The sequence below is a fragment of the Giraffa tippelskirchi genome, chromosome 6, assembly GCF_054371585.1.
Source record: "Giraffa tippelskirchi isolate mGirTip1 chromosome 6, T2T-mGirTip1v1.2.pri, whole genome shotgun sequence".
Classification (NCBI taxonomy): domain Eukaryota; kingdom Metazoa; phylum Chordata; class Mammalia; order Artiodactyla; family Giraffidae; genus Giraffa; species Giraffa tippelskirchi.
In genome coordinates this window covers 60883418-61167053 of record NC_137280.1, presented here as the reverse complement: position 1 = coordinate 61167053, position 283636 = coordinate 60883418, and the positions used below count along the sequence as shown (strand labels likewise).

The 283636-nt window shown below is 44.0% G+C and overlaps 3 protein-coding genes, 4 long non-coding RNA genes, 1 other non-coding gene and 2 pseudogenes across 21 annotated transcripts; 8 read left to right on the top strand and 2 right to left on the bottom strand.

Moving 5' to 3' along the window:
• The first annotated feature begins 18664 nt into the window (after positions 1 to 18664).
• Positions 18665 to 73969, top strand: ANXA13 (annexin A13). Of its 4 annotated transcripts, none has more exons than XM_081498945.1 (12): positions 18665 to 18734; positions 20038 to 20160; positions 42862 to 42979; positions 51179 to 51273; positions 55023 to 55193; positions 58580 to 58613; positions 58716 to 58795; positions 60410 to 60478; positions 60891 to 60992; positions 65535 to 65610; positions 69804 to 69916; positions 73554 to 73969. In XM_081498945.1, the coding sequence occupies exons 1-12, from the start codon at positions 18684 to 18686 to the stop codon at positions 73671 to 73673; spliced, it is 1152 nt and encodes a 383-aa protein (XP_081355071.1). In that variant the 5' UTR covers positions 18665 to 18683; the 3' UTR covers positions 73674 to 73969. The 4 variants fall into 4 exon arrangements, with proteins under 4 accessions (XP_081355071.1, XP_081355073.1, XP_081355070.1 ...); XM_081498947.1 differs by having other exon boundaries at positions 18720 to 18734; positions 20038 to 20161; positions 42905 to 42979; XM_081498944.1 differs by lacking the exons at positions 18665 to 18734; positions 20038 to 20160 and adding exons at positions 28666 to 28758; positions 29588 to 29648.
• Positions 73970 to 99782: 25813 nt separating this feature from the next.
• On the top strand, positions 99783 to 110443 carry KLHL38 (kelch like family member 38). 3 transcript variants are annotated; one of them, XR_014056316.1, is made up of 4 exons: positions 99783 to 99968; positions 100431 to 102013; positions 106461 to 107972; positions 109118 to 110443. XR_014056316.1 is itself a non-coding variant. In XM_081498943.1 (4 exons), exons 2-4 carry the CDS (start codon positions 100667 to 100669, stop codon positions 109405 to 109407), a joined length of 1743 nt encoding a protein of 580 aa, XP_081355069.1. In that variant the 5' UTR covers positions 99783 to 99968; positions 100431 to 100666; the 3' UTR covers positions 109408 to 110443. The 3 variants fall into 3 exon arrangements, 2 of the variants coding, with proteins under 2 accessions (XP_081355069.1, XP_081355068.1); XM_081498943.1 differs by having other exon boundaries at positions 107867 to 107972; XM_081498942.1 differs by lacking the exons at positions 106461 to 107972; positions 109118 to 110443 and adding an exon at positions 102075 to 103149.
• LOC145509693 (uncharacterized) lies at positions 105853 to 132002 on the bottom strand. The gene is made up of 5 exons (XR_014056317.1): positions 131895 to 132002; positions 130243 to 130511; positions 116767 to 116933; positions 114188 to 114373; positions 105853 to 108273 (listed from the first exon to the last, which is right to left on the bottom strand). It is a non-coding gene; the product is annotated as an uncharacterized LOC145509693 (long non-coding RNA).
• On the top strand, positions 119824 to 120341 carry LOC145509692 (ribonuclease H2 subunit C-like; annotated as a pseudogene).
• A 7518-nt stretch (positions 132003 to 139520) lies between the features above and the next one.
• On the top strand, positions 139521 to 145180 carry LOC145509690 (uncharacterized). Of its 2 annotated transcripts, XR_014056315.1 has the most exons (5): positions 139521 to 139756; positions 140257 to 140880; positions 141652 to 141820; positions 142275 to 142378; positions 142625 to 145180. It is a non-coding gene; the product is annotated as an uncharacterized LOC145509690 (long non-coding RNA). The 2 variants fall into 2 exon arrangements; XR_014056314.1 differs by lacking the exon at positions 139521 to 139756 and having other exon boundaries at positions 140655 to 140880; positions 142323 to 142378; positions 142625 to 143845.
• A 2234-nt stretch (positions 145181 to 147414) lies between these two features.
• On the bottom strand, positions 147415 to 206064 carry LOC145509688 (uncharacterized). The gene is made up of 3 exons (XR_014056312.1): positions 206025 to 206064; positions 170299 to 170478; positions 147415 to 147723 (listed from the first exon to the last, which is right to left on the bottom strand). It is a non-coding gene; the product is annotated as an uncharacterized LOC145509688 (long non-coding RNA).
• FBXO32 (F-box protein 32) lies at positions 197695 to 236188 on the top strand. 7 transcript variants are annotated; one of them, XR_014056311.1, is made up of 9 exons: positions 197695 to 198014; positions 204047 to 204159; positions 205002 to 205051; positions 206111 to 206203; positions 220994 to 221087; positions 221933 to 222117; positions 228901 to 229087; positions 230104 to 230247; positions 233999 to 236188. XR_014056311.1 is itself a non-coding variant. In XM_081498939.1 (9 exons), the coding sequence occupies exons 1-9, from the start codon at positions 197899 to 197901 to the stop codon at positions 234041 to 234043; spliced, it is 1023 nt and encodes a 340-aa protein (XP_081355065.1). In that variant the 5' UTR covers positions 197695 to 197898; the 3' UTR covers positions 234044 to 236188. The 7 variants fall into 7 exon arrangements, 4 of the variants coding, with proteins under 4 accessions (XP_081355065.1, XP_081355064.1, XP_081355063.1 ...); XR_014056310.1 differs by having other exon boundaries at positions 233996 to 236188; XR_014056309.1 differs by having other exon boundaries at positions 230870 to 236188.
• LOC145509689 (uncharacterized) lies at positions 206975 to 211318 on the top strand. The gene is made up of 2 exons (XR_014056313.1): positions 206975 to 209712; positions 211059 to 211318. It is a non-coding gene; the product is annotated as an uncharacterized LOC145509689 (long non-coding RNA).
• Positions 236189 to 259525: 23337 nt separating the features above from the next.
• LOC145509685 (large ribosomal subunit protein uL6 pseudogene) lies at positions 259526 to 260223 on the top strand (annotated as a pseudogene). Its single transcript, XR_014056308.1, has one exon. The product of XR_014056308.1 is annotated as a large ribosomal subunit protein uL6 pseudogene (transcript).
• An 11691-nt stretch (positions 260224 to 271914) lies between these two features.
• On the top strand, positions 271915 to 271987 carry TRNAG-CCC (transfer RNA glycine (anticodon CCC)). The gene has a single exon. It is a non-coding gene; the product is annotated as a tRNA-Gly (tRNA).
• Positions 271988 to 283636: the final 11649 nt, after the last annotated feature.

Sequence of the window (283636 nt, the reverse complement as noted above, 5' to 3'; positions counted from 1 at the left end):
ATTTGCAATAATATGTTACCACGTCCATAGGAAATTAATATCCTCCCACACCAATCAAGTACTCCAACACTCAAGCAGCTGATGCATCAAATTTCATAATTAAATCATTTTAGTTGAAGTATAAATACCCTTGGAACTACCCAGGTGGCACAGTGGTAAAGAATCTGCCTGCCAATGCAGGAGATGCAAGAGACTGCGGGTTCAATCCCTGGGTTGGGAAGAGCCCCTGGAGGAGGCAATGGCAACCCACTCCAGTATTCTTGTCTGGAGAATCCCATGGACGAAGGAGCCTGGTGGGCTACAGTTCATAGGTCACAAAGAATCGGACATGACTGAGTACACAGGCACACATAAATACTGCTAGTAGGAATAAAACCTCTTTAGCCTTATCATTTTTTATTATAGACAAGCTATCACATCTTTTAAAAAAATATATATATTTACTTATCTGTTTACTTATTTATTGTCAGCTTTGAGTCTTCGTTGCCAAGTGTCAGCTTCGCTCTAGTTGTGGCGTGCAGGCTCAGTAGCTGTGGCACATGGACTTAGTTGCCCCGTGGCCTGTGGGAGCTTTGTTCCCTGACCAGAGATCGAACCCACGTCCTCTGCACTGGAGAGTGGATTCTTAACCACTGAACCACCAAGGAAGTCCCTGTCACATCTTTTTCTGAGAGACAATCTGAAAGAGAAAGAGCCCAAGGATTAAATGAGGCCAGGGAACCACCAGTAGAGGAGGACAAGGTAGCTAAAGAAAGGAAAGAGGAAGTCACTGTGAACATTCTGTTTCACAGTTTTGTCTGAGCCTGGTCTTGGCCATGGTTTTGACTCCTGAATGTGCTTTGTTCTGTTCCATGAACCAAGGCATCACCCCTGGCCTAGCTTGTTCCCACCCCACAGCTTTTGCCCTTGCTGTTCCCTTGACCTTGAATGCCTTTCCCCAGACCTCTGTGCAGCAGGTTCCCTTCATTCCACCCACTGTCACTTAGAGTGACCTTTGCCAACTCCTCTGTCCAACCTAGCCACTTCTCCCCCTTCTCTCTCCACTGTATTATCTTGGTTTATTTCTCTGTTGCAAAGAATCGCTATTTTGACATTATCCTGCGTGATTTCTTGCTTATTGTCTGTCTCCCCAGCAAGAATATAATCTCCATGGAAGAAAGAAGCTTGTCTGTCTTGTTCATCAGTCTATCCCCAATATGTAGATTCATGCCTCACACATAGGAAGCACTCAGTAAATGCCACTGAATACACTGAATGAGTGAATCAGTTATGCGACATCTGAGCTCTCCCATGTCACCTTTTCGGTTAAGTCTTCCCCCAACCACGCTATTTAAGATTGTAACACTACTGATGAACCCATTTGCGGGGCAGTAATAGAGCTGCAGATGTAGAGAATGGACTTGTGGACACAGTGAGGAAAGGAGAGAGGGGGACAAATTGAGAGAGCAAGATCGATGATCATTGTAAAATAGACAGCTAGTAGGAAGCTGCTGTATAGCACAGGGAGCTCTGCTCGGTGCTCTGTGATAACCTCGGGGAGGAGGGATGGGGATGGAGGTGGGAGGGAGACTCAAGAGGAAGGGGATCTATGTATACTTATGGCTCGTTCACATTGTACAGCAGAAACCAACACAACATTGTAAAGCATTTAATTATCTTCCAATCAAAAATAAATTAAAAAAATTAAAAAGCAGAGGCTGAAAAGTCCTAGGCCCTGTGGGTGGTCACTCAATCAAAATAAATAAATAAATAATAACACATCTCCAGTCCTCCTTAGCCACCTTTTACATTATTTTTCTCCATAACATTTATTATCGTTTATTTCATAATTTTCTTAGTTTTTAAAATTGTCTGCTCAATTAGAACTTGAAGCACCCCAGAGGTGGGAGCTTCTATCTGCTTTGTTCTCAGCAGTGTCCTCAGGCTTAGAACAGCACTTAGTATTGAATAAATGAATAAATATGGCCGAGGGAGTAGAAATCCCATTAAAATTTAAAAAAAAAAAAAAGGGATTTGGGGATTCTCTTGAAAATGCGTTAAATCCCAGAGCATTAAACCCCCATTCCCACACCAGTCAGTGAAGCTGAGGACAGGCTTCCTGACAGAACGTGGGCTTTCTCCATCACCCCCCCCCCGCCACTGATAGGATGCTGTCAGTTGTGAAAACCATCTCACTTGTACGTTATCTCACGGTAGAGAACTATTTCTCTAAGCTTGTCTCTGTGGCAAGTGGTAAGTGAAGGAAATGAACACTAGACTTGAAAGACCAGCTGTCCATCCTCATTTGCACTATAGATTTCAGAAATATCAAGACACTTAGAATTCCCTAAACATGCCATGCCATTTACTCCCTTTGGGTCTTTGCATGCAGAACACCCCTGTGTAGAATGCTTTTCCTCCTTATCTGCCTGAAAACCTTCTCGTTCTGACACTGTGAATGGAACACTGAAGAATCAGGAGGTGAGGACGGAGAGGTAGGAAGAAGCACCATCATATGGGACCATTGTTCTCTGCATTGAAGAGTTTCTAGCATTCTCTTTTACAAGTGATGGAAAACAGGAGCTGTCTGTTTTAGAGAGAAGCACAGAGATCCTTTGCCATATACCCTGTAAAAGATTAATATTATATGTTTATATATAATAAAGAGAATGTTAAATTTCTGCCATTTGCAGTCTGTGTTTAGAATATTTGTGGTCTGACTAGGCCATGAATACTGTTCCAGCATCAAGCCACGTCATCTCAACTCCAAGGCTGAACAATTGTAATCATTAAGGTGCCCACTAGGGGCTGATCTCACACAACATTTCTACACCTACAACCTCCAATTTCTACACTTTCCCATTTCTGACTATTGACTTTTAGGCAAACCATTCTCTCAGGCCTTAAAGTTCCTGCAATTCTTTCTCTAATTTGTCTCCAGTATCTGATAGCACCAAATACTTCCTTGGAAGTTGATGGATTTCGGATTGCTGAGCAGCGGTCCAATTGAGGTTTGTGAGTCTCAGGGTCATCGCTGAGCCTCAGGTTCTGTGTTCCTTGGTACCTCAGGCAGACATGGTAAAGTCAGTCAGCTACAAGGCACGGTTTATCCTTCATTGAAAACACTTTCACAATATCCATGATGGGGAATAAAATCACATTTCAAGTGAATAGGATTTGTGAATTTCTCAGTAAGCATTCAACTTTTTTTTTTTTTTTGAGAGTTTGGACTGTGTGTGCTCAGTCGCTCAGTCGTGTCCCACTCTTTGTGACTCCATGGACTGTAGCCTGCCAGGCTCCTCTGTCCATGAGATTTCCCAGGCAAGAGTACTGGAGTGGGTTGCCATTTCCTACTCCAGGGGATCTTCCCGACCCAGGGATCGAACATGTGTCTCTCGAGTGTCCTGCATTGGCAGGTGGATTCTTTACCACTGCACCACCTGGGAAGCCCCAAAAAGGTTGGACTAGCTGGAAAAATAACTCTAGAGGTAAAAAGGACAAGATTATAAAAGCCGATAGAAATGAGGAAATATCTGGAGAGTTTCTCTCATTTTTTCCCCCTTTACTTCATCAAATTAAGTAAGTGGATAAGATACAGAATAAAAATTTTAATGTCATTTTTTAATGGAGGGAGAGGGTAGTTTTATGAGCATGAAAAATCACCTGAGAAGTCTTTTAAATTTACCAAGATCCAGACCTCACACCAGAGCAATTATATCAGAATTCCTTAGCTGGAGCCCAGGAAATACATGTTTTTTTTTTAAATATTCCCTGGTGACTCAAAGCACAATGTTGACAACCACTTCTCAGGCTTCTTTGGGCCTCAGGCACTCAATGAGCACATGTTAGAATAAATTTGTAGAATGAAGAGGCTAACAAAGATGACTTCTAATGTCCATTCTAACTCTACAGCTCAGTAATCCCATGCCCAATCATAATACAATTTTTTCATACACAAAATAATCCCCCAAATCTAGATTTTTCCATACAAGAAATAAGCAGGCATCTATTCAACATACCCACTCCAGTATTCTTGCCTGGAAGATCCCATGGACAGAGGAGCCTGGTGGGCTACAGTCCACGGGGTCACGAAAGAGTGGGACACGACTTAGCGACTGAATCAACAAGGTCAGGGAAATAATTTCTCTACCCCTTGATAGCCATTGGGAGAACCATGAGATAAATGAAGAATTTCTTGCTATTGGGGTAATATGGAAATTATCTGAGTTTGTGTTACATATATGGTATGTGTCCATCTCAGATCTTTTTAGCTTATTTGGGTATATTGTCACAATGGCTTAGAACTTGGCTGAAATGGAATATTTTTATTTCCTTCTACACCGTGTCACTCAAACTTTACACCTTGAGCAACACATAATCTAACTGTCCAACAAGAAATACAAGTTTGTCTACTAGTATGATCTGTGATGAAGGATCAAATTAAGTATAATATGACTGTTTCGTGACCTCTGTAAATGAGATCTCAGTGTGAGATAGGATACTTTCTTGGCTCTCATTATAGCTGATCCCAGGAAAACTGGAAATTGGTTCTTTCTTGGCCCACATCTATGTAAGCATTTGTTTTCTCACTTTACAGAAGTAAATTGTCTTTCTTTAAAAATTTGCAAAGATTTAATTCAATGTCATTAGTGACCATATCGTCTTAGAATTTGTATAGCTTCAACGCGTAGTAATTTCTTTCTTTTTCTTTTAGAAAATATTACTGAATCATGTATCTGGTGAAAGATAGGCCCAGGAAAGCAAAATTCAGGAAAAAAATTAATCAAAAAGTCAAGATCATCCATTTGCCTTTGAGCAAATAAGGATGATTACAAAGAAAGTCAAGATTCATTTTTTGAAATTTTAAAAAATGGAATTTTTGAGTCCAAATAAGATAACAGTCTTGAAAAACAAGTTTTGTTGAGAAAGAGTTTCCTGAATTATTTTTATTTTAGTTCCTATTGGCATATCTTGAGGAGAAATGGAATAGGAAGACGAAATATTCCAGGTGGAGGGTTGCCAAATAGAAACCGTAGCCCATGTGAGATGGCTGCGTTTGAACAGAAAGAGACCAAATCAGGAGTAATGTATACCTGAAATTAGCACTATCATAAATCAACTCTACTTTAATTTTTTTAAAGAAGACTATCTTAACTGGTAGATTTAAGGCCCTGCCCCCTGCACACATACTACCCAGTGGGGTGAGAGTGTCAGGATGAACTGATCCACCTTCAAAAATAAAGCAGCTACAGTGTTTGTCAATATGAATGGTCATGTATGAACCTTCTCAACCCCAAAATAACTGCCAGCTTTTAATCTGAGCTCACTTATTTTCTGCGCAGAAGAGATAAGGAACAAGACTGACTGGAGGGCTAGTCCCTCACTTAATTGGATGGAATATAAAGAATACAAAGATGGGCAATAGATACCATGTGGGGTCGGGGGAAGGAAGTGGCTCTCCTGATTACAACTTCTGGAGGCAATCATGGAGGAGGTGACTTTTGCTGGGCTTTGATGCTTGAATAGATCTGAAGGGATTGGAAGGAAGGTTTTGGCTGGCAGAGAATGCTATGGGAGATGCCATGGAGGCCAAGGCACAGTAAAATAAAAAGAACTAGGTGATGCTATTGCTAGACTCTGGTGTCTAGTAAGATTTAATGATTTAATGACCAGAAAGCCCCACCTGAGAGATGATCTGTCCTTTCAAAGCTCTTCAATGTTTTATGATGTATTATTACATCATGAACATAGTATTGATCATCGTACTGAAAATCCTACCAACCATATTCAAATACAGAGAATGGACATAATTTATAGTCTATCCTATTTTTACATAGAACACTCTCTCACACACACACACACAAATTCTTGACATGACCAAACAACAAGTCAAGGAAAGAAACAGGTACTGGCTTAAATATTTTAAAAGATTGAGTTCACTTGTCACTTCTTGCCAAATGTACAGCCACTGGACTCTAGAAAAATGAGAAGCTGGTTGTTCATTTTATAAGTAAATCACAAAGTTAAAGATTCACCACCTATTGCGTTAAAAACCAATAGCTGGTACAAGCTGGTACTGTGTATTTATTTCTGATATGAGAAATGAGACACACCTGCTATTAATGAATAATGACATGATACTGTGGAAGAATACCCAGGAAAATCATACCAGGGTAACTTAGTCACATCATTTTATCATGTTGGTAATTATTCCTAGGCTTCTCGCTGAAAGACTTCAGAATTCTCTAGGCCAGGAGTTCTCAACTGGGGGCAATGTTGTCTCCAGGGGATGCTGGACAATGTCTGGAGACATGTTCGGTTGTCACAGCTGAAGAAGATATACTGGCATCTAGTGGGTGAAAGCCTGAAATGCTGCCCTAAAATGCACAGGACAGCTTCTCACATACACACAATAATTACTTGCTCAAAATATCAATAGTGCCAAGGCTGAGCAGTCTCTTTGGCATGAAAATGAGTACTCTAAAAGCACTCATCCCCAAATTTCTGACTCCAAATCCTAGAGCAGTTCTGCAGCTTTTTGGTGCAATTGCTGTACAGGAATCCACATCCACCCTAAATCACACAGTCGTCAGGTAGAGAGTAGTGGCCTGAATTCAGATCCTCATTTGACTATTTACTGAGTAAACTCTCATTGTTTAACCCCTTTGGGCCTTAGGTCCCCTGTCTGTAAAATTGGGAAAATAATAGTAACTATCTCATAAAGTTGATATGATGTGTAAGTAAACAAATCAATGGAAAGTTTTTGGAACAGAGTCTTGCCCAAAATGCTAAATAAATGTAAAATTTTGTATTATTAGTATCAATTTTATCATTATGATCACCATAATCATTACTTGGAACAAGGCAAATATAAAGATTTGTATTTATCTACTTTCCAAAACTGCAGTCATTTGAGTAATAATTTTATCATTTCCAATATCATCTAAACTACTGTTTACATTTTTAACTACTTAAAATAGTTTAAAGTAATTAAACCTTAACTACTGTTAAGATTTTTCTTTAAATTGTAACCCTTCATACTCTTTATAAACTTTTCCTGTCCTTTGCTGTCTGATGTCTTAACTGTACTGTATTTTCCTAATGCACATAAAATAATGCCATGCTATCGCAGCAAACTGGAGTAGGAAATGGCAACCCACTCCAGCATTCCTGCTTGGAGAATCTCATGGACAGAGGAGCCTGGCGGGTTACAGTCCATGGGGTCGCAAAGAGTCGAACACGACTCTTCCTCCTGGAAGCTTCTCCTGATTTCCTCTCCTACTTTCTCCTCCTCCATACAGCCATCTTAGGTTAGGGACCCCATAAAACACGGAGATAATATTCCAAACTTTAAAAAAAAAAAATGTCTTCATCCCAAATCTCTAGAAAACAGGTGGACAAGGCTTCCACGCTAACACTTTATCAGGGGATCCAATCTCAGGGCAACAAGAGTGAGGCGGAAACAGCGTGAATCGAGAAGGGACAAAAAGCAAAAATAAGAGTCTATGTGCCTAAGCAGGCCACTCAGTTCAGTTCAGTTCAGTCGCTCAGTCGTGTCCTACTCTTTGCGACCCCATGAACCGCAGCAGGCCACTTCTTCCCCAGAAAACACAGTTGATTGCTGAGTCCTGTGAGATGCCTCTCAGATGCAGTATGAAACTCTTGTACCAGTTATTTGGGGAACAGAAGGGGTGAGCAAACTATGTTTTGGCTCTGTCCTGTCTTCAGCCTCCCATTGTCAAAATTTGGGCTGTGGGCTAGTGATGCCCTCACACCAGAATGAGGGTCTGTGTGCACACAGGCCTATCAGTGGGCCTGCCTCCCCCGTGGCACTTCCCCATCACATGAAATGATGCATATGGACTTTTTCAACAATGACATGATCAGTGACACCAATAGCATCCTCATCACTCTTATCTTTAGCATTTACACACTGCCCAGCACATAGAAGGGAGGTCGGTGAGTTTGGTTTAGCTTGGCAGATATCTATAAAGCATCTAGAGGTTGTCAAGTGGAATGAAACCCAGGGGTCAGTGACAACCATGTTGAAATACCAAAATCTACCTTTCTACTCAACACCACAGCTTTAACAAATCTTGCTATATTAGAGTTCTCCAGAGAAACAAAATGAAAATATATCTCATATATATATGGTATAAATTCGTGTATATACACACACACACACACACACACACACATATGGTATATATTCATTCTGTTTCTCTAGAGAACCCTGACAAATATAGTACATAGTACATAAACACACACACACACACACACACACACATTTCCCAGGTGAAGAATCTGCCTGCCAATGCAGGAGACATGAGTTCTATCCCTGGGTCAGGAAGATCCCCCGGGACACAGAAATGGCAACCCACTCCAGTATTCTTGCCTGGAGAATACCATGGACAGAGGAGCCTGGCAGGATACTGGCGATGGGGTCACAAAGAGTCAGACACGACCACATGAGGAGATTTATTATAGAAATTGGTTCACACAGTTACAGAGGTCAAGGTGTCCCACAATCTGCCATCTATAAGCAGGAGAACAGAGAAAGGCAGCTGCGTAATTCAGTCTTGAGTCCAAAGGCCTGAGCACCGGGAGCTCTGAAGTCCCAGGGTGGGAGGACATGAAGGAGAGCAGACCCTTTTTATTAGGGTCTCTAAGGATTGGGTGGTACCTGCCCTCATCGGTGGGAGTGGATTTTCTCTACTTGGTCTGCTGAACAGAATGATGATCTCTTCCTGAAACACCCGCACAGACACACCCAGATATAATGTTTCACCAGATCCCTGGGCATCCCCTTCCCCAGTCAAGCTGACACATAAAATTAACCAGTGTGTGTGCTGCATGCAAAGACTTCCCTGGTGGCTCAGACAGTCAAGCATCTGCCTACCATGCAGGAGACCCGGGTTTGATCCCTGGGTTAGGAAGATCCTCTGGAGAAGGAATGGCAGCCCACTCCAGTACTCTTGCCTGGAAAAGCACATGCTAAGTTGCTTCAGTCGTGTTCAACTCCTTGAGACCCCATGGACTATACCCCACAAGGCTACTCTGTCCAAGGGATTCTCCAGGCAAGAATACTGGAGTGGGTTGCCATTTCCTCCTCCAGGAGATCTTCCTGACCCAGGGTTTGAGCCCAAGTCTCTTGTGTCTCCTGCATTGGCAGGTAGGTTCTTTACCACTTGCCCCACCTGAGAACCGGCACACTTAGCAGTCCAAGGTGTATGGACTTCTGGCCGTGCTCTCCATCCTATTTCCTCTGGCCTCTCCCACCCACTCTGGCCTTTCAGGAACCTAGATTATCTTCAAGTCCCACAGGACCATCTTGCCTTGGGTGGTTGCTCTAGACAAAACTCCACAAATTAAAACCTCTGCAGTGTGTATAATATCTACTATAGGCATTTTATTCTTGTGGTTGTGAGTGATGTTCACAAGTCTAAACAATACTGTTGATTTTTCTACAAGAAGGTTTTTGTGTATTTTTTCAACCAAATAAAAAAAATGTTCCTTTTAATGGTCACTCTTGCGCTAAGTAGTTTTCAACACTTGCCCCAGCAGAGTTTCCCTCCACCCCCAAAAATTCCCTGATGATACTGAATCAACAACAAGTGAGCATTTTTATATAGAAAAGGAGTCTCCATCCATATGGGATTTTTTGCATTTGTTAGAGGGGAAAAATTGCCTTTTGTAATTCTTTTCATTTGTTATTTTCTGCATCCACTTAGCATGTAATGATTCGTTGTGTGTTTGCTTGTTTACTCAGCTATTTATTAGCGATCTGGGTACACAGCACCCAGCTAGATCACTTCCCTCACTGATACTTTAAAAGGCTTCCTATTTTCTAGCCACAGACCGTGTATCCCAAAAATCAACCGCCAAATCTTCAATTTTTCCTTCTCCAGGGGCTGAAAAATATAAGAATGGGGCTAAAAGGTGGACTTAAAAACATAAATTGCGGAAAATGAAATAAGTCACTGTCTCTAAATCATGAATTAAACTCCTAGTAATGCTCAGTTCCATTTGTTACTTAAAGAACCCTATCTCTGAAAGTAGTCTTGACTATCAGGAAAGATAAAGAAGCCTGGTAATCTGTTAAAATATGACACATAACCTTCATCACTTCACCCTTTGGCAACTATATTTTCAATGGCATATTGGTCAGCAGGTGATTATTAACTTTCTGTTGTAGTAACTATTTATCTGTTATCAGTAGGTATGGTTTACATTACAATTTGCTGCAGCCTTTCTTTAAAGACAGTTTGGGAATATTCATGAGATCTGAAATGCAGGCTGAAAAAAAAAAGATTGTTACAGAACTGCAAGAGTTAGTCTACCTTTTGCCATGTGTGGTTCATCAAATAACGCTTAATCAGACTCCTGAGAGGAGCCCACACATGCGGTGGTCCTTGGGAGAGCAAAGGCCTCAGAAAAAATAACTTTCAGTGTGTACCTTCTTTATAGAGAGTTCAGGCCTTGAAGTCTGCCAATAATATAGAGCCAAAATGTGGGGGTGTTCAAAAGGCTTGGAGCTCTTATCTCAGACATCTTAGTCATAGTGTACCCTTAAAAAGTAGAATTTAATTTATGAGTCAGGCTTTAAGACGCCATAAAAGCAATAGGAATTTAAAATTTGGGATTTTGCATCTTGCTACTGACTCTGCTTTGCCCAGAATCATGAAATGAAAAGTCAGAAATAAAAGTATTCTTTTGCACATTAACACAGGCAATGTTAGCCTTGGGCAAATTTTTGGAACAACAACATCGAAAAAGCCTTTTATTGATGTTAGTACATTTTAATAAGAGAGGTCTGGATAAATCTTCCTAGGTGGAGTTATAGAATCCAAGTCATCTTAAAACAGAAGGAACTTTACGAGGTACTTGGTCTAACCCCCTTCACTTTAGAATTATAAGTAATGGAAGCACATAAAGAGAAAGGGACTTGGGTATGGTCATCTGCTAATTACAGAAACATGAGATGGTGCGGAGCATCTTGTGGCTGAGGTGGCCAGGGAGACCCCTACGTCCTGCAGTGACCTTGTACACTGTGACCTGATCTAACTCATGGCAATCAAGCAGACTCTGACTCTAATCAGATCTCTTTACACTAATGAAATTAAATTTACTAATTTCAAAAAATAAATAAAATTTGCTTATTATTAATTTTGTAATGAAAAAAAATAAAGCCATCTGAGAAAAGATTGCTTCTGTTCATGTGATAGGTATATTCCTGAAAACCTGCAGGGTTAGTGTTTACCATCAAATACAGTTTAGATGGGCTTCCCTGGTAGCTCAGCTGATAAAGAATACACCTGCAATGTAGAAGGCCCCGGGTTGATTTCTAGGTCAGGAAGATCCCCTGGAGGAGGGCATGGCAACCCACTCCAGAATTCTTGCCTGGAGAATCCTCATGGACAGAGAAGCCTGGTGGGAGTCCATGAGGATAAAAAGAGTTGGACACGACTGAGTGACTAAGCATAGCACATAATTCAGATACTTTGCTTGATTCATATGACTCCCAGAGGTACTGAGCACAGTTAACTGCTTTTCCTCTCGAAGCACTCTCTTATCCTGTCTTTCTAGACACCACATTCTTCCAGTTTTCCTCTGCTCTGACTCACAGCTCCTTCACTGCCTTGTTCTTTCTCTCTGTCCAGCAGGTAAGTGATGGTACAGGGAAGGCTCAGTCCTGGGCCTTCGTTTCTCTTTCCTTCTCTCTCCTCTTCTTCATCCTCACACTCTCTATGAATAATCTCCAACCAGCTTATGACTTCACATGTGTCAACGATTCCTGAAGGTTTCTCTAACCCAGGCAACATTCATACCCAACTGCCAGTCTGCCATCACCTCTTGGGTGTCTAATAAGCATCTCACAACTCAACATGACCGAAGCCAAAAATTTTGATCTCCTGCTGGGAGATCTCTTGCTTCCACCCTAGCCTTCCTCATCGAGTTACTGGCACCACCTTCTACCCAGGGGCTTGAGCCTCAAATTTGAGTGAGACATTCTCAACTTTCCTTTGCCTTCTGTCCGCACATCCAGTCCACCAGCAAATCCTCTTGGCTCCACCTCCAGCTCAGCGCCCACCTCTAAACGCCGCCCCTGCATCCAGGCCACCTGCGTCACTCACCTGCTCAGCAGCAAAAGCCTCTTTGCCTGACTCGTCTGCTCCTCCTCTCTGAGTCCCATCACGTACACACGGCAAGGGCCATCCTTCAAACACTTAATCAGGCTCTCTTATCTTACTCTTATCTTAAATTCTTTAGTGATTTTGCAGTTCTGAGTAAATTCCAAATCCCTCACCACAGCCCTCGAGGCTCTGCTCCATCTGATCTACTTCTCCCTTCTCTCCTCTCAGCCCTTTCTCCTGACCTTTAGAGACATCTTTCTTTTTTTTATATAAATTAATTTATTTATTTTAATTGGAGGCTAATTACAATATTGTAGTGGTTTATGCCATACAGTGACATGAATCAGCCATGGGTGTACATGTGTTCCCCATCCTGAACCCCTCTCCCACCTCCCTCCCCATCCCATCCCTAAGGGTCATCCCAGTGCACCAGCCCTGAGCACCCTGTCTCATGCATCAGACCTTGACTGGTGAACTGTTTCACATATGATAATATACATGTTTCAATGCTATTCTCTCAAATCATCCCACCCTCGCCTTCTCCCACAGAGTCCAAAAGACTGTTCTTTACATCTGTGTCTCTTTTGCTGTCTCGCATATAGGGTCATCGTTACCATCTTTCTAAATTCCATATACATGTGTTAATATCCTGTATTGGTGTTTTTCTTTCTGGCTTACTTCACTCTGTATAATAGGCTCCAGTTTCATCCACCTCATTAGAACTGATTCGAATGTATTCTTTTTAATGGCTGAGTAATATTCCATTGTGTATATGTACCCACAGCTTCCTTATCCATCCGTCCGCTGATGGGCATCTAGGCTGCTTCCATGTCCTGGCTATTATAAACAGTGCTGCGATGAACATTGGGGTACACGTGTCTCTTTCAATTCTGGTTTCCTCAGTGTGTATGCCCAGCAGTGGGACTAATGAGTCATATGGCAGTTCTATTTCCAGTTTTTTGAGGAATCTCCACACTGTTCTCCATAGTGGCTGTACTAGTTTGCATTCTCACCAACAGTGTAAGAGGGTTCCCTTTTCTCCACATCCTCTCCAGCATTTATTGCTTCTAGTCTTTTGGATAGCAGCCATTCTGACGGGTGTGAAACGGTACCTCATTGTGGTTTTGAGTTGCATTTCTCTGATAATGAGTAATGTTGAGCATCTTTTCATGTGTTTGTTAGCCATCTGTATGTCTTCTTTGGAAAAGTGTCTGTTTAGTTCTTTGCCAACTTTTTGATTGGGTAGCATCATGTCTTACATGATGCAAATATACAATGCATTCTTGCTAACCAATCAGTGAGTTAAGAAGGTATTTTTCTCTGTGAGATTTTTAATTTTATGCTTGAAAGATGAAATGTGTTACTTGCAGGGTTTTTACTACTGAAAAAAAATATTGAAGTATAAAAATACAGTTGTTTTCAGAAACCATAGTCATTTCCTGCAGATTTTGGTCCTTTTGTCTTAATATAACAATGTTTATTAACATCTATATTTATTATCTAGAGAAAAAATATAAACAAACATGACAAAATATTAACATTTTGCTTTTGTTTATGTGGAAGAAATCATCAGTCCAAAAATCAACTATAGTTTTTGGGTCTTGATTAAATTATACTAAATAAAGAAAATACTATTAATTCTCTCTGCAGAAATAGATGTTAGGAAAGTGTTCAACTTGACTATTACATTTAGAAAATCGGCATCTGTGTGTTTCTCTTATTTTGAATACCATATGGCTACAAAATTATCTGAAATACTTGTGGTCTTATTATCACATGAGCTTTTCCCAAGGTATTTCTAAATGGACGTTTTATTAAATACAAATTTTCCAGCCAAATGTATTTGCTGCAAGGATTGTAGCAACTGATGAGGTTCTTTTGTTTGTTTTCTGAGATGTTGTGTTAATTTCCTGGGGCTGCCATGACAAAGTACCACAGACTGAGCAGCTTGGAACAACAGAAGTATATTCTCCCAGAGCTCTGGACTCTAGACGTTCAAAATCAACATGTTGGCAGGGCCTCTCTCCTTCTGAAATCTGTAGGTGAGAATCCCTCCCTGCCTCTTCCTGGTGTCCAGTGGTGGCCACCAGTCCCTCACGTTCCTTGGCTTGCAGCTCGATCACCCCAGTCTCTGTCTGTGTCATCACAGGGCCTTGTCCTGTGTGATGGAGTCTTCACATGGCATTTCCTGCTTCTTAAAAGGACACCATTTACAATGGGTTCCAGACCATCTCAATGACTTCCTCTTAGCTTGGTTACATCTGCAAAGAACCTATTGTCTTTCCTTTTTTAAACACAGATGTTTATTTACTATTTATTTATGGCTGCTCTGGGTCTTCTTCAGTTGGGTGGCGGGAGTGTGGGGTGTTGGGGGGGGCTACTCTGTTATTGAGGTGCGTGGGCTTCCCATTGCAGTGCTTCTCCTGTTGCTGAGCACAGGCTCTAGGTCACGGGCTTCACTAGCTGCGGGTCACCAGCTCTAGAGCTTGGACTCAGGAGCTGTGGTTCACCGGGCTTGGAGTCCTGCCGCACGTGGGATCTTCCCGGGCCAGGGATCGAATCTGTGTCCACTACATTGGCAAGCGGAGTCTACCACTGAGCCACCAGGGAAGCCCCCTATTTTCAAATAAAGTTACATTCAGAGGTACTGAGGGTTAGGACCTCAGTGTGTCTTTTTTTGGGGGGGAGGGTATACAATTTAACCCGTAACATAAGATATATAAGATAAGATATCTTATCTTAAACCCATAAGATATATAACTAACATTTTTAACAAGTGTCAGAAACTTAACCTTGGTGGGCAGTACAGAAGGAAAGCCTCTGATAAAGTTAGGAGATTAGAATTTAGGCTGGCATCACCACTTTGAGAACCACCAAATATGTGATGTAAATAAACAGGCCCAGTCTAGCTGAGAAAGATGCAGTGCCTGTAATAATTTAGAATCACTAAGTATTTATGATACCAAAAAAGAAAAATCCCCAAACCTCTCCGATCATCCCACTTGTGCCCTCTTTGCCCCTATCAAGTCTGCTCATTCTTCTTTCCCAGGCTGTTCTTTTTCTGCCCTCTGGACCTCCAGCCCTGACATTCTTCCGGAAATGGCATGGGGTTATAGGAATTCCCTTCCCTCTCCCCCTGCTGCTATTGCCTGAGATTATCCCAGCCACCTCTCCACATCCTCACCCAGCTGGGGAAGGAGAAAAGGATGAGATGATACTAGAAATAGTTCTGATGCAGCTCAGATCAAACTTGACTGTGGATGCAGTTCAATCATCCAGAGGTGGCTAGAGTGGTGGTGAGCTTGAAAAATGAGGTGTGTTGGTTTCTTCTTTGGCCTCTAAGCTTACTATCTTTCACCTCCCTGCAGCCATAAACCGTATCTCTTCTTGACGAATTTCCTGTGCTCTGTAACTGGGCACTCTTGAACAGAACTTATCTCCACACTGAGCACCGCATGTCGAACTGCCCTGTTCCTCCTGAACTTTGAGCCTCAACAGCCTGGGGTGGGAGAGGAAGGGAGGGAGGGAGACTGTCATTGATCAAGGGTTCTAGGAGGGGTTAGTAACACAGAGGTCGATTCCAAAGCCAGCACAGAGGTGGGGCAGGGAAGATTGGCCCCAAGAAGTAAGGGGATGGGAAAGGAGGCAGTGAATGATAGAACACAAATTAGACACTAAAGACAAAATAATCATCAACAGTCAAAATGTTAGTTGTTAACGTAAGTCTTCTTGCCTTCTGCCCCATTTCACTGTGGTACCCAGAGGAGAGTCAGTGTTTGGCTTACCACTGTATCTCCAGCACCCAGCATCCCATCTGAGACATAATAGACTCCAGTCTCCTTGGCCATCTTTCATTTCCTACCATTTGCAAAGCTCTTTCCTGTTTCTTGGAGAAGGAAATGGCAGTCCACTCCAGTATTCTTGCCTGGAAAATTCCTTGGACGGAGGAGCCTGGTAGGCTACAGTCCATGGGGTCACAAAGAGTCAGACACAAATGAAGGACTTCACTTTCCTGTTTCTAGAGCCATAGCATAAAACTAAAACATCTGATCTGGAAGACTTTCTCATTTCAAATGATGCCCTTCTTCTCATCCTTTGGTTCATAGCCTAAATGCTAGCTTTTTAAAGAGTTCTATTTCTATTTAGAGTAAATTATACACACCCTTGCACACATGTATGCATATAGGTGCACACACGCATTTGCTTCCATCATAGCATTCTGTTTGGTTCTACCACAGTCCATACTACAGTTTGTAATAATTCTTTGTACGTTTCCTCAGCTTGGCCGTACATTCCTGAAAGAGAAAATATTCATATCCATTTTGTTCACTGTTGTAGTCCCAGTGATCAGCCCATCCAGGAGACTCAATAGATAAAGGTTAAAGAACAAAAGAATGAGAATATAAGCAGAGGTAATAAACCTATACGAATTTTCATCCTAAGTTACATGGGCAGGTGGCATAAAATAAAGACAGCATCTTAGACCAGAGGAGGAAAGATGGATTCATTAATAACCATCTATGATCGATTAAATAACCAAAACTAAAGCAGAATCCATTCCTTCTTTATTCTACATCAAAATCAATTCCAAATGAGTCAAAGATATAAACCTTAAAAAAATTAAGCCATTTAAAAAAAACTTGAAGACGAAGATGTACAAGAAGTCTTAATAATCTTAATGCAGAGACTTTTTTTCTAAGCAAGCCAAAGAAGAAAGGATGGATATATTTATATATGGAAAAATTAACACTTCCTTCACAAACATGTACACATATATACACGTTCCAAACATAAACAGAATCAAAAGATAAATTGGGGAATTATAATTGTCATACTTGACAAAGGCATGGATTTTACTATATATGTTATTACAAGTAAATAATAAAAACTCTAATAACTCAAAATAAAAATAAAGGACATAAACAAGCAGAACACTGTAAAATTCATACAAATGGCTTTTAAGGACCAGGATATATTATTTTAAGAATATCAAAGGAAAGGAATGTAAATTAATCATGAGATAGCCATTTTTTATCTTTGAAATTGGCAGAAATGAAGAAGTTTGATAATCTTTAGTGCTGGTCAATATATGGAGAAAGAAGCACTGGCATATAACTGTAGAAGGGTATACACATTGTGTTGAAAGTCAGGTCTTTGAAAGTCATTCAGCATTTTTATGTCTGTGTGTAGGACAACTTGGCAGCATCTCTCAGAATTTTAAAGCACGTGGATGTGAGAGTTGGACTATAAAGAAAGCTGAGTGCCGAAGAATTGATGCTTTTGAACTGTGGTGTTGGAGAAAACTCATGAGAGTCCCTCGGACTGTGAGGAGATTAAACCAGTCCATCCTAAAGGAAATCAGTCCTGAATATTCATTGGAAGGACTGATGCTGAAGCTGAAGCTGAAGCTCCAATACTTTGGCCACCTGATGCGAAGAACTAACTCGTTGGAAAAGACCCTGATGCTGGGAAAGATTGAAGGCGGGAGGAGAAGGGGACAGCAGAGGATGAGATGGTTGGATGGCATCACTGACTCAATGGGCATGAGTTTGAGCAAGCTCAGAAAGTTAGTGATGGACAGGGAAGCCTGGCGGGCTGCGGTCCATGGGGTTGCAAAGAGTTGGACACGACTAAGCAACTGAACTGAACTGAACAGAACTCTTTAGCCAACAATTGCATTCTAAGATTTTATTCTACAGATAAACAAGCACACATATGCAAATATGCATAAATGAAAACAGTCATGCAAAAGACCAAAATAATCTAAACGACCTTGAATAGTGGACTGATTAAATAAGGTTTGGTTCATACCCAGAGTAGACTAACATGTGGCCACCAAAAAAGAAATGTGCCAATGTCTTGTATCTATTTACTAAATGAAGCCCACAAGGCATGGAACAAAGGCAATGCACAAACCCATTTTTTGAGAAAAAGAAGCCAGATGATAGACAGACAGATAAACATGGCTGTGTATGCATACCATTTCTGTAAGGACTCAAATCTTAGAAGGGAGGGACTGAGTGGTCAGTAGGCTTACTTTTCATGGTGCCTTTACATATTATTAGGGGGAAAATGTACCATCTGCACATATTATTTTTAAATTTAGAAGCTAGTTAGGTTATAAAAAATGATGGTGACATAACTCAATGCAGCCTTCAAAAAGATCCTCTGTAACAATAATGGTGATGTTAGTAAAATAAAAAGATTTTTCAGTCTTGTTTGGTTAATGCTTTATCACTCCAAAGTATCAAATTTTAAATGAACACCTAAAATAAAAGAGAATAATGCTTTCAATAATTCATGAGTGAGACAGGTTTAGCCCTTTAGTTGTGAATAAGATCAACTTTAAAAGCCTACACTCAATTTATTTTAAAAAAATATTTTACTTTTAAAAAGATGGCCAACCAAGGCAGCATGGGCAGGTTAAGATCAGTTGTTGCTGGAGTCACTCCCTACCCATCCCCAGCAATGTATTCAAATGCAATGCCAATGGTTACTTATTAAACTCAAGAGATATTATGCCCTGGGAAAACCATTATAAACTTGGCCTTTAGGAGAACTGATCTCTTCATGAAATACAGAACAACTGTCTCTGAAGAAACGAAAATGGGCAATCGTCATGTAAGTATTTATTGCTTTCGGGACTCAAACCAAGTTCTAATTTTGGTTAACATGTGGAGAAATTTAAATTATGAAATCATGATTGATACTTTAATACTTTATCATTGTGATCGCTCCTAATTGTTGGTTTTCACAACAGCAAACTATGCTTTGAAAATGCATTTGGAATGTTTTTTTCTTTTTTTCCATTAGTCAGAAATATTTTAGGAGGGGTGAAAGAGAAGTATTTGGAACAAGGTGGAAAACAATGCCTTGAAGAGAGCAAGTGGTTAAAATGGTATTTAAGGAATGTGTGATTAAAGCTGTTAGTTTGTAGCAAAGCTACACAAATCTTCATAGATGTCGCCATCAATGTTTTGGGAATACAGGTTCATGTTGCAAATATCAGTAGATAAAGCTATAAGGATTCTCACAAGCCTGTGTAACTTGGATTGAAAGGTGAAAATATCCCAGTACCAAACAACCAGGTATTTGTAAATATTCACAGAATAGATTTAATACGTTACTTTTCTTCTGAATGTCTAGGCTCATGTGAATAGCATGTCCACAAATTATAAATGGCTAAAAATTGATGAAAGTACTACCATTTGGAACCAACTAGGCACAAGGCAGTTCAGGTTTACATCTTGATTTTTTTTTTTACAGTGAAAAAGGTATACCCAAAGCTATGGCAATAAGAATTTTAGTAAGGTTTTGCTGCACCTACTGTAACTTCCCACAGGAAGAAGGATTTATTGTATGTACACTAGGAATGAAGAGAACAAAAATCCAAAATTTTCTGTAAAGTAAAACTTTATTTATAAGATATTTCTCTTTTGCTTTGCATCAGACTTACACTCAGATGGTTGCAAACCTACAAGCATTGTCTTCAGAGAGGCATTATTTTTAAAATCATCTGTAAATACCATTATCATACTAGCCAAGGTTATGAGGCTTCCATTTAGTTTGTCTTTCAGAGAAACTGAAACCTACTTTTAAAATACTCCTGATCTTGGGAACTCTCTGGTGGGCCAGTGGTTAGGACTCTAAGCTTCCAATGCAGGTGGCATGGGTTTGATCCCTGGTCGGGGAACTAAGATCCCCATAAACTGTGTGGTGTGGCCAAAAGAAAAAAATTTTTTTAAGATTTTTTTAATAAATAAAATAAGATACTTCTGATCTGTGCAGGGGACCTCAGGAAAAATCAATGGCCCCTGCCTTAGCTGCTTCAGAGGATATTTTCATCCCTTGAAAGTCAACCCCGTGGGGCCGTGGCTTGTGTGAATGGTCTAGCATTTTATGTATTTCTTTTTTGAATCCTCAGAGCCAATCTTACTCCCTGTCAGAAGGCAGTCAACAGTTGCCCAAAGGGCAGGCCCTACCCTCGGCAGACCTGCAGCCTCTCAGCCACCCATCAGGGAGTGGACAGCCAGAGTCCCATCAGCCTGTAAGCATTTATTTTCCCTCCAAATCATAGGTATGACCAGGCTTTCTCATGGTCCTCATACTACTCATCAGTGACTTGTCATGCTGAACCCTCCAATCTGAAAAGTTTCCCATGAGGCATTGCTTCCAAGCAGGAACATTTTTCCCTGGAAAATGTTTGTTACCATATTTGCAGCTAAGGTGAAAATTTAATCTAGGAACTGAGCTTCCCTTCCCAACAGTGTCCCTTAATGGTGCCCAGGAACAGGGAATGTGATCCTACACTATGCTCCTGTGACACCGTAGAAAATATTAGTGGAATTAAGCATGTGTAAAGAATAATATGTTCTAAGATTGTGTTTCTAGATAAGTAAATGCAAAATCTTTTCAAGGACAAATGACTGCATTAGAAAATGACAAACTTAAAACTAAGATGCTTATGGTTTTAAAGCAACTATACTTCCTGGTGGTGGCTTAGTGGTAAAGAATCCGCCTTCCAATGCAGGAGGCATAAGAGACTCAGGTTCAATCTCTGGGTCAAGAGGATCACCTGGAGAAGGAAGTGACAATCCACTCCAGTATTCTTACCTGGAAAATTTCATGGACAGGGGAGACTTGTGGGCTACAGTCCATGGGGTTGCAAAGAGTCGACACGACTGAGTGACCGAGCACATACACACAAACACTCAACCAAAACACATTTGCAAACTAAATGTTAGCAAAATACAAGTCCATGATGTGCAAAAGTATGTTGTTGATTTAGTGTAATAGATAATGTTATTGTGCTGAGGTTAAATGCTGGACTCAATGCAAAAATGGCACGGATAGCTATTATGTGGTTTTTCTGAGTTACAGCATCTCTGAAATATGATGTGGTGTGTGACTTCTTAGTTCTCCCATCACGTTTCTCTATCCTAACTACTGAGAAACTTTTGTTTATAAGACTCCCTGTAAGACAAATGGGCATTCTCTTGGCTAAAATGAAGGCTTTTTACATTAAACCTCCTTCTGTTCTTTGTTCTTTTATCATGAGCTTGTAACAATTAAAGAATGTTATTTGGCATGCTTTATAAATAGAAACACAAACACAGGCACTGAAATCATGTGCTAGCGCCTGCTCAACCTGATGAGCCAGCATGCTTCATACTAGTTTTTCCGTTCAGTTCAGCTCACTCAGTCGTGTCAGACCAACTCTTTGCAACCCCATGGACTGCAGCATGCCAGGCTTCCCTGTCCATCACCAACTCCCAGAGCCTACTCAAACTCATGTCCATAGCATGGTGATGCCATCCAACCATCTCTTTCTTTGTTGTCCCCTTCTCCTCCCGCCTTCAATCTTTCCCAGCATTAGGATCTTTTCCAATGAGTTGGTTCTTCGCATCAGGTGGCCAAAGTATTGGAGTTTCAGCTTCAGCATCAGTTTTTATATATTAGTTATTATCAGCACTGCCTGTGTGCTAAGTTGCTTCAAGCATGTCCAACTCTTAGAGACTCTATGGACTGTAGCCCTCCAGGCTTCTCTGTCCATGGGATTCTCCAGACAAGAATACCAGAGTGGGTTGCCATTTCCTACTCCAGGGGATCTTCCCATTTTAGGGATCAAGCCCATGTCTCTTACGTATCCTGCATTGGTAAGAGGGTTCTTTACCCACTAGCGCCACCTGGGAAGTCTCATTGTCAGCACTAAAGACACTATATAAAAAGCCTACTCAGTTCAGTTCAGTTCAGTCGCTCAGTTGTGTCCGACTCTTTGCAACCCTGTGGACTGCCACAAGCCAGGCTTCCCTGTCCATCACCAACTCCAGGAGCTTACTCAAACTTATGTCCATTGAGTTGGTGATGCCATCCAACCGTCTCATCCTCTGTCGTCCCCTTCTCCTCCTGCCTTCAATCTTTCCCAGCATCAGGGTCTTTTCCAATGAGTCAGTTCTTCGCTTCAGGTGGCCAAAGTATTGGAGCTTCAGCTTCAACATCAGTCCTTCCAATGAATATTCAGGACTGATTTCCTTTAGGATAGACTGGTTGGATCTCCTTGCAGTCCAAGGGACTTTCAAGAGTCTTCTCCAAAACCATAGTTCAAAAAGCCTACTAGGAAAGCTGAATCACTAAAAATATGTCCACAGATAACTGCTTGACAAATATTGGTCTAAAGCCATTTGAAAGTTGGAAATCATATTTTCCAAGGTACTCTGATATGGAATCCTAGTCAGTTCTGAAAACTGAAAATTACTTTTTCCTTTGTGTTTTTTTCCAGTCCTTTTGCCATCATCACTGATTTTTCTGAATTCTAGACATAGTGTTTCTACCTAACCTATTTGGAGCAGTAAGAACTGACACTGGTATATTATCATCAATTGCTGAAACACACAGTGTTCAGAGTCTGCTTAGCCTAGAGGCCATGTCTCTGCTCAATGAGCTTTGTGCAGACAGAAAAATAGATCCTCATGAACAAAGCCTAGGTTCAGCCAGATGACTCTTCCACTGTGTGAGTTATTTTCAAGAGAATAACCATTTGGAGGAAAACAGAATATTGTGAAAAAGAGTGAGATGACTTAGTCACAAGAGTATGGCTGCAGGAGGCAGAGTCATAGACAGGGAGCAAGATCTAGGGATGCCATGGATAAATGTGGAAATCATCACAAACTCAAGAGGACTATTGATTTCTGAAAATTTTTTCCAGAATAATGAACAGGTGCTAAAAAAGTACTACTGACTTTCTACTCATAGCATGGACCCTGGGCTAGTAGCAACGTCCACATGGCCTGAGTGCTTTTAGAAATACAGAATCTGGGACTTTCCTGGTAGTCCAGTGGTTAAGAATCCAAGTGGCAATGTGGAGGACACGAGCTCTATCCCTGATCGAGAAACTAAGATCTCACATGTTGAGGAACAACTAAGCCCTCACATCACAAATAGAGAGCCCGCCTGCAGCAACTCCTGAAGCCCTTGCACTCCAGGGCCCAAGTGCCACAACTAAGACCAGAAACAGACAAAGAAAAAAAAATCCAGAATCTCAGGCCCACCCAGACCTACCTAATCAGAATCTGCACTTCAACAAGATCCCCAAGTGTTTCCCATACACGTTGAAGTTGAGAAGTACCAGACCAGGGAACAAGTTCTTCAACTTGCCTGGATGTTGGAGTCACCTGGGGGTTCTAAAAACCAGTGAGGCCTGAGTCCCACCCCCAGATAGTCTGAATTAATTGGTCTGGTAGTTGGCCTGGGTGTTGGGATTTCTAAATGCTCCCCGGGCAATGCTGATGAGCACAGAGTTTGGGAAATGGTGAACCGCACACCACGCAATCCTGGCGAGATCAGCTCAGCACACTGCTGATGAACGAAGTGTCATTGTGAGTGCCTGGAAATGAAAACCAACTCGTAAATGTCAGAACATCTGCTCAGTGATCCCCAGGGTGTTTGTCAAGATGCCACGTTTATGACTCGCTTGTGCTAATATTTAGCCAACACAAATATTGTCTGAAATGGAGACTACGTGGTGGACTGTGAATACCCAAGAGATACATGACAGGTGGGGCCTAGGTCAAGATTCCTGAGAAAAGAAGCGTGGCTCTAAAGACAGCTGAAATGTGATAGGGAATTTGAGACAAAAGTAAGTATGGCTTCAACCAAGAGTGCTTTTCAATGTGATCCCCAAACTCAAAGAATCACAGTGACCCCCAAATAGAAACCAGCCTAGACTATGCAGGAATATCTCTCCTGTCAGGAAAACTTTTATCCTGGAAAGTTAGTCCTTTAGATCATCGCCATCCAGAAGAGGAAACAAAAATGACCTCTGCCATCAAAACATGACATGCACTAAAGCATGCTTTATTTAATGACAACTCTCCCACGTAAAGTCTAGCTACGTTTTAGGCAAAATTACACGATCTTGGCTTTGGAGGTTTCTTGGCTATAATAGATTAAAAGCAGTCATTTAAAAGAGGTGCAGGATAAAGACTGGGAAGGGCAAATACACTGATAGAAGGAGAACATGAAACTGAAAACTTGACCCAGGACCAACTTGACCCAGGAACTCTGAAGGTATAGGAGCCTGGGGCACTTGGAGTAGAGGATGGATTTGAGCACATCCCAACACAGCCAAGCATCTCTGCTCTACAGCACAGCAACTTGACCCCAACGCTCAGCAATAATGGGCATCACTGGAGGTTTAAAAGGGCCTTTTAAAATGATGATGATGATGATAATGACAACAGACATTTTTTAAGTTCTTGCTAGACAGTGAATAGCTTTGAGCACAGTGGTCCACGAAATTTGAGCCCTTTGCAAAACACTCCATATATACAAGTGTCAGTCCTCACAGCAACTCTAATAGTAAGGTACTATTATTATTAGTCCTCTTTTAAAATTGTGGAAAGTGAAGCAAAGAGAGGTTAGGTTATTTGTCCGAGGTTGTATAATATATCTGCTGCTGCTAAGTCGCTGCAGTCGTGTCTGACTCTGTGCGACCCCATAGACGGCAGCCCACCAGGCTCCCCCAACCCTGGGATTCTCCAGGCAAGAACACTGGAGTGGGTTGCCATTTCCTTCTCCAATGCATGAAAGTGAAAAGTGAAAGGGAATTCGCTCAGTCATGTCCAACTCTTAGTGACCGCATGGACTGCAGCCTACCAGCCTCCTCCGTCCATGGGATTTTCCAGACAAGAGTACTGGAGTGGGTTGCCATTGCCTTCTCCATTAATATATCTAATAAGAGGTAAACATGAATTAGGGTTTGGGTAGGAATTCTTCACACTATGTCTTGGGCTCCTATTACACTAACTAGAAGCTAACCAACTGGGATTTCTACAACTACAGAACAGGATTATCACTTCACTATGTCTTTACCCCATCCCTGAGCTTTCTCCTTCTCTCCTCATCCCCACATTGGAATAGATGCTTTTCTATAGTGCTTCCATAATATTCTGTGTATAATGCCATCACTTCTCTCCCAGGTGATTCTGGAACTATTTATACATCACTGGACAGAACTGGACTGATGGCTTCAACTGCCCTGGGGGTTGGACTGTGTCTTGTTCGTCTTAGCATCCCCAGTACCGACACAATACCTGGCACACAGCAAATGTGAATGAATTCAATTCACTACATTTTCTTTCTTTTTTCCACTATAGTTATTTATTTATTTATTTTTGTGCTGAGTCTTTGTTGCTGCTTGGGTTTTCTCTACTTGCAGAGAGTAGGGGCTACTCTCTAGTTGCAGGGCATGGGCTTCTCATTGCAGTGGCTTCTCTTGTTGTGGAGCACAGGCTCTAGCGCACAGGCTTCAGGAGCTGAGGCATGTGGGCTTCAGTCACTGTGGCTCCTGGGCTTTGGAGCACAGGCTCAGTAGCTGTGGTGCATGGGCTTAGCTGTTCTGTGGCATGTGGGATCTTCCTGGATCAGGGATCGAACCCAAGTCTCCTCTTCTTATGAGGATACCAATCACTGGATTTAGGACCCTCCCTCAGTCTGACCTCATCTAAAACTCCTTAACTAATTATATCTGCAAAGGTTCAATTTCCAAATATGGTCACATTTTGAGATTCTGAGTAGACATGAATTCAGGGGCACTAGTCAACCCACTACTCCAAGGAAATTGGGTTTCATTGCCTTAAGCTAGTAGTGATTTTCAAACTTTGCATAGCAGATTTCTTTGGAAGGCTTATTTAAACAGAGAGCTGGGCCCCATCCACAGAGAGTCTGATTCAGTAAACGCTCTTGAGTGGGGCCTGAGAATCTGCATTTCTGACAAGCTCCCTGGTGATGCTGACGCTTCTGTCTAGGCACCACACCTGAAGAACTACTATCTTAGGCAACAGAGAAGCCCCAGTCGATCTCAGACAAAGGGATGACAAGGTGGGCATTATGAATGGACCATGCTGGAAGCTGGTGGAGAAAGGTTTGGAGAGAAACATGACCAAAGGCAAGTAAAGTCCTTGAAAGGCAGTGGCCCTGGAGAAAGAGGATGAACTCCTGCCCTGAACTGAAACAGTGACAATGGGATTGGAGAGAAAAGGACAGATGGGAGGGTCAAATGGACATAACTTGCTGACTGACAAGATATGGGAGGTGGGGGATAAGAAAGACTCCACGGGGCCCCCCAGGTACCTGGCTGTGAATGCGAGTGGGTGATGGTGGCACACCCTGGGAGTGAGGACAAGTCTGCAAGGTGCAAGGATGAATTTGGTTTGTGGATCTGTTGGGTTTGAAATATCTGGATATTATACCTAACATAGCTGGATCTGAAACTCAAGAGAGAAGTCTGGAGTCGAGGTGGTTTGTAAGTATAAACTCTGGGGGGGTTTCGTTTTATTTTTAAGTGAATACGTATTTGTTCACAAACTACTGGACTAACAGTGGCTTAAATAACAAAGACCTTAAATTATTAACTCTAACAGGAAGTCTGAATGCAGGGAACCCCAGGGCTGGTTCAGCAGTGCAGTCCCATCATTAGGAACTCAGGGTACCTCTGCCTATCCATTCTGCCACCCTCGAGGTACTGGCAACATCTCCACTCATGGAGGCAAGAGAATGGCCACGTGTGTGTTCAGGTTCACAATCTCACAGGATAGGGTCACAAGTAAGAAGGAAAGGGATAGAGAAAAAGTGGGTTTCTCTTCCTGTAAACAGTCCCCTATCAGTGAGGATAATCTTCTGGGAAACCCCAGGCAGACATCCCTTTGTGTCACATTGGCCGGAATTGGTCAAAAGCCCACTCCAAGACCAATGACCGACAAAGACGAAGAGCACAGTGATGGATCATGATTTATCCCGAGCGCTGGGGAAATCGTCTTGTCAGTAAGCGTTCTTTCCCTCTCTTTCTCTCTCACACACTCTCTTCTTCTTTCTGTGTCTTGGCCTCATTCTCTCCTATTGAAAAGGAACCTTGCCTTTTGAATAGTGGGGAAGGCAAAAGGAGTTGATGAGAGGGAGACCTGGCCACAGACAATTCAGGCACCACAGAGAATTCCACAGCTTCACACAGCTCCAGATTAACTACCCTAAGGAAAAGAGCTTTCTCTAAGCGTCCATACATACAATGCCAAGGACAATTCTGATTGGCTTGGGTACGTACCTACTTCCCGGACTACCACTGTAGCCAAGATTGGCCTTACCTATCCTTAGGGATGGGTGGCATTGCTTTATCAGCGTTGCTTTCTTATAACCACTGGTTTTTTATTTTTAAATGTAGAGTCATAGTTATATTATTTTTTATTGGAGTATACTTGCTTTACAATGTTGTGTTGCTTTACAATGTTATTTCTGCTGTACAACAAAGGGAATCAGTTATATGTATACATATATCCCCTCCCTCTAGAGCCTCCCTCCCACTCCCAACTATAGTTTTTTATTAATATTACTACGACTACAAATATGAAATAAAAAGAGGATGAAGATTTGAAGGTCAGATGGGAAGGCAGTAGAATAAATCACCTTTCTGGTGATGTGGGTTTGGATTGTGGTGGGAATGAAAAGGAAGACAAAAATGATGAAAAGAATTTTAGAAAAATAATTAAGAAGTTTGGATCCAATGATATTTCAACTCTCTTACCAGGGGAAAGAATAGCATTCATTGTTTTGATTCTAGAGGAGTCAAAAATCTGCTTAAAGCAAATTTCCCTCTTTCACCTTGTTTCCTTTTCAGCAAATCTGAACTTGTTCACAAAATGTTGGTTATGCCCTAATACACAGCACTATTCAATGCTGCAATGGCTCAGCTCAGCCCCTAATATTTTCAATTTTCAATTCCATCTGCCCACTTATCATTGGCTCTGGAGGATCCCAGAGCACACTCGCTTCCTTTTTTCCTGTAAGCAATGAATCCCAAGTTTGTATGCTCATTGAATTGGAAGAAGAAAAAAAAAAAAAAACAGCCTTTGGCAATAGAAGAATTGCCTTTGGACAATTCTTTTCTAATGAGAAAAGTGCTTCATTTTTCATCATTCTTGAAGGCATGGCTCCTTTCATAGTTGAGAAATAGCCATCATCTCCCCATCACCACCTTATCCTCCAAGTGCACTTTTGTTAAGGCAATACAGCAGTCATCGGCTGTCTGAAGGTTTAACACTCTTTAGAGGCCTCTAAATCCCCAAACAATCTGTGGACAACCTCAAAGCAGACATTTCCCCCAGGACACAAAATCTAGTTTTGAGACACTAATTCTGTTCTGCCTCTAGTAGAAACTTGGAGTAGTCCAGCCCAACACAGTACTAAAGGTCCTCCCAAAGGAGCTGCCAACTGGGGCTGTCAGCTGAGGCTGTGATTCAGACAAAGAAGCAGGTGGGGATAATAGGCTTCTCTCTTGGGACCAACTTTAACTTGCACTCTTCCTCCTACTTACCTTATCCCAGTACTCATCTTTCAGATGTGTCATCTGGGTTCCTTTGAAAGAAAATCAAAGAGAGAAAGACACCATGATCCACTTCTAATCCCCTCTTTTAAGTAACCACAGCAATGCCCTCTTTGTGACTGGGGACCTTGTTACCTAGGTGTCATTTAGCACCAGAAGCTCGGCCTTCCCAACACCTTCAGGTAACATGTTGACAGACCTGTCACAGCCATGCGATCAGGGCCGTAGACCCTTCAGAGATCAGATCTTAGCACTACTGACACCTGGAACCAGGTAATTCTTTGCTGTAGGGGGTTGTTGTGTGCCCTGTAGGATGTTTAGTATAGTCCCTTGGCCTGTGTGACTAGATATCACCAACACTCCCCTATTTGTGACAACCAAAAATTCTCTAGACATTGCCCAATGTCCCTAGAGAGGCAAAATCGCTTCTTGTCGGTTGAGAACCACTTCATGAGACACAGACCTTAAATGGGAAAGCAAGGCTACTGGGCAGTAGAAGTCCTCATAATGTCCTTATCTGGCTGAGCTTCCACCAGCAATCATGCCTTCCTGCCCCTCTGGCCCAGGCTTTCTCTCCCACTGATTGCCCCTCTTATCACAGGGCAAAAGCCAACTCATCTTGAACCTTGACCCTTGTCCTCTTGTTGATGACATCGGCAGTAGAGAGGCAGTGGTTTCCCCCACTCTGAAGGTCATTAGCTCATTCATTAAGTTCTGATAGCCAGAATGCAAAGAACTTCCCTGCAGAAATACCCAGGAACAAGACTGCCATGTTACTGGTTTTCATGCCTACATGAACACTGCTCATCTGGAAAGGCACTGTCTGAAATAATCAGGAGTCAGTTTGCTCACCTCTCCTCTGGGTGGAGCCCCCTCAAAGGGCTGCCCCAATCAATCTCCTCCTGAACGGAGGAATCAGCTTTGCTACTGGTCAGTGTGACCCTGGCCAGTCCTAGTTAAAATGGAGGAGTAGCTGCATGGTGAAATTACCGAACATTCTTGTAAGATGGAAACTGTACTTAAATATACCCAATAGAGTACACTGCAATGTATTTTTTATATTTATTAATAATAGTTTAACTTTTTGCTCTGACAAGCATAGAAGTGGATTTGGATTTAAAACTCCTGAAAAGCAAGACTTTCAAGACCAGAGACAGGGCGTGGTAGGCTTCTCACGTTGTTTGCATTTCTGAGTGTATTGCTAGTACCTTTGGAAACAATGGCACCCACCACCTTGATGAGTCTTGAGTTCACATCTCCCTAAGGTCAAGTCTCAACCTCATAGTCACCTTTGATGGTAAATACTACATTGAGATGTATAACTCAAAGAGCATAGCCTAAGAAATTTTGTCTTTCTGGAAAATGACCTAACAATGCCAATCTTCATTAAATGGTGTTCTTAAAATGCCAATCTATAAAATTTACATTTATAGAAACCCCAAATTTAAGAGAAAGATCACTTTTTAAATCTAAAAAGTTTCACTTACTTTTCAGAACACACAGCCTGTGTAAATATATCATTTTGAGATCTGATCCCAGGGGATGCTTTTTCTATTTTCAGCCTTACTTGACCAGTCTGCAAATATTTGTACTCATTCAGAGTGATGGCTTCCCTAGTGGCTCAGATGGTAAAGATGATAAAGAATCTGCCTGCAATGCAGGAGACCTGGGTTCAATCCCTGGGTTGGGAATATCCCTCAGAGAGGGGAATGGCTATGCACTGCAGTATTCTTGCCCGGAGAATTCCATGGACAGAGAAGCCTGGTGGGCTACAGTCCATGGGGTCGCTGAGAGTCAGACATGACTGAGACTAACACTAACAGAGTGATGGCCAAACCTTTAATAGTCACACCTATCACTTTAAAACTCCATCTTTGAAAGGGAGAATCAATAGGAACAAAGAGCTCCCTGGTTCTCAGCACCCTTCAAAGTTTACCACGGCAAGTCCTAATTAAAATGGAGGAATAGCTGCATGGCAAAAATTACCAAATATTCATGTAAGATTGAAACTGTGCTTAAATATACTCAACATAGTACACTGCTATATATGTTTTTTTCTATTTAATAGTTTAACTTTTTGTTCTGACAAATATTCAAGTGGATTTTGATTTAAAAGCAAGACTTTTACTCAAACTTATTGTTTCAAGGAAACCATGGCCAAGAAGCAATCAACTTAATGAAACAATATGCCACTAATCACCCAAGATTCGTGTGTAAAGAGGTGAATGACCCCTCTGTCATGTTTCAAATTGCCTCTCAGTGTCTACTAAATGCATCTGTGGAAATGTCACCAAGACAGTATCCAGCTCTAAATTCATTGACTTTAAATAGTACAATACTTTGCATTCATGCTAACTGGTTTCAAAGTACAAATGAGTGGCCAGTTAGGGGTAAAAGAACATTGTCCTTAGACAGAGGAATCCAGTTTTTTTCCACAATCGAGTAAGTGACTCTGGGCAGATGACTTCACCACCAAGCTTCAGTGTATCTGTAAAATGAGGTGATTGGATACATTGAACAATGTTTCCCAGACTTCACACTTAAGTGTGACCTTTTGGAATATTTCCAAATACTTGTGCCACATGTTTTATTAATAGTTCTAACTATTTTCTTTAAATCCACTCATCTTTTTGACACAAATTTATCTTAAAAAGAAACTGTGTATTGATACCATAAATGGGAAAGTAGTATCAGTTGACATAAATACAAAAAGTGAGAAGAGTGTATTAAACTCAAACTAAATACTATTGTCATCCAAAGGCTCAGATTCTGTCCTTTGTTTTCTGATAAAAAACACTTGTTTTTATAAAATAGAGAAGGTGTTTGCAAAGTAACTATTTGAGGCTTTCTGGGCCACATAATCTTTGTTGTTGGTAATGGTTTAGTCGCTAAGTCGTGCCCTGCTCTTGCAACCCCATGGGCTATAGATCACCAGGCTCCTCTGCCCATGGGATTTTCCAGGCAAGAATACTGGAGTGGGTTGCTGTTTTCCTTCCCCAGGGGATCTTCCCCACCCAGGGATTGAACCTGTGTCTCCTGCATTACAGGCCGATTCTTTACCGCTGAACCACCAGGGAAGCCTTACAACCTTTGTTGCAGCTACTCAACTCTGCTATTGTAGTGCGGGAGCAATCATTGACCAAATGGATATGAGTGGGTTGGTTATGTCCCAGTAAAACTTTATTTATAAAAACAGATAATGGACTGGATTTGGCCCCAGTCTATAATTTGCCAGCTCCTGGACTGGAAAAGTATGAAAAACATACTATTACCAGACAAAGACTGACTACTCACAAGAATCTAGAGAGAATTTTAAAAGGAACTCCTCTCCTAGTTGGAAATCCAGTGGGTTTTAATATCTTCAGTGTTTCATGTTATCCACTTTGAAAAACCCTTGGTTGAATTTCTACCCTAAGAATCTCTGATAAAACTCTTCCCTTTATCTTTTGCACCCTGGATAAAGTCTAGGATTTCTTACTTGTACAAACACTCAGTGTATATATTTTTAAAGCTTTCTCATTCATTGAAACGTCAGTTGGAAATTTCTTAATTTTTATGAGACCAGTGGTTTTCATCCTTGGTTGCATATTAGAATTATCTGGAGAGTTTTTAAAATACCTATACCTAGTATATCTGCATGCATGTTCAGTCACTTAGTCCTGTCTGATTCTTTGCAACCCCATGGACTGCAACCTGCCAGGCTCATCTGTCCATGGGATTATCCAGGCAACGATACTGGAGTGGATTGCCATTTCCTTCTCTAGGGGATCTTCCCAACCCAGAGATCAAACCCACGTCTCCTATGCATTGGCAGGCAGATTCTTTACCACTGAGCCACCTGGGAAGCCCATACCTAGTATATACATATATCTTAATGATTCAGATTTAATAGGACTCAGTCATTTGTGTGTGCACATGCTGGCTATTGCAAACTTGCACAGTCAGTTTCAGCTAGGGTGACCACCTATCCTGGTTCACCTGGACTGTCCCAGTGTTAGCACTGAAAACCCAAATTTCCCAGGAAACCCTCCATCTTGGGCAGTCAAACGGTTGTTTGCCTCAGTGCCAGCCCACCACTGGCAGAAAATCCTCATTTCTTTCCAGGAGGGTCAGGACAGTTTCAGAGAGAAGATGAGGCTTTAGTAAATTTCCTTAAGTAGATCCATTCTCCTCTGTTGCCCATAGAATCAACGGTGGGCAACCAGGTGTTTAAAAAACAAAGGGACACGAGGCTCCCTGCTGTCCATCTCTAAGCTCCTCTGGCCTTCTGCAGGCTCAGGCAGGACAGGGAGGAACCCATCCATCACAGCATCCACCCTCTGCTTCCCCTGCCTCACATGGACAGGCCCCTGGCGAGTAAGACAAACCAGCAGTTGTTTTTGCAGATTCTGTCAGGCAGAGAGAAGTGACATTTTACCTGTGACAATGTCTGATAATTCATCAGGCTGGTAAGCAGTCACTCCAAGGGGGTAAACATCAGAAACTGGTCCTGCGGCTGGCCTCATGCCTTCTCAGTCTTCACAATGCCTCTGCTAAAATTCAGTTCCCTGGCACACTGTAGTCCTTCAACGATGATCCCTATGGCAAGATGTCTTATTAGCAGGAAAAGGGGTAACTGGAAGACTTGGGATGAGAAGGGGAGAGGAGGAAGAGTCCTGGGAGCCTGTTGGAGCAGGTCAGAAAAGTCAGTCCCTCCCTGGCCAACTCTCATCACTGCAATGAAAGCGCTCTCCCCAGTCCTCACATGTTCTCTTTTTTTCCCCAGTTTTATTTTTCTAAAAACATAATCTTTGCTATTTATTTATTTATGTCTATGCCATGGTGGCATGTGGGATCTTAGTTCCCCAATCGGGAACTGAACCTGTGCCCCCTGCAGTGGAAGCACAGTCTTAATCACGGGACCCCCAGGGAAGTCCCTTCAGCTTTATTGAAATAAACTGATGTATAGCATTATGTAAGTTTAAAGTGTACCATGTGTTGAGTTGATACACTTACATATTGCAAAATGATTACCAGCATAGCGTTAGCTAATACCTGCAGCATGGCATGTAGTTACCATTTCTTTTTCGTTGTGAGGACATTTAAGATACTTTCTTGGCAGCTTTCAAGTATATAATACAATATTATTTAACTATAACCACTATGCTATACATTAGATCCCCAGAACTTATTCATCTTACAACTGCGAGTTTGTACTCTTTAGCTAACCTCTTTCCTTTTCCCCTGGTCCCTGGTAACCACCATTCTAGTGTTTGTTTCTATCAGCTTTTTTAGATTCCACATATAAGTGATATCATACAGTATTTATCTTTCTCTGACTTATTTCACTTAGTATAATGCCCTCAAGATCCATCCATGTTGTTGCAAATAACAGGATTTCCTTCTTTCTCAAGGCTGAATAATATTCCATTATATATATGTATATATATATATACATATATTTGACATAATATCTCAAGTCTGTCTGTCTATTTAGGTAGCTAGCTAGCTAGCTATCTGCCACATCTTCTTTATCGATTCATCCACTGACAGACACATGAAAAGTGAAAGTGTTAATCGTTCAGTAATGTCTGACTCTTTGCAGTTCCATGGATTGTAGCCTGCCAGGTTTCTCTGTCCATGGAATTCTCCAGGCAAGAATACTAGAGTTGGTTGCCATTTCCTTTTTCATGGGATCTTCCCAATCCAGGGATTGAATCCAGGTCTCCTGCATTGCCGGCAGATTCTTTACCATCTGAGCCACCAGGGAAGCCCCATAGGTTGTTTCTAAATCCTGGCTATGGTGAATGATATTCACATTGTCACTGTGAACACCATTTGTCTTATTTTGTCTTCCTGAGATTCTGCTGGGTACGGTAGGTATTGGTTCCACTTTACAGAAAAGAAGCTGAAAATACAATTCCATTTGACTTAGAAGGAATATTGGGAGCAGACTTTGACAATAACGTCTGGCCTGCACACACACTTTGCCCTGGGAGAGGCTTTCCCTTTTGCCTTGCAAATAGTGATAACTGGCCTTTATTTTTCATTTCACTTCCTATTGACTCATCATCAGGAACATTTATTGACCCCATGGCCATGCACATGGTCCTCAGCTTCCCTGGTCAGCTGACCAGTCACAGGTTTCCACTGATGTTTCTACTTTTAAAAACTAGCGTTTTAAGAGTTGAAATGAGCTTTTCTACCATTAAACTTTTTTTAAAATAAACAATTTTGACAGGGACAAAAAATTGGTTGATGAGAAGTCAAAAGTAGAGTTTCTGGATTCAGACTCTGTAGGTTTGAATTCCATCACTTACTAGCTGTGTGACCTCAGGCAATTAATTAACCTCTCTGTACTCTGGTTTCCTCATCTGCAAAATAGGAGGTAACAATACTTACCTCACAGGGTTGTTGTGAAGACTGAGTGAGTATATGTAAATTGTTTGGACCTGTGCTGGACATATAGTAAGTATGTTATATTCAGCTGTCATTCTCAACTTGAAATGTTTCTCCCATAAATTTCTCTTAAACTCTCAGCTCCTGCTACTACTTAGCTACAAGTACAAAATGGTTTCTGGACAAAATTATGTAATGAGCTATTTTAAAGCTGGCATACAAAGCACCATGTCAGGGGCTTGTTCAACACAGCAGGAATCAGGTCAAGATAGAAGAAAGTGCTAAAAATAATACTGAGCCCTTACCACATGCTGAGTATCCTGCTAAGCACTTTTGACCCATATTCTTAACAACCCACAAGAGAGAGAACTATTATTACCATCTTGCAGATGGGAAAACAGAGACTTTGAAAGGATAAAGAGAGAACCCGCATCACATCAGATTCAAAGGCAGATATCTTGAAGCAGGTGGGCGGTGGAGCGGTTGCCTATGTGATCAGAAGGAAGTTTCTGACCCAAAGTGAACCTCAGTTGCCCCAACTCTGTACAAGGCAAGTTTAGCCCAAATGGCCAACATCCACTCAAGGTATCGTAAACCAGCATGGCAATGGTCTTGCTAACGCTGAGGAGAGTGCAGGCGCGTCTGAGGGTCTCCCCAACCCAGCCTTCATTTTGCTCCTGTTTAATAAGCACAGGCCATAATCCCGCCCCTTGTTACTAATCTTCCCCATCCCCTCCTGATTCCACCTCAGCTCACACAGCAGGCCTCTTCAGATCAGTGTACAGTGAGCCCTCTGCCCTCTGCTCCCCAGCTCTACCTCGGAGACTTCCTGTCTCAGAGTCTCGATACCAAGCAACCACTTTTAAATATTTACCCAGCAGACTGCAGACAGCAAAGGCTTCTGGAGAACAGCGCTGGAAAGAGCAAACAATCCAAATGCCACTCCCATTACATTTTGATAATATTTCAGAGTTTACAAATGACCCTTACATCCTTCTGTCACCCAGCACCCCACCTCCTACGTGCCACCGTCCGTGTGCTGACTGTAACCTGGTATGGTGCGACTGCACCCTGAATATGACCACAGCTAAAGCACGCGCGACGGTGAGCTGGTGCCGCCCCGCTGCGCGACGGTGAGCTGGTGCCGCCCCGCTGTGAAGATGAGACAAGAAAGGCTCGGACAGAGGTGTCAGCTTGCTTGCAGGCCTACAACTAGCAAGGGGCAAAGCGTAACTGAACACAGTGGGACTGATTCCCAAGTTCACATTTTGTCTTTATGTCACATTCAGATCATGCTTGTTCTGCAGCAGCGCTGTCACAGGTCACAGGAAGCACGCATGCTCACAGACCCAGGAAGCACCATGCTATAATTTCTCCCTGGACTGCCCCTTTTTTTCCATTTCCACCCTTCCCCTTCCCCCCTTTTTGCGCTTGCCTAACTCCTATTCATCTTTGAAGAGCCAGCACAAATGTCCACTTCTCCATAGAAATTCCTCTTTCTCCTCTCAGCTGTTTGCAGCCAAAGTGCTTACATATCATAAGGCAATGGTCATTGATCTATTTCTGTGTTTATTTCCCTGAGGGCAGGGACTACAGTTAATAGACCCATTGAGTCCCCCTCACCTGGGGTAGTGCTTGCCACATAATAGATCTTCAGCACTTGTTTGTTGAAGGAAGAGGAGGGAAGAAAAATCGGAGGAGGAAGGAGAAAAGGGAAGAAGGAAAAGGAAAAAGAGAAGGGAGGCAAGGAAGCAGGTGAAAGGGGAGGAACTACTAGAGGATAGTCTAATTTGCCTACAGTACATTGCTTTTTAATGAATTCACATGTCTCTCATGAGACAGTGTGTTCTTATTTTCCAGTCTTGATGTTAACCAAAGAGAAGATCAGGTCACCTAAGCAGGTTATACCTACTGATGAGTAGGAGTGTATTTAAATATGAGTGTACTCAGGCTGGGTGAACTATCTGGAAAATCTTAGTTATGATATAATGCATAGAGCAACCAATTTGCAAACCATATCCCTTGTTTTAACACGCTCTATCGCCTGAGTTTACTGGGAGCTAGAGGAAGATTTCATAAAATATTACCTCTTGATCATAAGAGTTAAGCCTTGCTTGAACTGCACGGGGTCAGAAGCTTTTGGGTGTCTGTTCCTCCCTTCCATCTTTCTGGCTGAGGCTATGGAAACTCAATAGAGATATCAAAACTTGATAAATAAGTCAAAACTCAATAGAGAGCTACCTTTCCTCCTGGGCAATCAATGTGCTAAACCTGAGTCATTTCAGAGTGATGTTTTCAACATTCTTTCTGCCCAGGTGGCATTGCTTCCTAGGCTCCTAGAATCGATTTTCTTTCTTTGCATCCTTCCTCCAGAAAAATGGATCCTTGGTGTCCCTGTTTTAGATGCAAGGACATGAAAACACAGAAAAGTGACATGTAGACAAGAAAGAAAAAAACAAAAATCTCCCATAGGAATCATGTACCAGGCAGTGCTGTCTGTAGTGTTAGAAGTATTTGCTTCATTTTGAGCCTGGCCTGAGCAGTGCAATGGTTGGCTCTGCACCAGCCTTGTATCTCAATGGGACCTTCACACTAGTGGGTGCAAACTGTCATGCTGGCCAGAATGTGCTTATGGTGTCAGCCCAGATCACCTGGACTCCACACAGCCTGAATTTTTAACCACTTTACTGCCCCCAGGGAAGTGCATGCTTAGAACTCTGGGGCCACATTGCAGGTGATAAGTGAAAAACTGACCCTTAGAGAGCCATTTACAAGGTGAAAACCCCTCAAGCAGGAAAGGTTTAGAATGTTCTAGAAAGGTCACGGCTGATCTGCCTTCCACAAATATTTTTTACATTTATTGAACACATGCCCTCTGCTAGGCTTCTTTTCAGATGCTTTGCATGAATGACTTACTTGAACTCTCACAGGAGACCTACAAGATAGGCGATATTATCTGCATTTTGCCATGAGGAAGTCACAGCACAGAGAGTTTCCCAAACTTGCCCAAGGTCACAGAGGAAATAAGCAGTCCCCATGGGATTCAAATCCAGTATGACTAGAAAGCTGTGTTCTTAAAGTTGGCTATTATATCCCTGTACATGTGTGCTAAGTCATTTCAGTTTTGTCCGACTCTTTGAGACCCCATGAACTGCAGCCCTCCAGGCTCCTCTGTCCATGGGGTTCTCCAGGCAAGAATACTGGAGTGGGTTGCCATGTCCTCCTCCAGGGGATCTTCCCAACCCAGGGGTCAACCCGTGTCTCCTGTGTCTCCTGTATTGCAGGAGGATTTTTTTTTTACCACTGAGCAACCAGGGAAGCCCATTAACATATCCCCAGTGGCTACCTATTATAAACATGATGTCTTCTGGGGCATTGCAAGATAGATAATAGATGGATGGACGAATAAATAGATAATAGAATCTCATAATTTCAAGTTTAGAAAATATGTGTATACCTTCCAAATTTGCCAAGTCAAAATACACTGAATTGAAAGTCTAACTATCACTACAAGCCAAAAAAAAAAGAGTTTGCCCAAAGTAGCAGAGACAGGACTAACATGTCTGTGGCTTGTCTAATTATCTGGCACTGGAAGTGTTATCTCAAGTAAGTCTCTGATCTCAGAAGGCAGACACTGCCTCCATTTTACAGATGAGGAAATAATGGCTTCGAGTTTAATTGGCTCAAGTTCACATGGCTGCAAAGGGACAGGATCACATTCAAACTTGAATCTATGCGGCCTCAAACCCAGACTCTGTAATCATTTTTACTAACATCTAGCATCATGTCTTTTTTATGTGTCTCCTGAGTGTCAGTGCAAATGCTATTTAAAAAACGAAACAAAAAAGGAATGTTGCCCCAGCTCTTTGATGCCTTGTAGTAGAAAGCAGGTAGAATAACCATGTGTTTGCCTCAGTCCTCACAAACTCAACCTTCCGTCCCCATCCTGGGGTCTCCTGCATTGCCATTTTGTGTCTGGTTCACATTCCTGCAGACCTGCTTTGTATGGAAGTTCTGCTCAGTGGCCTCAGGTTTCAAAACAAAATCTTCTGATGAGCAAATTGGCCCGAGGCCCCAGAGTCAGCTGCCCTGCCCGTTAACAATGAACCATGGAAGACCAATGTCTGCTCCGTGTACATTCCAGAGAAGCTGTTACCCAGCTCATCGGAACAAGCCAAGGACAGCCCTTGCATCAACACTGGCCATGGCTGATGAATACAGCCATTGTAGATGCAATCCCAGCCATGCTGAGGGGAAGATTCCTTCCAAACAGACTGTTTTCTTTTTCTTTTTAAAATCACATCACACAATTCCTTCCCATCCTGCTGTTAGAATCTGCCTGCCAATGCAGGAGACATGGGTTCCATCCCTGGGTTGGGAAGATCTCCTGGAGAAGGAAATGGCAACCCACTCCAGTACTCTTGCCTGGAGAATCCCATGGACAGAAGAGCCTGGCAGGCTACAGTTGGACATGACTGAGCGACTAAACAACTAGGAATAAGATGGAATTCTCTTCTGATAAGGAAAGATAACCAAGATGGCTAAGAGTCATTCCTAGAAGGGGGCAGTTACTTTATCTTGCCTTGCTGAGAGTCGTACGTCTGACAGAGACTTACACACTGCATTAGTTGTAAAGGAAAAAATGAAGTCTCAACATCATCTTTATTCCTGACATGTGGCTCAACCCTCTCCCAATGCACCCTCCACCAGCCTCCTTTCCCCCCAACCATGTTCCCTGACCTTGCTCAGACATTAATATTATTTTGGCCTAAAGGACACTTATTTTTACTTTTTTGGTCTTGGATAAACAAACTGCCCCTGTTCAGAGGTTCCTTTTCACATCCCTCTGCTCTTAGAACTCCATGATATTTGTATCATGGAACTGTCTTACTAAAACAAAGACCAAATGGCATTCTATAGCTGACTACCAGACAGTCCTGGTTAAAGCTCTGGCTCCAATTCCTCAGTTACCTGGCCAGGGGATCTTGAACAAGTCTCCTCATGGCTTCTGCAAGCCCTGGCAGCATCTTTGTGCCAATGAGGAAAAAAGCCTCCCCCTGGGGGAGAAGCAGCCTGCCAGCACAGAGCTGGGCAAGCGTGAACCCACCTGGACCCCGCCCCGCCTCCCCATCCCCACCCCTCGGCCAGGACCCTCAGGCATAACCAGAACCATTCACAGAGCCCCCGTCTCTGTTTCAACTTGTCAGTTGGGAAGTGGGATAGATAATAAGAGTTCCACTGAATTCTTGCACGGATGAAGCTAAAGTGACCTACAGAACTGTTTATGAATCAGCTTGTTACTAGGAGATTTCTTCTGCTCTGGTTCAACTCTACCTCGCTTCCTGAGCCACCCATAATACCCCTGATGAAAAGCAGAGACACAATTTACTTCTTTGAGATTGCTCCTTCCCACACTCCCACACCCAGAGAACCAGTCCTTTTAGAATGTGATCAAAGCGCGGGGTGAGCTTGGTCAGTGTGCAGCCCGTGCAGCTGCACAGGGTCCCACACTTACAAAGGCCCTGCTCTTGGTTTAATGCTTTGATGGCACTTGAAATTCTCAATCACTTTTGAACAAAGAGCCCTACGTTTTCATTTTGCACTGAGCTCCACAAATTATATTTCTGGTCGTGCCATCAAGCCTTCCTAAGTGCCAGATAGTTTTCTTACAGCTAACAAAAGATTGGGAAAGGAAAATGGGACACACCATCCCTCCACTGAATGTGACGGTACCAGTCATAATTAGATGTGAGGCAGGATGGTGCAGGGCTTCCTAGGTGGCTTAGCAGTAAAGAATCTGCCCGCGATGCAGAAGATGCAGGGGATGCCATGGGTTTGATCCCTGAGTTGGGAAGATCCCTGGAGGAGGGCATGGCAACCCACTCTGGTATTCTTGCCTGGAAAATTCCATGGACAGAGGAGCCTGAAAGGCTACAGTCTATAGGGTTGCACAGAGTTGAACACAACTGAAGTGACTGAGCACGCACACACAGAAGGTGGTGCAGGAGACACAAGAGCATGGGCTTTAGGAGACAAATTGAGCTGGTGCACACCTGCATCCTGCAAGACCACAGATAGATGCTCTGACCTGCCTGAACCCAGGCTTCCTTCTCTGTAAATCAGATGACTAACGCCTACTCTTCCCCATGAAAAAAGGTCTGGCAGTGAAGGAGTTATCTAGCATGTCGCAGTTGGTCAAGAAATATGAGTCCCTCTCCAGCTTGTTTCAGGAATAGATACTTTAAGATGGGCCAGGTGGGACTTCCCTAAAGGTCCAGGGGTTAAGACACAGTGCTTCTACTGCAGTGGGGCATGAGTTCGATCCCTGTTCAGGGAACTAAGATCCCTCATGTCACACGGGGTTGCCAAAAAATAGGTGGGGGGGGAGATGGGCTATACACTACATTCCAAAAGGCAATGGGGTGATAGGGGGCCCTGATATCCCTTTGGCTCTAAAATTATATGATTCTCCATTAACCAAAACCTAAAAGTCAGCCCTCCTCCAGTCCCTAGTTATAGTCTCAATCTCTCTCTCCGTATTTCCGCTATTATTGCCTCTGCTTTGCTTCATACCAAACCCATGCTTCCTTCCTGGAGTGGACAACATGGCCACCAACACGCCCTATACTCACGCTCAGTCAGCTTAGCAAATGCAGCAGGGAGAGACATCTCTCTCCCAATATCTATATATCAAACCAGGAAAATTTCTAACTGATCCTGCTTGGATTATATCCCCACTCCGGAACCAGTCACTACTGCCTGAGTGACAGGGTGTGTGTCCACCCAAGGGCAGGACGATGGGGCTCAAGCCTCATGACTGCCAGCCCCAGTGAGACTGCATGAAATAGGGGAGGGGAAATCCTCAAAGGACACAGGGCTGCCAGGCAGATGAATGCAACTCCTCCTCTGTGCTTTATGTGGTTCACTGCTCATTCCCAATAGGCACCCACAGAAATGAAAGGAGGGAGAGGAGAATTGGGGAGTGTAGACAGTAACACTTAAGTCAACTTCCCTGGAAAGATGGCAAATAAGTGACACTTGTCATTAAAGAAGGTCTCTGAGGAGAGACAAAGAGCTGAGAAAACCCAGGGTGTGTTCAAAGCTACTCATGGCATAACTGCAATGAACCTCATGTCTTTAAATTTTTAATAGCGATGCACTGATTTTTTATGTTTACCTTCTGTTTAAGCAAGCAACACTGGTTTTCCACTTCAGTGCTAACAGAAAGTTTCTTTCTGGAAAATAATTGTAAGCAAAACAAACTAGGTCAATTGAGAGAAAAATAATACACAAATAATAATAATGTAGACCTAAATAGCTGCGGACATTTAGTGGATATACTATGCCAATGACTAAAATATGGGAAACATTAGATTAGTATATATACAGAACTTTCTCTTCCCCAGGATCAGTAAAAACCTATACCTCTGTTTTGTTCCATGGGGTTATCTCTGACAAATTAAATAGTATGTCTCTCATTGTGTGAATGGTAAAGCTTTAGCCCAGCTTACAAAATGGATCTGTAATAAGATCCTCGAATCCTCAGTTTCTGGCAGGCAGCAACTCTTCCCTAGACAGGCTGTGTCTCAAGGCAAAGGGGAAAAACCAGCATTCCAAGACAATGGCCCACTGTATTACTCTCTGTTTCAGAGACAGACATACAGAGGAGGAGTTGATGAGAAAATTGCTCCTCCCAGAGCTGAGCAGGCTGATTGTCCCTGAGAACAAAGGGGCGCATTCTCTGTGGGCATCCGAGTCCAGCTGGCTCCAGGAGGTACCAGCCGTCTCTCTGTGGCCAGAGCTTCCCCAGCTGATTTCCGCATGTACCCATGTGTACAGCGGCAGCTGTTCCCTCATCTGGGTGTCTGCTTGGTCTTCCTTTTAGCTGCCACTTTCAGCCAGAGATCATTTTTAATGCCCAAAGAGTCAGACACAACTTAATGACTGAACAACAACAACAAATTGTCCACTCACCTTTGCAATTATTTTTTCTTCTAGGCCAAAGGGAAAAGTCATCAGGGCTTGGATGCCGGTCGAGATACCAAAGCAAAAAGTCATCAGCATTTTGATGCCGATCGAGATGCCAAAAAGCTGAACAAAGCCTGCAAAGGAATGGGTATGAAAGATATTTTGCTTTCTCATTCACTTCTGAAGCCGATTAAACTTGATCTCATGTCTGACTTTCCAACGATCTCAGGAAGATGACCTCCCACTTATCTCGTATTAATATCTTTCAAGCTAAGTTGATCGCTTTTAAGTTTCCCTTTATAAAAGCTCTCAAAGTTATCAGATCCTATTACATTTCAGGATTCAACGTAACAGCTAGAGATTGAAAATTATGACACTTAATTTGAACTTGAGTTGGGGGAAACTTCACGAGAAGTGTAGTTTCTACAATCCTAATGTCATCTAAACCCTCTGATGTCTTTCATGGGAGATGGTGGGGAGTCGGGGCTTCTGACAACTGAATTAGGGACCTGGAGCTTCATCTGGAAGCAGAACAAGTGGAGACAAAACGGTGGCCAAGGTCAAGAATCAAGGGGCCACACTGGAGCAGCTATTTACATCCAGGTCTAAGTGCAAGGCCAAGAATGGGAGACTAAGCAGGAGATTGGGCTTCCCTGTTGGCCCAGTGGTAAAGAATCAGCCTGCCAATGGAGGAGATGCAGATTCAATTCCTGGATCAGGAAGATTCCCCTGGAGAAGGGTGTAGGAACCCACTCTGGTGTTCTTGCCTGGGAAAGCCCATGGACAGAGAAGCCTGGAGGGCTACAGTCTATGGGGTGCCAAAAGAGTTGGGCATGACTTAGCTACTAAATAGCAACAACAAGCAAGAGATCAGGAGAAAGGCAAACCCAGGAACAAAGTGGGATGAGGGAAAGAGCGCCTAGTGCTGGGGACATGAAAGGAGGCTCTGGAACCCAAGGAAGTCATTGAGGTTGATCCTGTTGATTAAGGGTTCCAGGAGAACAAGGAAGTAACAGCAATAGCTTGGGAGAAAAAAGAGGAGCAAGACTGATGAATTTCCTCAATTTTCTTTCTTACACCTATTGGGAAGATTTTAATATTCTAGGCATTGAGCCAAGCACTTTATATATAAAATCTCATTAAGTTATTCTCACAAAAGTCCATTTTTCAGATGAGGGGAAAGGCCATGACAAGTTAAGTAACATACCCAAAGACACAACACCAGTAAGCAGTGAGCCCTGGGATTGAACCAATTTCTGTCATTGCCTCCAAGTGCCAACAATTTAGAGACACCACAGCTAAGCCACCTCGGCCACACAGCGGCCACGGGTGGGGTCAGGCCTGAGAAGACACAGCTGGTAGAAACCATCTGAATCCAAAAGCTGCTTTATCAAATGTTTCTTTTTCTTATTGTGATATAATTCCTATATCATAAAATCCACCCTTTTGCAGTGTACAATTTAATGGGGTTTCAAATATTCACAGGGTTTTGTAATCATCACCTCTAATTTCACAACATTTTCATCAACCAAAAGAAACCCCACATGTATTCATAACCACTCCCACTCCACCTTCAGGTCCAGGCAATCACTGGTCCACTTTCTCTCTCTATGGATTTGCTTATTCTGGACATTTCATGCACCTAACATTACAGTAAGTCCCCTACTTTTAATCGAGTTCCATTCCAAGAGTGCATTCATAAGTCCAATTTGTTCCTAAGTCCAACAAAGTTAGCCTAGGCACCCAAGTAACACAATCGTCTACACGGTACTGTAAGACATTTATAATACTTTTCACACACATAATACATAAAAACAAACACAAAAAATAAAGAAAAACATTTTAACCTTACAGTACTTTGCGAAGTACAATAGTACAGTACAAGAGCCGGCATCCAGGGACTGGGCATTGAGTGAACAGGATAGAAAAGATACTGACTGGAGGAGGGAGATGAGATGGGAGACAGTAGAGTTGGAGGATCATCAGCAATAGGAGACGGAGGGCAGGCTGCAATTTCACTCACACCTGACGTCGATAGAATGCATGTTCGCATCTTAGAAAGTTCGACACTTGAAGGTTCATCTGTAGGGGACTCACCGTATACAATATGTGGCTTTTTGTGTCTGGCTTCTTTCTCTTGGCATAATGTTTTATGAAGACAAGTGCTAGATTTTACTTAGAAGTAAATTAGTGGAGATTTACTTTCCTAGGAATGGGTATTGTGGTAGAAGACGGCCGTTTAAACTTTTCATGTGACTCCAGGGGAAAGACCTGGGATCCACAGTGGAAGTTCTAGGAAGACATCTTTTGCTTCTGTAGAAGGAACTATCCAACTATTGAATAGTCTACCTTGCCCAAGAAACGCTGAAGTCTCAAAGGAGCTGGGGTTGGAGACAGTGTGGCAGGAAGTAGTAGAAGGGATTTCTACACAGTAAGTATTGTTGAATAAATCAGGGGGGAGGGCTGGAAATGAAAGATGACAACCAGGTTGTTTGGTTTGGGGGCATCGGAGGCAAGCTCAGCAGAGAGGAGCTGGTCCTTGCTCACTTCCTGGCTGGCTGATCTTATATTCGGACAACAGCTGTCAGGAGGCATGCTTGCCTGCGAGTGTCAGGATGTTTATAGTTCTGAGGGTCTGAGCCAGCCTCACAGGTGTTTCCCTGCTGCCTCCTGAGTGAGGGCCTGACATCTGGATGTGGGCTGGAGACAGGGGCTGAAGTGGGTGTGGGATGAATCAGCTGTGGTTTATGATAAATCCCTGAGATCTTAGCTACCACACAAATTTAGTTCACCAAGCACAGATGCAGCACCTACTGAACGTCAAAGTCATGCTGTGTTCTCCTCCTCCCTCCACTTGGGTGTGGCCACGAGGTGGGACTACTCTTGTGCTGGTGACTGTTGGAGAGTCCCTTCTACATGCCAAGTGCTCAACTGGGTACCACACACACACATCATCTTTTGTAACCTCCCGACAACCCTGTAAAGTTGTACTGTAATGACTTAACAGATGAGAATGCCAAGTCTCGGAGGTTAAATACTTGCCCAAAGTCAAAAAGTTATGAAATGAGGATGGGGTGATTGGACCTACAGCCACCCTGAAAAACCATCATTTGGATAAAGGTCTAGAATTCCAACCTCTATTAGTAAGAGTAAGTCCAAGCAAAATTGTATCATTGGCAAACTCATCTGTAAGACCACGTACCTGTCTTATTGCTATACCAGCCCTGCCAGGGCTGGATTTAAATGTCTAGGGCCATGCTGTCCAATAGCCATCATGGTGAGACATACGGGTCATTTTTAATTTTTGAGAAGCCAAATTTTAAAATGCAGGTGAAATTAATTTTAACAATATATTTTAATTAACTCAATACTGTATTAAAAATATCATTTCAACAGATAGCCAATATCAAAGTTATTCATGAGATACCTAACATCCCATTTTTGACATTAAGTCATCAAAGGACTATATATATTCTACACTTAGAACATTTCAACTTGAACCAGCAACACTTTGCATCCTCAATAGCCACATGCATCCACTATATTGCATAGAGAGAGGTTAGAGGCCCTAGGCATCAAAAAGGTTATGTGTGTTCCCATTCATTCACCCACCTATGAAAGTCAAAATAATAAGAATTCGATATTACTCAACCATAAAAAAGCATGAAATTGGACCATTTGTAGAGACATGGATTGACTAGAGTGTGTCATACAGAATGAAGCAAGCCAGAAAGAGAAAAACAAATATTGTATATTAACACATATATGTGGATTCTAGAAAAATGCTATCAGTTCAGTTTAGTTCAGTCGCTCAGTCGTGTCCGACTCTTTGGACCCCATGAACCGCAGCACGCCAGGCCTCCCTGTCCATCACCAACTCCCGGAGTCCACCCAAACCCAGGTCCATTGAGTCGGTGATGCTATCCAGCCATTTCATCCTCTGTTGTCCCCTTCTTCTCCTGCCCTCAATCCTTCCCAGCATCAGGGTCTTCTCAAATGAGTCAGCTCTTCTCACCAGGTGGCCAAAGTATTGGAGTTTCAGCTTCAACATCAGTCCTTCCAATGAACACCCAGGACTGATCTCCTTTGGTGAACTTATTTGCAAAGCAGAAATAGAGATACAGACATACAGAACACACATATGGACCCCAAGCAGGGAAGGGGTGGTGGGACGGACTGGGAGATTGGGATTGACATATATACACAACAATATAATGCAGAGAGCTAATGAGAATCTACTGCGTAGCACAGAAACTCTGCTCAGGACTCTGTGGTGACCTAAATGGGAAGGAAATCCAAGGCAGAGGGGATATGTGTATATGTATGGCTGATTCACTTTTCTGCACAAGAAACTAATACAACATTGTAAAACAACTGTATTCCAATTAAAATAAAAAAAACAAGAATGCTATACCATAAAATAATAATTGATTTTTCCAAATAACGCTAAACTGGCAAATTTCCTTTTCACTTCTTTGGTGCTTATGCTTCCCTGGCTCCTAAGTACCTTGGACCCTTGGTCTGGGTCTTGGTTAACCCAAAACCCTTGACACTGACCCTCTGTTAGGCCTTCCTCTCAGGGCTCTGTGAACCTCCATCCCAGCAGGGCCTTCCTGAAGATAATGCCTTAATCTAATAGAGCACAGACCCCAACATTCATTATCCTCTCAGAAGTGCAAAAGGGTGTTTGCCATTTCTCCTTCCGAAAAATACAGAAACGGGTCTTGGAGGGAGAAGCTGCCATGGAGCTGTTGGAGGGTGGCTCGAGCTGACTTTGGGGCCTGTTGAGAAGTGGTCACTCATCAGGGAGGGTAACAGGGAGGTTGCTTCAAACCCAGCAGAAACTCAGCTCCCCACCATACTGCTGAAACTCAGCTCCATGTCTTCCCAGAAAATTGCTGGAAAAGCCAAAGTCAGGAGGCCCGAGGCCCTCCGAGGCTGATGGTCACCGGGTTCTGACCTTGACTGTGTAATTACTGTGTCTTTCCTCATTAAAAAAAAAAAAGTCTTTCCCAGAATCGCTGGGGACTGGCCCTGGTGCCTCAAACCATTGTAAATGTTTACAGGAAATTGTTCCCCTGCACAGACTGCTTATATGACACACATACTGTGAAATATAAGATGAGGTCACTGTTTAGTAAACCGCTTCTTGGTCCAGCAGAGGAAACAGTTCCCCAGATAAACCCGATGCCCGGACTCAAAGAGCTTGAGGGAAATCAAGTCACTTCCAGTCGCTCCCTGCCACCTCCAGGCTGCTGCTGGGCCAGCCCCAGACTGCTTCGCTCTCCTTTTAAAAAGTATTGCAGGAAGGAAAGTCCTAAAAACCTTACTTTTAAAATTTTAACTCAATTGTCCTGAATTATGCACATGTGGGTTGACTGTAGCATCAGAACGGAGGATTTCCTATTGGTCTCTACTACGTACGGGCTTCCCAGGTGGCTGAGGGGTAAAGATTCTGCCCACCAATGCAGGAGATACAAGAGACGCGGTTTCGATCCCCAAGTCGGGAAGATCCTCTGGAGAAGGAAATGGCAACCCACTCCAGTATTTTTGCCTGGAGAATTCCATGGACAGAGGAGCCTGGTGGGTTACAGACCATAGGGTCAAAAAGAGTCCAACACAAGCACACACACACATCACATCACTTGCTACGTACGGAGCGCCTGAGTAGAGTACACAGCTTTACACCCATGCAGAGACCAGCTCTGTCAAAATGCAGTGCAAACGTCCCCATGCATTTAAACATTCCTTCACTGAGCAAGTCAGGTCTGATGAATACTGAGAGCCTTCTGTGTGGAGATTGCAATGAATAGCACCCACTGCTCCCATGGAACTTGCAGTGAGGGGTGGCAGAGACAGGACAGAGGAGGAGGAAGGGCAATAGGAGGGACCCAGAAAGGAGTGTCCATCTCTTCCCAGGAGAGTCCAGCAAGTTGAGTTCTGAAGGAGGAACGGGAGTGAAGGTGAGGGGCACAAAGCTAACATAAGGGCTTGCAGGCAGAGGAACGAGTCCAGGCTGTTATTCTGGATTTAAAGGGGCCTAGATGGAATGATTTGAAGCAGAAGGGTGAGCAGGCTGATCTGCTCAGCAGAAAGGCCACTCAGGACAGCAAATTCTGACCAGAAAAGGTAAGAGTAAGGCAGGATCCCCATGGAACAGCCCACGTGGAAAAAAAAAGGAAAGGGTTAGATTCAGAGATTTTTTTATGAGAAAAAAAAATCCCTCCTGAGATGAGATTTCCGGCACTTAGAGGTTAAAAAGACCTCATGTCGCAGAGGAAGTAACTGCATACATATTCTGGACGCAAGGCTGCAGGAGGAAATGAGGAGGGACAGCAGAAATAGCTTTGGGAGTGAGTCGGAATGAGGCAGGCAGCGAACGCTATTTTTGCAAGTGAGCTCATCCTAAAATTTTCTGTTTCTCCAGCTGAAATCAAAGAGCTAGATCTTCCTGGAATTGTAAAGGTGGAACTAGTCCTTGAGACTACACGAACAGTCCACGGACACAGAGCTGTGGCTTTCCTAGAAGCAGCACACAGCCCTCCACCCCCTGGGTCAGTGCAGTCTAAGTCCCGGCACTGACTTTCCAAATAGAGCGAGGAGGGCTGGTGCCAGAGTCAAACACTTCAAGTCCTTGCCAGCACACGCTATCCGCGGGCAGTGGGCATGAGAGGAGGGCTAGGAACAGGCAGGAACGCTCCAGAATCTGATGATTTGTCGTGTGGTTTAAGGGTGGAGCCAGGATTTGAATACAGTCTGAAGAAATTGAATTCAGGGTTTGCTGATCAAATAGTCTTTTTCATTCCCATACCTGCAACCCCTGGGACATCTTTCCTACTCTGTGCGTGCACGCATGCTAAGTTGCTTCAGTCATGTCCAACTCTTTGCCATCCTGTGGACCGTAGCCCATCAGACTCCTCTGTCCATGGGACTCTCCAGGCAAGAATACTGGAGTGGGTTGCCGTGCCTCCACCAGGGGATCTTCCCCACTCAGGGATTGAACCTGCATCTCTTATGTCTCCTGCATTGGCAGGAGGGTTCTTTACTACTAGAGCCACTACTGGGAAGCCCCTTCCCATCCTGTGTCCAGGTTCTAAAAAGGATACACTGTCCTTCTTTCTTAGTCATTATTGTTTTGGTATTGATCACAAATTTGCCTGCAATGCGGGAGACCTGGGTTCAATCCCTGGGTTGGGAAGATCCCCTGGAGAAGGGAAAGGCTACCCACTCCAGTATTCTGGCCTGGAGAATTCCATGGACTGTATAGTCAGTCCATGGGGTGGCAAAGAGTTGGACACAACTGAGCAACTTTCACTTTCACCTATGATGAACAAGGATTACTTTGAGCACCAGGGGAAAAGTGTGGTTCAGATGAGTTTAAGGGGTAGCTACCCCCTCAAGCTACCGATTAGGACTTTTCTCTGAAATTAACAAGTTTATGAATAGGTTTGATATTGTAGCAATTTGGGCCTTTTATCTCAACCTCTTCCACTCCATTTTAAGTACCTGGAGGCCAAGGAACATACCATATTTGTTTTTACAGTTTTTTTTTTTTTTTTGAGGTATAAGTCACACACCATACATTTCAACCATTTAAAGTGTTCAGTTCAGTTGTTTTTAATGTATTCAGTTGTTTTTAATGTGGTGATGTATGAAACCATCACCATGGTCAATTTAGAACATTTTCATCACCTTAAAAAGAAACCTTCTACACTTGAGCTATAACCCATCTGCCCACCCCACCTCCAGCCACTGTTCTACTTTCTCTTAATATAGATTTCCCTATGTTGGACTTCCATACGAATGGAATCATAATACTTCATCTTCTGTGATTGGTTTCTTTCACTTACCGTAACGGGCTTAAGGTCCATTCATATCGTCAAATGTATCAGTACTCCATTCCTTTTTCTGGCCAAGTAATATTCCACCAAATGAATATGGCACGGTTCATTTATCCATTATCCACTGTTGGACATTCAAGTGGTTTGCACCTTTTGATCATTATGAATGATGCTGCTGTGAACATTTGAATACAAGTTTTGTGCGGACATAAGTTTTCATTTCTCTTACACTTATGTTGAGGAATGAAATTAAGGGATACACCGTATTTGTCCTCTTTCCACTACAATGCCTAGTACTGTGCTTTATGCAATGTGAGACCTCAGTGGATACTTGTTAAGTGAATAAAGAGAATACAGTTATCAGCACAAGATTATTAAAGTCAAAGGGTCCATCTAGGTTCTACCAAAGTCTGTGACCTCTACCCTGGCTTCTCTAGCTGGACTAAAATAAACTTCCATCTTGTTTCTTGCTCATTATGGTTTTGTTTCTTTCTCCTGCACTTTAGGAACTGATGAAGCCGCCATCATTGAAATCTTATCAAGCAGGACATCGAATGAGAGGCAACAAATAAAACAAAAGTACAAGACAACATATGGCAAGGTGATGCCAAGGGTCTTCAGCCACGTGCACATGGCCTTGGTCTTAACTGTCTCTTCTGCTTCCTTTATGTTCCCAAGACAGTGAGGGATACCTTTAAAGCTTTATCTAGTTAGCCCAGGAGAAACAAAATAAGACAACTATTTAGAGCTTTAATTGACTTCAGAAAAACTGAAATGGCCTTGTTAACAGCCTGTAAAATCAATATTAACTCATTGCTTTTTCAATTGACTTCTTTTTAAATTAATCCCTCAGTCATTTTCCCCCATTCTTTTGGACTAATTCCACACATTAACTTATAGATAGACCAGTAATTTGAAAATCCATTTTCGCGGGAGGGTCTTTATATAAGAATCCTTCATTTATTCAGGTGTCTTCAAGAATTCTTCATAAATGACTGTTACAAAAACTAAAAAACCAAAAAGCGAAAACACCCTCTGTTTCATTAAGCATCAGTACCTTTTCCTTTCTTTACATTTCTTTTATTCTTATTGTTGATAGTGTTATGTACAGAAATCTTTAAGAATACATTAGCCTTTCTACAGTATTTTCTTCATTAATATATCATGAACAAAATTGAACACTTTCTTAATGTCATTAGAATGATCAGTTTACAAAATAAATATTAATTATGGTGCATTCTAATTCCAAATTTAGAAAATCTTTACAGTGTCAATAATTCTATGTATAATTAGATATAGAGATAGAAATGGACTTTCTTCCTTATTTGTCACTGTGGGGGATGGGCAACCCTCTCTCCAGGCTTGGTCTCCTCACAAATACAATGATAAATTTGCCTCCCTTCTCAGGTTGCTGGGCAAACCAGGCAGGGGGAATGCTGGCACCTTCTAGCAAAGGGAAGCCCTGATAGGGATGGCTGTTTCCATCTTACAGAGAGGAAAGTGGAGCTCATCTACTTAAATGACTGATACACAACCACACACTTAGTAAGAGAAAGAACCAGCCCTCGAGTCTAAGTCTTCCATCTCCAGGGCCAGCCATCACTTCTGGAGAATCCATTGCCATAAGAAGAGGAGCAGTTTATTTCTACATTAAGTGGTCCAGACAGCTGTGCTTTTGTAGTTTTTCCTGCTTCTCTCCTCACAATGAGGCTTGTCAATGTCATTCACTGATGACACTGGTGAAGATGAGTGAAGCTTCAGTTTAGCTGCTTTAAATGGAATTGAATGACATTGAACTTTCATCCTTGTCAGTGTGCTGACTGTAGTAGCAGCCCCTCAAGCACTGTGTCTACTTCTATCCTGCTAATATGGAAAGTCAGACACATGCTTCTTCAGCTTTGGTGTAAAATAAGAGTGTGTGTGTGCACTATGTCGTGTCTGACTCTTTGCAACCCAACAGACTGTAGCCCATGAGGCTCCTCTCTCCATGGGATTTTTCATCAAGAATACTGGAGTGGGTTGCCATTTCCTCCTCCAGAGGATCTTCCTTACCCAAGGACTGAACCTGTGTCTATTGTGTCTCTTGCATTGGCAGGAGTATTCTTGATCATTGTGCCACTTAGGAAGCAGTAAAATAAAAGTAAACAGGTTCAAAATCAGAACCTAGGGCTCTGTTAAAGTGGGCATATTCTAGCACAAAATCTGCAATACCTACATCTGCCAATCATTTTTTTTTTACTTTCCAATTCTCAGCTGTGTATCAGATGGCTGAGACCACCAAAGAGGTGATTGAGAATCATATCACAAAGCTAGAAGACATCCCTTGTCATTGTTTTCCTGTTGCTCAGTCATCTCCAACTGTTTTGCAACCCCATGGACTGTAGTCTGCCAGGCTCCTTTGTCCATGGGGTTTCTCCAGGCAAGAATACTGGAGAGGGTTGCCATTTCCTCCTTCAGGGCATCTTCCTGACCCAGGGATTGAACCAGCATCTCCTGCATCAGTAGGCAGATTCTTTACCACTGAGCCACCAGGGAAGCCCTGGAAGACATTAGAGACAAACAAATCTAAATCCTCAAGTCAACTGAGCTCCAAAGAGAATAAGCATCCCAAGGGGACACAGCTAGTTAGCAGGAAACCAGGGTTAGAGCCGAGGTATCCTGAGCTGGCTCCTGTGTCCAAATAGAATGTAAACACACAGGGGTTTGTTTTCATGCCTGTGGCTTCTAAGAACAGGCAGCTGGAATCTCTCTTCTCTGCAGTCCCATATAATGTCCGTCTGACTTGAAAAAAGATTTCCAGTCTTTGGGTGAATCCACACCAGAGCACTGACCAGAGACCTGTCTTCACAAGGTCAGGGTTAGATGCAGCAACTGCCATGGGATGGAGCCAGTAATATCAACATCACAACCCACTACTGAGGCAGCAGATCCGAGGGCCTTGGACAAAAATCTTCTGGGTTTTTCTCCCAGATCTGGAACTCAAAGGTTCACTTGAGAAATAGTTGATTTGCCTTCTCTCTGAAAGTTTCATCAACATAGAATAATAATAACAGCAACAACGATAATCACCGACTGAACATCGAAAATGTGCCAGGCACTGTGTTCAGTGTCTACAAGGACTGTCTCATTTAATTCTCCCAACAACCCTAGGAAACGAGTCTCCCTATTCTTCAGAGAAGGAAACTGAGAGATGGTGAAATTAAGCACATTTCGAGGTCACAGAACTCCATGACTGTGTTGTTAGCCATCATGCATGGAGCTGAGTAGCCAGGCCCACTCTGCTGTAGCTTGGTCTATTGGCTTCCAGTCTGATCCACACGGAGCTGTCTCTCTGCATGAAAGTCCTGCTTTGAGGTCCTTCATTTCAGTTGGGATATCGACAACTCTAGCTGGACTGAATGTTCATTCTTGACCCTTTTCTCATTAAGCCATCTAGTCAGAGGGAGGCAGGTAGGTACAGGCAGTCTACTCGTGATTAGAGGGGGCTTGCCAAAAACAGGATGCCAGGGAGAATTTCATGAACTTCGCTTCCCCTACTTGAGATCTTTCCCACATGTGCCCCTTTCAGGATTTAACAAAACACTAGAGTGACTATACATGGAGCTTGCCCAGGACAGTCTCACTTTATTCCTGTTGTTCCCCTGTGACAACAGGGGACAACTATTAGTAGTGCCCCGCTTTCACTCTCAGGGCTTTCCTGGTGGCTCAGCTGGTGAAGAACCCATCTGTCAACGCAGGAGACACAAGAGATACAGGTTCGATCCCTGGGTTGGGAAGATTCCCTGGAGAAAGAAATGGCAACCTACTGTAGTATTCTTGCCTGGAAAATTCCATGGATAGAGGGGTCGGGTGGACACAGTCCATGGGGTCACAAAGAGTTGGACACAACTGAGCACGCGTGTGCTTTCACTCTCAAAAACACCCCCATCTGGCCAATGAGTGATCCAGTCTCCTGGAGAGGACAAACCTGTGTTAGTCCTCTCTAGCCAAATGTTTGGAGACAAGTCCTTTATCTTACTGAGGTTCAGTCCACGGGGATAAAGCAATAAATACCTCTCCTCTTAGGGCTATCTTGAGGATCAATGAGAATGCTCTCTGAACCCTAAAGTGTTCTGCAAATGCTTGTCATTGTGACTCATCTTCAGTGTCTCCAGCAGATGGATGGGCAGTTGGGTGACCACTGTCCTCCAGAGAAGGCCGCTCACCAGTGTAGAGCTCCTGTCTAGAGCGTGCCCTGGGTGTCCACGGCAGGTGTCCAGTCACCCCTGGGGCCATGCCATGCGGAAAGCAGATACCTGTCCCTCTGCCCTCAGGCCATTCTCAGTCCAGACTCCTGCCGTCTTCCCACAGGACCTGGAGGAGGTGCTCAAGAGTGAGCTGAGTGGCAACTTTGAGAAGACAGCCTTGGCCCTGCTGGATCGCCCTGATGAGTATGCTGCCCGGCAGCTGCAGAAGGCCATGAAGGGCCTGGGCACGAATGAGGCAGTGCTCATCGAGGTCCTGTGCACGAGAACCAATAAGGTGAGTCCCAGCTGAGCCCCTGAGGGAGTGTCCACATGCCCGTCAGAGAGGGTTACAGCAGCCAGAAAGGAAAGTCCTCCTAGCCCTTCACCCCTGTGGCAAGCAAGTATCTGGGCAAGCAATGTGCCTGCTTGATTCACACTGGAGAGATGCCTCTTCCAATCTTATGATGGTCAGTTTTGGTGTTACTGCCCCTGGCTTGACCGGATAGAGCCTTCCAGAAGAGCTGTGTCTATCCAGCTTTATTTTTCTAAAGAGATGCACAGTTTCATATGTGGAATATGAGTCCTACTTTACCTGCTCAGTCTGACTTTGCAGGTCTCCTAGCACCAATACTGCAATTATCAATCCAAGTGTGGATGCAGGGAGCAAAGGAACGAGGGAGTGGGGTGGGTAGTGCCAAGGGGATCCCAGGGAACACTCGGGGCTGCCATCACCTCCCCAGAGGTTTCCATGTCCTTCTATCAGCAGCCCTCTCCCCTCATCCCTTGGGTACATGCCATCATCTCAGGAGCTAAAAAGGACATTTGTGAAGGCCCATTCATCTTTGTTTCCAGAACCCATAGGGGCCATGTGTGTGTGTGTTAGTTACTCAGTCATGTCCAATTCTTTGCAACCCCATGGACTGTAGCCTGCCAGGCTCCTCTGTCCATGGAATCATCCAGGCAATACTGGAGTGGGTTGCCATTCCCTTCTCCAAGGGATCCTCCTGACCCAGGGATCAAACCTGGCTCTCCTGCATTGCAGGCAGATTCTTTACCATCTGAGCCACCAGGGAAGTCCAGGGACCATGGACTTCATCAAGAGTAAAGAGTGTCCCCAGGTCATTCTTTGGAGGTGTCCTCCCTCTTCTGCAACATCCGTCATGTAGAGTGGGGAGGTTCAGCAAGGAAAGTGCCAAGAAAACCCAATATTTTTGATTCCTCCAGGGAGGAAACAGAAGCAGCACCTGGAGCAGATGGTGAGGAAAACCACCCCAGCGCTCTGATGCTGCTGGGCTCTTAATACTGAGGCCCCAAATGTCAATGACCCAGGCTTGTTCCTTCTGCTCAGGCTGTGCTGTCCAGCCCATTACCCAAGGGAGCACCGAGGTCCAGGCTACAGGAGCAAACCCCTTTTCTGAACATCCCTGGACTCCTCTTCTTCCCATAGATAATAAAACCCCTCTATCTGGGGTTAAGATGGTGGCTTAGAGGAGCGTTAGCACAGGCGGATGGCCTTGGTTCTGTCCAATAACCCCACAACTCTCCTTACTCAGTATCTCCATCCTTTCCAGAAGCACCAAAGTGCCAGTGAGCAGACAGCTAGTATCTGGGCAGCCTCCCTTGGCCAGAAGGTTAATTTGGTCATTATTTTTCTAATCACATTTGTCCCCATGTGGTTCACCCTCAACCTAGTTTCTTTTGGATCCTGGTCTCAAACAATGAGCAAGGCTTTTTTTCCCCCAATCAAATAGATCTGACAGTAAAAAGGAGAAAAGCAGGGAGAGAGCAGGCGACAGGTTCAGGCATATCCTGGTAGTGTGTTGGAAGGAGGAGAAAGGGGAGGGGGCTGCAGAGTCACAGGTGCTCAGCCCCCACCTGCCTCCCACTCCCTTCCTGCCCACCACAGCAACACCAGCCTGGCTCCTCATCTTCCATCAGCCCCACTCCCTTCTCCCCATCGCTGCCTCTTGCCTTTCATTTTAAACAGTTTGTGGGAGACACTGTGGGGAGACACTGGCTCTTATATGCTGCTGGTTCAAGTGTAAACTGAGGCAGCTCCCAAGTGGCCCCCTCGGGACAAGCCATTGACATATACAGCTATACACAGCTTTATGCTCTTCACTTTATTGCATTTTTACAAACTGAGTGTGTGCAGCAACCTTTCTTTGAGCAAGTCTATCAGCGTAATTTTTCCAACAGCATTTGCTCACTTCTTGTCTCTGTGTCCTATTTTGGCAATTCTCACAATATTTCAAACCTTCCCCTGGCAGAAAGATGATGACTCACTGAAGGCTCAAATGATGGCTAGCATTTTGTAGCAATAAAGTATTTTTAAATTAAGGTATGTGCATTGTTTTTTTAGACACAATTGCACACTTAATAGACCACAGCAGAGTGTCAGCATAATTTTTTCTTTTTCTTTTTTAACCTTTTATTTTATATTGGATTATAGCTGATTAACAATGTTGTGATAGCTTCAGGTGGACAGCAAAAGGACTCAACTGTACATATACATCAATGTAACTTTTGTATGTACTGGGAAACCAAAAGATTCATGTAGTTCACTTTATTATGACACTCATTTTATCAGGGTGGCATGTGCCTATAAGGCAGTCCTTCCCAGCACACACCCTAGAGAGAGACTTGTTCTGCAGCACATAGCAAATTGTTGACTGGGTGCAGCCTTGTTTGAAGTAGAGAAAAATTGGAAACAGACTAAATGTCCATCAGTCAGAAGCTGGCTAAATAAACTGGGGCTTACTGTAGGATGGAACATTTTGTCTCCATTTAAAAAAAAATGCTAGGTGACTAATAGTGTGTAAGCATAGCTGGACCTTAAAGACCTATTACTGAATGAAAAAATCAAGCCGAACAAATACATACAGTATTCCAGTTTTTAAACACATACACAATACAATTCTATATATTTTCAGTAGCACAAGCATGTATGTACAAATGCAAAAGGAAAATATGCACAGAATTTCTAACACTGGCTCCCTGGGGGGAGGATGGGGAGTGAGATGGAGCAAGAAGGCGGTGAACGACTATGTTAGCTTAGGGACTTCCCTGGTGGTCCAGTGGTTAAGACTCTGGCTTCCAATGTATGGGGTGTGAGTTTGATCCCTGGGTGGGGAGCTAAGATCTTCCTGGCCAAGAAACCAAAGCATAAAACAGAAACAGTATTGTAACAAACTCAATAAAGACTTTAAAAATGATCCGCATCGAGGAAGCTTTAAAAAATAAATCAGCTTAGCTGTAATGCTTTCACTTTCAACTAAGGATGTGTATGTGTGTGTGTGTTAGTTGCTCAGTCGTGACCCCATGGACTGTGACCCAACAGGCTCCTCTGTCCGTGGGATTTCCCAGGCAAGAATACTGCAGTGGGTAGCCATTCCCGTTTCCAGGGGATCTTCCCCACCCAGAGATCAAAGTCTCCCACATTACAGGCAGATTCTTTACCATCTGAGGCACCAGAGAAACCCCTTAACTCCACACAGCCAGGGACTTGCTGACTTGCTCTAGGCTTGGACCTTGACCTGCAGGGACTGCCCCCTTTGGAGGAAGTCACGAAGGCATCCTGTGTCCAGAGACGGGCTTTGCCTTTTACCTCGGCTGGTCTCTGCCTATCTTATTGATGAACCCCACCTTGAAGTATTGATTTTTTTTTATTATCTTTCCTAGGAAATCATTGCCATTAAAGAGGCCTACCAAAGGTGTAAGTGACCTTTTGTTCTGACTTTAGATAAAGAATGCTTCTTGCAAACTACCTCTGGGAAACTAAATCTGCTTCCTCTCTTCTTTTCTTCTTCCCCTAAAGTGTTTGACAAGAGCCTTGAATCAGATGTCAAAGGTGATACAAGTGGAAGCCTAAAAAGAATTCTGGTCTCCCTGCTACAGGTAAGAGTAAAGAGGTCTCACCTGTTTTATGATCTTGAGAAATAGCCCTTGGCAACATGCGACTATGATGTAAAAGGCAATGTAGATAATAAACATTTCCTTCTCTTATTAAATTGCTACTGAGGGACCACCAACCTGTCTTATGTCCATCCAGCTCTTCTGAAATTATTCAGTGGAGATTTTCCCCCTCATAACAATCTGCCTTGTCATTTGCAGTCTACAATCCCTTTCTGTTAGTGAGTCATCTCACTAAGCATTGCCATCTCACTTTGCCAGTGAGGAACCTCTAGGTGTATACACAGTAAGACACAGCCCGGGAGCAAGAGCCAATTCATCTGACCCCAAGTAGGGTCCTTGTTATGATACAACTAACTTCCAGGATTCACCCTGAGTTTAGGCCTGTAGGAACTGCTTGGCCAGGCAAGCAGGGTTTTCAGAACTGTCCCTGCGAGGACGCAGCCCCTGGGCCTCCAGCCAGATGGCATCTGCCTTCTCATTGACACACCCATCTTTCCGAGCTTTGCGTATTTCCTCTGATTACTCTCCATGTGGAGAGATTGACAGCAGAGAGCACAGAGTAAGCTTGAGCTATAGCAGGAAGACCATATAAATGTTCTGCTGCAAAACAAACTACTGCAGACTTAGCAACAACACAGATCTATGATCTAGCAGTTTCCATGGGCCAGGGCTCCTGTTACGGGTTATTTGAGTCCTTGGCTCAGGGTCTCAATAGGCTGGAATCAAGGGCTGCCATCTCCTGTGAGGCCTGGGGTCCTCTCCTAAGCTCACTGGCTGTTGGCAGATTTCAGCTCTCTGTGGCTGTATGACTGATGTTCCTGTTTTCTTGCTAGCTGTCAACGAAGAAGACCCTCAGTTCCTAGAGGCTACCCACAGTTCCCTGTCATGTGGCCCCAGAGAGAGTTCAGAGAATGGCTATATGGTTTCTTCCAGACCAGTGTGAGCTCATCTCTCTGACTTCTTCCATCTCTGACCTCTCAGAGCTCACCTGATTGGGTCAGACCTACCCAGGATAACTGATTAGGGACCTTAATTACATCTGCAAACATCCCTGTTGCCACATAAACATAACTCGATCACAGGGGTGATATCTCACCATGTTTACAGGTCTTGCCCACACTCAAAGGGAGAAGATTAGACAAGAATGTGGGCCATTGGGGTCACCTTAGAATTCCACCTGCCACTAAGGGCTTAAGTGAGACCTCCAAAACCTTCCATGACCAACATCCAGGGCTTTTCAGGATGGGAACCCTGAGAAGTGCAACTTGATATTTTGGAAGGAAGTCTCATAGCTTCCCAACAGACTCATTCTAGGGGACATTATGAGGTTTCTTAGAGGTCAGCTGGGGGGGTAGGGGGTTGTGAGTGACCCTGGTTTCTACAAAAAAAAAAGGAAAAACGTGTTGTCATAGAAGCTACTCTGTTTATCAGTTGTGCCCAAAAGATGGCAGCAAAGAGCAGTGCTGCCACTTTGCCAGGCTGAGTCTAATTTTCAGGCCACCACTCTGAAATCACCCCTTTTCGAGGACTTTCCCTTTTTTGTTTTCTGTGGTCAAGCAGGAACTCAAGTTAATAACAATGTGTTGATTTTTCTAGGCTAATCGTGATGAAGGAGATAATGTGGACAAAGATCTAGCTGGGCAGGATGCCAAAGAGCTGTATGATGTAAGTATTCAGGCGTGCCAGTCTCTGCAAATGGTTTTCTTTTATTTAACACGATTTTCAACAAGTATGTCTTTCTTTTATGTGAATTGGAATTACTTGGGAAATAGGTATGATCTTGGAAAGTATTTTTCATCCATACAGTCTTCATTAACCTAAAAGAATTGTTTATTCTATTCTTGTACGCTGGGGTTAACCAACTCAGATCCATTTTGAAATAAGGGGATGTATAAATAATATAAATAGATAGATGAGGTATACTTGTGGGTTAGAAATTGAAAGCTCTAGGTCAGTCAATTTGGCTTCTGTTCTGCGAGTGTTTTATTGTTTCCTGTAAGTGAGGCCTGGTCACAGCTGTGTATATTTGGTCTTTTTGCAAAAGTCATTTTCAAAATGTTTGCACTTGGCCCTCTAGGCAGGGGAAGGCCGCTGGGGCACGGACGAGCTTGCCTTCAATGAACTCCTGGCCAAGAGGAGCCACAAGCAGTTACGAGCCACCTTTCAAGCCTACCAAACTGTAAGTGATCCAGCACTAAGGCAAGGAATTCACACTGTAACAGAATCTCAAGTTATTTCCAAAAGAAGCCAAGATCTGGGATATGGACCTGAGCGGTGGGAGCGGGGGCGGGGGATGTCTTTTACAATAGTAGTTCTCAATCACAGATGATCTTGCACACCCTAAGGGATATTTGGGGCTTCCCAGGTGGTGCCATGGTAAAGAATCCGCCTGCTAATACAGGAGATGCAAGAGACTCGGGTTTGATTCCTGGGTTGGGAAGATTCCCTGGAGGAGGGCATAGCAACACACTCCAATATTCTTGCCTGGAGAATCCCATGAACAAAGGAGCCTGGTGGACTACAGTCCATAGGGTCACAGAGAGTTGGACATGACTGAGCACACACACACAAGGGATTATTTGATCATGTCTGGAAATGTGTCACAACCAGGAGTGTCGGGGGGAGCAGTGCTATTGGCATCTAGAGGGTCAAGACCAGGGATGCTGTTAAACATCTCACTATGAACAGCAATTCCCCACAACAGGCAACCATTCAGCTCCAGAGCAGTGCTGAGGCTGGGAAACCCCACTTTGCAGCAGAGGCTAGGACAGCAGGTCAAGTTTAGGAGCAAAGCCCTAGAATCAGAGGGCCCAGGTTCAAATCCTGGTTTTACTGTAACAAGGGACCAGACATCTCCATCCTCATTTGTAAAAAGAGACCCTGAACATCATCTTCCCAACTTCATGGGATTATTTTTAAGAGGTAAACAAGATGACTATAAAAGGCTTAGGACAGTGTCTGGCTTGTAGTAAGCATACAAATGTTTGCCCTTATTTTTATTCCAATTGACAATTGGCTAAACAGTGCCTGAGACAGATACAATAATACCTCAAAGATATGTTCCTGAAAAGATGTGTATAAATTGCTTTTATACAATTATTTTTTAATCTGATGATGATTTTAAGCCAACAAGGTGAGTTAGCTATTTCAAGACACTTAGTAGTTAGTCCTTCCCTGAAAATCAGTCTTTAATTTCAGGAAGGCTTTTGTGGAATATCAGATATTCTTTTGTCTAGTATATTTTATTTGTGGAGTGCTTTTAACTATTCAAAGCACATCTGTGCCCTGTGTCTCATTTCAACTTCACAACAATACTGTAACTCGAATGTAGGCCGAACAGCCATTGTTACCCACAATTGCTGGACAAGGAAGTCTGTTATGAGTAAGGAGCCATCTGTAACTTATCAGGACCACACAGCAAGTCAGTAGCAGAAAGTGGATGAGAGCTCCAAGATTCCCCAGCCTGAGCTCCTACCTCGGCTAGAGCTGGCCGCTCCTCACTCAGAACAGCGTTTCTGACGTGTTGCCAGCAGATGAAAAGACAAGAAAGCTTTGGAATTTTATCATTACTGTATATAAGCCTTTAGGGCCCTCTGCTTTCAAATCGTGCCCAGAGTCCTGATCAAAGGCAGCTCACCCTGAACTCTCCTGGCCTTTGGGCCTGGAGCTGAGTAGACTGAGCTGGAAGCCTTCTCCATGACTAGAGCCTCTTCCCATTAGACAGGGGCCATGGATGGAGTTTCTGGGGTGGTTGTCATTGGGCATCCCTATAGAAACACACATATGTGAGCGTGTGTGCCTGTGTGTACACATGAGTTACTGACAATCTAAAGATACTCCCTAAGCCAATTGTTCTTAAAATTAATCCTGAATCAGAAGAATCAGTATCACTTGAGAACATGCTTAACACAAGAATTCTTAATCCCCGCCCTGGATCAACTGAATCAGATTCCCTGAGGTTGGGGTCCTACAATCTGTGTTTTAATAAATCTTCTGGATCCTGATGCATGTTAAAGTTTAAGAAGTCTGCTCTAGGCTACTAGCTGTATGACCCTGGGCAAAATACTAAGGGTTCTGTGCCTCAATTTCCCCAACTGTAAAACAGGGATAATAATATACCTGCTTCACAGAGTTAGTAAGGATTAAATGAGTAACAGATTTAAAGCATTTAGTGCTTGGCATGCAGTAGGTGCTCAGCTAACATTAGCAGTTGGTAGGAATCTCCCTGTGTGAACCAACAGCATCAAAAAACAGCTGAAACTCAAATGGACAATAAGATAATCTACTGATCTGAGGATGTTTTTACATGACCAGCTTTAAAATGCTATTAATACCTATTCATCTATTCCAAAAACCTTGCTGGAACATCATTTATCTTGATGTTTATCACTGATTTTGAGGGTTCACCATGACCATGATCTTGGGAATCTGGCTCCATAAATTTTCTCATGGTCTCTGGCTAAAAGCAGATGCTAGAGTAAGATCATTGAAGTCTATTATGTGACATAGGTTGTGCTGGCATAGAGTTGGATTTTAATTTTTGGCACAAAAACTTTGCCCTTGATTTGTCCTCTAAACTTGAGTCTTAACTGCTGACACTCTCAGAAATCCCAGCCCAAACAACAAAGCTTCCCAACTGTGTTGCATCGTGAAAAGTTATTACTCTTCACAAGTCTACCAAACATGAGAGGCTTATAGAGTTATGATGTTCCCAAACAGGGCTCAGTATAAATTGTAGGTACACAAACCCTCAGCCCCAGGTCACTTCCTCCCCACTAGGCCCCTCATCACATCTCCCCTCCCCTTACAAAGTTTTTCTAAGCCCATTCCAGAGCCTTTATCCCTTTAACTTTTATAACTAAAACCAGAGTGCCTATGGTTCTGCTGTGGGCATGTGGTCAATCAGAGGCACCGGTTTTTAAAGAAAGAAATGTCTCCCCTATTCTTCTAATAATCTCTCCACAGACAGTGCTACCTGGTAAACTAGAAGCCTTTGAGGCTTGTCTGGTATCCACCCTGGCAATGTGTTTTTGTACCGAGATCACAAAACCTGGTTTTGTCCAAAGAGCCCTCTAAGAATTAAGTGTTCCAGTGGGAAGCATGCCATTTACAAAGGAGAGTCCTAGTACCTTGGGCCAGTGGATTGTTTTCCATTTGTGTTCAGTGGAGCCTCTGGAGGTGCCTTGGGAGCTATCAGGAGGGGATAGGGTCAAGAGACAGGCAGAGAAGAAAGGGCAGTGTCATCTCCTTGTAGCTCATAAACAGCGCCCCCTGGAGATGGGCAGCGATGAGACTCTGAGAGAAGGGGAACCTGGCGTCGAGGGCTGGGGTCAGGAACCCCTCTCCCGCCTCCCTAGAACAGCTCTGCTTTCCTGCTTTTATCTGTAGTGTAGACTGAGATGCTATAGAAAATTTAAAAACACTGTTCTGGCCCAGTATTAACAATAAAAACAGAAATTGGTTTAGTGTGAGGATTTTTTTTTTTTTAAGTAAACACAGACCTGTGTGAATACAATCTCCTTTTGTAACACAACCTCTGTCTACAGAACAAGAACCTTGTTCATGGGAAAGGGAGACCAGTTTCTTCTGAAATACTAGCTCTCGCATCCAACCCCTAAACAACTGAGGACAGCTAAGAAAGGGACAGGACTGAAAGCCCCTCAACTCAACTCCCATCTTATCTAGGTCCGTTCCACACCAGACCTCTAGATGGGCCAACTATAGTGACGAGATCAAGCGACGGGTTTCATTAAATTCAGACCCTCCTCCCCCGTATCCATTGTGCTCCCACCACAAAGAATATGTTGTTTACCAGGATTTTCAGAATAAACTCCCCTGGTGTGTCCTCAAAGGCCCCAGTTATTTATAGAGTCACAGTTATGTCATATCCTCAAAAGATAATTTCTAAGAAAGAAGTTTCAGTATTTCTAATGCTTAACTGCCTTTCCCAAACCTGAAGCTTCTCTTTTCTCTTTATATGCCTTCCCTGAGCTTGGCCCAGGCGGTACTTGTGCTAAGTGTGGTCACAATTTACTCTAAACTTCAGCTTCTATAAATATTTGGAAGGAAACCTAACGTGTAATGCTAGCAGAATGATGGGCGAGCTGGGGGTGACTATATCATTCGGAGTCTCCCCAGAGGGAAGGAAATTGGCATTTGACATGGTCAGCCCCCCTACACGTCCCCCACCCTGCTCCCAGCCCACATAGCCCCATCGTATCAGAAACATTAGACCAAGTCCTTGCTGTGAACTTCACGGCCTCTACCTATGTTGCCCAGACTGTAGCCTCCTGAGCTCCCAGTCTCAGTTTACAACAGAGATGATTATAACCACAGCCTCCTGAAAAACTGGAAACGGAAACAATTTTTATAAACACATAGGAAACTCAGGTACTATAGAAACACAAAGAATTTGGTATGGTATTATTCACTGTTCTTCCACTCCCTGATTCTTACAGAGGAGGAAACAGGCCGAGGGGATGGTCTTGCCTGGGGTCAGGGGTCAAATCTCCCTCGGCCGTGAAAATCCCCACTCAAATGCGGGGGTGGGGGGGGGATACCACCCCCAGCCCTGCAAGGGATGAGGCCAGGTGGGAGTTTCAAAGTTCCCTTGGTCCTTGCATGACCAAACCTGGATGAGTCTTTTCGTGGAGGAACAAGCCCCCAGTGCACCACGGCCAAGAACAAAAGCTGGACCAACAGCTAGACTTTCTCTCTCCAGCTCATCGGCAAAGACATTGAAGAGGCCATCGAGGCAGAAACATCAGGAGACATGCAGAAGGCCTACTTAACACTCGGTAAGTAAAGCCAGGAGAGCCCCTGACTTTGGTCAGGCTCCCTGGAACCAGACTCAGAGACAGAGGTTTGTGTGCAGGAAGACTTCAGGGAATAGTCTGGGAACCACAACACATCTAAACAGCCTTGGGAGGGGAGAGAATGGGTGTGATGCAGCTGCAACAGCAGCTTTTCTGGTCCCCAGGAAGCCCTGAAGTCAGGATGTCTGAAGTGGAGGCAAGGGTCCCAGGCCTTTACACCCCACATCAAGCAGCTGGCTGGCTGCATCCACGGGGCACGTGCAACCTTGGGGAAGCCAGCTCCCTCCTTTGACTCCTAACGCGTATGACCCCGTCACTCCCTCCCTCTTGAGAAGTGACTCAGCTGTGAGCAGCCAGCAGGTAACACTTTGCCTGAGTGCCACAGTCCTGAAGACAGAAGCTTTGGGACATACCACAGCATCCACTGCAGTCCCACTAAGATTGTGGGTCCCCAGCAGCAACCATCAACGGCCTGGGACCATTGTCTAGTCTCAGGGCAGCATGGGTTCACATGACACACACTCGAAAGCACTCAGGTTCTGATCCATGACAAGTTCTCGCAGGTGCCTGATGGCTCGAGGGTGACCTTTTCCGTTTGTTTCCCTTCAACATTGGAATGAATGAGGTCTGTTTAGAAAGCAAGGGGGAGGAGACCAGATCATGGCCATGCCAAGCAAACGCCAGGCCCTTCTCTCCAGCTGTTGCCCGTAAGGCAGGAAATAGCAGAGAGATGGGTATTGCGCTGTGACTGGCAGGCTCCTTTCTCGTTTTTGCAAGTTCTGGAAGGAAGGCATTGTCCATTGTCCATTTTCCACACTCCGGTGGCGCAGAGGCCAGGGCAGCATCCCAAATGGCACAAGAAAAGGAGAGAATATCCCCAGAAGAAGAGGAAGAACCAAAAAAGCAGCCCCGGGAAGCTAAAAAATGTCCTCTTGCTGCCAAACTCTTTTGTTTTGCCTTTTATTATTTTTTTTATGAGACTTTTGGGAGCAATGTCAGCAATTGATTATTTTTTTAATCCATCAACATTTTGCATCAAACTAGCAGCTCTGCTGTTGTGATCCGATACAGAGGCCTGAGCATCCTTAATGTTGCTCCTGTCCCACGATGGAGACACACAGATGACTGTCCTTAGGGTTTTAAGGATGACTGTCTCAAGTAAACAGAGAGATCTACTCATGGCCCAGCTACAAGGCTCCAAACCCTTTTTGTACTTGCAGTTGTAAAGAATTAGGAAAATGCCAGAATTCAGTCAGAAGGTTAATATCAATCCTTATGGATATTAAGTATTAATGGTAATAAAACCATTCAAGTCTGTAACATTTACTTAGCACCTGCCTGGGCCAGGGGTTGGGCCAGGCATGGGAATCAGTGGGAAACAGGTCCAGTTCCTCTTCTTAAGAAGCATCAAGGTCAGGACAAATACACATAAATCAACGGACTGAGCTATAGTAAAGATAAAAACGGGCTTCTCTGATGGCTCAGCAGGTAAAGAATCCACCTGCAAAGCAGGAGACACAGGAGATGCGAGTTTGATCCCAGAGTCAGGAAGACTCCCCTGGAGAAGGAAATGGCAGCCCTTTCCAGTATTCTTGCCTGGAAAATCCCCATGGACAGAGGAGCCTGGCAGACTACAGTCCATGGGATTGCAAAGAGTCAGACACGATTGAGCACACACGCGCAAGCACAAATGCACACAGATAAAAGCAATTAGAGCAAAGCAAGTACAGAGGAAAGAAAGGGCCCAGCCCTACAGTTGGGGGACCATGAAAGGCAGGAGTTAGGTGGACTCCCCTGGTAGCAAATAAAAAAGAGATCAGAAAAGACCTTGAAAATGAACCGTGAAGAGAGTGGAACATGATTCCATAACTAAATTCTCCAGACACTTTCCCACCCTGCTCCTGCCTAACTTGTAAAGATGCCAGTGTGAAGCTAAAATTGAGGAGGAGGTGTTTATGAGACCAAATGGTTCCCGCTGCTCACAGTCTCTGGAACAGCTGTTCTCAAAGTAGGGTCTGATGACACCCTGCATCAGAACCATCTGGGGGAAGGGAATGTGAAAATGCAATTTTCAGAGTCCCAGTCCAGGTCACCCACTTAAAACTTGCAGGAATTCAGCCCAAAGCCACACCTTTACAAGCTCTCCAAGTGGTTGTCTTACTTTCCCTAGAGTTTGAGAATCCCTGCTCTGCATGCCCAGAGGAGCAGGGGACACAGCAGAGCATCTGGCTGCCCTGCACCCACAACCACAAACAGTTTTATTCCCATATCCTCCTGAGCTGTGTGAGCATTCATGCTAAGCTGTTTTAGTCGTGTCTGACTCTGTGTGACCCTATGGACTGTAGCCCACCAGGCTCCTCTGTCCATGGGATTCTCCAGGCAAGAATACTAGAGTGGGTTGCCACATACTCCTCCAAGAGAATCTTCCCAATGTAGGGATCGAACCCGCATCTCCTGTGACTCTTGTTTTGCAGGCAGCTTCTTTACCACTGAGCCATCTGGGAAATCCTCCCAAGCTAGCCTCATCCAAACTTTTGGGGGCATTCCTGCAGCTGTGAACAGCAGAGTTTGTTCACCAGGCATAACCTGTATACAGCAGCAAAGTTGAAAATTTTCTCCCCAAAATATCAGGAAGAAGGAATTCAATGAAGAAGTCACCACCAGTGTAGGCTCAGAACACACTGACATCAGGCAGATGATTATTTCAACATCAATTAATACAAATGCATGGTAGAGGGTCCTCAGGAAAATCTTGTGAGGTCACCAGCTCAGAATGCCTGGGAGGGGGGTGCAACAGTGAGTCTCAGATACACTGCTCCTCAAATTGCCAGGTTCACCCCCAAAACCACCATCAATTCAGCAGCTTGTGGATTCAGACAGCTGGGTCTGGGCTTCTCCACTGACACTCTGGTGACTACCACATAACCTAAAAAATAAGGAGACAGACCCCCAGTCTAGACTCTGCTTCCCCAGTTCTGTTCCTCCCTCTGGCTTGTAAGCATCAATCTAGAAAACAAGAGTTCTCATTACAGGACATGGTAAGGATGTGCATTCCACACTTATGCTGAATTTATTACTTATTACTAATCCCTAACATCAAAAATCTTCATTGTTCTAGGCAAAACATCAACAACATAAACAGAAAAGAGTTAATTCCCCCAAAGTGTTAGACCCCTTTGAGCCTGGGAGGAGGCGGGACAAACCAAGATTTATCCCCAGGAGCAGAGGTGCACCCCATCCCCTGATGGGTGAAGAGAGACCATACTTTGTTAATTTGTGGACTAGCTCATACTTCATTCATTTCTGACTGGGGCAGGGCTTGAAAAGAGCAACTAGCTGCATCACAGGAAGATGCTCTGTAGACAGGACCAAACACTTCATCAAGCCCACATACAAGACCACACACAATGAAGGTTGTGGGGACTTTGGAAAAGATTCAGAGATGAAGCTCACACCTAAAACCCAGTGATGAAAAATGAAGGAAGAAAGGTTGCTTAGCACGACAGGCAGGAGGGTCACAGTGCAACTGAGCCAGTCTTCAAGATGACCAAGTTTTATTATGGACAGGTTGCCGGTCAGTCTGTGTTCCCCCTCAGGGGCTTCCCTGGTGGCTCAGTCGGTAAAGAATCCACCTGCAATGCAGGAGACCTGAGTTTGATCCCTGGGTCAGGAAGATCCTATGGAGAAGGGAATGGCAACCTTCTCTAGTATTCTTGCTTGGAAAATTCCACAGACAGAGGAGCCTGGCAGGCTATAGTCCATGGAGTCACAAGAGTTGGACATGACTTAGAGACTAAACCACCACTGTGTTTCCCCTCCAGACCCGACTCTGGCATCAGAGATTTCTCCTAAAGATGAGAAGGCATTTCTGCTGGTGAGAATCGTGAACATTGCAGAGAGAGCCTGAGGATGCCCACAATGCTCCTCTTCCTCCCCAGGGTCTTCAGGGAATAGGAGAGGTTCTTATGTGTCTGAAGGGGACTTCGTTAAAGAGTCGGGTGCCCTGACTCCAGGGGAATCTTCAAGACCCTTTACCAACAGTGTGAAGTCTGCTCCTTTCAAACCTCATGATTCCATCCGCTCCAAGGGCAGCCAGCTCTGTTCCTTCCCAGCGTCTCTCTGTTACTGAACAAAACATGACCGCCTCATGCTCTCTTTCCCTTTGTCCTGCCCAGTGAGGAGCGCCCGGGACCTCCAAGGCTACTTTGCTGACCGTCTGTACAAGTCCATGAAGGGTGCGGGCACCGACGAGGAGACCCTCATTGACATCATTGTGACCCGGGCCGAGGTAAGACGCATTTGGCGCCACCTTCTTGTTTTGCCACCACGGATGTCATCAACAGGTCATTTTTATTAAAGGTCAACCTACAGAGACGGCCCTTGCTTTCCCAGACTTTGTGGAAGGACATTGTGCTGTGCTCCAGTCGGTTTCTTTTTATAAAAATACAATAACGATAGCGGCTTCTATGTCTTCTTTTTTTTTTTTGTCTTTGTTTTCCTGCACTGTGGGGCATGTGAGATCTTAGTTTCTGGACCAGGGATCAAACCCATGCCCCCTGCAGTGGAAGTGCAGAGTCTTGACCATTGGACCACCAGGGAAGTCGGCAGCTTCTATTTCTGCCACCAGTGCCTCCAGAGAGCTCGGGGTGGTGCCTGGAAGGGACCTGGAGGGGCTAGTCTGGGTAGGGCAGCTCCTTTTTAAGGGCTTCCCTGGTGGCTCAGATGGTAAAGAATCTGCCTGCCATGTGGGAGACCCTGGTTCAATCCCTGGGACAGGAAGATCCCCTGGAGAAGGCAATGCCTACCCACTCCAGTATTGTTGCCTGGAGAATTCCATGGACAGAGGAGTCTGGTGGGCTACAGTCCAGGGGTTGCAAAGGGTTGGACACGACTGAGCGACTAACATTTCCACTTGGCAACAGACAGGTCACCCAGCAGCAGAGACTCAGCAAGTCCTTTCCAGACGCCTTAGTTAGGCCTTTATTTCCTTAAACACACCCCCAAAGCACAATTCTGCACAAAAACCATGTCAGTACAAGGCAAGGTTTCTCAACCTTTTTAAAATTAGCGATCCCCGCAGAAGGGAGCCTTTTTAGACCTCATTTTTTCCTAATACTTATTCCCCTCCAAGAAATGTTAACACGGCATACACTGTATACCTGTTTATGTTCCTTACGTATATACATAGTTACATTTACATTAAAAGACATGGATTTTTTTCAGCCTCTAAGAACCAATTTTGCCCCTTTGGGGAGCATTATCGCCCCCCTCTGAGAATGCCTGAGCATAACAAAGGCCCAGGGAGAGGAATAACCAAAACAGTTTGGAAACAACTGTCAAGACTCATATTCGGAATACAGGGCCACAGAGAGGAGGAATTACAGAAGAGAGGGGAAGTGGCATTTCATCCACAGCAGAGAGACCTTGGAGGGTGAAGTGGAACTTGAAAACCACTGACATCTTCCCTCAAAAACATGTTAAATGATGGGGAAGAGACACCAACCCAAATTCTGGCCCCCATATTTCTGACAAATAATACTTAACATCTGACACTGTTTTGAAACATAACTTAGCAACACGACCGTTCTTTCGTTTTTATTTCTATTCCTGGAATTTCTCCTCCCTCTCTTTCTCCTCCTCCAAGATTGATTCATATTTCCTTTTCTCTCCCAAAGCCCCTGTCCTTTCCTCCTCCTCTCTCCCTCCCCAAGTCTCTCTGCCACTCTCTTCACTTTGTTTTGGTTCCTCTGAATCTATCTCTTTCCCTAATCTCTCCAGATCTCTGCCTTCTCTGTCTCTCTGTCTCTTAGTATCTCAGGCCCAGCCAGAGTCTCTGGAGATCCTAGGACACACCTAGAAGCAGGTTGGTGACAAAGGCCAGCAAGGATGCTAACGACCCCAGGGGTTGGAGCTCTCCAAGTGATACTTAGGGTGCCATGTTCACTCCAGCATGCATGGACTGCGGAGTTTTTATTCCAACATGCTCTGTCCTAGCTCAGCGCTGACCACAGGCCCTGGGTCATCTCCACATGGAGACCATTCCCTCTGAATGCTTCGGGCCCAGACAGTTATATTGGCCAGATCACTTAGTCCCCCAAAGCATACTGATACTAGAACAGAGCTCAGCCCCATCCCGTCCCTGCACTCACCCCCCTCGCCCAGCCAAGCAGCCTACCAGCCAAGGGAGCAGGGGAAAGGGGCCACCTGCCTGATCTCTTGCACAGCATCCACTTCCAACAATCCCTCACTCTCCTACCCTCTCCTGTTCTCACCTTTCTGTCTCCTGTTGGGTCCTCTAATTGGGGTAGGAGAAAAAAAGAACCAGAAACCTGAGCAATGGTTTGTGGGTCTCTCTAGAAAGCCCTTCCCAGGTGGCGCTCATGGTAAAGAATCTGCCTGCCAATGAAGGACATGCAAGAGACACAGTTTCGATCCTTGGGTCGGGAGAATCCCCTGGAGGAGGAAAATGGCAGCCCACTCCAGTATTCTTGCCTGCAGAATTCCATGGACAGAAGAGCCTGGCAGGCTACAGTCTATGGGGTCACAAAGAGTCAGACACGACTGAGCGACTGAACAAACACTAGAAAGCAAGATATAGTATAATTTAAAAACAATCATGATAACAAACAAAATTGCAAAGAAAAACCAAAAAAAATTCCTGGTTAAAGAGAGCTCTGTGCTTCTTTTATGAGACTCCCTGTGTTCTATCTGGAATTATATCTTCCATGGCACAACTATTATCTCCTTTACTAGGTTGTAAGACTCTTTAGAGCAAAACAATCTTTTTATTCATGTTCTTAAGTCCTTTCTCCACCTCCAGCACCTAGGAGGTACCTTTTCAAGTTTTTCAATTGATCCTTGAACAACACAGATTTGAACAGTGTGGGTGCTCTCATATGAAGGTTTTTTTCAATAAATTATAGTACCTGTGTTCTCATTTTACGGATCTTTAAATTAACTAAGTGTGAGGAAAAGTTTGTATTTCCCTGTTGTTTTGTCACTAAGTGTTGTCTAACTCTTTTGCGACCGCATGGACTGTAGCCCGCCAGACTCCTCTGACCAGGGCATTTCCCAGGCAAGAATACTGGAGTAGAATACTGGCAGTAGAATACTGCTATTTCCTTCTCCAGGGGGTCTTCCCAACTCAAGGATCGAACCCAGGTCTCCTGCATGGGCAGGCAGATTCTTTACCACTGAGCCACCAGGGAAGCCCTTATGTTCCATTACAGATCACAATATGTAGCATCAAAAGAACTAAGGTTTGAGGCCTGATTCTATTCAAACTGTTTCAGTTTCCTGCCCTTGCATGAGTCATAGATAGCAATACACAGATCCTAGACTGCCCGGGAGTCAGTGTTCCTAATTCCTGTGTTGTCAAGGGTCAATTGTAGATTCAAAATGAAGTCCTACAAATTGATGATGATTTGAATTTTGTTGTTTGGCACTAATATCCTTGCTGGTCAGGGTATAAGAGACCTAAAAAAAGCCTTCATTTCAAACTGTGTTGACAGTTTTCTTAACTTTATACTAAGAGTCAGCAAAGTGTGGCCTGCAAGTCAAATCAGGCTCACCACTCATTTTTATACAGCCCTGTTATCTGAAAGTGATTATTTTAAAGTAACTGTAAAAAAACCTCAAAGGAAAAATAATATTTTTGTAACACATAAAGTCATATGAAATTCAAGTTTTAGTGTCCATAAACCAAGCTGTACTGGAACATACACACAGACACCTCTGCCACCTTTGGGGAGCTGAACTCAGCTTTCTTATTCTCAGCTACAAAATAGGAAGACTAATAACTCCAACTCCAAGGGTTGCTCTGAGACATAAATGAGCAAGTGAGAATAATGTGCTCAGAACAGTGGCTGCCTGTGTTTATGGTGAAAACACTATAAACGTCCCATTGGCTATCATCTCTCTTGCAGGTGGACCTTCAGGGGATAAAAGCCAGATTCCAAGAGAAGTACCAGAAGTCTCTCTCTGACATGATTCGCTCAGACACCTCTGGGGACTTCCAGAAGCTTCTGGTCGCCCTCTTGCACTGAACCAAGCCAGCGCAGCAGGAGCAGAGGAAGGAACCTTTGTTGAAAACCTCTCCCAAACCAGATTTGCAAATACAACTCCAGCATGAAACACCCTCAAGGGTCCTGGTTTACTTCCTTGGCAGCTTGAGCCAAGTGGCCAGGCCAAGCTGCTTAAGTTAAGGGCAGCAACCTTGAGATGCTTGAATTGATCACCCTGAATGCTGGCTTAGTGAGTATCTGGGCAGCCTCTTAACTTTCCTTAAGGGTAATAACTGAACGTTTTCTAAGCACAAATAAAGTCTTCAGTTGATGAAAAACCTATGCATTCATAATACAACCTTTAGAAGAATATGTCACACAGGGGTATGGATGTTTTGGGTAAAGAGAGACTAGGTGAAGTACAAGAAAGACAAAATTAAGCAATTCATTCATTTTCCCTCTGTGTACTCAGTCTCAAATCCTCAATGTTAATTAAAGATGTGGATTATGCCTTCATCAGCTGCTTTTTCAAAGACTGGGTTGATTTCATTTTGGCTTTTGTCCTGGAAATATATGACTTGTGAATTCAAACATATTTGGAAAATGTGAACAGTTACGTTTATGGATAATCACCAAAGACAAACATCAAGGCCAACAGCAAGGAAACAGTGGACTTGTCGATACAAAATGTAATGAAGGGTATAATTCACTGATCTGCTACCTGGTTTAAATGGTTTTTCTTGCTCCTCTAGACAACTGACCCATTTGAGTCTTCTCTCTGATCTTCAAATACAATTAGGCTGGGCACAGTGCCATTAGGATCAAGGTTAATGGTCTGACTCTTAAATGGATTAATTCTGTACCAATAGCATCTCTGTTCCAAGACAGTTGTCTCATAGCCACGTGCAGCTCCACATAAAGGGGTCTGTCATGAGAACATGGGCACTTTGGTCTAATTATTATAGCCATCCTTCATTGGATGGTTATTTGTGCCTGGCACTGCAAAGTAGCTTACTTTCATATTTAATCTTTCCAACATCCCTTTAAGGTTAATATTGTTACCCATTTATTAGCTGAAGCAACTGAGACATTCAACAACCTGGCTGAATTCATTCACAAGTGACAGAACTGAGATTTGCATTCAGAGGTGGTTGAGTCCAGAACCCACACTAGTAGCTGCTTTTCTTGGGAAAATAACACATAGTACATGGAAATGGGTCTATATTCATTTACCTGCTTAAGTTCCTACTGCTTGCCAATCACTGTTGCTGGGTTCTGGGGATACAAAGATAAAGAGAATGCTAGCCACACCTTGGGCACCTCATTCCCAGGTCACTGGTGTTGACAGATGCCTCAATATTCACCAGACACTGTAAGTACATTAATGGTTGAAGCCATTAATGATGGTTTAGTCATTAAGTCGTGTCTGACTCTGTGACTCCATGGACTGTAGCCTGCCAGGCTCCTCTGTTCATGGGATTCCCTAGGCAAGAATATGGAATGGGTTGCCATTTCCTTCTCTAGGGACCTACCTAACCCAGGGATCAAGCCCACGTCTCCTGTATTGCATACGGATTCTTTATCACTGAGCCATCAGGGAAGCCCAAAGTACATTAATATGGGCATGTAAAGCTCTCTGCCCTTGAGTAAGAAGAGAACACGGAGCTCCACGTGGGGGAACTGGGGGGTGTGCTTCACACAGATGCAGTCGTGCTGCAGTTTGAATGCATAGAAATTCTCCAGAAAAACGAAGAATGATGTGTGTAGAGGCTTGGAAACATGATGGCACATGATGCGTTCAGGAGGCGGTGACTCCATTCCCCTGGGGCTTGCACGTGGGCAGAAGAAGGATAGGGTTGGGGAGGCAGGCAGTGAAGCTGCCGAGCTGTATGTTTGGGCCACATTTGCTGTGGCTTTGCTTCCCAAGTGTAGGCTTGGTCCTCTGGGCAATGATGGTCACTAGGAATGTTTGAGTGACTGAGAACATGATCAGATTTGGGCCTGGGAAGTCACTTTGCTGGTGTATTCAACACAGAGCATATAGCCCAAACATACTGAGCCGCCCCTTTCCAATGGTGGTAAAAGGGTGATCGACAAATGAAGAACTTACATCAACATCCCCATCCTCAACATACCCATTCATCTACCTGCCAGTCACTGTTGTCACTATGAGCTCTAACAGGTAAAATGGTTTGGTGACAAAACATACTCATATCTACTTGTTGTCAAAGCTGGCCTTTGCTTTTTAAAAAGACAGTAATAACAAAAAAATAACCAGTTCTTGGGATCTGAGCTAATAGTAAGGACAGAAAAACCAACGGGCTACAAAGAGATCTATGAAAAACTACTGAAAACGGCCATCCTCGGAGAGGGTTGAAGGACGCGACTGACGTGAAGAGAGGAAAGGGATTTCACAGGGAAGGAAGCAGGCTGAGGAAGATGGAGAACCAAAGTCATTTGTTCAAAGTCACACATAGCATCTTTCCAGGTGTTTATTGGTAATCTGTATATCTTCTTTGGAGAAATGTCTGTTTAGGTCTTCTGCCCATTTTTTGATTGGGTTGCTTGTTTTCCTAATACTGAGCTGTATGAGCTGCTTATAAAATTAAATACATATACAAATAGAAATATATATTATATAAATATTTTACATACATAAATGTCTATAAATAGAAATTTTATTTATTTATAAAATTTATATAATACACTTATTTATAAATTTATATGTGAATTTATAAATATATGTATAATTATATATACTATATGGCATTAAAAAAAATAAAAGACATTGCAATAAAAAAAAAGTCACACATAAGAAGAATGAATCAGGGCCAGAATTCAAACCCAAGTCCTTCTGATCCTGATGTCTGAGCTCTTTGCCACACGAGCTCACGTCCACACGGGGTTTCCCCCAAAGTTTGCTGCACAAGGCACAAGGCACCTCCCTGATGTTGCTCACCACTCATGCTCACAAGCAGAAGCCAGTTTTTTGTGCCTGACCTGGGGGCTGCCTCAGAGAGAACTCCCATCCGGCTTGTCCCCTGAGTGCCCCACCCTCCAGTCCTCTGGTCAGGAATTCCCTCCTTTTCCCTTCCTACACCCCTGCCCTGTCCAGGCTCCCCCTCCCTGCTCCCCAAGCCCCCACTCTCCGAGGGCGGGGCGGCCAGGGGGGATGGGGAAGAAGGAGAGGACAAAGGTAGAAGGAAGTGGGGGGCAGGCAACCCTGCCTTGTCAGCTCCCCCTGCCCCCACCCCACTCCCTTCCCCTGGGGCCGCTCACTGGGGACATCTTAGTTCTTGCCACCCAGGGAGTTTGAGGAGGTGGGGAGTGGGTGTGAATCCCTCCTGTGGGGCTGCAGGAAGAGCAGGCAGGTCCCATGGGTGCACGGGGTAACTCACCACCCATTTCCTCAGGAAATTCCCTTCCGGGCCCTGACAGCTTCAGCCCCAGAGACTCACCTGGCCATGGCTGGTTGGTGAGGCAGACTTTGGGACGCTTGCCTGTGGGAAGCGGGGAAGAAGCTGAGGTTCCCCCTGAGGAGCAAAGGGAGTCCCGCAACCCACCACGGGTGCTCCCCTGGCCACTCGCTCCTCCCAGGGGCTCTGGAGCCCCTCATGCAGGCCCACTCTCAATTTTTGTGGGTCTCAGCCCACTTCCTTGATGTTCCCTTTCTGTGGGAACAATGCAGCCCACACACCAAACTGCTGTCCACGGCCTTGCCGTGAACCTTGGGGAGAGGTTGGTGCCTGCCTGGAAGCCATCTCAGGGCCCCAACAAAGACAAGGTCTAGAGAAGGGGCTTCAAGCTGCAGGTCAGTGTGTCTCGTCGGCCCCATGCAACCCTCACCCCACAGGAGAACTACAGCTAGGGGAGGACAGGGTATCTTCCCTGAGAGAGGGGCCCAGAGCAGGGAATCCTTTCCATGAGCCATTCTGAGCGGCAATGGCCACTTGCCTTCTTACCTTCCTCTGGCCTCCTATCTCTTTTCCTTTCAGGAGACCAGAGCCAGCTCAGGCTGCTGGGATCCTGCATGAGCCTTAATCACATCAAATGAGCAAACTACCCGCCTCCATCAACACCCACAGACTGCCATCTGCTGCCCTGGCGACTCCACCTAACCAGACCTCTGGGTTCTGACTCAGCCTCACCCTTTGCCATTTTTCTCTTCTTTATTTTGGCTCTTCCCTCACCCAGACTCAGGATCATCAAAGGCAAGGGGCTGGAGGCAACTGACTCATTCCTATTCTAATCAGGCAACACGAGCAGGAACAGAAAACCTCCCACTAGCTGGGTGCAGTGTTGGGCCGTGAGGATGCAAATGTGAGTCAGTCACACCTGGTTCTGCCCTCAGAGAGCTTCCTGTCCAGGGGGAGACACACGTTTACCAAGTAAACAAAGTGAAAGTGTTAGTCCCTCAGTCGCATCCGACTCTTTGCGACTCCATGGACTAACCCACTAGGCTTCTCTGCCCATGGAATTCTCCAAGCAAGAATACTGGAGTGGGTTGCCATTCCCTTCTCCAGGGGATCTTCCCGACCCAGGGATCAAACCCAGGTCTCCCACATTTCAGACAGATTCTTTGCCATCTGAGCCATCAGAGAGCCCAGGTAAACAAACCAAGAGAGCAAATAATCATAGATTATGATACCAACAATTAAAGGAATGAAGTGCTGCTATGATGGATAGTGATAGTTGGGTTTGAGGGACAGAGAAGGGAACCACTTTAAACGTAGCAGCTGGGACCTACTTCTCAGAGGAGGGAGCATTGAACATTAAGACCTAAGGAATAACAGAGAATCACCCATATTGATGTTTTCAATATCATGTAGTGTTGGAGAAGACTCTTGAGGGTCCCTTGGACTGCAAGATCAAACAGTCAATCCTAAAGTAAATCAACCTTGAATATTCATTGGAAGGACTGATGCTGAAGCTGAAGCTCCAATACTTTGGCCACCTGATGCAAAGAGCTGACTCATTGGAAAAGAAGACCCTGATGCTGGGAAAGATTGAGGGCAGGAGGAGAAGGAGACGACAGAGGATGAGATGGCTGGATGGCATCACCGACTCGATGGACATGAGCTTGAGCAAACTCCGGGGGATGGTGAAGGACAGGGAAGCCTGGAGCGCTGCAGTTCATGAGGTTGTAAAGAGTTGGACATGACTGAGCAAGTGAACAACAACCCATATCTCAGGTGGAAGAGATTCAGCAACCAGGACAGATGAGGGCCACTTGGGACAACATGGGAAAGAGCAGGAGTGGTCTGGAAAGCCTTGGCTGGCCAGTGTGATTGATGCTCTGTGAGTGAGGGCAGAGTGAGTAGTGGTCAGCAAGGCGGGAACAGGATCCTCAGGACACGGTAAGGTGTCTGGGTCTGTTTCCAAGTGTCTTTCCTTTGAGGGAGCCCCACATTCAAGCTCGGAGGTTCCACCTCCTATCCACAGCTCTGTGGTTAAGAGGCAGATCTGGGTTCCCAATATGACTGGGATCATGGCAGGGTGGGGGGTGATATCACCCAAGCACAGTCCCAGGACAGCCCACTCTCCCTCTTCTCAGTGTGCAGTTTCTCTTAGAGGATTTGGTGTCCCTTCCCACAAAGTGACTTAGAACCATGTGACCATGTCGCAGAGTTTCTAGAAACGCTGGATCCCACTGGATCACATTGAAGGCCTGTGGTGTGTTGGTAAATGTTTAACAGTTAACTCTCTTGGGGGAAGGGTAGCTGATCTGTAGCCTTTGCTGATTTCCGTGGTGTAAATACTCCACCGTAGCCAATTTCAAATTACTAATGTTACTGAACATAGGATACAGAAAAGTGCATACCCATATAGTCTTCCCATTATACAGATACAATAGATGCAAATGACTTCAAGAGCACGAATGCAAGTAAAATGTAGTAAATAATTAGAAAGTAATAAATTCTGAGTATCTATTACACTTGTTATCAACATAATTTTTGTTGTTGCTCAGCCACTAAGTGGTGTCTGACTCTTTGCAAGTCTATAGACTGTAGCCCTGTCAGGCTCCTCTGTCCATGGGATTTCCCAGGCAACAATACTGGAGTAGGTTGCCATTTCCTTCTCCAGGAGATCTTCTTGGACCATGGATCGAACCCACGTCTCCTGCATTGGCAGGTGAATTCTTTACCACTGAGCATCAAGGAAGCCCCAATTTAATTGTAGGTTTCCATAATATAATTTTTAACAGTGACTGTGATTAACAACCAGCTCATCAAATTTGTGAAAAATTAACAATTGGCTTCCATGAACCAATAGGAGCCAACACTAGCACTCCATTTGTTGTGAGTTTCCATCCCATTTCTTCCAGAAGACTCCTGAGACAATTCATACCCTGTCCCCAGGTACCTGCATAAGAAGTGATTATCCTGAACAGTGATTATCCTCTTCCGTCATGGCATTGGGTTGCTACCTACCATACATTTTAGGGACACAATGGATGGTTGTGTATGTTGTCTACTGCACAAGGCTGCCTGACGGAGGGAATGTTTAGGACCTAAAATCCAGCCCTAGGACTGTAGCTGCCTAGAGAGGGCGCCTTCCACTAACATTCACCGAGGTGCCATATGGACTGGTCCTGGAACTGTAAGTAATCTATTTTACCTATGAGAGGCCATCAAGAGACTCCTCCCTGGACAAAATACTTCTACCAGCTTCTTAAAAAAAATTTATACTCTGCCACTCTTGGCACCCCACATAGTTATATAATCAATTCCTATAAATCTAAGGAGAGTGTTTAAAAGTAAAGATTAAGAAGAAAAAGATGAGAACAACAATCCAGAAGATGAGACAGAGGTTTTATCACATACACAGAGATAGATGCTAAAGCAGAAAGGGATACCCAGGCTGCCTTCAGGAGGGTATCAGCCCAATCAGAGCCAGACGAGTCAGCCCCTGGTACACCCCACCATCCTCACCCAGAGGACACTGTGATCCTGTGTCAGTGGTACAGAGCGGCTCCTTCAGCAGCAAAAGAGCGATGCCCAGGACTCCTCCAGGCAGCAAACTATTTCTCAGATCACACTACAGCCAATAAAAATACCTCAGATAAGCCCCCAGAAGCTAGATAAGCCAAGAAACAACAGTGCTGGGAAATGGTATTCGCCTCTCCATACCAACAGCAAGAACTGCCACACTGAGCTCAGACAGATGTCAAGGCTGCCTGTCTGTGTCACTACAATTTCTTACGTGACCAGGACTCAGAGTGACGACCAGTACGTTTAAAGACATCGGGTCAAGAGAAAGGAAAGTGGCTGGGGGAGAGGAGGGTTTCAGAGCAAACTTTTTATTTTATAAGTTTTAGGTTTACAGAAAAGTAAAATTATATTAGAGTTCCCGTATATCCTCCTCCCAGTTTCCCAAAAATATCATTTATATGGTACATTTGTCACAATTTATAACCAAAGATGGGCTTCCCTGGTGGCTTGGATGGTAAAGAATCTGCCTGCAGTGCGGGAGACCAGGGTTTGATCCCTGGGTCAGGAAGATCCCCTGGAGAAGGGAATGGCTACTCACTCCAGCATTCTTGCCTAGAGAATTCCATGGACAGAGGAGACTGATGGGTTACAGCCCATGGGCTCGCAGAGTAGGACACAACGTAGAGACTGAACAATAACAACTTTGGGTTATAATTCAAGACTATACTATTCATTGTTCAAATTGTTCCATCTTTGTCTATTGGGAGCTCTTGCAGTTTGCTCCTATGTCCCTTGACACACCCTCTTGCTTTGCTTCTTGAATATGTCTTTTATTTCTGTCACTATATGATGCTCCATGTTCATTTTGCATATTCCCTTCCCAGCCCTACAACCTGCCATTTCTCCAAGAAATCCTGTTCCTTTTATGGGAGAATGTTATTAGAAACCATAGTCTGGGTACAGAATGTGCTCATTGCTTCCAGGCCCACTCAGTAGGCAGAGTTTGGAAATATAAGTGCATGTACTAACCCAGGTATGCACCCATATATCTATTTTTACATACATGTAGATAGATAATATAGCTGCATAGGTATAGATGTAGATGTAGACATAGACATAAATCCACCTGCAACCACATTAAGCTAAACATGAGTTCATACCATGTCTTCAGCTTTCATTCAGTACCACATTGCTCATGCTAGGAGGACATTTGACATTTTTAAAAATAATAAACAGTATTGTGTTTTCTAAAATTTTGCTTTCCACAAGTATATTGTTAACATATAGAAATGGCATTGAGTTTTTTTTCTTTTTTTGGCCATACCACGCTGCATGCAGAACTTCCCCCACCAGTGGTCAAACCTGTTCCCCCTGCAGTGGAACGGCAGAGTCTTAACCACTGGACCACCAAGGAAGTCTGATTTTTGACATCTTGAAAACGTTGTGAGACAATGACACATAATTAGCATCTTTCAGAATCACTGGTTGCACACCCAGGAAGCCAGCATTGGACTCACCCTTCTTTTATCAAACTTTCCTTTCTTTGGGAGGGAAGTTCCTAGAAAAAGAAACCATGGGAAGAAGCAAAGAAAACCACACAGTGGCCTGCATGTGCCACTGTTTCAGTGGATCTCCATTCTGAATGGCAGACTTTGTGCCCAGATCTCAGGAGAAAGGGTAGCCCATGGCAGAGTGGTTCTTGGACCTCCCCTACCAGGTACCCAAGGAACTGTCCTTAGGTTCTGAAGACAATGCTCCAAGGCTCCTTTGTGACTAAACCGAAAACACTAAACCAGAAGTCTTCTGTTCCTAAGGTAACCAACTTTCAATGAGCTCAATCTGTTCAGCTGGGACTTCCCCAATGGTCCAGTGGTTAAGACTCCATGCTTCAAATGCAGGGGACATGGGTTTGATCCCTGGTTGAGGAACTAAGATCCCACATACCACACAGTGTGGCCAAAAAAAAAAAAAATGTGTTCAGCCAATACTGATACAACTCAAAGGAAAGGGAAACAAAGACCATCTTTAGTGTCAGAATCATAAGACAGTGGGTTTTCATGCCAGTCTCTTCCTGTAAATGACTTTTGTTCCCTGATAAATGTAACTTCAGAATTCCTTAGAAAAAGGATGTCTCAGGACAAAAGAGGCCTGAAGCATTTTTAGACTCTGGGCTAGAAGGAAAAAAGCACTGGTTTTGAATCATTCCTCACTGTGAGTAATGTGGACCAAGATAATATGACTCACAAACCAAAATGGACACACTAATTGGCTGAACTCTGAACCCAACCCACATATTAATTTTTTTTTTTAACTGCACTGAAAACAAAATCAAAGTTGTTGTTTTTAAAATCCTACTGAACCAGTTCAAATTAGAACCAGTCTTTGGAAATGGTAGAGCCAGAAGAAACAAAAATTAGAAAAGCAAAATCATTTCTATACAAATATCTCGTTCACTTCAAGTGTCTGGTGAATACAAATATGCACTGTATATGTATTTCTATCAGTAGGAGATGTTTTAATTGAATCTCACTTAACCAATTTGCCACATTAAGCAACATGCCCCATCCTCTCTATAGCGTCTATTGGTGGAGGTTCTGGATGCTCTGAAGACTGGTGGCTGGTAGGGCACTGGGCAGGAAGCCCTACCTTCCTGTGGATCATGCCTTTTGCAAGAGTGCCCTGTATTTGCTCCCTAACCTGTCTATACCTATTGTACTCACTACTATAACTACATAATGTAATTCATTATCAAAGAAGTCAATCAACTATGAGTTCAAAAAGAAAGACTTGTTTCTATGAAAAGTTAAATCAAATACTTTGGAAAGATCAAGGTGAGTTGCATTTAAAATAAAGAGAATGAACAACAGCACTGATGCCCATCAGTGGCTCATCTGTGAAGAAAAAGTTCTCAATAAATCAATGTATATTTGAATGCTTTTTATGAACAATAAAATTATGTATGTTTCATTGTAATGATTCTTTGCTTTCCGCTTAAATAAAATGGCCTATTGCCCTTATCCAGTGTGTCAGACAAGAGGGTTTCCACGCGGTACGTACTTTTTCTTCCTTCTGAAGCACTAATCTGTCCATGATGATCACACAGGCTTTTCTTCTGGTCAGAGACTTCCAAGGCATCAACACTGCCTTCTCTTTCTCCGGATACCTAACCCCCTGTGCAGTGATTAAGAGCAAGGAGGGGCTGAGGAGAGAGAAAGACCAGGGAGAGGCTCCAGGAGGCTCCATTCTTAGGCTGTGCTGCTTTGGGAAGCCACTCGCCCTCCTGAGACTCAGTTTCCTCTTCTGTGAAATGGGGGTGATAACAGTTCAGAAGCTTCCCTCTCTAAGGACCAGAGGTAGAAAAGCCTTCATAGACAAGAACAATACACCTCCAAGACAAACAAGGCAACAGAGATCCTTGCTAACAAGAGATGTCTTCAGAGGTCACTGATTCAGTGTCATTTTGAGTCTACCAAAAACATCACCAACAACTTCATTCATGCGTATGCAGAGGAGCTGAACCTACCCGGTAGGATCTCAGTGAGGGTTAAATGAGATAAAGTATCAGAAAGCCTTAGCAAAGAGATGGACCCATCACACGAGCTCCCTATACGCTTGCTGAATTTTTGTCTAGCCAAGTCACCCCATCCTCTGCACTAAATGGCCATGATTTCTGAAATGGAATCACAAAGGAGTCTGTTGCACGAGGAAGGGAATCTAAGTTGCAAATACCAGATGGATTCAGGACTCCCACCTTTCCCCACCTGGACTAACAAGACAGACTGCAGTGGTCTCCCCGCCTCCAGTCACATCCCTCCTCCAGGCTGTCTCATCCCACAGCCAGCACTGCAGCGCTCCTAACCACAGCTCTCCCCCACACTGATCCCAGGTTCCCAGAATGGTCTGCTACTCTTATACCTCAAGTCTTTATGCTTCCTCTCCAGGGGTGGATGTCTAACTAACATCTCATACTAAAGGCATCCAAAGAAAAATCTTGATTTCTCCCACAAAACCAGTTCCCTTCCTGGTCTTTCCTATCTTGGTAACCACGCCCAACTACCCAGTTGTTCAAGCCAATGTCATCTTTGATTCATTCCATCCCTCAGTCCTCAAGGGCCAAGAATCAGAAGTCCTATTGTGATAGTTCTATTACTCAAAATATAGTCGCTTTTCCATGTTTCCCCACCTCCAAAGCTCTCACTCCAGGTCAGGCCTCCACCTTCTCTAATCTGAATTGCTACAATGGCTTCATATCTGTGTTTTCTGCTTCCCTGGTTGCTTCATCTCTGACTCCTTCTAGAACTGACCCACTCTCCCCTTATTCAGCAGGCACCAGTCACACTGGCCTTTTTTCTGTTCCTTAAACTTGCCAGGCTTCCTCCTGCCTCGAGACTTCTGTACCTGTCGTTTCCTCCACCTAGAACTCCCCTTCTCCCAGACCATCCTGTGATCCAATCTCAGCATACGTCTCCTCCTCCAGAGGCTCACACCAGCTACCCTATCAAGTCCCCTTCCCATCACTACCCTCCAAACACACCCAAATTCTTCCTTCAACATTATCGCATCTTGTCTTCATAACAGTTGTCACCATCCACAGTTTTCTTATTTGTTTACATATTCATGTCTACCCTCCCCCATTAAAATATAAGCTCCAGTGGGGGATGGGATTTTTTCTCTGTTGTTCACTCCTGTAACCCCAGCACCTAGAACAATGCCTGGGACTTGGTTGTTGTTGTTCAGTCGCTAAGTCATGTCCAACTCTGCAGCCCCATGGACTGCAGCCCATCAGGCTTCTCTGTCCCTCACCACCTCCTGGAGTTTGCTCAAACTCATGTCTACTGAGTCAGTGATGCCATCCAACCATCTCATCCTGTGTTGGCCCCTTCTCCTCCCACCTTCAATCCTTCCCAGCATCAGGGTCTTTTCTAAGAAGTCAGTTCTTCATATCAGGTGGCCAAAGTACTAGAGCTTCAGCTTCAGCATCAGTCATTCCAATGAATATTCAGGGTTGATTTCCTTTAGGATTGACTAGTTTGATCTCCTTGCTGTCCAAGGGACTCTCAAGAGTCTTCTCCAGCACCACAATTTGAAAGCATCAGTCCTTCAGTGCTCAGCCTTCTTTATGGTTCAACTCTCACATCCAGTACATGACTACCAGAAAGAGGTGAATACCTAGCACAATTTCCTTCTTCCCCTTTTCCAGCCAACTTTATCCTTTGTGTGTGTGTGTGTGTGTTTTAAGAATACTTTTAATGTGGACCATTTTTAAAGTCTTTATTAAATCTGTTGCAATATTGCTTCTGTTGTGTTTTTTATGTCCTGTTTTTTTGGCTGTGAGGCATGTGGGATCTTCGCTCCCCAACCAGAGACTGAACTTGCATCCCCTGCATTGGAAGGTTAAGTCTTAATCACTGGATCACCAGGGAAGGCCCCCAACTTTATCCTTTGACTTCCACTTTTCCTTTCTGTTGTAGCATCACACTCTTGCCTTGCCTGCCCCACCTTCATGTAGCCAGTACCCTCTTCTAAACTCTCCCTTTTACACAATTCCACCAGAGCCCTTAATGTATTATTCTTCATCATTCTCTTTGTCCACGTCCCCAACTAGACCAGGAGATCCATGAGATGAAGGACCACATCTTCCTCAGCCTTCCAGGCCCAACCCACCCAGCAATTCTCTACATCTCTCACCGCCCTGCCAGCCCTGATCACACATGCTTGCATGCTAAGTCGCTTCAGTCGTGTCCAACTCTTTGGGACCCTGTGGTCTGTAGCCCACCAGGCTCCTCTGTCCATGGGATTCTTCAGGCAAGAACACCGGAGTGGGTTGCCATGCCCTCCTCCAGGGGATCTTTCCAACTCAGGGATCAAACCCACGTCTCCTGTGGCTCCTGCTTTGCAAGCAGATTCTTTACCACTGAGCCACTTGGGAAGCCCTGATCACGAGATTATTTCATATCTAATCTTTTCCTCCACCCTCTTCTCTATGCAGTGCCACCTCTGTAGCACTTATCATCATCCCAAATCATCTCATCTCTAGTTACTCAGTTATTTGTTCTGCTTATCTATTAACATTACCTGCCTCCCACACCGTATCTCTGGTGACTAGAACAGTGGCTGACACATACTAGGTGCTCAATAAAGATCTGTTCACAACGGGCTTATTCAATACATTTGTTAAATGAACGACTGTTAATTGATTAGCCACTGTGGCCACTATATATCTCAGGATACCCAAAGAGCAGGGGCATTCGTTGCTATGTTTACAGCAGTCACTCATGGTTTCCAAAACAAGACACATGGACGTGATTCATGAAAATCACATTCTGAAGCACATGTTGGTGCAGAGAGGGGGAAGGGGAGGGGAAAAGAGGCAAGTAGACAGTTGTTTACTGAGCAAACTTGGTCTTCAACTGTTCCAGGGCATCCACAGCCTGAAGGACTGACTGGCTGCTTCTTTTGCTTGGCATTGAGAGCCCAGACAGAAGCAGCAGGTCTCTCTACAGCTCTACCAATTCCATGCCAATTAGTCCAATTAGAAACAGGTCTGTCGATTAAATGCCCAGATGTTTGATTTCATCAGAGGTCACATGGCCTATGCAGCCCAGGAAGATTAACATAGATCTTGGCACACAGAGGATGAGAGAAGGGATGACACTCAGCCAAACAGATCTCAAAGGCAAGGCCAAAAAAGTTTAAAGGCGTTTCAACAGCCCCTTTCCAAGAGGGAGACCTCAGGTAACCTGGCCTTCTCCAGGCCCTTCAACCTGGGCCAGCTGGAGAGAGTAGGGACATGAGATTTGCTGTGATGTCGGCTTGGCATCTTCCATGTGACATGAAATGAATATTAACCCCGTTAAGTTACCCCAGGTCCCCAGCATTGCTGAAGACGTGACAAGTAGAAGTTGGACCATGTGGCCACCACAAGGGCAGAGAAAGTGGAGGCTGGAACTGAGCCAGCCAATGGGGCCAGCAGAACAGAAGCCAGGTCAGGGGTTGCCAGCCACCAGTCCCCAAAATAATGTTTCATCAGAGGACATATGAGTTCTGGCTAGGACTGGCCTGCCCCAGCAGACGGAAATGTATGGCTAATTCCAAACAGGTTATCAAATATACAAATGTACCCAAGAAGCTTGCTAGCCGCACTTCACCTCTGGGCAGGGTGTCTGTAAGGAAGATCAAAAGAAGAGTTATAGTTTCTACTGGACATCTTAATATGAGTAAGACAGGCTAGTTGATCCTGCCTGAGTTTGTAAGTGACGTGAGTGGGATCTAGCAGTGTTTTCCACCTTTGGCTGCACAGTACAATTGCCAGGGAAGCTTATAGAATGCAGAGCCTGGGCCCCAGTCTGAAAGATCTGGATTTTAGGGGTGCAGCCTGGGAACTGGGAATTTTTTAATTTCCCCAGGGCTTTAATGGGAAGCTTGGGGGAGAACCACTGTCCTAACACAGCTGCAGATTGATGACTCCGCAACCCACCCGGTCTTCACCCACAGATACTCCCAGAAACTTGCATCATTCTCCAGACTAATTTTAAGCAAAGAGGAAAGGGAAGGACCACTTACTGACTCTTGTTACAAAAGGGCCTTCTGGGGACATAGAACGTACCTCAATATAGGTTTTATTTGAAGTCCTCATAATTTCCTATAAAATCCCAATTCCTTAAGCTAGAATTCTGAGCCATCTTTCCACCTGCTTGTACATTCATCCAACAAATATTCATTGAGCATCACTATGTGTTCTATGTTCTTGCTCTCATGAGGCTTTCATTCTGCTAGGGGAGGCAGAATAAATAATCAAATGTAATAAATAGAATAATTCCATAAAACATAAAGTATGATAAAAAAATAAAACAGGGTGATATGACATCAACAGGTGAGGGGATGCAAGCCACTTCAGGTGGCCAGGGAAGATACATGTGATGGGATAATATGAGCCAAGTCCTGAACACTGAGAAGCCAGCCATGTGACTCCCTGAGAGAGAAATACGTGCAAAGGCCCAGCCTCAGTCTCCTGCAGGCCCACTTCAACGCCTCTGCTGTCCACTGGGGGCCACCAGCTTCCCCACCTTCACATTTTGGATTCGTCCTATCAGAAATGCCATCTTCCGATCCAAATCTATGACTGCTGAAAGAACTCCCTCCTCCAAGTAGCTTCCTGGGTCCAGACCCCTCCACATTCTGACCGCCCGTTACTTCACCTGATATGTCTATGAATGCTCCCGATGAACTGCAGGGCGAGTGGCTTCCCAAAGCATAAGACACGATTGTTGCTACTCACACCTCCTGAGCCTTCTGCCTGATTTGCATTGAATCATCACACCCTTGATTTTGTTGTCTTGTTGTTTCACCTAGGTACAACTGGTCTCCTCCCATGGGACTGTTGGTCTCTCCAGGCATAAATCAGGTTTTCTGTTCCCCTGTATCCCTAGTGGTTCCTCGCACAGAGCTAAGCATTCATTCATACCCCGTGACCAACGCTCTAAATGGAGGATTTGATTAGGTTGTTAGCAATTCAGTGCCTGTTCGAATGCAAGAGTTCACTAGTAAACCTTGTCTCCAGACCTCACAGTCTTCAGTCTATTTTGCACTCACATTATCTCCAGTTTACAGGTGAGAAAGTCAAGGCTCAGAGAGATTAAGTAACTTGCCCCAGGTCACATAGCTGGTAAGTGGCAGGGTTGGGATTCAAACCCACGTCCGTCCAGTACCAGCTGCTGAATTGCACTGGTCCTGCGAAGAATTCAGGTCAATAGTCTCATTCTCAACTTTTCAACAAAGAAAATAAAACTCATGAAAGAATTAACAGAGGTGGCCTGGTTCATAGATTCAGTGGGTGCCAAAGCCAGGGCAATTATTCACGGCTGTGGATGCCAAGGCCTCCGGGCTTCTGCTTTGCCACGTCCCTTTCAGAAAGGTCAAAACTCTGGTTCAGGATTCAGCCAAAGTATCAGATCATCACTGTGCCCTCCAGTCAGTTTCCGTGCTGCCAGGCTGCTGCTGATAATAGATGAAAGTGTTTAATGAAATGGTCCGTGGGCAGAGGGCTGGAGAATATTCATTCATTTTGCATAATATTTCTTTTCTTTTTTTCTCTCTTTGGACAGCTTGAATGGTGGACATGGGGAAGGACAGGAGTAAGAAGGTAACATGATCAAGCACCTGGAGCAAGTCACATTACCTCCTCTACAGTTTGGACTTTACTGTTGCCAGAGTTAGCAAATGAAAAGACAGGAAGCGCACTTAAATTTGAATTTCAAATCATGAGAATGTATTTTAGCATAACTATGTCTTGTGCAATATTTGGGACATACTTATGCTGAAAACCCTAGCTTAACGAGACGTGCCTGCCAGGTTTATCATGAGAAGTAAAGAACACACAAGATGTAAAGTTCTCAAAGATACCTGACTGTGGCGAAGGACAGCACTAGGTCTGTTCTAAGACGGCCTTTTGTCCTTTATATAACAGAGTTGGCAGACAAACTCTGCCCTGGACCCTCATGCAAAACAGAAAAATGGCCACCATGGATTACTGACTCACTGTTGAATAAGCAAATTCACCAGGAGAAAACACTGCTCCTTTCTGCAGGAGAGGTTCTCTTGCTCTCTCTTTGCCCCCAAGGAAAGCAGGGGCAAAGGGTAGAATCCAGTGGCCAAACCAGTCAAGTCCAGAAAAGTGCCTCATGAGAAATGATAATAGAAGAGATAACAGGAGAGAAGTTTTGCAGATAGAAATAACTTGGCTGAGCAAGAGGAGAAAATGAGACGGGGAGATAGTGGAGAGTGGAGGCAAAGGAGAGAAACAGGACCTGGGAAGACCCATGAAGAAAACGTATGGGAAAATGTCAGTGGGGAAGGCCCGTTGTGCCTAAATCAGAACATCCGGGCACCTTGCATGAAGGTTCACAGACAACTTCAGGCACAGCTGGGAAGGCAACACATCTGTCTTCACCACTCTTTCCTCTGCCTTTTCAGCAGTAATACCAAGTCTGGCCACCCCTCTACCCAGCAATCCCCTCGTAGTTCTAAGAAAAGCACCACCTTCACCTCCTACCCCTCCTCCCTGGTTTGGCACTGCTCTGTTTACTTGTCCAAAGGGCTGCTTCTCAGACCCTCAATCCTGTGTGACAAACTAACCACGAGGCTGGAACATTCTTTCTAGGGATCATTCACACAAACCAGTCAGTCCTAAAGGAAATCAACCCTGAATATTCATTGAAAGGACTGATGCTGAAGCTGAAGCTCCAATACTTTGACCAACTTATGTGAAGAGTTGGATCATTGGAAAAGACCCTGATGTTGGGAAAGATTGAGGGCAGGAGGAGAAGGAGGTGGCAGAGGATGAGATGGTTGGATGGCATCACCAACTTAATGTGGACATGAGTTTGAGCAAACTCCAGGAGATAGCAAAGGACAAGGGAGCCTGGTGGGCTGCAGTCCATAGGGTCACAAAGAGTCAGAGGCAACTAAACAACAGCAACAAACATCTTCTGGAACAATCTTTTCCCCTTCTCCCCTGCACTTTTCTCCCCATTGTTGTCTAATTCGTAACCTGCTCTAACTGGGGTAAGTAATGCTTTTCAGGGAGAAGAGTGGGTTACCGTGTGGCCTGGTAAAAATGAGATCTTTGCGTGTCTTCAGTGAAGATAGTAGGTGTGCAGTAGGCGTTCAATCATTTTGTGTTGGGATGATTTAATCAGGTAGCGTGCCCTGGTGCCTCTCCTAATTTCAGAAAAGATCACCCTCATTACTGTTCTTACACAATCTATTCTGGAGGAACACCCACTAACAACTGGGAATCTTGGTCGTGTCATTGGTTGCCCACATCCACTGTCTAATGTTCTTCTCTGGGAGCCACAGAGAAAGTTTCCTTTCTTGTACTTGTGCTGAAGAAAATTCTGGAGATGACAATAGGAAAATGTACATGTCTCCCAGGTAGAATGGCAGCTTTCTGACTGCTATGATTACTACCAATATTGTGTAATGCCTTTGGGCAACCGACAACACACTAGATGTTGTGAAAAGTTTAAATAGCAGACTCCCTGACCTCTAGCTCATGTCTGAAACTCCATAGCCTGTGCTGGCCTGCCCATTGGAGTGGAAAACACAAGAAGATACCTCCTTCTTCCTTACCCAAAGCCCTGGAAACTTGGACAAGCACAATCCTGTGTAACCCTGTGCTCAGTTGCTCAGTTGTGTCTGACACCATGTGACCCTATGGACTGTAGCCCACCAGGTTCCTCTGTCCATGGGATTCTCCAGGCAAGAATTCTGGAGTGGGTAGCCATTCCCTTCTCCAGGGGATCTTCCCAACCCAGGGATCAAACCCAGGTCTCCTGTACTGCAGGTGGATGCTTAATTGTATGAGCCACCAAATCAACTGCATCTGTCTTTGCTCACTCTTTTTTTTTCTACCTTCTGATTATTCAGGTGTAGGAGAAAGTAAAGAGCTGACAAGAGAAGACTTTACCCAGAGGGCTCCTGATGCCTCATAGGTTCTGAGAACCGAACCTCAAAAACATTGTGCAAAGCTAATATACAAGTGTCCCTCTGGTAGCATCTATTTCCCACCAAAAAATATTTACAAGGAATGGGGAACACCCACCACAACCTCAGAAAGGTAGGACTGATTATAACCCAATATCAGAATCAACTCAATATCAAAAGCAGATACAGTTGGCTTGTGAGAAACAGTGAGTGACCTATTCATGCTTTACCTCATGAAAGAGAGGAGATTCAATTCTTTGAAAGTCACTAAAGAGAATGTTCATTTCTTTGACGCTCCTGCTCCTTGACTCAGAGACCCAGAGACTAGACTAATCTTAAAACTGACCAGCTAGGGACTTCCCTAGTGGTCCATTGGTTAAGAATCCACCTGCCAATGCAGGTGACACAGGTTCAAACCCTGGTCTGGGAGGATTCCACATATCGTGGGGCCACTAAGCCGCAACTACTGAGTCCTAGCACCCTAGAGCCCTTGCTCCTCAATAAGAGAAACCACTGCAAAGAGAAGCCCAGGCACTGCAGCTAGAGAAAGCCCACGCGCAGCAACAAAGACTCTACACAGCCAAAAATAAAGTGAATAAATAAATTAAAAAAAAACTGACCAGTTATCCACTATTACACAAGTGATATCTTTTGAGGCAGCCAGAGTTCAATTTTATTCACAACACATGCCTCCCACAAAAGCTTTCGTTATCCTTTTACAGACTGCAACTCTCAAGCAACCAATAGGACAGGATGTGGAAGATGGTGGGGTAAGTCCCTGCCAGGGACCCTTTGCATCCCAAAAGTGGAGTGCAGTTGGCATAAAGTTTTGAAAGCCATGGAGGGAGAAAAGAAAAGTCTGTTGGAGGCATTTGTTAGAGAGTTGGGGTTATAGACTCACAAATACATTGCAGATAGAAGAAAATCACTCCTCAGTCCAGCAGGGCCAAACTTCATGGATGTCACTAAACTCTTGAGAATGGAGCTAGGAAGTGAGAAGAATGATCAGCTATCCTTCCAATTGTAGAAGTAAGAAGGATATTCAAGTAGCACCCGAGGCGATAGTTAACAGTTCCAAAGGCAAGCTGTATAGTCTGTTAGTTGCCCCATCACCGGGTCTGGATAAATCTTCTCATTCAAAGATGAATACATAAAGAAAAGAGACAGACTGAAAATATACTGCAGGACAAGAAAAAAGAGCACCACTCTGAAGACTCAAGAGTATGTCCAGAAGAAACTTTTTCAAAACCCTCAGCATCAAAAGAAAGAAAAATGCCATTCCTTCTATAAAATAGGCAGAAGTCCATAATGATCAGATTGAGACAGGAAGAGAGCTAGAAGAACTATGGGATTATTTTGGAGGAATAAAAATGCAGGAACATATTTCAGTTCTGCACTAGAAGCAGCAAAGAGGAAAACTAACCACATGGAATAATACACCAATGGTATAAAAGGTGAATTTGGGTTGGTATTCTAGAATGGAAGGACAAGCAAGTAAGTATTTTACAAGAGATAATAATTTAAATGAGGAGGCCAAGTTAAAAAAAGTACCGATGTTCATGAAGAAACAAAACTTCAGTAGAAGCAGTAATCAAACATATAATTAAAAGGAATTTCCCTGGTAGTCCAGGGATGGATGGAGGATGGATGAATGGATGGATGGTAGGATAGACAGATGGATGGACCCTTAGTTAATTAGACCCTTTGTTGTTGTTCAGTCGCTCAGTTGTGTCTGATTCTTTGCAACTCCATGGACTGCAGCATGCCAGTCTTCCCTGTCCACCATCTCCCGCAGCTTTCTCAAATTCTTGTCCATAAATTAAATCAGTGATGCCATCCAACCACGTTGTCCTCTGTTGTCGCCTTCTCCTACATTGTTCAATTCACATTTGCCCTGGGGATTCTAATTACTCCAACTTTTAAAGGATTAAAATTTACCCTCCCAACAGATCTTCTTCTGTAGGTCATCCACCTTCTGTACCACAGCTGCAAATTGCCAAACTTCAGGAGTCTTGGATTCCAATCCAGGCTCTGCCTGGGACAGGCTCTGCGTTTTAGAACAGTCACCTAACCTCTCTGTGCTTTGTCACTTGGCCAAGAAGGTATGGGAGGGTAAACTAAGCCTCAGTGGCCTAGAGGGAATGATGCTCCTGCCTAAATTGCTATCTCCCCATTAGGGAGCACCCGCCCTAGGAAACAGAAACACCAAGGCAGTGTATTATTTTTTGTGACTCACAGTGCTAAAATGGGAGAGTAAGAATGTATCCTTGATCATACTATTTCTTTATTCCCGATTTGACTTAGAGCCCAGAAAGCTGACCTGTGACATAAATGATATATGAGGTCAGACTTGAGTTTGTGGGGAGAAGTGGGACCAGACAGCCGAGTTATATACCAACAAACCCCTAGCAGTCCTGACGTCATCTCTGTCGGCCCTTTCTCCCCCTTGCTCTCTCCAGGGGAAAGAAAGTATAAAATATTTCCTGGCAGTGGGAGAGGATGGAGGAAGATTTGGGAATGTAGTCGTTTGCACTACTGGCCTAGTAAAAGGAGCTGGGCTTGTAGCTCTCAGAGGATGGTTGTCATGGCAACTCCAGAATCAAGAAGCAGGGTGCCTTTTGGCCACTGTCTGCAGCACAAAGTCCTTGTTCAGCTTTCCACAAGCTGGTCAAAAAAACATACCCAGTCAGATAGGTACAGATGCTGATAGCCAGGCACTCACAGACACAGAAAAGTTTAAAAGCCACTTTGCAAGGGGCAAGTTCCTTCTTACAGTTTTGGATGATCCAGATCACTGAAACCTCATTTGTCTGCTCCTCACTTTTCTCCAGTACCTGCAGAGTGAGGAAGCTGGAGATACGCTGATGTCAACAGAGAACAGTCTTCCAGGTATCAAGGAGCTGCTCCTAGGCCTTTAAGTGTACATATGTCCCTTCTTGAAACACAGGTCCTGGAAACTGCCCCAGCCACGGTTCCCTGGTTAGTGTCAGGTTAGTAACACCTTCCTTGTCTTGAACGGTGTTAGGAGGACTGGCCACGTGTGGCAGAGCATATTTTGTGACTTCCCTGCCTGTAGTTGTCAGACCTGAGTCAGCAGCACTGCCCTGCCACGAGAATCCAGGCCCAGCTCAAGACAGGAGAGAAACAGAGACCTTCTGAGTCTGAGTGATAGCGATGCAAAACTCCACGGGAAACGGAAAGCTTTCTGAATTTACTTAAATGGGCAAAATAATAAAGAGTACTAGCTGGCAGCTTGACCAGTATGGAGGCCAGAGCTGCGGCTTCAGGCCAGAGATGTGCAGAAGCTCTGACAAGGCCCCTTTGCTGAGGCTCAGGTCCTAGCAGTCCCTTCTCTGGTCTTTTCAGGGCACAAACCACAGGGTGAGCTGAGAGAGGCAGGATTCAGAAGTTACCCACCCATACCTTCCTGGCCAAGAGACAAAGCACAAAGAGGTTTCATGACTGGTCTAAAAACATACAGCCTGACCTTGGCAGAGCCTGGATTGGAATCCAGGACTCCTGAAAGATGACTAGATAATAGGGAACATGGCACTTGCTTAGGGCAAAGGAAATAGCCACAGCAAGCAGGAGACTAAATTAGATGCTGAAAACTGAGTACAGGAAATATTGAGATCTCATGAGATTATTTTCAGAGTAATAGAATAATACTAGCCACTATTTCCTGTGAACCTACACTGTGCCAGGCACTTTACTAGATGCTTCCCATACACTATTTCTCTGTATCAAGTTATCCCCATTTAATAGATGGAGAAATTGAGGCTGGAAGTGTAGTTACCAAAGAAGAAGGGGAGGGGCAAATTAGGGGTATGGGATAAAGAGATCCAAACTGCTCTGTATCAGATGATGAGCAACAAGGACATACTGTACTACACAAGGAATTATAGCAATTATCTTATAGTAACTTTAAATGGAGTACAATCTAAAAATACTGAATCACTATGCAGTAAATTAATATGATATCGTAAACTAATTATACTTCAGTTAAGAATAAGCTACCTGCCCAAGATCACGTAGATGCCGAGAGGAGATGTGAAGATTCTCCTGAGTCTTCATGCCTTTGAAGCCTGACTCTTGACTCCTTATGACACCGATTTTCATCACAAGGAGGGGCAAGGAGCTGAATGTGCTAATTTATCTTAAGTTCCCATATGTTCAGATCCTAAACTAAGACATCTCCCAGAAACGGTCAGGAAATAAAGTTAAGACAAAGAGCATAAGACTATTGGACACAAATAGATTCATGACTTGAAATTAGCCAATTGGGGTTACACAGGGGTGGGAGTAGTAGATACACATTTGGGGTTGGGTTTAGTGTTATACGTGTATGACTGCTAGGAGGTAAACACCAAGACTCTATTTGTGTCTTTTCCGAATGTTTAATGTAGAATTCTCCTAGTAGGCTTCCCCAGTGGCTCAGCAGTAAAAGAATCCACCTCCGATGCAGGAAACGTGGTTTTGATACCTGGGTGAGGAAGATCCCCTGGAGGAGGGCATGGCAACCTACTCCAGTATTCTTGCCTAGAGAATTCCATGGCCAGAGGAGCCTGGTGGGCTACAGTCCATGAGGTCCCAAAGAGTTTCACATAACTAAAGTGACTAAGCAAAGGCAATTTTCCTCATAGGCAGGCCAAGAGAAGGGGGCCTGTTTTTTCTAAAACTTTAAAATCCAAAAGATTTATTAAAGTTGGTCAGACATTGACGTTGCATACCAGGGCTCATCTGAACACTTGACAGGGCTGGATCCCAGAAGGTCTAATTAGTTAGAGAACGTAGGAGACACTCCAAGATTCTTACCAATGGGTGGCGCCATGTTAGTTCACACCCAGAAATCCCTACCTATTGCCCTCACACCAAATCTTAGCTTGCCCACTGTCTGGAAGAGAAATAATACAGGAACCGCAGAGCAATAAGGAGATTATTGTTTTCCTTGTGCTGACTGCAAGGCCAAAGACTAAAGCACTGGGTTTGGAGTTGGGAAGACTTCACAGTTCGGTTCCCAAACTTGAACTTAACTCTTGCTCTGTGTTATAAAGCAATCATTTTCCTTTTCACTTCACCATGTTATTGGATTTGATTAAAACGAGGGACATCCGGGACTGCTCCAGAGCATTGCTTACATTGTGTTCTAATGGACATGTACCAAGCTGTGCATGCATGGGTTCAGTCTCTCAGTTGATTCTGAGACCCTTTGGACTGAAGCCCACCAGGTTCCTCTGTCCATGGGATTTTTCAGGCAAGAATACTGGAGTGGGTTGCCATTTCCTCCTCCAGGGGCTCTTCCCAACTCAGGGATTGAACTTTCCTCTCCTGTGTCTCCTGCATTGCAGGCAGATTCTTTACTCATTGAGCCATCAGGGAAGCCTTGAACAGGGCAGCCCCACTAAACCTATATGGCAAACAGGGGGCATGAAGGGCACCCAGCAGAACTTGCTCTGTCTCCCCAGTCTCCCCTTTGTTATGCTCAATTCAGGAACTATATATAACTCAGCCGCAGTGTGCCAGGCACTGTGCTAGGCACTGCAGATAGAGAGACAATTAAGATAAGGTTCTTGCTATCCAGACACTTCCATTCTAACAAAAGGGACAGAGACAGGAAAACATAATTGCAATGAGGGTGTGAGGCAGGTACTGTTAGAAGTGTGTAGAGGGCATGGAAACAGTACAGAGGAGTACTGAGTACTCAGAGGGTCAAGGAAGACTTATGGAGATGCTTATATACAAACAAGGTTTTGAAGGATGAATAGGAGTTCAGAAGTGAAAATGGAAAGGTTGGCAAAAGGAAGAGCATGTGCAAAGGCCCAGAAGCACAAATAGAAGGACCTCAGGCCCTTGAAGGAATTTGGTTACTCGTTCATTTATCCCCAGCATAGCTCAGAAGAGCAAGTGTACTCAGTTTCTCAGTTATGTTCAACTCTTTGCAATCCCATGGACTGTAGGCTCCTCTGTCCATGGAATTTTTCAGGTAAGAGTACTGGAACTGGTTGCCATTTCCTCTTCCAGGGGATCTTCCTGACCCAGGGATCAAACTCATATCTCTTGCATCTTCTGCATTGGCAGGCAGTTTCTTCATTGGCAGAAGTGCAAGAACAGCCACCAGCTCTGACAGCTGCTCTCTCCAGCCCCCTGCTTCTACCTCCCAGGGTCTCTGACCGCCCTTGGCTCAGATCTTTGGCTCCTAATTCTGACCTCTAGGCACCTGGGCCCAGTGACCTGTGATGGATATGCTTTCCTGATCTTGATTTTCTAGACTCTTCTGGGCATTCTCCACTCTGTGATGTGCAACTATGTGAGACAAACCCCCCACCATGCTCCGTGGTGCCCTTAAAGGCAGCCCAGCCCAGCTTCCCCAACAGGGGCCAGACACCTACAAGGGTCTGCAAGCTGTCTGAGGGAACCAGACAGCTTTTCACTTACGTGAAAAACGTAAGTGGGACAGGGAAGTGGCAGGAGATGGTTCTGGAGGGCAGGGGGCCAATCTGATTCCTGCTAAAGAATCTGGACTTTATCCTGCAGACAGGGCGGTGGGAGCCATTGAAGGGCATGATGCTGAGGGACAGGCAGATTCTGATTGGCTTCTCTGGGGTGACCCTGGTGGTGACAGGGTGGATGTACTGGAGGGAGAGACAAGGAGAGAGGGTTAGGAGCGACTGTTGCAATAGTCCCAGCAAGACTTGAGAAGGAGAGAAAGCCAAGCTTCCCTGCCATCATTTACTGCGGGTACCCTCAATCATGACCTCCCTGGATGCAGAGGCACATAGATTCAGGGTCCCTTTAACTCACCCTGGTGGCTCTACAGCCCTCCAGCATGGCTCTAATTCTTATATTTGGAGGTTGTATCCTGTTCCATCACCATCAGCATTCTCCTCCTCGTCTTCCTCCCCCTCCTCTTTCTTCTCTTTCCTTTCATCCTCACTCTCTCTCTCTGTCTCCTGCCCACACCCTGCTCCTGGAGCAAAATAGTTTGCCTCCTTCCTCTAGCTCAAGCCTCTCTGATGGGAAAGAATGGAAAAATAAAACAGAAAAGCAAGCCTGAACTATTAAAAAAAAAAAAAAAGAACAAACTGAAGAACAGTCAGCAGGGCTCTTGTGAGAAGCAGGTGTGACCCACAAGAGTACTGCCCTGGCCACTTTAAAACAGAAGCCCCTGTGATAAGGAGGATCCATGATGCTTTGGTCTTCCCCAAGTCTGGAAACCCCGAGGGTGCTCCACAAATATTTAAAACAATTTTCATCACAGAGACCATCACCTTGGAGCCTAGAGGAGGAACTCACAGCCCTTCTCCAACAATCCTGCCCGCAGACAGTAGGAAATAGAGACTAACTGAGCAATGCCCTTGGGCTCCCATGTTCTGGCTTCCCTGTGACCATCTGCCACCTTAAACTCACCCAGAACTATCTTCAGCGACTTTTCCCAGGTCACAGCAACCTGTTTACAGACATCTAGAATTCCCAGGCACTTTTAGGACAAGGGACTCGGGATGTGTCCAAGTGGGCAGCAAAGTCTTGTCTAAGAGAAGCTGTTCCTCCAAATCTATTTCTGCCCATGTAAACATTTGCCAAGGAAACAAGGCATGTGGGCATGCGCCGGCCCCACAGGCCCTCGGGTTGCTGCAAAAGGCAAATGGAAAGTCACATGTCATAACAGTGGAAAGTACATACGCAACTATTCTTAGCCCTGGAATGTATACACGGTCTCTCTGCCCAGCAGTTCTTTCACAAAGCTCTAGAAAACTGTGAAAGTGCCTTCAGCATAAACAAATCCAGAATTCTCCCAGGACAAATTATTTGCCAACTTAAGGAAAGGCCTGGGTTTATGGTTTCACTTGGAGCCAGAGGTGGAAAGTCTCCGGAGGGACCAGCCGTGGCAGGTATCGGTGGTTTGTCACTGCAGGAAAACGAGGTAAATAGCTCTAATGTTTAATTCTTCTGTAGGTGGACGGGTGGCCAGATGTCATCCAATAAACCCTGCCCCGGGTATTGTCTGGTCTCTGCTTTCTATTTATCTCATTTTAAAAGCAAAACCCACAAGACTCCGTGAGGTCATGTTAAAAATAAAAACAAAACATCGCAAAGGTCCATTTCCATCCCTCATTTCTGTCTCGATACCAGAGGCCACGCCCCCAGTATGACATCTGTGGGGAATGACTAACACCCGGAAAGATGTTTGGATAAGTTTACTAAGTAAGAGATATGCTGAGAATCCAGAGAAAGGTTCACAGACTTCTGCTTCAAATGCACAGAATGTCATCTTGCTTTGAGCTAACATTTCGACTCCTGTGACCACTTGCCACCTTCAACTCTCCCCAATTACCCAACCACCTTCTCTTTTAAAATTTTTTTCTTTCCTTTTTCTTTTTTTCAGATTGTCTGCAGATGCTATTTCTCTGTTACCTTTGAGAATAATCATGACCGAATAGAGAGATTTTCGCTGTGAGGCCCATGCATTAGGTGGTCCCATTTTCCAGTCTTCACTAAGCAGTATTCTTGGTGGTACCCACAAACATCTTAGTGAATGGACAGACGTGCTCTAAGTCTCAGAGCTGCCACAGCTTAACCCTCCAGGACAACCTCCCTCTTGGGACTTCTCGTCTTTGCAGGATGGACAAGGAGTCATCAGAGGGGCTCCTCTTCAAAGACCATGACTTCTCCTCTGACTTGCTGAGGCAGCTCAATGACTTGAGGCAAAATCGGATCCTGACCGATGTGAGCATCTGCGCTGGGGCCTGGGAGGTCCCCTGCCACCGCAATGTGCTGGCCTCCAGCAGCCCCTACTTCAGGGCCATGTTCTGCAGCAACTTCCGGGAGAGCCAAGAGGCCAAGGTCCAGCTGAAAGGCGTCGATGCCTCGACTCTGGAGCGAATCGTCCTGTATGTGTACACGGGTGAGGCGCATATCACTGCGGAAAGCGTCCTGCCCCTGATGGAGGCCGCATCCATGCTGCAGTACCCAAAGCTTCTCGAGGCCTGCTCCTCCTTCCTCCAGAGCCAGCTGACCCCCAGCAACTGCCTGGGCATGACCAGACTCTCTGAAATCTTCAGCTGTGAGACCCTCCGGAAGAAAGCCAGGGAGGTGGCCCTGACATATTTCCCAGAAGTGGCAGCGTCGGCTGACCTGAAGGAGCTCTGTGCCTTGGAACTGAGAGACTACCTGGGGGACGATGGGCTGTGTGGGGAGGAGGAGAAGGTGTTCGAGGCCCTCATGGTTTGGATCAAGCATGACCTCCAGACCCGGAAGCGATACGTGCAGGAACTGTTCAAGCAGGTCAGGCTGCAGTACGTCCACCCGGCCTTCTTCCACCATTTCATCGCCAACGACGCCCTCCTCCAGTCCTCGCCCCCCTGCCAGACCATCCTGGAGACCGCCAAGAGGCAGCTGTTTTCTCTGCACAGCGCCACTAGTTCCGCGGGCCTCCAACCTCTGTGGCATGTCCCGCCAAGAAACTCTTACCAAGACTTCCTCATTCTCTTGGGTGGAAGGAAGGACAACCAGCAGACCACCAGGGATGTCCTGCTGTACGACGGACAGGCTGGCCGGTGGCAGAGCCTTGCCAAACTCCCGGCCCGCCTGTATAAGGCCTCGGCCGTCTCGTTGCACCGCAGCATCTACATGCTGGGGGGCATGGCTGTGGGGAAGAGCGTGCCCAGTGCCAAGGTCTACGTCTTCTCCCTGAAACTCAATCAGTGGAGTCCAGGGCAGCCCATGCTGGCAGCCCGCTACTCCCACAGAAGCACTGCCCACAAGAACTTCATCTTCTCCATCGGGGGGATTGGAGAGGGGAACGAGGTCATGGGCTCCATGGAGAGATATGACAGTGTCGGCAATGTCTGGGAGAGGATGGCCAGCATGCCAGTGGGGGTCCTCCACCCTGCAGTCGCTGTGAAAGACCAGAGACTCTACCTTTTTGGGGGAGAAGACATCATGCAGAACCCTGTGCGCCTTATCCAGGTAAACAGTACTTCCCACCATACACGCACACAAACACACACGTATGCATGAATGTATCCAGGTAAACAGTCCTTCCCACCACACCTCATACACCTACACACACATGTATACGTGTATCCATGCATATATCCAGGTAAATGGTCCTTCCCACCATACCTGTGTGCATGCACACACACACACACACAAGTATACATGTATATATGCATGCATGTATCCAGGTAAATGGTTCTTCCCACTATGTCTACACACACCTACACATACATGCATGCACACACATATATGTACAAATGCATATAAGACACGCACATATACTCACACGTGTGTGCACGCCACGCACACACATGTACATGTGTGTGCATGGTACACATGCATATACGTGCGCACACAAACACACGTGTACATACACAAATACATGTGTACACATATATACATACATACATATAATACATACTTGTTAGTTGCAGGGGAAGGAAAAAGGAGGAAGGGAGAGAGGGAGGGAGGAAGAAAGTTTAATTTCAGCAAGATTTTATCCATTTATGAATTCTTTTGTGTAAGATTAATACATACAAAGGTACATCAGATACATCTAAAGGATCTAGCTAGAACACATCAAATGCCAGATAGTGAAATCCTATAGGGCTTCCCAGGTGGCTTAGTGATAAAGAATCTGCCTGCCAAGAAGGAGACATGAGTTCAATCCCTGGGTCAGAAAGATCCCTTGGAGTAGAAAACGGCAACCCACTCCAGTATTTTTGCCTGGAGAATTCCATGGACAGTGAAGCCTGGTGGGCTACAGTCCACAGGGTCAAAGAGTTGGACATGACTGAGCAACCAAACAACAACAGAATAGAAATATTGCAGATACTTCTAACCCAAATCAGTAAGGCTTTAAAAGAAGATTCCCAAAACCCTGGTCCATAGTCTGTTACCAGAAGCCCAGGAGCCAGACCTCAGATCTGCTGAATCAAAATCTGAATTTCCACGTGTGGGATCCTGACATTCACTGTTATTAAAGTTTACAGGAGATTCTAAGGCACAGCCAGGTTGTGGAACCCCTGCCTTAAATGATAGGTAGATGCCAATTTCACTTACAAGCTCCCTGAGAAGTGTTATTAATAAAGATCAAAATGTCAGAATATTGGGTGTTTTCCAACTTTATGCACATTCTAATCTCTGTAGTTCACCTTTAATAAAAGGCCTCTATTTTATTTTATTTTTTTACTTTTTGGTCACACATGTGGCATGTGGGATCTTGGTTCCCAGACAGGGAATTGAACCCAAGCCCCCTGCATTGGAAGCACAGAGTCCCAACCACTGGACCACCAGGGAAGTCCCTTTCCTAAAGATAATCAAGGAGGCCCCTGAGATCTGCTCTGTTCATTTAGAGGAGTTACACTGGGCACCCTGGGGACATGGGCGTGAGCTGTAAATCCCACTTACTCTCCAGGAGCTTAGGAGAAAACTGTGATTCAGATGTTGAATAGAGGGGTGCTCTAAGGGGCCCCCTAAACCAGTCTGGAGGGAATCTAGGAGGGTGTGAGGATTCATAGGGCTTTGGCGGGAACTCTGTGAGGTTGGTTTAAGTGGACTTTAGCAGAGAGGCAAGAGAAGGGAGAAGGAGGTGAGGATGGAGGGTAAAGAGGCAGAGGACACATGGTGGACACAGGACTCTGACGTGGAGCGAGACAGGCAGGCAGCTTCTCTGGGCAGACAAGTGCCGTCTGGAGCAGGAGTCCGACTCGTTTACTGAGGGAGGGGTGGTGTTCCTGGGTAAGGGGATAGCTGGCAGAAGACCCTAAAGCAGAAAGGGGGAGCAGCCCATCCCCTGAAGGAACCAAAAGCTTGACAAGATGGCTGTAACACAGAAGAAGGGGCAGAAAGTTTGTGCACCAAGGCGGAGCTGGGGGTGGTCAGTCCCCCTGCAATCTCCATCAGCCCCCTTCCCAGGTCATAATGAGCAACTCCCTCTACCCAGATTGCTGCCCCTGAGCCCTTCCTACAGAAATTCTAGAACATTCCTGGGGGATGAGTGTTTGTGTTGATGAGGCTGATCCTGCTTTCCAGGCCTCGTCAAGGAATTGAGGTTCAATCCTGAGAGTAGCAGGGCAGGTGAAGTAGTCGAATTCACATTTTTAGAATTTCCTTTATATGTTTCGTGAAAAAGCAACTGGAGGAGGTCCGAATAGACAAAGGAAGGAGAACTAGCAGATCTTTCTAGAGGTCCAGGCAAGGGACGATGGCAGCTTGGGCTAAGTTGGTGACAGTGACGACAGAGAAAAGTGATCATTTCTGTTCAATCCTTTCCTTGTTTTTCTCTTCCCATCACTTCCCCAGCCCATATTTCCCACTCCTCCCTGACCATCTAGGCAGATTCTAAGCCTGTTCCAGATTTCACTCGTGTACTTAAGTCAAGAGAGACACGTTCTGCACCCCTCCAAACTCTGGCCACACCACTCAGATTTATAATAAAGTGCTTCTATGAAAAGCTAGAGCCGCTCCTGTTTAAAAAAAAACCAAACTATTTTTCAAAATAAAGTCAACAAATATGTTGATGATTTTCACATTACAAAATTGTTATCAATTATTAAAAATAAATACAAAGCTCAAAAGAGTTGATAAGTTACTTCATCCAGAAATGCACAAGACAATCAAACAAGAATCTTAAAAAACTGAAAACCAAAACCCAAAACACTAACATGTGAGTGATCCTTTTACCCTGCAGTCCGGAGAAGAGGAAAATGGGAAAAGTATCAGTTTGGAAGCTCTTCTTATCTACTTAGCATTTAGCTTTGTCATGGAAATTGTACTCATTCAGATATATAGTTCAGGTTGAATGCTTGGGTTACTTGATGGGGTAGGTTGGGTTTTCAGGTATAGGGACAAAGATTTCTTCATCAGATGGTTTACCTGCACAAAAGCATTCTTTTAAAGGACTAAACTGCCGGCGGGGGAGGGGGGGGGTTGCTGTGCAAATTGTGTATGTAGATATACCTTTCCACCTGGCCTTTTTTCCACTCCTATCGCTGGAGGGCATTAAGCAAACCCTCTACTGTAACACAGCATCACTTCCTCCAGGGTCACAAAACATCCTTTGTTGTCCTTGCTTCAGCCTCTCTGAGGGTGTGATGAGAACTGTGAGCAAATGTTTAATCTATTTTTGAAACCATCCTCAAAACTGAAAAAGAAGAGCAAGCCAGGAGGCAGTTACTCAAGCAAAAGCAATCAGTGTTTGCTTTCCTCCAAGGATCTCATTTTTCAGAGTGTCACCTGCATATTTGCAGACGGTTTAAAACACAAGGCTTGCCAGCCATTGTGGTTGCCCCTGTCTCTAGCTGTGGCCTCTTTCATGCTTCACCAACTTTGAGAACTGACAGAGACTTCAAGAGAGCTTCAGTTTCAAAAGCCTCTATCAAGAAAACCCACACAGGAGAAAAAGGAACCCTTCTGCACTGTTGGTGGGAATGTAAATTGGTGCAGCCACTATGGAGAACAGTATGGCGGTGCTGTTGGTGGTGGTGGTCTTGTTGCCAAGTCATGTCCAACTCTTGCAACCCCTTGGACTGTAGCCTGCCAGGCTTTTCTGTCCATCAGATTCCTTAGGCAAGAATGGGTTGCCATTTCCTTCTCCATGGGATCTTCCTGACCCAGAGATCAAATGCATATCTCCTACACTGCAGGCGGATTCTTTACCGATGCACAACCAAGGATTCCCATGGAGAACAGTATGGAAGTTCCTTAAAAAACTGAAATAGTGTTATCATACGATCCTGCAGTCCCACCTGTGGACATATAATATATCTGGAGAAAACCATAATTTAAAAAGATACATGACTCCAATATTCATTGCAGCACTATTTACAGTAGTCAAGACATGGAAGCAACCTAAATGTTCATCAACAAATGAATAAACATGTGGTACATATATATAATGAATATTACTCAGCCATAAAAAAGAATGAAATAATGCCATTTGTGTAACATGGATGGACCTAGAGACTATCATACTAAGTGAAGTAAGTCAGACAGAGAAAGACAAACATCATATAATATCACTTTTATGGGGAATCTTTAAAAAAAAGAGAGAGAGAGATACAAATGAACATATTTACAATACAAAAACATAGAAAACAAACTTACGGTTACCAAAGGAGAAAGCTGGGGTGGTAGGCGAATAAATTAGGAGATTGAGATTAATATATACACACTACTACATATAAAAAAGATAACCAACAACACCTGAAACTAATACAATATTGTAAATCAACTATACTTTGATTTTTAAAAACCTACAAAAGGGACTTCCCTGGTAGTCCAGTGACTCTGAGCTTCCATTGCAGGGGGCATGGGTTCGAACCATGGTTGAGGAACTAAGATCCAGTATGCTTTGCATGGTGTGGCCAAAAATACAGTTACTAAATATCTTTAAACACTATGGATTCTTTACCAGCTGAGCACCAAAGAATTGATGCTTTTGAACTGTGATATTGGAGAAGACTCTTGAGAGTCGCTTGGACTGCAAGGAGATCCAACCAGTCCATCCTAAAGGAGATCAGTCCTGGGTGTTCATTGGAAGGACTGATGTTGAAGCTGAAACTCCAATACTTTGGCCACCTGATGCAAAGAACTGACTCCTTGGAAAAGATCCTGATGCTGGGAAAGATTGAAGGCAGGAGGAGAAGGGGACGACAGAGGATCAGATGGTTAGATGGCATCACTGACTCAATGGACATGAGTCTGAGTAAACTCTGGGAGTTGGTGATGGACAGGGAGGCCTGGCGTGCTGCAGTCCATGGGGTTGCAAACAGTTGGACATGGCTGAGCGACTGAACTGAATTGAATATGGTGGTGATTATATTTCACACAGAAAGAATTTTCAGTGAAGAATATTGAAATGTTTTTGTTCCTGCTTTTCTTACGTGAGGTCCATCTCATATCTCTCATGAACTAATTTACATTTGATATTTAAACTTTAAACTGAGGTATTTAACAGGAGCACATGTCTGGGAAGGCTTCCCCAGTGGCTCAACAGTAAAGAGTCCAGCTGTGATGCAGACACGGGTTTGATCCCTGGGTCAGGAAGATCCCTTGGAGGAAGAAATGACAACCCATTCCAGTATTCTTGCCTAGAGAATCCCATGGACAGAGGAGCCTGGTAGGCTACAGTCCACGGGGTCGCAAAGAATCGGACACAACTAAAGCAGCTGAGCACGTACACACATACACACACACACACACACACACACACACGAGAATCATGATTTGCTGCTCTATTTCATACCAATGCCAAGAAATCCTGCCCCCAACTCTTTGCTCTTTCTTCCTTTTCTCATGCTTCCTTTTTTTTCCCCCTACAATTCTAATGACTTTCAGGCATGACCTGTTCAAAAGCCTTCCTCGTTTAGACCCAAATTTATTCTTGGCCCTAAGACCCTCTCAGATACACTGGAACATGTTGAAATCTAAACATGAGCCAGAAATAAAAATGATTCAAAGATCATTGGTTTTATGCAAGTCCAAGTTGCCCCATTTCTCACTGAAAAGAAAGAAATGTTCCGAGCAAGGTAAGCAAACACATACTATCAGCTCAAACGCATAACTCTCAGTCCATTCCACAGAAGGACAGCCACTGATCTCATGGGCCACATAAAGACCAATTTCTGGTAACAGTTTCTTCATTCTGTTATATAATTATATTTTGTTTATTGATGGTAAGATACCTATATTTTCAGAACCGGAGAAAAAAATGCAAAGAAAGAGAAATCGCTGTTCTTCTACCCTCTTAACTACTACTTCTACTTCTTAAAAACATATACCACTTTAAAATGCAGTGCCATGATTATATTTCTCCCTCAGGTTTATCACATTTCCAGAAACACATGGTTCAAAATGGAGACGAGAATGATCAAGAATGTGTGTGCCCCTGCCGTGGTGCTTGGGGAGCGGATTGTCATTGTGGGAGGTAAGTTTGAATAGAGCATCACGAGGCCGGACATGAACCTGGCATCTTTCATGGAAAAAGGGTCACTGATAGACAGGTGTTATCCTATAAGACAGCCTTTTTAAAAGCACATAACTGAACCACTTTGCTGTACACCTGAAAGTAACACAACATTGTAAGTCAAGTATACCCCACCCAATATAAAATAAAAATTAAATTTAAAAAGTAAGGAAATAAAGTAAAAGCACATCTATCCAGCTAGGGGAGTGTGGACGACTTGACAAAGCTATTTTCTCATCCAGAAGTCTCTCTCTGTCTTTACCTATAAAAAAGGAATGAAATAATGTTATACCTATTTTATAGAGTTGTGATCATAAAATGTGCTAACCTATCTAAACTACTTAGCACTATCCCAGGCTCAAGGCCAAAACTCAAAAAAAAAAAAAAAATTGCTATTGTAAATAAGACTAGCTGCTAAGGGACAATTTCTCTGCAATTGCAGGATGTTACAGTTAAGAGGGCTGGTTTGGAGGGGCTGGGGCAGATAGACCTGGGTTCAAACCCTGACTCTGCTACTAACTGTCTATATGCTCTTAGACAAGTTTTTAATCTCTTTGTGCTTGTGTTTGCTGATCTGTAAAATGGGGGTCCTAAAAGTACCCACCAGATAAGGCTGTTGTGGGGACCCATTTCTGAGTTCCCAAAGCTCCTTCTTGGAATTGTTAAGGCTCTTGAAGGAGCATATGTGAAAGATGAAAAAGCTAAAGAAGCTTAGAGACCACTGGAATCTCTTCTCAATTTAAGAATGACATGAGTGCTGCCTTCACTTTGAGTTAAGATGCAGAGACTTGGGACTTCCCTGGCAGTCCAGTGGTTAAGACCCCACGCTTCCACTGCAGAGGGCACAAGCTCAATCCCTGGTTGGGCAACTAAGATCTCACATACCACGCAGCATGACCAAAAATAAAATTAAAAAAAAAAAGATGCAGAGACTCAAGTCAGATAGATCCAGGTCCAGATACCAGCTTAATGAAACATTCCATGCTTTAGTTCAAAGTACAGCTTCAGGGTTAGGCGATGGCAGAGATCAGACAGGTCCCCGGACTGTCCACCTCCAGTCCCAAATAATCATCGCTGACCTTCTCGATACGCCATTTGGTTTTCAGGTTACACGAGGAGGATCCTTGCTTATGACCCTCAGTCCAACAAATTTGTCAAATGCGCGGACATGAAAGACCGGAGGATGCACCATGGGGCCACAGTGATGGGAAACAAGCTGTATGTGACGGGGGGGCGGCGGCTGACCACGGACTGTAGCATCGAGGACTCGGCCTCCTTCGACTGCTACGACCCTGAGACAGACACCTGGACTTCCCAGGGGCAGCTGCCTCACAAGCTCTTTGACCACGCCTGCCTCACCCTCCAGGGCATCCCCCACCACTCCACCATCCCCTGAGTCCCATGAGAAACTGAGAAGTCATCTGTCCTGGTCAAGATGCTCTGGTTGCAAGAGGCAGAGCCCAGCTCCAAAAAGCTTAACCCTAGAAGGGTGCAGGGGAAGCCAACAAGATAGAAAGTTCCAGAGCCTGGAGGCCTGGGACCAAGTATACTGCTGACAGAACTCTGTCTCTCTGTCTCTCTGTGTCTTTTCTCTCTTTCTCTTTCTGCCTCCCTCCTTCTCTACCTCATCTGTAGGCTTCTTTATCCACACAGTGGGGGAACAATGGCAACTGATAAATCCAGACCCATACTCTCTAGCTTCAGAAAAGAACTTTACCATTATCCATATAACTGCTCCCCCAAAATGATGCTGATTGGCCCTTTTTGAATTCCAAGACTCCCTCTTGAGCCAATGACCATTTCCAGTGACTGTGCTACCATAGTTGGCTTGTCCTGGATCGTGTCTCTACAGGCCAAGGTGGGGTTAACAGTTGCTGCTGACAACCTATCTAAACTGCACATAATGGATAGAAGTAGTTTCCCAGTGCAAGAAATAAATGGTGAGCTGACAAAACCACATCTTTGTCACATCTTTCCAGGACATCCTGGAAATTCAGAATGAGAGAGCAAAAACACCCAGCAGGGTCCCTGGAAGCCCTTCTTCCAGGGGGCATCAGGAACAATGGTCCTTGACTATGTTTCTCTGTGGGCTTCCCACGTGGTTCAGAGGTAAAGGATCCACCTGCCAACGCAGGACACGTGGGTTCGATTCCTGAGTAGGAAAGATCCCCTGGAGGAGAAAATGGCAACCCACTGCAGTATTCTTGCCTGGAGAATCCCGTGGACAGAGGAGCCTGGTATGGTATATATAGTGCATGGGGTCACAAAGAGTCAGATACAACTGAAGCGACTAAACACATCCACACACTATTTCTCTGCATTCTAGGATCTAGTGCATTGGAATGCCAGAAGAGAATGTGAAACTCGGTATCTAGTATTTGCAAAATTATCTGCACTACCACAAAAAAAATAAAGTGTGTTTCTGCTGCCAAGTGATGTTTTTCTCCAGCCTCTGGGGAGCTATAAACCTGCAGAATTTATCAAGATTTTCATTTTGGTAAATGTTATAAGAATTGCTGTCCTAAGGAAAGCCAACAAATTCCTTCAGAGTTTACCACAGTCGTGGCCCTTCCAGCCCCTGCTTGTCTCTCTGACTTCATCTTTTGCTTCCCCTGCTCCCTACAGACATCTCTGCTTCAGTCATCCTTTCCTAGTCCCCCTCCTCTCTCTTGCCACAGGGCCTTTACACTTGTTCTTGCTCCAGCCTAATACACACCACCTCCCTCATCTCTTCACCTAACATAATTTAAACTTATACTTGACACTCCAGATTTAAAAGTCATTGCATCGAGGAGGTCTTCCATGCCCCCCACCACCCCAGCCTGGGTCAACTCTCCTATTAAATGACCCCCCTTGTCTCTGATATGACCCCCTTTGAAACCCTCACCCCATGATAATTTGACACTGTGATAATATCACCATATGATAATTATCATCACCCTATGATGATAACTGGATCATCATCTTCCCCTCTATAGTCTTATATCTGTCCCATTTTCCTCTGCATTCTCAGAGCCAGGGCTGGCTGGGCTCAGCGTCTGCCCCAAGGATTGTAGATCCTCAATAAACATGTGATGAGTGGGTGAAAGAATTAGTAAATGGACACAGAGGCTGCATCAACACCATCTCTGGGATCTCCATCTCAAGCTCAGAGGTAAGTATGCATAGGCACTACTTTAAGCTCCCCCAGGCCCTCTGCTAAGGGAACACTCTGTCTTCCCACTTTCCCTCTCCTTTCCCCTCCTAAATCAAGTTTGGTGACTCTGGGTGGCACAGCCTACTTCAGTCAAGCCTGCAGGCTTTGTCCAGAGGGCCCTATTTGCTTGGAATTAGAAGGGGGCGTCTTGCCATCTATAAACTCCTTCTGTGGCCTCCAACAATCCTTCTGTCAGAGACTTGCTAATGCTTTGACTTTCTTTTCCCTTCGTCTCCATCCAACATTTAATAAGCTGCCAGAGTCTGTGGCTACTCAGAGCTCGTCGAAGTCTCCCTGGGGCACAAAACTATGTAAATTGCCTGCTGGGATTTATAAAGAAAGATGTCCCAGAGCCAAACCCATTAGGACACACATCACAGGGCAGCTCCATGCGTCAAATCAGATGCCTCTGTGACAGGTGCATGCCACACACCTGGGCCTCCTGTGGTCAAGCTCCACATCTGAACTGGGCTGCAAAATGACCCTCAGGACCCGAGGAATCCTTTCCAATCTGCTGAGGATAAACTCAGACCAAAACGAAAGAGAGAGGTTTTGGCACAAAGTGTCCTCAGTCTTGCTGGTTGAGGAGAGAGTCACGGTCCAGAGCTGAGGTCAAAATATATTTAGCCAGGAGCAGTGAAACATTTTAAGTAGAAAAATGTCAACGAGGCTGACTAATCATCTCAACAGGCAGCAAGAGAAGAGGGGGAAATGAAGCAGAGTGAGGGCTAAGCAAGAAAACATCAACAAAAACATCAAACACCCTGTCCCAGCACACACCAGGGAGCAGGAGAGGGACTAGCAGAGAAAATGGCATTGGAGGAAAGAAGGGGAGCAGTAAGTGGGGCGCGGGAGGGGCTGCCAGCTTCCGCACGGAGACATGCCCCCCCGGCAGCCCTGACTCCCAGAGGGTATCTTGTAAGAAGGTCTGCTGTGCTGAAACCACCATCAGGCTCCCCACTGACCAGGAAATGACCAGCAGACACTACATCGGCGGTCCCCTGGCAGAGCTACATGGCCCCAGTGAGAGACAGCTGTTGGCATCCTAGCCCCAACCCATGCAGACCCTTCCTGACTCTCGTCCCCATGAGCAGTGGTGACTCAGAAGGTGAGCCCCTTCCTGGAGGGTCCAGTCTCCCCTCCAGATGGTCTCCTCCTTATAATCCTGCTTCATCCTCCTTTATATCCACTCTGTCTGATGAGGGTTTCCCAGATGGCTCAGTAGTAAAGAATCTGCTTACCAATGCAGGAGACGCAGGAGACGTGGGTTCGATCCCTGGGTGGGAGGGATCCTTGGAGGAGGAAATGGTAATCCACCCCAGTATTCTTGTCTGGAAAATTCCATGGACAGAGGAGCCTGGTGGGCTATAGTCCATGGGGTCACAAAGAGTCGGACACGACTGTGTGACTGAGCATGAGCACATTCTCTGTCTGATGAACAAAAGCAAGCCCCAAATATCCACATTTTAAAACCAAGTACCCCCGGAGGCTGTTTACCTTTGCTGCCTATAATAAAATTCTCTAACACCCTGACTAGGACGATAACTGGCTTTACTCAAACGTGTTCTCAATACGTCTGACACCACCCTCTCCACACAGCTCCGACACACCCCCGTGCCTTTCCACAGGCTACTGCTTCTGCTCCAATGCCTTCCCCAGCCCTACCTACTGAACTCTTACTTGGCCTTTGCCTCCTCCATGGAACCCTTTCCAACTTTTCTACCCACCTCCCCCTCTCCCTTTATTCCAGCTCTTTCGTGTTATAGTACCATAGAGATCTGGAATGAAACCAGAAGGGGTGCTCTTCATGGAGGCGAAGACAGAGTCTCAGTGCCCTATAAACCCCTGGGCCAAGTTCAATCACTACTTGGCACAAAGACGACGCTGAAGTGCTTATGGAATGAGTGAGTGCCTGCACAAACGAACAGGCCCTAAACCCCACTGGGGTGTTCAAGCTGCTGTGGGTGAGAACTAGGGCTTAATTATCAGATACATTAAGTCTCAGAGACATTACTTTGCCAACAAAAGTCCATCTAGTCAAGGCTATGGTTTTTCCAGTGGTCATGTATGGATGTGAGAGTTGGACGGTGAAGAAAGCTGAGCACCGAAGAATTGATGCTTTTGAGCTATGGTGTTGGAGAAGACTCTTGAGAGTCCCTTGGACTGCAAGGAGATCTAATCAATCCATCCTAAAGGAGATCAGTCCTGAGTGTTCATTGGAAGGACTGATGTTGAAGCAGAAACTCCAATACTTTGGCCACCTCATGTGAAGAGTTGACTCATTGGAAAAGATCCTAATGCTGGGTAAGATTGGGGGCAGGAGTAGAAGGGGACGACAGAGGATGAGATGGTTGGATGGCATCACTGACTCGATGGACATGGATTTGGGTAAACTCCGGGAGTTGGTGATGGACAGGGAGGCCTGGCGTGCTGCAATTCATGGGGTAGCAAAGAGTCAGACATGACTGAGCGACTGAACTGAACTGAACTGGGCTTTAAGTCAGGAATGAACCCCAATGATGCCTAAGTTTTAAAAATTATTATTGCAGACCAACCTGAGAACAATGAAAAACACAGACTAGAGCAGTATGAAATATGATGGGGAAGAAAATGACATTGATTTTTAACCCCAGGAACACTATTCAAAATGGCACAGCTGATGGCCTTCAGGTGATCCAGGTCCCCAGAACTCCACATGCCCTCCTGGATCATTTTTCAGAGAATTTACCCTTTCCCCTCACCCAATCCAGTCATCTGGACTTGGACAGCATTGAGTCCTTCCCCAGCCCCAGGGACCCCAATGACCTTCCCTTACCAACAATTATTTATTTGTGGAAGCAGGCTCAGAAATGTGGGAGCAGGAGAGACCTGGGCCTGGATTCAGGGTCTGTCACTCCCTGGCAGTGCAACTTCTTACAAGTTACTTTACTTCTCTGAGCCTCAGTTTCCACATCTGGAAAATGGGTGGACTTTTACCTACCTGAGGGATTGTTTGGAGAACGACAAGGCAGATGATGGCCATTAAGAGACACAGTACAGTGTCTGACACCGAGTGGACAATGGACACAGTCAAGTTCCCTTCTCTTCCTCTGCATTAGGTATTTCTCTCTGTCTTCTTCACTAGCCAGTCTGCACGTCCCCCATGAAAAACTTCACTCAGTACCCACTTGGACCAAGGAGAAGCAATTGACACAAATAATCCTCAACAGCCCCTCCCCTCTGGCTGCCACAGTTTCTCACACCTGAGAACCCATTTCCTGCCTCTTGCTCACTGATCCTCCTTCGAGAGCACTGCTCTCTTCTCCATTCATTTACTTATAAGCTGTTATGCATTCAACTAGTACTGAGCAGAAACCCCTACATGCCAGGCACAGTGGTAAGGAGGTGAATGAGGTTCCTGCTGTCACAGACCAATGGAGTTTTCCCAACTGCATGTGCTCCAACCTGGGAAAAGAGTGTGGGAATGAGGGCAAGGCTCTGATACCTCCTTTAGGACTCAGCTCAGACACTGTGTTGGCTCCCATGGGTTCCCAAGGCTGCCATAACAAACTCTACCAACTTAGCAGCTTCTAACAACAGAAATTTGTTCTCCCATGTTCTGAAGGCTGGAAATCCAAAATGAAGATATCGGCAGGGCTGGGCTCCCTCTGAAGGCTCTAAGGAAGAATTTTGCCTCATCTCTTCCAGCTTCTAGGGGCTTCTGGAAAACACTGGCATTGCTTGGCTGGCAGCCGCATTGCTCCAATCTCTGCCTCCATCATCACACAACCTTCTCTGCATGTCGTCCTCCATCTCTTATTGGACTTGGGGCTTTACTCTAACTAGTATGATCCCAACTTGAAACTTACCTTATTACGTCTGCAAAGACCCTATTTCCAACCAAGGTCCCATTCTGAGGTTCCAAGTTGACATGAATTTGGGGAGGAGGCATTATCTATCCCACTGTAGACAACATCTCCCCCAAGAAGGCATCCTGATGACCCGCACCATCCTCGGTCTCAGGCTGGGCCATCACGACAGACTCCTCCTCATCTTCCCTTTTCATCAGGGGCATCTCATGGGTGGAGACCATGTCTGAGAAGGTACTCAGTGAATGTGTATTGAACTGAACTAAACCATTTCACTGGAGAAGGAAATGGCAATGCACTCCAGTATTCTTGCCTGGAGAATCCCATGGACAGAGGAGCCTGGTGGGCCACAGTCCATGGGGTCAAAGAGTTGGACACGACTGAGTGACTAAACCACCACCAAACCATTTCACAGGGACTAGCAACTCTTTAATGGACTCTACAGTCAATGTATACAAGATATAGCTTTCAAGCAGCTTCCCAAAATCCCAAGGTGAGCAACGTTTGCCAAATGCCTATCAAGAAGAAGTTAGGGTCCATGAGGAGAAGCCCAGGATCAGGCGTGAGAAACGATCTAAGAGAACCCATCTGTTAGCACAATGTCACCACCATGTCCAACTCTCGGTCTAGCCAACATAAGCCTTTGGGGTGACTTCGTGAGAGGCTGCATGTTAACGCAGAAGCCAATGCTGAGGGGGCTGGAAGGAGGGGTCTGGTTGCTGAAATGTCAGCTGTCACGCAATCTTATAGGAATTCTAATCTCCTGTTCAAACACCACGTCATTCTCTTTGTGCAGGGAGTTTGGGTTTTGTTTTCCCTAAAGATGTCCACGAGTCTCTTTTCCTCTTCATTTTACTTGTTTGATTTAATTAGGATCCCAGGGTCTGCAGTCCAGAAATCCCCAGTGATGCTCCCAGAATAAGTTGGTGGTCCAGAAAATGGTGATTTGAGGACAGAGATTCAAGAATCCCAAGTGTTTGTAAGTTAGGGAGATGCAAGCACAAGAGCCTGGTCCTATTCAAAATTGGAGGCTGTTTCTGCAAGTTCCTCAAAAGACCCTCTGGCTCTCCTCGTGTTCAGAGACCAGAGGCCACCCCAGGTCAACTGCAAAATCAAAACCCTCTGAGATGGCCTGGAAGTGAGGCAACGTGGAGACATCTATACTCAAGATAAGACTGAGGAGAAAATAGTAGAATTCATTAGTGGAGCTTCTGAGACACTTATCTTTTGTGAAGTGTTGGAGAAGAAAACAGAATTAATCCCCACTTTGGCTATAGATGTGTTTGACTTAATTTATCTGCAGGGCAAAACTAAGAATGCTACTGGGTTTGAGAGGGCCCAGATCATTCTCCACTTGAGACTGAGACCACCAGGGTCTGTGCACACAGGTGTAACAATTGCTTTTTAGTTGAAAAGTTGTGTCCAGCTCTTTTGAGATCCCATGGACTGTAGCCTGCCAGGCTCCTCTGTCCATGAGATTATTCAGGGAAGAATACTAGAGTGGGTTACCACTTCCTTCTCCCGGGGATCTTCCCAGACCAGGGATCAAACCCACATCTCCTGCATTAGCAGGCAGATTCTTTACCTGTTGAGCCATCAGGGAAGCCAGTATAACAATTGGCCTTCAGAAAATGTTTGCTGAGTGAAGTAATCCATGAACGACAATGACTAACATTTACTGCCCCCTTACTAAGCACTGTACCCACATTACCTGGCTCAGGTATCACAAGACTCTTCCAGATTCTCCTCAGCACCTTCCTGTAACCCTATATAAAATATTTTCTGGAATTTCACTGGCAGTCCAGTGGTTAAGACTCTTTACTTCCAAGGCAAGGGATAAGGGTTCCATCCCTGGTCAGGGAACTAAGATCCTGCATGCTGTAAAGCCAAAAAAAAGAAAAAAATCAATTGTCTAAAATAAAATACAGCCTCTACCCCATCCACTGCATTATTCTTTCTCACCCCTTTGTCTTTCTTTCATACCCTTAATCATAACTGTTTATTATTTAATTTGCTTTCCTGACTTTATTTAGCTGATGCCCTCACCCAAATGGAAGTCCCATGAGGACAGTTACTGGGTTGCCTTGGCCACATCTGTCTCCTTGGTTCCTGACACAGAGAAGGTAACCAACACAGGTTTACTTTCTCAACCCCTCCAGGGGAGGGCTGCAGGAAGACTGCTCTGCAGGCAGCCAGGGGAAGGATGGAGGAATCCAGAGAGTTTAGACGTGCTGCTATTCCCATCCCACAATGAGCTACAGCTGTTAATAGAGCAGCAAGGACTTAGGAAATAAGGTAACAGAATCCACAGGGAGCTGGACACTAACTGATGCACAAAGGGGAGGAGGTGGGGAGCAAGGAAGAGAGAGAGCACGGAGTTGCTAGCTTGACTGACTCTCAGGATGACTGTGCCATCAGCAGAGAAGTGCAGGACAAAGGCACAGGGAGGTTCGCCTTGGGACCGCTAGCCAGGAGGTGAGAGGCCAGAGACAGGAACTGAGGCTTCCCATGTCCAGAGCAGTGTCCTCTGTACCCCAGGATTGCCACAGCCCCATGGATCTGTAATCATGCCTACAGTCTGTCTGTCTGGGGCTTCCCAGGTGGTGCAGTGGTAAAGAGTCTGCCTGCCAATACAGGAGATGAAAGAGACGCGGGCTCAATCCTGGGTTGGGAAGATCCCCTGTAGAAGGAATTGGCAACCCACTCCAGTATTCTTGCCTGGAGAAGCCCATGGACAGAGGAGCCTGGTGGGCTACAGTGCAGGGGGTCACAAAGAGTCAGACACGACTGAAGTGACTGACCACATAGTCTGTCTCCCCCACTAGATCTTAGGCACCCATCTTTCAGAACCCCCTTTTGAGACTCTCCAGTCACCACTGAAAACATCTCTAACAGTGGTTTGTGTGGTTGACCTTTTGCATCTGCAGAGGAGGCTATATGGCAGTTTCTGAGTGGATGAGAGCATAGATGGAGTTAAAGCGCCTGGCTTTGTGGCTCTGTGAAAATTAATCAACCTCTCTGTTTCTCAGTTTCCTCCTCTCATAGAGTTTTTGTGAGGATTAACTGAATTAATATACATAAGTGCTATCTGTGGGTTGACTGTTAATATCATTTCTGCTATTAAATATGATGCATTACAAAGAGTCATCCGTAGCTATGTGGCCTTGAGGACATCTCTTAACCTCTCTGAGCATCAGGGTCCCCTGTGGTAAAATGGAGATGATGATGCTATCTCACTGTAGTGTGTTGAATCATGGCCCCAAAACATAAAACCTTATTTGGAAAAAAAAAGATCTTTGCAAATGCAGTTATATAAAGGATCTCAGGATGAGATAATCCCGGATTAACTATGCAGATCATAAATCAAATGGCAAGTGTCCTTTAAGAGAAAGGGTGAGGGAGATTTGAGGCACAGAGGCAAAGATGAAGGCAGAGACTGGAGTTACACAGCCCACAAGCCATGGAATGCCTGAAGCCATCAGAAACCGGAAGAGGCAAGGAAGAGTCCTTCCTCATCTAAAGCCTCTAGAAGGGGAGCAACCCTGCCAATATCTTGATTTTGGACTTCTGGACTCCAGAACTTGAGATAATACATTTCTATTGTTTCAGACCATGGGACTGTTATAGCACCCACAGAAAAGCAGTATCTCCTTCATAGGATTCCTGCAAGAATTAGAAGAGATAACATCCATAAGGGCTTCCCTGGTGGCGCTAGTGGTAAAGAATCTGCCTGCCAATGCAGGATATGCTGGTTCGATCACTGGGTAGGGAAGATCCCCTGGAGAAGGAAATGGTAACCCACTCCAGTATTCTTGCCTGGAGAATCAGACAGAGGAAGCCTGGTGGGCTACAGTCCATGGGGTTGCAAAAGAGTTGAACAGGACTTAGCGACTAAACAGCAACAACATTTTTATAATTTACCTCCCTTCTCTGGACCTTTGTCCCCCCACCTGTAAGATCAGAATTTAAATGCAATAAAGGTGTCCAAGTTTTTGCTGCCTTCTGCCAGCTCCTTCACCCTTCAGCTCCCTCACATGGCAAGATGGGACCATATTATAATAATTCCTTTTCTCTTTCTTTCTACCTCTGCCCATCATCTCAAAGATCCATGATGGGCGATGTCTCCAGTGAATGGTCTTCATATCTCTATATCCATCATGGAGGATGGTGAGCACTTGCCCTTATCCCCATCTTCAAACTGGAGGTGATGATGAGATCACAGAATCCTGAGCAGTCACCCTCCAGATCTTCCAGTCTGAAAGAAGACCCTGGGCAAGCTACTCAACCCCACTAAGACATGACTGCCCAAATTATATTTTAGGAATGATAATATCCTCCTCCTTCTCAGGGCTTGATGAGAAGGAAGCACTTAAGGTGACCATATAAATGTTGAAAGCAAAAATAGTAACCACGAATGGTGGAGGTAGTAACACATAGAGAAGTAAAAATATGCAGTGACATTAAGAATGTCAATGCCATTTGAAATTTAAATGTACAGTGACACTGTAAATGACGATGATAGCAGAAAGAACGGGAGGAAGGAGATGATGATGCTTCATGGGTGTACTGGATGGGAATCTTTCACCAGACTATGCAAAGGGGCTCCCTAACGACTCTTCCTGGCTCCATTCTCTCCTCTTGTCACTCTTGCCCTGCCACCAGGAGTCAGGATTGGAGCGACACTCCTAGCAGAAGTGGGGGAACAATAGATCCATTTATCTTTCAAAAAAATAAATCTGGCCTGCGAGCTACGGAGTCGCGAGGGACTATGGAGAGCAGCGACGAGGAAGCCATGGACAAGCGCCGCGTCCACCTACGACCTGATACCCTTGCCGATCCCGCCCTCATCTCGCTGCACATTCTGCCCTGCGAGGTCCGGGTTAACCCGCCCACCTCCGCGGGGCGCTTCTTCGGCCCAGCCCTCCACCAGGGTCCCGACGCACTGGAAGCGTTGTTTCGGGGCCGCAGTCTATGTGGTGAGGAGGTGGTGCTGCTGCCCGGCTTCGTGGGATACGTGATGACAGAAAAGAAGGCAGAGGTGTTGGGGAAGCAGGATGACCACGAGCGAGAGAAGCAGGAACTGGTGGAAACCCCGGAGGCACTGGAGCGGGACGGGACTTCGACCCCTTGATCCGGACTTCAACCGCTTGATCGGAGCCACAGCCAGTTTCAGCAGCTTCACCCTGTGGGGCCTGGCATCTATCCTTGGTCCGATGCCAAAGTGCGGGGGCCCTAACCTGGCCCAGCCTCGCTGCAGCGATTCATGCACAGGTACCCGAAGACTGAGAACCAGAGCTTGAAACTGAAAGCCACCGATCCCTTCACCCCAATAAACCCCTTCTTCAGTGTGGAGCCAGAGTTCCTCAGGCAATAAAGGAGCTCTTCACAGAAAAATCAGTCAATCAATCTGACCGGATCACTCCCTTTCTTCAATCTCTTGCATAGTTAGGAAGAAAGTCAAACTCCATTTCCATACCCGTAAGGTCCTTTGTATGTGTAAGAATAAAGAGCCTCTACTTGTTTAGGTAACAAATAACATGATAGCAGAGGGCCCACCCAAGAGGTACTCAGCCAATGCTAATTTCCTTGATGCCCCGACACTCCTATTCTCTTCAACAGGGCAGAAAGAGAACTCTTTTATTTGCCTATTAACAAACAATGTTTAGCTATTAGCTGCAGTTGACTAAATAGGTATCAGATTGTTGGCCACTGCTTCCCCATCCTATGGCCTATGGAGACACAGTGACCTGCTCTTTCACTCTTAAGGGCTCAGTCCCAGCGAATGTGGTCAAAGTCTTAGATTCTCAAGAAATTTTCAAGGAAATATTTTTGCCCTCAAAATTGCTTCCATCTTTTCACCTAGAATGTTGATTTATTTTATTATTCAGTGACTGAAAATTCATGAAATTTTGTGGTTAGAGTAAAAATATCACACACAGTTCCATATGTCCATGCAGTGGGGCTGAGAAAATCTGACAATGAAAACCACCATTTCTTCCACTAGAGTTTAAGGGCCTCCAGTCTCTCTCTCTCTCTCTCTTTTTTTTTTTTTTGCTTATAATACTTATCCCCTTAATCAGCAACATTGCTTTAAAAAATTATAATTAGTTACAAGACTCTATAAATAAGGATAATGGTCAAAGCATTGTATTTTCTTAAATTAGTTTCAAAATTCAAATTCTCAAATGCAAATGTAATATTTTGGAGTCATGGAGCTAAAAAGGGGCCTGTGAAACCAGTTGTTCCAAATCAGACAGGCAACATGGAGAAATGGAAACAATGGTGGGTCCCATGAGGGCACAGGACTTCAGGTAGATCACTTAACAAAAAAGTTCTGCCCTGTAAAATGGATGAATCTCATCTGCTCAACACTCCTGAGAAGACTGTGATATTAAGTAGAAAAGCTGACCATGCTCTAGTGGCCAGGGATCAAGACTCTCCCACACTCTTCATCTCTCTAGTCTCAAGGCCCGTTTGGCCTGGGGAAGCAAGAGTAAAGAGTTAATTAAAGAAAGTCACTGAACAGATGTGTGTAAGCAGTATCCAGATCAAGAAACAGGATATGATAGTACCCTAGAAGGCCCCTACTCACCTCCTTCCAATCATTAGATCTCTGGGGGCAACCACTATCCTGACTTCCAACACCTCATATTAGTTGGACCTGTTTATGATGTTCGTGTACGTGGAACTAGACAGTTGAACTCTTTGGCATGGCTTCTGCTCAACACTAAGTATGTGAAATTCACTCACATAGTTATGTGTTGTTATAATTTGTTTATACTTGTTCCCTATAGTGTTCAACTACATGACAATATCACATTCATGTATCTGTTTTACTCTTGATGAGCATTTGGGGCTATTATGGACATTTGTGTGCATACCTTTTGGCAAACATATGTGTGCCTATCTGTTGAGTGTATATCTAGGAATGAAATCACTGGGTCACGGGGTGTATATAAGTTCAGCTTTAGCAATACAGCCAATTAGTTTCCCAATTATTGTATTCACACCAATCTCTCCCCCATCAGCAGTGTGTGAGAGTTCCAGTTGCTCCACATCTCAACAGTTGATATTGTCTGTCTTTAATTTTAGCCGTTTTGGTGGGTTGGAAGTGGCATCATATTGCAGAATGATATTTTTAAGGTATAAACTGGATTATCTTACTCCACCAATAGTTTCGCTTTGCATGCAGAATAAAACCTAACTCTTCAGCTTGACCCATAAGGCCTTGGCTACCTCTGACTTTCTCATTGACCTCTCCCTCTACTCACTATTCCTCCACTCCACCAGGTTCTTTCTAGTCTTCAGATATGCCATGGCCATTCCCATCTCAGGTTCTTTGTATATTCTGTTTCTTCTGTCTAGAATGTTTTCTTTCAAATCAAACCATGAATGACTCTGCCTGGCTCATTCATACATTCAACAAATATTATGGAGTGATTATCAGATTCCTTGTCAAATGTCACATCCCTCCAAGGATCCTACCCTGATCACCATCAAGTGAGTCAAGATTACTCCACACCACGACCATCACCCCACGTTCACTCTCTAGACCATTATAGCTAAGTCACTTCAGTCGTGTCCGACTCTTTGTAACCCTATAGACCATAGCCTGCCAGGATCCTCTGTCCATGTGATTTTCCAGGCAAGAATACTGGTATGGGTTGCCATGCCCTCCTCCAGGGCATCTTCCCTACCCAGGGATTGAACCTGTGATTCTTATGTCTCCTGCATTGGGAGGCAAGTTCTTTACTACTAGCACCACCTGGGACCTTATCTTGCTTCATTTTCCTCAAAGCACTTATCACTACCTCCCATTTCCTGTTTTAAGATTTTGGCCTTATCACACGAGAATATAAACTAAGAGCAGATACAGTCAGTGTATCTTCAACTAGAACAATGTACACAGTAGGTATACAATAAATATTTATTGGATGAATAGAGAATAAAAGGGAAGGAATTCAGATAGCCTTCTCAAGGATAACAGAATACTAAAGCTAATGGAGTCTCTCCTATGTTTTTCTGTCTTGCTTCCCACCATCATCCCACTTGACTGACAAAAAGGAAGCTCAGAAAGATAAAGTGAATTGGCCAAGTCAGCAGCAAAAATGGGGCTTGAATCCAAATTCATGATTTCAAGTTCTAATACACTATTCTGCCTATAAAAACAGGGGACAAAGTTTGATCCTATTTGAATGAGTCTCTAATTGTTGAATGCTGGACATTAGGAACTGGTTCAACCTGGAGATGTCCTCTCTCGTACCATAAAGTTAGACAACACATCAAGAGAATATAACACGGGAATCACCTCTGGTTTTTCCCCAAATCATCTATGTCCTTGGTTCAGAGGAAGAGGATAATATTGGGAGGATAAATGTAGATGAGGGTAGCTCAGAGTCTCCCATTCTCTCAAGAAAGGAACATACACCATCTTGGCAGGAGCAATTTTACTGGGCTCCAAGGGCCTGAGATCTACCAGGAGATCATGCCCTACCAGGTGAGGGCCCTGTCTCACACGCTTAGTTTGGGTGAGAATCAGTGTGTACTACAATGTGATCTTCCATGGCCAGTTGCATAATTGGATATGTAATCAGTACCTTCAAGAACTTAAGCCAAAAACACTCCTGACACCACTTCAATCTTGCTGAATCACCTCCAAACCCCATGACTGGATGATTCACTGGTCTCCTCTGGGATCATGACTATCAGGTGCTGACCCAGAAATGAGAACTAAAGTCATAAGGAGAAAGATCTACTAGCTGGAACTCTGGTTTTTCCAGTGCTTCAACCTACTACTCCCTGAATCTCCAAGCAGTGATGGAGACTATGTTGGTCTCATCCTTATAATCTCAATAAGTAGAAAAAGATAACCAGAGACCAAGTAGATAGGATAGGGAGCTAACATTTGGGAAAAAGTCAACTTGGGATGATAAAAAATATACAAATCAACAACCTTCTATCACAATTCCAAAATCCAAAAATCTCTGAAAACCTAAGTGTTTTGTTTTGTTGCTTCTTTATTTTGTATATTTGCAGCAAATTCATTTGGCAGCAAATCATGACATCAAAAACTGACCTGAGACTATTTTTAGGGGCTGAATCTGTACTGTGTTCCAATGCCTGTGTTCATGATTGATTGATCCAGGGGTTGACAATTGACCCAAGTAGGGTACAGCAGAAAGTCTTCAAAGATGGAAACCATCTATTCCTTTCCTCCTGTGAATTTGCGACTCCTCACATCCAGAGAAGTCTATTTTCACCTATGCTTGAATCTGGGTTGATCTTAGTGAATTTTTTGACCAAAGGTTATGGCAGAAGTGATGCTATCTGACATCAAAGGCTAGGTCAGAAGAAGCTTTGCAGCTTCGATCTTAGTCCTTTGGAACATTTGCTCTTGGAACTCCACTGCTACACTGTAGGGATATCAAGCAGCCCCATAAAGAGGCTCACATGGGGAGAAAGTGAGGTCTCCCCATCGATGGGCTGACTGAGCTCCCAGCTGACAACCAGGAACCACCTACTAGCCATGTGAATGCACCATCTTGGAAGTGGATCTTTCAGCAGCACCAGCTGTTGCTGCATGAGCTACACATCTGAGCCCTGCCCAAATTCCTGACCTGTAAATCATAAGATGAAACAAAATTATTGTCTGAAGTCACTATGTTTTGGGATAATTTGTTGTTCAGCAACAGATCACTCAAACATGAAGCTAACCATAGTCTCTCTCTCTCTCCCAAGAATTTGAAATTTCAGTTGAGGTTAAACAGATATTGGAAGTTTTAGGAGCTGAGTCTCATTAAAAGCAACCCTTGGTGTGCATTAGAATCACATGGAAAAACTGTATGAAATGTATAAAGTTCTAGGCTACCACCCTTCCCCCAAATTTCTAGTCAGATTAGGTAGAACTTAGGAATATTTTCAGCAAACATTTTAAGCAAGCATCCCAGCTGATTCTGATATCATGGACTAAAAGTATGATTTGGATGAACAACTTAGAGAACCAGCACACACACACATCCACTTAGACTTTCCCTCCCCCTATGTCCCCAGATTGGCCTTGACTTGAGCCCCTAACAATCCAGTGTTAGTTATTTGTAGCCTAAAAATGGGTTGGATCTCAAGGTCATGGGTATTGACAAAAGCCTGTGTCAATTAAAAAAAAAAAAAAACCTCAGTAGAGGAGATGATGGTGCTTGAATCCTCATTAACCCACAGTTCTCTCTAAATTGAATTTGAAGACTTAATCATCTTCCTAATTTTAGAATCCTAAAATATCTATGATTGTGAGATTAAAGGCCTCTTTAAACTGTAATGTGAAATGCTTTATATTTTTCTTTTCTCCAAAAGGCAGATCTCATCAGCCACCTTGGGGATTCTTCTGGGTTATATCACAGACAACAGGGTTCTCTCAGTAAGACAGGCCGGCTGTGACGGGCATTATCTGCAGACAGAATTTTCAAAGGGCTGGTCAGTGTGCGTGAACTCTGGCTGAGGCAATTGCTTTGGGGAAAGATTTTCTTTGAGGAGTTCAGATAGGAGAGACGATTTACAGGCAGTGGACTCCCACAGTCCTGCTCTAGTCAGACACGAATCGGGTCAAGGTCTGTGTGTTCTTTCCTGCTTGAAGGTTTATTTGGAAACAAGAAAAAGAGAGAAAAAAAAATCTCTGTAAGTTAAATTTGTGGACTGTTCACCTTTTCCCACAGCCAGTCCAAAGAGGCAAATACTATGTAAAGGACATTTGATAAGTCTCAAAGTGACAAGCCTGGAGTTTTCAAATGTGGGGTCAATGTTAGCAAACTTGGAAAGCAGGTGACATTTACTTCAGCAACCTTCTCCCAACTCTGTGTTTGGTATTACCTCTCCCTGCTTTATCCTCTGTCTTCATATTGCCCTCTGTTCCTCAGCTGTTCCCCACACTTAGGTTCCCCACCTAGAAGTAACTTCTTTAGGAAGTAACTGAAGCTCCAGCAGTGTCTTCCTCTCTGTTCTTCCATCAGCCCACCTCCTCTATCAAAACATAACTTCCCCATATCCATGCCCTCTAGACCCTCCCCATGCCTCACCAATCTGACAATTCATCCTTTTGGCAGCTCTAATAGAAGAGAATTTTTATTATTATCCTTCACATTTTGGTTTTGCAATTTATAGGGACCTCAAAGAAGCAATCCCTTGGGAGTAAACTAGTAGTTAAAGCTTCAGGCTCACTGCAGTGAGGTGATAGGGTGGCATGTATACACTGTTGATACTATACATAAAGTGGTTAACCCGTGAGAGCCTGCTATATAGCAGAGGGAACTCCACTCAATGCTCTGTGGTGACCTAAATGGGAAGGAAATCCAAAAAAAGAGGGAATGTATGTAAACATAGAGCTGATTCACTTTGCTGTCAGCAGAAACTAACACAACATTGTAAAGCAACCATACTCCAATAAAAATGAATCAAAAAGAAGATATGGTACAATATAGAAGATATAAACACACAAACACAGTGGAATACCACTCAGCAATTAAAAAGAAGGGAATTTTGCCATGTGCAGCACCATGGAAGGACTTGGAGGGTATTATGCTGAGGGAAACAAGTCAGACAGAGAAGGACAAATACTTCTCTTTGTATGACTTCACTTATCTGTGAAATCTAGGAAATACAACAAACTAGTGAGTCTAACAAAAAAGAAGCAGACTCACAGATATAGAGAACCAACTAGCGGTTACCAATAGGGAGAGGAGAGGGAGAAGGGGAAAGATAGGAGTAGGGGAATAAGAGGTACAAATAATTAGGTATAAAATAAGCTACAAGGATACATTGTATAACACAGGGACTGTAGCCAGTATTTTATAATAACTATAAATGGAGTGTAACCTTTAAAATTTGGAATCATTACATTATATGCCTATAACATATAACATTTACAACAACTATATATGTGTCAATTAAAAAAAAAAAAGGCTTTGAAGGGAAAAAAAGGCAATGTATGATCCTTTCTCTGTACTAAGCCAGCTCAGAGGCTCAGGGAGTTGCAGGGTCCTGGGTACTGAAGCAAGGAGAGTTCATTTTTAATGAGGATGTTACTGAATATGTCCAGATTTTTGGAGTAAAAATGACCTTTCCTGTAACTTAGAATCTATTTATTCTTCCCTATGCAAATTAACAAAACTTCTTTTTTTAATCTGGGAAATAAAACCCACTCAAAAATTAAATTTAAAGAAATGGAAACCTGAGACTCATCCTCCCAAGGTTCTACTGGCTGATTCCATGGCCTGTTTTTGTGGGTGGTTTACATTCAAGACACGTCACCACCCTCAGCCCTGCTTAGCATGGAGGAAAGGGGACACTGATCAGTTCCTCTGACCAAAGCTAATTTTCTAACTTGTCTACCTTAGACCCCAAGATTTCCTCCATGACTCTCTTTTCACATTAAAATTAAAAAAAAAAATCTAGACAAGAAATCAGACCTGACTTCTAACCCAGGTTCTGCCGCTCACTATGGGGTTTTGAACTTAACAGAAAAATGAAGAATCCAAAACTTGGAAATTCTCTTCACCTTAAAATATCTAGGATTCCAAGACTGAAGGTCTCTGTTTAAAATACGAATTAATTCCCTGAAAAGACAGACACATTCATTGTCTATTACTTACTGCCTCTTATGGGTTTCCCTGGTGGCTCATACGGTAAAGAATCCGCCTACAGTGCAGGAGACCCAGTTCAATCCCTGGGTCAGGAAGATCCCCTGAAGAAGGGATTAGCTACCCACTCCAGTATTCTGGCCTGGAGAATTCCACAGGCCAAGGAGCCTATAGAACAGCTAATATTTGCCCATTTTACTGCTATGGAACCCAAAGTTAAGCAATGAGCCCAAGGACATATGGTTATATAGCAAAGACTGGAGCCAGACAATCGGACACCAAAGACCATGATCTAACCAGTATATAAAGCAAACTTATCTTAGTCCAGTCTCCCATAAATAAAAGCGTGTTACTGCTCAGTGTATCAAGACGGATAAAGCTAAAGGGGATTTGAGCTATGATCCAGGCTGTTGACAGATCCAGAGATCACTCTCTGACAGCAGCTCGGAGTGACAGAGGGGTGAATGTTTTTGGAGTGACAGTCCTGTCCCCAAAGCTTTTCAGGCCCCCAAACAAAACCTTCTCTGTGTCCCTGATGTTCTTAAAAAGCACAGCAGACCAATTTCAACCATCCCGGACAAATGGCGGCCACCATTCCCCAGCCTGTGGAACAGCACCCTGACCCTCCCTTGGAAAATGCTTCTGGCACTTTCCTGAGATGGGAAACTGGAATGAAAAGGAGGCAGGGAGGAGAGGTGAGGAGTGGAAAAAACAAAACAAAAACTAGTGTCCACGTCTGTAAAACGCAGAGAGAAGCTGGACGAACGAGAGAACGTATTTCCACAAATGGAACCAAAACACGTTTCACAAACTCTCTCGGCCTGAAGAAGGATTAGCTGCTAAAGGCCACGACTGCGGGTACCACTCTGTTTACAAAGCTACTCCTCGGCCCTGCATGGAGACGTGACTTTCTGTGTCCTCACTGAAGGGCTGGTTATCTGGTTACCTGAGCTGCATCAACCCAAACAATTCTCAGAGCCTCCAGGACAGGAGTCAAGGAAAAAGGCCTGGAGCCAGGCTGTTGACACAGGTTCACTGTCAGCTGAGCTACGTGTGTCTTCAAGAGTTTTCTGTATGCTTCAGAAAAGTCAATGTCATGAAAGATTAAAAAAAAAAAAAGCTGAGGAACTGCTCCTGATTAGAGGAGATAAAAGAGGCATGACAGCTACATGCAATGAATGATCCTCCAATGCATTTTGGACCAGAGCAGGGGGAGGGATGGATATTACCATAAAGGATATAATTGGGCCAACTGACATTTGAATATGGAGTGTGTGTTAGCTAACAGTGTTTTACCCTAAAGTTAAATCTGATAAGGCCAAATACTGTTAAAAAAAAATTTTTTTTGACCCACAACTTGTAGCCACTTGCCCAGGAAACCAATCCCTTATCTACAATAAACAGCCCAGGTAGCAGCCTGTTATAAGTCAGACTTGCAGAAAGCCAGATTGCTTTCTCTAGTGACAATGCAGGAAGCTAAGCAATCATTCAGTAACAATTGGTCCCAAATGGCCAGGACTTGATTAATAAGGGACAACTTTCCTAATGCTTGTTCCTGCTCCCAGCTTAGGATCAACTAGAGAAATTCAATCATGCACCCATAACCAATCACATGGATCCCCCACTTCTAATTAGCCCACCTCCAGCATCCCCTTGCCAACAGCCTCCAATCAGGGTAAACTTGAAGCCTTCCTTTGCTGCCGCTGCTAAGTCGCTTCAGTCGTGTCCGACTCTGTGCGACCCCATAGACGGCAGCCCACCAGGCTCCGCCATCCCTGGGATTCTCCAGGCAAGAATACTGGAGTGGGTTGCCATTTCCTTCTCCAGTGCATGAAAGGGAAAAGTGAAAGTGAAGTCGCTCAGTCGTCCGACTCTTAGCAACCCCATGGACTGTAGCCTACCAGGCTCCTCCGTCCATGGGATTTTCCAGGCAAGAGTACTGGAGTGGGGTGCCATTGCCTTCTCCGGAAGCCTTCCTTTATCCCCACTATAAAGCTTTCCCACTCCTCTGCCTGCCTTTGCACCTCTGCCAAAATTCAAGTGATGTTAACCAACTCGCTTGCTATAGTAAACTCAGCATAAATAGCCTTTGATTTTTTCTTTTTTTTTCTTTTATTTTATTTTTTATTTTTTTTAATTTATTTATTTTTTTAATAAATTTATTTATTTTAGTTGGGGGCTAATTACTTTACAATATTGTAATAGTTTTTGCCATACATTGACATGAATCAGCCATGAGTTTACATGTGTTCCCCTTCCTGGACCCCCTACCCACCTCCCTCCCCATCCCATCCCTCTGGGTCATCCCATTGCCCCGGCCCTGAGCCTTTGTCTCATGCATCGAACATGGAATGGTGTTCTGTTTCACATATGATAATATACATGTTTCAATGCTATTCTCCCAGAACGTCCCACCCTCACCTTCTCCCTCAGAGTCCATAAAATTGTTCTATGCATCTGTGTCTCTTATTCTGTCTCGCATATAGGGTTATCGTTACCATCTTTCAAATTCCATATATATGCATTAGTATACTGTATTGGTGTTTTTCTTTCTGGCTTACTTCACTCTGTATAATGGGCTCCAGTTTCATCCATCTCAGTAGAACCGATTCAAATGTATTTTTTTTAATGGCTGAGTAATATTCCATTGTGTATATGTACCACAGCTTCCTTATCCATTCGTCTGATGATGGACATCTAGGTTGCTTCCATGTCCTGGCTATTGTAAACAGTGCTGCGATGAACATTGGGGTACACGCGTCTCTTTCAGTTCTGGTTTCTTCGGCCTTTGATTTTTTCATTTGGTGGGTCTTGGTTTATTCCCACAGTTCTGCAATTACATGAGAGAATGTCCTTATTCATGGGAAATATCAATGAAGAGTTTAGGACTAAAAGGTTTTCTGAATGAATCAGAAAAATTCATATACATCTAAAGAGAGAGGGAGTGATAAAGCAAATGTGGTTGCAAATTAACAATTAGTGAATCTGGATGAATGGTGAGAAAGTTCTTTGTAATCTCCTTGCAACTCTTTTCTAAGTTTGTAATTATCTCCAAATAAAAGAATTCTTTTGAAGTATCCCCAGCTAATTGCTTATACTGAGCAGACAGACCACACCTGTTCAATAGATGATGGACTTGCAAAACCACAAAGGCAGAAGCCAGAGGCTCTCTTGACCCCGCCCCTGAAGAGCAATCCCATCATCCCCACACCCATACTTTCCTAACCCTCTCTAGCAGTTATCTGTTTGGATCGCTGGCTGCGTGGAAAACCAGAGTGATCTTGGAGTCTCTTCTTCCCTGGGCCATGGGGCACAGAAGCAGCAAGATATTCTTTTCATTGTTAGCCTGGGCCTCGTGATGCCAATGGCTTGTGAAGTAAGGATTGCAAGGATGTTCAGAGATTGGCCATCAGTTTCTTAAAGTTAAACTGAGTTCTTGGAACTGGCTGAACTTAACTATTACATTCCAAAGCTGCTGTAGATGACTGTTTCCTCATCTTGCCTTCTTCCTCTTCTTTCTTGCAACATATTAGGGCCCCCTCTTCTTTGTTAGGGCCTCCCTGGTGGCTCAGATGGTAAAAAGGATCTGCCTGCAATGCAGGAGACCTGGGTTCCATCCCTGGATCCGGAAGATCCCCCGGAGGAGGGCATAGCAACCCATTCCAGTATTCTTGCTTAGAGACTCCTATGGACAGAGGAGCCTGGTGGGCTACAGTCCAGAGGGTCGCATTCTTATCCCTTCACCCAGTGGTTCCTAAACTTGACTACCAGTGGAACCATCTGAGGAGTTTTAAAACATACTGATGCTAGGTCCTGTGTCCCAGACATTCTTATTCAATTGTTCCAAGATGCAATCTGGGGTTTAGGGGTTTTGTTGTGTTTCTTTTGATTTTTTAAGTTCCCTTGAAGATTCTAATATCTCATCCAAGATTGAGAACCACTACCTTCGTGTGCTGTCAAATACATCTACAAAGCTCTTCTCTCCCAGACTTCCCATCCTTCTGATTACTCTGGGGTGATTTCTGGTCATTTCCTCAGGCCTCACTGAAGCCCCGACATAGGTGGAACTTCCCTGAAGTGGTTAGAATTCATTTGGTCTTTCTTTGAAAATCTTTCCGCAACAGTGAATTAAAGAAAGTTGAGACACACGAAAACCTGCTCTGGTCAATAACAATCAAAAGGAACCATCGTCATTTCCTATAAATAAACTCACCCCAGCATATATTTACAGGACAAAAGCCCCAGCAGCGGAATAGCACACAGCACACGTCCCCTTGTGACTGCACAAACTGCTACAAAGCAGAAACAACAGACTGTCCGTACAGATGTAGATACAAGATACTGAAGATACGTGGGGCAGAGCGATGATGCAACTGCGTCAGATTTACAGCAGCAGGTGGTGGCCTTGCCTAGCAGGCGTCTACATGGTCATCCGACCTCTCAGTCACAGGAAAGAGAGAACAAGAAGGTCCAGCACCAGGGAGTCTACTGAAAGATCTGCAGCTTGGATTCAAAACAGAGAGGTCTGGAAGATGCTGGGAAAGTATGTACTTGTACAGTTTTCAGTCCAGATATTTGCAGAATTATGAAGAGGGCTTCTAAAAATGACTTGTCTCTCTCCTAACCCTGGCTTGGTCCAATTAAATGAGTCTCTGTAGGTAGAGTATCCCAGGTGGTGCTAGTGGTAAAGAATCCCCCTGCCAACGCAGGAGACACAAGAGACATGGGTTCGATCCTGGGTCAGGAAGATCCCTTGGAGAAGGAAATGGCAACCCACTCCAGTATTCTTGCCTGGACAATCCCATTGGCAGAGGAGCCTGGCAGGCTATAGTTCATAGGGTTTGCAAAGAGTTGGACACAATGGAAGCGACTTAGCACGTGGGTAGGGCCCAGGCACTGGTATTTTGGGGATTTCAGGGTTTATTGTGTTTGTTTGTTTTTTTTGGTTGTACTATGCAACTTGAAGGCAGTTTGTGGGATTTTAGCTCCCCAATTAGGGATCGAACCCAAGCCCTCAGCAGTGAGAGCAAGGAGTCCCAACTGCTGGACCACTAGGAAATTACTAGGCACTGATATTTTTAAAAGCTCCCCAGATAGTCCAGGGTACTGTCACTTAGCTTCGAGTGTCACCTCCACAAGGAATCTGCTTGTCTCACCATCCAGGCAGGACCTTGGGTTCCCAGCCCCCTGAAGGGGGTTCTGCAGCCTCATCACTTCTCCTACGCCCACCTCCTTACCACCGCCTTCTCTTCTCACACCCCTGCTCCTGTTACACACATGTACGCATATACACATACTCATAAACACTCACACTAACACAGACTCTCACATACAGGGACACACAGGACAAAACTCTCAGCAAGTCCACGTGAGTCATAAGAGGTTCTTGCCTGCAAGTTGTTCTCTTAACTACACTGTGAGTTTCTGGCAGTAACTGTTCTTCTCACCCTGTGAGGGTCCCCACAGCACCTAGCAGAGTCCCATGCTCCAGGAACTTTAAATGCTAAATGTCCCAAAGGTCCACTGATCCCTTTAGCCAAAACTATCAGTGGACAGTTCACCTCCCTGAGCCCAAGACTTGGTATCCTGAAGTAGAGTCACACAGCTACTGAATAGTCCATACCATAGCCTGGGTTTACGTTTTGGCTCCAATACTTATGAACTCTGTGACCTTGAGCTCAACCTCTTCTCTAGGCCTCAGCTTCTGTAGCAGCCAAATGACAATAAGAATGGCAATCCACTCGTGGCTGGGAAATCCCATGGACAGAGGAGCCTGTTAGGCTACAGCCCATGGGGTCACAAAGAGTCGGACGTGACTTACCGACTAAATGACAATAATTTTTTAGAGTAGTTTTGGACTCACAGCAAAACTGATCAGAAACTATAGACAGTTTCCTCCCGCCTCCCCACAAACTCCCCCGTTATGAACGTTTCCCAACAAAGTAGTACATTCATAATAATTAATTAATTTTTGACATATGATTATCACGCAAAGTTCATAAATTGTGTTACAGTCTGATTTATGCTGTTACATATTACTACCCCAATCATAGCATTGTTAGATAATACTACAATTAAAGTACTTTGCAACTACATGCATGCTAAGTCGCTTCAGTCATGTCCGACTCTTTGCAACCCCATGGACTATAATCTACCAGGCTCCTCTGTCCGTGGGGTTCTCCAGGCAAGAATACTGGAGTGGGTTGCCATTTCTTTCTCCAGGGGACCTTCCTGATCCAGGGATCAAACCCACATCACTTGCATCAGCAGGAGGGTTCTTTACCACTAGCACCACCAAAGTGTCTGGCAGATAGAAAACACTCGATGAAAGTTTCGATGAATGATTTCAATAGTCACACCTACAGACCAAAGTTTGCTCTGAAATGATCCTTAAAACCCAATTTGAGTGTGTGTAGCATTTTCTCTAAACAGGGACAACAGCAAAAATGGTCTCCAGATGGTACAGTGCCCAGTGCCCATGTCCTGTCTGGGTGACTCTGCGGCTTGGGCTCTGACTATTTTCAATTTAAAACAGCCACCCAGAAAGTGTCGATCCATAGCTCCTCTGTTTCATTCTTCTCCTGTAAGAGAGTACAGAGCAAGTGGCAGAAATGTTTGAGATTAATCCTAGAAATTGGACCAGTCTCACAGATACTGGGTTTCCCTGATGGCTCAGCAGGTAAAGAATCCTCCTGCAATGCAGGAGACACAAGAGATGCAGGTTCAGTTCCTGGTTTGGGAAGATTCCCAGGAGAAGAAAATGGCAACCCACTCCAGTTTTCTTGCCTGGAAAATTCCATGGACAGAGGAGCCTGGTGGGCTATAGTCCATGGGGTTGCAAAGAGTCAGACTGAGCAATTAAGCATGCAAGCATGCTTAATCAGCCAGAAGGTACGGGTGGGGGGGTGGGGGGGTTAGGCATGAATGACATGAGAATCACCAGCAGAACTTGTTACATAGACAAGGGGTGGGCTCCACTGCCAGAGACTCTGATTCCAGAGGTCTGACTCAGTGATTCTTCCAAACATCAGTCCAGGTGATTCTGGGGCAGATAATTTGGATAACTGTTGAAGAGACATTGATCTTGCAGGGTGATCAAAACAGAGAAAACGAAGGGGGTTGTGAAGGAATGTGGTTCTGATGTCAGACACTTCAAGTCTGAATCAGTTACCTAATCTGTGAGTCTTAGTTTTGTCATTTGTAAGAGTAATAAAATCCATTTCGCAGGATTATTATGAGTGTATGAGTGTCAAATGCCTGGCATTCCCACATGGGAATCTATAAGATGGGAAGAGGAGACCAGGTGGGCAAACACATAAAAGCATCAGTCTTCAGAATCCAGGTGCAGGATGTGTCTTGAAGACACGTGGGCTCTTTCCAGGCTTCTTTCTAGTTGTGGCAAGGGTTTAGTTGTCCCACAGCATGTGAGATCTTAGTTTGCCCAAACAGCAATTGTACCTGTGCCCTCCTGCACTGGATTCTTAACCACTGGACCACCAAGTAAGTCCCTCCCCTTCTGTTTTTTTAAGATGGTACATATATAGGAAGGGGGCTTCCCAGGTGACTCAGTGGTAAAGAACCCGCCTCCCAATGCAGGAGACACAGGTTCGATCCCTGGGTCTGGAAGATCCCTTGGAGAAGGGCATGGCCACCCACTCCAGTATTCTTGCCTGGAGAATCCCATGGACAGAGTAGCCTGGTGGGCCACAGTCCATGGGGTTGCAAAGAGTCGGACACAACTGAGCATGCACATAGGTATATATGACAATGAATGTGTGCTATAAAGGGAATCATCCAGAAGAAGAAAACATGACGGTGCAGAAGGAAGAGGAAATAATTAGGAAGGCTAAGTACTAGAGGCGGTGGTGGGAGCTGGACTCGGTGTGTGTGATTGCAAGGCTGGGTCTTGCCAGGGAGAAGGACCACAGAGGGTTGGAGCAGAGGGGAACAATTGTTGGGAGCTTTGTAGACTTGGCAGGGAAAGGAAGAGGATGTTCTCCTCTAACTGTTTCTGTTTTCTCCATGAAAGTGAGGATGAGGGAGGAGATGGGAGAGATTGGAAAAGACAGGTGGTAAAATCACCCTTTGGGAGAATGGGACAAAAGTCATCCAGAGAAATAAAGTGGAAAGGCTGTGTGTGTCTGAGAGCCCTCTTAAAAATGATGGTCCCCAATTTGAAGTGAGGTTACTCAACATTACTGAGTGCTTTTCTCCCAGCCTTATTCAGCTCACTTGGTGTACAAGACAAGAAGAGGAGGTGAGGTGGACTTTTGCCATCTAACAGAAGGAGAGAGGGCAAGGGCTGATTGACACAGCGATCACGGATCCTAAGCTGAGCAAGAAAGTATGTGCAAACAGTAGCACAAGTCACGCTCACCATCACCACCATCTTCAACTGCCAGAGCAGTTGTTACTTTCACTTGTGTTTTAAAGCTACGTAATAGAATTTACTACAAGACATAGCATTTTATTTGCTTTTAAAACTTATTTTTTAATATCTATAAAGATATGAAAGACCTTGGGAAAACAATTTTTTTTTAAATCTGTCATGATAGGCTCCCGGTTTGGGGTTTGTTTGTTTGTTTGCTTCTTTGACAGAGTACAGATAAGACATAGGAAAGCCTGGGAATGACTTTCTCATGCAATCTTCACCCACATAAGGGTCCGTTTCTGAGGAACCACGTGCTCTGCTGATGAACAACTCAGGTAGCGGCGGGAGGCAGATCTGGCCTCCAAGCCACTTTCCATCACTGGCTGACTCTAGCCAGGTTCCTTCACCTTTTCACCCCAGTCTTCTCAGTCATGTAATCAGGAAACAGTAGCATGTACCTCCTAGAACTGCAATAAGGATTAACTAAGAAAATCCATGTAAAGTGCCTAGCAAAGTGCCTGGTATATACCAAACATTCAGTGAAAGATAATCCTATTCCTCTATTAGATACTGACTTTCCCAATCTCCCTTGTGCCTAAGAATGTCTATTTGACCTTGTTATGGCTCATGAGAGATTAAGAGAAGTCATCTGAGAGGCTTCTGAATTTTTTTTTTTGGTTTCCTATAAAGGAGGCAGGCATGATATAATACATATAAGAGTCCCCAACCTGCATATGCACGCACATGCGCACACACACACACACACACACACACACACACACACACACACACAGACACTTTCTTTCATCTTTCTTCCTTGAATTGAGATGAAATGCTTGGAGTTGTGGTAGCTATTTTGTGACCATGAAGTGAAAAATATGAAGGCAACAGTCAAAAGCTAAAGACAGAAAAGCTGAAATGAAGAATTGACCCTAGATCCTTGGTAAGACCCTAGAGCTGATGAACCAACCTCGGAATGCTCTCCTCCAGAGTCCTTAAGTGAGATAATAAATGCTTGTGTATTTAAGCCACTATTAATTAATTGCCCCTGGACTTCCCTAATGGTCCATGGCTCAGACTCTGAACTCCCAATGCAGGGGGAAAGGTTCCATCCCTGGTCAGAGACCTAGATCCTACACGCTGCAACTAAGAGTTTGCATGCTCCATCTAGGAGTTCACATGCCACAACTAAAGATACCAAATGCATCAACAAAGATCAAAGATCTCATGTGCTGTAACTAAGACCCAGCACAGCCAAATAGATAAATATTTTTTAAAGTTTAAAAAAATCAGTTGTCACACAACCTAAAGCATCCTTAATTGATTCAATAATATTGTCTATTAGCATTTATTCCAAGCTCCCATCATTATTCCTTTCCTGACTTGGAGCAGGGAGCCACATCTCTGAGCACCAACTGAGCATTATGAGAGGCAGTACTCTAGACCAGGTCATCCAGAGTAATGTTGAGCTCCCCTATTATTTTCCATAAAGTCCTCCTCTACAAAGGACCCAGTGATAGCTTACAATGAATGATGTCAGATTCGTGATCTCTGAAGAAGAATATTTAGCTTTGGGACCAGGGACCAGGCTTGATAACTCAAGAGCTTTTGTGGCAGAGTTTTATTAAAGTATAAAAGGGACAGAGAAAGCTTCTGACATAGACATCAGAAGGGGGACGGAGGGTGCCCCACTCACTAGTCTTGAAAGGTTGTTGCTGAACCACGAAAAGATGTCGGGATTCTTGGCCTCCGGAGGAGAAGAATTCAATCTGGGGCCAGAGACGAGGCTTGATCACTCAGAGCTTTTGTGTAATAACATTTTATTAAAGTATAAAGGAGATAGAGAAAGCTTCTGACATAGGCATCAGAAGGGGGTAGAAAGAGTACCCCCTTGCTAGTGTTAGCAATGGAGTTATATACTCTCCAATTAGTTATTACAGTGAATCAAAAGAATGGTTGTAAAGAACTCACTAGACCTACTCCCATAATTTACATTTTAAGATAACAGGATTAGCCAGAAGGTTTTTTCCAGAGACTGTCCTCAAGCAGGATACATTATTGTTATATAATCCTAAGGAATGTAGAGGGGAAAAAAAGTTTGTCCTTTCTTCCTCCTTGAGAATTCCAGACCCGTCTCTCCTTGGAGACCCCTAGACTTCTTACCAACCTGCCTAGGAAATGGCTCTGTCAGTCTTAGCAAGGCCTTATATTTTTTTACCAGACCCACTCCCACAACATAGGTCTTAAGATAACAAGATTAGTCAGAAGGTTTTTGTTAAGGAGAAACATGTCCTTGAGCAAGATACATTGTTATATTGACAAAGACAAAAAATGTTTGTCCTTTTCTTCTCTTTGAGAACCCCAGGCCCCTGTCTCTTTCTCGAGGGCCCTGGACTCCTTATCAACCTACCTAAGGATGAGCTCTCTCACCAACACAATCAGCAAATGAGGGGCTCTTAGTCCCACATAGCTCAAAAATGCTTCTCAGAGATTCCTCCTTATGATACCATATTTATAGTCCCCCTGGACCAATCCCAAGTTTCATATGTCTCATATGTCATATTAACACTATTCTCACTATTCTGGGTCATTTCCTGGGTATTCCACTCTGCTTCAATGGAAAAACTTCTAATTCTGAGAACCAGGTTCCACAATTGCCCACGAGGACAGAGAAATGTGAACATGTGAGAAACTTAACATAGTGGTTACTTAGCACAAGGGCTGGTCACAGTGGTCTCTCAATGAAAGGCCACTGTTATTACCAGGATCATGACCATTATCAGTATACAACACAGTGGTTGTCACTTCTAAATTCAGCTCTTCCACAAAGGGATAGACAAGCCCTGTCCTTCCAAGTCCACCCACCCTCTGTGACTTAGAGATCAGGATTCCTCCTGACATGATGTGTTCCCAGGGTGGGAGGGGAACCCCAGGTGCTGGTAAGTGAGCAGGTACCTGATAGGTTACATGAAGAAAGAGGCGGGACTTAGACTGACCATTCAGAAGATGAGTCAGAGCCATGGTGAAGAATCACACCCTATCTTCCCAACCTGGGCTGAAAGTCAAGATGAATTTTGCATTATTCATCACCCAACAAGTATTTATTGAGGTACATGGCAAGTGCTCAAAATTGTACTGTAAAATTCCCCTGCTAAACAAGGGAGACAGTGAGATATATCCTGCAGAGGGGATTTATGGCTTGATTAAAGGCATTCATTCCAGGAAAACATCCTCAGGTCTCAGCCATTCACTTTCCCGGAATTCTAACTGAGGTACTAAGCTGGAAGATCCCCAAAGCTATATACCAATCTTCCAATGTGCTCTCCTCTAACACATACACTGCAGCTCTGTAAACAAGCCAATCCAAGGCAACTAAATGATGATGTGGTGGGACTCCCCTTTATTTGGTGCCAAAGCAATAAGCAACCTCCTTGTGCACTGGTCTCTACCCTGCCCCGGTGGGGAAACAACCCAGTGAGTGAAGTAGTGCAAGAGGGCAGGACCACAGCCAGGACACCTGCCTCTCCATTGGCAAACCACACCACCACCTCCACCACTGAACTGCTGAACAACTACAGGCAGATCACCGAGCCTCCCTGGGCCGCCATCTCCCATCTCACTATGTGCCAAGTGAAGGGGCTGAAATCAATGACTTCTGTGATGATTATTTTCATGTGTCAATGTGGCTAGGCCATGGTGCCCAGGTATGTGGTCAAACATTATTCTGGATATTTATGTGAGGGTATTCTGGGTGAGATTAACATTTAATCTGTGGACTTTGATAGAAAACAAACATATGGATACCAAGGCAGGGAGGGGAGTATGGAATGGATTGGGAAGAGATTGGGATTGACCTATACATACTGTTATATATAAAATAGGGCTTCCCAGGTGGCACAATGGACTTCGAGTAAAGCAGTTTCACTTCCCCCAAGCAAGAAGGAATTCTGCCAGCAAATGGCCTTTGGACTCAAACTCATCTCTTCCTGGGTCTCCAGCCTACCAGCTTACTTTGCAGATTTATTTCAGACTCTTTCTGAGCCTCCATAATTATAAGAGCCAGTTCTTTTTTTTAAGTATATATGTATATATGTGTGTGTCTATATTATATATAATATGTATATGTATGAGTATGTGTATACACCCCACTGGTTGTTTCTCTAGAGAACCCTAACTAATACATCCCCCTCAAACTCTTTTCTAGTTCTAAGATGCTGGAGTCCGACTGGTGGCAGAGGGGAAGTTGGGGGCCCATTTCTCAGGCTGTGGCTCCCCAGGGCAGGGATGTCAAAATGATCAGGACAATGTCCTCTTTCAGGAGGACTTATGCAATGGGCCTCCTCGGCACAGCAATAAATACCAGTAGTTCCAGAACTGGGACACTACGTACTGTGGGATATGGACAGAGATAAATTGATATGAACGCAGCCAAGAGGAATCCAAGATGGGATGTTAGGCAGCCCACTGGGTTTGCCATCCACTGTCAGGACCTCCCCAGATACTCGCTGCATTATGACACTGTTACCCCAGAGGCAGGAAGCAAGGTTTTTTGGTGTTTGTTTGTTTTTTACTGTGATGGATGAGGTGTTGCTGTACAGCAGAGTGTCTGCTGCAGAGTAGACAAAGAGCCTGCCTCTGCGAGATAGAACTAGGGAAAGGAAGAGGGAGGGAGAGCAGACTGATACTAAAACTCATCTAAAGACCACAGCATCAGAAGCACCTGCCCCACACCAGCTGTCATCTGGATGCTCTGGGACTGTTTCACGGCTCTTCCTCAACAACTCCAGACAGATCCCAGCCACGGCTTTCAGAACTGGAGAGGCCACAGGTGGGAGACGGCAGCTTACTCTCAAGCTCCACTGCAGTCTCTTCTTCCTCCTTAAGTCCTGTGTGTCCTGTGTTCCATCCAAGGCCCTCTTCTCTTCCATTCTACACCCTTCCATGTTGTCCCAAAACTTCACCCCTGTTTGGGTGAACCCCAAGCCCAGACATCCCGCCCTCCTGTTCTCCTGAGCAGAGCTCCCAGAGAATGCAAGCGTCATGAGAGCAAAGGCAGTCACCTCCTGTTTTCTGCTATGTCCCCAGCGCCTGGAACAGCTTCTGGACCATAATCAGTGATTAATAAATGCCTGTTTATTAATCTATGAATCAATGAATGAACTGCACGCAGCCATGTGTAGACATCTCCACTTGGGCTCTCCTGGACTCAGCGTGTATAAAACCAAACACTTGATTTTCCCTCAAAACCTGAGATCGTTATTTTGGTGGCTCTCTCCACCACCCATTTTCTTGCTAAGACCTGAAATCTGGGCATCACTTGAATCTCCTTTGCTCTCTTATCACCTCCCAATTTCAATGAGTCCCCAAGTTCTAATCTTCCTAATATTTCTTATGTGTTCAGCTTTCTCTTCCTTCACCTAGAATGAGGAAGGAGGCACCATCATTCCTTTTGCAGTATAGTCATCTGTTGACCTTTCTGCTTCAGGAATCAGCCGTGTGACAGCAAAGCCCTCAAGTTCCGACATTTATCTGTATGCCTGACGGGGTGGTGGTAGAGTAGGTAGTTCCCAGAATCCGAATACTCCCTTCTTATTTGCAGAAAATCCTCCACTAAGTGAAAGACGGTGAAAGGCCGGGCCTCTGACTCCCCCAACAGAAGTCAAGGGAGCCATCGTACCCTCCCTGCAGTCATGATCACATGACTTGGCTCCAACCAATCAGAGGCCTCCTCCCTGGGAATAACAATCTGGTGGGAGGAAAGCAAAGAGGTAGGTTCACTCAGAACTTTTCCGTGCTCCAGCCTTTGTGGGGGCTGTCCCAGCAGGGTGGCGCTGGCAGTGAGTCCTAACCAGCAGACTGTCCCTGGGGTAGGCCCTGGGCTGTGATCTCTGCAACCTGGCTCTCTTGACCCTGACTGCTGCCCAATTCCTGCTCTCCATCACTCAGAGAAGTGAGCAGTAGCCTTCTGACACATCCCTCTTATTAATAAGTTTACTAGAATCAGTTTCTGGGCTATACCTAAGAACTCTGACTGCCAAAACTGGTGTGTTACCTGTCCTTAACTCCAGCATCTAATAGAGTGCTTGGTTGCTGTTGCTGTTGTTTAGTGGCTCAGTCGTGTCCAACTCTTTGTGACCGCATGGACTGTATCCCACCAGGCTCCTCTGTCCATGCTATTTCCCAGGCAAGAATACTGGAATGGGTTGCTATTTCCTTCTCCAGGGGATCTTCCCCACTCAGGGATGGAACCCATGTCTCCTTCATTGGCAGATGGATTGTTTACCACCGAGCCACCAGGGAAGCCCAGAGTGCCTGACAGCTAACAGGTAATGTGATAGGGATGAATTAAAGGAGGAAGAAAGGAAGCAAGGGAAGGAGGGGAGAGAGAGGAAGGAAAGACAGCCATTCTTATTCATTTTTGACTTTTGGCAACTTCTCAGGCGAGCTTGGAAGTAGGGAGAGAAAGGTTGGGAAATTATGGACTGCTCTATATATATGAGCTTCAGTGGGATTTGTGCTGTTTGTTTGTTTTGTTGTTTTATTTTGTTGGGTTATGTTTTGTTTGTTTTTAGCACTAGAATTCTCCTCCCTCTTCACTGGCTGCATCTGGGAGTCCTTAAGAAGTGTGAGAAAATGTACCATCCCAAATTCTGAGAATACTAGCTTTCAACAACCTCCAGGCAATAAGTTGACAGCCAAGTAAAACAGTGACTCCAATATGACTCCCTGAGCAGGGAAAGCAAGGAAAGGAAGGAGTAGAACCTGTGTGACTATGGAGGGAGAAAAAAGAGCTGAGATTCTGGGAAGGCACATAAATAGAGCTTTTAATATTCCCATGCTTTATAAAAACCAGCTGAGACTATAAATAAGTTTTCCAAAAATCATTCTGGCATTCCCTTGGACCCAGTAATTACACCTCTAAGCATCTATCTTAATGAAGCAATCAGAAATATGGACACATGTATCACAACTACTGAAGCCCGAGCACCATAAGTCTGTGCTCTGCAACGAGAAGCCACCGCAATGAGAAGCCTGTGCACCACAACTAGAGAGCAGCCCCCTCTTGCAGCAACTGGAGAAAGCCCAAGAGCAGCACCATGGCCCAGAGCAGCCATAAATAAAATAAAATAAAAACAAAATATGGACAACAGGGAATTCTCTGGTGGTCCAGTGGTTAAGACTCCATGCTTTCAATGCAGGGGGCATGGGTTCAATCCCTGTCTGGGAACTAAGATCCCACATGCCACATGGCCAGAAAGTAAAAAGAAATATGGGCACTTTTTTATGTATAAGAATCATCACATTAATATTATTTATAGAAAAATAACATTATAGAAACACATTTATAGAAAAATAACATTTTTCCCAAACCAGAAAAATAACATTTATAGAAAAACAACATTAAGGAAATAGTTGAGTAATACATATCTCTTCAATGCAATGGAACATTAGGCAGGCGTTAAAAATAATGTTCACAAAGGGGTCGTGAAAGTTTCAAGAAAATGTGGTGACATACTGTTATGTAGAAAAGACATGGGAAAGGAGCATCTCTTCAGTAAACGGAGTTAGGAAAACTAGAAATCCACATGCAAAAGAATGAAATTAGACCACCATCTCATACCATACACAAAAATCAACTTAAAATAGATTAAAGACTTGAATGTAATATCTGAAACCATAAAACTCAAATGACTCAAACCATAAAACATAAATGACAATCTCCTGGATATCAATCTTGGTGATGATTTTTTGGATTTGGTACTGAAAGCCCGGGCAACAAAAGCAAAAATAAACAAGTAGGACTACCTTAAAGTAACAAGCTTCTGCACACCAAAGAAGCCATTAAAAAAGTGAAAAGGCAAGCTATCAAATGGGAGAAAATATTTGCAAGTCATATATCCGATAAGGGGTTAATAAAAGACACTTGCTCCTTGGCAGAGAAGCTACGACCAACCTAGACAGCACATTAAAAAGCAGAGACATTACTTTGTCAACAAAGGTCCATCTAGTCAAGGCTATGATTTTTCCAGTAGTCATGTGTGGCTGTGAGAATTGGACCATAAAGAAAGCTGAACATCGAAGAATTGATGCTTTTGAACTGTTGTGCTGGAGAAGACTCTTAAGAGTCCCTTGGACTGAAAGGAGATCAGATCAGTCAATTCTAAAGGAAGTCCTGAATATTCACTGGAAGGACTGATGCTGAAGCTGAAGCTCCAATACTTTGGCCATCTGATGTGAAGAACTGACTCATTGGAAAAGACCCTGATGCTGGGAAAGATTGAAGGCAGGAAAAGGGGACGACAGAGGATGAGATGGTTGGACAGCATCACTGACTCAATGGACAAGAGTTTGAGCAAGCTCCAGGAGATGGTGATGGACAGGAAAGTCTGGCGAGCTGCAGTCCACGCAGTTGCAAAGAGTTGGACATGAGTGAGCGACTGGACTGAACTGAACTGATCAAAATATATAAAGAACTCATATAACTCAATAGCAAAAACAAACAATCCCACTTTAAAATGGGCAGAGGATAGACATTTTCCAAAGACATACAGATAACCAATAGACACATGAAAAGGTTCTCAATGTCACTAATCATTGGAGAAATGCAAGGCAAAACAACATTGAGATCACCTCACATCTACTGGAAAGGCCATTATCAAAAAGACAAGAAATAACGAGTGCTGGCAAGAATTTGGAGAAAAAAAATCAATTGTGCACTGTTGGTGGGAATGTAAATTGGTACAGCCACTGTGGAAAACAGTATGGAGATTCCTCAAAAAAACTAAAAATAGAACTACTATATGATCCAGTAATTCCACTTCTGGGTGTTTATCCAAAGCGAACAAAAACAGTAACTCAAAAAGATATATGCACCCCCCTGTTCACCACAGCATTATTTACAAAACCAAGACATGGAAGCCACCAAAGTGTTTATCTTTGGGTGAATAGATAAAGGAAATGTGCTATATGTTTATAATGGAATATTATTCAGCCATAAAAAGAAGGAAATCTTCCATTTGCAACAACATGGATGAAACTTGAGGACATTGTGCTAAGTGAAATAAGTGAGACAGAGAAAGACAAATACCATATGGTCTTACTTATACGTGAAATTAGAAAAAAAAAAACTAAACTCATCAATAGAGAAGAGATTGGTAGTTACCAGAGGTGAGGGTGGGGAGCAAAATGAATGAAGGTTGTCAAAAAGTACAAACTTTTAGTTATAAAATAAATGTCAGGGGGCTTTAATGTGCAGCATGCTGACTATAATATTATTGTGTTGCATATTTGAAAGCTGCTAAGAGTATAGATCTTAAAAGTTCTCATTGTATAGAAAAAAACTGTAACCATGTATGGTGATGGGTGTCAACTAGACTGATTGTGTTCCTCATTTCACAATATATGCACATGTCTAATCATCACCTTGTACACCTGAAACTAATATAATATTGTATGTCAATTATATCTCAACTTTAAAAGTAATAAAATTTAATAAAGAAAAGATGCATGCAAAATAATGACTAGAGCATGGTCACAAATAAAGAAAAATACCTATATGAGAACAAAGACTGAGAAGAAATGATCAAAATGTTATCAGGGTTTGTCTCTACATAATGGAATTATGTAACTTTCTATAGTTTTCTACAATGGGTCAATATTAATTTGTTGATCAAGAAAAGGAAATACAGTAAAATGCTGGAGTTAAAAATGAAATTAGATCACCTAAGCCATATTTTGTTTTCTGGTTTTTTATTATTTTATCTATTTATTTATTTTAATTTGGTTTGTGGCTGCACTGGGTCTCTGCTGCTGTGCACAGGCTTTCTCTGGTTGCAGCGAGCAGGAGCTCCTCTCTAGTTGTGGAGCGCCGGCTTCTCACTATAGCTTCTCTTGCTGCTGAGCACAAGCTCTAGAACACAGGCTCAGCAGTTGTGGTACATGGGCTTAGCTGCCCTGTGGCATGTGGGATCTTCCTGGACCAGGGATCAAACCCATGTCCCCTGCGTTGGCAGGTGGATTCCCAACCACTGGACCCCCCAGGGAAGTCCCCATATTTTGCATATAAGTCAGAGCTTTTAGGTTGATTCTGAGGCTAAAGAAGCCCTACCTTCTGCCCAATCACTTTACCTGCCACCTGCCACCTTCCTCTCAGGTGAAGTTTGAAAGGAAGTTTCTGCCATCTCCTGGCACATAATCCCCTTCTTTCCCCCTCATGATTCTAGTCTGTTTCTCTCACCCCAACTTCACCTCCACCTTCTCAGATCTTTAGTATGGATTCATCAACCTGGTCCATGGTGACGCTTCTTCTAAGGAGCTACTCTCTCAGGTAGGTGTGTCTCTAAAAGGATGCGACAAAATAACCCATTTTCAGTGACTAGGACATGTAGCATGTGTCACAACTATCCACCACTTGAAAACTTTGGGATGACAACCCATGACTTAGCAAGACGCATCAGTTCCACCTAGACCCTCTCTCTGAACTCTGAGGAGTTACTACAGGTTTATTCACTCACAGGTCCAGCACCTTAGCACATCTAACGTGGAGAAACAGCTATGCACATCCTGTCACAGAATTAATATATTTCCTCATCAAATACGTAGTTGCTCTTTACTCAGTATAACATCACAACCTTTGCATTAATCTCAGTTTCTTCTTGCAACAACATATTCTTCTTGCAATAAATGTTAGAACAAAGCTCATATAATTAAATACCCTTGTCACTAAACTATTATACAGCCAAGTTCAACTACTCATCAGGTCTGCTCACGCTTGTTCTGAAATTGTACATAAAATAGACTGTTAGTGTTAATTGCCTCAGTAAAAATAACATTTATAATATAATAGCAATGGCTTATTATGTGCCAAGCACCGCACCAAACTCATAATATCCTTTAATGTTCACAAGAACCCACACAGAAACTGAGGCACAGAGAGGCTAAACAACTTACCCCAAATCACACAACTAATAATAGTGGAGCTGGGCAGTCTTTCTCAGAGCACCCTGTGTACTCCCTTCCCCTGTCACGGGTTCTATCCCATCACCCCAACTGTGTCTCCAAAAGAGAAGTAGTTCTTAACATCCCCAACAAACAGCACTCTTGAACTTCTGCTTTTGGTATTCTAAGATTCTCTCTGTTTTGCAACTCAAAATTAACTGTTCTAAAACCTCACACCTTCATGTCTCCAGTGTTTTCATTTTTTCAACTTCAGTATCCATCTCATTTTCTAATGTTATTCTTATGCATTATTTTTAGCTTTTTTAGAAAGTTTTTTAAGTGCTGAATCCCCTCTCTTAAAATTTTTTTAAATTTTAAAAAGCCTACCTAGAGGAAGCAGACTAGAATCGTTCTAGGAGCTGGGTACATGGTCAAGTAAATATTATTTTAATAAATGGGAAAAAAATTAATGAAGCCAAGAATATGCATGGTGGAATTTGGTTTGTTGGCAGCAGTCTACTAAAGAAGATATTTTTGAGTTATCTTCCAGGGAAAGCAAAACAAATCAAAACAGAAACTAGTGCTCTTGCCACTTTTTCAGGCTCAGGAAACGGGAACCCATGGAAATTTCTACCTAATGATTTAACCGGCCAGGAATTTTCTCTGTCTGCTTTCAAAGGGTTGTCCTCCTAGGTCTGGCTGTGATGAAAGTGGCAACCATCAAGAAGTGACTCTGAAAAGAGAAGAATGAGACAGGAAAAGAGATGTAGTAGGTCATGTGATTGCTAAATTTCAACTACAATTGTAAGATGCCAAGAACTATTGTCCAATTGATAAGATATCGATAAGTCAAAAAATAAACATGTGACAACATTTAGGTTTATGATTATAACCATAATGTTAATTTATAAAAATTAACATTTAAATATGGGTGAATGTGCACCTCTAGGAAGTGGATGGTGAGGTCAGGAGAGAGCAAAAAGCTTTTTTATCTCACATATACCTTCTATACTATTTGAAATCTTAAACAAGGAATAGGTATTGCTGTTGTTCTTCAGTCACTCAGTTGTGTCTGACTCTTTGCCACCCCATGGACTGCAGCACGCCAGACTTCCCTGTCCTTCCCTATCTCCCAGAGTTTGCTCAGATTCATATCTGTTGAGTGATAATGCTATCCAACCATCTCATCTTCTGTTGCTCCCTTCTCCTCCTGCCATCAATTTTTCCCAGCATCAGGGTCTTTTATTATTGCTATAATAGAAAAATAAAATGACCAAAAATTACAATAATGTATATATACATATAGTATATGTCTATCTATATATGTGTATACATGTGCATGTATACATGGAAACATGCCTACCATGAATATATGCACATGTATGTATCCATCTTTTCAAATATTCTTTTTTCCTTAAGGTGGTTTGTAAAGCTCATATGGGTACCTATTTTCACTTCGTCAACTTCTGCATGCTTTCCAAAAAAAAGAATGACTCAAAACTTCTAGTCAAAGATCCTTCTATTTAGATAAAGAAATAAAAACACCCTTTCCACTGACATTTACAGAGAAGCTACAACTACCAGAAGGCAAGGCTAGGCCTCGAGATGCAGGGCCGAATAACTCCAAGGGTTTCTGATTAAGATGAAGGTCAAAAGTGCAACTGGTTAACCGTGACGACAACACAAATGCAGTAAGTGGTAAAACTGAAGAAAAGAGCTCAAGGAATCAAGATGATGCCAAAGGGAGCATCAATCACAGGTGTGAGCTCTTCCTTGGTGGAGAGGGGAAGTGTCTGGAAGGCAGAGAGTTTGAAGTTACTTCCACTTGTCCAGAAGTTTGGGAGCCGAAAGACACCCACCTCAGCTCTCCCCATTTGTCATCCTGCCAGATCAAGGCCAAAGCAGAGGCCAGGGATCCAGACACAAAAAAATCCTTTCCCTCACTCTGCCTCTCTACAGCCGGGTAATCTTAGGAGCCAGGAAACTAGAAGACTTTCTGAGTCTCCCTAGAGCCTAGATCCCCGGAAATCTGAGCTGACAAGTGAGTCTTACTCTTTTTTAGGAGCTGGGGGCTTCTGAAAACAAGAGGCATATAGACCACCCCGTGCTTATGAAAGTTATGGAACCCTCCCTAGTAACCAGTGACACAGTAATCTGGTGCTTCCATTGTCTGCTCATCAGATTGGCACAATTTTTAAAGACTGAGCAAATTTATGTTGTTGAGGGTGCAAGATAAAGGGCACACCCATTCATTGCTGGTTAGAGTAGAAACTGGCTTAACCTCTTGGGAGGACAGGTGGAAGCAGCTCCATAAAGTTCACATGCAAACCCACAACTGACAAACTCACAAGGACATCTTTGCAGAAAGATATATGGACAAAATGCTAATGTGGATGCTTGTAATAGCAGAACATGTTAAACAACTGAAATGACAATCAATGAAGATACAGTTAAATTGATGGCAACATATCTATCTTAGGGAATACCAGGTGCAACAATTAAAAATAATAGGGCAGATCTCTTTGTCTTGTCACGGGTAGGATGACAAGCGAAGAATGCAAGTATCATAAAAGTACAGGGGGTGATCTGATCTGTGTTTTTAAATATATATATATATGTTTGCATGAATGCAAGTGTCAGAGAAAGTGTCCCTTGTTATCTAAAATTTTATTACATGTATAAATATTTCACTTATTGAATTTTTATAGTGAAAGAAAAATAAAAGTATTTTAAAATTCCTATTTCACTTATTGAATTTTTTAAAGTAAAAGAAAGAGTATTTTAAAATATGACATGAGAAAGTAGAAAGAATTTTTTTTCTCTTTTTTGCTGTGCCATGTGGCACATGGGATCTACCCTGACCAGAGATCGTTCCCCCTGCATTGGGAGCGTGGTCTTAACCACTGAACTGCCAGGGAAGTCCCAAGAATTTGTAAGTCAAGGGAGACCAGTGGGCTGCCCAGAACTCTAAGTGGTGAATTCAGCACAGTCCAGGTGTTGGTCTTCAGCCCAACAAGCTAAGTAGACTTTGTTATACCAGACCTGAGAGTGGTTTAACCTCCCAGCAGCAAATTCAAACTAGCTAAGCTCACTGGTGACTGATGGAGAAATATGGACTTGTCATCTACAGTGAGGTGTCTCAGCCTCTGCACTATTGACTTTGGGGGCTGGATGACTGTCGTGTGTGGCGGTGACATCATGACACGTGTAGCAGCGTTCCTGGCCTCTATTCTCCAGGTGCCAGTATCACATCTCTCCCTCAATTATGATGACTAAAAATGTCTCTAGATGGTGCCAAATGTCCCCTGTGGGGGTGTTGCCAGAATCATCCCCAGTTGAGAGCCACTGATTTATAGCGAGAAATGTAACTGCCAGGAAAGCAGATGCTGCGCTGCAGGAAAATGACAAGGGCAACCAAACTACAGCGGAAGGTTGCTAGGAGAGCAGGAAGCCAGAACAAAGGCTGTTTAAAAAAAAAAGAAAGAAAATATGATTTAAATATCTGATGACTTTGACCTGGGATAGCCTCACACTCTCCAGAGGAATCTCTGTTCCTGGACAGTTACCTTGGTTGGGCACTGCGAGCTCTTTCCCCTCTGACCCACACTAACTAATTGTTCCCCTTTGATCAGCACTTTTTCCCCCCAGAGAAACCAATGTGGTCCATTGTGTGAACACTCCTTAAACAGACCCATGACCTTGAATGACAGGGAAGTGTAAACCCACAGAAGCAGGTGAACTCTGAGGGCAACAGAGCTCCAAATGCCCCACCACAATCGCATCCTTGCTTTGAAGTTGTTTCATCTTAAAACTCCATGTGAGTTTGCAACTATACTTCAATTAAAAAAACAAATCTAGATAAGAATCTGAAAAAAAAAAAACACTCTATGTGATTTTGCCTCCTGCTCTGCCTTATATGTATGTTTTTATTTTAACAAAAAGCAAATACATTTCCCAAATCCTAAATAGTAAACTTTGGGACATCACTTTGCTGACAAAGGTCAGTATAATCAAAACTATGGTTTTTCAGTAATAGTGTATGGATATGAGAGTTGGACCATAAAAACGCCTGAACACCAAAGAATTGATGCTTTCAAACTGTGGTGCTGAAGAAGACTATTGAGAGTCCCTTGGACTGCAAGGAGATCAAACCAGTCAATCCCACAGGAAATCAACCCTGAATGTTTACTGGAAGGACTGATGCTGAAGCTCCAATACTTTGGCCACTTGATGCAAAGAGCTGACATTAGGAAAGACTCTGAAGCTGGGAAAGATTGAGAGCAGGAGGAGAAGGGGGCATCAGAGGATGAGACGGTTGGATGGCATCACTGACACAATGGACATGAGCTTGAACAAGCTCCAGGAGAAGCCTAGCATGCTGCAGTTCACAGGCCGCAGAGTCAGACTCGACTTAGCAACTGAACAACAACAACAAACTTTGGGAAGCTACACAAGTTTCTCCTGTGGCTTCATCCTCTCCCAGGCACCTGCCAAGGTATAAAGGATAGACAACTTCCTGCTCTTCCCTCGTCTCATCCAAGGAGAATATTTCCATGGGCTTGAAAAAGGTTCAAAGTTGCTTGGGGAATCTTCTTTCTTGAGGGCATCTTGTGCATCTATCTGACCTCCACAAGTGTACTGTTTACACTCCCAGGTCCAAGGAAAGCCTTTTCATGGTCACCTGTACAGAGTAGCTCACAGCCTCTGCAGCAGCTGAGCTCCAACAGCAACACAGACTAGAAAATGACATGCTAAGCTTTCTCTGTCTCCGGTAGAATTCTAGTTAAGACAAATGCTGTATGATTTCATTCATGTGTGAATATTAAAAATTTTTAAATAAAATGTTTAAAAGCTAAGTGAACAAAACAAACTGCACAAAAATGAACACAGAGATATGAAGAACAGAGCAATGGTTATCAGAGGGGAACAGGCATGGGGGGGAAGAGAAAAATGGTTAAAGAGGGTCAATTGTATGGTGACAGAAACTAAACCTTTCATGAGCACACTATAGTGTATATAGAAGTTAAAATATAATATTGTACACATCAAACATATAAAATGTTATAAACCAATTTTTTTTAAAAATAGATAATCGAGTAACTCACTTCAAGCAATAATTGCTTCTTGAGATTTTTTTTTTTGATAGAAATTTCTCTTAGCAAGAAAGAAATTGGGGTGGGGAGGATGGGATATGGGAGGCTCTATTTCTAAATCAGACTTCCTTGGAATTGTATTTTCTCTTATCTAAGGGATTTCATGTTTTAATGTGGGGTCAGAGGGCAGATTAAATATAGTATATTTCAATCATGGCTCATTTAAAGCATGTGTCAAGACTGACTTTTGCAGGGGATGGAGGACTCATGGCTGAAGAAGAACCACAGCAGGGGAGCTGCTCAGGAAATGCTCAGCTCCTTCTGTCTGTTCTCAAGTCACAGTGTTGGCCCCTGCAGTCTGGGACAGGTCTAAGATGTTCTGAGACAAACACTTTTGAGGTTGCAGTCATGACTTCACCAACCTCCCTTTAGTATCATTTGGAAGCCTACATTCTTTTTTCTTGTTCCCATCTCTCCTCATCCAATCCCTTCTGTATTTATATGCCATAAATACAGAATCTGAAAAAGGACCAAACTAGTCACATCCGTTTCCTCTGATTCTTCCCAGAACTGGGATGAAGTATCATGTTTTGCTGTTGCCTCCCTTGCCAGTTCTATATGTGATTTTGATGTACTTTCATCGTTAATACTGCCGTCTCTGGGGTTGCACAGGGCCGGACACGACTGAAGCAACTTAGCAGCAGCAGCATCGTTAATAGTTTCTTGGTAGAACAAGATTTTCTGTTTTTACAATTTCCCTGAAAAATGACTAAGAGAAACGGGCCATGGATCTTCACCTTTTCTTCCCTTCAGAATATTTTTCAAAGACTCAAGTCTCCATCCTTATTCTAGTTAGTAATTGGAAATCCTCTTGAAAGTTAGCTTTGTGGAGAGATAAGCAAGGCATTGGTTCCTGCAATTTCTAGGCCCAAAGGGAAAAAAAGCTCATACACCAGGGACTATTTACACAGACAGGAGGCAGGGAGAGATGAGAAGCACAGTTCTGCAAAAAGGAGTTCCATGTAAAGAAAAGTAAGGACCAGCATGAATTAGGTGGTATGTCAGAGTAGAAAAGTAACCCAGTCCACTTCAGCCTAGAAGGAGAAATCAGACCAAAAAAAGGCCATGCTGGAATTTCCCAGGGGTGCAGGTTTGATCCTTGGCTGGAGAGCTAAGATCTCACGTGCCTCCTGGCCAAAAAGCTAAAACATAAAACAGAAGCAATATTGTAATAATTTCAACAAAGACTTTTTTTTAAATGGTCCACATCAAAAACAAGTCTTTAAAAAAAAAAGAGTCATACCGGGATGGGGCCAGAAACACCTGAGGATTAAGGATGTCTGTTTTGGACATAGGCAACTTGGGTTTGAACCAGCTCTGCCACTGTATTAACTACAAGTTACTTAGGCTCTCTCTGCTTTAATTTCTCATACGTGAAATGGTGACAATAGCCCTGCTTCATTCAACAAATGTTTATGAATACCTGGTATACATCAGGCACTCTTCTAGATGCTGGGACGTGGGGAGGGGTCAATGGAGGGCAAAATGTTCTTGGTCACTGCTCTTGGGGAGTTTACATCCCAGGGAGGAGTCATGAGAATATAGAAAAACAGATGATGCTTTCTGTAACAAACGCTATAAAGAAAACCAAACAGGATGACGTGACAGAAATTGGTGGGAGAAAGAGGGAGAGTGAAACATTCGAACAAAGAGCTGACTGATGGGTGAAGGATGGAAACAAACCAGCCACGTGAAGAGGAGGAGAAGCACATTCAGGCAGAACCTACTTCAGAGGGTATTTCATAAGGACTCAATGAGATAAAGTGTGGAAAATCTTAGTGCAGCACCAGACACAACAAATGGAAGTTACTCAACAAATGGAGGCAACCATTATGATTCAGAGGACTTGGGGAAATTCCCAGAGCCAGGGCATGAGGAAACTGGGTGAGGGAATGACAAGGACATCAGGCAGGAAACTGAAGCCAAAGGGTTGACGGTATATCCTCAACCATGCAGGCCAGATGGAACACAGGAGTCATGGGAGGGCTGTGAAGGACACCATGGCAAACGGCAGAGCCCAGGCCCCATCTAGGAGCAGCTGGGACACACTCCACTTCCCTCAGTTACCCTGATCCCTGTGACTTGTCCTTCTGGTCTGCACACAGCAGGACTCTCAGCTCACCCTACCCATGCACCTCCCCTCCTATACCTGGGAGGCCTCTGCCCATCTGGTCTGGACTCATGGGCAGGAGGTGGGCAAACAAGTCAGACAGCATCATCTAATATCCTGTTTTACAGATAAGGAAGCTGGGGCCCGGGGAGGTGATAAGATACTAATGCAAAACACAACTCCTCTCTCAAATTTGACTACAGCTTGTGCCTACCTCAGTCAAGGAGGTTGTCTTTTTTCACCTAGGCTCTCCCTAAGTCTGTCCTATAGCTCAAGAGATGGCACGGACAGAGCAGCAGGGGAGAGTGGGGTCACCTGCCCAGCCAATCAACCCTGATCCATGGGGTCACTGATGCCCCAGTGAACTATCCCCCACACCAGAGAATGAAGCTCCAGTGTACCTAGTTTTCAGAATTGTGAGAATAATCTCCTGGCAGGTCATGGGGATGGTGAGGAGACCATGATACCATGATCAACCATTATCATAATGGTTGATAATACCATCAAGGGTACTCATTGAGCAGGCCATGTACATAACAGGGCAGGACGGTGGGGACCAGCCCTAGAAAACAGATCTGGTCAAAGGAACAATTCAATCATCCAAAGAGTATCAATGGTACAGCCTCAAACACAGAGCTGCAGGGACTTCCCTGGTGGTCCCGTGGTTAAGAATCCACCTTCCAATACAGAGAAGGCAGGTTCGAACCCTGGTTGGGGAAATAAGATCCCACATGCAGCAGGGTAACTAAGCCCAGGCATCAAAACTAGAGGAGCCCTCGTGCTGCAGTGATGAGCCTGCATACCACAGTGAAGACCCAGTGCAGCCAAAATTTAAAAATTAGGAAACAAAAACACAGAACTGCAGAAGGTAAGAGAAATAGTGACATCTCCTTCCATTTGAAAACTGCTTTCTTGTCCCACCCAGATGGCTTACAGAGGAGACAACCACAGCCCAAGGAGGTTAACTCAGACGTTGTGATCCCCCATGCCCTGCTCTCATGAAGGCAAAGCCCGTGATACTGGCGTACGCCTTCCATGGATGAAGAACACAAGGTTCCCATCCTTGAAACCATGAGACAACAGCACCACACACACAGGCCCACCCCAAGAGGAGCTGCTGGTCAGGGCTCCAGACTTCTGAACCACTTATACTTCCTGGGTGACACCACACACTTTTCATCTGCAGACTTTGTAAATACTCTTTCCTTTGCCTGAAATCCTATTCCTCGTGTCTCTCCCCAACATGAACCTCATTCGCCTGGCTAAATCCTATTTATTTTGTCATAATGTAAATATCACCTCCTCCAGGAAGTCTTCAGGCTTCCCTGATAGCTCAGATGGTAAAGAATCCATCTACAATGCAGGAGACCTGGGTTCAATTCCCAGGTCGGGAAAACCCCCTGGAGAAAGGAATGGCAACCCACTCCAGTATTCTTGCCTGGAGAATCCCCATGGGCAGAGGAGCCTGGCGGGCTACAACTCATGGGGTTGCAAAGAGTCGGACACGACTGAGCAACTAACACAACCACAAGCAACCAGGAGGTCTTCTCTGACACCCATGGGTTGGTCTCCCATCCATGTGCCTCCCTGGTACTTGATGCCTCTGAGAGCACTCACCAACCACACTGTCCTGTAATAGCTTGATTGTGTTTTCTGTTGCATTATGTTACACTACATTCCATGATGGCACAGGCTACGTCATATTTGCCGGTATATCCCCTGGCCTCGACAAGCACTTGACCGGTGGTCATTTACAGAATCATAAACAAGAGCAGAGCCCTGCCCTCTCAGGGCTCACTGTGTGGAAGCTCACAGCCCAGGATGTTTATTCCACAGCACATTCACCCTGAGAGCCCCAGGCCTCTTATGGCTGTCTCGCTCCCTCTTTTAGGAATGTCTACCCTCCCTCATCGTCAACAACTCCATGTTAGTCAGATGGGATCTGGATAATGCCAACCCGCTCCGGAGCCAGCCAGCTCCTCGCTGCAGACTGGGCACCAGTCCAAGTGATTTTCTCCCCTTCACTGGCATGAGAGGCCCAAAGGCAGCCAGAAAATCAGCCTTGGGAATATTTGGCCTTTCCAGGCCCTTGGGATTAAAGTATAAAACTCTGGTCCAGGGAGACAAGCTAACCACCGTTTCCCCTATTGATTGGTGGGAACTCCTTGAGCTCATTTAGCTACCTGGACCCACTAGTCTCTCTCTCTCTCTCATTCTCCCAGTCTTATCACCATTTGTAAATTAACTTTTATTTTTGGTGGCAAGTCTATGTATAGGCTATGGTGCACCTTTTGGGGTGTCTGCTGGGTCAGGAAAATCCCCTGGAGAAGGAAATAGAAACCCACTCCAGTATTCTTGCCTGGAGAATCCCTTGGACAGAGGACCCTGGTAGGCTATAGTCCATAGGGTTGCAAAGAGTTGGAAATGACTGAAGCGCCTTAGCACGCACGCACGCTGAGTTCAAATGACTCCTTTAGCTCAGAAGGTAAAGAATCTGTCTGCAGTGCAGGAGAACCAGGTTCAATCCCTGGTCGGAAAGATCCCCTGGAGTAGGAAATGGCAACCTACTCCAGTATGCTTGCCTGGGAAATCCCACAGACAGAGGAGCCTGGTGGGCTACAGTCCATGAGGTCGCAAAGAATCGGACACAACTGAGCAACTGAGCACACACACAGTGTTATGGTGTGTGCTGAAAACTCACACTTCTCCCCACCACAAAAAAGTGGAGAGTGATCTGAAGCATGACCTAGGTTCATTAACACAGAGAGAAGAAGAGCTCAAATACCAGGGAAAATAAACAGAGGTAAGAAAGAGAAGGAGCGAAGATGGCTGGACAGGGGTATAACTAAGATCAATTCCCTTTGGCCACCTAGACACAATACCAGGAACATAGGAGGCAGAAAGCCAAACAAGGGTACCCCCAAAGTCTTGCATGAAAGCCAGAGAAAGATGTGTGCCAGTGGAGGCAGCAGTGGTGTGCTGGCCAATGCTAAACAACTACTCTCAGGGGAAAGCCCTGGTCACTAGCGTGTGCCCATTTCTGGGGTGTAAATACTCCCATCATGGCTGATTTCAAGTTATCAGAAGCAGAGCTGGGAAGAAATGCTCACAATTGGCACTCTTGAACCAGCCCTAACATGCCCCTGGGCAGCCAGGTAACCTGAGTGGGTTTTGCAGCCTGGGGCATCCAGGAACTCTAGGTGCTTAACATTCACACTTAATCTTTGCCATATATATTAATAATAATTAATAGCACTATCTGTGAATTAACATTCTACATGTGGGGGGGTAAGGGGAAGGTTATTTGTACTCTACTCTCCCTGCCTCCCCAGGAACATGAATCCCAAAAAAGATGTGTCTGGACGGCTGGAGAAGCTACCAAAAGTCGTGGAGAATATTTGGGCAGGGAGGAGAGATGAAGTTGCTTGTGTTGACAGTGGAACTTTGGAAAGAGAACAAAGATGCTTAAAAGGGGAATTCTTTTTAAGTTTTGCTTTGTAGTATGCATTATCATCTTCCAGATTTCCCCCAAGTAATCTTGAGTAAAGTCTGCATTTTTTTTTCACTAAAACGTTTGGAATTCAATTTGATTTGAGGAGGGATCCAGTAATGTGCTGAGTTTGGTCTTAAGGTGGGTACAGAGTGAGAGAAGGGGCTGCCCAAGGGGGCCCAGTCACATTAGGAGCAGATGGAAAATAACAATAATAACACATAATAATAACATAATAATACCAGCACCACTTGCTGAGCACCAACCACAGGTCTGGCTCTGCTCCATTTGCTTTATGAATATTAACATATTTCATCTCACAACATCCCTGTGTGGTAGGAACTCTACAGATTAGCAACTGGTTTGAACCCAAACAGGCTGGTAGCAAAGCCCAAGCTCAATTGATTATTATACTACCTCTCTAGGTAGTATGTGGAACACAGTGTGTATTTTAATTTTTTAATTCATTCTACTCTTTTTTAGAACAGGAGAAATATTAATAACCTCAGATATGCAGATGACACCACCCTTACAGCAGAAAGTGGAAGAGGAACTAAAGAGCCTCTTGATGAAAGGGAAAGAGGAGGGTGAAAAAGCTGGCTTAAAAGTCAACATTCAAAAACTTAAGATTGTGGCATCCGGTCCTATCATTTCATGGCAAATAGATGGGGAAACAATGGAAACAGGGACAGACTTCATTTTCTTGAGCTCCAAAATCACTGCAGATGGTGACTGCAGTCATGAAATTAAAAGACACTTGCTGCTTGGGAGAAAAACTATGACAAAACTAGTCAGCATATTAAAAAGCAGAGACATTACTTTGCCGACAAAGGTCCATCTAGTCAAAGCTATGGTTTTTCCAGTAGTCATGTATGGATATGAGAGTTGGATCACAAAGAAAACTGAGCACCAAAGAATTGATGCTTTTGAACTGTGGTGTTAGAGAAGATTCTTGAGAGTCCCTTGGACTGCAAGGAGATCAAACCAGTCAATCCTAAAAGAAATCTACCTTGAATATTCGTTGGAAGGACTGATACTGAAACTGAAGCTCCAATACTTTGGCCACCTGATGCAAAGAACTGACTCATTGGAAAAGACCCTGATGCTTGGAAAGATTGAAGGCAAGAGGAGAAGGGGACGACAGAGGATGAGATGGTTGGATGGCATCACCAACTCGATGGACATGAGTTTGAGCAAACTCCAGGAGTTGGTGATGGACAGAGAAGCCTGGCGTGCTGCAGTCCATGGGGTTGCAAAGAGTTGGACATGACTGTGTGACTGAAGTGAACTCGTTTTCATTGAAGAATAGTTTATTTACAATATTATATTAGTTTCAGGTGTACAACATAGTGGTTCAATATTTTTGTAGATTATACTCCATTTAAAGTTATCATAAAATATTGACTATATGCCATACAGTGTATCTTTTTAGAGAAATTGTCTATATTTCAATACAGAACACCTTAGAGTTCTGTGGTTAGGACGTTTGATCAGATATTCCCAGGAGAGGGACTTCCCTGGTGGTCCAGTGGCTGAGACTCTGTGCTTCTAATGCTGGGGGTCCAGATTCAATCCCTAGTCAGGGACCTGGATCCCACAAGCCACAATCAAGAGTTCACATGCTGCTATTAAATATCCCACATTCTGCGGTGAAGATTGAAGGTTCCATGTGCCACAACTAACAGCCAGCACAGCCAAATTAAAAAAAAAAATCTATACCTATATCTATCTATATATATATCCCCAGGAAAGCTGGAAACCTAATGTACCTTTTGGTAAGCATTCCTTTGAAGAGAAAATGAGAGGAGAGCCTTCCATGGACTGTAAGGGAGAGAGGGTGTTTCGGTCCTCAATCACAGAGCTGGGTATCATCTCTCTGAGGCTCCTAAAATCACTGCAGAAACGCATTGTGTACCAGCTGCACACAGTTCAATTCAACAGACAGTATTACGCACCTTTTGAGGGCTACTCTGTGTATCGCACCCAGCCAGAGGGGCAGGGCCGGGAGCAGAGGGGAGAAACAGGCACACCCTCACCTCTGTGACGGGAGAGGGACGTGGGTGCATGAGAGGCAACTAAGTGAGTGCGGCTCAGCCCTTGACACAGACATCGTGAGAAACTTCGTGGGATGATAAAGTCGGGGCTCGTCTTTGAGGGACTGCAGTAGGCACAGGGGAAGGGAGAGTGAGGGAGTTCCAGGGAAGGGGGGGAAGCCCGAAAAGTACAGGGGTGACACAGACAAAGGAAAGAGTGGGACATGAGCCTGAGGAGGAAGCTTCAGGCACGAAATCAGATGCCATTCTCCGGAGTTCACAGTCTTCTCCACGTTATTATTATCTTCTAATTGAAATGTTCTCAATTTTTTTTTTTACTTATTGGCTGTGCCACTCGGCATGTAACATCTTAGCTCCCCAACCAGGGATCAAACTCTTGCCCCCTGCCTTGGAAACTCCGAGTCCTAACCACTAGACCACCAAGGAAGTCCCTCTCCACATGATTTTATAATTTAACTATGAGATGAAGAGATTAAAATTATCAAGAAACCCTAAAAGATCAACAGGACTATGTTCATCCTGACCTTTAAGAGCACCTTAAAATGGGATGAAACATAATAATACTTCCACTAACCTTAATTCGTGATAATGAATAATGAACCAGTTGGTCAAGGCTTAAAATTTCCAAGGCAGAGCAGAATTACCGTGTGCAGGTCAGTTTCTGAGTACCTCTAGCCCTTTCCCCTGCTCCTCCCTCTCAATTTTTCCATCCTTCCCCCAGTTCAGATCTTAAAGCTCCACAACTCTGAATTCCTTCCCTCTGGTCCTTTCCAGGTTGCACTTTCCTGACCGTGTCTTTTCTATCAAAAAATCATGTCTTTCCTATCTTCTGTGTTCCAGGTCCTTGCAGTCTGAGATAGCTCTAACTGGAGGCCAAATGATAATAAGAGATCATAAAAATTATGATCTTCAACTGGGAATATATTGGCTTCAGAATCAAAAGTGCAGGAAATGGGAGAATGTCAGACCAATAAGAGAGATCAGGGCAGGGTCTTCTAATTCCTTTCAAATCATACCCAACAGGAGACTCTCTACCTACAGGGCTGGCACTGTTTGGGGAAATTGTTTTAGGAAACCAATGGCCAGATTTCATAAAAGAAAAGGTAGACCATGGCTACAGAGTGTCCTCTCTACCCTCTTGTGCCCTGGTCCCTGTTTTCCTTCCACCCCCTCCCCCCGCCGAGGAAACACAGAGATGTTTTTGGAATGTAATTCTAGATAACTCAGGCTATCTATCAAGTTACATTTCACCTGGCAATCCAGACCAGCTGGATGAGCCAGCATAAAAAGAGACCAGAAGTGGGGGAGGGAGGAAAAAGCCATGGGGGAGAGCAGGGTAAAAAAGAAGGTGATGACAAGAGGAGCTTATAGAAGCAAAGACCTGGAAATCTGGACCCAGCAGGTTCAGCTTCTGAGCCCAGTGTCCATCTGAAGGCCAAGGGCACTGCCAACAGTCCTATGGGCATCTCCAGCATTTCCTAATTGCCTTGGCCAGAGTCTACTGCAACTCATATCTCTGGACATTTCAGTGTTTACAGGGCCCTTCCCAGATAGACAGCCTTCCCATGGCCCTGTGACAAAGACTACTGCTATTAAGATACCCATTGTACAGATAAATAAACTGAGGCTGAGCAATCCAGTGATTCACCCAAGTTTGCTCAGTGAGTGAGAAGGGAAACTGGGACTTCACTCCAGCTCCTTTCATTCAAGAGCTCCCACCTTCTCCTCCTTCTCCATTACTGTAATGACTAAATAGAATTTCTATAGATTGTATTTAGCTGATGTCTTCAGATCTACTATGAACCAGTACCTGGTAGTAGCCAGTGTCATAGGAAATATAGAAATGAGGGGGTAGAGAATTGTCCTCTTCCCTCAAATTACAAGACTGAGAGATTTTGAAATAATGGTAAAGAGCCTTCTGGCCAATGTGCTTTCAAACACAACCTCTCCTTCAGAACTTCACCCTACAGTCACTCATTCAATAAATGTTTATCGAGTACCTGCTCTGTGCCAGGCCCTTTCTAGGTGCTGAGGTTACAGTGGGGACCATTAAGGCCCTTGCTCTATATGGATGTGAGAGGTGGACCATAAAGAAGGTTTAGTGCCAAAGAATTGATGCTTTCAAACTGTGGTGCTTCAGAAGACTCTTGAGAGTCACTTGGACAGCAAAGAAATCAAGCCAGTCAATCATAAAATAAACCAACCCTGAATATTCATTGAAAGGACTGATGCTGAAGCCGAAGCTCCAATTCCTTGGCCACCTGATGCGAAGAGCTGACTCGTCAGAAAAGACCCTGATGCTGGGAAAGATTGAAGGCAGGAGGAGAAGGAGGCAACAGACAATGAGACAGTTGAATGGCATCACTGACTCAATGGACATGAGTTTGAGCAAAGTCCGGGAGATAGTGAAGGACAGGGAAGCCTGGCATGCTGCAGTCCATGGGGTTGCAAAGAGTCTGACACGACTTAGTGACTGAACAACAACTCATGAAGGTTAGATTTTAATGGCAAGGGACAAGCAAGAAACCAAGAAAATAAACAAGTGCATGCCAAAAGAAAAAACAGATGCAAATAGAGCTTCTTTTGGACAAAAACAAGCTCAGATTGTATGAATGTCAGGCTGACTTTCACAAATCAGCTTCCAATCTTCTAAATTAATACCAAGTTGGTTCTCTATTTACCAGATCCTATAAAAATAAGCCCCCTTATTACAAAACCACAGAAAACACCATGTGAGAGCCCCGGTCAAAAGTCAAACTGGGAAAGACAGCTGCAATACCCAAGGAAAGATGTTGCTGCTGATAAACCACAGCCTCATCTTCAAGGCAGGAATAGATGTGAAGCCTGAGAAAAGGGCAGATTCATTCACGCTGGAATGATCTGGGAAGATGACATTATCATTATGTCTTCGGGGTTGAATTGGCGACTCTTGTATATCAAAATTAAATTACACTTACAGTATCACACACAAAGATTTCAGCTTCCAGGATGTCCATATGTGTTTGTTCACATGTGAATTTTATATTTCAAAAGATAATACCTTCAGAAAGTAGCCAAGCCCACCCCATAGAGTGGGGCATTTGACACCCACTGTGCTTGTTTGGCAATTAACCACACACTGTCCATGAACTTGAACCACTGTCTTGCATTGTTCATAATCTCTTCCAGGATTGGACTTCTCATGCAATGATGATTCATCTACCAGCTGGGATTTATAGGGATCACCTCTCACCCTTGGGGCTTTCCAGGTGGCTCAGTGCAATGCAGGAGACGCAGGCAGACCTGAGTTCAAATCCTGGGTCAGGAAGATCCCCTGGAGAAGGGCACCCCAATATTCCTGCCTGGAGAATCCCATGGACAGAGGAGCCTGGCAGGCTACAGTCCATGGGGTGGCAGAGTCAGACACGACTGAAGTGACTGAGCACACACCTCTCACCCTTGTACTGTTTTAACCTTGTGCTATAATATAGCCTTCATTTAGTCCACAATGTGTCAAATTCCTACTATGTCCTGGGCACTGCATTAGACATTGTGGCGGGTAGACTTCCGGGAGACGTCAGTCAATAGAGACAAACATTAGCCTTCACCCAAATGAGTCTATAGTTAGATATTACAGACTGAGACAAGCAAAAGGAAGGCAAAGAATTCAATCCAATGAGAATGGATCACATTTAGGAAATACGATTTGGACTGGAGAGAAGGAAAAGACTGCCTATGAAAATGGCACTGGGGCTGAGAAGGAGAACAGAGGAAGAAGTCAGGAAGGCCCTGGGTGGGAGGAACAGCAGGTCAACATGTGCACCGTGCAAAAGTTTGCACTGTCGATGAACTGGGACCACAGCAGAGACAGGACTGGGAGCTAGAAGGGAGCACGGCAAGAGACTTGTATGGATCTTTGCAAAACTTCCCTTAAAAGCAAGGAGAAGGCCTTGAGGCGTATGCAGTGTCATAGGGTTTGCACATCAAAAAGGTCTCCTACCTGCTAGGTGGAGCAGCCTTCTCTAAACACTGGATTATACATCCTTAAGAGTAAAAATGTTTTATGTAATTTTACATGTTGTATATTTGTATATTCATATATATTGTATAGTTTGTGTACATCAAACATACAAATATAGAAGTTTTTAAAGGCAACTAAGAAATAGTTTTCAAAGTCTTGTCTTGGCAAAATGCTAATTGTTGAAGCAGAGTAGTAGGTACATGGAGTTTCATTACTATATTTTCTATCAGTGTATGCTTAAAAATGAGCACAAAGAAAAGATTTTCTTTAAATCTTCAAAATTATGGTGATGACTATGTATTATCATTAATTAATATCTCAAAGCACAATGTACACTTAGGGTGAGGTTTGTTACCAACAAAAATAGATGTTTGCCCGTATTTCACATGATATTTTGTTTTGGCCATGCTGTGGGGCAGGTGAGATCTTAGTTCCCCCAATAGGGAGCAAAATCTTGCCCCTTGCATTGGAAGCACAGAGTCTTAACCGCTGGGCTGCCAGGGAAGTCCCTTCATGTGATATTTTTGACCACTCTGAATTCGGGTGCCAACTTGGTGTCTGACTTGATTAGATCCAAAGACTTGATCATTGTCGTTACTCATTCAAGATGTAATGGCTCAGCCACTAGCCTTTCACTCCCTCTTGCTTGCTTTAGGTATTCAATCTACAGCTATAAGGCAGGAATCCTTTTAAGTTGCTTGTCCATTTTTTGAAAGCTCATTTAATTAAAGTTACTTAATAAAATTCATAAACGGCTTCTCCTGGAAAAGATACAAAATGCAGCACATTCTAGGACACTGAGAACAAATGGGCAAGGGAACCTGAATAGACTTTGCCAAAGATGGCATACAGATGCCAATAGGTACATGAAAAGATGCTCAGCTTCACTAATCATCAGGAAATGCAAGTCAAAACCACAGTGAGAGATCACCTCACACCTGTTAGGATGGCTATGATCAGAAAGATGAAAGGTAGCTAGGGTTGATGAGGATGTGGAGAAAAGGAAACCCTCATACACCACTTGTGGGAATGCAAATAGGTACAGTCACTATGAAAAACTGTATGGAGGTTCCTCAATAAATTAAAAACTACCATGTGATCCAGCAATTCTACTTCTGGAATATATCCAGAAGTATATCCAAATGAAATGAATTCAGGATCTCAGAGAGGTATCTGCACCCCTATGTTCACTGCAGCATTATTCCCTATAACCAAGATATGGAAACAACTTAAATGTCCACTGATGGATGAACGGATGAAGAAAGTGTGGCACCCGTATTACAATGGAATATTTTTCAGTCTTTTTTTAAAAAAGGAGGAAATCCTGCCATTTGCAACAACATTAATGGACCTGGAAGAATTATGTTAAGTGAAATAAACCAGATGCAGAAAGACAAATATTGCATGATCTCACTTACATGTGGAATCTAAATAGTCAGACATAGAAACAGTTGAATGGTGGTTACCAGGAGCTAGAGAATGGGGAGAGGTTGGTCAAGGGTACAGTTTCAGTGATGCAAGATGAATCAGTTCTAGAGATCCCATCTTACAAAAATGTGACTATAGAATATTGTATTGTATACTTGAAATTGCTAAGACGGTACATTTTAAGGGTTCTCACCACAAAAAAAGCATATCCCAATGAGACGATGGATATGTTAATTAGCTGATTGTTGTGAATATTCACAATGTATATGTACATAAAATCATCAAACTGTACATATTAAATATGTACAACTTGTAATCATCAATAAAGCTGGAAAAAAAAAACCAACAAGCAGAAAGCCATGAGGGCATCCTTGAGCCTTGCCATGTTCTGGAGCCTCCAGTATGCCTGTCAAACCAAAATCACAAGGCTGTCTGGTACAAGGGTTGGGGCAAGGAGCCTGGGTAAAGCCATTTGTTGAATATATATAAAATTTTATTCCTAACGTTAATAAAAAGAAAAATTCTAGTATTTTCTGCCTGCACCCCAACGGATCACATGGTATGCAAAGTTTTGGAGACATTGCAATAAAGTCTAGACAAGAAGGATCCAGTAAGGACATACAGGAAGCCACTTCAGTATGGAATGGAGTGAGGATGGAGTGACAATGGCAATAATGGAGGGATAAAGATGGATTCAAGAGAATTTATAAGTATATCAATGCCAGATTAAAACGGGGATAGAGCAGAAGAAGGACATAGAAGCACTTCTGGGTTTCTGTCTAGCACAGAGTTGTACCTTGTACAAAAATGTATATTGATTCAAATGTTGAATTAAATTAGCATAATGTCATAAAACTGAAATACATTTACATTACTTAAATGAGTTATTCATTATTTACAAAATAAATACAGACTTCGAGAATGAACTTATGGTTGCCGGGGAAAGGATTAGCGTAGGCGATAGTTAGGGAGCTGGGAATCGACTTGTACACTGTTGCTATATTTAAAATGGACAACCAACAAGGTCCTACTGTATAGCACAGAGAACTCTGCTCAAAGTTATATGGAAGCCTGGATGGGAGGGGAGTTTGGGGGAGAATGGGTACGTGTATATGTTTGATTGAGTTCCTCTGCTGTCCACCTGAAACTATCACAACATTGTTAATCAGCTGTACCAAGGTATGAAACAAAAAGCTTTCAAAATAAATAAATAAATGGGTTGTTCCTACTAATAGTGCTAACGTAATACTTTCTCTGTTTGGGTTTTTTAATAGTTCTAGAAAGTGCACCAAGTTTTCACTTAGCTAATCTCACTTGTGGGAAGCTTTTGATTTTTTTTTTTTTTTATGATATTTTGTAGTTAATTTATTTGATTGAAAGAAAACATGTGTTCGCAAATAGGACCTATGTTATGTGAAATTTTATGACCTATGTAGATTCCAACAGAAGATCAGTTCAGTAGAGTCACTCAGTCGTGTCCAACTCTTTGTGACCCCATGAATCACAGCACGCCAGGCCTTCCTGTCCATCAGCAACTCCCGGAGGTTACCCAAACTCATGTCCGTCAAGTCGGTGATGCCATCCAAACATCTCATCCTCTGTTGTTCCCTTCTCCTCCTGCCCTCAATCACTCCCAGCATTAGGGTCTTTTCCAATGAGTCAGCTCTTTGCATGAGGTGGCCAAAGTATTGAAGTTTCAACTTCAACATCAGTCCTTCCAATGAACACCCAGGACTGATCTCCTTTAGGATGGACTGGTTGGATCTCCTTGCAGTCCAAGGGACTCTCAAGAGTCTTCTCCAATAGCACAGTTCAAAATCATCAATTCTTTGCTATTCAGCTTTCTTTATAGTCCACCTCTCACATCCATACATGACTACTGGAAAAACCATAGCCTTGACTAGATGGACCTTTGTCGGCAGGGTAATGTCTCTGCTTTTTATTTTATTTTATTTATTTTTTTTTCACTTTCTTTTTTTTTTTTTTAATAATTTTATTTATTTTAGTTGGGGGCTAATTACTTTACAATATTGTAATAGTTTTTGCCATACATTGACATGAATCAGTCATGGGTTTACATGTGTTCCCCTTCCTGGACCCCCCACCCACCTCCCTCCCCATCCCATCCCTCTGGGTCATCCCATTGCCCCGGCCCTGAGCCCTTGTCTCATGCATCGAACATGGAATGGTGTTCTGTTTCACATACCATAATATACACGTTTCAATGCTATTCTCCCAGAACGTCCCACCCTCACCTTCTCTCTCAGAGTCCATAAAATTGTTCCATGCATCTGTGTCTCTTATTCTGACTCGCATATAGGGTTATCGTTACCATCTTTCAAATTCCATATATATGCATTAGTATACTGTATTGTTGTTTTTCTTTCTGGCTTACTTCACTCTGTATAATGGGCTCCAGTTTCATCCATCTCAGTAGAACCGATTCAAATGTATTTTTTTTTAATGGCTGAGTAATATTCCATTGTGTATATGTACCACAGCTTCCTTATCCATTCGTCTGCTGATGGACATCTAGGTTGCTTCCATGTCCTGGCTATTGTAAACAGTGCTGCGATGAACATTGGGGTACACGTGTCTCTTTCAATTCTGGTTTCCTCGGTGTATATGCCCAGCAGTGGGATTGCTGGGTCATATGGCAGTTCTATGCCCAGTTTTTTAAGGAATCTCCACACTGTTCTCCATAGTGGCTGTACTAGTTTGCATTCCCACCAACAGTGTAAGAGGGTTCCCTTTTCTCCACACCCTCTCCAGCATTTATTGCTTGTAGACTTTTGGATAGCAGCCATTCTGACTGGTGTGAAATGATACCTCATTGAGGTTTTGATTTGCATTTCTCTAATAATGAGTGATGTTGAGCATCTTTTCATGTGTTTGTTAGCCATCTGTATTTCTTCTTTGGAGAAATGTCTGTTTAGTTCTTTGGCCCATTTTTTGATCGGGTCGTTTATTTTTCTGGAATTCAGCTGCAGAAGTTGCTTGTATATTTTTGAGATTAATTGTTTGTCTGTTGCTTCATTTGCTATTATTTTCTCCCATTCTGAAGGCTGTCTTTTCACCTTGCTTATAGTTTCCTTTGTTGTGCAAAAGCTTTTAATTTTAATTAGGTCCCATTTGTTTATTTTTGCTTTTATTTCCAATATTCTGGGAGGTGGGTCATGGAGGATCCTGCTGTGATTTATGTCAGAGAGTGTTTTGCCTATGTTTTCCTCTAGGAGTTTTATAGTTTCTGGTCTTACGTTTAGATCTTTAATCCATTTTGAGTTTATTTTTGTGTACGGTGTTAGGAAGTGTTCTAGTTTCATTCTTTTACAAGTGGTTGACCAGGAAGCTTTTGATTTTGAACCCAGAGCTCAAGAAGAGTTTAGGAGATGACAGTGGACAAGCTGCACATTCAAGCCTATGCAGTGCAGCTCGCATCCTGGGCACCTTGACTTGGGTGAGAGGTCAGCCCTTGCCTTCCCACCACCCAGAACCAGCTTCCCCGACAGGAAGCTCCATGTGAGGGCATATCATAGGATGACGGGGACAGGCCTGTAGGCTGAGGCCCAGGTATGGGCCGAGCAAACAACTACCTCCTCTACTTTAACCGGAGGGGCTTCGGGAAGCTCAAGCCCCAAAGGCCACTCGCTTCTCTTTCCTATTCACCTGGCACCACTACCTGAGATTCCCTCCTCAGAAATGAATTCCTCTGCATTGAGTATCAGCCTCGAGCCATTCTGAGAGGAGCAAAACGTTATCAATGACCCTTCATATGAGTGGATTTATCAGATCGCTTTTCTCAGTGGCAAGAAAAGCCCCAAGTTTCACAATGACACCTTATGTATGAGTTTGAGCAAGCTCCAGAAGTTGGTGATAGACAGGGAAGCTGGGCGTGCTGCAGTCCATGGGGTCGCAGAGTTAGACACAACTGAGCGACTGAACTGAACTGAACTGCATGTATGGCAAAGCATGGAAATTAGCATGCAAGATGCACCACAAATACAATATCTTTCAGTGTCCTTGCCGCACTCCCAGGCTGCAGAGGGTAGGCAGACAGAGGTACCCCTTCCTCCTCACAAGACAGTTCCCCCACTTCGGGAGATGATGCTGTTCTAGAATATAGAACAATAATGATCCTATAGTTAAATTTTTAAAATTCTAATTTACTAAGCAATTATGTGTACCAGGCCCATGGGAAAAGTACTTTACAGCTAAAATCTCTTTTATGTTTTACCATAAATCCACGAGGTAGCTAACTATGATTGCCTGTACTTAACAGATGGGTAAAGATCAGAGAGGCTACATAGTTGTGTAACAATGAAGCCAAGATCGTATTCACGATAGCAGTATGCTGCAGATTAAAGAAAACTGCACCAAAAATCAAGAGACTTGAGTTTGAAATCCAGCTTTCCCGGTCAAGAGCTACATGACCTCGGGTGACCTCAGAGTCTCTGTTTCCTCTTCTGTAAGATGAGGAACCCAATGACCTCCAGCGTGCGCCCAGTTCGGACATCCCATGAATCTACTGAGACATAACCCTCCATCCGCCAAGGCCTCCCATCCAAATACACACTTTGTCTTGAAGGCAGTTTAATTAGCCACTCTGTGACCCAGCTCAGAGGAACAGACAATTTTCAGAGAGCAGGCAGGAGTTAATAACAGTTGTCTTTCTTCAATTTTTAAATTGAACTGAAAAAAAATAAAAAGCTACTACTCTAGTGCTAATAAGATCAATGCCCGGGCATTCAACGGGTTGGATGGAAAATATCAACCTGCTGAGTGGACAGGCCAATGGGAGGCAGGCTGGCATGTTACAGTTTGTGTTCCTGTAACCAGGGCTGGGAGGCTTAGGGCTTCAGCTGTTCCATCAGCTGTGAACTATTCATGTTTCTCATCTCTCAGAGCTACCCTGCCTCAGGCAGAATTACTTTCCACAAAGACACATGACAGGTGGCCTCGGGTCCCCACATAGCCCCCAGGAAAGCCACGGTGACCAGGCCTTGCCGCAAACAACTTTTCAGAAGAGGAAGTGCCTTCCTTTATAATCCGGAGGAGCCTTCATCCGGGACCTACCTCTTGCTGATTCATCTCACATCAATCTTGATCATCCCACGTGAAGTCCATGAATAAGCTACACCTGGCGCTGGTCATGAAGCTCAGCTTTGCTGTTTATTAAGAACACCTGGGTTGAAATTCCAGCTTTGCCACTTATTAAAAACATCACTTGACACCTCCAAGCCTCAGCCTCCTCACCTGAAAAATTGAGATTAGAGTACTTTACAGGGTCGTTGACAATATTAAGATCTTACTTATATGGGAACACGTCTAGCCCAGGACTCACATACATTAAACACTCAATAAGTATTCGTTAAATCTCAATCATAAGTTGTAAGTCTCCATGTCTGAAAGAGGAAAGTTAAAGATTGTATGTCACTCAGAGAAAAATGATTACAGAATTCTGCAGCCCTCAAAAGCCAATGGAGGGACTTCCCTGGAGGCCCAGTGGTTTAGACTTCGTCTTCCAATGAGGGGGGTGCAGAGAGCTAAGATCCCTGGTCTGGAAGCTAAGATCGCACATGCCTCAGGGCCAACAAGCCAAAACATAAAACAGAAGCAATATTGTTACAAATGCAATAAAGGCTTTTTTTAAAATGGTCTACATCAAAAAGACCTTTCTTTAAAAAAGGACATTGGAAATTTAATTCCATTTATTCTGCAAGTCTTTACTTGCTGAATATGCTGACTATGTATTGGGCACAGGCATCAAGGTCACAGAAAAGAACAAGACACACAAGAACTTGCTCCCATGGAACTTATTTACTGTGAGCTACTTGAAATTTTCTAAAGTTTAAATCCATTTGGGGACCACAGCGTCCTATTGAGCTATTAGGCCATTAAGGAAAATCCAGTGTCCAGCTTCCATGCTTGGCCTCAGCAGACGGCTCTTGCGACACTCTTCGTGGTGGCCCTATCACAGAGCACATTCCTGGGCTGGAAGGACTGTGACTCTGACCCAGTGTGACATTTCTTATATCCTCAGGTATCCTTTCTGCTGGCCTAAGTGGACAGGCCACATAGTGAGTATGAAACAGCCTCTCCTCCCCCAAGTATGTACCTCAAGACATGACTAGATGATCCATGAGAAAAGAGCTCTTTGTCTTCACAAGTTCAGGAAACAATCCCTTGAACCAAGTTCAACAGGTTCCTTAGCTGCAGGCCTTATCAGAGCCTTTAGTACGCTGAGGATTACAGTATGCAGCCTTTGACCGAAGCACTGCTTCAACCATGGAACACTTCTTTATTACAGAGTATATGGTAAGTCTGGCCTTTCCCCACACACATTTTCAGACACTCTGGATTCTTGAAAAGAAGTCCGGAGCCCTGAATTCTGCCACCGACTCACTCTACAGTCTCAAGCAGGGCAGGGCACCTCCCTAGATCTTAGATTCCTCATCCAGAAAATGTGTCTGTGTGTTCAAGATGGAGCAGGAAGGTGATGAGGAGGAGAGGGGAAGCTGGACCACATCACCTCAAAGGTCCCTTTCAGCAAGACCAGTCCATGATCTGCAGGGTCACCAAGTGCCCTGGTGTACTAGCTGGCTCATGACTCTGAGTGTTGGCCCACGGGTTCCCGTGGCCCGTCAACACTCAGCACCCCTGGGTTTGACTGTGACATATTCTTCCTCACTCCAATGACTGTTCCTACTTCCCTTCAGTTCTAGTAGTATAGTGAAAATCACTCAGCTGTGTCTGACTCTTTGCAATCCCATGGACTATTGCCCATCAGGCTCCTCTGTCCATGGGATTCTCCAGGCAAGAATACTGGAGTGGGTTGCCATTTCCTTCTCCAGATGATCTTCCCAACCCAGGGATTGAACCCTGGTCTTCTGCATTGCAGGCAGATTCTCTACCGTCTGAGACACCAGCTTAAGGATCGGTTCTATTAACGGCCTCTCTATTCTATGGCCCACTACTTCTTGAAATAATTGCTCAAAAGCTTGTGTTAGCAGTCAGGTGGGGCCTTGGAGATGCTCCAGGATCAGCAAGAGTCAGTCCTATCCCATCTGAACCATTTCCAGAGGACCTGGGGAAAACTATGCAAACAGTATGAGCTAACACTCTAGACTGAAGTGAGTAGTCTTTCCCTTCTCCAGGAGATCTTCCCAACCTAGGGATCGAACCCAGGTCTCCCACATTGCAAGCAGATTCTTTACCAGCTGAGCCACAAGGGAAGCCCTTAACATGATCAACCATGTACAAATCAACGTCTATATTATTTCTGTATCTATATCTATCTACCTATATATAGATACAGATATATATATATATATATATATATATACACACACAGATATCTAGATAAATACAGATATATATGTTTATATACAGAGTTTCCCTGGTGGCTCAGATGGTAAAGAATCTGCCTGCAATGCAGAAGACCCAGGTTCAATCCCTGGGTCAGGAAGATCCGCTGGAGAAGTGAATGGCAACTCACTCCAGTATTCTTGCCTGAAGACTTCCATGAACAGAGGAACCTGGTGGGCTATAGTCCATGGGGTCACAAAGAGTCGGACACGACTGAGCGGCTAACACTTTCACTTTCAGACATCTATATCTATTTATTTATCTGTCTATATCACCCATCAAGAAACAGAGAGAGGAGAGCCTAGAAATAATCCAATAAAATATTAGCAGTTGTTTTCTCTGGGTCATGGATAATGTGGGACTACTATTTTCATACTTAAACTTTTCTATATTTTCCATATGTTCATCAATTAGCATATATTATTTCTATGATGCAATGAAACTAGTCCCTCCCCCCTTTTTAAAAAGTCACTTAGTGCAGGTCTGGGTATGAAAGAAACCATCCAGCAGATTCTGTCAGATTGCCCCAGCTAGAGTCCTCCGCGTTCCTTCTCCCATTACCTTGGCTTGTTTCCCTGATTCCTACTCTCAACACCAACTCCCAAGCACAGTTTTTAATAGCTCCCCAACTGAGCTCCTGGCATTTCCATGTGACCTCTGTCTCTCGGTTTATGCAGGCCCCAAGGCCTCAGAGTAGCCACATATATTTGTGCAGGCGATCCACTGCACAACTCCAGTGTTTACAATTACATAGATGACAATATGTATGGCCCCTCCTGAGTTGTGCAGTGCATAGTCCTTACAACCTTACATGGCAGCCCTGCCTGATGCCCTGAGCCGTTACTCACGATCATCTAAACATTTGCAGTGAAATGCTATGCAGAATACAGCATAGCTGGACTTAGGAGGCAGCCACCTAATGTATCACAGCATGGGCTCTGAAATCCAACAGGCTTCTTTATATACTGAGTGGCCTCAGACAAATTTTTAAACTCTGGCAAATCAGCTTCAGCTCCTTTACCTGTAAAGTGAGATAGCACCAGTACCTATCCCCCAGTGTTTTTCTGAGGATTCAATGTAGTTAAAATATAAAGCACATAATCAATTTTCTGTCCCATGGTAAGTGCTCAATACATGTTAATTACTGTAAGTATGATTTGCTCTGAAGTCACACACAGACACCTAGAGACAAGCTCTTCAAAGCTAATTACAACTTGCATTCTTATTACCTCCATCTGGATAGGATGTGGGGGGAAGTGAGCCAGGGTAAATATGAGTTTCTTGGGGCCAGAACTGGATCATGGGTGCTCACTAAGGTGCTGATGGCAGGGGAGGTGCCCATTGTGGAGGAGGTAAGCCTTCTTGTCTGCCCAGCATCTCTGAAGGATACTCCTCCCCTATGTGCAGCCAAGTGGGCTGGCTCCCAGCCTCTGAGCTTCAGACAATGCTAATCAGAATGCTCCTAGGTGGAGCGTTGCTTCAGGAAATGGGCAGGTGACCTAAGCCAGGTCAATCGTGTCATTCCTGGTACTTAGACTGGAATTTGAGGAATTATGCTCTTCTTTTTTTTTCAGATAATCCACTCGGAGGACAACGGAAGCTGGGAGGAGCCAATGGCTATCTTCGTCACTGATGAGAAAAGCCTGCCTGGTGTTGAAGCCATTGCAGAGATGAGCAAGAATGTATAATGGGGCGAGGTGGGTGGTGTGGGGAAGAGACAGAGAGGCACGGGGGACCTCAAGTCATGCCCACAGCCCAAGAGCCACCCATGGACTTTCAATGCTCCTGAACCAAAACATTCCCTCTGTGCTTTTCTTTTTCCTTCAACTGATCTGAGTTTGCAGCCAAGTGCCTTGGCTAATATGCTCAAGAAATATACTTGTTGGGGCAAGTCACAACTTCCCAGAGCCCTGGAGAGTCTCCTGCATCCCAGCTCTTCTGACGCTAACCCAATGAGCAGGACCCAGGAGGCCCTTCAGTTTCTTTGTACCCTAACAGACCCTCAAACACCTGGCCTCTCTCGGCGTGGCTCAGCCCAAAGGCATGTAGATTTTGCCAAGTCATTTACTCTGCCTGGGAAACACCCGTGCAACCAGGGGCCCTTCCTGGTCCCTTGACTTCTCTTTTCTTTCTGCATCTTCTGGGAATGCTAACTAATAGTCCGGCAGGAACCAGAGACAGGCATAGCTCCTGCAGGGCATCCATATGGAAACATGTGGCTGCAGAAGAAAGAGGGAAAGGACCACTTTCTTTCTCTGAGTGATAGCTGCGAGAACCTATAGTTCATTCCTTTCTCCCACAGCCCCATCCCACGCACAGCTTTCCTGGCCTGAGTCCCTCCCCCGCTCCCCACCGTCCAGCTCTTGGCTCAGCTCCAAGCAAAAGATACTTCTTTAAATGTAACCTGGGGACTTCCCTGGTGGTCCGGTGATTGAGAATCTGTCTTACAATGCAGGGCACTTTGATTCGATCCCTGGTCCAGCAACTAAGATTCCACATGTATACACACTGCAACTACTGAGCCCTCAGAGAGAAGCCCGTGTGCTGCAACTAACACCCCATGCAGTCAAATAAATAATGCATACAATAAATACTCAAATGTAACCAGAAGCAGGGAATCCAGCCATGGAGGAGGAGTTTAGAAAAAACAGCCATCCCCAGCCAGCTGAGGCCAGAATTAGAGCCCTTCTGAGTTGCCACAAGGAGTTCTGGTGTCATTAAAGAAATCGGCACCCTCCTAGGTCATCCATTAAATGAGAAATTAATCCTCATAATCTTGGCTTGTATTTTGACTAAAATTGCGTGTGAACTCATCATAATCACTGCCACAATCATTGCCTCCCCTGTACCAGACACTCCACTAAACCTAACGACAACCTGCCAGGAGGTTTATTATCCCCGGTTTACAAGTTAGTTGCCCAGGAACTCGCTTTCAAGAAGGTATGTGCCTCAGAAGAGCTCAATTCCAATGAATTAATTAATAAATAAAATTTACTAAGCAATTAACTCAAACAGCTGTCAACCTCCGACAGGCGTGTTCATCCCTGCTCTCCATGGAGCACCACCACCTTTATTTATATTCTTCCATGTGACTTGGTTCCGAAAAACATCACACGATGACACATCAGTTGAAAACCACTGGAGTTTCAGAAAGACCCAGTTCATCAAAAGAAAGAAGGTTGGGGATTAAATTCTGGCTGTGCCACTTAACTAGCTATGCACCTTTGAATAAGTTAACTCACCAAGCTGAGCTTCAGTTTGCCCATATGAAAAATGGAGCTCAGAATACCTATCTCTCTGGAGTTGTGTAGGGATTTGAGATATTTGTAAAGTGCCTCACAGTGAGTATAAAGAAAGTGCCTGGTTTTATTAGTAGTTAGGTCCTATAATTGGTTGATCTGGAGCAGAGTGACGGGCTTAATGAATGGGAGGATGGTGAGAGCAGAGAACCCACCGAAAGAAGGCCCAGGAGAGGGGGCTGATAGGGACTGGGTGACCAGTGGGACGGAAGTCACCAGACAGCAAGGTGCAAGGGACAGAGAGGTTGCAGAGTGGACCAGAAACTGTGGAAGAAATGAGTGTTACGGAAGACAAATGGCTCCACTGCCACCGTTCCAAGGACGCCATGGCCTGGAGCCCAAGGGCTGGCTGGAGGCAGAACCCCCACAGGACCTCCCTTCCAGAAGGACCACTTGTCTAGATGCTGAGTAAAACCAAGACCCTTGAATCGACTTCCTGTGCAAAGAGGTGGAGCCTCGAGAAATTTCACTTGCTCACTTGCTCTTCCATCAACAGATAAACAGCCCCTCTGTCTCCCCTTACCTCTTCCCCCCATCGCTCTCCTGGAGGCCGAGTGGAAATGCTCCCCAGAGCCTCCTCTCTCTGCAAAGCCATGGGAAGGAGACTTTTAAAAAGCAAACATTCAGCTTCATAAACATGTCATAAATCCATAACCAGTTCCCCACGTTCTTCGTGTTTTTATGCAGTGCATGTAATATCTATTTACCCCTTGACTTTGAGCCCACATTTTTGGGTCCAGGTTTCTAAGAAGTGGCTGTTCACAGGAGATTTTATTGCCGTTTATTACTTTCGTGTGGACAGGGCAGTTGCTTCTTTTTTTATTTATCTCCAAGACAAATGCATTCCTTGTGGCACTCAGACAAAACATGATATTAGATATATTTTTTCTTTTTCAGAAGAAGTTGCTTCTACTTCTGGTAAGAGATTGTCTAACCTGGATCTCCCAGAGGCCGCTTGCCTTCATGGTTTCAGGGTGGTTCTCCCTGCGTGGGAACCTATACCTATTTCCTTCTCTCAGAATAAATGTGCTTGAGACAAGCACCTCCTGATGCCCACCAAGCTCCTTACAAATTCTATCCATAAATAGGCATAAACCACCAAACGAGAGGGGAGCCAACTCGATTAACCAGTATTCAATCAACTGGAACTCTTGGTTAACCAAAACTTTGAACTTGACTTCAAAGGAAAAGACTAAGTACATGGAGGAAAGAAGCTAATACTAGAGAGTTAGCTTTAGAAACAACCCCCTTCCATGGGACTTCCCTGCCAGTCCAGTGGTTAAGACTTCGCCTTGCAATGCAGGAGGTGAAGGTTTGATCCCTGGTCGGGGATCCCTGCCTCATGGCCAAAAAAACAAAACATATAACAAATAATATTGTATCAAATTCAATAAGGACTTTTTAAATGGTCCGCATCAGAAAAGAAACCCCATTCCAGTAGCTGTGATTATTAATATTATATTATTACTACTTATACTATCTGGAGATGGAAATGGCAACCCACTGCAGTGCTCTTGCCTGGGAAATCCCATGGACAGAGGAGCCCGGTGGGCCCCAGTCCACAGGTTTGCAAAGAGTCAGATATGACTAAGTGACTAACATTAATATTATAGCCAGTACTTACCAGGAGCTCACAGGGTGCCAGATACCAGGCTAAGTAGTGCACACATACTGTCTAATTCCATCCTCACAACAACCCTTGAAGAAGTACCCTCTTCATCCACATTTTACAGATAGAAAGCTGAGCCTCAGCATGGTTAAATTACTTGCCCAGTCACGCAAGACTGCCCTCGAACCCAGGACTCAGATTCTAGAATCCACAAGCTTAACTACTCTAGGAAATGAGTAAATTCAGTTTCAATATCTACACCTCCTACTAAAACTAAAAAGAGCCCATTGCCCTCCTCTTTTTACAATCAAGGAAATGGATGTCCCCCAAAAAAGGAAGCCTGTAGGCACTGACAGAGCCAGGTTGTGAAACAAGTTCAGCCCCCAGGACAGTACCCTGAGGCTGCATGTTCACAAAGATGGCACAGGGACTTCCCTGGTGGTCCAGTGGTTAGCATTTGGTGTCCCACTGCAGGGGGTGACTCAGGACTGATGATGTTACTCCCATTTCACAAGTGATGAGACTGAGGTACAAAGAGATTAAGCACTTGTTCAGGGTGTGCTAAATTTATGTACTATTTGTGTAAAACTGCTTCCACGTATATTTTCTTATTTGATGCCATAGCAAACTTCTGATTCACAAATATTTCATTTATTTTAATTTTTAATTAATTTATTTTTTGCCACACCACATGGCTTGTGGAATTTTAGTTCCTCACCTAGGGATCAGACCCGGGCTCCCTGCCATGGAAACACAGAGTCCTAACCACTGGATGGCCAAAGGAGTCCCAAATATTTTCTTATTTTTATCACTTCCATTTTAGAGATGGAGAACTGAAGTTTATGTTGGCCCTACTACTTTTGAGCTATGTAAGCTCAAGCAAGCACTATACCTCTTCCAGCCTAATTTCTGTAAAATGGTCAGGGTGAACCAGACTCTCTCTGAATTCTCCCTGCTCCAACCCCCAGCTGGAATATCCAAGGTGATAAAGAGAAATGGCCTTGTTCTCTGGAATGTTCTTCCCCTACATCTGGCAAAGCTGAAGTCTCTTGGCTTTAATACAGGGAGGTTGGCACCTCCACAGTGGTTGTAAACAACTATGCGGCTTAATTATCTGTGTGCCCAAGGGCAGAGGAGACGGGGTGCATTTTTACACTGATCTAATCAAAGCCCAAGAAGGCTGAGCACCAAAGAATTGATGCTTTTGAACTGTGGTGTTAGAGAAGACTCTTGACAGTCCCTTAGACAGCAAGGAGATCAAATCAGTCAATCCTAAAGGAAATCAGTCCTGAATATTCATCAGAAGGACTGATGGTGAAGCTGAAGCTCCAGTACTTTGGCCAACTCATCAGAAAAGACCTTGATGCTGGGAAAGATTGAGGGCAGGAGGAGAAAGGGGTGACAGAGAAAGAGATGGTTGAATGGTATCACTGACTAAATGGACATGACTTTGAACAAACTCCAGGAGATAGTGAAGGACAGGGAAGCCTGGCAGACTGCAGTCCATGGGGTCACAAAGAGTTGGACACGACTGAGCAACTGAACAACAAATCAAACCCTGCTTCACTCAGACTGAAGCCTCTAGGACCTTGTCACAATTCTGTTTAATGAACACCTGATGGATGGTCTGGGGCTGGCTTCCCCTGATGTGATGTTGAGGAAATGACATGGGGAGTTCATCCATGAAAAGTCCTGGGGACATCACCCCAGGGAAAAGCCATATGGGAGACAGACACGGCCACCAGGTCACACCTCTCAAGGTCAAAGCAGCAGGGGAACTCCCCAATCACATGGCAAGATCAGAAGCTGAAGCCCTAGTGTTTTTCTGGGTATTTTTGTTTTGTTTTTTTCTTTTCTTAAGGCACTCACTTCAGTTTACATTTAAAAGGGCACTGTGTTCTGGCAGCATTTGCTTTTAAAATAAAAGGTAGGGAATAGATAAGAAATTAACAGACCTCTTGAGTACATGATGACCTGTCAAAGTTTTGACACCTGACATTTGGAGAGTGGGGAGTAGATGAGAAATAACACAGTAAGCTTTTCACTGACTCAAAATGTTCAGAGAACTGGGCATTTTGTCAGAAGCTACCAAACAACTACAATGCGTTCAATTTGGAGAGACCTAGATTTCCACCTACTATTAGAATTTTTAAAAAAAATATGTTTTTTCTATCCAATTCTAAATCTTCCTACCCTAGAAAATTCCCCACTGAGAGTTCCAGGGTTAGACAGAGCCCATCTTCACTACAGAGGCCTAAAAGATACTCACTTTCCCAGCTTCCCTTGCAGCTAAGTCACATTCAATCAGCTGGGTCCATGAGCTTTCAATCAGAAACTGGTGGTGCAAAGAAGTAAGGTTAATAGAAAGGCATTCTGGTGAGGCCAGCAGCAGAGCAGTGATGTCTGATATCCAGGGACAGTGATGGTGACTGCAGTGCACTGGGAATATGCTCTGCTCAGGGGAGATCTCAGCAGTGTTCTTACTAGGCTGCTTCTCAGGCATGGTTTTGGCCTTAGTCCTGGCTGCCTCCCTTAGTTCCATCTTATTTTCTAAGCCTGGGTCTTCCTATAATTCTATGAGCTCCCCAATAGTCTGCCAGTAAAATATTTTTCTCCTTAAATCAGCCAGAGTTGATTTCTGTTGTTTATAATTAGGAACTCTGATGGATGTAATAGTTATGTGACTTGGACAAGTTACTTAATCTCTCAGACCCTCAGCCGTCCTATCTGTAAAATAGGGCTCATACTCCTATGTCTTTCATTTATTCACTCAGCAAATATGTAATTACCGAAAACCTGCTAGGATCTAGGCACTGTCTAGCTCTCCTACACTCATAGACTTAGAGTCTGATGGGAAAGACAGAGATTAACAAGTTTTCTTGTTAATCTAATAAACTAACAGAAATAATTTATTACTGTTGTAGAAGATTTTATGAAAAAATCATAGAAGCATAATTTATAAAAGCCCCCAAACAAGCGAAATGTCTGTCAACTCGTGAATGGAGAAACAAAATGTGGTATATCCATACAATGGAATACTATTCAGCCATGAAAGAACTGAAGTATTGATATACACTAAGACATGGGTAAACCTTGAAAACATTATCCTAAATGAAAGAAGGCAAGCTACAAAAGTCTACGTATTGTATGATTTCATTTATATGAAACATCCTGGATAGGCAGAAAGTAGATTGTTGGTCTCCAGGGGCAGGGGATCCAGGAGGGGAGATCAAGGGTGATTGTGAAAGGTGACAGTTTTCATTTGGGGTGATAAAAGTGTTCCACAATTAGATAGTTTATCAGTGGAGATGGTTGCACAAATCTGTGACTCTACTAAGAACTACTGAATTGTATAGTTTAAAAGGGTGAATTTTAGAGTAGGTGAACTAATCTCTAAAGAGGGCTCTCACTCTTACTCCACTCCTCATCTCTGTCTTCCCTTTGTGCCCTATCCTCTTTCTCTCCAAATGCAGGTAGTTTTTCTCAACACTGCTGAGAAAGATAAGCCTCTGGTATTCCTAGATGCACAGGCTTCTAGCTAAGCAGCCCCATAAGAAACAAATGCCCTCACTCTCTCCAGGTCTCTTGAAATCAGTTCTTGAAAGACCCTGATGGGCTCTGCTTAGGTCACATGACCATGGATAGGCTAATCACTGGGGGTGGGGGAGGTATCAGTAAGGACTATGACTGGTTCAGCCTGGTTACCTGGCAACTCCTGTGGTGGGAAGTGGGCTCTGTGATTATCAGCTCCACCAGAACCCACATAAGGGGGAAGTCTTCCTCCAAAGGAAAGGAGTAGCTGTTACCAAAAGAGGTGGGGATGGGATAGTGTGCTTGACCATCTGACCTGCTTCACCATGATCACTACAGAAACCAAGTCTGTTCTTTGGGTGCCAGAAAAACCTTCCTAAACACAGTTAAGACCTAAAGAATGAGTAGCAACTAGTGAGATAAAATCCATACCTGAGGAAGAATGTTACAGGTGGAGGTAACAAATCACAGGTCATAATACAGTTGACTCATGAACAACACAAGTTTGAACTGGGCGGGTAGAACTGCAGGTAAAAAGGCCAACAATGAAATCTTGCATCATCCTGCTCCATTCTGCCTGGGATGTGAATTATTCCTTCACCCAGCGTATCCCATCCCTTAGCTCCCTAGTAGCTGTCTGGGTATCATCAGATCGATTGTCATGGTATTGCATGCTTGTGTTTAACTGACATTTTACTTAATAATGGCCCCACACCCTGGCACATTACTGATGGGGTGCACATTGATTAAGCTTCTCTGGATGGCAGTTGGACAATCCCTGTCAAATTTAAAATTTTTACACCCTTTGACTTGGAAATTATCCTCCCAGGAACCTAACCAACAAATATTTTGGTAAGTGGGGGAAAGGTGTGTATTCAGGTTAATTACAATGACATGGTCAGAGCAAAGGATTGGAAACCAGCTGCCAATGGGGGATCAGTGAACTAGATTATAATGCTTCCATAATACAATAAGACTTACTCAAGGAAAGGGGCTTCACCATCCTGGTAGCTCAGTGGTAAAGAATCTGCCTGCCACACAGGAGCCGCAGGTTCAATCCCTGAGTTGGGAAGATCCCCTGGAGGAGAAAATGGCAACCCACTCCAGTATTCTTGCCAAGGAAATCCCACAGCAGAGGAACTTGGTGGGCTATAGTCCACGGAGTCACAAAAGAATTGGATGCTACTTATCAACTAAACAATAACAAGGAATAAGGCAGCTCTGTATTTACTGATGTGTATCTCTAATATACATCAGTAAGTGCAGAAATGCAGGGTGCAGGATGGCCAACATGGCCTGCCAGCATTTGCACGTTTTGCAAGGATATCTCTGGAGGATGCCCATGGAACTTGTCACTGTGCCTATCTCCAGAGAAGAGACTGGGTATCTGGGGGGATGGGAATCAGAGGGAAATGCATTGTATACTTTAAATTTGTGCTCTGTGTGTGTGTGTGTGTGTGTGTGTATACATTACTTATTAAAAATACGTGTAACACAAAATTTTTTAAATAAAAAATAACAGCCTCAAAGTGCAAGAGTAGTGATGCTGACAACTGGGATATTCTCTTACTGTGTGTGTGCTCAGTCGCTCAGTCATGTCCAACTCTTTGCGACCCCATGGACTGTAGCCCTCCAGGCTCCTTTGTGCATGGAGATTCTCCAGGCAAGAATACTGGAGTGGGTTGCCATGCCCTCCTCCAGAGGATCTTCCCAACCCAGGGATCGAACCCAGGTCTCCCACGTTGCAGGTGGATTCTTTACCATCTGAGCCACCAGGGAAGCCCACTCTCTTACTAGGCCTCATTTATAAATCTACAAATTTATAAATGAGAGTGATCCTCTCTGTTGGTTCAGACGGTAAACAATCTGCCTGCAATGCAGAAGACCTGGGATCAATCCCTGGGTCGGGAAGGTCCCTTGGAGTAGGAAATGGCAACCCACTCCAGTATTCTTGCCTGGAGAATTCCATGGACAGAGGAGCCTGGTGGGTCATGGTCCATGGGGTTGTAAAGAATCAGGACACGACTGAGTGACTTTCACTTCACTTCGTCCAGTGAAGTGAGGTTTGTCTTTTGAATGTCACCTCTTTTATGGAACCATTCATGATTTCCCCATAAAAGAATACGTTCCTTCCTCCAACTGTGCCCCTTGACTATTTTGCACACATGTACCATACATGACATTTTATTACAATGGGTCCGTCTCCCCAAATGATGATCATAATCTCAAACATTTATTAAGCACCGACTATGTGCCTGGTGCACCACAAACGTCTCATTTAACTCTCACAAGAACTCTGCATGGGTCCCTAGACTATAAGTGTTATTACTGCAGAGACTATCTGAGTACATGCTTGGGGGTTTTTTGTTTGGCTTTGGGGTTTTTTAATTTCACCTTGTTTTGGCTTTTGTTTTGTATGCTTTGGAGCATTTGTTTCTTTTCTGTGCATTTTTTCAGTCTTATTCTTCCAGTGCCTAGCATTGGCACATAGCAACAAATAATTTTTAAATGAATAAATGTTAGTATCATTTTCACCAATAAGGACACTCAAAAGTAAAGACTTGATTGGACTTGCCCATGGCTCTCTCACTGTGCCCAACTGTGCTGGTGATTGAGAACAATCCCTCATTCATCTTTGTTTCACCAGTGGCAGGACTTTAAGGGGCATTCAGTAAGTACAACATAAAATCTTGGAGAAGGAATAAATGAATGTTTGGTTACTGCATATCCCATAGGATTGTAACTTGATAACAATGAATCAAAAAAAGTAGAGTAACAGCTAAATTCTACCACAAGTCTATAGAAATCAATCTTCTCATTTATGGCATAGAAATGATGTAGCTCACCATGAGAAATACTAGGAAGAAAATACGTACATCTCTGTAGTGAACAGACTCGTAGTTGCCAAGGGGAAGGGAGGCGGGGAGGGAAGGATGGCAGTTTGGGATTAGCTGATGTAAACTATTATATTTATAATAGAATGAATAAGCAACAAGGTCCTACAGCCTAGCACGAGGAACTATACTCAGTCTTCTCCAATAAACCATAATGGAAAAGAATATTTTAAAAATGAACGTCTATGTGTGTATAACTGAGTCACTGCTGAATAGCTGAGATTGGCACAACATTGTAAATCAACTATACTTCAATTTAAAAAATAAAATTTAAAAGAAAGAAAATATGTCTGCCTAACTTTCTTAGGTAAAAGAGACTTTTAAAACAGCACTTCTCCTCCTCTTATTTTGTATGATTCCTGGCATGGCTGCATGTAAATCAAACATTTGTAGATCAAATTTATTTAAATATTGTAGAAACTCTTTTTCAAGAAACACTACTGGGAAAATGAAGATTGCTTCAATAAAATGAAAACATTCTGCTTCAATGAAATGAAATCAGCTCCCAATTTGTATCACACATGGGCCCAGCAGGTTACAAAACTCTGCTCCAATGCCTTAATGTAAGAGGTTTTAATGAAGGTATAAGTTACTGAGGTGTGGATAGAGTTAAGGGAGCTTTCAAAGACTAGGGCCGTAGGAAGCTGTTGTTACCTCTGGGTCTTCAAGGGCAAGGGGAGAAAAGCAATTCTGCAGAATCCAATGAGGATTGAAATCGAGACAGAGGCGCTGCCTGGCAGGAACCAAAGTCATGGAAGACTTGGGCCAAAGGTGCTGAAGCAAAGAGGAAGAAATATTCTGACTTCTCTTCTCCCACCCTCTAATTTTTTTGCCCGTAACTCCCATTGACCAAACCCAAATGGAAACCAGAGGGCAAGGGAGCCCAGGTGAGGTGGCTCAGCCCTAGGTCTAGAGTGTGTGCGTGTGTGCTAAGTCACCCAAGTCGTGTCCACCTCTTTGCAACTCTATGGACTGTAGCCCGCCAGGCTCCTCTGTCTATGGCATTCTCCAGGCAAAAATCCTGGAGTGGGTTGCCATGTCCTCCTCCAGGGGATCTTCCTGATCCAAGGATCGAACCTGGATCTCTTATGTCTCCTGTATTTGCATGCATGTTCTTTATCACTAGCACCAGCTGGGAAGCCCCTAGGTCTAGAGAAGGACAGAAAATGATTATGGGGAAGTGGAAGGGAGAGATGCTGAGAGTCATCTGCCTGGTCCACCATGTTGCATCCACTCAGCATCCATCTTGTCCTTCACTCAGATGAAGAAACTCTCATTCCCAACATTATTGAGACACCAAGTCTCACAAACTGCCTTGTCATGGAAAGGAGATAGAACAGTCACATTCTCACCTGGAACCTAACTTGTAACCCACCCTTTGCTAGAGGTAGCAGAAAGGCAAGCAGAAACAGGAAACTGTAATTGATTAGATAAGACACCTACAGCAACTACCATCCACTCCTCAGCTGCTGATCAAGGAACTGAAATCAACAACCAAACTTCCTTTTTCCATCATCCAATCCACTTTCTCTCCACTCTCAGCACTGCAGAGGACTGGAGTTTTGTTTACTTGATAGATGAGTCAACCTCTTATTTCCATCAGATTGGAGCCCTTAGTGACCCAATATTTACTGGGTTGTCATGGTTTTTCACTAATCATCATTACTGTATGTGAGAGCACTAAGAAGTGACCCGGTGAGTCTTCTGGGCTCTGGATGTGGTTTTTTTCTTGGCTTTGTGGGGTGGCAGTAACTTAATTTTCCTTGATAATGAGGATCAATCAATCTCTCCAGCCAACACAGTAACCTTCCGACTGCTTATTGGTCCAGTGGCATGGTGGTGATGATTTAGTCGTTAAGTCATGTCTGACTCTTGGGACCATGGTTTAGTCGTTAGGTCATGTCTGACTCTTGGGACCGCATGTGCTATAGCCAGCCGGGGTCCTCTGTCCATGGAACTCTCTAGGCAAGAATACTGGAGAGGGTTGGAATGCCCTCCTCCAGGCGATCTTCCCGACCTAGGAATCAAACCCACCTCTCCTGCTTTGGCAGGCAAATTCTTTACCACTAGCACCACCTGGGAAGCCAGTGAGGAGCCTCAAATGGCCAGGGACACTTTCAGTTTCAGCTGTAATGGAACTATGTCTATGGTCCCCGGTAGAAACCGGCACTTCCCTTTCACTTTTCAGTTTCATGCATTGGAGAAGGAAATGGCAACCCACTCCAGTGTTCTTGCCTGGAGAATCCCAGGGACCGGGGAGCCCGGTGGGCTGCCGTCTATGGGGTCACACAGAGTCGGACACGACTGAAGCGACTTAGCAGCAGCAGCAGAAACCAGGACCTCCAAATCCACCAACCCAAGATCTCAGGGATGGAAAGCCCCAAAACACTCTAAGTGCATTGTTAGGTGTGATAATCTAAAAACAAAATGGAGGTACTCCCACCTCCCCCTGGGTTCCAAGATCTTGTATTCTGAATCTGGCAGAACACTATATTTACTCTATTTCTTAAGACAGGAGCCTCAAACCATTAGGACATTATTTCCCAGCAGCCTTTAGGTCATTCTATGATTCTATCAAGCCCCTGAGCGATGGGCCACATAGTCATATCAGCTAATTTTGTCAACAACAGGCCAGTGCTATATTTCTTCTTCTGTAAAGTGAGTTTCTTGGTTATTTAGGGGCAAGATGGTATGGGACACCAAGACAATTGAGGCCCCCTCCCCGAGTCCACATGGCAGCTGTGTTACAAACCAGTCAGCTATGCTCTCAACTCTCCTTTACATGAAGAAGAATTTTCTTCCTAAGGTCTAGTATCCTACTCTCTGTTTTATTCTTCCTGTTGGTTTCATGTAAACTTCAGAAGGCAGAATGGTGTCATAGGAAGAGCATAAGTTTTGGAGTCAAAAGACCCAGATTCAGATCCCAACTCGGCCTCTTATAAGCTGTGCAAGTCTAACTATGCAGTTTCTTTGTGAATAAAATCATGATATTACACTTACTTTGCAATTTTCAGGGCGAATTAAATAAACTAATGTAGATTAAAAGTCAGGCACACAATACACATTTAATAAATGTTCATCCCTCCCTCCTGTCTTCAAGCTAAATCCCACACCTGAAACATCAATTTTAGAAGTTGTTTATAACCAAATGTATACCTTAAGGAAACTTATAAAATATCACCCGCTGAATTTTCTCTGCCTCGGTCTTGCTGCCCTGATGATGCACATGGCATGGATTTACAAGAAAAACCTACAGCTTTCGGCTTTTCAATTCTGCAGCTTTTTCTTTCACACATGGCCAGCTCAGCATTCTTCTCTGTCTCAATGTTTCTAAATCTGCCAGTTTTGTGCAAACCAAAATCCCCTGTCTGGGCTTGAGTCCAGTTTTCTAAGCAGATGATTTCTTTTGGTAAGCCCTAATACTTACAAATCATCCTCTGGTCTAACTCAACCCTTGGCCCCAGTTTACACGTAAGCACATGAGACTACAGGGCTTAAAGGAGTGCAGAGTGTAGGGGAGAGGGTGTGTTTGTGTGAGACCCACTGTTTGAATCCTACATGGGAGTTCCGTACTGTCAAGATTGTTATTTGCAAGCAACAGAAATCGACCCTGTTGATTTCTCTTGAGCACAAAGATTTTTTTATTGGAAGACTATCAGGGTCCATAGCATCAGCAAGAGACTTAAGAAACAGGTGTGGAAAATAGGTGGGAACCGAGACAGCCCAAGGACTATGGCAAAGCTGCTGCAGCACCCCTTCCAGTGATGCTGGCCAGGAATGTCTTCCAACAAGAAACCACCAACTTCCTTCCATCATTCTCCTGGGAGTGTTTGTAATCAGTCAAGTCTAAGTCACATGTCTGTCCCTGGCCCGACCACAGCAGGGAGTGAGAAAATCTGGTCCCCTCAGGTCCTATATTTGGAAATAAGCACTACCTCCCACCAAGACACAGTGGGGTATCCCCCCTAAATCAGGAAGCTAGCAGGAGAGTGCTACTAACCAGATGGTAAACACATACACACAACAAATTTTCAACACACATGCATTCACTCGGTTTTAGGCATTTTATAATTCTTGGCTTATTTTTTAAAAGAAAGTTTGTTAGAACTTATTTGTAATGAGAAATAGCACTACATATATATTTGCAACATTTTTCACAGCCTGTGAAAAGGGAGCTTTTCATTTCATGGTTCAAGGCTGTGTGCTGCAACCACTGGCAGAGAAGAGCCATCTCAGATGGACCAGGTTGGGGAGGGCAAAAGAGAAGAGCCCCTCTGGATGTTGTTCCAAAGACAGTTCCTGCCTCCTTCTGGGCAGGTCTGGGCAAGTAGGAAAAGGTCCTTCCAGCAACACAGGCAACCTCCCCTACCCAGCCCCAGACAGAGAAAACACAGAGTTCGTTCTGTTCTCGACTTTAAACCAGTGAAAGTGAGGCCTCATTCAAACAATGAGACTCTAGTCTTCAGCCTCCCATCCAAGCATTCACTTTTCCTTTCACCTAGGCTAGAATCTTGAAAGCCTTCCTCAGCACTTCCATCTTCATCCTTTGCATCTAATCTGTTGCCAAATCCTGCAGTGCTTGCCTCCTACACGCATCTCAAGTCCATCCCCTCCTCATCGCCACAGCTGCCTCTCTCCTGGCTCTGATGCTCATCAGCTGCTGCCTGGAGACATCCTCCTAATTTGTCCCCCGTCTCCTGTCCACGTGCTTCTCCTTTAATCCCTCCGACACCCAAGAGATGCGTACCTACAGCTCTTCCCTGGTTCCCACAGCTTAGAGCAAGCCCAGGCTTTCCAACAATCCTCACTGAGCTTTCTGCCATGTGCCCCGCCCCCAACCTCTCCATCCCCAGCTCTTCTCACTCCCTGCTTCACAGTTGGAACTTCACTGCACCCAGTGCCATTCCCCCTCCTCTTGTCATTGGTCTGTCTCCCCCACCTGCGTAGCCACCCCACTCCCATCTTTATCTCCTTTTGCTTCATCAGTTCTTTGTTGTTGTTTAGTTGCTAAGTCATGTCCAACTCTTTGGCGACCCCATGGACTGTAGCCCAGCAGGCTCCTGTCCATGGGATTTCCCAGGCAAGAATATTGGAGTGGGTTGCCATTTCCTTATCCAGGGAATCTTCCCAACTCAGGGATCAAACTTGCATCTCCTGCACTGGCAGGTGGATTCTTTACCACTGAGCCACTAGGGAATTCCCACATCAGTTCTTACTCATCTTTTAAGACTCAGCCCAAGAGCCACTCCCGGAAGCCTTGCCTGACTGTCCCAGGTTGGCTTCAGTGCTTTATCCCTCCCTGTGGCTGTCCCAATGACTTCCACGCAAACCTCAATCACTGCACATATCACACAGTTTTAGGAGTGTATTTTTATCTGTCTCTCTTTTCCTATGGCCTATACACCCTCTGAGAGTAAATGGTCATCTCTGTATTCTCTAAGCTGCTTTAGATAGAAAAGGACCAGGAACATAGCAAAGATGTGATGCGTCCTTGCTGCAACAATGAATGAGTGACATTCTTTAATAAATTCTACAGCCTGTAAGATGATCAAAAAGCAGAAGAAAGATAACCACTCCTTTTACTTAGTTGATAGAAGAAACAATCTAATTTACGTACCATCTCTTTAATGAACACACCATTTGAAGATGTTTAGCAAAAGCTTTTATGGAATACCATTTTTAGCAAAGCAGATGTTTAAAAGACTAAATTATTTCTTAAATTACTATCAACAGTAAATCCTAGTTGAAAATATTATGTCTCTTAAGGGACTGAATTTCTCAGGCAGTAGTCAAAACGGGAAAGATGAACATTCTGTACTTCTTTTAAAATTACCTTCTTCTTCCTGAAATGAATGTACTGTTGTTTAAAAGAAATCATGGGTTCATTTTATTTTTATTGAATCACCTGAGGCAAACGGTAAAATGGTTTTCAGTTCAGAGACCACAGTTCTAGGCTACAACTTAGAAATTCAGTTGTACATACACAGAGACCTCCTAAGCGCCAGGCATCGGGCACACATCAGAGAAGAAAATTCACTTACAGACTTTGGTTTTCTGGGGAAAACCATGGCTACGACAGGCAGAGGAAGACAACTGACCCAAGAAAAAGCACAGCAGAGAATTGTTTTCCTATTTCCCAATGAAAATGTGTAATGATTGTTATTGATCACATTTCAACCAATGATGTCATAGAATTGTATAACCATGTCTATTTGAGGTATGTGTACATAAATGTGAAAACTGAACACCAAACAGGTTAAGTGACTTCTCCAGGACTTGACAAAGCAGTAGCTGACTCATATGAGGAAACACACTCACCATAATTCATAAACCCCTTCTCCAATCACTAGGGTTCACAAGTCCAAACATGCAGTGATTACAATTTGTCAAAATACTACAAGCTATACATCTGCATTCAATCTGATGGTCAAGTAAGGACTTCCAAGGCACTTGATTTTTCAAATCTGCTGTTTCTCCAGGAGCCTAACTTTGAAGAGGAATCTCTTCAAGGGTTCAAATACCTGTGACCGTTTTTCTTCTATTCTTTGGACCAAACTCATTAATGAAACTCTTAATAAAATCCAATCATTGGAATGTGCAAAGGTTTGAATTTTACTTCAAATTTTACTTTTCTCAGGGACAGTGATCAGTATGGAAAGGTTAATGGAATATTCTAACCCTATTGGCTTGGTATCGTGTTTCTCAGTTCCCAGGACGGCTACTAACTAGTTCTGTGTTCCTGAGTGAGTTTCTTTTCTTTGGAAGTGGACTAGGTAACCTCTAAAAGTTGGCTCTGATTTTTATAAGCAGACTTTCAAGTAAGTGGTTAACATACCCAAGCATAAGTGTCTTCATCTGGGTCATTAATTTCTTCATCTTCATCTGGATTCACGGAATAAATCACATACCTCACAAAGTTATGTGAACATGAGTGCTGATAAGTAAGTAAACCACAAGACACAAAGCCTAGGCAAGCTTTAGTTTGAGCTACTTTTGCATAGGAGAAATCTCAGAACTCAGATTTGCTACTGAACCATTCAAGATACTATTTGAAGAATTATAGACAGTTTTAACCAATCCAAGCACTCATACTGTATTTAAACCTTTATATCCATTACAAATGTAACATAAAACTTTAACAAAATTTAACATTCACATATTTTAAATCTGTGGATTTTTTTTTAAAAGACACTAGAAGTCTGAGGTATGTTGCAGTTTTATTTATTTCCCTATATTATACAAAAGTTAGTAGTTTGTCTCCAAATCCGTTCTGCTACTTATCAAGAGAAAAAAAAAGAATTTTCCATTAAAGCTGACCTATAAAAGATGGATTATAGCAAAATGTCCTTGACCCTCTCTCAGAAACAGAACCAAGCCCCCATTTGAGGAACAGCAAATGATTCTCATTAAAGTAATGAGAATGTTTGCAGTGACATGTGTCTGACCAACTTTAATTTTGTTGGCAGGACTCCTGGCAGCCAGAGACCCAGAAATAACACACAGCTGGCAGTTCCTGCTCAAACACACCTAACAGACATATTTCACACTGTTTCAAGGATGCCCTACCCTAGACAGCCAAGGCACAAGGTCATATGCAAATTTCTGTGGCATTAAACATACATTCCTCGTGACAACACTAGCAGGTTGAAAATACACTAACTCCTCCTTTATAAAAGTTACTCTAACTTGAACAGGCTGAGCCAACAGACTTGTTGATTCCAGCCCCTGCCCAACCCAACAAGCTATTTTTAACTCACAATTACTGCTGATAAGTATTTTCACACACAAAAAACCACCCTTTTAGAAAGAGAAACTATGAAAAAACAAAATATCATTACATTTCAGTGAGAAGAAGTCAGTCCCTCGGCCAAAGCTATAAAAAGATGTCATTTTGAATTAGAAACATATTTATCATATTTATTATACTTATCAAGTTTTTCACAGTTCTTTCTACAAACAATTTCTCTAAACAGCCTTACATGGTAGTAATCAGGCTACAACTGTGCCAGGTTTAACTTTGAAAATGCAATCTTTGGAACAGAATAAGGCCCAATTCCAGAGTTCAAGTGCAATAAATAATAACTAACAACATATAAACTATCATTTCATTGTACAATTTGCTCCAATAGACACATTGTCTCATATCTGGAAATCAGCTAAGTGAGCTGTGCTCCACACCCTCAACACTTAAAATTTGGTGGGGAAAACATAAATGGACTTAAGCAAATTTTTCATGATGATAATAATAACTACTACTGATGTTAGCACTATTATATGTACTTTATACATATTCAATAAATCCTCACAATACCCTCTGAGGTAGGTACTGTCATCATTCTCATTTCACAGATGAAGAAAGAGTAGCACAGAGAGGTTAAGTAACTTGCCCAAGGTCACACAGCTATTTCAGTAGGGAACTATGATTTGAATCCAGTCAATCTGGCTTCAGTTGGGATTGAAGTTAGATCTGGGTACCAGCCTGGGTTCCACCACATACTAGGTGTGTTATCCTAGGCAGACTATTTAACTCTTCTGAGCCTCAGTTTCCTCATCTATAAAATGGAAATAATGGTACCTAGCTCACAGGCTTTTGTGAGGATTGTTGAACAGGATTACATTTGCAAAGGTCTTGGCACACTATTTACAGTATGGCTAATATCTGCCATCAAGGTAACAAGCACATGAAAACATCATTTTGAGGGAAGCCACCACCTTCTCTATTTGCCTCACCAACTGGTAAGGCATCACTGTTGGAGAATTCAGATATGCAGGGCAGGACTAGGGAATGTTACTCTCCCACCTCCCTATTCTGTCATGTCCTTAGAAATAATAAGGTGTCAGTAGGTAAAGACATGGCACTACCAGCCTCCCATGGTTAGCTCACCATTCACTGTGTTATTTATGGTTTATCTGTCATGTACCAAGCACTATGCTAGGCACTATGATGATACAGCCCTGCCAACAAGGAGCTCCCAGCCCCACAGGGGAGAAGCACAGATAAATAACCGAACACCCAGCATGTGATCTGGTCAGTCTGTTGCACAAAGCTGATCAGCAGAGACAGAGGCTCAATATCTGTGCAGTGGACACAGCCATGGTACCTGCATTGTGTGAACCGCTCAAGCCCCTAGGCCATGCTGGTCCTACCCAGACTGGGCCTTGGGAAATTCTCAGAGCATCCTTCTGCTTCTATATCTTGAGTCCACAGGCATCACACTGACATTTTGTCTTTGTGGTTCTCAACTGCTCAGTCATGATAAGGATTCCAACTCCACAGCCTTTGCAGAGTCAAGGTAATTGGTCTAGACATGGCCGAGTACATTCTTTATCTTGAAGGGCTCAGCATTACAAGGCTTCCCGGTTAGAAACCATGTGTTGGAAAAAGTGTCAAGTTGGATTTTTAATGGTGTGGGAAATCTAAAGCAGTCACTCATACATTAGTAATGGCAGAGCTAAGATATGATAGTCACAGGAGGAGAAAGCCAAAGGACTAGAGACAAACACTGAAGCTTCCTGAGATTAGTTCTTAGCCAAAAAGTCAAGGACCCCAAAATTGTGATTTCCTACTTGTGCTTAAATTTTTGAAATTAAAACTTCCACAGTTTTATCTACTCAACTAGTCAGCAACTTAGACAAGAATTCTGTGTAATAAAAGACCACAATAACCACAGTGGCATTCAAAAATAAATATTTATTTCTTGCTACCATATCTGTGGGACAGGTGGGGTGTCTGCTCCATGTGTTGCATCCTAGGACCAAGGCTTGAGAACCAGTGGCTACCCTGAGTATTCTCTTGCCATGGTTTTGGTAGAAGTACAAGAAGACAAGCCCAATCAGACAAGCACACACATGATATCCTCTGCTCACATCACATCCACATCACATCCCATTGGCCAAAGCGAGCTACATGGCCAAGGTCGGTGTTAAGAATAAGGGAAGTACTGAGTTTATATTACAAAGCTACAATAATCAAAACGGCATGATACTAGCGCAGCAACAGACACATAGATCAATGGAACAGTATAGAGAGCCCAGAAATAAACCTATGCACCTATGGTCAATTAATCTACAAACGAAGGCAGCAATAATATACATTGGAGAAAAGAGTCTCTTCAATAATAAGTGGTGCTGGGAAAACTGGATAGCCACATGTAAAAGAAGAGATTAGAACATTTTCTCACACCATACACAAAAACGAGTTCAAAATTAGAGACATGAATGCAAACTCTGAAACCATAAAACTCCTAGAAGGGAATATGGACAGAACACTCTTTGACATAAACGGTAGCAAGATTGTTTGTATCTATCTCCTAAGGCAAAAGAAATAAAAGCAAAAATAAACAAATGAGACCTAATTAAACTTAAAAACTTTTTCCCAGCAAAGAAAATCATCAACAAAATGAAAAGACAACCTACTGAATGAGAGAAAATATTTGCAAATGATAAGATCGACAAGGAATTAATACCCAACTTATGTAAACAGTTTATACAACTCAAATATCAGAAAAACAAACAACGTGATTAAAAAAAAAAAAACAGGCAGAAGATCTGAGTAGACATTTTTCCAAAGAAGACATACAGATAGCTAACAGGCACATGAAAAGATACTCAACAACACTAATTATTAGAGAAATACAAACAAAAACAAAAATAAGATATCACTCACACCTATCAGAACAGCTAGTATCAAAAAGTCTACAAATAACAAATGTTGATGAGGATATGGATGTACGCTGTTAGTGGGAATATAAACTGGTACAGCCACTGTGGAAAATAGTATGGAAGTTCCTCAAAAAACTAAAAATAGAGTTACCATATGATCCAGCAATCCCACTCCTGGCAATACATCCAAAATAAATGAAAACACTAGTTCGAAAACATACATGTACCCCAATGTTCATAGCAGCCCTATTTACAATAGTCAAGATATGGAAGCAACAGAAGTATCCATCAGCAGACAAATGGATAAAGAAGGTGTGGTGTATATACACAATGGAATACTACTCAGTCATAAAAAAGGAACAAAAATCTGCCCTTTGCAGCTATGTGGATGGATCTAGAAAATAGTATGCTTAGTGAAATTAGTCAAAGAAATATTTTATGTTATCATTAAATGTGGAATCTAAAAAATAAAAATGAATATCTATAGCAAAACAGAAACAGACAAAACAGAGGGAACAAAGTAATGGATAATAGTGGGGGGGCAAGATAGGAGTCGAGGATTAAGAGATAGAAACTACTATGTACAAAATAGATATGCAACAAGGATATATTGTACAGCACAGGGAACTATAGCCATTATTTTGTAATAACTTTAAATGGAGTATAATCTATAAAAATACTGAATCATTATACTCTACACCTGAAACTAATATAATATTGTAAGTCAACTATATTTGGAGAAGGAAATGGCAACCCACTCCAGTGTTCTTGCCTGGAGAATCTCAGGGACGGCAGAGCCTGGTGGGCTGCTGTCTATGGGGTCGCACAGAGTCGGACACAACTGAAGCAACTTAGCAACTATATTTCAACTTTTAAAAAAGAATCAGAGAATTACATGTTACTAAGAGGCTGTGTGCCACGTGAGTGCATTACACAACCAAAGGGAAAAGAACTGGTAACAATAATCCCATTTAAAATACTTTCTAAACAATCCTGAAAGGTAGACATTTATAGGCTCTATTCTTTCCTGACAGCTGAGAAGACTGAGCCTCCAGAATTTGTCATTCATCCAGGTCAGACAGACAATATGTTGCTCTAGCAGAACTAGAATTCAAATCTTCTGCCTTCTATAGTTTCTACAGAGCTATAGCTCACTGACATGTAACTAGCACGCATCTTTAATAATCACATCCCTTAATTATGCTCCCTTGCAGGTATCAGTTCTCTCCAACAAAGGCCAGACCCAACACTATCTCATCTATGAGCCGGATCATAGTGACTATCATTTGTTTGGGACCGTCTGCAGTGTTTTTACAAGCTATTTTCACTATTACTACACTAATAAATTATTTATGGTGGAAAACCTGAATCAGAAAACTCTGGCTACTTGAAAACAGACTTTATTAAAAACATCTCCTTTCCCCTCCAACACGTACCCCTCCCAAGACACACACAATCTGTCTACTCTGAGCTTTAAAGATGGTAGAGTTAGTGGCTGCAGAGGAGGGATTGTGGAGGTATCAAGGAATCAAGTGGAAGCTACCCCTTGAGCATAGAGATTTTACTCTGCTGTGACCACTCTTTGCAATCCAATCACCAAACGGAACAGATTGTAAAGCACCGGAACAGATTGTAAAGCACCATAACTAGAAGTCATGAAGAGCAAGATGATAGCCTGAAGTCAGCAGTCTCCCATATGCATTCACCTACTCATAGGACAAATAGTTATGGAAGGCCTTCTCCAAGCCTGGCAAAGTGCTGGAGCTGGGATGCTCCCCATACAAGACGCTGGAGCTCCCGCGGAGTTTACATTCTGCAGATAGTAGCTTATTAGCAAAAAGCAAACCGAGTGATTTCAGACTGTACAGTGGGTTGTGAAGAAACAAGCCTTGTGACCCTGGCTAAGTCACAGGCTTAACCTTTCTCAGGGGCTGGATCGCTGCCAGACCGGGCCCCCTGCTCGCGGATAGGAGGATCAGGTGAATAAACTGAGGTCTGTGAGGGTCTAGGACTCCAGGGCCATTGCCTCCTCACTGTGGGCTTTGACCGGACTTCCTTCAGCCCCCATCAGTAGGACGGAGGGGCTTTCCGGAAACTCTTACCAAAACTAAAACAAAACTCCTGGCCTGATTTTCCCGGAGGAGGGCCTAATAGCCCAGAGGATACCAAACAGCAAGGAAGGGGAAGGGGCTTAGCGGTTCTTCAGAACAAAAGCCCACGCTCCGGCGCCCTAGAGGGAGGCTCGGGCAGTGAATGGAGCTGGGACCTGTCTAACCTGCTCCCTAGCTGCGCTGTGCTGGGCCGGGCGCCGCAGCGGCCAGCGCCGCTTGCTTAGGGCGCGCAGAGTGGGGTGGGGGACGGTCCCTGCTCTCCACTCCCACCGCGCGGGGACCAGCCTCCGCCCGGCCTCCTTCTCCTTCCTTTACCACCCGGGGGACAGGTCTGACAGCAGACTCTTCAACAGTTCGAGGGCAGAGGGAGGTGGAGGACAGTCCCTCCTCCCCATCCCCGCCTCGCGGCGGGTCCCCTCCTCCGCCGAGGAGATCGGTCTAGGCAGTGAGAGAGGCCAGGAAGCTGCGCCCCGCTACCCGGCTCCGGGCCGCGCAGTGCCGGGTCGGCTCCCGCAAGCCCGCTCGGAACCGCAGGGTTCGTCTGTGACAGCTCGGGGCTGGGAGGCGGGGAGCCTCCTTTCTCCCCACCCCCGCTCCGCAGCGATACAGACGCCGCCCGGGCCTAGTCCTCCCCGCACCTCGCCAGGCCGGGAGCTGCAGGAGGACGGGGCGCAGTTTCCCCGAGCGCCCGGCCTCGCGCTCGGGCCGCAGCAGCTGCGCCCTTTGCGAGCGGGAAGGGAGCGCAGAGGGGCCCGAGGCGGAGGGGGCAGTGGGAGCCCCGGCCCCGCAGCGCGGCTTCAAGTTTCCATCGGCGAGCGGTTGTGCAACAGCCAGAGGAGCAGGAGCCGCGGGCGCCTCGGAAAACAAGTCGCGCCTATAAACAAAGCCACGTGGCCTCCGGGCTCGGGGGGGCCGGGCTAAGAGCAGGCGGCTCTTCCGGCAACAAAGAGCCGCGGCCGGCGGCCCGGGATAAATACCGCGGCCCGGACCGCAGCGCTGCACTGCAGTGAGCTTCGCGCGCCCCGCGACCCTCCACCGCGCGCTCCGCGACCTCGCTGCAGACCCCTGATCCCGCAGCCGTTCCCTCACCGGCCCCCAAGCACCCCGAGCAGCCGCCCAGGGCGGGCGCGCCCCCGAGGCCGCCGGGCAGGTCCCCGTCCATCAGTCGGTCCCGTCCATCCGTCGCGTCCCTCAGCGGTGCCATGCCATTCCTCGGGCAGGACTGGCGGTCCCCCGGGCAGAGCTGGGTGAAGACGGCGGATGGCTGGAAACGCTTCCTGGACGAGAAGAGCGGCAGCTTCGTGAGCGACCTCGGCAGGTGAGGGGGTCGCCACCAACTTCATCTGCGGTGGACAGACTCAGGCTGGCCTCTCGGAGTGGGGGGCGGGTGAATGGGACGCAGGCAGGCCGGAACAGGGTGAGGAGGCAGCCCCGGACCAGAAGGATGGAAGTGAATTGCCCGGGGTTTCTGCAGAGATGTCGCCAGAACACGGGTGTTTGGTTTCTCTTATTGTTCAAGGTCAGCGTCTCCAAGTGGGCACTTCTTACAGAATCCTAGTCCCTCTGAGAAACTGATCTTATCCCCAAACGCTAAAACTTAGACCAAACTTCAGGGGTCCACTGCCTTAAAGGACACCAGCGTCGTGCGATTTGCGTGGGGGGTGGGAGCCGGCGCTCACCCCGGCGAGTGGGCCGCATGACCTTCACCCTGGGGTGGACGGGCTCTGAGCAGAGGTCTGAGACGGGATTGGACAGGGTCCCGCCCGCCGCGCCTCCAGGCTCTTCCCACGCACAGGCGACCACAGAGTAGGCAGGGAGGATGAGTAACCAGGAAGGGGCGACCAGATGGTCCCTGGGGCATCCGTGCTGGTGGAGCGACGGTAAAGACCAGACGAGGCAGAGCTGCGGAGGAGGGGAGGGAGGTGGGCTGAGACTCCCACAAACCCTCGGCCTCTGGGAGGACCGGGTCTTTGCACCTGTTTCCTCAGTGGCCCCTTTCCGTCGTTTTCTTTGTATAGTGAGTGCGCCCCCATTTTAAATGATTCCCATCCCCTGCAGAAAGTCCACCTGGCTTGGGTGAGCCTCTGGAGTCAAGTTCCACCTGAACTATCAGTGTGGTGGAAAATCTGAGTTTCCGAGGAGCCTGATGGCTGCCTTCCCACCCCTACTCCCACCCCCCGGTTAATAACACAGAAGCAGTGACTAAGAAGTTAGATGTCCTGGAGTCTGTCAGTCCTCATCACCACAGTTGGCATCCACATCGCTGCCATTTGGCCCAGAGGGGATCAGTGCAGCCAGCTCACCCTTGGGTGACTTTACCCGTGGCCTTTGGTGAAAACCACTGCGTAAGGACCCCCAGCCCTTACGCTGACTTCAGTGGAGAGTCCTGTACCTGGGCCAGCCTCCCACTCAGATTTACCAGTGGTTGTTTGGCTGAGCCCCTGGCACTCAATTTTACAAAATCTATCAAGGAAATATGGTTATTTCAGTGTCCTGACCTCCAGGGCCCCTCACCTGTTTGTGATTTGTGAAGCATCACTTTTTGTTTTCCAGTGGAAAAAAAAAAAGTAATTAATCTTGGCGGTCTGCCAGGGAAGACAAGAGCATATTGACCTTTACTTTAAAGACACTTTGAGGTCGCCCCTGGAGAGTTTGGGGAGCATTCTAAAGAAATCTTACTTATGGAAACTCAGAAAATTTACAGAAAAATAAAAAGACCATCTGCTATCGCTAGACTCTTTTAGGGACTCTAGTTGCCCATTGGGCCTCAATTTTTCTCCCTGGACTAACAGCTTCTTTTTTCATATAGTAGAATAGAAGCTTCTTTCCTTGCTTCTTTCCTTCCTCCTTATTCCTAAGAAGTGAGGATCTAATATTTTGGACTTTATTTTGAGGTGACAGTTTGGATTCTTCCTAGGGAGGTGCAGCCATGGTCTGCTCAGCTGTGTCCCAGCGGCTCACCCAGATACAAGCGTAGGATGTTCCTCAGTGGGAGATAGACCAGTGGGTTCAGCAGGAGAGTTTCCAAATCAGAGGCTCTGCTTGGCATAAACATTCACACTGAATCTGCTCTGGGAGATAAGCTGGTGTCACTCCTATTTAGAATAGTGGTGCCTCTCTCTCCATAGTAGGGGGAGACCTGGAGACAGGTTTACCTTACCATGAAAGTTTACCCTTAGCTTCCCACCCCTCTGTCCCCCTCTTGAACCTCCTTTCTTTCCTCCCTTTTCAGGCCATCTGAGCTAGAACTGCCACCCTACCACCATCATCACAAATCGTGATCCATTTAGTGACCACTTGGGGCTCTTGGATGAGTCAGATCTGAGGACTCATTTGGTAGCTCCTAGCAAAGCAGCTGCCTGTTTGTTTGCAGAGTGCTTTTTTCCCCCAGCAATTGTAAACAATCCCTTCCCTACTTCACATGAGAAGTCTGCCAATTTCTTCAAAGCCGTTGGCCTTCTGAGACCCGGGTTTGCAGGCTCAAATATCCCTCCTGTTTTCAGTCCTGGTGATGTTGCCCTGTGATGTCAGGTTTGGGCTGCCAGCCTGCCTACTCAGGTGAAGCTGAATGCCTCTCCTGTTAGGAGAAAACAAAAGGCAGGCCCTTTCGAAAGAGAGGGAGGGGGGTGGATGTGCAACAGAGGCCTGCGGAAGAGGCCTCAGGCACTTAGTCTGATTCCACCTCCCTTTCTGTGAGCTGCCTGGACAAGAGTGGGGGGGCGGGGGAGGTGAGGGTATGCTTGGTGTGTGTGGCAGCCTGGGGACCATGGTGGTTTTTGTGTGTGGACCACAGCTTCTCTGCCCAGAGCACCTTCTCTGGACCCTGCTGGCCATTCTCTCTGTGTCCTGGGCCCTGTCTTCTTCCAGCAGCAGAATGTTCCAAAACCCCATCACAGCTAAGTGCCCTGAACTGAGATCAAGGAAGGATTTCAGATAAGCTTCAAGGAGGGCGCCTTGTGAAAAAGTTGAAACTACCTAAGAGGAATGGCAAGTGGGCAGATGAAAAAAATTCAAAGAAAGAGTTCAGCAGGAATTAGGGTGATCCAAGAAGGCTTCAAGGAACTGGTGGTTGAGCCACCTCGCAAGCAGTGCCCCTCACCAATAACCCCCAGCCCCGCCCCGCCCCACCCCCTAGATGAGTAATCTCAGCTCCCTGAGCCTGGGCCACTCTTCTGCAAGCCTGCAGTGGTGCCTCTGAACTCCAAAAGTACAGCTAAGGCTGAACCGGAAGCAGGAAGTTTACCCTGGTGCCCTGGATGCACAAATAAAAACAAGCAAATAAAATAGTGAATAAGCAAATAAAATAATAGTTAAGATTTTTATGAGCACTTACTGTGTGCAAGGCACTGTTCTCAGGGCTTCATACACTAGGCTGTTTGTTTTGCCACAACAATGGGATTCTCGCCCTGTGAGTCTGACAATTTGGGTATGTATTGGAGCAAATTAGCCTAGAACTCTCATTGGCCTTCATCTACAACTAAGCCCTTAGGAGTAGGCCACAGTTTTCTCCAAATGGTCTATTACAAATGAAATGAGAAATAGGACTTCTTTTTTTTTTTCTTCCCTCCCTTTGTCTCTGCTGCCAAATGCACTTATTTTGAAATCTTTCGTTTTTTCTAAAGTTGTCTTTATGTATCTTGGTATGTGTGTGATGACAGTACAGGGCTGGAAGAGGTCTTTTTTTTCTTATTCTAGGCCTGTGCCTATAATCAAGATTAGTTAGAACTGACTATAAAATAGCAAGTTACAGGTTACTACTGCATTTAATGAAGAAGACAGCCTCATTAAATAGTTTTGCTTATTAAAAAAAAAAGTCGTGGTTCCTAAATGATGATGGCTTTTCTTGTTCAAAATTTCAGATGTGGCTTTGCATTTTCTTGAAATGGACATAATTGAACTCTCAAAATAGCCTCTAACTGAATATATTATTGCTTAAAAGAAAACATATAAGCAGGCAACACAAATAAACCCTATAGTCCTTCCTTCCAGGCCCTACGTCTGAAGTCCAAAACCTAAGTGAAAAGTGCAGGGTTTCTCTTTGGTTAAAGCTTTTCTACATTCTCCAGTGGGAGAGCGTCATCAATTATGTCAAATTCTTCTTAAACTAGCTTTGGAAATGAGTCACTCAGGCTTAAAGCAGGTTATTGTTATTTCTGTGAGGAAAGCAAGTGCTCAAATTCCTTTGAGGAATGTTTTCAATTAGAAAAGAATAAGATGAGAGATAAATATTTAACATTGCTAAGGAATGGTCACAATCTATGGCCCAGGCTCCGAAAATGCTCTGCTAAACCTTAAATGTGTCATTGAGAATAAGACAGCTTCATTTTGTGGTGCTCTGTATGTGGAATTCAGGCTGTAGGTGTCTGCTTATGGTGCCAGTGTGTGTTTCCTTTAAAAATAAGTCTTCGTGTGATATTTTTACACAAAATGGCCTCAACTTTGTTTTCTAAAGCCGTTCTCAGCTTTGGTACATCATGGACCAGTCAAGTGACTTTCCATTTTCCTCCCTTCTCCTCAGCGTTGACAGAAATTTCTTAAATTAGCTCTAAGGACTCTGAATTCTGCTCTCCGTTTCTTCTGCCCCTCTTATCCTGCTGAACTTGGCACAGGGTAGCTGGCTGCTCAGTGGTTTTGTGCCCCTAGAGCTGTGCAAGCAAATACACACTCATGTGTGATACAAAGCCAGGCCCAAAACATTCACCCTGGGCTCAGTAAGACTCAGTGTTCCTTAAGACAGGGCATTTCTACAGTAAACCCGCTGAAACCTCAAAGTATCCTGTATCCCGGAATGAGAAGGAGAGGGCTAATGATATTAGGAAGCTCAATAAATGGTATTAAGCTTGGCCTTCTCAGGGAGGATTAACAAATGACTGATTATCCATCAAGCCTATCCCTCTGGGTCCAGAAACACTGAGTATATTGTTGGTGCTGTCACGTGTAAGCATGTTAGCAAGATACTTATTGTACTTATTGAAGTACTGGAGAGATCATTGTATTGATAGCAATAGGATACTGGAAATTGTTTTTCAGCCCTTCTTTTCTCTTTTACTTAATACTCATAACATGGAGAAGTGCAGGTGTACCTCCTCTTATCCAACAGATGTTGGTCCAAACAAGATATAAATCAAATCATATTTTAAATTCAGCAAAAGAATTCAGAAAGTTAAAGGGCTCTAATATGTGGTTGATGTAAGAAAAAAAAAAAACCTAGTTGATGTTTTACTAGTTGACATTATAAACCTTGCCTGAAAAGATTAAAAATCCTGCCTGGCATATGCATACTCCATGGGGGTTGGGAGGTGGGGGTAGGGGGATCTTTTCATTGTATCTTCTCAATATTTCTCCTGCATTCCTTCTGCGGAAACTCTTTGGAGATTTATTCTCAAGTCCCATTACATAATAGAACTCCATCAGCCCCCCAAAGACAGCTAAGCTTACTGAAAGAAATACGCCCCAACCCAAGTTGAAACTGTGCCTTGTTTAGTGACCTGTGAATTGCCCAGTTCTGTCTTTTCAGCCCTAATAGATGTGTGAACTGTAAATTCAGCTTGTTTCATTTAGGTCTCAAGGTCTTCATCTCACAACATGATGCCTAGTGTTAGTCAAGGAATGATATAAAACCTAAACAACTAATACTATACGCTGAACACCTCCTAGAAATACAGTCTATAAGTCAGACTTCTGTAAATGTTTTAAAGACATGAGGGGAGCATGCTAGTTAAAAGCAGCTTGGGATGGGGAGGGAGATGGGAGGGAGGTTCAAGAGGGAGGGGATACATATATACCTATCACTGATTCATGTTGATGTTTGACAGAAAACAACAAAATTCTGTAAAGCAATTATCCTTCAATTAAAAAATAAATTAATTAAAAATAAATAGGTCAAAGCATGGTATGTGAATCGTATCTCCATAAAGCTATTTTTTTAAAAGCAGCTTGAGGTGGATGATTTTTGCAAAATGAAAATATTGTATATTATAGTGATACCAGTAGCCCTCCCTCTCCCTCCCTCCCCACTCATTCAAAATTTTTGCTTAAAATAATGTTGCTGTATCCTGGGTGGCTCTTAAAGAGTGCAGAGCTATGTATCTAATACAATGGCAAACACTGTTGGGCATTCAAAACAAGTAGCAGCCCCCATCCCTGTCTTCCATAGAGATGTGACACTATTTTCTTCCTAAAAGAGGCAAGTCTGGGCCTGTGCAGACTTCTTTTTGAGTGATTATTTTATTGCTTTGTTTGAGGAGCACATATGATTGAGTTTTATAACTACAGTGAGTTATTTATAGAAACAGCTCATGTTAAAGTATAACCGTTACAGCTGATCCCCTCTGGTCTTGTTATTCCTAGTTACTGCAGCAAGGAAGTATACAATAAGGAGAATCTTTTCAACAGCCTGAACTATGACGTTGCAGCCAAGAAGAGAAAGAAGGACATGCTGAATAGCAAAACCAAAACTCAGTGTAAGCCGTTTGTTTTGAACTTAAGAAAGAAAGCTGTCTGTAGATCGTTTTGATTGGTTCTTGGGGCGGGGGCGGGCGCGGGGGCAGGGGCAGTAGGGGGCGGGGGAATCACACCTCACTTGTTTGGCATTGGCTTTCACATTGACTGTCATTGACAGAGGTTACAGGGATCTTTGCAGTCAGAAACCTGGTTGTGCATTTTATGAGTGAGATTAATGTATTCTTTATAGTTGTGTTTATAAGTCAGTTGCTAGTTGGGGTGTTTTTTCCCGGCGTGTCACTTATATTTGACATAGTTTAGTTATTATTCAGTGATATGGTCAGCTGAACCACCAGTGTGTGCTTTCATTTGGAACTGGGTTTTGAGGCTTTGAATGTAAATTTTTTTCCCCTCTTTCCTTGTATAAATACTAGTAATAGTTCTAGATGCTGGATGTATGAACAGAGAGTCTAAATTTCTGTTAATAAGCAGGAATTACAGATCTTTAGTTGATTCCATCTGTACTGCAGGGCTTCTTCATGTTATGTTTTATTTCTACTCTTTATGGCATTTAACACAAACTTGTACTTGGGTAGTAGAATTTTTTCTTTAATTTGGAGCATTGGTATACTCGATCTGAGTATCAAAGACTTGAAATGCCTTCAACAAAGTAAATTATACCTCTGGTATTTATATACTGCAGAAATTAGGCATTTGCATCCCCTTAGACTGTCAGTAGAGTCTTTGTATTTTCTGTCAAAACTTTTTAACACTTTGGAATAAATGAAAAATAAATGCAAGATCTTGCGGATGTTGTAAATTTTAAAGCTATGGAGTTTTTTTTGTTTGTTTATCTTTTTAGATTTCCACCAAGAAAAATGGATCTATGTTCACAAAGGAAGTACTAAAGAGGTGAGCACTCATCTGTTTGTTAAGGAGAATGCTTAGTTTTATACCTGCCCTAGGAGAGTACAGCACTGTCTCCTTGGGTGTGGGTGGTGGTAGCTTGCAGCCCACTACCTAGCCGACCATCAGAGTTTGGGGCTACACAGAGAGAGGCAAAAGTTACTAGGTAGACTCCCCAGTCGTTCAGTGAGATGATGACTGTAAAAGTGCTTTACGGAGATGAATATTCCCATCTCAAATGTACTGTTATAAAGTTTCAGCCTTTCCCTCAGGACAGTGCCTCCTTTTTGTTCTAACATCACTTTTAGACTTCAACTCAGTCCACTTTAGCCCAGGTGGTTTACTTACTAAATACAGCAGAAGTTTTTGTGCCTGCCTGGTGCGACATTTTACAAACAAGATGCAGAAGAGAACACGACATTGTAATAATCTACATTTGCGTGGCAGATTGATAGAATTTCTATCACTGTCAGGGACCTCGGAGAACTAGTTGCCTCTGTGATCTGAGGCCCTGAGAGGGAGACAGTGATATACCTGAGACCACCCAGGTGCTAGGAGTAGAGCTGGGACTGTGAGTCAGGGCTTTCCACCCTCAGTGCCTTGTGCATTCACAGGGGAAAGACCAAAACTCCTCTGGCTCCTTCATGAAGCCTTGAAAACGCTTCTTATGATCACAGTGAGAAAAGCCCTAGAAACGTGAGGCAGGGTGGCAGACAGAGCTAGCACACATGGGGTTAATCCTCCCCCCAGAAGTATGTTCCCGTGATCAACATACATCACATATCCATCTCCGAATGCTTCCTCAACAAGCAAGTGCATGCAGAGGACAAGGGCCCACAGGGTACACGTCACGACTTCAGTTACTGACTAAAGCAACTGCCTGCTGAACCACCCATCTTTGTGGCCCATGGGGGTGAGGGGTGGGGGGGTGGAGTTTCCCAGAAAGAGCTGATCATGGTGCAGGAAAGGAGCAGGTTACCTGAAACAGCCATCCAGCTGGTCGGCAGAGTCCGGCAGCAGATCATTCTAGAACGTGACCTGTGCACCCCCTGTTTTCACATTCAGCGCCATGGATACTGCACTCTGGGGGAAGCTTTCAACAGGCTGGACTTCTCAACTGCCATTCTGGATTCCAGAAGGTTTAACTACGTTGTACGGGTAAGTCTCTGTAGATTACCCAGACTCTCAAGTTGAAGTGTCTCTTTAGGCTGTCTTGAAGTAGCCCCCACCCCTACACGATAAAAGTAACTTTTTAGGACCCTGGGCATCTTGAGGAAAGCAGAAAATGGACTCCTCAACTTCCCCTTTCCTGAATGGACTTCCGGTTCCCATATGGATCCTGTTAGGATGTCCCTGCGATTGGCGCCCCCAGACAGGGACTGCCATAATCCCTCACGTGAGCCACAGGGCGGGCAGCATGGGCTCTGGCAGCAACATTAGCTAGAGAGAATTTAGCAGAAAACAAGTTGTAAAGCACCTTGGCTTGTTTTAAAAATTTTATGCCCCTCTGGTCGTTCTCACTGGCCTTCCTTCTTGCCCAACTTTAGCTGACTCTGGGTGAACCTAAGATATTTTCGGTTTAAGCCTCAAAGCTGGTTGTTCAGGCACGTTGGAACCTTGTTCCCCTGACTCCCTTCTCCCACCCCTCCACCACCACGTGATGACAATATTCAGTCCCAGGTTCACTGCAAGCCTGAAACTACCTGCTTGGGTCAGTTGCTTCCTATTTTAAACCCTGTGTTGGGGAAAAAAAAATTAATGAGCTTTAGCGAAATATTAATGATGAAGGTAGTAAAACAAGTTAAGCCTAACCATGACCTTCAAGTCACTGATTCTTTTTAATTGCTTGGTAGCTGTTTTTCCCCCTAAGCTCCCTTGTGTGTTGTCATCAGCGGTTCCATCCGGGAGGTAGCAGCTGTTTGGGTTTTAGGATCAGAAGTAGGAGGCAGTTTACCCCCTATGGGTGTTGGTCGGGTTTTTATTTTCTTTTTCCTGGGTTGTTGTGCTTCTCAGTGCCGTGTCAATGAGTCAGATGATTGCAAAGGCTCAGCCAGAGCGATGACATTCAAGCCCCCTTGAGGCCTGGATCGTTCACCTGTCATCTGGGCAGATACAGGCCTGGCTGTCCCAACTGACCTGATTTTAAAACACACATACCATACTCACACACACCCAGGCCTCTTGTAGGTTAGAAGCTCTGAGCTGAGCCCATGATCAGATCTGTCTGCTCTTCAGATGAGCCCTTATTCCAGACCAGAAGGGATAACAATCAGAGACCTTCCTGATGAAATGTTCATGTCATTCAATGTGACTCTGCTGACTCTGGGAGATCATTTCAGCCCACAACCCAGTGCATACTGGTTGGAGTCAGGCCCGGGAAGACCTGGAACTTGTCACTAAGAAGATGAATAGTTTCCAGTCTCCCAGATCTGATGTCTTGATCCCAAACTGATCAGCATATTCTTAGTTTTTAGATGGTCCTCCTTTCTACCTGTTCTCCTTTCCACAAGAAATAAGATAAAGCAAAGGAACAAGGAGTTGAATTGTAGAAATCCATTTCAAGCAATTATGTACACTAACACCTCTTAGCCTTCCATTAACCGTGTAAAGCATAGGTACTTTGGTACAGGGAGGTAAAATGACCTGTCCAAGGTCACAAAGCTACATAAGGGAAGATACCCAGATCTGAAACCAGCAGTTAAAGTCCACACTCTAGCTGCTACAAGGAGGAGCTCCATATAAGCAAACGACTGAAAGTAAAATGGCCTGCGGTCAGATCTCAGCTCCACTTCTTTCATGTTGTTTCACCTTTACGTTCCCAAGTGTAAGAAGGACTTAGAATAACCTAACTTCACAGAGTAGCTGTGAAACTCAGTAACATACATGGAAATTTTCTGCAGACCGGAATATGTTAGTCAAAGTCAGATACTAATATTTGTTATTATCTACCTATCAAGCTTACTGTTTACAAAAGTCAACTCTAATTGATCACACAGGAAATTTTATTTCTGGGAATTCAATTAATATTTTTGATTATAATGACAAGATTTTATAATTGGTAAGCTTTTCCAGACTTAATTTTTAGACTTGTTGACTATTAAATCTTCTTGTGTGTTTGAAAAATTATTGTTTATTCTTCCTGAAAGTCCTTTTTAATTTGGTTGATTAAAAAAAATGTTTTTCTGCTTAAAAAAAAAAAATACCTAAACAATCATGCCCTTTGCTCTTGATTAAAACTCAGCATGAAGAACTTGTGTCTAACAGTATGAGCACAATCTCCTAACCTTGAAGTTAAAGAAACTATTGAATGCTTTCTGTTATTAGGTTCAGAAAGAGGGGGGAAATATCTATTTTGGAAAGAATAATCTTTTTTTCCTCTTCACTGTTAGAGTCCTCTGTAATTTGAGAAATGTTATTTTTATAAAGAGCTTAAAACATTTTAATGATAGGCACCACATTTTGAGGGTTTTCTTCTAAGGAACTTAAGACACTTAAGTTGTTCTCAAATAGTCTTCTTATCCTTAAAGCAACTTTGCAAAGTAGCTTGCCAGTGTTTTATCCTCATCTTACTGCTTTGGCCTAATGGTTTCTTAATACTACAATGATTCCTCAGTACCAGAAGAATCAACTTTGAAGCCTTCAAATTTGTTTAACCTCTTTAAAGACAAAGTACATTTTTTAAAACGTATCGTGTTCACACTGGCTTATCAATCTCCATAAAAGAGACAGGCAGAGGGAATGAAAAAGATGGCCAACACTCCTATCTCAATGCTATGATTTTTATCAGATAGCATGAAAATTTTTTGGAACTTTTAGAATCAGAAATTTGACGATAAGTTGGAGAGGTTTTTATATAACGTTTGTACCTTTGTTTAACTGGCTTTAGGCTACATTCATTGCCTCTACCCACTTCTCTCCATACCACCAATGGCCTAAACACAGTTTTAACTGTGGTTTTTAAAGATGATTTAAAATCTCTAAAAGCAGCAACTTACCCACTTATGAAAGGTCACTTTTTAAAAAATGGGTTTACACATGCCTCAAGACCAACACATTTTGGAAATTCCCCTGGGGAGCCGGTGAAGATTCCAAGAGATGGGCCAGTGGTGGGGTTAGAACTGTAACCAGGAAAACACAAGTGCTGACTAACCCATCCAGGGCACAGAGAGGCCAGCAGAGAAAGTAGGTCTCCAGAAGATGCACAGTTGCACATTAGAATCACCTGTGAAGCTTTTTTCTCTAGGAAGCCCACCTCTAGTGCATTCGAGTTCATCAGCTGAAGGTGGTACCCTGGCATTGCTACTTAAGTTTATCCACCAGTTGACGGTAGCGTGTTTTCAAGTTTGCCAACCAGCCCAGAAACCACTTGGGAGCCCAACTTATATTTTGCATAATAAGTTTTTAAATAAGACACACTGAGGCATGAGTGCAAGAGAGGACTTTAACACTTTAATGCCAGAATGATCTTTGGTCCTCCCAGCTCTCTCTATGGCATGAGAATGTGGCCAAGTACCTGGTAACTCTAGATGCTGTCTTTAAACCAGGAAGAACCTTGAATAGCAATTTTCTGACCTTAAAGAAGGGGATTCCCAGGTGGCAGTGGTGCTAGTGGTAAAGAACCCACCTGACAATGCAGGAGACATAAGAAATGCAGGTTCATTCCCTGGGTCGGGAAGATCCCCTGGAGGAGGGCATGGCAACCCACTCCAGTATTCTTGCCTGGAGAATCCCATGGACAGAGGAGCCTGGCAGGCTATAGTCCATAGGGACACACAGAGTCGGACACAACTGAAGCAACTTAGCATGCACGCACACATGACCTCAATGAATTGCCCCTTGTGTGCAACAGTTGGGGAAGGACAAACAAAAAGTTTGCAACCGCATTCTCTCTGTTCCTCTGCCACAGAGAACATCCACAACCTAAACTGATGCACATTTTTATTTTTTTCTGCATTACAGCCCTAAGTCCATTTGAATGTTTCCAGCAAGTTACTGCGTTCTTACCACCCCCTAAAAATCTTTTTCCAAAAACATGTTTTAGTTTAAGTTGACTGGCGGTTTGGCAAACGAAAGGCTGAAATATGGCACGATGATGACTCAAATTTAAACCCAATGCCTTCAATTAAAGGGCGTGCTGTTGCCAAGCCCCTGGTGGGTCATGATGTGTGCGGGCAGTTGGGCCCTACACTAGGTCCCTCTGCCCAAGTGACCTTGGATTAATCTGGTGGTGCACACCCTTCCTTTGCTTAAAGTTCGAGCCCTGCCCCCTGGGTCTTAAAACTGGTGGTATCTCCTTTAAGACTGAGAAACTGGGATGGAGGGAAGGAGACCAGCCCTCCCAATGGCAACAAAATCAAAGGAGCAGAGCCCTAAGCCCATTTGAAAATGATGGCAGAAGTGGTTGGGAACTGGGAGAATCCACTGTAGAGTATTACCAGTGAGGGTCCCGAGCTAATCTTAAAATGAATGCTGATTAGGGTGCTGGCAATTTTACCAAGCAGTGCTGCATCTCAGAATTCCTAGCTTTCTCAGTTGTCCTAAGCATTTAGGCAAACAGATTATGCAATTTCAGATCATGCCCTCAGAAGTGGGGGACACTCACAGACCTTGAGGGTATGACCATGGAATTGGAGGAGTACATGCAGAAGTAGGGAGCTACCTGAAGAAGTGGGGGTGCCCACACAATGACAGAAGTAAGAGAATACTTGCAGAAGTAATAGAATACCACCAAAGTGGGGGCACCCCCCAAAATGGAGGAAGGCTGAAAGACCAGAATAATGGTGTTTTTGACCATGGACGCCTGACAGTACATTAATAATTTAAGCACATATTCTCAACTTAAATATATTCGTAAATTCATTTGTAAATCATATACAGATGCATGCATGCGTGCTCAGTTGCTTCAGTCATGTCCGATTCTTTGCTCCCCTATGGACTATAGCCCTCCAGGCTCCTCTGTTCATGGGATTCTCCTGACAAGAATACTGGAGTGGATCGCCATGCCTTCCTCCAGGAGATTTTCCTAACCCAGGGAGTGAACCCATGTCTCCTGTATCTCCTGCATTGCAGGTGGATTCTTTATCCACTGAGCCACCTGGGAAGCCCCATATACCTCTAAAAGGTGCTAATAATGTTACCTACTGTCCCGTTGCTACAAAATTAAACTGAATTTAATCACTTGAAATGCCTTTGAACAGTGTCCAGTATATCCATTGTTGCTGTAACTATTGTCATCTTTAGAGTTGTAATTAGGCATTAGAAAGTATATGAAAATAGAAATTAAAGATAAAATAAAATTTAGAGATTGACTTTTTAATGATTTTTCTGCCTGATTTTCTTTCCCATCCCACTTTGGAGATGGAGAAACACTGGAGGCAGATTCTTGGAAGAGGTTGAACCTGAGAGTCTCCTTCCTTGAAGGAAGGCCAGGATTTGGCCAGGTGGAGAGAGAGTAGAAGGCTTTGCCTTCGGGGCATGAGCCCCAAACTGGAGATGGAAAAAAGAAATGGAGAGTGATGGTGGGCCGGGGGCCAAGGGCAGTGTGACAATGAACCTGGTACAATCCTAGGGTGGAGGTAAAGAGGCTGAGTAGACAGAGAGCCTGATTTCACCAGGATCATTGTGGCAAACAGAGGTGCTCAGATCAATGCAACAGGGAACACGGCATCGCTCTAAATTCAGAATTTTCTCAGATGGATAGAAGACAGAGAGGCAAGTTGCTCTCGGCTGAGAATACAATTGATTTGTATAAACTTGGCCCTCAGTTAGAGAGATGTTTCACTTGCAAATAATATTTACCCAATCTTGACATGCCTGGAGATTATTAATGTAGCCAAAATGCTCTCTCTTCCAACCTGTCAGTGTTCAGGCTCAAAATCAGGACAAAACTTTCCAGGTTCTAATCTAGGTTGTCCATTGAATAAATAAGGATCTTGGAAGTACACAGGCACTGCCTGGTATAACCAAAGGTTTATTGCAGAAGACATAATTTTCCTATGGGCACCCAGCTTGGGGTACTGAGCATGGGAGAAATGGCAGGGGCTTCTCCAAGCTTCTTAAAGCTTTTTCCTACCTTTGAGAATCCTTTGGCATGTTTTCTAACCAGACATGCATGTCCTTTAAACTGCAGAGCCTACTGTCATAGGAAAAGGAGGAATTTAGGGATGAATTACATTTTTAACAATATTCTATGCAAGACAGAGCATGTTTGGGTATGCATGCTGCATGGCTAACCTCTAACCAACAAGGCGAGTAGCTGCTCTTTCTGTTTGTGCATCTGAAGCCCCAGTTGCCTCATGTTCCTTTAAATCTCAGCTGCTTGCCTTCCTGCAAAGTGTTAGTGACGTGTTTGCATTATAAGTAATTTACTCCTGGGGCATCAGTCTGGGAACGGACCCCATGTGAATACCAGCCTGACAGTCCAGACCATCTACTGTTGACCTCGATCATGTCATTTGACCCCCCTAAGCCTCCTCTTCTATAGTAGGAGGTAATATGCATAAACTGTTATCCAGGGCCCCTCCAGCTATACCACTCCTTGAGTCTAAAAGACAGATGTGTTAAGTATATATATATATAGTTGAGGTCCTGCCATGTGCTAGGTTGGGGTAGTTGTTGTTCAGTCACTAGTTCAGTTCAGTCGCTCAGTCGTGTCCGACTCTTTGCGACCCCATGAATCGCAGCACGCCAGGCCTCCCTGTCCATCACCAACTCCCGGAGTCTACCCAAACCCATGTTCATCGAGTCGGTGATGCCACCCAGCCATCTCATCCTCTGTCGTCCCCTTCTCCTCCTGCCCCCAGTACTTCCCAGCATCAGGGTCTTTTCCAATGAGTCAACTCTTCGCATGAGGTGGCCAAAGTATTGGAGTTTCAGCTTCAACATCAGTCCTTCCAATGAACCCCTAGGACTGATCTCCCCTAGTATGGACTGGTTAGATCTTCTTGCAGTCCAAGGTACTCTCAAGAGTCTTCTCCAACACCACAGTTCAAAAGCATCAATTCTTCAGCACTCAGCTTTCTTCACTGTCCAACTCTCACATCCATACATGACTACTGGAAAAACCATAGCCGTGACTAGATGGACCTTTGTTGGCAAAGTAATGTCTCTGCTTTTCAATATGCTATCTAGGTTGGTCATAACTTTCCTTCCAAGGAGTAAGCATGTTTTAATTTCATGGCTGCAATCACCATCTGCAGTGATTTTGGAGCCCAAAAAAATAAAGTCTGACACCGTTTCCACTGTTTCCCCATCTATTTCCCATGAAGTGATGGGACCAGATGCCATGATCTTAGTTTTCTGAATGTTGAGCTTTAAGCCAACTTTTTCACTCTCCTCTTTCACTTTCATCAAGAGGCTCTTTAGTTCTTCTTCACTTTCTGCCGTAAGGGTGGTGTCATCCGCATATCTGAGGTTATTGATATTTCTCCCGGGAATCTTGATTCCAGCTTGCATTTCTTCCAGCCCAGCGTTTCTCATGATGTACTCTGCATATAAGTTAAATAAGCAATGTGACAATATACAGCCTTGACGTACTCCTTTTCCTATTTGGAACCAGTCTGTTGTTCCATGTCCAATTCTAACTGTTGCTTCCTGACCTGCATACAGGTTTCTCAAGAGACAGGTCAGATGGTCTGGTATTCCCATCTCTTTCAGAATTTTGCACAGTTTATTGTGATCCACACAGTCAAAGCCTTTGGCATAGTCAATAAAGCAGAAATAGATGTCTTTCTGGAACTTTCTTGCTTTTTCGATGATCCAGTGAATGTTGGCAATTTGATCTCTGGTTCCTCTGCTTTTTCTAAAACCAGCTTGAACATCTGGAAGTTCATGGTTCATGTATTGCTGTCACTAATTCATGTCCAATTCACTGTGACCCAGTGAACTACAGCACGCCAGGCTTCCCTGTCCTTCAGTATCTCCCTGCATTTGCTTAAACTCATGTCCATTAAGTCAGTGATGCCATCCAACCATCTCATCCTCTGTTGCCCCCTTCTCCTTTTGCCCTCAATCCTTCCTAGCATCAGGGTCTTTTCCAGTGAGTCAGTTCTTTGTATCAGGTAGCAAAGTATTGGAACTTCAGCATCAGTCCTTCCAATGAATATTCAGGGTTGATTTTCTTTAGGATTGACTGGTTTGATCTCCTTGCCGTCCAAGGGACTCTCAAGAGTCTTCTCCAGCAGGTTGGGGTAGAGTGGTAAACAAAACAACCCTTTCTGTCTTGAGGTTTCTATTCCAATTAGATAGTCAGCAAGCAAGTCAACAGGATCATTTCAGACATGTACAAATGGAATGATAAAGAACAATGAAACCATAGTAAGATCTAGGATAGTCCAGAAAGGGCTCTCTGAGCTCTCAGTAGGCAACATTGGAACCGAGACCCGAGGGATGGGATGGAGCTGCCTGTGGAGATGTGGCCGGGACAAAGCCTGGGAGGTGGGAATTAGCTGAGGCTGATCAGGGAACCAGAGGCCGGCTGTGGAGCCAGAGCGCGGCGAGCTGGGGAAGGACTGGGCACAATGAGGCTGGACAAGGAGTGAAGACCAGGTCAGGGAGGACCTAGCCAGTCATGGTAAGGAGGCTGAATTTTTTTCTAAGGGCCAAGGAAAGGCATTTGAGGGTTTTGAGCAGAGAGGTGACTGGAGCAAATTATTTTTAAGTCTGAATGCTAAAAAAAAAAATATGTCTGAATGCTATGATGAACTGAATGGAAGAGACAATAGAAACCTGCTTTTTTCTGCAGGCAAAGTGAGATATGAGGGCAGTCTCTTTTCTGCCCATTCATTTTCCACACACCCCTTCAAGCTGTGGTTGGCATCTTTTCCGAGATTGGCTGTAGGATGTTGCTTGCAACTAGATTTTTCTTCTCAGTGTGTCTAAGACTAGCATGAGTCAAAGCCGAAGAGCAGGATGTGGTTTCGGCACGGGGTGACCACCAGCCCTTCCTCCGGGAGCCCAGAACCGGTCCTGTTACTGCAGAGCTAGTCACTGAGGATCCTACTGGATCCCCAGGCGGCCCCGTGGTAATGATAGCCTGGAATTAGAACCCTCTTCTCACCCCCACCCCGCCCCCGCCTCTCTTTAAACACAGCCACAAATTACTGGCACCTGGACTAAAATTTGCCCAGCAGAAAACAAACAGCCATTTGCAAATAGTCGCAAATAGTCCGTTTTCCTCTGCTTTTTCTCTTGTGGCCAGAGGCAAAGAATCCAACTGGCTAAATCATCTTGGTAAATAAATTGCTAGATACAGCTCTATACCCCTAGGCACACAGCTCTCTTGACACAAGTAAGATTAATCAGTTCTGTCCTGCTTGCCACTAGTTTCATACAATACTGGTTCTGGATCTGTAGAGTTATACTGATGTAGAAAGTAGACTACGTGATTTACTTAAAGCTATTGGCTTCCCTGATAGCTCAGTTGGTAAAAAATCCACCTGCAATGCAGAAGACCCTGGTCAATTCCTGGGTTGGGAAAATCTGCTGGGGAAGGGATAGGCTACCCACTCCAGTATTCTTGGGCTTCCCTTGTGGCTCAGCTGGTAAAGAACCCACCAGCAATGTGGGAGACCTGGGTTCGATCCCTAGGTTGGGAAGATCCCCTGGAGAAGGGAAGGGCTACCCACTCCAGTATTCTTGTCTGGAGAATTCCATGGACTGTATAGTCCATGGAGTCACAAAGAATCAGACACAGCTGAGCAACTTTCACACACAGACATTGCCTCATCATGACTGAGCAACTAACATACACACAAATGTGTTGTTTGGAGAAGGGCGTGGCAACCCACTCCAGTATTCTTGCCTGGAGAATCCCATGGATAAAGGAGCCTGGCGGGCTACTGTCCATGGGGTCACAAAGAGTCGGACATGACAGAGCAACTAACACACACACACACACACACACACACACACAAACATGTTATTAACCCTTTCTGGATATTATTTCTTCCTTAATGTTACAAGCTGATAACCTGTCACAGGGTAATATTGATATGTTTTCAGACTCTGTTTCCTAGAACATAGCAATACATGGTATTACTACTATTTTTAAAGTTTGGCCCTAGATGCAAACTTGATTAGCCTTGAGAAACTGAAGTCCTTAAACTATCAGAAAAACCTGTTCTCAGGACTTCCCTGGTGGTCCAGTGGTTAAGACTCAGTGCTTCCATTGCAAGAGGCATAGGTTCAGTCCCTGGTCAGGGAACTAAGATCCCACATGCTGCCTGGCATAGCCAAAAAGTTAAAAAAAATAAATAACATGTTCTCTGTTAGACATATCTGGGCCCAAGTCCAGGCTCCACCACTTGATACAGCTGTATGTCTTTAGATGAGTTGCATAATTTCTCAGGGCCACAGAATCCTCTTTTGACTAGTAGAGAACCCAGTTCATTGGGTTGCCATTGAAGGTGAAATAAGACCACACATGTAAAGTACTGAGCACAGTCACTGGCATTTGGCAACCACCCATTAGTGTTAACAAAATGAGACTTCATGGTAGATGCAACTATGTGAGTCATAGAATGTATCAACATTAACTTTTATCATCAGATGAGAAGCTATTAAATGTATCAGAACCATAATAAAAATGACAGAAAGGAGTATGAGAATTTGAAAGAATTTAAGCATTTGGTTAACAATATATAAAATTGAAATACAACGATTCTAAAGGTCTTTAAACCAGCTGTACTTTACCCTACTAATTCACTATGCCTTCCCTGGCAATAATTTTACCTAGTAATATTCTCTGTGCTATGATAAAAACAAATGATAATAATTTATTGAGTATGTATTTGGCATCAGGCACTGTTCTAAGTGCTTTATGGATGCATTTAATCGTCACAACAATTCTAAAGTAGGTACTGTTACCATGTACATTTTAAAGCTAGGGAAACTGAGGCAGGCAGTTTGGCTCTAGAGCCCTCACTCTTGAACTCTGTGATAAATATATATATCAAACTCCATACTGTATCAGAAATTGACAGACTGTAGCCCAAGAGCCGAGTCTGCCCCCCCACGCCTGTTTTTATATATAAAGTTTTATTGGAACACAGCCACACCTGTTCATTTACATACTGTCCAGGGCTGCTTTTGTACTACCATTGCTGAGTTAAGTAATTGCAATAGAGACTTTATGGCTCCCAAAGGCAAAAATATTTACTATCTAGCCCTTTACAGAAAAAGCTTTATGGAAATGATAACCCTTGATATCAACTTTAAACATCACTAAAAGATTGGGATTTGCAAGGGAAAGAAATAATGCCTTATTGTAATGATGCCCTGTATTTGGTTTCTATATACTGATCTCATTTAATTCTCATTACAACCCTGTGAAGTAGGTTTTTTTTTAAGTTATTTATTTATTTTTGGTTGCACTGGGTCTTTGTTGCTACATACAAGCTTTCTCTAGTTGCAGAAAGCGGGGCTACTCTCCAGGTGCAGTGTGCAGGCTTTTCATTGCAGTGGCTTCTCTTGTTGCAGAGCACAGGCTCTAGGCTCCCCGGCTTCAGTAGTTGTGGCACACGGGCTTAGTTGCTCTGAGGCATGTGGGATCTTCCCGAACCAGGTATCGAACCCATGTCCCCTACATCGGCAGGCAGATTCTTAACTGCTGGTCCACCAGGGAAGTCCCAGGTAGTCTTTTTTTTTTCATGTCCACTTCAGAAATGAAGAAACTGAGGTTCTGGGAGGTTAAATGACTTACATCACAGACTAGACGGTAACCCCCTGAGTCTAGGGATTGTGTGTCTTAATCCACGTCACCTACCACAACACTAGAACAGAATTGACATGCAGAAAATACTTGCTAAGTGATTGACAGCTGCAAAGGTCACCCAGCTAGAGCATCTGGTCTCCTCCTATTCCAGGGTTCTCTCGTGACCCCCAGGCTGCCTGGCAGTGAAAAGAAGGACTTTCTTTTGACACAGGAATAAACAGAGGGTGGTTGACTTGTTATTCTTCTGCCAACTGACTGATTTTTGCTTCTGTATCTTGCTGCTCTTCCTTAGTCAGAGATCATCTCAGTCAGGCCAAAGGGTTTTTCTTGTTTCCCCTCAAATGCACAGTCATAGCCTTGAGAATTTTTGCATTCTTGGGATTGGTGCAATTTTAGACAAGATTGAAGCTGACGCCCTCGTGAGATGGCAGTCACATGGAATGGGGCTTTTGGATGGATTTCAGGCAGAGTTCTGCCTACCCTCCTTCCACCCCACCTCCCACCCCGTGATGAGTCATGGCGCACAGCCGACTGCCCTTCCCAGAGCCGCCTCAAGACTGTTGTTTTCTTTCATCTTGCTTTGTGCTGGTCATGTGAGGCTCAGGGTATTAATAGACTGTGGTCTTGGCCTTCTGAATCTTGTTGTTGGTCAGGGAGATAAATGAAAAGTTTGGCCAGTCCCTTTGTGCCATTTTTCACTCCTCTCTTGACTGTCACATGTTGGTTGGTGACAGAGCTGAACTAGACATGCAGAGGACATCCAGTCTGGTCACCCCCCAGGGACATGCCCTCTGCTGACGTGTTGACTTCTTTCCTCTCCTCATGGGCATTGGTTTGGTTCCTGATATCCAGCCTTGGATCCCCGGTACTGATCTTAGCAAACCAGCCTCAGCCTTTCTTCACCATCCTCCCCCAGCCCCAGCATGTGTGAGAGATACCTAAGCCAGGCAGGGAAAGATTGGGGGTCTTGTTGTTGTTGTTCAGTCTCTAAGTCGTGTCTGACTCTTTATGACCCCATGGACTACAGCACACCAGGCCTCCCTGTTCCTCACCACCTCCTGGTGTTCACCCAAGTTCATGTCCGTTGAGTCAGTGATGCCATCCTCTGCCATCTCATCCTCTGCCACCCTCCTCTCCTTTTGCCTTCAGTCTTTCCCAGGATCAGGGTCTTTTCCAATGAGTTGGCTCTTAGCATCAGGTGGCACAAGTATATTTTTAACTTCAAGCAAAATTATTTTCAGGAAATTAAAAGCCTGTGCATGGTTCAATGGGCTCCTAAGGAGCTTCATGGGGACAAAATTTTTAAACAAATGCCTGGGAAGCAGAGGTTCTTTGAATTGCCTGGGGCTTTGATCCAAAAGTTTCAATTCTTCTCTACAGCCCAATTTTTTAAATGTCACTTTGCTAGTTCCCTCAGCCTGGATTCCAGCACCTAGCACAGTGTCATACTTGGTGTTTACTGACCTGAGGTAAAGTTGGGCAGGGGCCTGGCCCAGGAGATGAAACTTCTTTGGAAAGTTTCCTAGGAGCAGAGATTCAAGCTTTAACATAAAGGGGAGTCTTGGTTCTCTAAATCTAATTGACTGGCTGTGAGGCTAGTCAGTTTTCCTTTGCCTGGTGGGGTTCTGGGTGCAGTTAATTACTTTCCCTTTTTATCAACCTCTTGTTCAATAACTGTGAAAGCATGAGGTGTGTTAAGAAGATCCTGCTGATCCATTTCACTCTTTGTGATGTAGTTGGTGAAGTTTAGTCTCTTGAGCCTCATTTTGCTCATCTGTTAAGTGGGTTGAACTGTATGATCGCCAAGACCCCATTTCAGTCTAAATTTTCATTTTTTCAACGACAGAATTTTTGATTTAAAAAAAGACTTGCCATATCTGTAAGAATTTTGCTTTTGAAGGAAAGAGTGATTATGCTAAGGGTGCACCAAATTAAATTATTACCTTTATTTTGTTTTGTTTGGTGATAACATGGGTGGTGGGAATAGACCATACTCCCACAATAAACCGACCAACCTCTATTTTCTACCTAATTTATGCCATGTGCTCTGCTAAGGGCTTTATATGTGTTTCCTCATTTAACACTCTTACCAATCTTGAAGACTGTAAGTCTTACAAATACAGATGAAGAAACCTGGGGCACCAAGAAATTCAGGAAGTTGCCCAGAGTCACAGAGCTAATAAGTGGTCAGAGCAAGACTTGCACATAATTCTAAGAGCTACAAGGATCCTAACCTCTAGGTAGAAAGATGTGTATACACTATACATCCTTGAAGGTCTCTCTTCCTGTTATTAGCTTCTTTCTTTTTTTCACTCTACAAGTTTTCATTAGAATGTTACTATGTCATATATTGTTTTTTTCTTTTATATTGGAGTATAGCCAATTAGGGGGCTTCCCCATTGACTCAGTGGTAAAGAATCCTCCTGCAATGCAAGAGCTGCAGGAGATGCACGTTCAATCCCTGGGGCAGGAAGATCCCCTGGAAAAGGGCATGACAACCCACTCCAATATTCCTGCCCAGATAATCCCATGGACAGAGGAGCCTGGTGGGCTACAGTCCATAGAGTCACCAAAGGGTCAGACATGACTGAAGCAACTTAGCACACACGCACGCACATAGCCAATTAACAATGTTGTGATGGTTTCAGGTGGACAGCAAAGGGATTCAGTCACACATTGGCATCTTTCTACCAAAAGTTAAGTGAGATGAAAGATTCTAATTAATAGACATGTTTATTGAGCACTGCATAAGCAGGAGATATCTGGATAAGAATTGCCACTTTCTTGAAAAGTGCACATCACTACTGAACTTGAGCTTTTAGGTGCCTTGAGAGCAGTCCCAGCCAGTGGGGAGAAGTTCAAGGCGGGGTAGAAGAACTCCCTCTGGGAGTGATTATATGGAACTCCATGGTCACGGGAGGTTTTGTTCCCTTTGAAGAACCTCAGCTTCACTTGTTGAAGTAGGATAAGTAGAATGAATTAGCCCTGACTGAATCCAAACTCTTTATGTTTAAAAAAAAAAAAAGCCATTAAATATTCAGCCTGATGCCGAGGTTTTGAATTACCCCCATTTGTCTTTCACTCGGAGCATCTGCTTTTTATTGCACTGTGGCCCTCTCTGCCATTTATCTCTCCCCGTCAATCCGTATCTACGTGTCACGTGACTCAAAAGTGAAGATTAGAGGAGAAAAATATCTCTGTAGTATAAGCTTGGCAACTTCTATTTTTATCCACAGCTGTTGGAACTGATAGCGAAGTCACAGCTCACATCCCTGAGTGGCATTGCCCAGAAGAACTTCATGAACATTTTGGAAAAAGTGGTACTGAAAGGTGAGCTCTTTCCCACTCTCTCACCCCTTTTTATAGGCCTGGGGCTGGGCAGATGGATTTTCCAATGCAGTGGGCATGTCACTGGATTTAAGGGAATGTGAGTGGATAGAAATGAATGACTCCAGATGCATTTCATGGGTGCCAGATTCCAGTTGAGAAAGGAGGGCCATTTGTGCACATGACAAAGGGTAAGACGATCACTGTCCTGTCCTTGTACTGGAATCATCCATTTGTCCTGCTCTCTGCCTCTCAGGCTTCTCCGTGTAGTCACGTGTTCCAACCTTGGCTACCAAACCTCTAGATTCCACATTCCTAGAAAAGTGAGCAGGGGGCAAGGCAGAACAGATTCACAGACTCTCTGAGCTAGAAAGAACTTGACGTCTCTGGCTCAACTGACTCATTGTATACATGAAAGAAAGAGTGGTTTATCCACAATCACACAAAGAGGCAGCCAGACTGGGTGCGAATCCAAGTTCCTGACCCCCAGACCCGTGCTTCTACCACTGATCATCTGAAAGACACATCACTGCTGGGCAAGAGATAGCGCTTTCAGATCCGGTGAGCCCGTGCTGCTGGCGGGACCAGTGAAAAGAGAAACAGTCTTTGTAGAAAACGGAGAGAAGAGAACAAAGAGGGACCTAGATAATGGAAATTCTACCCCATACCCTCGAGTGCAGAAGCTTAGCCAAGTGTAGAATAAACACCAGTGAGAAAGAAGACCATATTCCCCATGGGTGTACCCGGGTAACACGAGCACCATAGAGCAGAAGAAAGGACCGCTTGTAAAATTATGGAGTGTTCTAGTCTCATAAACTCTTCCCACTTTTTTTGTTCCCCCACTCAAGTCCTTGAAGACCAGCAAAACATTAGACTAATAAGGGAACTCCTGCAGACCCTCTACACGTCCTTATGTACACTGGTCCAAAGAGTCGGCAAGTCTGTGCTGGTGGGGAACATCAACATGTGGGTGTATCGGATGGAGACGATCCTGCACTGGCAGCAGCAGCTGAATAACATCCAAATCACCAGGGTAAGCGGGAACCCCCCAGCTTCCTCCCAGCAGGAACGACCCCTCTGCAGTCAGTTCCTTTGCTAAGATGCTGGGCAGCCTCACCAGGACTTTAAACCTGCTCCGGTGATGGAAGAGTCTAGTCAGCTGTGCTCAGATATTGTCTCTGGGGTGCTGAGGGTGGGCTGGGGACTTTCTGATAAAGGGAGGGTGGGAAGAACTTGGCAGAGCAGGATCAAAGCACATGGAGGATGACGACCAATGGAAAGGTGGGAAAAACTGGAAGCTTGACCTTTGGATCAGATGTTGGCTATACCACTGAAATCTTCAGTGGGATCTGGAGATTTCTGCCCATTTCCTCTTAAAGTACAAGTTCGTTTATAGCTTTAAGATGCTGCCTAGAATACAAAGGAGCTATGATGGTGGTGGCTTGGAGAACTGGTGGTACCAGCCTTTTAAAACTCTAGTTCCAGTTATTAACTGGAAGGAAAGGAAGCCTTTGAGTAAAGACTGTAAACATACAGGTGGGGAAAGAGATGGGCAAGTCTCAGTCAAGGCAAACAAACCAAAACCCCCCACATTTCTAGCTAAACTACTACCAGTAGTTTCTTCTGGCTTTTAAAACATAAGCTGCCCCCTTGCTCTTGTCCTCTTGAGAGTGAGCAGAAGGACCAAGACACACGAAAAATGTGAGAAAGATGTTGGTGTAATCTCTCAAGGCTCCCTAATGGACAGACACACTTAGGCCACTCACGTAGCACTTGGCTGACTTATCTAATCACTCACCACGGCTGTTTTAAGTGGTTCCGGGACCCAGGCTGATAAAGTTAGGGTCTGCCTCGTCTCTTGAGAATGAAACATAAAAAAAAAAACTTCTTTGACCTCTTTTAAGTGTTTCACTATATGAAGCTTGCAAAACGCAGTGTCCTTGACTTTACAGCTAATAACCTCTCTGTGTCTTGGGTTTTTTTTAAACTCGGAAACAGAGGGAATAATTAAAACCTCAGAGTTCTATGACTTCCTTAGAATTATGTAGGCTACACTACACACACACACACTCACACACACTCTCTCTCTCACACACACACACACTACATGCTACACACATAGATACCCATGATACCTAATCAATGATATAAATGAGCAAATCCCATTAGTCTCAAGGGCATCTTCCCTCCAATAACTTGGAACACCCATTTAGATGGTCCCACTTGCCTCTGTTCTTTCTGTCTCCCTTACAGGAGCCGCCCCCTCCCTTGGCCACATCTGCCCACTTTCATGCATCTACTTTCCCCAAAGCCCTCCTAGTTGATCTACAGACTCTCTTGGGAGGTACCCACTGTAGTCACTATTACCTTTCATGGAGTGAGGGGAGAGGAAGGATCAGAGAAGCCCAGTGACTTTCCCAAGTAACACAGCAGTCAGGCCAGAGCTGAGGTCAGAACCCTGAGCTTCTTATTCCTAAAATGGCAAAGCTTTTTAGCATCAGTGGTTTCCAAAATTTTTTCAATCCAGCTTTCTTCCAACTGTGTATTCAGTGATCCAGCTTTTTGCAAACCTTTTAAATCCAATGAAATCTCACACAGGATGGATCAGACCCTGAAGTTCATCTCACTCTCCCCTCTGCTCATGGCACCCCCGCCAGGCCAAGCTATTCTCAGCTTGGTCCTACCTCGGGGCTTTGAAGATAGCTGCTTCCTCTGACCATCCAGTCTGTTGAAGCCTCTATCATCTTACTGTCCTCAGAGCCACTATTATGAACTGAAATTATCTCATACATATAGTCACCTTCTTGTTTCATCCACTGGCTTATAAACTTCACAAAGAAAGGACAGTACCATCTAGTTCCCTGCTCTGTTTCCTGTCTCTGGACCAAAGCAGATGGCAGTCAGTAGACATTAGTTGAATGAATGAGTGACTGAAGGCAGCTCTCCTCCCAACACCTACCTAAAGAACTTGCTCAGTGTTCAGAGGAATACAGTTGCAAAATACTGCCTTGTATTACAGATGAGGATGAAAATTTGCCAACTGCAGGACAGGTAGGGGATAGGTATTCAACATCTCTGTGCCTCACTTTTCTCACTTGGGAAATAGGAGCAATCATGCCTATCTCATAGCCCTGGTATGAGCGTTAATAAGTTAATATATAGAAAGCACTTAGAGCAGAGCCTTGCATGTAGTATTGTAAATGCATCAGCTGTTATTATTGTTATAAGGGGCTCTCTCTGTGGCACTCTTCAAAGTCCTCTAATGTATTAATTAACTCATCTAGTGACTAATTGTAAGGAGTGGTCATTATAAAAGCTAATATTAACTGGCCACTGTGCTCAGTACTTCCAGGCATTGTCTCAGGAGAAAAATCAGACTGAGTGGTTAAGAATAATCTGCCTGGGGCCTCCCCACCAGTAGGATATGGGCTGAACCCAGGCCCGTCTGCAGAGGCTTAAGATACCCATCAGTCTCTGCTCCCTCATGCCCTCCTTCCCAACCCTCCATGGCTCTGAGCTACATTATTCTGACAGCAGTGCTGGGAACCCACGGAGCTCTGAAGTGCTGGTCACAGAAATGCCCATGTCTCCAGAGGAAAGAAAGATGGAGAGAGAGAGAAAGTGGGGCTGGGCAGGAAAAAAGTTAGTTGCTCAGTTGTGTCTGACTCTGAGGCCCCATGAACTGTAGCCCACCAGGCTCCTCTGTTCATGTCGTTCTCCAGGCAAGAATACTGGAGTGGGTTGCCAATCCCTTCTCCAGAGGATCTTCCTGATCCAGGGATCGAACCTGGGTCTTCTGCATTGCAGGCAGATTCTTTACCATCTGAGCCACGAGGGAAGCCCAAGGGACTTAATTACTTCAGTGTGGACTGTATTTTAAAACTTTTTAACAGTTTGGACCAAAGAGAAGTATGTTATTACATGAAAATGTTAAGGTGACATTGACAGTCATTGTTTTCTGTTTGCCAAAGTTCTATCAGTATCTCCCCAGCACATAATCTTGTTTTCTTTCAGAATTTCCTGTCTCATTCTATGGAGCCAAATTTTATTGGCAAAATAATTAATATAGTAAATAATAAATGGGAGAAAAACGAAGAGAACTGGCTTGTGGGGGTGGGGGGAATCACAGTGTGCTGTGATTAAGTCAGAGTTTGGAAGCGTCGGGGGTGGGTGGGGAAGGCAGGGTGAATATAAAAGGATTTTTAGCCAAACACTTGATAGGGGAAGCAAGAGTGACTTCTTTTTCTTTAATATGTTTGTATTCAAATAGAAGAAGGTACGCAAGCAGTTAATCATTTATCAGGAGTAAGGGCTCAGCATGGGGTCTGGGCAAGGATTTTGGAAAAGTTCAGGTTTGAAAATTTGAGAGTGAATTCTGCCAAGTGGACTTTAATAGGAGTTCATGTAATAATTGGCCTGGGAGTTTTAACCAAAAAAGTAGATGCTTTGAAGTGCTGGAAACAAAAAGAAAATCTCATGGCAGTTTTATTGGCTCATACGATCAGCCGCAGATGATAAATGACAAATAGGTCTAGGACCTTCTGCAATCCAGCAAAGTCCTAAATTCTGCAAACAATTGAAAGTTCAGCCCAGCAGCCTGAACAATATAAATTGTCAAGTCAGAGACACTTCTGACGGGTTAGGAGGCTGATGCTACTCCAAGTCTGAGATGGTTGGAGCTGGAGGGGATCTTCAGAGACTTCTAAGCCTGCTCATTTTGGACACGAAGGAAGTATGAAAGCAAGTGTTAGTCGCTCAGTCGTGTCCGACTCTTTGCGACCCCATGGACTATAGCCTGCCAGGCTCCTCTGTCCATGGAATTCTCCAGGCCAGAATACTGGAGTGGTTTGCCATTCCCTTCTCCAAAGGATCTTCCCCACCCAGGGATCGAACCTGTGTCTCCTGCATTGCAGGCAGTTTCTTTACCAGACATACAGAAATTGAAACCCAGATTTGCCATGGGATCTCAATCTGCTGCTTCTCCATCCCGTGTTCCTCCCACGCCACCTCCTGTTCTTCTCCATCATCCAACATCCCAAGGCACCCTGCGACTGCCCACCTTCCCTCTACATGCCCGTCCTGCTTTGCAAAGACACGGGGGCGGAGGCGGGAGAGGGGATTGCTGAAACTGTGTGTCCCCGTGGAATCCCGTGTGTTCCGGCCTTGACATGCCTCGTACAGGGTTTAGTTAGCTAAAATTTCAAGGAGGGAACTCAATACCCATTCCCAGGATATTTTCCCCTGAGCTGAGAAAACGTTTCTTCATCCTGTTTGTTTGTGTCTTTTTTTTTTCTTTTTCTCTTGTGACCTCCAGAGGTGATAGAACACTGAGCTAAAAATGTCACTAGTTCAAGTTCAAGAGCTCACCCAGGACTAGCATGGGAAGGACAAAGAACCACGGTCTTGGTCTCGAGCGATTTGTGCTGACTTCTTATCCAGATGGCAGAAGCTAGTTGCTGTTCAAGAAATAGCAACAAGTACTACTGAGGACCTTCTGTACAGACAGTTCCCATAGCAGTGGGTGCTTGTCTCCTTGGTGGCGTTTAACCTTTGTTCTCCAATGATTTGCTTATGTTTCTGGGTCTCTCGCCCTTGCAGCAACTCCAGCACCAGAAGAGGGTTTTTGTGCTAGACTACTCTGCAAGGGTTACAAGCTTAGACCTCGGCTTCAAGGATCTAGGTCTGGATAGGCTAACATAAGCTCATTCAAATTTAAACAATAAACGGCTTAAATATAAATGCAAGGATATAATAGAAGCTTCTGGAGGAGCTCACGATTAATTGCCAATGTGTACTCCACAGATCAGTAGTTTTCAAAATGTTCCATGGAGCCTAAGGTTCAATAGAGATGCCTGAACGGATGGATCTTTAGGCTGAAAGATTCTTGACCAGCCCTTCCCAAAGTGTGCATACATGTGTATACACACACACACGCTAGTACAGAGTCTTTCTGTTGTGGTTGTTTTTACCTGTTTAATGATTTTATTTTCATCATGCCACAAATATGTATTGAGTGCCTACTATATGCTAGCACACTTCTAGACTCTTCTAGATACAGCAATGAAAAACCACAAAAATTTCTGCCTCTGTGGAGCTTATATCCTAGCAGGAATGTTCCATTAAGCTTTCTTTTGGAGATGGGTTTTGAAAGAGGGGATTTCCTTGGTGTTCCAGTGGTTAAGACTCCACATTCCCAGTGTAGGGGGCTGGGGTTCATTCCCTGGTCAGGAAACTAAGATCCTGCATGCCCCTTGGTGCAGCCAAAAAATACAATGGTATCTGAAAGAGATCATAGGAATTCTAGGAAGATGCAGTGCCTAAGACTTGCTGCTGCTGCTAGGTCGCTTCAGTCATGCCTGACTCTGTGCAACCCCATAGACGGCAGCCCACCAGGCTCCTCCATCCTTGGGATTCTCCAGGCGAGAATACTGGAGTAGGTTGCCATTTCCTTCTCCAATGCATGAAAGTAAAAAGTGAAAGTGAAGTTGCTCAGTCATGTCCGACTCCTGGTGACTCCATGGACTGTAGCCTACCAGGCTCCTCCGTCCATGGGATTTTCCAGGCAAGAGTACTGGAGTGGCTTGCCATTGCCTTCTCCGGCCTAAGACTTGAGGGAGACACAAAGCCGTTTTCAGAGGAGGTGAGTTTGAACAGGGGCTTCCCAGGTGGTGCTACTGGTTAAAAAAAAAAAAAAACCTGCCAATGCAGGTAGACTTAAGAGACACAAGTTTGATCCTTGGGTCAGGAAGATCCCCTGAAGGAGGAGGGCATGGCAACCCACTCCAGTATTCTTTCCTGGAGAATCGCCATGGACAGGGGAGCCTAATGGGCTACAGTCTATAGGATCGCATAGAATTGGACACAACTGAAGCGACTTAGCATGCACGAGTTTGAACTTGATCTGAGAAGAGTCACTTGTGGATGAGCAGAGGCCTAGACAAAGCGACAGCCTTGTGGGCAGTGTTTGGGGGCCAGTGAGAAAGACTGTTTGGGGAGATCAGTGGTCACAAAGTGACAGGCCATGAGATCTGAGGCTGGGGGTGCCCTGCCAGGGCAGTGAGTCCTTCAGGACTATTGTAACTGAGTGAAGCACAGGAATCCAACTCGTGCTATTAGAATCTTTCCAGGTGGTGCTAGTGGTAAAGAACCCGCCTGCCAATGCAGGAGACATTAGAGATACAGGTTTCATCCCTGGAGAAGGGCATGGCAACCCACTCCAGTATTCTTGCCTGAAGAATCTCATGGACAGAGGAGCCTGGTGAGCTACAGTCCTTAGAGTTGCAAAGAGGTAGATACAACTGAAGCAACTTAGCACTTCATAGTAAAAGTGTAAATCAGTGAATGAAATTAAGAAAAACCTCCAGCTATAAAACAAATGAGCCACTGGGGCTGTAATATACAATATAAGGAATATGGTCACTCATATTGTAATAACTTTATATGGGGACACACGGTTACTAGACTTACTGGATGATCATTTCATAACATATGCAAATATCAAATCACTATGTAGTACACCTGAAACTAACATGATAGTGTATGTCAAAGCTGCATCTCCTTTTTTTTTTTTAAGCATAAAGTTTTGTGCAACTTAAGAAAATTTCTCTGGCACCATTGGCTGGAGCTGCCCCAGGCTGATCTTTGTGCATCTCGGTCATGGGTCCTGTCTTGTACTCAGGGCAGGGAGAATGGCTGCTCTGATCAATAAACCAGCTTGAGGCTGAAGGACAAGGGGACAGCTGCATCCTTGGAGGGGTGTCACCTGATGCCTGGCTGCTCTCTGCCCTGCAACTTAACACCATCCTTCTCCCCGCAGCCTGCCTTCAAAGGCCTCACCTTCACAGACCTGCCTTTGTGCTTACAACTGAATATCATGCAAAGGCTGAGCGACGGGCGAGACCTGGTCAGCCTGGGCCAGGTGGCCCCCGACCTGCACGTGCTCAGCGAGGACCGGCTCTTATGGAAGAAGCTCTGCCAGTACCACTTCTCCGAGCGGCAGGTCAGTGTGGCCCACCGGCTGTTCCTTCCTTCTCTCCCACTCTGCCCACCACCCTCAAGCTTCCTTGGCATCTTTCTCAAACCCAGCCTGGGGGGCTCCCTAGTTTGACTAGAAAGCAGTCCAAGGAGTTTCTAAATAATACTTGTGAGATTTCTTTTATGTGAGTCAAGAAGGAAAAAATACCTTATATTTTTAACCTGTTCCCATTTTACAGCTTGCTCTGAAAACAATTCATAAATTGGCAATAGCCCTTCTTTTCTATAACAAAGTAACTTACATTTTTATGACATTTTACGTCTAGAGGATTTTCCTGATGTTATTTCATTTTATGCTGATAGCCCAGGGAAAGGTAGCCCTGGAGTTGGAAATGGCAACCCCACTCCAGTATTCTCACCTGGGAAATCCCACAGAGGAGCCTGGCAGGCTGCAAGTCCATGCGGTTGCAGAGAGTCGGACACGACTAGTGACTGAGCACATTATGCCCACTTTAAACAGACAGAGGGACTGAGGCTAAATGACATATCCAAATTAGTGGCGTGCTTTCCAGGTGAGGAAGATGGCCTTGGATTTGAATTTGGGTCTTTGGACACCAGCTCTAGGCCTTTTTCCCCTCTGCACACTGCCTCGGATTTTTTTTTCCCCAACTTCTTTATATAGAAGTGTGAGTTCAACAGGGTCTGTTCACAAAGCCACTAATATTTAGATATAAGATAGAGCCACTGTGCCAAACAGTCACTGCATTTCCCTGGAAATAATCACTCAAGTCTGTAGCAGAGAAAAGATTGAAGTTGTTTATGGAGATCACCTAAACTTTCAACACCAGAAGATGTCACCAGCCACCTGTTTCTTTTAAAGACTGGTTAAAAGCTATTGTTTCTTTCACTGGGTAGAGATCAGAAGCTACATTTTTATATCTCTGCTACTTTTTCCCTGGCTATCATCAGGGTATAGATGAAAAAGGTGGGGAAAGGGGGCAGGAGCAGAACTTTTCAGAACAAGTTTTATGTGTTTGATACTTAGATCCGCAAGCGATTAATCTTGTCCGACAAAGGACAGCTGGATTGGAAGAAGATGTATTTTAAACTTGTGCGATGCTACCCACGGAAAGAGCAGTATGGAGACACCCTTCAGCTCTGCAGACACTGCCACATTCTTTCCTGGAAGGTATGTGTCTCAGAGGTGGTGGCCACACACCCCCAGCCCCTAAGAGCCAGTGACACCCGCACTGTGTTGCCAAATGCTTTCCTGCTCTTTCACTATTGTAGCCCGCAGGTGAAGGTGAAGGTAAGACTGATGCAGGCCCTGGGGAGAGAAACTTTCAAAGACTTTCATTTCCTTTACCCCATTGTGTCAACTTTCCCTGCAGCGCCCCCAAATTCCCCCATCTCTCTGTGCACAGGTACACACACACACACACAGCACTCTTTAGTTTTTGCATAACACAGGGAGTTCTTGAGAGAGGAATGTTGTTTTGAGGTTGGGCAATGCCTTAGGATAGGACTTCCCTGGTGGCTCAGTGGTAGAGAACCCACCTGCCAATGCAGGAGACACGAGTTCGATCCCTGGGTCAGGAAGATCCCCTGAAGAAGGAAATGGCAGCCCACTCCTGTATTCTTGCCTGGAGAATCTCATGGACAAAGGAGCCTGATGGGCTACAGTCCATGGGGTCGCAGAAGAGTCAGACATGACTGAGCGACTGAACAGTGGCAGCAGCAATTCCTTAGGGTACCACAAGCCAATGGGATGCTGTGGAGAATGCCCACCTAACCATGATGTTCCTTTCCAGGGCACCGATCACCCGTGCACAGCCAATAACCCAGAGAGCTGTTCCGTTTCACTTTCACCCCAGGACTTTATCAACTTGTTCAAGTTCTGAATCCCAGCACATGACAGCACTTCAGAAGGGTTCCCCTGATGATTGGATGGTTGGGAATCCAGAGTTTGGACACTTCATTTGTAAATAGTGTACATGTTAAACATTGGCTCAAAACTTCTGAGATAAGGGACACTGGAGGGGAGAGATACAGCTGCTGGCTGGAAGTTTAAGCATATGGACTTCTCATTAGAATTGGTATGGAAAACAGAAATCCTGTAAATAAACTTTTGTTCCTAACGATTTGCCAGCAAGACTAGAAGGCAGGAATTCTGTTGCATCGGTGAAAATGGAATTCTCTTGAAGTTCACTGCAACTCCTTGATAGTTCCCTAGAGTTGTGGAAGAGAGGGCAAAACTCGAATACAAAATAGAACGCTCTTTGTTTACAATGTGAAAATTTGTTGGGGAAAAAGAAATAAGAAGAAAAACTACATGTGAGAAACCCCTGGGCTTTGGGTTTTGATTTGGGGTTTGTTTGGCAAAGGCAGTGGAAGCACCACTCATCCTAAACCCGCGTGGGTATAGATAGGGCCTTATCTTCCGAAGACACCGCACAATAGTCTACCTCGGAAAGCTGCAGCGCTCGCTCTGACAAACCGCATGGTCCAGTAGATGGTCTCTGTTTTGTGTCTTCATCAAAAGCGATTTGAAACAGGAAGAGAGATTGGAGGCATCCTTCCTCATGCTTCAGGCTTCCCTTTTAGATGAATGGGACACTCTTTGGGGTTTCTTCTTTTTGAGAACAAACCCCAAGGCACGTATGCCTTTTTCCCTTTCACGTTGTAGCTTATTTCATGCAACATAAGGCCAATTAAAAGCAGTCCCTGAGGAAATCCTGCTGCAAGAAAGATGGAATGAGTCACCCAATAGCCATGAAGATTTTCTTATTCCTGTTTAACCTCTTGACTTGTCTGGGCTTCCTAGGGTATCTTGATGGATAAGCCTGTCTCTGGGGACTGTTTGGAGCCAGAGGCCTGATAAAGACTTGTAGGACAGGTTTTACATATCAGCTGCTGTTCTTCTTGATGGGTGATGAGTTTTCTTTACATCTAGCACCAAAATTTAGTCAACCTGAGCTAGGGTTTCTTATGAGATTGATAAAGTCTGGTGTTCTAGCCAGACAGGGAGTGGATGGAGGTACTTTGAGTTCAACCCCAGGGGAACTTGCTAGACAAATACCAACAGTTATATGTGGAAGAAGGAAATCTCAGGACTTAAGGAGTCAATATTCCTGGGAGGGAGGGGGGAATGTTTTTGTTTTTTACCTTTTATTGAACTTTGCTTTTCTACAACAGTGTATATATTTTTGCAATTGTATTTGCTTTCCTTTTTTTCTTGTATGTGAAGTGGGCACCCTCCATGATCTTGGCCAATAAGTGAAGCAGAAATAGGAACTTGGTCCACATTTATGTTGAGCAACAGTGTATTCTTAGGGATTGAATTGGGGGTGACCTGAAATGGGGAGAGATGGTTAAGAATGTACAGAAATAAGCCAAGGGACCAGCTAGTGATGAGGGACCCCTTCGTGCCCTTCTCTCAAAGCGCAACCCAAGTACCAGTATCTGGAAAAGAACTTGACCACTAGTTGATGTTCCTCACTGTACAAGGTCTGTGCCTGTGGGTTTCTCAATATCTTTTTTTCATATCACCCCCCACCCCAAGAAGAAAAAGGTAAATTGTATTTCAGTTTTGAGGGAAAGTAAATATTAAAGAATAAGATCATGTTGGTTAAGGTTGAGCTTTGGAGGGTCACAAACCATTGTGACACCTAACAGGATCCTCCCCACCCCAGTCAAGGTCACATTGAGAATGCAGGTCCAGATTGTGGAATCAAAGGCTCATTCTGCCCTAATTCAGGTAGGTTCTCTCCGAGGTCTCAGCCTCCTTAAAGATGTGAGTGGAGCTGAGATTGTTGTTGCTATGAGGGCTCTGGAACCTTTGACTCTGGCAATTTGGGGCGTTCATGGCCTTTCACATCTTCCCCCGAACTCATGTCCTCAGTGCCTTCATGCTGATGGAGTAAACAGACTCCTCAGCACCTTCAGGTTCACAGTTCCAGAAATGTCACCTGCTTTGACTGTCAGCACAAAACTGGGGAACCAGTGTCACTTGGACTGTCCGAGGTGCTCAAGACCACACAGGAGGCCCCAGGCAGCAAGAACACCTATGCAAAACGACCCTACCACAAGGGACAAGCTTGCAGTTTTCTGAAATGTTTACCCAGATCGTGACTCCAAACTCGCCCCATCTCCTTTGACATCACTGGAGGTGGTGTAGAGAGAGTCAAGGAAAATTTTTAAGGAAAAAAAAAAAAGGAAGAAGAAACCAATACTTGTGATTCCCTTTCTTTGGAAGAGGAGAATAAGGAAAGAAATGGCAGGTGGTGAGGGAGAGGGGAAGGAATAGAAGTGGTGTGTCTTTGATGCTGTGGTTTGTGCAAGGGCGGGGGGGACAAAGAGCACAGCAGTATGAGCGTCTCTGCTGGTGACACGGGGTACCTCTGAAGTGTGGCCAGAGCCTCTCATATAAGTAAAACCATAAAGTTTAAAAGAAAATGCTTGTTCCCTGGGCACTGATTGTCTATAGAATTTCTTTTGGCAAACCCTCCCAGGACAACCTGACCTAAAAAACAAAAAACAAAGAATCTCTGTCTCAGAACTGCTGGCCTAAAAAGCCAGAAGGGACATGATGGTGGAAAGTGCTGGAAAAGATAGAATGCTCTACTGTCTTTGCTGTACCTACCTATCCCCACCGCAACTCTGGAAAGGAGGATTCAAAATTGATGTTGAATATGAGAGTAATCTGGACTTCCAGAGAAGGAAAGAGTTTTTGTCCAGGACAGTAGAAGCTGATCCACACGAGTGTAATGATTTGTTTCAATGCAAACATTTCTGAACAACAATCCTAGAGTTTCTTGAGAAGAAGGCACAGCGTTTGAGGAAAGGAACATATGTGAAGCTTACGTATGACTCAATTTATAGCAAGATCCAGACATTTTAAAGTAGATCACATTATGACTCAACACTGTTACTTTTAGCAGATGGACCAGTCACGTGGGAAGATGGCGGCAGAAACGACAATGTGAAAACATCTCCAGTTTTGAGATCAAAAGGGTTGTGAGATGACCTCTGTTTAGCCATGATCCATTTTATATTGAAGTAGATCAGAGGAGATATTTTAGATGGGCTGGATTTACACTGCAAAACTGTCAAGGCAAGAACGGGCTTTACTTGGCAATGATGAAGGAAGGTGACAAGTGTGATTACCTTATTGCCACAGTTCTCTCTTCAAAAACTGTTTGGGAGCTTGCAATTAACAGAGGCTCCTTGTTTCCATTGTTTTTATGTGAGAGAAGAGAAGGGGCTTGGAATCTGATTTGTCTAAACAAGTGTGATTTGCAAGAAGTTCAGTCATTTCAACAGTATATCATGCTTAGTGTTCAATACAATGTTTATCATAAAATATGCACCTGAGTTTATATATTTCTGCCAGGCTGTAGGGCAATTACATCTTGCTATGCAAACACTATTTTATGTGTGAATTTTTTTAACTGTAATTTTATGTGTGAATTTTTTAAACTAAACTCTATCATCATTTTCCATGTTGACATCTGTTGTTTTTTGTGTTTTTTCGTTTTAATCTGTTTCCAACTCTCAGAGTCTGTGAACCATCCCTCTGACTGGATGCTGGCCTAAAATCCTATTAGTGTTTAAACAGACCTCAGAAACACCCTGAACCTCTAGGCAAATGCAGAGATGGGGCTCTTTGATATAGCTTGGGCCCTTGATGTCTTCAACAAACAAGATCGTAATTCCTTTCAACTCCACGTTTTCTGTAGACTCTTTCTTCTCTGTTTTGTTAAGGAGAGTCAAGTCTCGTGGTTTTCCAGAGGAAGGAAACTCCTCTCCTAGACTTTAGTGCTGGGAGGAAGGTTAGAGATGATGGAGTCTGGCATTCCTTCTGCCTTTCCAGATGAAGTAGTGGGTCCAGAATATTTGGGAGACATGCCTCAACCCAGCTGATACTCAGCAGTGGTCCTGAGCGTAAACTTGGGACTTCGTGAGCCTTGACTTTGTGTCCCCTACCCCAAGACCTTTTGTTGTGGCTGGACACACGTGACACCAGAGTTGATTCCTCTCAAGACTTTCACATTGGTGGTCCAGTGTTAGGTGTCTGGCTGTTAACTTTTTAAAACATTTGAAGTCCCTGATTCTTCCTGGAGAAGTTAAGGAGCCTCTTAATGTTTTTAACTCTGACTCTGCTGTGGACACGGCATACTTGGGAATACAACCTGCTTGCCATAAAGTTAGCAGCCTATGTTGACAAATTCATTTTTCCCTAGGTACTCAGATTTTAATTGTAAAGGTGGCCCCTGAGACAGATGACCGCTGAGCACCTGGATTGCTTTATAGAAACTGAGATTCTGATGGTAACCAAGCAGGTGTTTCCCCTCCCCTTAGACTAAGAGGTACATTTACCCCATCCCTTCCATCTCCCGGTCCTCTAGTACCTGCTATGAGACCCAATGAGCTTCTACCAGTGGAAGGTCACTCTCTGCTAAACCTCACAAGCAAAGGGGGATTAGTCCATGAGGCGGCAAGGAGCAAGGGACCAGGATATTCATGACTTTGTCTGCTAGACATTTTTCAAAGTATCCTTGAACTCAGCAAACAAAGTTTTCTGAGAGAGCTCTCAAAATTCAGGCCCTGCTCCATTTGGCCAAAAATGGATGGCTGCTGCAAAACTCTGAACGGCTTGAAACTCCATCTGCTGCAACATTACTTCCGGAGTTTGAACATGACTTTTTCTGTCTTTGAGTATAGAAATGTTTATTTAATTAATGATATACAAGGCTGTTAAACAGAAGGCTTCAAGCTGTGCTCTGCACTTGAGAATACTTGGCGCCATCTTTATTCTGCCGATACTGCCAATCCTGGCTAGAGGAGGTGTATGTGAAAGTCCATATTCTAAGCTTAGAAGCTTTCAAGTACTTTTTTAATGAAAAATGCTATAGGGGATTGAACATTTTAACTAAAAGTATAAGGTTAGACCAATTACATGCAGAGATGTTTATTTAATATTGTGTGAACTGATTCCTTCTGTATAAATTATTTGCACTCTCTTCTTGCATGACAAACTGATTTTTTTTATAGTTGTTTGTACCAGACAGTGGCATATTTTTGTAAAATTTTTTTGACACTGAATTGCAATAAATGTTTTTCCAACAACACACACTGGTGCATTTTTGGTGCTTGTCAATTCAAGTTGGTTTTTTATCAAACTGAGTATGTTTACCTTTTGCTGAGTGAGGCTTATATTCCTTCTCTCAGAAACTTATCATTGTTGTAAAATTTTTCTAGGAATACACAGAAAACTAAGCTTGTGGCTGAGTACCAACCTGAATCAGAAATACAGTATTATGCTTAAATGGGATATTCCTAATTACTGTTCATAAAATAGAATGCTTAGGGAATAATGAACTTTAAAGTCAGTATTGATTTACTCATCAACAGACATCTATTGAGCAGCTACTCCATGATAGACTCTGTGCAAGGCATTGGGCATAAGATGGTGAACAAGACAGATGGAATCTATATCTTAATGGAAGTTAGATTCTATTGGGAAAGAAAAAAACAAGTTGTTGTTCAGTCACTCAGTCGTGTCCAACTCCATGTAACCCGATGGACCACAGCACACCAGGCTTCCCTGTCCTTCACCATCTCCTTGAGTTTGCTCAAACTCATGTCCATTGAGTCAGTGATGCCATCCAACTATCTCATCCTCTATCATCCCCTTCTCCTGTCGTCAATCTTTCCCAGCATCAGGGTCTTTTCCAGTGAGTCAGCTCTTCACATCAGGTGGCCAAAATATTGGAGCTTCAGCTTCAGCATCAATCCTTCAATGAATATTCAGGGTTGATTTCCTTTAGGATTGACTGGTTTGATCTCCTTGCTGTCCAAGTAGGGGACAAAAAAAGTAAGTAGGGGACAAATTTAATTTGTAATAAGTGCTATGAAGGGGAAAAAGCAAGGGACTAAGGTGCAGAATAACAAGGTGTGGGGCGGAAATGGGCCATCTGAGGAAGTGATTTTGAAAGATGAGAAGAGCTGGCTTCAGAACATGGAGGCACGAGCATTGCAGAAAAGGGAAACAGCCTGTGCAAGGTTCACATCACGGTCCTGTCATTCACATGCAGTGTGACTTTTGTCACTTAACCCTTCCCTGTGTCAATTTCCTCAACTCTGTTGATAATCTATTTCTTATGGCTATGAGGGTTAAGTGAGCTAATACTTACAAAGTGCCTGGAGCCAGGCACATAATATGAACTCAATAAATGTTAACAGTTATGATTCCCTGAGCAATGAGAGAATCAGGTTAGGAATTGCACTGTGTTCCCAGTTAGTTATGTGTGATTGCTCAGGTGACTAACTCAGGGGTGACTGATTTACTCGACACATTTACTCTGGAACGTGCCCTGATCCTGACACTAACTCTCCATCAGAAAATGATATAAAAGGCACCTGACAATAATTAGAACTTTTTTTTAACTCCCAACAGGATCACAAAATCTCACCGTTCCCTACACATGCCATGCAGTCTTCTTTCAGGCCGTTCCACCCTCTTACAACACTCTTCCCAGCCCCTCTGTCTGATAATTATCCATTGCTCCTTAGGGCCCTTTCCTAGCTGCAGCTTTCTCCAACTGAGTAAATCTCATCTTCTGGTATCACTTTTTTGGCCTTCCTGGTGGTTCAGATGGGTAAAGAATCTGTCTGCAATACACGGGTTTGACAGGGTTTGACAGGGGTTGACCTCTGGGTCAGGAAGATCCCCTGGAGAAGGGAATGGCAATCCACTCCAGTATTCTTGCCTGGAGAATTCCATGGACAGAAGAGCCTGGAGGGCCACAGTCCATGGGGTCACAAAGAGTCTGACAGGACTCAGTGACTTATACTATATTTTCTGTTACACTGTAATCTTACTTGTACCTAGCATAGTGCCTGGGCCAAATGAATGAATAAATCCACACATACATTCACAAAATGCTTCTGAAAGTCTCACTTAGGACCACAGACTTATCCTGGACTAGAATAAGAATCAGCCTGAGTTGATGTGCATAGACCTATTTATAGCATCTTGGTTATAAATTAATGGTAGTTGAAAAAGTAACAAATGTGGAGACCTAGTGTTCATTAAAGTTTAAGTTCAAGTAAATATAAGTCTAGTAAATTTTTATACGAAATAAGAGGGCCTTTTATTATTCTTTGAGAAACTCACATTGAACAGACTAAACAAGTCCCTTTGACAACGATAAAAATCCTTTTAAACGTTTTAAAACTGCAATTATAACTCTAATGCATTTGCTTTTTTTTAAAGTAAGCACTTCAAATACCTGCTCACAGAAGCTTAAATCCTAATAAGCAAAACATTCCCAAGTTAATTAATAATTTATAAATTTAGTAAGTTAAACATAAATATATCTCGAATTCTCTCAAAGAAAAACTTCAGCATTCTTAAAATTAGTGAAATTATTATACCTTTCCATTAAAAATTGTATCTTATACTAATAGCTTATTTTAAAATGGAAAGCATAAGTACTATGGTGGGCAGAATAATGGTCCCCCAGAGCCAAGGAACGAGATCAAAATCTACAACCTGGAAAAGGCAAGGATTAAGCATCCACCCCTGGAGCCTACAGACTTCCCTGGTGGTTCAGAGGGTAAAGCGTCTACCTACAATGCAGGAGACCTGGGTTTGATCCTTGGGTCAGGAAGATCTCCTGGAGAAGGAAATGCCAACCCACTCCAGTACTCTTGCCTGGAAAATCCCATGGACAGAGAAGCCTGGTAGGCTACAGTCCATGGAGTCACAAAGAGTCGGACACGACTGAGCAACTTCACTTCCTGGCGCCCTACAGAAGGGAACCTCACCCTGCTGACACCTTGACCTTGGCCCAGAGAGACCTGTGTCAGTCTTCTGGCCTCCTAACGAATTTGTGTTGTCTTAAGCCACTGAGTTTGTAGTAACTTGTTACAGCCACACAGGAAGCTCAGACAGAGAACCTAGCAGACACTCTAGCTTTGCCCCTTCAGATAAATTCCCACTCATCTTTCTGCTCCATGTCCCCCGTCACCCACTGAGTGGGGATCTGTCTGCCATGAAAGGCACAGCTTAAGTCAGCAGCCAGTTACTCTGGCCGCCCTGATACATGGACCTGCGAAAGCCGGACTGTAGGGCTCCGCCTGTTGGGGGCAGGTGTGAAGCTGCCTCCTTCCCACTCTACATAGGCTTCATTGAGGCTGATGCCAATCACGCTTCTGCCCAAGAAGCATCACAGAGACCCAGCATTTCAAATTCTTGCAAATAAGCCATGATTATGAAGCAGCAATGTCCTGGGCACTGGAGCAGCCAATCAGAACTGTGAGCTCAGGGACTTTCCTGGTGGTCCAATGGCTGAGACTCTGAGTTCCCAATGCAGGGGCCTAGGTTCCATCCGTGGCTGGGGAACTAGATCCAATATGCTACAACTAAGAGTCTGCACACCACAACTAAAGAGCCCGTGTACCACAGCTGAGGCCTGTTGCAGCCAAATAAATAAATAATATTTTAAATAAATATTCAGTTCAGTTCAGTCGCTCAGTTGTGTCCAACTCTTTGTGACCCCATGGACTGCAGCACACCAGGCTTCCCTGTCCATCACCAACTTCCAGAGCTTGCTCAAACTCATGTCCATCGAGTTTGGTGATGCTATCCAATCATCTCATTCTCTGTCATCCCCTTCTCCTCCTGCCTTCAATCTTTCCCAGCATCAGGGTCTTTTGGGGTCTTTTCCAATGAGTTGGCTCTTAGCATCAGTATTAGAGCTTCAGCTTCAGCATCAGTCCTTCCAATGATTATTCAGGACTGATTTCCTTGAGGATTGACTGGTTTGAAGAAAATCGAAAAACAGTGGTCACATGAATTTTAAATGAATAAGTAAATCTGTATAGATAGATTTTAAAGAACAAAATATTTTAAGGAATAAAATCCATCTCTACATATCTATTAATATATCTGGGGGAGGGGGTACTATCTATAGAGGGATATGGAGAGAGAGAGACCAATACCTCCTATTGGTTCTATTCCTCTGGAGAACCCTAAAAAATACGAGCTCCTAGAAAGAGAACAGGGCAAGGCAAGTCTAGAGGAAGGCTTCAGAGGGCAAGAGGGAAAACCCAGAGGAGAGCGGAATCTAGTGGCTACCAGAGGCAGTTAGCCAGCTACCACATCCTGAAAAATCATATTTGACAGATGCCAAAGAGCACAAGGAAACAGTCACTCTTAACCCACATAAGAGCATTTGAGTGACTCTCCTGTCTCTGTACTTTTAAAACTTGTATTCAATTGTTTTAATTTTACTTTGCAATTTTTTTTTTCTTAATTTCAAAATTACTCCATGGAGCCCCTACTTCCTTCAAAGAGGCAGCAAGGCCTAGAGATCAAGAGAAAAGAATCTGAAGTCAACTTCCCAGGTTCGAACCCCACCCTACCTCTTCCTGGCTATACCGAACACTGTACTAAAACCTTGACCTCCCTCAGTCCCCTTATCTGTAAAATGGGAATGATGACAGTACCCACATCATGGAATTGCTGTGAGGAGTAATTGAGTTGATGCATTTTACATGGTTTTTGTGTGGTTAGAGCAGTGCTTAACACATAAGCTTACTTATAAACATTTGTTACTATTATTCACAAGCCCACTCTCCCTTTTATTTTGTTTTTTTGTATTATGTCTTCTAGGCAGAAAAACCATGTAGCCTTCACTGTCTCTAAAGAGAAGCACAATGACTACATCAATGACCCCGGCAATTCTAACCTTTGTTTATTGTTTAAAACAGTGGTCTCCAACCATCCCATCAGTAAATATTTTTTAAGCATAAACCAAAATACGTGTGTTTATCCATTTATGAAGTATTGGCAGGCACTATTATCATTAATTAATATTTCAAAGCATAGTGCACACACAGGAGGAGACTCGTTATTAGTAATAATGGACATAAATCCACATTCCAAGTAAATGCGACCATTATGAACTTTTGGGTTAATTTTCAATTCAATTTCATTAGCTTATCACTGAGCTAATGCAGCTAGTGAAGAGCAATGTCAGTGCTCACACTTTCGTGTTCCTTGGCATCTGCAACAGTATCTTCACTCTGCTGCTTCTTTGCAAGAAACTAGGAATCTTCTTAAAGCATTTTTCCATTTTGTGAGATTTTGCCTATTTCAAACTAGATACTGTAATCCACAAATCCATTTAATCGGGCATACAGAAGTTGCAATATGTCACAGTACACTGGTCAACTTTGGGTTCCACTGGCCTCCACTCCTCATTAGGACCAAAGTGCCTTGGGTACTGAATGATGTCTGATGGATGGATGGAAAGGACCACTGTCAACCCAGACATTAAACATCTTTAAGGCTTTTGTGCTAGTTGTTCTCTGCTTGACCCTGAAGATACATTCTCCACTTCTCTGCCCAGCTCAGTGCCCTAGGAGGCTGACTGCAAAGGTCCCTACATCCCCCAGACTCTCTTGCCAGTTGGCATCTGTTTGCATTTGTCCAATAGGAGGTGCTGGCAGAGACCAGAGCAGAGAAAGAGTTCAGGGTCTTTCCTGCCTGCTCTCTCCTGGCTGGTCCCTGGTCCCTGGTCCCTGGCAGAAACTGAATCCCTCCTCCTTACGGTTCCAGCCATCCCTAGGCTTCTCTCCAAACCTGGGAGAAGTAACTCTCATTGTTGCTCATCTCTGGGGGCCTCAGCATCTTCTGTGTTCCCTTAACCCTGCCCACACCTATCTGAGTAATTCCTTCAATGAAACACAAGATTATTCCCTGGCAGAAGATAACTGCTTAACGTCTCACTCTTTAATAGAAAAATCAATAGTAGTTTTGAGGTTTTTGTCTACCAGCCTCTCACTTTGGAGACCACTGGTTTAAAGAACTGTTCTGATAATTGAGTCAAATCACTTTTCCTGAATAGTATGAAAGGAAGCCTGAGATTTCCATCACTCTTTGCTCATGCCAACAAACACAAGCTGAAAAGAAGTGGACTCACAGATGAGCCCCGAATAGCCAGCCAGCAGAGCCGGCTTCTACTCAGGGCTCCGTCACAGCTGGGCTAAACCTGACGGAAGCCACTTCCACTCTCGGACTCAGTTTCCTCATCTATAATAGGAAGGAAGGTGGGTTGGTTTAGCTATCTCTGCTGCTGCTGCTGCTAAGTCGCTTCAGTCGTGTCCAACTCTGTGCGACCCCATAGACGGCAGCCCACCAGGCGCCCCCGTCCCTGGGATTCTCCAGGCAAGAACACTGGAGTGGGTTGCCATTTCCTTCTCCAATGCATGAAAGTGAAAAGTGAAAGGAAAGTCGCTCAGTCGTGTCCGATTCCTAGCGATCCCATGGACTGCAGCCCACCAGGCTCCTCTGTCCACGGGATTTTCCAGGCAAGAGTACTGGAGTGGGGGTGCCAGTGCCTTAGTTCAGATGAAACTAGTTTATTTTGTCTTTTTATTTCTTGCTTCTTCAACCGTGTCTCCATCCCCTCCCCAACTTCCACAACAGACATTTACACACCCTGCACCAGTTAGAATTTTTCTTGGATGAAAATCCTTTCAGTTTTATAAACTCCTAGGTAATAAGAAATGAGAAAGCCCAGATGCAACATCAATAATAAACTGAATCCTACTCTTGGCCAAATGCTTTCAAATGTATTATTCTTTTGAACTGTCATAGCAGCCCTGTAAGGGAGATACTAGTATTGAATATTATCGTTACTTCACAAGTGTGGAAACCAGGGAGGCTCAGAGACATTAGATGATGTGTCCAAAATCACAGAGTCTGGTAGGCTGGAAATGGCTCATGAGAGCTGAGCTAAATGCACTCACCTTTTTTCAACTCCACATTCAGTAGCATGTTAGTAACTTACAATCAACCATAGTGGGAATATTTCCATCTCAGAAATCAGCAAGAACTACAAATCAGAACTTTTTTTTTCTTAAAGAAAAAACTGTCTTTTCTTATTTGGAGAGCTAATTCTTTTAAACATTTACTATGACACACTTTGATCACACAGTTCCTAAACCACAGAGATAGGTTCTAAGCTCAAATCTGACCCTAAACCTGGTGTCCTTTTATGACTCTGCATCTCCTTTTGCCACACAGTGCCTAGTATTGTGAAGAATCTTTGTGAAATATTTCCTGCACCAGGTGCCCAGGGTCCCCAGGCTAAGCCTCATTAGCCTTGACATCCGAATGGTCTTTTAGAGGAAGACTTGCCAACAAGTAACTGAACAACTTCTTGGCTTGTGCTCACAGCCTTGCCCCAGTAGACGAGAGAAGATTATACACAGAGAACAGCCCTGAGCCCATTCCCTCCTCCCCTCTCCCAGTTAACATCTGCCCCTCTTTCTAGTTAGGCATTTCACAACTCCGAAGTGCTTTGACATGAATGTGATTTTTAAACTATAATTGATTTACAATATTGTGCTAGTTTCTGGTGTACAGCAAAGGGATTCAGTTGTATATAAATATTTATGTGTTATTTTTCAGATTCTTTTCCATTATAGATTATTAAAACGTATCGAATATATAGTTCCCTGTGCTACACAGTAAATCTTTATTGTTATCTATTTTACATATAGGGGTGTGTATCTGTTAATCCCCTGCCCCTAATTTATCCTTCCCCCTCGCTTCCCCTTTGGTAACCATAAGCTTATTTTCTATGTCTGTGTTTCTGTTTTGTAAGTAAGTTCAGTTGTATTGTTAATAAGTGATATCATATGATATTTGTCTTTGTCTGACTTACATCACTTAGAATGATAATCTCTAGGTCTACCCATGTTGCTGCAAATGGAAGTATTTCATTCCTTTCTGTGGTTTTTGTTGTTGTTTAGTCATGTCCAACTCCAGTATTCTTGCCTGGGAAATCCCATGGACCAAGGAAGCTGACAGGCTACAATCCATGGGGTCACAAAGAGTCAGACACAACTTAGTGACTAAACAACAACAACACAATGTCACGTAAGGTTAAAGTATACAACATAATGATTTGATACATTGGATGTTGTGATTTTTTGTAACACCTTATGGAAAAATATTAATAAATTTTTTGGCCAACCCAATATAATTACATGATACCACAATTAGCTTAGTTAACACCTTCATCAAAAAAAGCTGGCTTAAACGTCATCATGAAAAAGTTGGCTTAAAACTCAATATTCAGAAAATTAAGATCATGGCATCCAATCCCATCACTTCATGGCAAATAGATTCGGAAACAGTGGAAACAGTGACAGACTATTTTGGGGGGCTTCAAAAATCACTGTAGATGGTGACTGCAACCATGAAATTAAAAGACACTTGCTCCTTGGAAAAAAGCTATGACCAACCTAAACAGCATATTAAAAAGCAGAGACATTACTTTGTCAACAAAGTTCCATCCAGTCAAAGCTATGGTTTTTCCTGTAGTCATGTATGGATGTGAGAGTTGGACTATAAAGAAAGCCGAGTGCTGAAGAATTGATGCTTTTGAACTGTGGTGTTGGAGAAAACTCTTGAGAGTCCGTTGGACTGCAAGGGGAGCAAACCAGGCAATCCTAAAGGAAATCAGTTCTGAATATTTATTGGAAGGACTGATGCTAAAGCTGAAACTCCAATACTTTGGCCACCTGATGTGAAGAACTGACTTACTGGAAAAGACCCTGATGCTGGAAAAGATTGAAGGCAGGAGAAGGGGACGACTGAGGATGAGATGGTTGGATGGCATCACCAACTTAATGGACGTGAGTTTGAGTAAACTCTGGGAGTTGGTGATGGACAGGGAAGCCTGGTGTGCTGCAGTCCACGGGGTCGCAAAGAGTCGGACATGACTGAGCATCTGAACTGAACTGAACACCTTCATCACCTGACGGAATTAGCATTTTAGATGTCTATGGTGAAAACATTTAAGATTTACTCTCTGAGCAACCTTCAAGTATCTAATACATTGTTAACTCAGGCTATACCTCAGAATTTATTCATCTTACAACTGGAGGTCTGGGATTCATCTAAGAGCTATAACACTGTCTGTTTGAGACCTGAGATCTATAACAGTCTGTCCAAGACCCAAGAGCCGTGACCTGCCAACGGCTCTAATGTCCGTCACTCCAAATCTTTGTTGTGATGTGACAAGAACCAAGAAGCATACACTCGCGTGACATCTATGGTGCCATGACTCGGATAAAACCTGACTGAAACAGCCTTGGCGGCGTGGCCCCCGCAAGGAGGAGGCCAAGCACAGCAGGCGCCCACCTCAGGAGAAAGCTCCCGCGGTAGAAGCGGAACCCGAAGAAAACCCAGCGCAAGAGGCCCATCGTGCTGGAAACTGGGACAGCAGAAAGCTCACGCGCCTCAGTCTCAGATTCCAGAAGACCTCCGGTTAAGGTTGACAAACTACAACATGCAGTGCCAGTTCAACAAAGATATAAAACTACAGCCGACCACGGAAGATATCACTCACCCTTGATGGACACCGGTATGAGGACTCTTGAGGCCTGAGACTAGCAAGAGGGGGGAGGCCCAATGCCCCTCGCTGTCCCAGTTCAGCAGGAAGTAGCCAGAGAGACCTCGACGCCCCTATTCCCGAAGAATTGGGCCTCCCATCTCTTGAGGGGGGAATGTTAGGTAGTTAGAATAGGAAACAGGAGTCCAAAATGGCGGTGGCTAAAGACAAGGAAGGGGAAAGCCCGTGAAAATGAAACAAAGGAAGGTCCTAGGACCGGAGTGAGAACTTCAGGTAGAACAGTGCTCCTGGCTAAGCCCAATTTACATAGGGCAGGCTCAGGGGGAGAAAAAAACATATAAAAAGCGGAGCCAAAGCGCGCTCTCTCCCTTTTTTCCTCTCCCGCGTGCTGGGGCGTTCTTCTCTTTGTGTCTTTGGGTCGACGGTCGGCAGGTCCTCATGCTTCAAAGACGGATTTTTCCTGCTATTATCTAAATAAAAGAGCCGTAACACTGAGCTGTAACACTGATTCGTCTAAGAGCTATAACACGGTCTGTTTGAGACCTGAGAGCTATAAGGGTCTGTCCAAGACCCGAGAGCCGTGACCCGCCGAGGGCTCTAATGTCCGTCACTCCAAATCTTTGTTGTGACGTGACAAGAACCAAGGAGCATACACTCGCGACATTTCCCAAAAAAGAATTATTTCCAGAGATATATTTTTATCCAAGTGGCCCCATCAATATGGCAGGGCAAACATCTAATACCAAGTATCTCTTCTTCTTATCCTGTGAATGATCCTCCTGTCCTTGGAAGCCCCAATCCCCTTTCCTATTCCTTAGCTCAACGTGACACATACACCTCATTTTACCTTTCTATCTCTGAATCTCTCATGTATGTGGGGTTCCCGTACATAAAAATTAAATTCTATTTTCTCCTGTTAATTGTCTCATGTCAGTGTAACCCTTAGATCAGTCAGAAGAATCTAGGAGGGTAGAGGAAATTTTTTTCCTCCCCAACATTGGAATTTCAGCCTCTACAACTGTTGTTTGCAAGCTATTCAGTTTGTGGTATTTTGTTATAATAGCCCTAACAGCTAAGACACTAATATACATTGTGAACTCGGAGAGGAATGGTGTAACTAGACTGATGAACATAGAATCCCGTGTTTATGTAAAGACTGACTGTTCTTTGGAACACACTTTGGGAAACTCTTATTCGACACATTTAGAAATGAAACTTCATTCAGTAGTGAAATACATCTTAAAAGTCAGTATCTATTACTATATAATTTATGAAATTAAGATTTTTCACTCCCATTGACCTGCCACAATTAGCTACTTTTGTCTATTTGCCTATTTCATTAGTCTGTGATCAATTGTACAAATTTTGGCAGAAGGAGGCCTTGTCAGTGGATTTTGAATATATTTTCAAGGGTGGTCTTTATTGGCTATTAAAATATATTATATACTATATATAAAAAAAAAAAACAAAAAATTGGAGGTCTGTACCCTTTACCCAACAGTTCTCCATTTCCTCCATCTCCCAGCTCCTGTCTATTTCTATGAGTTTGGCTGTTTTAGATTCCACATATAAGTGAGATTGTCCAGCATTTGTCTTTCTCTGTCTACTTATTTTACTTAGCATAGTGTGCTCAAGGTCCATCCATGTTGTCACCAATGGCAAGATTTTCTTTTCATGGCTGAATAATATTCCATTACATACTTTTAATATAGGATATTAAAATATATTTTATATATAATGTATGAATTTATATATATTATTTTGTCTTTCAGTCACTGTGTCATGTCCAACTTTGCGACCCATGGACTGCAGCATGCCAGGCTTCCCTGTCCAGCACTAACTCCCAGAGTTTACTCAAATTCATGTCCATCGTGTCAGTGATGCCACCCAACCATTTCATCTTCTGTCCTCCCCTTCTCCTCTTGCCTTCAATGTTTCCCAGCATCAGGGTATTTTCCAAGGAGTTAGCTCTTTGCATCAGGTGGCCAAAGTAGCGGAGCTTCAGCTTATATATAATATATAATATAACATATATATGCATATATTTATATATCACATATTCTTTATCCATTCATCTGCCAATGGTCACTTAGTTTGCTTCCGTGACTTGGCTATTGTGAACAACAAAGGTGCAGTGAAGTCCCAGGACTTGAGATAAAACCCAGTGCAAAGGACAAATGGCACTGAGTAGTTTGACCTTATAAGTTCAACAGCTGGACCCAGCCACCACCCCGAAGGGCTTATGGAGAGGTCAGAAGCAACTGAATTCCCTCCACCCTCTGAGTCAGTGTAACAGGAAGAGTGAAGAGAGAACAGTGTTCATGCTGCTAATGCTGCTGCTAAGTTGCTTGAGTCGTGTCCGACTCTGTGCGACTCCATAGATGGCAGCCCACCAGGCTCCGCCGTCCCTGGGATTCTCCAGGCAAGAACACTGGAGTGGGTTGCCATTTCCTTCTCCAGTGCATGAAAGGGAAAAGTGAAAGTGAAGTCGCTCAGTCGTGTCTGACTCTTAGCGACCCCGTGGACTGCAGCCCACCAGGCTCCTCCGTCCATGGGATTTTCCAGGCAAGAGTACTGGAGTGGGGTGCCATTGTCTTCTCCGACAGTGTTCACAGGAAGAGCCTATATCCTCCCCCACTCCCCTACTGGGACTTCAGGAGAATCATTCATAAAGTCCAGGAGTTCTAATGATCTAGAAGACCGGCATTTTATTCCCTACTTGTAACTGTTAACTGGGGCAGGGGAAGACAGACTTGGAGAGGACACTGGTTTGGGAGAGGGAGGGGCAGTGAGGCACCTTGCAATGTCCCCAGAGGCACACAAGGGTGTGCACATTTCCCAAGGGTGGAGTGGACACTAAGAAGGTAACTGGGCTTGAGCCATCTTCTCTGCATCTTATTAAAAGAGCACCCCTCTATATATTAAGTTCACCTTAAAAATGCATTCAAATAGTGTTTGATTCCATTTATATGCTGCTGCTGCTAAGTCGCTTCAGTCGTGTCTGACTCTGTGCAACCCCATAGACGGCAGCCCACTAGGCTCCCCCGTCCCTGGGATTCTCCAGGCAAGAGTACTGGAGTGGGGTGCCATTGCCTTCTCCTCCCATTTATATGAGGTACCTAGAATAATGAGGGATAGGGAGGCCTGGCGTGCTGCAGTCCATGGGGTCGCAAAGAGTTGGACACATCTTAGCGATGGAACAACAATGACAAAGAATAGTCAAATTCATAGAGTCAGATCCCAGCCTCTTTGCAAAAAAAAAAAAAATTCACACAATCAGAAAGTACATTGGTAGATGCCAGGGGCTGAGGGGTGGAGGGTGGGAAGGGGGAATGGGGACTTACAGTTTAGTGGGGACAGAGTTTCAGTTTAGGACGGTGAAAAACTCTAGAGATGTACAATGGTGAGAGTCACACAACAATGTGAATGTCCTGAGTGCCACTGAACTGTACAGTTAAACATGGTCAAAATAGTATGTTTTATGTGACTTCTACCACAATAAAAAAAAAATACATTTCAAAAGGGGGTGTCCCCCAGGTCAGTGGCCCCAGCAGCCATGGAAGAGGCAGGAACTGAAGTAGGGTCAGGGGAAGAGGTTGCAACTGAAGGCAGCTCTCGGAGCTGGGGAGTGTGTCAGGGAGGAAGAGATTCCCAAAGGGCCTGCAAAGGACCAGCCCTCACACACCGTGGAAGACCCAGCCTTGAGCACCCGCCCCCGAGAGAGAACCGACTACCAACCAGCTGCAGAGACAGCAACAGTCCGTGTAGAGAGGACGGAAACCTCACCCTGGACTGCCAAGTAAGGCAAATGTCGCCCTGAAGTCACCCTCCTACCGCCCACCCACACCTAAGCTCCGGGAGGAGGGACGGCCACAAGGAGACCAGCAGCGACTGCAGTCCCAGCTGCACTGGTGGGGAGGGGAGGAAAGCTACGGAGGGAATCGGAGAGAGGCGTTAACAAACCAGGCTGAGGCCCAGTGCTGGGATGAAACTGCTAATAACCAGCGGGAAATGAAAAACTGCATAATTTGGCCTGAAGGTCATCAAGGAAGCTGTTCCCATGAAGCCTCGGAAAGAACCATATAACAATGGTCGGGAGCCAATACTGAAAAAATACGTACTTTCATTTTGATGTCCCAAACTGACACTTCCCACTAAGCTCCTTCCCAATTTATTTAACATTATTACTGTGTATCTGGTACTAGATCTATGATAAATTGGGAGATTGGGATTGACATATACACAGTTACTATGTATAAAGTGGATAACTAATGAGAACCTCACCCAGGGGGAAAAAATAAAGACAGCTAGAGTTATCATATTTGAGTAGCCCACATATTTATGGAGGAGAGCCAGGCATATAAATCAATAATTTTAATATTCTACAACCAGGTTTATATGAGGTTCGACAGAGACACAAGAATATTTATACTGAATAGACTTTTCTATGTTTCAGTTTCCTGATCTATAAAACAGGAATAATAACAGCATCTACTTATAGGATGGCTGGTTGGATAAAGAGAGCTGTTTTATGTAGAAAAGTACCTGGCACAGAGTAAGCAAAACACTTTTGCTAGTATTCAATATTTCTAGCTGTGGTTATTTTTGCTACTTGTATATTGAATAGCAAGGCACTGTTCTAAGCATGTGAAATGGTTGATTATCTCAACAATTCTATGGAATAGGCACTACTTATTAGCCCCCCTTTATAGACAGAACTGAGGCTCAGAAGGATGAGCAGCTTGGCCAGAGACACACAGTGGAACTGGCATTCAAACCCGGGCTGTCTAAATCCAGAGCGCACACTCACTTCTCTGGGCACTTCCGGGAACGCAGAGGCGAAAGCCTTTTTTTCCAAAACAGCAACCGATAAAATATAAGTCCTAAAATAACTTGCAACAAAAAAAGAAGTCTGGCTCTGAACTCTTTAAAAACACTCGCACACATTTTTCGATCCAATTTTAAATTTGAAAAGGCAAAAATCATGGTGGAGTCCCGGATGTGCAGACATGAATTCACTGGGTAATGTGGCCGGGGTCCCTCCTGGTGCCCCTGCTGTCAACCCCACCTCTGGCTCTGCGTGGGGAAGCGGCGTCCTGCCCCTCGGCCTGCTTCGACTTGAGTGCCCTTTGGGGGAATTCAGGTCCTCGAAGTGTAGCCTGGATGAGCTGTGTTGCTCTCAGTGTTTATGTAACCATCCAAGCTCCAAGACGAGAGATGCCAGTACTGGGTAATGACAGGCTTGCAGGCCTGTCACTGGGGAGAGAAAACATGGATAAGAGCTCCATCTGCCTGTGGAGTCCAAACTCTGTCTGGAAGCCCAAGAAAGCACCATGAAAAGGAATCAGCAGGCCAAATCCCCTAGCACCCCCATTCAAAACATCCTTTTTTTATTAAATAGACAGAATTTGGCTGCCCCCAAACTGAGCATGACTGTGAAGTTGTAAATGACATCATCTCATCTGGGTAGCATTTTGTTAAAATGGAGAGGCTCCTATAAAGTTCCCAGCCACAAAAGTCGCCCCTCCAACATGTTCTTTAATCAAGAACAGCAAAAAAGAAGAGTTCAACTTAAGAAGTAATTTTTTTTTAAGTTCATTAACCTATGCTATGCATCAGGATTCCAGATATCAAAATCTTGCTTCTCTTTTACACGCTAAATTATGAGCCATGTCTGCTGTTCCCATGAGGGGTTGGTGGTCCCAGCTTTCAATTCTAGGGCCTTTCATCAATCCTAAGATTAGCAGTCTTTCCATTTTTTATATCTTTGAATTCAGGCTGCATCTTAACAATCCATGGCATCTTAGATATAATGAAACACAGACTTACGATTGAAACACTTGTAGCCCATCGATTCTACTTTTAAATTCCTCTCTGGTCAGCCCCTCCAGTCCTTCTCTAGTGCCTTCCCACAATGAGGGCCCTCAGCATCGCTTGCCAGGAAGTTTACAAGAGGTGCTTAGCCTGTCTCCCCATCTCCAGCCTGAACCCCTCCAACATGCCCACTTTGCTGCCCGAGAGGTCTTTCTAGAACACATTATCTAACCTCGCCACTTCCCTGTTTATGATCATTCAATAGATAATCATTGAATCTGGATAACAGGTCAATGAAGATTCTTTTTGCTATTTTTTCTAATTTTGGGAAGGTGTCTTAGTCTCAGGCTGCCACAACAAAATAACACAGACTGGGGCCTTTAACAACAAAAATTTATTTTTTCACAGTTTCAGAGGCTAGAGGATCCCAGATCAAGGTCAAGCAGGGTCCAGTTTCTGGTAAGAGCTCTCTTAGACCTGCAGACATCCATTTTCTTGCTGTGGCCTCACATGATGGACAGCTGACCTCATTTAATCTTAATTTCCTTCTAAAGACCCTATCTCCAAATACAGTCACGTTGGGAGTTAAGGCTTCAACATGTGAATTTTAGGAGGGAACACAATTCAGCCCATAGGAGTAGATTTGAAAGCATACATAATAAAATGTATAATACATCAATGAGGATGACCCAAACTATCACAATGGCTACCTCAGGGTCGGCGGGGAGTGGGAACTGATTTGGATGGACCCAGAAGAGAGTAGTGAAAGAGGACTTTCACTCTTTAACTGTAAAATTATTCTTGCTTGTTCCAAAGTGTGGCAAGAGTTACTTTTGTCATTTTTATAATAATTTTTCAAATTATTCCGAAGCTTCCCATTAACACTAATCTAACACTCAAGCTCAGTGTCATGGCAGCAGGGCTAGTGATAATATAGTCCGTGCATCCCCTAAAGCCACATTCAGAGACATAAATACCTTCTGCTCCTGGTCCTCAAAATCACAGGCAACTTCTTAAACTAGCCATCTCTTTCATGCCTCTGTTGTAAATTCTTCCCACTGTCTGAAATGCCCTTCCCTGTTCCATAAACTCCAACTCTCCCTACAAGACCCAGCTCCAATGTGACCTCTTCTATAAAGACTTCTTTGAGCATCGCCTCCCAATTCCTAAGGCACTATGTCCATGGTCCCATCACAGCCCCGATCTCACAGTATTATAATTACTTGTTGGCAGAGCTGTCCCTCCCAATAAGCTAAATCTTTGAAAATCTGTGTTATTATTCATTCATTTTTGTATCCACTGTGCATAGTTCAGTGGCTGCCAAATCACAGTAGTTTATTACAAGCATGCAGTATAATTAACTAACAAAATAGATTTTTCTGTTCACACCCAACTGTGTTTGGTAAATTTAATTCCAGTCACAATCCAGCTGACCTGAAGTGGAACTGGGTAAGCTTTTGGAGGAAGTAGTTTTAAGACTAACAAAAAGTCTGCTTTCACATCATATGTAGCTAGTCAATCTATCGTCAGTCTGTCCAAAAATGAAAAAATCTCTGTCTAAGGCACTGTTGTTCCTTATAATATCTTGGGACATATTTTTATTTTTTTAAACATTTTATTTTATATTGAAGCATAGCCAATTAACAATGTTGTGACAGTTTCAGGTGGACAACAAAGGGACTCAGCCATACATATACATGTATCCCTTCTCCCTTTGGGAGCTTATTTTTAAAAGAAAACAGATATTCAGTCCTCATTCTGACCAACTAAATGAGAATCCCTAAATCTGTAAAAGCTTAAAACACCCTGGGAATGCTGATGAAGTTGGTCCAAGGATAGGTGCTTTGAGATTTGTATTTTATGGGAAAACAGGAAAAAGGCTGGGATAAATTCACTCACAATACTGCAATGTCAACCAGCTTTTTCTTCTTATATTTACAGTAAATGGTGGATTAACTTTAATTCATATCATTTGCTTTGGAAACTTGCTGCATCCCACTGACGGGTGAATTAGATATTAGAAACAGGTGCATTGACATCCTTTATCTGCACTATAAAGGTATGAGGCAAAACCAAAGATGTTTTCGAAGGCTGTGCTAGAGAGAACTCACCAAAGAAAGGGCTGAGATAAGCCAAGGCAGCATGCCAAACGTCTTACTTTATTATAGGCTCCAGATGAAGAGCAAACCACTCAGCTTGCGCTGCACTGGACATTTTCTCTCTGCTGCTCCAGATTCACTCTCCTCTCCCCTCCATCCTCTTTGTCACCTAAAAGGCTGGCCGGTGTGAACAGCATCTGTGGATCTCTCACCTGTGGCTTCTGGTTAGATCCGGCCAATGGAAGGAAGACAAAGAGCTCTGGAGGGTGAGGCAGGGTGGAAGGCAGATTACTTATTCCTGCCAGCACCTCCCTGCTGTAATTAGGGACCACAAACCTAGAGGTGAAAAGCAACACAAATTTCTCATTTTGCAGTTCTGTAGGTCAGAAGTCTTGGAGAAGGCAATGGCACCCCACTCCAGTACTCTTGCCTGGAAAATCCCATGGACGGAGGAGCCTGGTAGGCTGCAGTCCATGGGGTCGCTAAGAGTCGGACACGACTGAGCGACTTCACTTTCACTTTTCACTTTCATGCATTGGAGAAGGAAATGGCAACCCACTCCAGTGTTCTTGCCTGGAGAATCCCAGGGACGGCGGAGCCTGGTGGGCTGCCATCTATGGGGTCGCACAGAGTCGGACACGACTGACGTGACTCAGCAGCAGCAGCAGGTCAGAAGTCTAGAATGTGTTGGCAGCACTGGTTCCTTCTGAAGGTTCTCAGGGAGAATCCATGTCTTTGCCTTTTCCAGTTTCTAGAGGCTGCTTGCTTTCCTAGGCTCTTGGCCCCACGTCACTCTGACCTCTGCTTCTACCATCACATCTCTTTCTGTCTCTATCCATCCTCCCTCCTAAGGAATGCTTAGTCCCAGTCACTACTATCTTTTGTACAGACAATCCCAACAGCATTCTTTCCTTCATATTTATTTTTATTTATTTGTTTGTTTGGCTGTGCTGGGTCTTAGTTGCAGCACATGGAATCTCCTAGTTATGGCCTATGGGATCCAGTTTCCTGACCAGGGTTCGAACCTGGGTCCTCTGTATTGGGGGTGCTGAATCTTAGCCACTGGACTACCAGGGAAGTCCCCTCAACAGCATTCCCATCCTGTCTACTTCATTCTCCACGCAGCAGAAAATCGGATAATGTCACTTGTCTGTTTAGGACCCTTTGGTGGGTTCCTATTACACTTAGAATAAAACTGAATTTCTTACCAAGGGCTGGTAAGGCCCTCCATGACCTGTCCTGCCTATCTTTCTGGCCTCATCTCACCCCACTCTCCTTGTTATGCTCCAGCCACACTCAACTCTCTTTCAAACCCTTGAACTTGTCAAGTTCTTCCCCCGGCCCCCGCCCACCAAAGCCTTTGTATTATTCCTTCTTCCCAGGCTCTTTCCTATCACTGGGGCTTAAATGTCACCTAGTCAAAGAAGTCTTCCTTTATCTTCCATGCAAAGTAAGATCTGAGCTTCCTTCCCCATCCCAACTCCATTATTCTATATTTCAACCTTTCCACTATTTCCTTGGTGGTGCCTATTACAGTTTGTAAGGATTTCACATGCTTGTTTTTTAATGTATTCTCTACTAGATTGTAAATCCAGGAGCACAAGGATTCTGTCTTCCCTAATAGTGTATCCCTACCACTTTTGAGTGTGACAAAGTGAAAGTGATATTTGTTCAGTCTATGTAGTATTTGTTGTATGTGGTATGTGGCCATTTCTTAGACTCTAATAAACAATGGCTAATAAAGTCAAAATTGTAGACTTGATTGCTGTGTGAGCCAGTTTCCTTTACTTGTTTTCAAAGGCTCGAACCTGACCAGCTGTTGCCATCATTGTATCTCCAGCCCCACAATAATGTTGCAGGTAATACATTAAATACAAATCCTTACCATTACTATTCAGTACACTCAGTTCAACAGCTACTTACAAGCACTACACACTGTGTATCTTACAAGGAGGGGTCGTGGGAGTGTCATCATCCACTTGTAATGAAAAGTAGCATTATTTTACTTAAACAAATAATAGCAGGAATTAGTTTTAATGCATATTAGGGGCCAGAAACCATGAAAAAATTATGTACATCATCTCATTTAATTGTCAAAACAGCCCTAAACGGTATAAAATACCAAGAACATAGATTCTAGAATCATATTTATTTGGGTTCAAATGCCAGTTCTGCTTCTCTTGCTGTTTAGTCATCAAGTCATGTCTGACTCTTTGTGACCCCATGGACTGTAGCCCACCAGGCTCCTCTGTCCATAGGATTTCTCAGGCAAGAATACTGGAGTGGGTCGCCATTTCCTTCTCCAGGGAATCTTCCCAACCTAGGGATCAAACCTGCGTCTCCTGCATTTGCAGGCGGATTCTTTACCACTGAGCCACCAGGAAAGCCTTCTGGTACTCTTACAAAGTTCCTTAGCTTCTCTGTGCTTCCATTTTTTCATGGGTAAAGTGGGGGTAATAGTAGTAACTATATTTTATTAGGGTTGTTGAGGGGATTAAATGAGATCATGTATGTGATGTGCATGGCACAAAGAAAGCATTCCATAGATACCATCTGCTGCTTCTTCTTAACTTGCCCTTCAGTGGGGCACTGTATGTCCTACAGCATCACTGGCTGCATCTAGCACAGAGGGAGTTAGCCAGGCTGAGTTCCTGCCCTTCAGAAGCACACCATCCGAGACAGCTGTGAACACACAGAATTCAAAAGAAGAGAGCAAACACGTTCCTCCAAATGGCTGTGTTCATTTTATGGGCCAAGCCCAGTAAACCCATGTTCTCATTTCCTTTTCCACCAAAATAGCTATCTCTGCTCCCTGAAGAGGCCTTGGATTATTATAGTTCCTTAAATGCCCTGAAATCCTCAAGAGAGAAGGAATGTTTTTCTAAAGCAGGCAGAACTTGGAGCTAGAAGACAAAAGGTTAAATTCTCTTAAGCTACAACAATGTAACTCATTTCCTGTTTTTCTCAACTGTCTAGACACAGATCTCATAAGCATTAGCCATGAATCCCACCATCAGGTTAAAAATAGAAGGTTTAAATATGAAATGCTGTGGTGGAGGAAAGATTGTAGGTTTCTACCTTCATCCACAAAATGACTACTTTGAAATGGGATGTTTCGTCTTTGCTGTTAGTTTTTCCATAAGTTCTGTTGAGCTGTATTTCGATGGCAGGAGTAGAGAATGTATTTTTTCTAAAGAATATATTTGCCCCTTGAAAAGCAAGTGCAGTTTTCCCCGTAGATTTTAAAAGCTATATGAAGACATACCTTATAGCAGCTTCTCTTAACAAGGAATGTGGTCACACAACTTTAAAAATTTCATGTTATTGTGCAGACCAACATTTAGTCCCAAATAAATTTATACCACAAAAATCACATTAAATTTGATGTGTTTTCTTCTTCTTTTATATCTTCTGCTTCCATAAAGTGGTCTGATAAATATTTTGTTTATATTATATAATTTTTCTGGAAAAACATATTTTTTAAAAACTCCTTTAATAATCCCTGAGCAGTGTTACATAAGTGTGGGGGATCTACCATGACACGCTTCCCAAATTTATTGGACCACAGAGCCCTTTCATCATGATAAACATTTAACACTTCCCAAAACAGTATTCCATGGAATACCAGTTTAGGAAACATGAATTGGATACCTCTATGATTTTTTTTTCTGTTCTCAGAATTATTTGAGATTAGGTCCCTTCTCTAATAACCTCGGCTATATGAATCATAACACAAAATTGAAAGTAAACTAGTACCATTGACTCTGAAATATTGTACTTTTCTCCTTATCTGGGGCAGACAAATAGAAGCCTGCCTTGTAGATACTCCTGCAGTTTCTTTAGAGTGAATGTATTCATTATGGCTTTTAATATTTATATAGGGAATTCCCTTATGGTCCAGTGCTTAGAAGTCCGCCCTTCTGGGGGCATGGGTTCCATCTATGCAGGGAACTAAGACACCACAAGCCAAGCAGCTCAACCCAAAAAGAAATCTATACAGATTCACTGAAATAAAAATTGATACGTGTGTGTTAGTAAACATAAACATATTTCCTAGCGCTGTCCACTGAGAGGACCTAGAAGCAATGATACCCCAGCAGCAATGAGCACACCCACCACCAAGATCATAGTCTCTAAATCCATTCTCCAATAAAAGGAACTAGTGTTTGGGGGGAGATAAAAGGGGGGTTGGGGCAAGGAAATGAAAGACAAGTCTAGAAAAAGAAGGCAGTGCCGATACTAACGAAGGATGGAGCATGTTGAAAGAATACAGAAGCCAACCTAATTAAGCTCCTCATGGCCGAAGCTGGAACAATCTGATCATAATAATGATAGTATTAGATTATAACCCATAGAATAAAATAAATATGTATTAGCTCATTCTAATACAAATAAGTAAGTGGAAGAAAAGAAACAACTTTACCTTACCGAGGAATTCCAATACAAATACAGGCATGAAAGAAATAGAAAATCTCTGGTAAGCAAACACCACATTATTAATTGTTTCTGGCAAAAATCCTGCATAGATGCTAAAACTAGTGTGCAAAAGTATGACAAAAAGGATATATTCATGGTCTCAAAGTATCTCCCCAAGATATTTGTTAGCTGCAAGAGGAAAAACAGTAAATTCAAGAAACCTGACAGATACTACTTTAACCAAGAGGTCAAGGTTAAGAACACCAGTTATAAAATACATTGGCATTGTGTACCTCCTGAAATGGTACATGGAGAAAGACATGGCATTACTTCTGAGGTATCCTTGCTAAACTGCATTACCTCAATTTAATCAAAGAAAACACAGACAAGCCCAAACTAAAGGACATTCCACAAAGTAACTGATGAGTTCTCTTCAAAAGTGTTGAGATCATAAAACACAATTTTAAAAAAATCTAAGTTGGAGAAGACTAAGCTAATCTTCCCATAAAGTCCCTGCATTGCAATAGGAAACTGGAAACTTCAACAGGAAAATGCAATTTCAAGTAAGATCTGTAGTTTACTTAATAGTATTGAATCGATCTTAATTTCTTGGTTTTGATCATCAGACTGTGGTTAATTAACATGTTAACATTAGGGGCTTCTCTGTTGGCTCAGTGATAAAGAATCCACCTGCCAATGATGTTAACATTAGGAGCTTCTCTAGTGGCTGAGTAATAAAGAATCCACTTGCCAATGCAGGACACACAGGTTCGATATCCCTGATCCAAAGACCCCACATGCCACAGAGCAGCTAAGCCCTTGCTCCACAACTATTGAGCCTGTGTCCTGGAGCCTGGGAGCCATAAGTACTGAGCCCACGTGCCACAGCTACTGATGCCTGAACATCCTAGAGTCCATGCTCTGCAACAAAGAGAAGCCACAGCAATGAGAAGCCTGCACCCCACAACAAAGAGTAGCCCCCGCTCACCACAACTAGAGAAAAGCTCGTACCGCAGTGAAGACCCAGCACAGCCAAAAATAAATGAACATTTTTTAAAAGATTAGGGGAAAATTAAAATTAGGGAAAGCTAGTGAAGCACATATATGAATTCTCTGTACTATTTTTGTTAACTTTTCTTTAAGTCTAAAATTAGTTGACATTTTTTAAAAGTTAAAAAAATAGATTCATTAGCCAAGTATTTATAACTCAGTGCTTGTGAAAACCAATGATATTAATAATGTTAATAGCAATAATAACAGCAATGTGATAATTTTTTTTCAAGTTTTCACTTCCTGACCATCTTTAATGTACCAGGAGTTGCAGCGGGAGCTTGTACGTGCTCATGTGTATGTGTGCATTTTCCATTAACCTTCACAATGTAAGATGAAGTTAAGCAACATGACCAAAGTTATACTACTGGTCAGTGGCAAGAGCTATGACATCAACTTATGCTGTAACTTAGCAAAAACAATGAAAGGAAATTACTTACTATTTGAAAGAGGCTAAATTGAGCAACCTAAAATTACAGGCAATGCTGAATATCTATACTACACTATTTCTGTTTCTTGTTCATCTAAGACTTAAACGCATGTCAACAATTTAGAGATTCAAAAATATAAATTAATCAATACCCTACATGAGTAATGTCCCCTTTTCTCCCTGAAAATTTGTCTATAAAAATTCCTGCTATTTACTGCATCTACTGTGAGAATGAAGACCATTTTCAGCAATCAGACTGTCGACATCCCAGAAAATGTCGACATTACCTTGAAGGGACGGACAGTTATTGTGAAGGGCCCCAGAGGCACCCTGCAGAGGGACTTCAATCACATCAATGTAGAACTCAGTCTCCTTGGAAAGAAAATGAAGAGGATCCTTGTTGACAAATGGTGGGGAAACAGAAAGGAACTGGCCACTGTTCGCACAATCTGTAGTCACGTACAGAACATGATCAAGGGTGTTACACTGGGCTTCCGTTACAAGATGAGGTCGGTGTATGCCCACTTCCCCATCAACGTTGTTATTCAGGAGAATGGTTCTCTTGTGGAAATCCGAAATTTTTTGGGTGAAAAATACATACGCAGGGTTTGAATGAGGCCAGGGGTTGCCTGTTCAGTATCTCAAGCCCAGAAAGATGAGTTGATTCTTGAAGGAAATGACATTGAACTTGTGTCAAATTCAGCAGCTTTGATTCAGCAAGCCACCACAGTTAAAAACAAGGATATCAGATAATTTTTGGACGGTATTTATGTTTCTGAAAAAGGAACAGTTCAGCAGGCTGATGAATAAGATCTCAGTGATCCCGCTGCAGAAATGACAAGATAGCAGATGGTTCTATGGACTCAGTTCTGATATTTTAAAGAGACAATAAAAACTCTAGATTTGAAAAAAAAAAAAAATTCCTTAGAGTTGCAAGCATGCCTTGGAAACTTTTGCCAAGCTTTCTCACTCTGATTTTACTGAATACTCACAACCACCAAATGAGATGTGTCATTTTTGCCATTTTATAAACAAAAAGAAAACTAAATCTCCAAGAGACAGAGATTTTGTTTTCCCCACACATCATCCCATCCTTCTGCCCAACAGACAGCAGCACCGGTCATTTCTGTCCATCAAAATTAAGATCAGCTAACACCCAAGGTGTCGTTGAACGAGGAAATAAGTAACAAAAGTCCAGGAGTGGTGGCTGGCGAAGGGGCAAGCCGATGGGAAGGAGGAAGACGTTTTTGGCTAATTAATAGTTTTAAAATGTGCTTCTAAACTCAGCTCAGTCACTTTCTGTAACCTGGACAAGTTATTCTTTCTGCCTCTTTCTCCTCAACTGAAAAAAAAAAAAAAGAATTGTAGTAAGTGTACTGGGGTGTCCCCCTAAATTTATGCCCATTCAGAATGTGACCTTATTTGGAAATAGAGTTACTAAAGATGTAGTTTATTTAAGATGAGATCGTACTGGAATAGGGTGAGCCCTTAACCCAACTGACTAGTGTCCATATAAGAAGAGGAAGTAGAAACATACAGGGAAATGACAACAGTTTGACTTGGGAGACAGAGACTGAGTGATGCATCTACAAGCCAAGGAGCCTAGAAGAGGCAAGAAAAGATTCTCCCCTACCACTTTCAGAGGGAGTGTGGCCCTGATGACACCTTGATTTCAGACTTCAAGCTTCCTGAACTGCTAGAATTCACATCTGTTGTTTTAAGCCACTGAGTCTGTGGTACTTTGTGACGCAAGTAGTCCTAGGAAATGTATGTTGTTGTTCATTTGCTAAGTGCATGTCCAACTCTTTTGCGACCGCATGGACTGTAGCCTGCGAGTCTCCTCTGTCCATGGTATTTCCCAGGCAAGAACACTGGAGGGAGTGTCATTTCCTTCTCCAGGAGGTCTTCCTGGACCAGGAATCAAACCTGTGTCTCTTGCATTGGCCAGTGGATTCATTACCACTGAGCCACCAGGGAAGTCCAGGAAATGTATACAATTGCTTTGTCAAGGCTAAGTTTAAAAAGAGGATGTTCCTGCCCTAGGAAAATTTATGTTACGAAATAGAGTCAAATAGGTATACTTTTAAGTGTCGGTGCTGGCTATTCACTATCTACACACGCTCTCCTCCATTTCCCACCCTTCTGTGCGGCCTGGAGCACTGATCCCAAAAGACTGCAGTGTCCAGGTTCCCCTGCCTTGGATTCTGGTTGAGTTTGGCCAGTGGGTGACAACAACTGGGAACTGGAGGCTAGGAGAAGTTTGGATATTTCTCACTCTCTCTCTGCCTTGCATTCTGGCTATGTTTTCCTCTCTCTACCACTACAGCTCCTGCTAGGCACCATGCCCAACTCCCAGCCACCATCTGCAGCTTTGAGACCCGGAGTACAATTTCCTCCCCTTGCTCCTTCATCCGTTGGGAGTTCCCTCTGCTTCCAGTCCCAAAGAGCCTCAACATCCCTATCAGTTCCCTCTATCCCTGCCTATTACAGACTGCATGTTTATGCCCTACCCCTAACTCCTATGTTGAAGCTCTAACCCACAATGTGATGGTATTTGTTGGTGGGGCATCTGGGAGGTAATCAGGTGTAGATGAGGTCATGAGGGTGGGGCCCCCATGGTGGGATGAGTGCCCTTTTAAGAGAGAAAAAGAGACCAGAGCTCTCGCTCTCTCCATGTGAGGAGGAAGAGGGCAGCCATCTGCAAGCCAGGAAAAACACCTTGACCAAGGCTCTAGTCTTGGATCTCCCAGCCTCCAGAGCTATGAGAAATAAATATCTGCTTTTTAAGTCACCTGATCTGTGACATTTTTATAGAAGTTCCAGCTAGTACACTGACTCACCTGGGTAAACATTAAATCCTCTTTAAAATCCTGGCTGAGTGTACTTTAGATTTTCTTTCCAAAACCTTGACTAACAGAATTGCCATGTTATGAAACCAGATATAAACCTGGCCAATGCTGGATCGTGTCACAGTGACACATACCTACAGTCTTCCCTTCTGGGTGCTGGATTTTTTAAAATTATTGTATCAGCTGCAATGGTCTATTCAGGTCTATCCAATCTAGAAAATTACCTTTATTAATAGAAGTGCTTTAACTCTGGGCTCTAGAAAGACCAGGAAATAATGCACTAAAAGTGATTATACTATTGTAAATCAATGTATGGGTATATAGCAATAAAATAAAATTTTAAGTGATTTGACCCAAAACTCTACAAAATACATTCCTAATTCTCCTCAAAACTGTCAAAGTCATAAAAAACAAAGAAAAACTGAGAAACTGTCACAGACCAGAGAAGACTAAAGAGACACAACAACTAAATGCAATGTGGTGGTATCCTAAATTGAACTGTAGAAGAGAAAAAGACATTAATGGAGTAAGTAGTGAAATCCAAGTAAAGCCTGAAGTTTAGTTAATGGTAATGCAACAATGCTGGTTTCTTGGTTTTGATAAAAGTATGATAATGGTACCATGGATAATGGGCTTCCCCAGTGGCTCAGCAGTAAAGAATCTGCCTGCAGTGCAGGAGCTGCAGGAGACGCAGAATCGATCCCTGGGTTGGAAAGATCCCCTGGAGGAGGAAGTGGTAACTCACTCCAGTATTCTTGCCTGGAGAATCCCATGGACAGAGGAGCCTGGCGAGCTATAGTCCACAGGGTCACAAAGAGTCAGACACGACTGAAGTGACTTAGCATGCACTTAGCATGCATCATAATACAAAATGTTAACATCGGGGGAAACTGAAACTGGGTAAGGGATATATGGGAACATTGCAACTCTTCTGTAAATCCAAGACATTCCAAAGTAAAAGTTTATTTTAAACAAGAAAGTGACTGGACCTACATTACGAGTGGAAACTAAATACAGGTTAAGGGACAGCAAACTTAAGCATCAATAATTTGTTTACAATAGTGAAGATTACAAACTGAGTTTCTTATATAAACTTGATACTCCTCTCCAAAGATACTGAAAACCTTTCATCATACAGAGCTGAGAGAAGTTGTACTAGGAGAACAAGCAATGCAAAAGAGATTTCAATTCATATATGCATACTTATCCCATTTGGAAGAAATAAAACACCTGCCAAATAACTGCAAAACAAAGCATTATGCTAACTCACACACAATCACCACTGTTCAGCCCAAATGAGAGTGCTATTGAATGTCTCAATCTGCTAGTCTGAGGCTTGCAGAAGCAATATCTCTTTCACCCTATTTCCTGTGTGTCTTGAATGGAACATTAGGTTATTGAAATGACAGAAATTTTGGTTTCAACTAGAGTGGGATGTGTCTGGGGAGACCCTAAGAAATAGCCCTATGGAGAGCAGCTTCAGATGCAACACGGACTCCTTCAGACATCTGGACACAAGCCCCAGCCTTTAAGCCCTCATCCCTTTCATTGTCCGAGCAAAATGCGTCAGTTTCACTAGGTATTAGCCCTTAGCAAAGAGCAGCGGGCATGAAGGTGATCTGGGGCCTTGGTAAGAACAAGCTCACATGGGCTCTTAAGAGCATGGACAGCATCTCACAGTCTCTTTTACCTCTTCAAATTCCTAGCAGAGGGAGGGCAGGCACACACATTTTTCTTGATGCTGCTAATGGAAAATGAGATTCTATACAGAAACACACATAGCAGGGACTGCTCTCTTATGCACAACTGTATTCCCTTGGCCTGGTTAATGCCTATATAGTAGGCACTCAGTAATCATTAATTTGGTGAATTAGATTGTCAATCAACTTTCCCCTTGGCACTGATGACAACTTAAGAAAAGGAGTTACTAGGTCTCCATCCAATGGTCTTGAGTTTTATTCACATTTTCGTTTTTTTTATTTGGATCTCACCACCTCATTCAAAAAGTCATTATTTGTCCCCAAGTCTACTTTACAAAAGAATTCTGTGTTCTGGTTATTATTCATTTGTTTCCATCAATTAAAAAATAACAACAATTGATGATTTTTGACAAGGTTGCTAATCAGTTCAGTTCAGTCCCTCAGTTGTGTCCAGCTCTTTGCAATTCCATGGACTGCAGCACACCAGGCTTCCCTGTCCATCAGCAATTCCCAGAGTTCGCTCAAACTCATGTCCATCGAGTTGTGATGCCTCCAACCATCTCATCCTCTGTCGTCCCCTTCTCCTCCTGCCTTCAGTCTTTCCTAGCATAAGCGTCTTTTCCAATGAGTCAGTTCTTCACATCAGGTGCCCAAAGTATTGGAGCTTCAGCTTCAGCATCAGTCCTTCCAACGAATATTCAGGACTGATTTCCTTTACAATTGACTGGTTAGATCTCCTTCCAGTCCAAGGGACTCTCAAGAGTCTTCTCCAACACCACAGTTCAAAAGCATCAATTCTTCAGTGCTCAGCCTTCTTTATGGTCCAACTCTCACGTCCATACATGACTACTGGAAAACCCATAGCTTTGACTAGACAGAACTTTGTTGATGAAGTAATGTCTCTGCTTTTTAATATGCTGTCTAGGTTGGTCATAGCTTTTCTTCCAAGGAGCAAGTGTCTTTTAATTTCACGGCTGCAGTCATCATCTGCAGTGATTTTGGAGCCCAAGAAAATAAAGTCTGCCACTGTTTCCATTGTTTCCCCATCTATTTGCCATGAAGTGATGGAACCAAATGCCATGATTTTAGTTTTTTGAATGTTGAGTTTTAAGCCAGCTTTTTCACTCTCCTCTTCCACTTTCATCAAGAGGCTCTTCAATTCCTCTTCACTTTCTGCCATAAGGGTGGTGTCATCTGCATATCTGAGGTTATTGATATTTCTCCCTGCAATCTTGATTTCAGCTTGTGCTTCATCCAGCCTGGCATTTTGCATGATGTACTCTGCCTATAAGTTAAATAAGCAGGGTGACAATATACAGCCTTGACGTACTCCCAATTTGGAACCAGTCCATTAGTTCTAAATTGTTGCTTATAACTGTTGCTTCTTGACCTGCATACAGATTTCTCAGGAGGCAGGTAAGGTGGTCTGGTATTCCCATCTCTTCAAGAATTTTCCACAGTTTGTTGTGAAAGGGGAAAGAAGAGTTTCTTCAATAAATGGTGTTGGGGAAGGTAGATGTCCACAGGGAAAAGAATGAAGTTAGAACCTTATCTTACACCATACACAAAAATTAACTCAAAATGGATTGAAGATCTAAAAAATGAAAACTATAAAACTCCTAGAAGAAAACACAGGGGCAAAGCTTTATGACACTGGACTTGGCAATGACTTCTTAAGTATGACACCAAAAGCACAGGTGAGGACAAAAAAAGCAGATAAATGAGACTACATCAAACTTTAAAAATTATGTGCATGAAAAGACAGAATCAATAGAGTGAGAAGTCAGCCTGTGGAATGAGAGAAAACATTTGCAAACCATGTATCTGATAAGGAGTTAATATCCAGAATATATTATTAAAAAAATTTCAAACATGAAATAGCATTTAAACATCATTATGCTAACCATCCAATGATACTAAACTTCCACACATTATCTGGTGGGAATGTAAGTTGGTACAAAACTTTAGAAAAGCAGTTTGGCAATATGTTTTGAGAATCATAAAAATATCCATGCCCATGCCATAAAAATATCCAAATCCCATTTCCAGGAATTTGCTCGAAAGAAATTATACTATAAAAGAAAAAAAATGGCTTATGTATAAAAGATGTTTATTTCCAAGTTATTTATGTAACTGCTGGCAGACATAATCAAAATATATTTTGCTTTTCTCCCACCATCCCTCTAAAATGAACTCATTTGGGGAGAGGGGCAGTCGGAGAAAGAAAGGAGCTTGTCCTTGACCCTAGATGACAACTATTGCTGGACCTTGCCTGCTCTGGCCACTTCCAAGTAACGACAGTTTGATGTCACATCAAGTCACAAACATGGTCTTAATAGAGTAATTCAATGTGTCAGGTCATTATATTAATCAACAGTTCAGTTTCGTCCCAACACTTTCTCCCGTTCCCAGATAGAGCCAGCAGTTCAGTGTGAGGTGGAGGGGAGGAGGGGGGTCTCCTATGCAATTTCTTCTCTCTACCACTACTCTGCTGCATTGCCTCCCCCATTCACTAGCTGCTGTTTTGGATCCCATGGCAAAGTGACAGAGGTAAATGGTTATGTCTGGAAATACTTTAATTGGCTTGTGACTGGCACTGTCGTAAGCTCACTGGACTTTGAAGCTATAAACTGCTTCTTGCTTGTGCACTTTTTCATGGGATCTTTGGAGATCTCCATCTCTGGGGACCGCTCCAGTTTTAATTCTCAGGACAAGGGAGACGTACGAAGCATTCCATCCCAGCTGCCACTACTTACTGCCCCCTTGGTTCCCTGACAATCCTTTCTGTTCAAACTTCATCATTTGAGTTGCTCTCACCCCCTGAGAAAGTCCAATGGGCAGGACTTACATGACTCCTGCTGGGAATGTATAAACTGTGTATAGGTATATGATAAAATATTACTAAGATATAAAAAAGAAAGAACTATTGATACAAGCAACAACATGGCTAGAACTCAAAGCTGTTATTTCTGCTAGTGAAAAAAGCCAATCTCAAAAGGTTACATACTGCATGATCCTACTATGTAACACCCTTGAAATGATCAATTTATAGTGATGGAGACTAGATCAGTGATTGCCACGGAATAGGGCTGGCAGAAGGGTCTGACCTAAAAGATGTAGGGTGAGAGAGCTTCTTACTAGTAAAGAAGCAACTATGTATCCTGATTGTGGTGGTGATACACAAATCACAAATCTATCTGTAGGTGATTAAATTTCCCACCTCCTTGGCAGTCTAATGGTTAAGATTTTGCCTTCCAGTGCAGGGGTTCGTAGTTTCAAATCCTGGTCAGGAAGCTAAGACCCCACATACCTCAGGGGCCAAAAAACCAAAACATAAAGCAGAAGCAATATTATAACAAATTCAATAAAAGACTTTGGTCCACATCAAAAAAAAATTTTTTTTAATTGCCTAGTAACACACACACACACAAGTGCATGTGAAAATGGATGAAAACCAAAAAAGTCTGTAGTTTAGTTCATAGCCTTGTACCAATGTCAATTTCCTAGTTTTGAAAATGCAATTATCACTGGGGAAAACTGGGTGAAGGGCACATGGGAACTATCTGTTTTATTTTTGCAACTTCTTGTAAGTCTTAGAGGCTTTTTAAAAATATATATATATATATATATATTTTTTTTTTTTTTAAATAGCTCTAGCCTAGTTCTCTCCCAAGTGACTCAACATTTGAGTCCTAGGAAACACTCGCTCATCCTTTGCTCCAACAAACCCTGGGAGGGCAGGACCAAACACCACCTTCTGTGTCCTGTGGCCACAGGCCACCCAACCGGTTTTCTTTGTCTCCAATTACAGAGAAAAAAGTGCTTCAAGTTCAATATGTGGACCTGAGGAAGCCCCCATCATATACTTTCAGGAAAGGAGGTAGAACCCTGGTCTTTCTTCTGGGGATGGAGGGAAGAGTCCCAGCATGGAACGCTCTCTCCCTCTCCTCCCATCCTCCTCCCATCTCCACACACACCTGTGTATTCAGTCTGGCTGCAGGAATCTAGGACTTGCATGACAGATTCATGAGAATTCCCCTCGTGTAGTGGATGCTGTGATGTCTGCCCACAGGACTGAGGCCCTCATTGTCACCCTGAGTCTCTTTGAAAATTGGTCTAAGCTCACCCAAGGTCATGGCTATTCCCCAGAGGTAAGCCACATCCAATGACTGGTCCCTGTAGAGGTAAAAAGACCCAATCTCCTCGCCCCAGTACAGAGCAATTCTGCAAGACAATCTCAGCTCCAGAGCCAGTGGAGGGCCGGCTGAGGCCTTTGTAGTGACTGCTTTGAAGTTCAACTATTCCTTCGGCCCAGTCCCACTTCCTTTATTCCTCCATAGGTGTTGATCTCCAGTACTCTCAATAAACCTGCTGTACAAAAATCTCCATCAGGCAACCTGATCTGTGATACTTGACAAATTCCATATATGATTATCGGTCTCATATAATTGCAATCTGATACCTATTGAATCGGTACCTGAGTCAAAATTGAGAAAGGAAAAGTCCCACATGACATCATGTTATGCTTCTAATAGGAATAACTGAAGAGAAATTTATTAATAAATCACAGCAAATCAGCTTCATGGAATAGTAAATAGGAAAAATCACGAACATTTTGCACCAAAATATTTCAGAAAAATGACTATGGTCTAGGATTAAGAGAATACAAAATTGATTCTGGATCAAAAATAGAAAAAGAGGGACTTCCCTGGTGGTTCAGTGGCTAAGACTCCATGCACTCCCAATGCAGGGGGCCCAGGTTCAATCCCTGATTAGGGAACTAGACCTCACATGCTACAATGAAAATCGAAGATCCCATATGCTACATCTAAGAGCTGGTGCAGCCAAATAAATAAACATATTTTTGGGGGGGAAAAAGAAAACAGAAAAATTTTTAAAAGAGAAAAAGCAATAAAAGGCATCTTGGCAATATTTGGAAAAATCTGGATATAGATAATGTTACATATAGATTACGTGGTTTCATCAATATTAATTTCTTGGACATCATTATAACAATATTGGGATTAGGTAGAAAACTGTCTTCGTTCTTAGGAAATCCTATTAAGAGAGAAAGAGAAACTCTTTCTTGCAAAGAACAAGAACTCACTCCCTGTAGCGATCTTATTCCCATTCTTGTGCTAAATGCTCCCCCTTGTGTACCAAGAGAGCAGATCGCATTCATCAGAATGCATTTTAAAACTCCCCAGCACGATAGGAAAGCAAAGCTCCAAGACTTGTAGAGAAGGCAGTCAAAATGTGGCACACTGTAATGCACTCTCTCCCAACCGCCAACCAGCAGTGTGGTTCCTGTTCCCCAGGTTGTGCCCCATAAGGTCAAAGTCTGAGTTTCAGTTCTGAAGGAGGGAGCATATGGTTGGCCAAGGGGTGGGAAGGAGGGTACCTATAGCCTTGCCCATGAAGGTCGTGGGCTCCAGAGTCAAATAGCCCGGGGGCTAAATCCCACTCGTCTTACTTAGCTGAGTGACCTCTTTGAGCATCAGCTTCGTCATCTGTGAGCCAGGGATGACAGTAGTACCTATCAAAGGGCAACTGGGAGAATTAACTGAGATAATGCAGCCCAAGACACACCCTAGGGCTTGGCCCATGTTCTAATAAAGTTTAGCAAGTATTAGGAATTCCTTGGCAGTCCAGTGGTTAGGACTCAGCACTTTCACTGCTGGGAACTGGAGTTCAATCCCTGCTTGGGGAGTTAAGATCCCACAAACCACATGGGATGGCAAAAAAAAAAAAAAAGATTTAAAGCTCAGTAAGTATTAATCATTATTATGATCTAACCTCTTCTTGAGGAGGCTTCTAAGAGAGTTCCTTAGAAGCCCTACTGCCTTGTAGAGCATCATTTGAAAAATACTGCCCTGAGTATCTGATTCACAGAATTTATTCTTGGGTAGAATCCATCCTATGTTTTTTCTACAAAGCTAACATTACTCATCTTATATTAAAAACAAAATATAGGGCTTCCCTGGAGGTATGGTAAAGAATTGGCCTGCCAATGCAAGAGACATGGGTTCGATCCCTGATCCAGGAAGATCCCACATGCTGCGGAGCAACTAAGCCACAACCACTGAGCCTGTGCTCTAGAACCAGGGAGCCACAACCACTGAGCTCACCTGACACAATTACTGAAGCCCGTGCACCTGAGAGAATGTGCTACACAACAAGAGAAGCCACCACAACGAGAAGCCACCACAACGAGAAGCCCGCACACTACAAATAAGAGTAGCCCCCGATCGCTGCAATCAGAGAAAAGCGACGGAAACTAAATATAGCCAAAAACTAAATAAATAAAGTGCTCTAAAATAAACAAATAAGAAAAAAACAAAACTCTCCTTCAGAGATTCATACACTGAAAAGCACTATTTCATTAGGGATAGCTTTCCTCATCAGTGATTTCCAAGAAAATGGATTTTTGAGTTCTCTACCAAGTTTGCTGCTCACCGTTGTGCCTCCTCTGGATCTTCTGCTTTACAGCCTAACCATTGTCTCCTTTAAGGCAGGTCACTCTCGAGCCCCTTGACAAGATGCCTGGAGGCTCTCATTCATGCTCCTGTGTCAGGTACCCAAGTGCCTATGCCGCCTCCTCCTCCTTTTGCTCTGTCTCTTCCTTTCAACAAATCCTCACTGAGCATCTATCTCTAAAAGACACAAGTCTTGTTGGTCTTGGGTACTAAATTATCCAGACCATACTTCCTGCCTTTTATGAGTTTATACTGGTGTCTAATAGGCCAGACTCTAGTAGGAAAGCCAGACATGTAAAAAGACACAGGGTGACGTTACAGTGGATAAAAAGCCTAGTTAGCATCAGAGAACATCAGGAGCTCACTGGGTTTAGGAGAGCTGAATTAAAATCCTAGATTTCCTACAGACTGGATTTGTGAGCTTGAACAAGTGAAATAACCTCTCTGGGCTTCCCTGGTGGTTCAGATGGTAAAGAATCTGCCTACGATGAGGGAGGCCTGGGTTCGATCCCTGGGTCGTGAAGATCCCATGGAGAAGGAAATGGCAACTCGCTATAGTATTTTTGCCAGAAAAATCCCACGGACAGAGGAGCCTGGAGGGCTACAGTCCATGGGGTCACAAAGGGTCGGACATGATTGAGCGACCTCGACATACCATCTCTCAACTGTCTTAGGTTGCTGCTGCTGCTGCTAAGTCGCTGGGTCCCCCCAAAGCAGGAACTGAGATGGGGGCTGGGGTACAGGTGGTTTATCTGAGAGGTGATCCTAGCAAGCAGCGGCCCGGAGTGGAGAAGTGAGGTGGGAGAGGCAAGGGAGCAGGTTACTGTGATGGCAATGAGCAGGTAGTGGGGGCTTCACTCTGCTGAGTACCCCTGGGAGAAGGTGCAGCACCCCACTCGGAGCTGTGCCCTTTGAGAAGAGAGAAAGCAGAAGCTTTTATCCACCAGCTCAGGCACATCAGCAGAGGCTGAAGGCTGCTCCAGGCGTGTTAGCTCCTTCCTGTATCCAGCCCGCCCGAGCCAGGGTCAAGTGCACCAGGACCAAGGAAAGCCCTTCATGGATGCACCAGGGCTTTACTCAGGTGAGAAAGAGTAAGGGGAAATGGGCACTCGAAGGGAGGGAGGGACTGACAGCAGCTGCTACACCTTCTAGAAGAACTGTTTTGCAGACAAATGAGAAACTCGGGGAGCCCTGAACAGAAGCATTAAATGCACGTGGATGTAAAAGCAGGATGAAGCATCTCCTCCACCGACCCCTGGATGACAGAGCATCTTAAGAACGTTCTTATCGCCTTGCTTTCTCTTCAGCTTTCAACTGGTATGAACCCCACCAAGTCCTCAAGACAATATCTCCCAGATCTATTCTTCCTCCCATTTCCACGATGGCCTCCCTAGTCCTGACCCTCTTCTGTCTGCATGCAGAAGCCTCTTTCCTTTGGTCTCCCCTCTGCCAAACCCCGCCTGCCAATCACAGTCCAAGGACATCCTACACAATGCTAGTTTCCCCACATCCCTCCCCTGTTTAACAGCTTGCCCCCAGAGCACCCCCCCTTTTTTTTTACTATAAGATTAAGCCCTATTGGGACTTCCCTGGTGGTCCAGTGACTAAGACTCTGCACTCCCAATGCAGGGGGCCCAGGTTCGATCCCTGGTCAGGGAACTAGATCCCACATGCCTCAACTAAAGATCCTGCCTGCCACAACAAAAACAGAAGATCCTGCATACCACAGCTAAGACCCAGAGCAGCCAAATAAATTTTTTAAAAAATGATTAAGCCCTAAATCTCACCTTGCTCTCAAGGCTCTCACATTGTAAAGACACCCCACATTCCAAAGACAGGCCACCCCATTACTTCCCCAGACTCTCACTTCTATAATCCACTCAGCATCTCAGTCCCAAGACCAGCAGGAGAAGCAATGCTCTAATTCCACCTTTGGATTTATTCCAACGTGACTGGATCTTCATCTCAGGGGGTAGCAATCCTGGAGTCAGATCCAGGTTCAGATGACGTTCATCTGCATGTTGACTGTGCTCATTAGGGAACATTGCCCCCACCTGTTTCCTCCTCTGAGACATAGATAATAATAATCCCTACTTCATATGGTTGTTGTGAGGATGAATCATTTCATACACAAGCAGTAGCTTTGACCCACGCTGGTACAAACTGAGAGCCCAATAAACGTTGGCTATCATGACGGGTTCCCACAAGGGGTTATTTTAAGATCCTTAAAAGAAATTCAAGAGTGATCTATCTACTAAGAAGGTTTTCTCTCTGCATGAGCTCATGCTTTCTGAGCCTTTAGGCCCGCAGGCTACAGCTCAAAGCCATATAAGGCACCAAAACACATTCCTCATGAGCACAAACCCTTTAAAGGTCTCACCTTTACTCACAGCAGCCAAATCAAAGGTTAGCACTACTGAACAGAAGGCTAAGATCGGTATAATAGGAAAACAATTGGAGGCATGTTTCCTCATTACTCAGTCTCTCTCAGCATATGGACGTTGCTGTCAAGTTCTCTAAGTGTGTGTCACACATTCTGGCTTCCCATGCTGTTGGTCAACCCCGCTTTCACTCCAGAGAACACCTGAGGATGCAACTGTTAAAAGCTCTTCTTTTGCTTATTTTTTTTTTAAAAAAAAAAGGTCATATGGGTTAATGTGTGAATGAGGGAAGGTGTGATTTATATATTTATATATTTTATTTATTATTCATTTATTTTCAATATTTTAAATAAAATACTATTTATTTATTAATGAGTAAAATTATTGATGGGGCTCACAACTTTTTTGTTTTTGATAGGGGTACAGTTTGAAATGGGGCAGGACCACATGGTCCTTGCCCCCACCACCACCATGTCCTCTGCATGCCTTTTGCCTGTGGAAAACTTTAGTCAAAGAATAAGTTTAATCAGAGAAATGAGAAATGTTGGAAATGTGGAAACAAAGGAAAACAGTCAAAGGAGACTAAATAATAGTAATGTCATTAAGCACATTCAAGGATCTTTAGTTCTTTCTCAAGGGCTATAGAGAATATTTTGATCTATATCCTGTGAGCTGTCCTATAGATACTAGAACACCAGGTAGAAAAGTTAACTACATGATGACCAGATTGTACCCAGGATATGAGCTGCCACAATACATTTAAAAATATTTGTTCATTTATTTGGCTGCGTTGGGTCTTAGTTGCAGCATGCAGAATTCTTTAGTTGCAAGGAAATGGGAACAAGTGCACCCCAGAACTGAAGATTAACTGTACCTAAAACAACCAAGATGATGCTAGTCAGACCAGTGATGACCAATTTGAAGATGACTGTTAAAGATGACTGTGCTGTTTCTGCATGTAAACTCCCCTACTCTGTCTATAAAAGCTCTCACCTCCTGCTTGTCAGGGGAGGTGTAGTGGGGGCTGGGGGAAGTCAGCCTTTGGACAGATGTCTGCCACCCCTCCCCCAGTTGCCAGCACCTGAAATAAAGTAAACTTTCCTTTCCACCAACCTGGCCTGTTTATTGGCTTTTGAGCGGCAAGCAGCTGCGGTGAGCAGCCACAGCGAGCAGCCAGACCCCCATGCATACTTTTCGGTAACAAGTTGATTGACAATGTTCTGTTAGTTTCAGGTGTACAGCAAAGGAGGCTCATGACTCTTAAAAACACAAAAGGATATGTGATGGAGTTTCCCTTCTTCCTCTGATGCCAGCCACCCAATTCTCCTCTCCAGGGGCCACTACTATCACCAGTTTCTTCGGGATATTGAATATTCTTTTAGATATTCTGTACAAATACAAGCAAATATATACTTATTTTCTCTCTTTTTTTTTTTCTTTAACCAAGACACAAAGGTGGCAGATTCATATATGTTCTAGGGTCCTTCCAAAGTAAAGATGGATTGACTTTTATCTATTTTTAAATATTTATTCATTTATTTGGCTGTGCTGGGTCTTCACTGCAGCATGCGGAATTCTTTGGTTACAACATGCAAACTCTTAGTTGCTGCATGTGGGATCTAGTTCCCTAGCCAGGAATCAAACCCAGGCCCCTGCACTGGGAGCACAGAGTCTTAACAACTAGACCACCAGAGAAGCCCCCCTTTTTTATTCTTTTAATTTCATTTTACTAAATATTTACTAAATATTTAATACATGTGAAAGAATATAATATAAACTTAAGATAAAGAGTAAAAACACTACCAGTCAGCTTAAGACATATAAGCTTCATTTGTTTTCGTAGTTTCACGATGTTTTCTTCCATGTTGTTGTTCAGTCGCTAAGTCGTGTCCAACTCTTTGTGACTCCAAGAACAGCAGCACACTAGGCTTCCCTGTCCTTCACTATTTCCTGTAGTTTGCTCAAACTAAAGTCCATTGAGTCAGTGATGCCATCCAACCATTTCATCCTCTGTCGCCCTCTTCTCCTGCCCTCAGTCTTTCCTAGCATCGGGGTCTTTTCCAGTGAATCAGCTCCTCACATCAGGTGACCAAAGTATTGGAGCTTCAGCCTCAGTCCTTCCAATGAATATTCAGGGATTGACTGGTTTGATCTCCTTAGTGTCCAAGGGACTCTCAAGAGTCTTCTCCAGCACCACAGTTCGAAAGCGTCAATTCTTTGGCCCTCAGTTTTCTTTATGGTCTAACTCTCACATTTGTACACGACTATTGGAAAAATCAAAGCTTTGACTATACAGACTTTTGTCAGCAAAATGATGTCTCTGCTTAATATGCTGTCTAGGTTTGTCATAGCTTTTCTTCCAAGGAACAAGTATCTTTTAATTTCATGGCTACACTCACCATATGCAGTGATTTGGGATTGCCTTCCACAGAGTTTGAAACAAATTGATTTTTTTTATTTTTGAAAATTTCCAAAATGCCTAGAAGTTTAATAGGTGGCAACATCATTTAAGTTACAGAGATAAGAGGTTGAGAAAGCGAAAGGATCATCGCTTTAAAGTGACATTTTTTTTAAAGGATGAGCTAAGTATCATTTTTTGTTTCACCCTGAGGTAATCGCATAAAACAGCTCTTGGCTTTTCCTTCAATACTTGGTAAAGAGTCCAGGTACATACTTTATTCTGGCATAATTCCTGTAAGGGTTGATGTTATTCAGAACTGATCAAAATAATTATTTCCTGTAATGAGGTAATTATGTAATCAAGTTCAGCAACACTTCTTTGTAATTCCATTTACTTAAAAATGACTAATGCTTTAGGTATTTAAGAAGTGCATCTTGTGCTCCAAGTTTTGAAATAAAAGTCCTTGCAACATGTAAGTTCTCCTGACATTTAAGAGCATCAGGAATAAGCTTGACTATTAACTGAAGTGTTTATCTGGAAATATAACCACTGTCAGATTATAGGGAACTATGAAATGGAATGTCACAGCCTCTGGAATTTGGCATTGGAGATTCCTGTAAATAAGTACAGTGAGTTAAAGTGACTTACTCCAATATTATAAAGCAATTATCCTCCCATTAAAAAAAATTTAAGAAAAAAATGAAGTGACTTACTTAAAGCCAACATTACTTATATATATATATACATATATGTGTATATGTATATATTTATTTATTTACTTATTTGGGCTTCCCTGGTGGTTCAGTGGTAAAGAATCTGCCTGCCAATGCAGAAGACGCAGAATCCCTGGGTCAGGAAGATCCTCTGGGGAAGGAAATGGCAACCCACTCCAGTATTCTTGCCTGGAGAATTCCATGGACAGAGGAGCCTGGCATGCTGCAGTCCATGGGGCTGCAGAGAGTCAGACATGACTGGGCAACTAAACAGCAAGAGCAGCATTTATTTATTTATTTGGCTGCCTTGGGTTTAGTTGCAGTACACAGAATCTTCACTGCATCAAGCTGATCTTCCCTTGCAGTGTATGGGCTCTCTAGTTGTGGTTTGTGGGCTTAGTTGCCCCATGTCACATGGGCTCTTAGTTCCCCAACCAGTGCTCAAATCCACATCCCTTGCATTGCAAAGTGGATTCTTAACCACTGGACCACCAGGGAAGTCCCAAAGCCAACATTACTTCTGATCACGAATCCACCTACAGCAAAAGGGGTAAGTCAATGAGTTGGTGCCCTAGGATTCTCTGGTTTTACCATGCTCCTCATAACCCAGAAGTAGCTGATCTTCTGGAAGGTAGAATAAATGGCCTGTTGAAGGCTTAGGCACAGCACCAGCTGAGAGACACCACCTGGTGATGCTGACCTCCTGTCCTAAAGGATGCAATAAGCCATGACGGTGCTGCCAGAATTCCCGGATCTAGGCACCAAAGGATACCTGTGAAGCATCTCTGGCCGCTACATCCAATGATCCCCTCTCCAAATGTTTGCCTCCTTTCTCTGTGATTTGAATCAAACCCTTTTTGGCTTCATGCAGCAAGAATGATTTCTGTTATCTGCAACTGAAGCCTGATTGGTATGCTTACTGAATCAACACCTCTCAGAGAGGGCTCTGAACATCAGCCTTTTATATATGTGTGTGTGTGTATGTGTGTGTGTAGGCTTTCTCTAGTTGTGGTGAATGGTGGCTACTCTCCAGTTGTGCTGCATGGGCTTCTCATTGCAGTGGCTTCTGTTTTTGCGGAGCACAGGCCCTAGGTGTGTAGGCTTCAGTGGTTGTGGCACGGGAGCTTAAGTTGCTCTGTGGCATTTGGGATCTTCCCAGACTAGGGATCTAACTGTTGTCCCTTGCATTGGCAGACAGATATTTAACCCCTGGACCACCAGAGAAGTACAAAATAACTCTTTCTTAAGTGAAGCAATGAAGGCCCAGAGAGGTTAAGTGACTTCCTCAAGGTCACACAGCAAGTGACTAACAAAAGCACAATTATAATGGGGACTAAAGACTCAAACCTGATTTTTCCTGTATTCTGAATGCAGGCACTAGGTCTCCTCTGTACCTGGCCCCAAGGAGGTCACACACAGCTCTGTACCCCATGGGCCTTGAGTGGAAAGTGACTCATATATCACCCATGTTTCTAGAAATGGTGTCTGTCAGAACAGTCTGACTTTATTAACATTTTTACCCTCAATTTCTTTCCAACGTTCTTCCCCGAAATTGCTCTAAAACTCCAGGTCCCCATGGAAACCATTGGAAAGACTGCCTATTGACTCTACGTGTGATGCTGCTACGACTGCTCCCTTGATAACAAACGGATGCTATTAAAAGCCTGGCTCAAATGGAAGCCTGCTACAGCTCATGGCGAGAGCCACATTCTCTTTGGACTGACAGGGCGAAAAGAAATAACCCTCTGATGCTAGGCTATGTGGTCAAGTTTAGAGGAGAGAAGGAAAAAATAATGCCTTCCCCAACTGTCACGAGCAGACACACAGGACAAGGTGCTTTCAGTATATGTTTACAACAGGAGACTAGAGTGAAGAACCCACCAAGAGTGTGAGAGTGATGCTGATTAAATCAACTAACAATAATCTTTGCTATCTGCCATTTGTAATGTCCTTTCTAGACCAAAAAATGAAAGAGTAGTAGGGCTTGAGTGGAGGCTTGAGAGACTGAAAAAGAAAAAAGGACAATACCATCTAAATAAGAATTATATACCTCTCCTAAACAGTACAGTACCGTTTGCAAAAGGACAGTACAATCTGAAAATGGAACAGAACCTGGTCAAAAGGAAGAATGCAAAGAGCAAGAATTTAGCAGCAATTTTCTGGCATTACCCAGAGATCAGGGGGTGGGAGGACTCTGATCTTCCAGACCCCTGAGGTAGCAGGGATTGCTCCTTCATTAAATGTTCCAGGCATGTTTGTTGGGCACCTACACAGTGGCAGACGACATGCTAGGCAAGGCAGAGAGAGCTCACGGTCTAGTGACGGGAGATAAAAACAGACTTTACACAAATAAATATAGCAAATCACTTCAGTTAAGTGATAACTGCAGTGAAGGGAGCAGTGGTGAAGCAGTCTGATACTGACTGGGGCGGGCAGCTTCTGACACGTGACCAGGAAAGGATTAGCTGAACTGTCAGGGAGCCGACAGCCAGGAGAAAATATGGAGGGGTGGAAAAGCGGTCAAATTAGAGCAAATAGCATGTGAGGTCCCTAAGGAAGGAATGAGTTCCTCCTTCTTAGGCATAGAAAACTCACCAGCGAGGCATGACAGGAAATGGCCAGGAGCAGGGGTGCTGGAATCACAGAGACAGTCATGTCCAGACCCTGCAGGGCATTGTGGGCCAGAGTAAGAAGGGTGGATTTTATCTTTTCCCCTTTTTTTAAACACTGATTTTTTTTTTTTAAGCACGCTCACTTATTTATTTATGCTTGGCTCCGTTGGTCTTTGTTGCTGTGAACAAGCTTTCTCTAGTTGCAGCAATGGGGGCTACTCTCTAGTTGCAGTGTGGGGGCTTCTCATTGTGGGGGCTTCTCTTGTTGTGGAGCAGGGGCTCTAGAGAGCAGACTTCAGTAGTTGTGACGCACAGGTTTAGCTGCTCCATGGCATGTGGGATCTTCCAAGACCAGGGATCAAGCCTGTGTCCCCTGCATTGGCAGGCAGATTCTTAACCACTGGGCCACCAGGGAAGTCCTGGATTTTATCTTAAGTACATGTTGAAGCTAGTGTGAAGTTCTAGTAGTGGCGGTTGTTTTGAAACAAGGAAGTGAGCTAATCTGTTTATAGATTTAAAAGATCACTCTGGCTGCTTTGTGGAGAAAACACTGAAAGGTGGGAAAGGGACAAGGGAAAAAGCAGGGAGTCTATTAGGGATGGTGCCTAGACTTCTCTATGACCTGGATGAAACACAGCCAGCACTCTACCCATGGGTTCCCCATCTGTGGATTTCAATCTGCAATTTTCCCTCGGTGGTTGGTTGAGTCCACTGATGTGGAACCCATAGTTACTGAGGGCTGGCTGTATTGCACCATTTTATATAAGGGACTTGAACATCCATGGGGCTTGGCATCCACAGGGGTCCAGGAACCAATCCCCCATGGGTATCAAAGGATGACTATCCCTCTGGAGTACCCAACTTTCTTTCCTCCAGTCGAGGCTAAGGAAGGCAGTATGAACTGATGGATGGATCTAGTCAAGAACACAGAAGTGTTCGCCCTGAATGAGAACAGTGGGCCTGGAGGACAGGTCTCTGATGTCCCTAGAGGTCTCTCTGGAGGGCTAGAAGTGGTCAATTTGTTCATCATGAAGGAAGAATTGGATGATGGCCACGATCAGAGCAGCCCCCTCTTGACCCACATCCGCCTTCAGGACAGCCCCACTTCTCTATTCATCAGACCACTCTGCCTCCTGCCTCTTTCTCTCCTAAACCCATTTCAGGGAGGCTTTCGTCCCCACCGTTCCTCTGAACTTGCTCTGAAGACATTTGCTGAGGCCGGTGGTCATCTCAGTCCTCAGCTTACTCAACTGATCGGCAACATCTGACGTGAGGGAACCCTCACTCTCTCTTGAATTATTCTTCTCGAGCTTTCCTGTCTTCTCCCCCTCCCTACCCTGACCAGCCCCTCCTTCCATCCTCTTTCTGGAGTCTCTTCATCTCCTGACCTCTAAGTGTAAAAGCTCCCAGGGCTAGGGCCCCCACGTCTTCTCAATCTACACTCATTCAGTCAATGATCTCATTGAGAGCTGTGCCTTTAAATACTATTAACTGAGTTCTCCCCACTTTATATTCCCAGTCTGAACCCTCTCCCCTGAATGCCTTTATCCAACTATTTGACATCTCTTCTTAGACATCTAACCAGCATCTCAAATTTAAGATGCCCAAAATAAATCTCTTGATCCTCCTTCAACACTCCTCCTCCTCAAGACTTCTCCACCTACCATCTGCCCCAACTCAGTAAACAGCAACCTTTCTTCCACACACAGTGTGTGTCCATTGTCCGTCTTCTCCACCAGAATGTGGGCTCTGTGAGTGCAGGAGCTTGTTTTCTTCACTGATCAATCACCAGGGCAGGAATGCTGCTTGGCACATAGTAAGAGCTACTTGCTGAATGGATGAAACACTTCCTCAAGAAAGCCTCCCAGTCCCCTTTAACCAGATAATTTCCCCCATTACACATTCTCATAGGGCTTCCCAGGTGGCTCAATGGTAAAGAACCCACCTGCCAAGCAGGAGCTGCAGGTTTGATCCCTGAGTCCTTGGGAAGATCCCTTGGAGAAGGAAATGGCAACCCACTGCAGTATTTTTGCCTGGGAAATCCCATGGACAGAGGAACCTGGAGGGCTACAGTGCATGGGGTCCCAAAGAGTGTGACACAGCTGAGCGACTGAGCACTCACACACGCTAATACATGCTCTCACAGAACAGTTACCTCTCCTTGACAGCACTCTCATAGCTGCAACTGCACAGTCATTTGTTTGCTGCTACTCTCCATCATGAGTCTATAAGCTACAGGAGAGCAGAAGCTACTCTGGTTTCGGTTACCAGCATCTATCCTGGAGCCCGAGGTTATAGAGTAGACCCTCAATAGGTAAAACCCATAACATTGGTGTTTTTTTAATATTTACTTTACTTGGCTGTGCTGAGTCTTAAATGCAGCACACAGGATCTTCACCCTTTGTGGCAACATGCAGGATTTTAATTGCGGTGTGAGGACTCTTAGTTGCAGCATATGGGATCTAGTCCCCTGACCAGGGATTGAACCCATGCCCCCTGCATTGGGAGCTCAGGGTCTTAGCCACTGGACCACCAAGTAAATCCCTGCTGCTGCTGCTGCTGCTGCTAAGTCTCTTCAGTCGTGTCCGACTCTGTGCGACCCCATAGACGGCAGCCCACCAGGCTCTCCCGTCCCTGGGATTCTCCAGGCAAGAATACTGGAGTGGGTTGCCATTTCCTTCTCCAATGCATGAAAGTGAAAAGTGAAAGTGAAGTCGCTCAGTCATGTCTGACTCTTCGTGACCCCATGGACTGCAGCCTACCAGGCTCCTCCACCCATGGGATTTTCCAGGCAAGAGTACTGGAGTGGGGTGCCATTGCCTTCTCTGAGTAAGTCCCTAGAGATTGTTAAATGAATAAACAGATAATATAGGCTAGGGGTTCTCCCTCCAGAAAAACACACTCATATACACACTCAGTGTGTGTTAGGACTCCAGGTTAGGGACCCTTTGCCTTAGTACATTCGGGCTGCTGTAACAAAATACCACAGACTGGGCAGTTAATAAGCCTCAGTAATCTATTGTTCACGGTTCTAGAGGCTGCAAGTCCAATCAGGGTGCCAGCATGGTTGGCTAAAATCACAGGTCGCAGGCTTCTCATTGTATCCTCACATGGCAGAAGGGGCTAGGGCACTTTAGGGGATTTCTTTGATAAGGCCACTAATCCCCTTCATGAGGGCCACACATTCCTAATCTTTTTAAAAAATACTTATTTATTTGGCTGTGCCAGGTCTTAGTTGCAACACAGGTCTTTGATCTTCACTACAGCGTATGGGATCTACAGTTGCAGCATGTGGAATCTTTACTTGTGGCATGTGGAATCTTTTAGTTGAGGCACTCAGGATATTTAATTGTAGCATGCAGGATCTAATTTCCCAACAAGGGATTGAACCCAGGCTCCCTGCATTGGAAGCACAAAATCTTAGTCTCTAGAGCACCAGGGAAGTCCCCCCACCCCCTCCTAATCTCTAATCTCCCTCATACACACAGATACATGCCACCACCTCCTAATACCATCCCCTCTGGGGGTCAAGATTATACCATATGAATTCAGGGAGTGGGCTGGAGGAGATACAGATATTCAGGCCATAGCATCCTTTCTGAATTCCAACAGGCTAAGGCTACTATGCGGTTCACCAGGGTGAAATACAGGGATATTGTTCCTTCTTTACGTCTCTTCAGTCAAGGCACCCAGGGAAGTATTGATAGATATTCTGACAAAATGTTCTCATTAGTCAGGGTATTTCTGAACACTCTTCTCAGAAATGGCACAAACAATCATGTCCAAACAGGATCGGGAGAGAAAACAGGGGGACAAAGGGCAAAAGAATAGGCTGAGATAATCCCTCCCGCAGAGCATTCCCGTTATTTCTCTGCCAAGAGAAAAAAACAGTAGTAACATTTGTTTGTCTCACAACCAAATTCAACCTCATCGACCAGCTGTGGCTGCTTTATGTGCACAATTACACACCATTTCATTGATTTTATAACGAGTAGTCCTAGTGGAAACACACTGAGAGAACCTCATAAATATATATTCATTCATGCAGCAAATGCTCATGGAGCATCTATTGTGCGCCACACGCTGAAAGACAAACAGTATGGGGGACTACTTAGCACTTTTTGTCCACACTGAGTATCAGAAGCTGATCTGGAATAGTTACAATACAGCCTCAACACCATACTGCAGTTATAACTAGACAGCTTCTTTCACTCGGTGTCCCATGAAGGCGACAAAAGGACTTGCTTACAGAAATTGTCATTAGCCTCCAGAATGAGTAGTATAGAATCAGCTCAGTTGGTAAAGGATCTGCCTGCAATGCGGGAGACCTGCGTTTGATCCCTGGGTTGGGAAGATCCCCTGGAGAAGGGAAAGGCTACCCACTCCAATATTCTGGCCTGGAGAATTCCATAGACTGTATACTCCATGGGGTCGCAAAGAGTCAGATACAACTGAGCAACTTTCACTTTCAAATACTGTACACCTGTAACCAAGCACCACACAGAAGAGGCAGCGGTGCTAATGTGAGTCTCCAGCTCTCCCCCACTGAAGAGCTGACGGTAACCCCTAACCAGGGGAACCAAGTGAATGATTCTGGTCCAGTCTGGATTTGTTTTTCTGGTCCTAGGGATGCTCATGTGTTTCCAAATTTTCTGGTTCTGTAACATTTGTACTGGAATAATCACTTCTTCCTTTAAGATCCTTTTAAGTAACTACAGAAAAGTTCTTCATTTTGGCTTGCATGCAATGTTTGTTTGAAATGAAATCTCTAAGTGCCAAGTCTTTACCAAAAGATTTCTATACAACAGCCTCCTCCAAGGTTCACCCTCTGCTTTACAAGCGAATGAGAGTAAGGTAATAAAAGACATACTAAAAAAGGACAGAAGTTCTGTCCCTTGAACATGAGCATTCTCCATGTCTTCTCTTATAGGGCAGTTCTGTCTTATTCATCAGGGCCTTACTTGGCAAATGGCAGGCATGTAATACACCCTGGGTGGGTGGATAGATGGATGGAGGAATGGAAGGAGGGATGGAACCTGCCACTTGTAACTTCTAAACTCTGTTCTCCAAAATGTATTCAAGGCAAATGACTGAGACTTCCTCTTCCCTGGATGGTTAAGTACCTGGTATGTCCCAGGCTTCCAACCTTCAATGACCACAAACCTGTCACTTTTATAGTAATCCCAAATCTTGATGATTTA

Coding starts and splice junctions, on each gene's coding strand:
- FBXO32 (XM_081498937.1), top strand. CDS start 197,899: ATGCCATTCCTCGGGCAGGACTGGCGGTCCCCCGGGCAGAGCTGGGTG. Junction 204,160..205,001: donor TAGCAAAACCAAAACTCAGT/GTAAGCCGTTTG, acceptor TTATCTTTTTAG/ATTTCCACCAAGAAAAATGG. Junction 205,052..206,110: donor ACAAAGGAAGTACTAAAGAG/GTGAGCACTCAT, acceptor TTTCACATTCAG/CGCCATGGATACTGCACTCT.
- ANXA13 (XM_081498945.1), top strand. CDS start 18,684: ATGAAATACAGAACAACTGTCTCTGAAGAAACGAAAATGGGCAATCGT. Junction 20,161..42,861: donor AGCCAGAGTCCCATCAGCCT/GTAAGCATTTAT, acceptor TTTTTCTTCTAG/GCCAAAGGGAAAAGTCATCA. Junction 58,614..58,715: donor TAAAGAGGCCTACCAAAGGT/GTAAGTGACCTT, acceptor CTTCCCCTAAAG/TGTTTGACAAGAGCCTTGAA.
- KLHL38 (XM_081498942.1), top strand. CDS start 100,667: ATGGACAAGGAGTCATCAGAGGGGCTCCTCTTCAAAGACCATGACTTC. Junction 102,014..102,074: donor ACCCTGTGCGCCTTATCCAG/GTAAACAGTACT, acceptor GAATGTATCCAG/GTAAACAGTCCTTCCCACCA.